Raw genomic sequence first — 288,358 nt, 5'->3', positions numbered from 1 at the left:
ACATACACACACACACCCCGCTCACTGTGATTAAATGCACAGTCTGTGGTAAAACTACAGAAACACAAGTACACCTCAGTAGCTCAATAGATAGCCCATAGAAGCACACACACACACACACCTAACTGATTCAATGCTCCACCCATACCAGTGCTCATACACTCCCACAAACTCACACACACTTGCTCACTGTTACTCAATGCACAGTCTATATGAGAATATTAACACACACACAACTTATTGTGACTCAATGCACTGTCTTTACCAGCACACACACAGACACACTCACACATAACACACTGTGACTCAATTCACAGCCTATATCAGCACATATACACTCACAAGGCTCACGGTGACTGAATTAAATCTTAGCAACACACACACATGCACACACACACACATACAAGTCCGTGACTCAATGAAAAGCCCATACCAGCACACACACACAAACACGTAACTGTGATTCAATGATCAGCCTCCACCAGCACACACACACACACACAAACACACATGGCTCGTTCTGACTCAATGTACAGTTCATACTAGCACAAACACATGCAACACATCTCACTGTAACTCAATGCTCAGACTGTACTACACAGACACACAACAACAGACACACACATAATACCCTGTGATGCAATGCTCAGCTTTTACCCCAAAACACAAACACACACACTCATACTTGGCTCACTCTGACTCCATGAACCACCTATACCATCACACACACACACACACACACAGCATAGTGTGACTCAATAAAGACTCTATACAACAAAATACACACACACAGCGCTCACTGTGATTCCATTCACAGTCCATGCCAGTACATACAGACACACAGGACACCCCTCAGTGTGACTCAATGCTCATATTTTACCAGAACACACACACAAACACACACAGCTCACCGTGACTCAGTGCACATCCTAAACTGCCTCACACACATGCACACACTCACACATGGCTCACTGTGACTCAGTGCACAGTCCGTTCCTGTTCAACACACACAATCACAGGTCACCTTGAATCACTGCACAGCCTACACCAACAAACACACACACACACAGCTCACTGTGACTCAATGCACAGGCTATACCAGCACACACACACACACACACGTAACACACTGGGACTCAATTCACAGCCTGTATCTGCACACAGACACTCATAAAGCTCACTGTGACACAATGAAGTCTGTGGCAACACAGACATACACACATAGACACACACAAACACACACATACCTCTGTGACTCAATGCAAAACCCATACCAGTACACACAAACAAACTCCTAACTGTGATTCAATGCTCAGCCTCTACCAGCACACACACACACGCATGGCTCATTGTGACTCAACGTATAGCTCATACAAGCACAAACACATGTAAAACATCTCACTGTAAATCAATGTGCAGACTGTACTAAACACACACACAACCACACACACACATGACACACTGTGACACAATGCTTAGCCTCTACCAGAACACACACACACACAAACATGCACTCATACATGGCTCACTGTGACACAATGAACCACTTATACCATCACTCAAAAACACACTCCCACAAACACACATGGGTTACTGTGACACAGTGCACAGCCTATATGAGCAGACAATCACACAAACACACAAAATTGATCACTGACTCAATGCACAGTCTGTAGTAGCACATACACAACACTCACTGTGAGTCAATGCACTGCCTATACCAGCTCAGACACATATATATGGTTCTGTGACCCAATGCACATCCTATACCATCACACACACACACACACACACAGCTTCATGAGACTCAATACAGACTCTACACCACCAAATACACAAACACACACACACACAGCTCACTGATTCCTTGCACAGGCCATACCACTACATACAGACACACAGCACAGACCTCAGTGTGACTCAATGCTCAGATTTTTCAGCACACACACACAAACACACACGGCTCACAGTGATGCAGTGCACAGCTGATTCCAGCACACATGTATGCACACACACACACAGATGTCTGTGTCTCAGTGCACATTCCATTCCAGCACCACACACACTGACAGCTAACCTTGAATCAATGCACAGCCTACACCAGCAAGCACACACACACACAGCTCACTGTGAGCCCATGCATTCCGTAGCACTACAAACACAAACACACACAAAACCCAGTGACTCAATGAAAACCCATACACAACACTCACTCATGTACACAAACAACTCAGTGTGACTCAATTCACAGTCTGTAGCCCCCCACCTAAACAGACACACATACACTTCAGTGACTCAACTCAAAGACAATATGAGCACACACACACACACAAACACACACACATGCTCACTGTGACTCAATGCACAGTCCATACAAGTACATAGACACAAAGCACACAGAACAGTGTGACTCAATGCTCAGATTTTACCAGCACATACACACACATATGGTACTGTGATTCTATGCACAATCTATACCAAAACACACAAGCATACACACACATCGCAGTGTGAATCAATGCACAGCCCAAAGAAGAACACACGCATACTAACACACACACACAAATGGATCACTGTGAATCAATCGCCTATACAAGCACACACAAACACGTCTCACTGTGACTCAATGCAGTCTGTAGCAGTACACACACACACACACCCCAGTGCAACAAAATCCCACCAGCACACACACTCTCATACACACACACTCACGGCTCATTCTGACTCAATGCACAATCTATCGCACCACACACACACACACGTACACCTCAGTGACTCAATGCAAAGACCAAACGAACATACACACACACACATAACTGATTAAATGCTCCTTCTGTACTACTGCACAAACACACAGACACACACAGACCTGCTCACTATGACTCCATGCACAGTGTATACCAGCACACAATCACACACATATAAGAAAATGTGACTCAATTCACAGCCTCTATCAGCACACAGACACTCACCAGGCTCACTGTGACTCAATGAAATCTGTAGCAGCAGACACACACAGACACACACACACACCTCCATGACACAATGCAAAGCTCATACCACCGCACACACATAAACACCTAATTCTGATTCAATGCACAGCCTCTACCAACACACACAAACACACACACAATTACAGACGGCTCATTGTGACTCAATGTACACTTCATAATAGCAGAAACACATGCAACATATCACACTCTAACTGAATGCTCAGAATATACTACACACACAGACAACAACACACACAGCACACTGTGACTCAATGCTCACCTTATAGCACAACACACACACAAACACGCACTCATATATGGCTCACTGTGACTCAATGAATCACCTATACCATCAGACACAAACACACATGGCCCACTGTGACTCAGTTCTCAGCCTATATCAGCAGACAAACACAGAAAAGCACACACGTGGTTCACTGACTAATGCACAATCCGTACTAGCTCATACACAAGGCTCACTGTGAATCAATGCACAGCCTATACCAGCACAGACACACACACACGGCTTTGTGACTCAATGCACATCCTATACCATCACACACACACACTCACAGCTTAGTGTGACTCAATACAGACTCTACACCACCAAGTACACACAAAAACGTACACATGCACAATTCATTGTGACCCAAGGCACATTCCATACAACTACCTTCAGACACGAAGCACAAACCTCAGTGTGACTCAACGCTCAGATTATACCAGCACGCACACGCAACTCAGTGTGACACAGTGCACCGTCCATGTCAACACCACACACACACTCACAGCTCAACTTGAATCAATGCACAGCCTACACCAGCAGTCACACACACAGACAAAGACAGCTCACTGCGACCCAATGCACAGTCTTTACCAACACACACACACACACACACACAAGGCTCCCTGGGACTCTGTGCACCGTCTAAGCTAGCAGACATACACACACACAGAAGCACACAATGCTCACTGTGAGTCAGTACACAGCCTATACCTCTACACACACACACACACACAGACAGACTTTCAAACACACAGCTCAGTGTGACTCAATGCAAAGTCTATAAGAGCACATGCACCCCCACACACACACAGATCCCTTTGACTCAGTGTATACCATATAATATCACACACAGACACACTGTGACACAAAGTGCAACTTGTAGGTGAACATACACACACAACTGACTGTGATTAATGCACAGGCTGTACCAGCACACACACACACACACAGACACACACACACACCTCAGTGTGACTCAATGGTCCGCCTATACCAGAACACACAGACACACACACCCCTCACCCTGATTCAGTGCATAGTCTATACCAACATGCACACACTGACACAGCACTCTGACTCAATGCACAATCTATAACAACACATACGCACACACACACACCTCAGTGTGACTCAATACACACCATATACTAGCACACACAAACACACACTCACAGATACATGTCTCACTGTGATTCAATGCCCAGCCTATATGAGAACACACACACATGCGTCATTGTGACTCAATCAATTGCCTATGCCATCATACACACACACGCCTCACTGTGACTCAATGCAGTCTGTAACACCACACACACACAAACTCCAGTGACTCAATGAAATCACATACCACAACACACACTCATGTACACAAACGTGTCAATGTGACTAAATGCATAGTCTGTAGCCCCCCTCCTACACAGACACACATAGACCTCAGTGACTCAACTCAAAGCCAATATGAGCACACACACACACCTAGCTGATTCAGTGTTCAAGGCATACCAGTGCACACACACACACACACACATGCTCACTGTGACTCAATGTACAGTCCATACAAGTACATACAGACACACACCACACATGACAGTGTGACTCAATGCTCAGATTTTACCAGCACACACACACACATATGGTACTGTGATTCTATGCACAATCTATACCAACACACACAAGCATACACACACACCTCAGTGTGACTCAATGCACAGCCTAAACAAGAACACATGCATACTAACACGCACACACAAATGGATCACTGTGACTCAATCAATCGCCTATACCAGCACACACAAACATGTCTCACTGTGACTCAATGCAGTCTGTAGCACAACAGACACACATGCACACACACCAGTGCATCAACAAAAGCCCACCAGCACACACACTCTCGTACACACACACTCACGGCTCACTCTGACTCAATGCACAGTCTATAACACCACACACACACACATATACACCTTAGTGACTCAATGCAAAGACCAAACGAACACACACACACACACACATAACTGATTAAAGGCTCCACCCGTACTACTGCAGAAAAACAAAGACACACACAGACCTGCTCACTATGACTCAATGCACAGTGTATACCAGCACACAATCACACACACATAAGAAACTGTGACTCAATTCACAGCCTCTTTCAGCACAGAGACACTCACCAGGCTCACTGTGACTCAATGAAGTCTGTAGCAACACACACACACATACCTCCATGACACAATGCAAAGCTCATACCACCACACACACATAATCACCTAATTCTGATTCAATTCACAGCCTCTACCAACACACACACACACACACAATTACAGAGGGCTCATTGTGACTCAATGTACACTTCATAATAGCAGAAACACATGCAACACATCGCACTGTAACTGAATGCTCAGACTGTACTACACACACAGACAACAACACACACACGGCACACTGTGACTCAATGCTCACCCTACAGCACAACACACACACACACAAACACGCACTCATATATGGCTCACTGTGATTCAATGAATCACCTATACCATCAGACACAAACACACATGGCCCACTGTGACTCAGTTCACAGCCTATATCAGCAGACAAACACAGAAAAGCACACACATGGTTTACTGAATCAATGCACGGTCTGTACTAGCACATAAACAAGGCTCACTGTGAATCAATGCACAGCCTATCCCAGCACAGACACACACACACGGCTTTGTGACTCAATGCACATCCTATACCTATCAGGTATAGGATACCTATCATCCTATCACACACACACTCACAGCTTAGTGTGACTCAATACAGACTCTACACCACCAAGTACACACAAAAACGTACACATACACAATTCATTCTGACCCAAGGCACATTCCATACAACTACATACAGACACGAAGCACACACCTCAGTGTGACTCAACGCTCAGATTATACCAGCATGTACACACACACTCACAGCTAAGTGTGACTCAGTGCACCGTCCATACCAACACCACACACACACTCACAGCTCAACTTGAATCAATGCACAGTCTACACCAACAATCACACAAAGACAAAGACAGCTCACTTTGACCCAATGCACAGTCTTTACCAACACACACACACACACACACACACAAGGCTCCCTGTGACTCAGTGCACAGGCTAAGCTAGCAGACATAAACACACACAGAAGCACACAATGCTCACTGTGAGTCAATACACAGCTTATACCTCTACACACACACAAACACATACAGACATTCAAACACACAGCTCAGTGTGACTCAATGCATAGCCTATAAGAACACATGAACCCCCCCACACACACCTCCCTTTGACTCATTGTATACCATATAATATCACACACACACACAAAACACTGTGACACAAAGTGCAACCTGTAGGTGCACATACACACACAACTGACTGCGATTAATGCACAGGCTGTATCAGCACACACACACACAAACACACACACACACAAACTCACACACACACCTCAGTGTGACTCAATGGTCCGCCTATACCAGAACACACAGACACACACCCCCCTCACTCTGATTCAGTGCATAGTCTATACCAGAATGCACACACTGACATGGCACTCTGACTCAATGCACAATCTATAACAACACACATGCACACACACACACCTCAGTGTGACTCAATACACACCCTATACTAGCACACACACTCACAGATACAGGGCTCACTGTGATTCAATGCACAGCCTATATGAGAACACACACACATGCCTCACTGTGACTCAATCAATTGCCTATACCATCATACACACACATGCCTCACTGTGACTCAATGCAGTCTGTAGCTCTACACACACACACAAACACCAGGGACTCAATGAAAGCCTACCAGCACACACACTCACATACACACACACACCCCGCTCACTGTGATTAAATGCACAGTCTGTGGTACCACGACAGAAACACAAATACACCTCAGTAGCTCAATAGATAGCCCATAGGAGCACACACACACACACACCTAACTGATTCAATGCTCCACCCATACCAGTGCTCATACACTCCCACAAACTCACACACACTTGCTCACTGTTACTCAATGCACAGTCTATATGAGAATATTAACACACACACAACTTATTGTGACTCAATGCACTGTCTTTACCAGCACACACACAGACACACTCACACATAACACACTGTGACTCAATTCACAGCCTATATCAGCACATATACACTCACAAGACTCATTGTGACTGAATTAAATCTTAGCAACACACACACATGCACACACACACACATACAAGTCCGTGACTCAATGAAAAGCCCATACCAGCACACACACACAAACACGTAACTGTGATTCAATGATCAGCCTCCACCAGCACACACACACACACACAAACACACATGGCTCGTTGTGACTCAATGTACAGTTCATACTAGCACAAACACATGCAACACATCTCACTGTAACTCAATGCTCAGACTGTACTACACAGACACACAACAACAGACACACACGACACCCTGTGATGCAATGCTCAGCTTTTACCCCAAAACACACACACACACACTCATACTTGGCTCACTCTGACTCAATGAACCACCTATACCATCACACACACACACATACACACACACAGCTTAGTGTGACTCAATAAAGACTCTATACAACAAAATACACACACACAGCGCTCACTGTGATTCCATTCACGGTCCATGCCAGTACATACAGACACACAGGACACACCTCAGTGTGACTCAATGCTCATATTTTACCAGAACACACACACAAACACACACAGCTCACCGTGACTCAGTGCACCTCCTAAACTGGCTCACACACATGCACACAATCACACATGGCTCACTGTGACTCAGTGCACAGTCCGTTCCTGTTCAACACACACAATCACAGGTCACCTTGAATCACTGCACAGCCTACACCAGCAAACACACACACACACAGCTCACTGTGACTCAATGCACAGGCTATACCAGCACACACACACACACACACATAACACACTGGGACTCAATTCACAGCCCGTATCTGCACACAGACACTCATAAAGCTCACTCTGACACAATGAAGTCTGTGGCAACACAGACATACACACATAGACACACACAAACACACACATACCTCTGTGACTCAATGCAAAGCCCATACCAGTACACACAAAGAAACTCGTAACTGTGATTCAATGCTCAGCCTCTACCAGCACACACACACACGCATGGCTCATTGTGACTCAACGTATAGTTCATACAAGCACAAACACATGCAAAACATCTCACTGTAAATCAATGTTCAGACTGTACTACACACACACACAACCACACACACACATGGCACACTGTGACACAATGCTTAGCCTCTACCAGAACACACACACACACAAACATGCACTCATACATGGCTCACTGTGACACAATGAACCACTTATACCATCACTCAAAAACACACTCCCACAAACACACATGGGTTACTGTGACACAGTGCACAGCCTATATGAGCAATCACACAAACACACAAAATTGATCACTGACTCAATGCACAGTCTGTAGTAGCACATACACAACACTCACTGTGAGTCAATGCACTGCCTATACCAGCTCAGACATATATATACGGCTCTGTGACCCAATGACATCCTATACCATCACACACACACACACACAAACACACACACAGCTTAATGAGACTCAATACAGACTCTACACCACCAAATACACAAACACACACACACACAGCTCACTGATTCCTTGCACAGGCCATACCACTACATACAGACACACAGCACAGACCTCAGTGTGACTCAATGCTCTGATTTTCCAGCACACACACACAAACACACACACGGCTCACAGTGATGCAGTGCACAGCTGATTCCAGCACACATGTATGCACACACACACACAGATGACTGTGTCTCAGTGCACATTCCATTCCAGCACCACACACACTGACAGCTAACCTTGAATCAATGCACAACCTACACCAGCAAGCACACACACATACAGCTCACTAGGACCCAATGCAGTCCGTAGCACTACAAACACACACACACACACACAAAACCCAGTGATTCAATGAAAACCCATACACAACACTCACTCATGTACACAAACAACTCAGTGTGACTCAATTCACAGTCTGTAGCCCCCCACCTAAACAGACACACATACACTTCAGTGACTCAACTCAAAGCCAATATGAGCACACACACACACCCCTAGCTGATTCAGGGTTCAAAGCATACCAGTGTGCACACACACACACACACACACACATGCTCACTGTGACTCAATGCACAGTCCATACAAGTACATAGACATACAGCACACAGGACAGTGTGACTCAATGCTCAGATTTTACCAGCACACACACACACATATGGTACTGTGATTCTATGCACAATCTATACCAAAACACACAAGCATACACACACATCTCAGTGTGACTCAATGCACAGCCTAAACAAGAACACACGCATACTAACACACACACACAAATGGATCACTGTGAATCAATCGCCTATACCAGCACACACAAACACGTCTCACTGTGACTCAATGCAGTCTGTAGCACTAAACACACACACACACACACACCCCAGTGCAACAAAAGCCCACCAGCACACACACTCTCATACACACACACTCACGGCTCACTCTGACTCAATGCACAGTCTATCGCACCACACACACACACACGTACACCTCAGTGACTCAATGCAAAGACCAAACGAACAAACACACACACACATAACTGATTAAATGCTCCATCTGTACTACTGCACAAACACACAGACACACACAGACCTGCTCACTATGACTCAATGCACAGTGTATACCAGCACACAATCACACACATATAAGAAACTGTGACTCAATTCACAGCCTCTATCAGCACACAGACACTCACCAGGCTCACTGTGACTCAATGAAATCTGTAGCAGCAGACACACACAGACACACACACACACCTCCATGACACAATGCAAAGCTCATACCACCGCACACACATAAACACCTAATTCTGATTCAATGCACAGCCTCTACCAACACACACAAACACACACACAATTACAGATGGCTCATTGTGACTCAATGTACACTTCATAATAGCAGAAACACATGCAACACATCACACTGTAACTGAATGCTCAGAATATACTACACACACAGACAACAACACACACACAGCACACTGTGACTCAATGCTCACCCTATAGCACAACACACACAAACACGCACTCATACATGGCTCACTGTGACTCAATGAATCACCTATACCATCAGACACAAACACACGTGGCCCACTGTGACTCAGTTCACAGCCTATATCAGCAGACAAACACAGAAAAGCACACACGTGGTTCACTGACTAATGCACAATCCGTACTAGCTCATACACAAGGCTCACTGTGAATCAATGCACAGCCTACACCAGCAGTCACACACACAGACAAAGACAGCTCACTGTGACCCAATGCACAGTCTTTACCAACACACACACACACACACACACTCAAGGCTCCCTGGGACTCTGTGCACAGTCTAAGCTAGCAGACATACACACACACAGAAGCACACAATGCTCACTGTGAGTCAGTACACAGCCTATACCTCTACACACACACACACACACAGACAGACTTTCAAACACACAGCTCAGTGTGACTCAATGCAAAGTCTATAAGAGCACATGCACCCCCACACACACACAGCTCCCTTTGACTCAGTGTATACCGTATAATATCACACACAGACACACTGTGACACAAAGTGCAACTTGTAGGTGAACATACACACACAACTGACTGTGATTAATGCACAGGCTGTACCAGCACACACACACAAACACAGACACACACACACACCTCAGTGTGACTCAATGGTCCGCCTATACCAGAACACACAGACACACACACCCCTCACCCTGATTCAGTGCATAGTCTATACCAGCATGCACACACTGACACGGCACTCTGACTCAATGCACAATCTATAACAACACATACGCACACACACACCTCAGTGTGACTCAATACACACCATATACTAGCACACACAAACACACACTCACAGATACATGTCTCACTGTGATTCAATGCACAACCTATATGAGAACACACACACATGCGTCACTGTAACTCAATAAATTGCCTATGCCATCATACACACACACGCCTCACTGTGACTCAATGCAGTCTGTAACACCACACACACACACACGCAAACTCCAGGGACTAAATGAAATCACATAGCACAACACACACTCACGTACACAAACGTGTCAGTGTGACTAAATGCATAGTCTGTAGCCCCCCTCCTACACAGACACACATACAACTCAGTGACTCAACTCAAAGCCAATATGAGCACACACACACACCTAGCTGATTCAGTGTTCAAGGCATACCAGTGCACACACACACACACACACACACATGCTCACTGTGACTCAATGTACAGTCCATACAAGTACATACAGACACACACCACACATGACAGTGTGACTCAATGCTCACATTTTACCAGCACACACACACACATATGGTACTGTGATTCTATGCACAATCTATACCAACACACACAAGGATACACACACACCTCAGTGTGACTCAATGCACAGCCTAAACAAGAACACACGCATACTAACACGCACACACAAATGGATCACTGTGACTCAATCAATCGCCTATACCAGCACACACAAACATGTCTCACTGTGACTCAATGCAGTCTGTAGCACAACAGACACACATGCACACACACCAGTGCATCAACAAAAGCCCACCAGCACACACACTCTCATACACACACACTCACGGCTCACTCTGACTCAATGCACAGTCTATAACACCACACACACACACATACACCTTAGTGACTCAATGTAAAGACCAAACGAACACACACACACACACACATAACTGATTAAAGGCTCCACCCGTACTACTGCAGAAAAACAAAGACACACACAGACCTGCTCACTATGACTCAATGCACAGTGTATACCAGCACACAATCACACACACATAAGAAACTGTGACTCAATTCACAGCCTCTATCAGCACACAGACACTCACCAGGCTCACTGTGACTCAATGAAGTCTGTAGCAACACACACACACATACCTCCACGACACAATGCAAAGCTCATACCACCACACACACATAATCACCTAATTCTGATTCAATTCACAGCCTCTACCAACACACACACACACACAATTACAGACGGCTCATTGTGACTCAATGTACACTTCATAATAGCAGAAACACATGCAACACATCGCACTGTAACTAAATGCTCAGACTGTACTACACACACAGACAACTACACACACACAGCACACTGTGACTCAATGCTCACCCTACAGCAAAACACACACACACACACAAACACGCACTCATATATGGCTCACTGTGATTCAATGAATCACCTATACCATCAGACACAAACACACATGGCCCACTGTGACTCAGTTCACAGCCTATATCAGCAGACAAACACAGAAAAGCACACACATGGTTTACTGAATCAATGCACGGTCTGTACTAACACATAAACAAGGCTCACTGTGAAGCAATGCACAGCCTATCCCAGCACAGACACACACACACGGCTTTGTGACTCAATGCACATCCTATACCTATCAGGTATAGGATACCTATCATCCTATCACACACACACTCACAGCTTAGTGTGACTCAATACAGACTCTACACCACCAAGTACACACAAAAACGTACACATACACAATTCATTCTGACCCAAGGCACATTCCATACAACTACATACAGACACGAAGCACACACCTCAGTGTGACTCAACGCTCAGATTATACCAGCATGTACACACACACTCACAGCTCAGTGTAACTCAGTGCATCATCCATACCAACACCACACACACACTCACAGCTCAACTTGAATCAATGCACAGTCTACACCAACAATCACACAAAGACAAAGACAGCTCACTGTGACCCAATGCACAGTCTTTACCAACACACACACACACACACACAAGGCTCCCTGTGACTCAGTGCACAGTCTAAGCTAGCAGACATAAACACACACAGAAGCACACAATGCTCACTGTGAGTCAATACACAGCTTATACCTCTACACACACACAAACACATACAGACATTCAAACACACAGCTCAGTGTGACTCAATGCATAGCCTATAAGAACACAGGATCCCCCCCCACACACCTCCCTTTGACTCATTATATACCATATAATATCACACACACACACAAAACACTGTGACACAAAGTGCAACCTGTAGGTGCACATACACACACAACTGACTGCGATTAATGCACAGGCTGTATCAGCACACACACACACAAAAACACACACACCTCAGTGTGACTCAATGGTCCGCCTATACCAGAACACACAGACACACACACCCCTCACTGTGATTCAGTGCATAGTCTATACCAGAATGCACACACTGACATGGCACTCTGACTCAATGCACAATCTATAACAGCACACACGCACACACACACACCTCAGTGTGACTCAATACACACCTTATACTAGCACACACAAACACACAGTTACAGATACATGTCTCACTGTGATTCAATGCACAGCCTATATGAGAACACACACACATGCCTCACTGTGACTCAATCAATTGCCTATACCATCATACACACACACGCCTCACTGTGACTCAATGCAGTCTGTAGCACCACACACACACACACACACACCAGGGACTCAATGAAAGCCTACCAGCACACACACTCACATACACACACACACCCCGCTCACTGTGATTAAATGCACAGTCTGTGGTAAAACTACAGAAACACAAGTACACCTCAGTAGCTCAATAGATAGCCCATAGGAGCACACACACACACACACCTAACTGATTCAATGCTCCACCCATACCAGTGCTCATACACTCCCACAAACTCACACACACTTGCTCACTGTTACTCAATGCACAGTCTATATGAGAATATTAACACACACACAACTTATTGTGACTCAATGCACTGTCTTTACCAGCACACACACAGACACACTCACACATAACACACTGTGACTCAATTCACAGCCTATATCAGCACATATACACTCACAAGGCTCACTGTGACTGAATTAAATCTTAGCAACACACACACATGCACACACACACACATACAAGTCCGTGACTCAATGAAAAGCCCATACCAGCACACACACACAAACACGTAACTGTGATTCAATGATCAGCCTCCACCAGCACACACACACACACACAAACACACATGGCTCGTTGTGACTCAATGTACAGTTCATACTAGCACAAACACATGCAACACATCTCACTGTAACTCAATGCTCAGACTGTACTACACAGACACACAACAACAGACACACACATGATACCCTGTGATGCAATGCTCAGCTTTTACCCTAAAAACACACACACACACACACTCATACTTGGCTCACTCTGACTCCATGAACCACCTATACCATCACACACACACACACACAGCATAGTGTGACTCAATAAAGACTCTATACAACAAAATACACACACACAGCGCTCACTGTGATTCCATTCACAGTCCATGCCAGTACATACAGACACACAGGACACCCCTCAGTGTGACTCAATGCTCATATTTTACCAGAACACACACACAAACACACACAGCTCACCGTGACTCAGTGCACATCCTAAACTGGCTCACACACATGCACACACTCACACATGGCTCACTGTGACTCAGTGCACAGTCCGTTCCTGTTCAACACACACAATCACAGGTCACCTTGAATCACTGCACAACCTACACCAGCAAACACACACACACACAGCTCACTGTGACTCAATGCACAGGCTATACCAGCACACACACACACACACACATAACACACTGGGACTCAATTCACAGCCTGTATCTGCACACAGACACTCATAAAGCTCACTCTGACACAATGAAGTCTGTGGCAACACAGACATACACACATAGACACACACAAACACACACATACCTCTGTGACTCAATGCAAAGCCCATACCAGTACACACAAACAAACTCCTAACTGTGATTCAATGCTCAGCCTCTACCAGCACACACACACACGCATGGCTCATTGTGACTCAATGTATAGTTCATACAAGCACAAACACATGCAAAACATCTCACTGTAAATCAATGTTCAGACTGTACTACACACACACACAACCACACACACACATGGCACACTGTGACACAATGAACCACTTATACCATCACTTAAAAACACACTCCCACAAACACACATGGGTTACTCTGACACAGTGCACAGCCTATATGAGCAGACAATCACACAAACACACAAAATTGATCACTGACTCAATGCACAGTCTGTAGTAGCACATACACAACACTCACTGTGAGTCAATGCACTGCCTATACCAGCTCAGACACATATATACGGCTCTGTGACCCAATGCACATCCTATACCATCACACACACACACACACACATACACAGCTTAATGAGACTCAATACAGACTCTACACCACCAAATACACAAACACACACACACATAGCTCACTGATTCCTTGCACAGGACATACCACTACATACAGACACACAGCACAGACCTCAGTGTGACTCAATGCTCTGATTTTCCAGCACACACACAAACACACACACAGCTCACAGTGACGCAGTGCACAGCTGATTCCAGCACACATGTATGCACACACACACACACAGATGACTGTGTCTCAGTGCACATTCCATTCCAGCACCACACACACTGACAGCTAACCTTGAATCAATGCACAGCCTACACCAGCAAGCACACACACATACAGCTCACTGTGACCCAATGCAGTCCGTAGCACTACAAACACACACACACACACACAAAACCCAGTGACTCAATGAAAACCCATACACAACACTCACTCATGTACACAAACAACTCAGTGTGACTCAATTCACAGTCTGTAGCCCCCCACCTAAACAGACACACATACACTTCAGTGACTCAACTCAAAGCCAATATGAGCACACACACACACACCCCTAGCTGATTCAGGGTTCAAAGCATACCAGTGCACACACACACACACAAACACACACACATGCTCACTTTGACTCAATGCACAGTCCATACAAGTACATAGACATACAGCACACAGGACAGTGTGACTCAATGCTCAGATTTTACCAGCACACACACACACATATGGTACTGTGATTCTATGCACAATCTATACCAAAACACACAAGCATACACACACATCTCAGTGTGACTCAATGCACAGCCTAAACAAGAACACACGCATACTAACACACACACACAAATGGATCACTGTGAATCAATCGCCTATACCAGCACACACAAACACGTCTCACTGTGACTCAATGCAGTCTGTAGCACTACACAAACACACACACACCCCAGTGCAACAAAAGCCCACCAGCACACACACTCTCATACACACACACTCACGGCTCACTCTGACTCAATGCACAGTCTATCGCACCACACACACACACACGTACACTTCAGTGACTCAATGCAAAGACCAAACGAACAAACACACACACACATAACTGATTAAATGCTCCATCTGTACTACTGCACAAACACACAGACACACACAGACCTGCTCACTATGACTCAATGCACAGTGTATACCAGCACACAATCACACACATATAGGAAACTGTGACTCAATTCACAGCCTCTATCAGCACACAGACACTCACCAGGCTCACTGTGACTCAATGAAATCTGTAGCAGCAGACACACACACACACCTCCATGACACAATGCAAAGCTCATACCACCGCACACACATAAACACCTAATTCTGATTCAATGCACAGCCTCTACCAACACACACAAACACACACACAATTACAGACGGCTCATTGTGACTCAATGTACACTTCATAATAGCAGAAACACATGCAACACATCACACTGTAACTGAATGCTCAGAATATACTACACACACAGACAACAACACACACAGCACACTGTGACTCAATGCTCACCTTATAGCACAACACACACACAAACACGCACTCATATATGGCTCACTGTGACTCAATGAATCACCTATACCATCAGACACAAACACACATGGCCCACTGTGACTCAGTTCACAGCCTATATTAGCAGACAAACACAGAAAAGCACACACGTGGTTCACTGAGTAATGCACAATCCGTACTAGCTCATACACAAGGCTCACTGTGAATCAATGCACAGCCTGTACCAGCACAGACACACACACACGGCTTTGTGACTCAATGCACATCCTATACCATCACACACACACACTCACAGCTTAGTGTGACTCAATACAGACTCTACACCACCAAGTACACACAAAAACGTACACATGCACAATTCATTGTGACCCAAGGCACATTCCATACAACTACCTTCAGACACGAAGCACAAACCTCAGTGTGACTCAATGCTCAGATTATACCAGCACGCACACGCAACTCAGTGTGACACAGTGCACCGTCCATGTCAACACCACACACACACTCACAGCTCAACTTGAATCAATGCACAGCCTACACCAGCAGTCACACACACAGACAAAGACAGCTCACTGCGACCCAATGCACAGTCTTTACCAACACACACACACACACACACACAAGGCTCCCTGGGACTCTGTGCACCGTCTAAGCTAGCAGACATACACACACACAGAAGCACACAATGCTCACTGTGAGTCAGTACACAGCCTATACCTCTACACACACACACACACACAGACAGACTTTCAAACACACAGCTCAGTGTGACTCAATGCAAAGTCTATAAGAGCACATGCACCCCCACACAAACACAGATCCCTTTGACTCAGTGTATACCATATAATATCACACACAGACACACTGTGACACAAAGTGCAACTTGTAGGTGAACATACACAACTGACTGTGATTAATGCACAGGCTGTACCAGCACACACACACACACACAGACACACACACACACCTCAGTGTGACTCAATGTTCCGCCTATACCAGAACACACAGACACACACACCCCTCACCCTGATTCAGTGCATAGTCTATACCAACATGCACACACTGACACAGCACTCTGACTCAATGCACAATCTATAACAACACATATGCACACACACACACCTCAGTGTGACTCAATACACACCATATACTAGCACACACAAACACACACTCACAGATACATGTCTCACTGTGATTCAATGCACAGCCTATATGAGAAAACACACACATGCGTCATTGTGACTCAATCAATTGCCTATGCCATCATACACACACACGCCTCACTGTGACTCAATGCAGTCTGTAACACCACACACACACAAACTCCAGTGACTCAATGAAATCACATACCACAACACACACTCATGTACACAAACGTGTCAATGTGACTAAATGCATAGTCTGTAGCCCCCCTCCTACACAGACACACATAGACCTCAGTGACTCAACTCAAAGCCAATATGAGCACACACACACACCTAGCTGATTCAGTGTTCAAGGCATACCAGTGCACACACACACACACACACATGCTCACTGTGACTCAATGTACAGTCCATACAAGTACATACAGACACACACCACACATGACAGTGTGACTCAATGCTCACATTTTACCAGCACACACACACACATATGGTACTGTGATTCTATGCACAATCTATACCAACACACACAAGCATACACACACACCTCAGTGTGACTCAATGCACAGCCTAAACAAGAACACATGCATACTAACACGCACACACAAATGGATCACTGTGACTCAATCAATCGCCTATACCAGCACACACAAACATGTCTCACTGTGACTCAATGCAGTCTGTAGCACAACAGACACACATGCACACACACCAGTGCATCAACAAAAGCCCACCAGCACACACACTCTCGTACACACACACTCACGGCTCACTCTGACTCAATGCACAGTCTATAACACCACACACACACACATATACACCTTAGTGACTCAATGCAAAGACCAAACGAACACACACACACACACACATAACTGATTAAAGGCTCCACCCGTACTACTGCAGAAAAACAAAGACACACACAGACCTGCTCACTATGACTCAATGCACAGTGTATACCAGCACACAATCACACACACATAAGAAACTGTGACTCAATTCACAGCCTCTTTCAGCACAGAGACACTCACCAGGCTCACTGTGACTCAATGAAGTCTGTAGCAACACACACACACATACCTCCATGACACAATGCAAAGCTCATACCACCACACACACATAATCACCTAATTCTGATTCAATTCACAGCCTCTACCAACACACACACACACACACAATTACAGAGGGCTCATTGTGACTCAATGTACACTTCATAATAGCAGAAACACATGCAACACATTGCACTGTAACTGAATGCTCAGACTGTACTACACACACAGACAACAACACACACACGGCACACTGTGACTCAATGCTCACCCTACAGCACAACACACACACACACACAAACACGCACTCATATATGGCTCACTGTGATTCAATGAATCACCTATACCATCAGACACAAACACACATGGCCCACTGTGACTCAGTTCACAGCCTATATCAGCAGACAAACACAGAAAAGCACACACATGGTTTTCTGAATCAATGCACGGTCTGTACTAGCACATAAACAAGGCTCACTGTGAATCAATGCACAGCCTATCCCAGCACAGACACACACACACGGCTTTGTGACTCAATGCACATCCTATACCTATCAGGTATAGGATACCTATCATCCTATCACACACACACTCACAGCTTAGTGTGACTCAATACAGACTCTACACCACCAAGTACACACAAAAACGTACACATACACAATTCATTCTGACCCAAGGCACATTCCATACAACTACATACAGACACGAAGCACACACCTCAGTGTGACTCAACGCTCAGATTATACCAGCATGTACACACACACTCACAGCTCAGTGTGACTCAGTGCACCGTCCATACCAACACCACACACACACTCACAGCTCAACTTGAATCAATGCACAGTCTACACCAGCAATCACACAAAGACAAAGACAGCTCACTGTGACCCAATGCACAGTCTTTACCAACACACACACACACACACACACACACAAAGCTCCCTGTGACTCAGTGCACAGGCTAAGCTAGCAGACATAAACACACACAGAAGCACACAATGCTCACTGTGAGTCAATACACAGCTTATACCTCTACACACACACAAACACATACAGACATTCAAACACACAGCTCAGTGTGACTCAATGCATAGCCTATAAGAACACATGAACCCCCCCACACACACCTCCCTTTGACTCATTGTATACCATATAATATCACACACACACACAAAACACTGTGACACACAGTGCAACCTGTAGGTGCACATACACACACAACTGACTGCGATTAATGCACAGGCTGTATCAGCACACACACAAACTCACACACACACCTCAGTGTGACTCAATGGTCCGCCTATACCAGAACACACAGACACACACCCCCTCACTCTGATTCAGTGCATAGTCTATACCAGAATGCACACACTGACATGGCACTCTGACTCAATGCACAAGCTATAACAACACACACGCACACACACACACCTCAGTGTGACTCAATACACACCCTATACTAGCACACACAAACACACACTCACAGATACAGGGCTCACTGTGATTCAATGCACAGCCTATATGAGAACACACACACATGCCTCACTGTGACTCAATCAATTGCCTATACCATCATACACACACACGCCTCACTGTGACTCAATGCAGTCTGTAGCACCACACACACACACACACACACCAGGGACTCAATGAAAGCCTACCAGCACACACACTCACATACACACACACACCCCGCTCACTGTGATTAAATGCACAGTCTGTGGTACCACGACAGAAACACAAATACACCTCAGTAGCTCAATAGATAGCCCATAGGAGCACACACACACACACACCTAACTGATTCAATGCTCCACCCATACCAGTGCTCATACACTCCCACAAACTCACACACACTTGCTCACTGTTACTCAATGCACAGTCTATATGAGAATATTAACACACACACAACTTATTGTGACTCAATGCACTGTCTTTACCAGCACACACACAGACACACTCACACATAACACACTGTGACTCAATTCACAGCCTATATCAGCACATATACACTCACAAGGCTCACTGTGACTGAATTAAATCTTAGCAACACACACACATGCACACACACACACATACAAGTCCGTGACTCAATGAAAAGCCCATACCAGCACACACACACAAACACGTAACTGTGATTCAATGATCAGCCTCCACCAGCACACACACACACACACAAACACACATGGCTCGTTGTGACTCAATGTACAGTTCATACTAGCACAAACACATGCAACACATCTCACTGTAACTCAATGCTCAGACTGTACTACACAGACACACAACAACAGACACACACGACACCCTGTGATGCAATGCTCAGCTTTTACCCCAAAACACACACACACACGCTCATACTTGGCTCACTCTGACTCAATGAACCACCTATACCATCACACACACACACATACACACACACAGCTTAGTGTGACTCAATAAAGACTCTATACAACAAAATATACACACACAGCGCTCACTGTGATTCCATTCACGGTCAATGCCAGTACATACAGACACACAGGACACACCTCAGTGTTGACTCAATGCTCATATTTTACCAGAACACACACACAAACACACACAGCTCACCGTGACTCAGCGCACCTCCTAAACTGGCTCACACACATGCACACAATCACACATGGCTCACTGTGACTCAGTGCACAGTCCGTTCCTGTTCAACACACACAATCACAGGTCACCTTGAATCACTGCACAGCCTACACCAGCAAACACACACACACAGCTCACTGTGACTCAATGCACAGGCTATACCAGCACACACACACGCACACATAACACACTGGGACTCAATTCACAGCCTGTATCTGCACACAGACACTCATAAAGCTCACTCTGACACAATGAAGTCTGTGGCAACACAGACATACACACATAGACACACACAAACACACACATACCTCTGTGACTCAATGCAAAGCCCATACCAGTACACACAAACAAACTCCTAACTGTGATTCAATGCTCAGCCTCTACCAGCACACACACACACGCATGGCTCATTGTGACTCAACGTATAGTTCATACAAGCACAAACACATGCAAAACATCTCACTGTAAATCAATGTTCAGACTGTACTACACACACACACAACCACACACACACATGGCACACTGTGACACAATGCTTAGCCTCTACTAGAACACACACACACACAAACATGCACTCATACATGGCTCACTGTGACACAATGAACCACTTATACCATCACTCAAAAACACACTCCCACAAACACACATGGGTTACTGTGACACAGTGCACAGCCTATATGAGCAATCACACAAACACACAAAATTGATCACTGACTCAATGCACAGTCTGTAGTAGCACATACACAACACTCACTGTGAGTCAATGCACTGCCTATACCAGCTCAGACATATATATACGGCTCTGTGACCCAATGCAAATCCTATACCATCACACACACACACACACACAGCTTAATGAGACTCAATACAGACTCTACACCACCAAATACACAAACACACACACACACAGCTCACTGATTCCTTGCACAGGCCATACCACTACATACAGACACACAGCACAGACCTCAGTGTGACTCAATGCTCTGATTTTCCAGCACACACACACAAACACACACACGGCTCACAGTGATGCAGTGCACAGCTGATTCCAGCACACATGTATGCACACACACACACAGATGACTGTGTCTCAGTGCACATTCCATTCCAGCACCACACACACTGACAGCTAACCTTGAATCAATGCACAGCCTACACCAGCAAGCACACACACATACAGCTCACTAGGACCCAATGCAGTCCGTAGCACTACAAACACACACACACACACACAAAACCCAGTGATTCAATGAAAACCCATACACAACACTCACTCATGTACACAAACAACTCAGTGTGACTCAATTCACAGTCTGTAGCCCCCCACCTAAACAGACACACATACACTTCAGTGACTCAACTCAAAGCCAATATGAGCACACACACACACCCCTAGCTGATTCAGGGTTCAAAGCATACCAGTGTGCACACACACACACACACACACATGCTCACTGTGACTCAATGCACAGTCCATACAAGTACATAGACACACAGCACACAGGACAGTGTGACTCAATGCTCAGATTTTACCAGCACACACACACACATATGGTACTGTGATTCTATGCACAATCTATACCAAAACACACAAGCATACACACACATCTCAGTGTGACTCAATGCACAGCCTAAACAAGAACACACGCATACTAACACACACACACAAATGGATCACTGTGAATCAATCGCCTATACCAGCACACACAAACACGTCTCACTGTGACTCAATGCAGTCTGTAGCACTAAACACACACACACACACACACCCCAGTGCAACAAAAGCCCACCAGCACACACACTCTCATACACACACACTCACGGCTCACTCTGACTCAATGCACAGTCTATCGCACCACACACACACACACGTACACCTCAGTGACTCAATGCAAAGACCAAACGAACAAACACACACACACATAACTGATTAAATGCTCCATCTGTACTACTGCACAAACACACAGACACACACAGACCTGCTCACTATGACTCAATGCACAGTGTATACCAGCACACAATCACACACATATAAGAAACTGTGACTCAATTCACAGCCTCTATCAGCACACAGACACTCACCAGGCTCACTGTGACTCAATGAAATCTGTAGCAGCAGACACACACATACACACACACACACCTCCATGACACAATGCAAAGCTCATACCACCGCACACACATAAACACCTAATTCTGATTCAATGCACAGCCTCTACCAACACACACACACAATTACAGACGGCTCATTGTGACTCAATGTACACTTCATAATAGCAGAAACACATGCAACACATCACACTGTAACTGAATGCTCAGAATATACTACACACACAGACAGCAACACACACACAGCACACTGTGACTCAATGCTCACCCTATAGCACAACACACACAAACACGCACTCATACATGGCTCACTGTGACTCAATGAATCACCTATACCATCAAACACAAACACACGTGGCCCACTGTGACTCAGTTCACAGCCTATATCAGCAGACAAACACAGAAAAGCACACACGTGGTTCACTGACTAATGCACAATCCGTACTAGCTCATACACAAGGCTCACTGTGAATCAATGCACAGCCTATACCAGCACAGACACACACACACGGCTTTGTGACTCAATGCACATCCTATACCATCACACACACACACTCACAACTTAGTGTGACTCAATACAGACTCTACACCACCAAGTACACACAAAAACGTACACATACATAATTCATTGTGACCCAAGGCACATTCCATACAACTACCTTCAGACACGAAGCACAAACCTCAGTGTGACTCAATGCTCAGATTATACCAGCACGCACACGCAACTCAGTGTGACACAGTGCACCATCCATATCAACACCACACACACACTCACAGCTCAACTTGAATCAATGCACAGCCTACACCAGCAGTCACACACACAGACAAAGACAGCTCACTGCGACCCAATGCACAGTCTTTACCAACACACACACACACACACACACACTCAAGGCTCCCTGGGACTCTGTGCACAGTCTAAGCTAGCAGACATACACACACACAGAAGCACACAATGCTCACTGTGAGTCAGTACACAGCCTATACCTCTACACACACACACACACACAGACAGACTTTCAAACACACAGCTCAGTGTGACTCAATGCAAAGTCTATAAGAGCACATGCACCCCCCCACACACACAGCTCCCTTTGACTCAGTGTATACCATATAATATCACACACAGACACACTGTGACACAAAGTGCAACTTGTAGGTGAACATACACACACAACTGACTGTGATTAATGCACAGGCTGTACCAGCACACACACACACACACAGACACACACACACACCTCAGTGTGACTCAATGGTCCGCCTATACCAGAACACACAGACACACACACCCCTCACCCTGATTCAGTGCATAGTCTATACCAGCATGCCCACACTGACACGGCACTCTGACTCAATGCACAATCTATAACAACACATACGCACACACACACACCTCAGTGTGACTCAATACACACCATATACTAGCACACACAAACACACACTCACAGATACATGTCTCACTGTGATTCAATGAACAACCTATATGAGAACACACACACATGCGTCACTGTGACTCAATAAATTGCCTATGCCATCATACACACACACGCCTCACTGTGACTCAATGCAGTCTGTAGCACAACAGACACACATGCACACATCAGTGCATCAACAAAAGCCCACCAGCTCACACACTCTCGTACACACACACTCACGGCTCACTCTGACTCAATGCACAGTCTATAACACCACACACACACACATACACCTTAGTGACTCAATGTAAAGACCAAACGAACACACACACACACACACATAACTGATTAAAGGCTCCACCCGTACTACTGCAGAAAAACAAAGACACACACAGACCTGCTCACTATGACTCAATGCACAGTGTATACCAGCACACAATCACACACACATAAGAAACTGTGACTCAATTCACAGCCTCTATCAGCACAGAGACACTCACCAGGCTCACTGTGACTCAATGAAGTCTGTAGCAACACACACACACATACCTCCATGACACAATGCAAAGCTCATACCACCACACACACATAATCACCTAATTCTGATTCAATTCACAGCCTCTACCAACACACACACACACACACAATTACAGAGGGCTCATTGTGACTCAATGTACACTTCATAATAGCAGAAACACATGCAACACATCGCACTGTAACTAAATGCTCAGACTGTACTACACACACAGACAACTACACACACACAGCACACTGTGACTCAATGCTCACCCTACAGCAAAACACACACACACACACAAACACGCACTCATATATGGCTCACTGTGATTCAATGAATCACCTATACCATCAGACACAAACACACATGGCCCACTGTGACTCAGTTCACAGCCTATATCAGCAGACAAACACAGAAAAGCACACACATGGTTTACTGAATCAATGCACGGTCTGTATTAACACATAAACAAGGCTCACTGTGAAGCAATGCACAGCCTATCCCAGCACAGACACACACACACGGCTTTGTGACTCAATGCACATCCTATACCTATCAGGTATAGGATACCTATCATCCTATCACACACACACTCACAGCTTAGTGTGACTCAATACAGACTCTACACCACCAAGTACACACAAAAACGTACACATACACAATTCATTCTGACCCAAGGCACATTCCATACAACTACATACAGACACGAAGCACACACCTCAGTGTGACTCAACGCTCAGATTATACCAGCATGTACACACACACTCACAGCTCAGTGTAACTCAGTGCATCGTCCATACCAACACCACACACACACTCACAGCTCAACTTGAATCAATGCACAGTCTACACCAACAATCACACAAAGACAAAGACAGCTCACTGTGACCCAATGCACAGTCTTTACCAACACACACACACACACACACAAGGCTCCCTGTGACTCAGTGCACAGTCTAAGCTAGCAGACATAAACACACACAGAAGCACACAATGCTCACTGTGAGTCAATACACAGCTTATACCTCTACACACACACAAACACATACAGACATTCAAACACACAGCTCAGTGTGACTCAATGCATAGCCTATAAGAACACAGGATCCCCCCACACACACCTCCCTTTGACTCATTATATACCATATAATATCACACACACACACAAAACACTGTGACACAAAGTGCAACCTGTAGGTGCACATACACACACAACTGACTGCGATTAATGCACAGGCTGTATCAGCACACACACACACAAACACACACACACACCTCAGTGTGACTCAATGGTCCGCCTATACCAGAACACACAGACACACACACCCCTCACTGTGATTCAGTGCATAATCTATACCAGAATGCACACACTGACATGGCACTCTGACTCAATGCACAATCTATAACAGCACACACGCACACACACACACCTCAGTGTGACTCAATACACACCCTATACTAGCACACACAAACACACAGTTACAGATACATGTCTCACTGTGATTCAATGCACAGCCTATATGAGAACACACACACATGCCTCACTGTGACTCAATCAATTGCCTATACCATCATACACACACACGCCTCACTGTGACTCAATGCAGTCTGTAGCACCACACACACACACACACACACCAGGGACTCAATGAAAGCCTACCAGCACACACACTCACATACACACACACACCCCGCTCACTGTGATTAAATGCACAGTCTGTGGTAAAACTACAAAAACACAAATACACCTCAGTAACTCAATAGATAGCCCATAGGAGCACACACACACACACACCTAACTGATTCAATGCTCCACCCATACCAGTGCTCATACACTCCCACAAACTCACACACACTTGCTCACTGTTACTCAATGCACAGTCTATATGAGAATATTAACACACACACAACTTATTGTGACTCAATGCACTGTCTTTACCAGCACACACACAGACACACTCACACATAACACACTGTGACTCAATTCACAGCCTATATCAGCACATATACACTCACAAGGCTCACTGTGACTGAATTAAATCTTAGCAACACACACACATGCACACACACACACATACAAGTCCGTGACTCAATGAAAAGCCCATACCAGCACACACACACAAACACGTAACTGTGATTCAATGATCAGCCTCCACCAGCACACACACACACACACAAACACACATGGCTCGTTGTGACTCAATGTACAGTTCATACTAGCACAAACACATGCAACACATCTCACTGTAACTCAATGCTCAGACTGTACTACACAGACACACAACAACAGACACACACATGATACCCTGTGATGCAATGCTCAGCTTTTACCCCAAAACACACACACACACTCATACTTGGCTCACTCTGACTCCATGAACCACCTATACCATCACAGACACACACACACACAGCATAGTGTGACTCAATAAAGACTCTATACAACAAAATACACACACACAGCGCTCACTGTGATTCCATTCACAGTCCATGCCAGTACATACAGACACACAGGACACCCCTCAGTGTGACTCAATGCTCATATTTTACCAGAACACACACACAAACACACACAGCTCACCGTGACTCAGTGCACATCCTAAACTGGCTCACACACATGCACACACTCACACATGGCTCACTGTGACTCAGTGCACAGTCCGTTCCTGTTCAACACACACAATCACAGGTCACCTTGAATCACTGCACAACCTACACCAGCAAACACACACACACACACAGCTCACTGTGACTCAATGCACAGGCTATACCAGCACACACACACACACACATAACACACTGGGACTCAATTCACAGCCTGTATCTGCACACAGACACTCATAAAGCTCACTCTGACACAATGAAGTCTGTGGCAACACAGACATACACACATAGACACACACAAACACACACATACCTCTGTGACTCAATGCAAAGCCCATACCAGTACACACAAACAAACTCCTAACTGTGATTCAATGCTCAGCCTCTACCAGCACACACACACACGCATGGCTCATTGTGACTCAACGTATAGTTCATACAAGCACAAACACATGCAAAACATCTCACTGTAAATCAAAGTTCAGACTGTACTACACACACACACAACTACACACACACGGCACACTGTGACACAATGAACCACTTATACCATCACTTAAAAACACACTCCCACAAACACACATGGGTTACTCTGACACAGTGCACAGCCTATATGAGCAGACAATCACACAAACACACAAAATTGATCACTGACTCAATGCACAGTCTGTAGTAGCACATACACAACACTCACTGTGAGTCAATGCACTGCCTATACCAGCTCAGACACATATATACGGCTCTGTGACCCAATGCACATCCTATACCATCACACACACACACACAAATACACAGCTTAATGAGACTCAATACAGACTCTACACCACCAAATACACAAACACACACACACACAGCTCACTGATTCTTTGCACAGGACATACCACTACATACAGACACACAGCACAGACCTCAGTGTGACTCAATGCTCTGATTTTCCAGCACACACACAAACACACACACGGCTCACAGTGATGCAGTGCACAGCTGATTTCAGCACACATGTATGCACACACACACACAGATGACTGTGTCTCAGTGCACATTCCATTCCAGCACCACACACACTGACAGCTAACCTTGAATCAATGCACAGCCTACACCAGCAAGCACACACACATACAGCTCACTGTGACCCAATGCAGTCCGTAGCACTACAAACACACACACACACACACAAAACCCAGTGACTCAATGAAAACCCATACACAACACTCACTCATGTACACAAACAACTCAGTGTGACTCAATTCACAGTCTGTAGCCCCCCACCTAAACAGACACACATACACTTCAGTGACTCAACTCAAAGCCAATATGAGCACACACACACACACCCCTAGCTGATTCAGGGTTCAAAGCATACCAGTGCACACACACACACACACAAACACACACACATGCTCACTGTGACTCAATGCACAGTCCATACAAGTACATAGACATACAGCACACAGGACAGTGTGACTCAATGCTCAGATTTTACCAGCACACACACACACATATGGTACTGTGATTCTATGCACAATCTATACCAAAACACACAAGCATACACACACATCTCAGTGTGACTCAATGCACAGCCTAAACAAGAACACACGCATACTAACACACACACACAAATGGATCACTGTGAATCAATCGCCTATACCAGCACACACAAACACGTCTCACTGTGACTCAATGCAGTCTGTAGCACTACACACACACACACACACACCCCAGTGCAACAAAAGCCCACCAGCACACACACTCTCATACACACACACTCATGGCTCACTCTGACTCAATGCACAGTCTATCGCACCACACACACACACACGTACACTTCAGTGACTCAATGCAAAGACCAAACGAACAAACACACACACATATAACTGATTAAATGCTCCACCTGTACTACTGCACAAACACACAGACACACACAGACCTGCTCACTATGACTCAATGCACAGTGTATACCAGCACACAATCACACACATATAAGAAACTGTGACTCAATTCACAGCCTCTATCAGCACACAGACACTCACCAGGCTCACTGTGACTCAATGAAATCTGTAGCAGCAGACACACACAGACACACACACACACCTCCATGACACAATGCAAAGCTCATACCACCGCACACACATAAACACCTAATTCTGATTCAATGCACAGCCTCTACCAACACACACAAACACACACACAATTACAGACGGCTCATTGTGACTCAATGTACACTTCATAATAGCAGAAACACATGCAACACATCACACTGTAACTGAATGCTCAGAATATACTACACACACAGACAACAACACACACAGCACACTGTGACTCAATGCTCACCTTATAGCACAACACACACACACACAAACACGCACTCATATATGGCTCACTGTGACTCAATGAATCACCTATACCATCAGACACAAACACACATGGCCCACTGTGACTCAGTTCACAGCCTATATCAGCAGACAAACACAGAAAAGCACACACGTGGTTCACTGACTAATGCACAATCCGTACTAGCTCATACACAAGGCTCACTGTGAATCAATGCACAGCCTATACCAGCACAGACACACACACACGGCTTTGTGACTCAATGCACATCCTATACCATCACACACTCACAGCTTAGTGTGACTCAATACAGACTCTACACCACCAAGTACACACAAAAACGTACACATGCACAATTCATTGTGACCCAAGGCACATTCCATACAACTATCTTCAGACACGAAGCACAAACCTCAGTGTGACTCAACGCTCAGATTATACCAGCACGCACACGCAACTCAGTGTGACACAGTGCACCGTCCATATCAACACCACACACACACTCACAGCTCAACTTGAATCAATGCACAGCCTACACCAGCAGTCACACACACAGACAAAGACAGCTCACTGTGACCCAATGCACAGTCTTTACCAACACACACACACACACACACACAAGGCTCCCTGGGACTCTGTGCACAGTCTAAGCTAGCAGACATACACACACACAGAAGCACACAATGCTCACTGTGAGTAGGTACACAGCCTATACCTCTACACACACACACACACACAGACAGACTTTCAAACACACAGCTCAGTGTGACTCAATGCAAAATCTATAAGAGCACATGCGCCCCCACACACACACAGCTCCCTTTGACTCAGTGTATACCGTATAATATCACACACAGACACACTGTGACACAAAGTGCAACTTGTAGGTGAACATACACACACAACTGACTGCGATTAATGCACAGGCTGTACCAGCACACACACACACACAGAGACACACACACACACCTCAGTGTGACTCAATGGTCCGCCTATACCAGAACACCCAGACACACACACCCCTCACCCTGATTCAGTGCATAGTCTATACCAGCATGCACACACTGACACGGCACTCTGACTCAATGCACAATCTATAACAACACATACGCACACACACACACCTCAGTGTGACTCAATACACACCATATACTAGCACACACAAACACACACTCACAGATAAATGTCTCACAGTGATTCAATGCACAGCCTATATGAGAACACACACACATGTGTCACTGTGACTCAATCAATTGCCTATGCCATCATACACACACACGCCTCACTGTGACTCAATGCAGTCTGTAACACCACACACACACAAACTCCAGTGACTCAATGAAATCACATACCACAACACACACTCATGTACACAAACGTGTCAGTGTGACTAAATGCATAGTCTGTAGCCCCCCTCCTACACAGACACACATACAACTCAGTGACTCAACTCAAAGCCAATATGAGCACACACACACACCTAGCTGATTCAGTGTTCAAGGCATACCAGTGCACACACACACACACACACACATGCTCACTGTCACTCAATGTACAGTCCATACAAGTACATACAGACACACACCACACACGACAGTGTGACTCAATGCTCAGATTTTACCAGCACACACACACACATATGGTACTGTGATTCTATGCACAATCTATACCAACACACACAAGGATACACACACACTTCAGTGTGACTCAATGCACAGCCTAAACAAGAAGACACGCATACTAACACGCACACACAAATGGATCACTGTGACTCAATCAATCGCCTATACCAGCACACACAAACATGTCTCACTGTGACTCAATGCATCAACAAAAGCCCACCAGCACACACACTCTCGTACACACACACTCACGGCTCACTCTGACTCAATGCACAGTCTATAACACAACACACACACACATATACACCTTAGTGACTCAATGTAAAGACCAAACGAACACACACACACACAAACATAACTGATTAAAGGCTCCACCCGTACTACTGCAGAAAAACAAAGACACACACAGACCTGCTCACTATGACTCAATGCACAGTGTATACCAGCACACAATCACACACACATAAGAAACTGTGACTCAATTCACAGCCTCTATCAGCACAGAGACACTCACCAGTCTCACTGTGACTCAATGAAGTCTGTAGCAACACACACACACATACCTCCATGACACAATGCAAAGCTCATACCACCACACACACATAATCACCTAATTCTGATTCAATTCACAGCCTCTACCAACACACACACACACACACACAATTACAGAGGGCTCATTGTGACTCAATGTACACTTCATAATAGCAGAAACACATGCAACACATCGCACTGTAACTAAATGCTCAGACTGTACTACACACACAGACAACTACACACACACAGCACACTGTGACTCAATGCTCACCCTACAGCACAACACACACACACACACAAACACGCACTCATATATGGCTCACTGTGATTCAATGAATCACCTATACCATCAGACACAAACACACATGGCCCACTGTGACTCAGTTCACAGCCTATATCAGCAGACAAACACAGAAAAGCACACACATGGTTTACTGAATCAATGCACGGTCTGTACTAGCACATAAACAAGGCTCACTGTGAATCAATGCACAGCCTATCTCAGCACAGACACACACACACGGCTTTGTGACTCAATGCACATCCTATACCTATCAGGTATAGGATACCTATCATCCTATCACACACACACTCACAGCTTAGTGTGACTCAATACAGACTCTACACCACCAAGTACACACAAAAACGTACACATACACAATTCATTCTGACCCAAGGCACATTCCATACAACTACATACAGACACGAAGCACACACCTCAGTGTGACTCAACGCTCAGATTATACCAGCATGTACACACACACTCACAGCTCAGTGTAACTCAGTGCATCGTCCATACCAACACCACACACACACTCACAGCTCAACTTGAATCAATGCACAGTCTACACCAACAATCACACAAAGACAAAGACAGCTCACTGTGACCCAATGCACAGTCTTTACCAACACACACACACACACACACAAGGCTCCCTGTGACTCAGTGCACAGGCTAAGCTAGCAGACATAAACACACACAGAAGCACACAATGCTCACTGTGAGTCAATACACAGCTTATACCTCTACACACACACAAACACATACAGACATTCAAACACACAGCTCAGTGTGACTCAATGCATAGCCTATAAGAACACATGAAACCCCCGCACACACCTCCCTTTGACTCATTATATACCATATAATATCACACACACACACAAAACACTGTGACACAAAGTGCAACCTGTAGGTGCACATACACACACAACTGACTGCGATTAATGCACAGGCTGTATCAGCACACACACACACAAACACACACACACACCTCAGTGTGACTCAATGGTCCGCCTATACCAGAACACACAGACACACACCCCCTCACTCTGATTCAGTGCATAGTCTATACCAGAATGCACACACTGACATGGCACTCTGACTCAATGCACAAGCTATAACAACACACACGCACACACACACACCTCAGTGTGACTCAATACACACCCTATACTAGCACACACAAACACACACTCACAGATACAGGGCTCACTGTGATTCAATGCACAGCCTATATGAGAACACACACACATGCCTCACTGTGACTCAATTGCCTATACCATCATACACACACACGCCTCACTGTGACTCAATGCAGTCTGTAGCACCACACACACACACACACACACCAGGGACTCAATGAAAGCCTACCAGCACACACACTCACATACACACACACACCCCGCTCACTGTGATTAAATGCACAGTCTGTGGTAAAACTACAAAAACACAAATACACCTCAGTAGCTCAATAGATAGCCCATAGGAGCACACACACACACACACCTAACTGATTCAATGCTCCACCCATACCAGTGCTCATACACTCCCACAAACTCACACACACTTGCTCACTGTTACTCAATGCACAGTCTATATGAGAATATTAACACACACACAACTTATTGTGACTCAATGCACTGTCTTTACCAGCACACACACAGACACACTCACACATAACACACTGTGACTCAATTCACAGCCTATATCAGCACATATACACTCACAAGGCTCACTGTGACTGAATTAAATCTTAGCAACACACACACATGCACACACACACACATACAAGTCCGTGACTCAATGAAAAGCCCATACCAGCACACACACACAAACACGTAACTGTGATTCAATGATCAGCCTCCACCAGCACACACACACACACACAAACACACATGGCTCGTTGTGACTCAATGTACAGTTCATACTAGCACAAACACATGCAACACATCTCACTGTAACTCAATGCTCAGACTGTACTACACAGACACAAAACAACAGAAACACACATGATACCCTGTGATGCAATGCTCAGCTTTTACCCCAAAACACACACACACACACTCATACTTGGCTCACTCTGACTCCATGAACCACCTATACCATCACACACACACACACACACACACAGCATAGTGTGACTCAATAAAGACTCTATACAACAAAATACACACACACAGCGCTCACTGTGATTCCATTCACAGTCCATGCCAGTACATACAGACACACAGGACACCCCTCAGTGTGACTCAATGCTCATATTTTACCAGAACACACACACAAACACACACAGCTCACCGTGACTCAGTGCACATCCTAAACTGCCTCACACACATGCACACACTCACACATGGCTCACTGTGACTCAGTGCACAGTCCGTTCCTGTTCAACACACACAATCACAGGTCACCTTGAATCACTGCACAACCTACACCAGCAAACACACACACACACACAGCTCACTGTGACTCAATGCACAGGCTATACCAGCACACACACACACACACATAACACACTGGGACTCAATTCACAGCCTGTATCTGCACACAGACACTCATAAAGCTCACTCTGACACAATGAAGTCTGTGGCAACACAGACATACACACATAGACACACACAAACACACACATACCTCTGTGACTCAATGCAAAGCCCATACCAGTACACACAAACAAACTCCTAACTGTGATTCAATGCTCAGCCTCTACCAGCACACACACACACGCATGGCTCATTGTGACTCAATGTATAGTTCATACAAGCACAAACACATGCAAAACATCTCACTGTAAATCAAAGTTCAGACTGTACTACACACACACACAACCACACACACATGGCACACTGTGACACAATGAACCACTTATACCATCACTTAAAAACACACTCCCACAAACACACATGGGTTACTCTGACACAGTGCACAGCCTATATGAGCAGACAATCACACAAACACACAAAATTGATCACTGACTCAATGCACAGTCTGTAGTAGCACATACACAACACTCACTGTGAGTCAATGCACTGTCTATACCAGCTCAGACACATATATACGGCTCTGTGACCCAATGCACATCCTATACCATCACACACACACACACACACACATACACAGCTTAATGAGACTCAATACAGACTCTACACCACCAAATACACAAACACACACACACACAGCTCACTGATTCCTTGCACAGGACATACCACTACATACAGACACACAGCACAGACCTCAGTGTGACTCAATGCTCTGATTTTCCAGCACACACACAAACACACACACGGCTCACAGTGATGCAGTGCACAGCTGATTTCAGCACACATGTATGCACACACACACACACAGATGACTGTGTCTCAGTGCACATTCCATTCCAGCACCACACACACTGACAGCTAACCTTGAATCAATGCACAGCCTACACCAGCAAGCACACACACATACAGCTCACTGTGACCCAATGCAGTCCGTAGCACTACAAACACACACACACACACACACAAAACCCAGTGACTCAATGAAAACCCATACACAACACTCACTCATGTACACAAACAACTCAGTGTGACTCAATTCACAGTCTGTAGCCCCCCACCTAAACAGACACACATACACTTCAGTGACTCAACTCAAAGCCAATATGAGCACACACACACACACCCCTAGCTGATTCAGGGTTCAAAGCATACCAGTGCACACACACACACACAAACACACACACATGCTCACTGTGACTCAATGCACAGTCCATACAAGTACATAGACACACAGCACACAGGACAGTGTGACTCAATGCTCAGATTTTACCAGCACACACACACACATATGGTACTGTGATTCTATGCACAATCTATACCAAAACACACAAGCATACACACACATCTCAGTGTGACTCAATGCACAGCCTAAACAAGAACACACGCATACTAACACACACACACAAATGGATCACTGTGAAACAATCGCCTATACCAGCACACACAAACACGTCTCACTGTGACTCAATGCAGTCTGTAGCACTACACACACACACACACACACACCCCAGTGCAACAAAAGCCCACCAGCACACACACTCTCATACACACACACTCATGGCTCACTCTGACTCAATGCACAGTCTATAGCACCACACACACACACACGTACACTTCAGTGACTCAATGCAAAGACCAAACGAGCAAACACACACACATATAACTGATTAAAGGCTCCACCTGTACTACTGCACAAACACACAGACACACACAGACCTGTTCACTATGACTCAATGCACAGTGTATACCAGCACACAATCACACACATATAAGAAACTGTGACTCAATTCACAGCCTCTATCAGCACACAGACACTCACCAGGCTCACTGTGACTCAATGAAATCTGTAGCAGCAGACACACACAGACACACACACACACCTCCATGACACAATGCAAAGCTCATACCACCGCACACACATAAACACCTAATTCTGATTCAATGCACAGCCTCTACCAACACACACAAACACACACACAATTACAGACGGCTCATTGTGACTCAATGTACACTTCATAATAGCAGAAACACATGCAACACATCACACTCTAACTGAATGCTCAGAATATACTACACACACAGACAACAACACACACAGCACACTGTGACTCAATGCTCACCTTATAGCACAACACACACACACACAAACATGCACTCATATATGGCTCACTGTGACTCAATGAATCACCTATACCATCAGACACAAACACACATGGCCCACTGTGACTCAGTTCACAGCCTATATCAGCAGACAAACACAGAAAAGCACACACGTGGTTCACTGACTAATGCACAATCCGTACTAGCTCATACACAAGGCTCACTGTGAATCAATGCACAGCCTATACCAGCACAGACACACACACACGGCTTTGTGACTCAATGCACATCCTATACCATCACACACACACACTCACAGCTTAGTGTGACTCAATACAGACTCTACACCACCAAGTACACACAAAAACGTACACATGCACAATTCATTGTGACCCAAGGCACATTCCATACAACTACCTTCAGACACGAAGCACAAACCTCAGTGTGACTCAACGCTCAGATTATACCAGCACGCACACGCAACTCAGTGTGACACAGTGCACCGTCCATATCAACACCACACACACACTCACAGCTCAACTTGAATCAATGCACAGCCTACACCAGCAGTCACACACACAGACAAAGACAGCTCACTGCGACCCAATGCACAGTCTTTACCAACACACACACACACACACACACACAAGGCTCCCTGGGACTCTGTGCACCGTCTAAGCTAGCAGACATACACACACACAGAAGCACACAATGCTCACTGTGAGTCAGTACACAGCCTATACCTCTACACACACACACACACACACAGACAGACTTTCAAACACACAGCTCAGTGTGACTCAATGCAAAGTCTATAAGAGCACATGCACCCCCCCACACACACAGATCCCTTTGACTCAGTGTATACCATATAATGTCACACACAGACACACTGTGACAAAAAGTGCAACTTGTAGGTGAACATACACACACAACTGACTCTGATTAATGCACAGGCTGTACCAGCACACACACACACACACAGACACACACACACCTCAGTGTGACTCAATGGTCCGCCTATACCAGAACACACAGACACACACACCCCTCACCCTGATTCAGTGCATAGTCTATACCAACATGCACACACTGACACGGCACTCTGACTCAATGCACAATCTATAACAACACATACGCACACACACACACCTCAGTGTGACTCAATACACACCATATACTAGCACACACAAACACACACTCACAGATACATGTCTCACTGTGATTCAATGCACAGCCTATATGAGAACACACACACATGCGTCATTGTGACTCAATCAATTGCCTATGCCATCATACCCACACACGCCTCACTGTGACTCAATGCAGTCTGTAACACCACACACACACAAACTCCAGTGACTCAATGAAATCACATACCACAACACACACTCATGTACACAAACGTGTCAATGTGACTAAATGCATAGTCTGTAGCCCCCCTCCTACACAGACACACATAGACCTCAGTGACTCAACTCAAAGCCAATATGAGCACACACACACACCTAGCTGATTCAGTGTTCAAGGCATACCAGTGCACACACACACACACACACATGCTCACTGTGACTCAATGTACAGTCCATACAAGTACATACAGACACACACCACACATGACAGTGTGACTCAATGCTCAGATTTTACCAGCACACACACACACATATGGTACTGTGATTCTATGCACAATCTATACCAACACACACAAGCATACACACACACCTCAGTGTGACTCAATGCACAGCCTAAACAAGAACACATGCATACTAACACGCACACACAAATGGATCACTGTGACTCAATCAATCGCCTATACCAGCACACACAAACATGTCTCACTGTGACTCAATGCAGTCTGTAGCACAACAGACACACATGCACACACACCAGTGCATCAACAAAAGCCCACCAGCACACACACTCTCGTACACACACACTCACGGCTCACTCTGACTCAATGCACAGTCTATAACACCACACACACACACATATACACCTTAGTGACTCAATGCAAAGACCAAACGAACACACACACACACACACATAACTGATTAAAGGCTCCACCCGTACTACTGCAGAAAAACAAAGACACACACAGACCTGCTCACTATGACTCAATGCACAGTGTATACCAGCACACAATCACACACACATAAGAAACTGTGACTCAATTCACAGCCTCTTTCAGCACAGAGACACTCACCAGGCTCACTGTGACTCAATGAAGTCTGTAGCAACACACACACACATACCTCCATGACACAATGCAAAGCTCATACCACCACACACACATAATCACCTAATTCTGATTCAATTCACAGCCTCTACCAACACACACACACACACACAATTACAGAGGGCTCATTGTGACTCAATGTACACTTCATAATAGCAGAAACACATGCAACACATCGCACTGTAACTGAATGCTCAGACTGTACTACACACACAGACAACAACACACACACGGCACACTGTGACTCAATGCTCACCCTACAGCACAACACACACACACACACAAACACGCACTCATATATGGCTCACTGTGATTCAATGAATCACCTATACCATCAGACACAAACACACATGGCCCACTGTGACTCAGTTCACAGCCTATATCAGCAGACAAACACAGAAAAGCACACACATGGTTTACTGAATCAATGCACGGTCTGTACTAGCACATAAACAAGGCTCACTGTGAATCAATGCACAACCTATCCCAGCACAGACACACAGACACGGTTTTGTGACTCAATGCACATCCTATACCTATCAGGTATAGGATACCTATCATCCTATCACACACACACTCACAGCTTAGTGTGACTCAATACAGACTCTACACCACCAAGTACACACAAAAACGTACACATACACAATTCATTCTGACCCAAGGCACATTCCATACAACTACATACAGACACGAAGCACACACCTCAGTGTGACTCAACGCTCAGATTATACCAGCATGTACACACACACTCACAGCTCAGTGTGACTCAGTGCACCATCCATACCAACACCACACACACACTCACAGCTCAACTTGAATCAATGCACAGTCTACACCAGCAATCACACAAAGACAAAGACAGCTCACTGTGACCCAATGCACAGTCTTTACCAACACACACACACACACACACACAAGGCTCCCTGTGACTCAGTTCACAGGCTAAGCTAGCAGACATAAACACACACAGAAGCACACAATGCTCACTGTGAGTCAATACACAGCTTATACCTCTACACACACACAAACACATACAGACATTCAAACACACAGCTCAGTGTGACTCAATGCATAGCCTATAAGAACACATGAACCCCCCCACACACACCTCCCTTTGACTCATTGTATACCATATAATATCACACACACACACAAAACACTGTGACACAAAGTGCAACCTGTAGGTGCACATACACACACAACGGACTGCGATTAATGCACAGGCTGTATCAGCACACACACACACAAACACACACACACACAAACTCACACACACACCTCAGTGTGACTCAATGTTCCGCCTATACCAGAACACACAGACACACACCCCCTCACTCTGATTCAGTGCATAGTCTATACCAGAATGCACACACTGACATGGCACTCTGACTCAATGCACAATCTATAACAACACACACGCACACACACACACCTCAGTGTGACTCAATACACACCCTATACTAGCACAAACAAACACACACTCAAGGATACAGGGCTCACTGTGATTCAATGCACAGCCTATATGAGAACACACACACATGCCTCACTGTGACTCAATCAATTGCCTATACCATCATACACACACACGCCTCACTGTGACTCAATGCAGTCTGTAGCACCACACACACACACACACACACACCAGGGACTCAATGAAAGCCTACCAGCACACACACTCACATACACACACACACCCCGCTCACTGTGATTAAATGCACAGTCTGTGGTACAACGACAGAAACACAAATACACCTCAGTAGCTCAATAGATAGCCCATAGGAGCACACACACACACACACCTAACTGATTCAATGCTCCACCCATACCAGTGCTCATACACTCCCACAAACTCACACACACTTGCTCACTGTTACTCAATGCACAGTCTATATGAGAATATTAACACACACACAACTTATTGTGACTCAATGCACTGTCTTTACCAGCACACACACAGACACACTCACACATAACACACTGTGACTCAATTCACAGCCTATATCAGCACATATACACTCACATGACTCACTGTGACTGAATTAAATCTTAGCAACACACACACATGCACACACACACACATACAAGTCCGTGACTCAATGAAAAGCCCATACCAGCACACACACACAAACACGTAACTGTGATTCAATGATCAGCCTCCAGCAGCACACACACACACACACAAACACACATGGCTCATTGTGACTCAATGTACAGTTCATACTAGCACAAACACATGCAACACATCTCACTGTAACTCAATGCTCAGACTGTACTACACAGACACACAACAACAGACACACACGACACCCTGTGATGCAATGCTCAGCTTTTACCCCAAAACACACACACACACACTCATACTTGGCTCACTCTGACTCAATGAACCACTATACCATCACACACACACACATACACACACACAGCTTAGTGTGACTCAATAAAGACTCTATACAACAAAATACACACACACAGCGCTCACTGTGATTCCATTCACGGTCCATGCCAGTACATACAGACACACAGGACACCCCTCAGTGTGACTCAATGCTCATATTTTACCAGAACACACACACAAACACACACAGCTCACCGTGACTCAGTGCACCTCCTAAACTGGCTCACACACATGCACACAATCACACATGGCTCACTGTGACTCAGTGCACAGTCCGTTCCTGTTCAACACACACAATCACAGGTCACCTTGAATCACTGCACAGCCTACACCAGCAAACACACACACACACAGCTCACTGTGACTCAATGCACAGGCTATACCAGCACACACACACACACACACATAACACACTGGGACTCAATTCACAGCCCGTATATGCACACAGACACTCATAAAGCTCACTCTGACACAATGAAGTCTGTGGCAACACAGACATACACACATAGACACACACAAACACACACATACCTCTGTGACTCAATGCAAAGCCCATACCAGTACACACAAAGAAACTCCTAACTGTGATTCAATGCTCAGCCTCTACCAGCACACACACACACGCATGGCTCATTGTGACTCAACGTATAGTTCATACAAGCACAAACACATGCAAAACATCTCACTGTAAATCAATGTTCAGACTGTACTACACACACACACAACCACACACACACATGGCACACTGTGACACAATGCTTAGCCTCTACCAGAACACACACACACACAAACATGCACTCATACATGGCTCACTGTGACACAATGAACCACTTATACCATCACTCAAAAACACACTCCCACAAACACACATGGGTTACTGTGACACAGTGCACAGCCTATATGAGCAATCACACAAACACACAAAATTGATCACTGACTCAATGCACAGTCTGTAGTAGCACATACACAACACTCACTGTGAGTCAATGCACTGCCTATACCAGCTCAGACATATATATACGGCTCTGTGACCCAATGCACATCCTATACCATCACACACACACACACACACAGCTTAATGAGACTCAATACAGACTCTACACCACCAAATACACAAACACACACACACACAGATCACTGATTCCTTGCACAGGCCATACCACTACATACAGACACACAGCACAGACCTCAGTGTGACTCAATGCTCTGATTTTCCAGCACACACACACAAACACACACACGGCTCACAGTGATGCAGTGCACAGCTGATTCCAGCACACATGTATGCACACACACACACAGATGACTGTGTCTCAGTGCACATTCCATTCCAGCACCACACACACTGACAGCTAACCTTGAATCAATGCACAGCCTACACCAGCAAGCACACACACATACAGCTCACTAGGACCCAATGCAGTCCGTAGCACTACAAACACACACACACACACAAAACCCAGTGATTCAATGAAAACCCATACACAACACTCACTCATGTACACAAACAACTCAGTGTGACTCAATTCACAGTCTGTAGCCCCCCACCTAAACAGACACACATACACTTAAGTGACTCAACTCAAAGCCAATATGAGCACACACACACACCCCTAGCTGATTCAGGGTTCAAAGCATACCAGTGTGCACACACACACACACACCCACACATGCTCACTGTGACTCAATGCACAGTCCATACAAGTACATAGACACACAGCACACAGGACAGTGTGACTCAATGCTCAGATTTTACCAGCACACACACACACATATGGTACTGTGATTCTATGCACAATCTATACCAAAACACACAAGCATACACACACATCTCAGTGTGACTCAATGCACAGCCTAAACAAGAACACACGCATACTAACACACACACACAAATGGATCACTGTGAAACAATCGCCTATACCAGCACACACAAACACGTCTCACTGTGACTCAATGCAGTCTGTAGCACTACACACACACACACACACACACCCCAGTGCAACAAAAGCCCACCAGCACACACACTCTCATACACACACACTCATGGCTCACTCTGACTCAATGCACAGTCTATAGCACCACACACACACACACGTACACTTCAGTGACTCAATGCAAAGACCAAACGAGCAAACACACACACATATAACTGATTAAAGGCTCCACCTGTACTACTGCACAAACACACAGACACACACAGACCTGTTCACTATGACTCAATGCACAGTGTATACCAGCACACAATCACACACATATAAGAAACTGTGACTCAATTCACAGCCTCTATCAGCACACAGACACTCACCAGGCTCACTGTGACTCAATGAAATCTGTAGCAGCAGACACACACAGACACACACACACACCTCCATGACACAATGCAAAGCTCATACCACCGCACACACATAAACACCTAATTCTGATTCAATGCACAGCCTCTACCAACACACACAAACACACACACAATTACAGACGGCTCATTGTGACTCAATGTACACTTCATAATAGCAGAAACACATGCAACACATCACACTCTAACTGAATGCTCAGAATATACTACACACACAGACAACAACACACACAGCACACTGTGACTCAATGCTCACCTTATAGCACAACACACACACACACAAACATGCACTCATATATGGCTCACTGTGACTCAATGAATCACCTATACCATCAGACACAAACACACATGGCCCACTGTGACTCAGTTCACAGCCTATATCAGCAGACAAACACAGAAAAGCACACACGTGGTTCACTGACTAATGCACAATCCGTACTAGCTCATACACAAGGCTCACTGTGAATCAATGCACAGCCTATACCAGCACAGACACACACACACGGCTTTGTGACTCAATGCACATCCTATACCATCACACACACACACTCACAGCTTAGTGTGACTCAATACAGACTCTACACCACCAAGTACACACAAAAACGTACACATGCACAATTCATTGTGACCCAAGGCACATTCCATACAACTACCTTCAGACACGAAGCACAAACCTCAGTGTGACTCAACGCTCAGATTATACCAGCACGCACACGCAACTCAGTGTGACACAGTGCACCGTCCATATCAACACCACACACACACTCACAGCTCAACTTGAATCAATGCACAGCCTACACCAGCAGTCACACACACAGACAAAGACAGCTCACTGCGACCCAATGCACAGTCTTTACCAACACACACACACACACACACACACAAGGCTCCCTGGGACTCTGTGCACCGTCTAAGCTAGCAGACATACACACACACAGAAGCACACAATGCTCACTGTGAGTCAGTACACAGCCTATACCTCTACACACACACACACACACACAGACAGACTTTCAAACACACAGCTCAGTGTGACTCAATGCAAAGTCTATAAGAGCACATGCACCCCCCCACACACACAGATCCCTTTGACTCAGTGTATACCATATAATGTCACACACAGACACACTGTGACAAAAAGTGCAACTTGTAGGTGAACATACACACACAACTGACTCTGATTAATGCACAGGCTGTACCAGCACACACACACACACACAGACACACACACACCTCAGTGTGACTCAATGGTCCGCCTATACCAGAACACACAGACACACACACCCCTCACCCTGATTCAGTGCATAGTCTATACCAACATGCACACACTGACACGGCACTCTGACTCAATGCACAATCTATAACAACACATACGCACACACACACACCTCAGTGTGACTCAATACACACCATATACTAGCACACACAAACACACACTCACAGATACATGTCTCACTGTGATTCAATGCACAGCCTATATGAGAACACACACACATGCGTCATTGTGACTCAATCAATTGCCTATGCCATCATACCCACACACGCCTCACTGTGACTCAATGCAGTCTGTAACACCACACACACACAAACTCCAGTGACTCAATGAAATCACATACCACAACACACACTCATGTACACAAACGTGTCAATGTGACTAAATGCATAGTCTGTAGCCCCCCTCCTACACAGACACACATAGACCTCAGTGACTCAACTCAAAGCCAATATGAGCACACACACACACCTAGCTGATTCAGTGTTCAAGGCATACCAGTGCACACACACACACACACACATGCTCACTGTGACTCAATGTACAGTCCATACAAGTACATACAGACACACACCACACATGACAGTGTGACTCAATGCTCAGATTTTACCAGCACACACACACACATATGGTACTGTGATTCTATGCACAATCTATACCAACACACACAAGCATACACACACACCTCAGTGTGACTCAATGCACAGCCTAAACAAGAACACATGCATACTAACACGCACACACAAATGGATCACTGTGACTCAATCAATCGCCTATACCAGCACACACAAACATGTCTCACTGTGACTCAATGCAGTCTGTAGCACAACAGACACACATGCACACACACCAGTGCATCAACAAAAGCCCACCAGCACACACACTCTCGTACACACACACTCACGGCTCACTCTGACTCAATGCACAGTCTATAACACCACACACACACACATATACACCTTAGTGACTCAATGCAAAGACCAAACGAACACACACACACACACACATAACTGATTAAAGGCTCCACCCGTACTACTGCAGAAAAACAAAGACACACACAGACCTGCTCACTATGACTCAATGCACAGTGTATACCAGCACACAATCACACACACATAAGAAACTGTGACTCAATTCACAGCCTCTTTCAGCACAGAGACACTCACCAGGCTCACTGTGACTCAATGAAGTCTGTAGCAACACACACACACATACCTCCATGACACAATGCAAAGCTCATACCACCACACACACATAATCACCTAATTCTGATTCAATTCACAGCCTCTACCAACACACACACACACACACAATTACAGAGGGCTCATTGTGACTCAATGTACACTTCATAATAGCAGAAACACATGCAACACATCGCACTGTAACTGAATGCTCAGACTGTACTACACACACAGACAACAACACACACACGGCACACTGTGACTCAATGCTCACCCTACAGCACAACACACACACACACACAAACACGCACTCATATATGGCTCACTGTGATTCAATGAATCACCTATACCATCAGACACAAACACACATGGCCCACTGTGACTCAGTTCACAGCCTATATCAGCAGACAAACACAGAAAAGCACACACATGGTTTACTGAATCAATGCACGGTCTGTACTAGCACATAAACAAGGCTCACTGTGAATCAATGCACAACCTATCCCAGCACAGACACACAGACACGGTTTTGTGACTCAATGCACATCCTATACCTATCAGGTATAGGATACCTATCATCCTATCACACACACACTCACAGCTTAGTGTGACTCAATACAGACTCTACACCACCAAGTACACACAAAAACGTACACATACACAATTCATTCTGACCCAAGGCACATTCCATACAACTACATACAGACACGAAGCACACACCTCAGTGTGACTCAACGCTCAGATTATACCAGCATGTACACACACACTCACAGCTCAGTGTGACTCAGTGCACCATCCATACCAACACCACACACACACTCACAGCTCAACTTGAATCAATGCACAGTCTACACCAGCAATCACACAAAGACAAAGACAGCTCACTGTGACCCAATGCACAGTCTTTACCAACACACACACACACACACACACAAGGCTCCCTGTGACTCAGTTCACAGGCTAAGCTAGCAGACATAAACACACACAGAAGCACACAATGCTCACTGTGAGTCAATACACAGCTTATACCTCTACACACACACAAACACATACAGACATTCAAACACACAGCTCAGTGTGACTCAATGCATAGCCTATAAGAACACATGAACCCCCCCACACACACCTCCCTTTGACTCATTGTATACCATATAATATCACACACACACACAAAACACTGTGACACAAAGTGCAACCTGTAGGTGCACATACACACACAACGGACTGCGATTAATGCACAGGCTGTATCAGCACACACACACACAAACACACACACACACAAACTCACACACACACCTCAGTGTGACTCAATGTTCCGCCTATACCAGAACACACAGACACACACCCCCTCACTCTGATTCAGTGCATAGTCTATACCAGAATGCACACACTGACATGGCACTCTGACTCAATGCACAATCTATAACAACACACACGCACACACACACACCTCAGTGTGACTCAATACACACCCTATACTAGCACAAACAAACACACACTCAAGGATACAGGGCTCACTGTGATTCAATGCACAGCCTATATGAGAACACACACACATGCCTCACTGTGACTCAATCAATTGCCTATACCATCATACACACACACGCCTCACTGTGACTCAATGCAGTCTGTAGCACCACACACACACACACACACACACCAGGGACTCAATGAAAGCCTACCAGCACACACACTCACATACACACACACACCCCGCTCACTGTGATTAAATGCACAGTCTGTGGTACAACGACAGAAACACAAATACACCTCAGTAGCTCAATAGATAGCCCATAGGAGCACACACACACACACACCTAACTGATTCAATGCTCCACCCATACCAGTGCTCATACACTCCCACAAACTCACACACACTTGCTCACTGTTACTCAATGCACAGTCTATATGAGAATATTAACACACACACAACTTATTGTGACTCAATGCACTGTCTTTACCAGCACACACACAGACACACTCACACATAACACACTGTGACTCAATTCACAGCCTATATCAGCACATATACACTCACATGACTCACTGTGACTGAATTAAATCTTAGCAACACACACACATGCACACACACACACATACAAGTCCGTGACTCAATGAAAAGCCCATACCAGCACACACACACAAACACGTAACTGTGATTCAATGATCAGCCTCCAGCAGCACACACACACACACACAAACACACATGGCTCATTGTGACTCAATGTACAGTTCATACTAGCACAAACACATGCAACACATCTCACTGTAACTCAATGCTCAGACTGTACTACACAGACACACAACAACAGACACACACGACACCCTGTGATGCAATGCTCAGCTTTTACCCCAAAACACACACACACACACTCATACTTGGCTCACTCTGACTCAATGAACCACTATACCATCACACACACACACATACACACACACAGCTTAGTGTGACTCAATAAAGACTCTATACAACAAAATACACACACACAGCGCTCACTGTGATTCCATTCACGGTCCATGCCAGTACATACAGACACACAGGACACCCCTCAGTGTGACTCAATGCTCATATTTTACCAGAACACACACACAAACACACACAGCTCACCGTGACTCAGTGCACCTCCTAAACTGGCTCACACACATGCACACAATCACACATGGCTCACTGTGACTCAGTGCACAGTCCGTTCCTGTTCAACACACACAATCACAGGTCACCTTGAATCACTGCACAGCCTACACCAGCAAACACACACACACACAGCTCACTGTGACTCAATGCACAGGCTATACCAGCACACACACACACACACACATAACACACTGGGACTCAATTCACAGCCCGTATATGCACACAGACACTCATAAAGCTCACTCTGACACAATGAAGTCTGTGGCAACACAGACATACACACATAGACACACACAAACACACACATACCTCTGTGACTCAATGCAAAGCCCATACCAGTACACACAAAGAAACTCCTAACTGTGATTCAATGCTCAGCCTCTACCAGCACACACACACACGCATGGCTCATTGTGACTCAACGTATAGTTCATACAAGCACAAACACATGCAAAACATCTCACTGTAAATCAATGTTCAGACTGTACTACACACACACACAACCACACACACACATGGCACACTGTGACACAATGCTTAGCCTCTACCAGAACACACACACACACAAACATGCACTCATACATGGCTCACTGTGACACAATGAACCACTTATACCATCACTCAAAAACACACTCCCACAAACACACATGGGTTACTGTGACACAGTGCACAGCCTATATGAGCAATCACACAAACACACAAAATTGATCACTGACTCAATGCACAGTCTGTAGTAGCACATACACAACACTCACTGTGAGTCAATGCACTGCCTATACCAGCTCAGACATATATATACGGCTCTGTGACCCAATGCACATCCTATACCATCACACACACACACACACACAGCTTAATGAGACTCAATACAGACTCTACACCACCAAATACACAAACACACACACACACAGATCACTGATTCCTTGCACAGGCCATACCACTACATACAGACACACAGCACAGACCTCAGTGTGACTCAATGCTCTGATTTTCCAGCACACACACACAAACACACACACGGCTCACAGTGATGCAGTGCACAGCTGATTCCAGCACACATGTATGCACACACACACACAGATGACTGTGTCTCAGTGCACATTCCATTCCAGCACCACACACACTGACAGCTAACCTTGAATCAATGCACAGCCTACACCAGCAAGCACACACACATACAGCTCACTAGGACCCAATGCAGTCCGTAGCACTACAAACACACACACACACACAAAACCCAGTGATTCAATGAAAACCCATACACAACACTCACTCATGTACACAAACAACTCAGTGTGACTCAATTCACAGTCTGTAGCCCCCCACCTAAACAGACACACATACACTTAAGTGACTCAACTCAAAGCCAATATGAGCACACACACACACCCCTAGCTGATTCAGGGTTCAAAGCATACCAGTGTGCACACACACACACACACCCACACATGCTCACTGTGACTCAATGCACAGTCCATACAAGTACATAGACACACAGCACACAGGACAGTGTGACTCAATGCTCAGATTTTACCAGCACACACACACACATATGGTACTGTGATTCTATGCACAATCTATACCAAAACACACAAGCATACACACACATCTCAGTGTGACTCAATGCACAGCCTAAACAAGAACACACGCATACTAACACACACACACAAATGGATCACTGTGAATCAATCGCCTATACCAGCACACACAAACACGTCTCACTGTGACTCAATGCAGTCTGTAGCACTAAACACACACACACATACACACCCCAGTGCAACAAAAGCCCACCAGCACACACACTCTCATACACACACACTCACGGCTCACTCTGACTCAATGCACAGTCTATCGCACCACACACACACACACGTACACTTCAGTGACTCAATGCAAAGACCAAACGAACAAACACACACACACATAACTGATTAAATGCTCCATCTGTACTACTGCACAAACACACAGACACACACAGACCTGCTCACTATGACTCAATGCACAGTGTATACCAGCACACAATCACACACATATAAGAAACTGTGACTCAATTCACAGCCGCTATCAGCACACAGACACTCACCAGGCTCACTGTGACTCAATGAAATCTGTAGCAGCAGACACACACAGACACACACACACACCTCCATGACACAATGCAAAGCTCATACCACCGCACACACATAAACACCTAATTCTCATTCAATGCACAGCCTCTACCAACACACACAAACACACACACAATTACAGACGGCTCATTGTGACTCAATGTACACTTCATAATAGCAGAAACACATGCAACACATCACACTGTAACTGAATGCTCAGACTGTACTACACACACAGACAACAACACACACACAGCACACTGTGACTCAATGCTCACCCTATAGCACAACACACACAAACACGCACTCATACATGGCTCACTGTGACTCAATGAATCACCTATACCATCAGACACAAACACACGTGGCCCACTGTGACTCAGTTCACAGCCTATATCAGCAGACAAACACAGAAAAGCACACACGTGGTTCACTGACTAATGCACAATCCGTACTAGCTCATACACAAGGCTCACTGTGAATCAATGCACAGCCTATACCAGCACAGACACACACACACGGCTTTGTGACTCAATGCACATCCTATACCATCACACACACACACTCACAACTTAGTGTGACTCAATACAGACTCTACACCACCAAGTACACACAAAAACGTACACATACACAATTCATTGTGACCCAAGGCACATTCCATACAACTACCTTCAGACACGAAGCACAAACCTCAGTGTGACTCAATGCTCAGATTATAGCATCACGCACACGCAACTCAGTGTGACACAGTGCACCGTCCATATCAACACCACACACACACTCACAGCTCAACTTGAATCAATGCACAGCCTACACCAGCAGTCACACACACAGACAAAGACAGCTCACTGCGACCCAATGCACAGTCTTTACCAACACACACACACACACACACACTCAAGGCTCCCTGGGACTCTGTGCACAGTCTAAGCTAGCAGACATACACACACACAGAAGCACACAATGCTCACTGTGAGTCAGTACACAGCCTATACCTCTACACACACACACACACACAGACAGACTTTCAAACACACAGCTCAGTGTGACTCAATGCAAAGTCTATAAGAGCACATGCACCCCCCCACACACACAGCTCCCTTTGACTCAGTGTATACCGTATAATATCACACACAGACACACTGTGACACAAAGTGCAACTTGTAGGTGAACATACACACACAACTGACTGTGATTAATGCACAGGCTGTACCAGCACACACACACAAACACAGCCACACACACACACCTCAGTGTGACTCAATGGTCCGCCTATACCAGAACACACAGACACACACACCCCTCACCCTGATTCAGTGCATAGTCTATACCAGCATGCACACACTGACACGGCACTCTGACTCAATGCACAATCTATAACAACACATACGCACACACACACACCTCAGTGTGACTCAATACACACCATATACTAGCACACACAAACACACACTCACAGATACATGTCTCACTGTGATTCAATGCACAACCTATATGAGAACACACACACATGCGTCACTGTGACTCAATCAATTGCCTATGCCATCATACACACACACGCCTCACTGTGACTCAATGCAGTCTGTAACACCACACACACACACACGCAAACTCCAGTGACTCAATGAAATCACATAGCACAACACACACTCACGTACACAAACGTGTCAGTGTGACTAAATGCATAGTCTGTAGCCCCCCTCCTACACAGACACACATACAACTCAGTGACTCAACTCAAAGCCAATATGAGCACACACACACACCTAGCTGATTCAGTGTTCAAGGCATACCAGTGCACACACACACACACACACACACATGCTCACTGTGACTCAATGTACAGTCCATACAAGTACATACAGACACACACCACACACGACAGTGTGACTCAATGCTCAGATTTTACCAGCACACACACACACATATGGTACTGTGATTCTATGCACAATCTATACCAACACACACAAGGATACACACACACCTCAGTGTGACTCAATGCACAGCCTAAACAAGAACACACGCATACTAACACGCACACACAAATGGATCACTGTGACTCAATCAATCGCCTATACCAGCACACAGAAACATGTCTCACTGTGACTCAATGCAGTCTGTAGCACAACAGACACACATGCACACATCAGTGCATCAACAAAAGCCCACCAGCACACACACTCTCATACACACACACTCACGGCTCACTCTGACTCAATGCACAGTCTATAACACCACACACACACACATACACCTTAGTGACTCAATGTAAAGACCAAACGAACACACACACACACACACATAACTGATTAAAGGCTCCACCCGTACTACTGCAGAAAAACAAAGACACACACAGACCTGCTCACTATGACTCAATGCACAGTGTATACCAGCACACAATCACACACACATAAGAAACTGTGACTCAATTCACAGCCTCTATCAGCACACAGACACTCACCAGGCTCACTGTGACTCAATGAAGTCTGTAGCAACACACACACACATACCTCCATGACACAATGCAAAGCTCATACCACCACACACACATAATCACCTAATTCTGATTCAATTCACAGCCTCTACCAACACACACACACACACACACAAATACAGAGGGCTCATTGTGACTCAATGTACACTTCATAATAGCAGAAACACATGCAACACATCACACTGTAACTAAATGCTCAGACTGTACTACACACACAGACAACTACACACACACAGCACACTGTGACTCAATGCTCACCCTACAGCAAAACACACACACACACACAAACACGCACTCATATATGGCTCACTGTGATTCAATGAATCACCTATACCATCAGACACAAACACACATGGCCCACTGTGACTCAGTTCACAGCCTATATCAGCAGACAAACACAGAAAAGCACACACATGGTTTACTGAATCAATGCACGGTCTGTACTAACACATAAACAAGGATCACTGTGAATCAATGCACAGCCTATCCCAGCACAAACACACACACACGGCTTTGTGACTCAATGCACATCCTATACCTATCAGGTATAGGATACCTATCATCCTATCACACACACACTCACAGCTTAGTGTGACTCAATACAGACTCTACACCACCAAGTACACACAAAAACGTACACATACACAATTCATTCTGACCCAAGGCACATTCCATACAACTACATACAGACACGAAGCACACACCTCAGTGTGACTCAACGCTCAGATTATACCAGCATGTACACACACACTCACAGCTCAGTGTGACTCAGTGCACCATCCATACCAACACCACACACACACTCACAGCTCAACTTGAATCAATGCACAGTCTACACCAGCAATCACACAAAGACAAAGACAGCTCACTGTGACCCAATGCACAGTCTTTACCAACACACACACACACACACACACAAGGCTCCCTGTGACTCAGTGCACAGGCTAAGCTAGCAGACATAAACACACACAGAAGCACACAATGCTCACTGTGAGTCAATACACAGCTTATACCTCTACACACACACAAACACATACAGACATTCAAACACACAGCTCAGTGTGACTCAATGCATAGCCTATAAGAACACATGAACCCCCCCACACACACCTCCCTTTGACTCATTGTATACCATATAATATCACACACACACACAAAACACTGTGACACAAATTGCAACCTGTAGGTGCACATACACACACAACTGACTGCGATTAATGCACAGGCTGTATCAGCACACACACACACAAACACACACACACACCTCAGTGTGACTCAATGGTCCGCCTATACCAGAACACACAGACACACACACCCCTCACTCTGATTCAGTGCATAGTCTATACCAGAATGCACACACTGACATGGCACTCTGACTCAATGCACAATCTATAACAGCACACACACACACACACACACCTCAGTGTGACTCAATACACACCTTATACTAGCACACACACACAGTTACAGATACATGTCTCACTGTGATTCAATGCACAGCCTATATGAGAACACACACACATGCCTCACTGTGACTCAATCAATTGCCTATACCATCATACACACACACGCCTCACTGTGACTCAATGCAGTCTGTAGCACCACACACACACACACACACCAGGGACTCAATGAAAGCCTACCAGCACACACACTCACATACACACACACACCCCGCTCACTGTGATTAAATGCACAGTCTGTGGTACCACGACAGAAGGACAAGTACACCTCAGTAGCTCAATAGATAGCCCATAGGAGCACACACACACACACACCTAACTGATTCAATGCTCCACCCATACCAATGCTCATACACTCCCACAAACTCACACACACTTGCTCACTGTTACTCAATGCACAGTCTATATGAGAATATTAACACACACACAACTTATTGTGACTCAATGCACTGTCTTTACCAGCACACACACAGACACACTCACACATAACACACTGTGACTCAATTCACAGCCTATATCAGCACATATACACTCACAAGGCTCACTGTGACTGAATTAAATCTTAGCAACACACACACATGCACACACACACACATAGAAGTCCGTGACTCAATGAAAAGCCCATACCAGCACACACACACAAACACGTAACTGTGATTCAATGATCAGCCTCCACCAGCACACACACACACACACAAACGCACATGGCTTGTTGTGACTCAATGTACAGTTCATACTAGCACAAACACAGGCAACACATCTCACTGTAACTCAATGCTCAGACTGTACTACACAGACACACAACAACAGACACACACATGACACCCTGTGATGCAATGCTCAGCTTTTACCTCAAATCACACACACACACACACATACTTGGCTCACTCTGACTCCATGAACCACCTATACCATCACACACACACACATACACACACACAGCTTAGTGTGACTCAATAAAGACTCTATACAACAAATTACACACACACAGCACTCACTGTGATTCCATTCACAGTCCATGCCAGTACATACAGACACACAGGACACCCCTCAGTGTGACTCAATGCTCATATTTTACCAGAACACACACACAAACACACACAGCTCACCGTGACTCAGTGCACATCCTAAACTGGCTCACACACATGCACACACTCACACATGGCTCACTGTGACTCAGTGCATAGTCCGTTCCTGTTCAACACACACAATCACAGGTCACCTTGAATCACTGCACAGCCTACACCAGCAAACACACACACACACTGCTCACTGAGACTCAATGCACAGGCTATACCAGCACACACACACACACACACATAACACACTGGGACTCAATTCACAGCCTGTATCTGCACACAGACACTCATAAAGTTCACTCTGACACAATGAAGTCTGTGGCAACACAGACATACACACATAAACACACACAAACACACACATACCTCTGTGACTCAATGCAAAGCCCATACCAGTACACACAAACAAACTCCTAACTGTGATTCAATGCTCAGCCTCTACCAGCACACACACACACGCATGGCTCATTGTGACTCAACCTATAGTTCATACAAGCACAAACACATGCAAAAAATCTCACTGTAAATCAATGTTCAGACTGTACTACACACACACACAACCACACACACACATGACACAATGCTTAGCCTCTACCAGAATACACACACACACAATCATGCACTCATACATGGCTCACTGTGACACAATGAACCACTTATACCATCACTCAAAAACACACTCCCACAAACACACATGGGTTACTGTGACACAGTGCACAGCTTATATGAGCAGACAATCACACAAACACACAAAATTGATCACTGTCTCAATGCACAGTCTGTAGTAGCACATACACAACACTCACTGTGAGTCAATGCACTGCCTATACCAGCTCAGACACATATATATGGCTCTGTGACCCAATGCACATCCTATACCATCACACACACACACACACACACAGCTTAATGAGACTCAATACAGACTCTACACCATCAAATACACAAACACACACACACAGCTCACTGATTCCTTGCACAGGCCATACCACTACATACAGACACACAGCACAGACCTCAGTGTGACTCAATGCTCAGATTTTCCAGCACACACACACAAACACACACACGGCTCACAGTCATGCAGTGCACAGCTGATTCCAGCACACATGTATGCACACACTCACACAGATGACTGTGTCTCAGTGCACATTCCATTCCAGCACCACACACACTGACAGCTAACCTTGAATCAATGCACAGCCTACACCAGCAAGCACACACACATACAGCTCACTGTGACCCAATGCAGTCCGTAGCACTACAAACACACACACACACACACAAAACCCAGTGACTCAATGAAAACCCATACACAAAACTCACTCATGTACACAAACAACTCAGTGTGACTCAATTCACAGTCTGTAGTCCCCCACCTAAACAGACACACATACACTTCAGTGACTCAAGTCAAAGCCAATATGAGCACACACACACACACACCTAGCTGATTCAGGGTTCAAAGCATACCAGTGCACACACACACACAAACACCCACACATGCTCACTGTGACTCAATGCACAGTCCATACAAGTACATAGACACACAGCACACAGGACAGTGTGACTCAATGCTCAGATTTTACCAGCACACACACACACATATGGTACTGTGATTCTGTGCACAATCTATTCCAGCACACAAAAGCATACACACACACCTCAGTGTGACTCAATGCACAGCCTAAACAAGAACACATGCATACTAACACGCACACACAAATGGATCACTGTGAATCAATCGCCTATACCAGCACACACAAACACGTCTCACTGTGACTCAATGCATTCTGTAGCACTACACACACACAAGCACACACCGCAGTGCAACAAATACACACCAGCACACACTCTCGTACACACACATTCACGGCTCACTCTAACTCAATGCACAGTCTATAACACCACACACACACAGATATACACCTTAGTGACTCAATGCAAAGACCAAGCGAACACACACACACACACATAACTGATTAAAGGCTCCACCCATACTACTGCAGAAAAACAAAGACACACACAGACCTGCTCACTATGACTCAATGCACAGTGTTTACCAGCACACAGTCACACACACATAAGAAACTGTGACTCAATTCACAGCCTCTATCAGCACAGAGACACTCACCAGGCTCACTGTGACTCAATGAAGTCTGTAGCAACACACACACACATACCTCTATGACACAATGCAAAGCTCATACCACCACACAAACATAAACACGTAATTCTGATTCAAATCACAGCTTCTACAAACACACACACACACACAATTACAGAGGGCTCATTGTGACTCAATGTACACTTCATAATAGCAGAAACACATGCAACACATCGCACTGTAACTGAATGCTCAGACTGTACTACACACACAGACAACAACACACACATGGCACACTGTGACGCAATGCTCACCCTATAGCACAACACACACACACACACAAACACGCACTCATATATGGCTCACTGTGACTCATTGAATCACCTATACCATCAGACACAAACACACATGGCCCACTGTGACTCAGTTCACAGCCTATATCAGCAGACAAACACAGAAAAGCACACACATGGTTTACTGAATCAATGCACGGTCTGTACTAGCACATAAACAAGGCTCACTGTGAATCAATGCACAGCCTATCCCAGCACAGACACACACACACAGCTTTTTCACTCAATGCACATACTATACCTCTCAGGTACAGGATACCTATCATCCTATCACACACACACTCACAGCTTAGTGTGACTCAATACAGACTCTACACCAGCAAGTACACACAAAAACGTACACATACACAATTCATTCTGACCCAAGGCACATTCCATACAACTACATACAGACACGAAGCGCACACCTCAGTGTGACTCAACGCTCAGATTATACCAGCATGTACACACACACACAGCTCAGTGTGACTCAGTGCACTGTCCATACCAACACCACACACACACTCATAGCTCATCTTGAATCAATGCACAGTCTACACCAGCAATCACACAAAGACAAAGACAGCTCACTGCAACCCAATGCACAGTCTTTACCAACACACACAAACACACACACAAACAAGGCTCCCTGTGTCTCAGTGCACAGTCTAAGCTAGCAGACATAAACACACAGAAGCACACAATGCTCACTGTGAGTCAATACACAGCCTATACCTCTACACACACACAAACACATACAGACATTCAAACACACAACTCAGTGTGACTCAATGCATAGCCTATAAGAGCACATGCACCCCCACACACACACACACCTCCCTATGACTCAGTGTATACCGTATAATATCACACACACACACAAAACACTGTGACACGAAGTGCAACCTGTAGGTGCACATACACACACAACTGACTGCGATTAATGCACAGGCTGTATCAGCACACACACACACAAACACACACACACACCTCAGTGTGACTCAATGGTCCGCCTATACCAGAACACACAGACACACACACCCCTCACCCTGATTCAGTGCATAGTCTATACCAGCATGCACACACTGACACGGCACTCTGACTCAGTGCACAATCTATAACAACACATACGCGCACACACACACCTCAGTGTGACTCAATACACACCCTATACTAGCACACACAAACACACACTCACAGATACAGGGCTCACTGTGATTCAATGCACAGCCTATATGAGAACACACACACATGCCTCACTGTGACTCAATCAATTGCCTATGCCATCATACACACACATGTCTCACTGTGACTCAATGCAGTCTGTAACACCACACACACACACCCACACAAACTCCAGTGACTCAATGAAATCACATACCACAACACACACTCACGTACACAAACGTCTCAGTGTGACTAAATACATAGTCTGTAGCCCCCCAACTACACAGACACACATACACCTCAGTGACTCAACTCAAAGCCAATATGAGCACACACACACACCTAGCTGATTCAGTGTTCAAGGCATACCAGTGCACACACACACACACACAAACACACACACATGCTCACTGTGACTCAATGCACAGTCCATACAAGTACATACAGACACACACCACACAAGACAGTGTGACTCAATGCTCAGATTTTACCAGCACACACAGACACATATGGTACTGTGATTCTATGCACAATCTATACCAACACACACAAGCATACACACACACCTCAGTGTGACTCAATGCACAGCCTAAACAAGAACACATGCATACTAACACGCACACACAAATGGATCACTGTGACTCAATCAATCGCCTATACCAGCACACACAAACATGTCTCACTGTGACTCAATGCAGTCTGTAGCACAACAGACACACATGCACACACACCAGTGCATCAACAAAAGCCCTCCAGCACACACATTCTCGTACACACACACTCACGGCTCACTCTGACTCAATGCATAGTCTATAACACCACACACACACACATACACCTTAGTGACTCAATGCAAAGACCAAACGAACACACACACACACACACACATAACTGATTAAAGGCTCCACCCGTACTACTGCAGAAAAACAAAGACACACACAGACCTGCTCACTATGACTCAATGCACAGTGTATACCAGCACACAATCACACACACATAAGAAACTGTGACTCAATTCACAGCCTCTATCAGCACAGAGACACTCACCAGGCTCACTGTGACTCAATGAAGTCTGTAGCAACACACACACACATACCTCCATGACACAATGCAAAGCTCATACCACCACACACACATAATCACCTAATTCTGATTCAATTCACAGCCTCTACCAACACACACACACACACACACAATTACAGAGGGCTCATTGTGACTCAATGTACACTTCATAATAGCAGAAACACATGCAACACATTGCACTGTAACTGAATGCTCAGAATGTACTACACACACAGACAACAACACACACACAGCACACTGTGACTCAATGCTCACCCTACATCACAACACACACACACACACAAACACGCACTCATATATGGCTCACTGTGATTCAATGAATCACCTATACCATCAGACACAAACACACATGGCCCACTGTGACTCAGTTCACAGCCTATATCAGCAGACAAACACAGAAAAGCACACACATGGTTTACTGAATCAATGCACGGTCTGTACTAGCACATAAACAAGGCTCACTGTGAATCAATGCACAGCCTATCCCAGCACAGACACACACACACAGCTTTGTGACTCAATGCACATCCTATACCTATCAGGTATAGGATACCTATCATCCTATCACACACACACTCACAGCTTAGTGTGACTCAATACAGACTCTACACCACCAAGTACACACAAAAACGTACACATACACAATTCATTCTGACCCAAGGCACATTCCATACAACTACATACAGACACGAAGCACACACCTCAGTGTGACTCAACGCTCAGATTATACCAGCATGTACACACACACTCACAGCTCAGTGTGACTCAGTGCACCGTCCATACCAACACCACACACACACTCACAGCTCAACTTGAATCAATGCACAGTCTACACCAGCAATCACACAAAGACAAAGACAGCTCACTGTGACCCAATGCACAGTCTTTACCAACACACACACACACACACACAAGGCTCCCTGTGACTCAGTGCACAGGCTAAGCTAGCAGACATAAACACACACAGAAGCACACAATGCTCACTGTGAGTCAATACACAGCCTATACCTCTACACACACACAAACACATACAGACATTCAAACACACAGCTCAGTGTGACTCAATGCATAGCCTATAAGAACACATGAACCCCCACACACACACCTCCCTTTGACTCATTGTATACCATATAATATCACACACACACACAAAACACTGTGACACAAAGTGCAACCTGTAGGTGCACATACACACACAACTGACTGCGATTAATGCACAGGCTGTATCAGCACACACACACACAAACACACACACACACAAACTCACACACACACCTCAGTGTGACTCAATGGTCCGCCTATACCAGAACACACAGACACACACCCCCCTCACTCTGATTCAGTGCATAGTCTATACCAGAATGCACACACTGACATGGCACTCTGACTCAATGCACAAGCTATAACAACACACACGCACACACACACACCTCAGTGTGACTCAATACACACCCTATACTAGCACACACAAACACACACTCACAGATACAGGGCTCACTGTGATTCAATGCACAGCCTATATGAGAACACACACACATGCCTCACTGTGACTCAATCAATTGCCTATACCATCATACACAAACATGCCTCACTGTGACTCAATGCAGTCTCTAGCACTACACACACACACACAAACACCAGGGACTCAATGAAAGCCTACCAGCACACACACTCACATACACACACACACCCCGCTCACTGTGATTAAATGCACAGTCTGTGGTACCACGACAGAAGCACAAATACACCTCAGTAGCTCAATAGATAGCCCATAGGAGCACACACACACACACACCTAACTGATTCAATGCTCCACCCATACCAGTGCTCATACACTCCCACAAACTCACACACACTTGCTCACTGTTACTCAATGCACAGTCTATATGAGAATATTAACACACACACAACTTATTGTGACTCAATGCACTGTCTTTACCAGCACACACACAGACACACTCACACATAACACACTGTGACTCAATTCACAGCCTATATCAGCACATATACACTCACAAGGCTCACTGTGACTGAATTAAATCTTAGCAACACACACACATGCACACACACACACATACAAGTCTGTGACTCAATGAAAAGCCCATACCAGCACACACACACAAACACGTAACTGTGATTCAATGATCAGCCTCCACCAGCACACACACACACACACAAACACACATGGCTTGTTGTGACTCAATGTACAGTTCATACTAGCACAAACACAGGCAACACATCTCACTGTAACTCAATGCTCAGACTGTACTACACAGACACACAACAAGAGACACACACGACACCCTGTGATGCAATGCTCAGCTTTTACCCCAAAACACACACACACACTCATACTTGGCTCACTCTGACTCCATGAACCACCTATACCATCACACACACACACATACACACAGACAGCTTAGTGTGACTCAATAAAGACTCTATACAACAAAATACACACACACAGCGCTCACTGTGATTCCATTCACGGTCCATGCCACTACATACAGACACACAGGACACACCTCAGTGTGACTCAATGCTCATATTTTACCAGAACACACACACAAACTCACACAGCTCACCGTGACTCAGTGCACATCCTAAACTGGCTCACACACATGCACACACTCACACATGGCTCACTGTGACTCAGTGCACAGTCCGTTCCTGTTCAACACACACAATCACAGGTCACCTTGAATCACTGCACAGCCTACACCAGCAAACACACACACACACAGCTCACTGTGACTCAATGCACAGGCTATACCAGCACATAAACAAGGCTCACTGTGAATCAATGCACAGCCTATCCCAGCACAGACACACACACACAGCTTTGTGACTCAATGCACATCCTATACCTATCAGGTATAGGATACCTATCATCCTATCACACACACACACTCACAGCTTAGTGTGACTCAATACAGACTCTACACCACCAAGTACACACAAAAACGTACACATACACAATTCATTCTGACCCAAGGCACATTCCATACAACTACATACAGACACGAAGCACACACCTCAGTGTGACTCAACGCTCAGATTATACCAGCATGTACACACACACTCACAGCTCAGTGTGACTCAGTGCACCGTCCATACCAACACCACACACACACTCACAGCTCAACTTGAATCAATGCACAGTCTACACCAGCAATCACACAAAGACAAAGACAGCTCACTGTGACCCAATGCACAGTCTTTACCAACACACACACACACACACACAAGGCTCCCTGTGACTCAGTGCACAGGCTAAGCTAGCAGACATAAACACACACAGAAGCACACAATGCTCACTGTGAGTCAATACACAGCCTATACCTCTACACACACACAAACACATACAGACATTCAAACACACAGCTCAGTGTGACTCAATGCATAGCCTATAAGAACACATGAACCCCCACACACACACCTCCCTTTGACTCATTGTATACCATATAATATCACACACACACACAAAACACTGTGACACAAAGTGCAACCTGTAGGTGCACATACACACACAACTGACTGCGATTAATGCACAGGCTGTATCAGCACACACACACACAAACACACACACACACAAACTCACACACACACCTCAGTGTGACTCAATGGTCCGCCTATACCAGAACACACAGACACACACCCCCCTCACTCTGATTCAGTGCATAGTCTATACCAGAATGCACACACTGACATGGCACTCTGACTCAATGCACAAGCTATAACAACACACACGCACACACACACACCTCAGTGTGACTCAATACACACCCTATACTAGCACACACAAACACACACTCACAGATACAGGGCTCACTGTGATTCAATGCACAGCCTATATGAGAACACACACACATGCCTCACTGTGACTCAATCAATTGCCTATACCATCATACACAAACATGCCTCACTGTGACTCAATGCAGTCTCTAGCACTACACACACACACACAAACACCAGGGACTCAATGAAAGCCTACCAGCACACACACTCACATACACACACACACCCCGCTCACTGTGATTAAATGCACAGTCTGTGGTACCACGACAGAAGCACAAATACACCTCAGTAGCTCAATAGATAGCCCATAGGAGCACACACACACACACACCTAACTGATTCAATGCTCCACCCATACCAGTGCTCATACACTCCCACAAACTCACACACACTTGCTCACTGTTACTCAATGCACAGTCTATATGAGAATATTAACACACACACAACTTATTGTGACTCAATGCACTGTCTTTACCAGCACACACACAGACACACTCACACATAACACACTGTGACACAATTCACAGCCTATATCAGCACATATACACTCACAAGGCTCACTGTGACTGAATTAAATCTTAGCAACACACACACATGCACACACACACACATACAAGTCTGTGACTCAATGAAAAGCCCATACCAGCACACACACACAAACACGTAACTGTGATTCAATGATCAGCCTCCACCAGCACACACACACACACACAAACACACATGGCTTGTTGTGACTCAATGTACAGTTCATACTAGCACAAACACAGGCAACACATCTCACTGTAACTCAATGCTCAGACTGTACTACACAGACACACAACAAGAGACACACATGACACCCTGTGATGCAATGCTCAGCTTTTACCCCAAAACACACACACACACTCATACTTGGCTCACTCTGACTCCATGAACCACCTATACCATCACACACACACACATACACACACACAGCTTAGTGTGACTCAATAAAGACTCTATACAACAAAATACACACACACAGCGCTCACTGTGATTCCATTCACGGTCCATGCCACTACATACAGACACACAGGACACACCTCAGTGTGACTCAATGCTCATATTTTACCAGAACACACACACAAACTCACACACATGCTCACTGTGACTCAATGCACAGTCCATACAAGTACATACAGACACACACCACACAAGACAGTGTGACTCAATGCTCAGATTTTACCAGCACACACAGACACATATGGTACTGTGATTCTATGCACAATCTATACCAACACACACAAGCATACACACACACCTCAGTGTGACTCAATGCACAGCCTAAACAAGAACACATGCATACTAACACGCACACACAAATGGATCACTGTGACTCAATCAATCGCCTATACCAGCACACACAAACATGTCTCACTGTGACTCAATGCAGTCTGTAGCACAACAGACACACATGCACACACACCAGTGCATCAACAAAAGCCCTCCAGCACACACATTCTCGTACACACACACTCACGGCTCACTCTGACTCAATGCATAGTCTATAACACCACACACACACACATACACCTTAGTGACTCAATGCAAAGACCAAACGAACACACACACACACACACACACATAACTGATTAAAGGCTCCACCCGTACTACTGCAGAAAAACAAAGACACACACAGACCTGCTCACTATGACTCAATGCACAGTGTATACCAGCACACAATCACACACACATAAGAAACTGTGACTCAATTCACAGCCTCTATCAGCACAGAGACACTCACCAGGCTCACTGTGACTCAATGAAGTCTGTAGCAACACACACACACATACCTCCATGACACAATGCAAAGCTCATACCACCACACACACATAATCACCTAATTCTGATTCAATTCACAGCCTCTACCAACACACACACACACACACACAATTACAGAGGGCTCATTGTGACTCAATGTACACTTCATAATAGCAGAAACACATGCAACACATTGCACTGTAACTGAATGCTCAGAATGTACTACACACACAGACAACAACACACACACAGCACACTGTGACTCAATGCTCACCCTACATCACAACACACACACACACAAACACGCACTCATATATGGCTCACTGTGATTCAATGAATCACCTATACCATCAGACACAAACACACATGGCCCACTGTGACTCAGTTCACAGCCTATATCAGCAGACAAACACAGAAAAGCACACACATGGTTTACTGAATCAATGCACGGTCTGTACTAGCACATAAACAAGGCTCACTGTGAATCAATGCACAGCCTATCCCAGCACAGACACACACACACAGCTTTGTGACTCAATGCACATCCTATACCTATCAGGTATAGGATACCTATCATCCTATCACACACACACTCACAGCTTAGTGTGACTCAATACAGACTCTACACCACCAAGTACACACAAAAACGTACACATACACAATTCATTCTGACCCAAGGCACATTCCATACAACTACATACAGACACGAAGCACACACCTCAGTGTGACTCAACGCTCAGATTATACCAGCATGTACACACACACTCACAGCTCAGTGTGACTCAGTGCACCGTCCATACCAACACCACACACACACTCACAGCTCAACTTGAATCAATGCACAGTCTACACCAGCAATCACACAAAGACAAAGACAGCTCACTGTGACCCAATGCACAGTCTTTACCAACACACACACACACACACACAAGGCTCCCTGTGACTCAGTGCACAGGCTAAGCTAGCAGACATAAACACACACAGAAGCACACAATGCTCACTGTGAGTCAATACACAGCCTATACCTCTACACACACACAAACACATACAGACATTCAAACACACAGCTCAGTGTGACTCAATGCATAGCCTATAAGAACACATGAACCCCCACACACACACCTCCCTTTGACTCATTGTATACCATATAATATCACACACACACACAAAACACTGTGACACAAAGTGCAACCTGTAGGTGCACATACACACACAACTGACTGCGATTAATGCACAGGCTGTATCAGCACACACACACACAAACACACACACACACAAACTCACACACACACCTCAGTGTGACTCAATGGTCCGCCTATACCAGAACACACAGACACACACCCCCCTCACTCTGATTCAGTGCATAGTCTATACCAGAATGCACACACTGACATGGCACTCTGACTCAATGCACAAGCTATAACAACACACACGCACACACACACACCTCAGTGTGACTCAATACACACCCTATACTAGCACACACAAACACACACTCACAGATACAGGGCTCACTGTGATTCAATGCACAGCCTATATGAGAACACACACACATGCCTCACTGTGACTCAATCAATTGCCTATACCATCATACACAAACATGCCTCACTGTGACTCAATGCAGTCTCTAGCACTACACACACACACACAAACACCAGGGACTCAATGAAAGCCTACCAGCACACACACTCACATACACACACACACCCCGCTCACTGTGATTAAATGCACAGTCTGTGGTACCACGACAGAAGCACAAATACACCTCAGTAGCTCAATAGATAGCCCATAGGAGCACACACACACACACACCTAACTGATTCAATGCTCCACCCATACCAGTGCTCATACACTCCCACAAACTCACACACACTTGCTCACTGTTACTCAATGCACAGTCTATATGAGAATATTAACACACACACAACTTATTGTGACTCAATGCACTGTCTTTACCAGCACACACACAGACACACTCACACATAACACACTGTGACTCAATTCACAGCCTATATCAGCACATATACACTCACAAGACTCACTGTGACTGAATTAAATCTTAGCAACACACACACATGCACACACACACACATACAAGTCTGTGACTCAATGAAAAGCCCATACCAGCACACACACACAAACACGTAACTGTGATTCAATGATCAGCCTCCACCAGCACACACACACACACACAAACACACATGGCTTGTTGTGACTCAATGTACAGTTCATACTAGCACAAACACATGCAACACATCTCACTGTAACTCAATGCTCAGACTGTACTACACAGACACACAACAAGAGACACACATGACACCCTGTGATGCAATGGTCAGCTTTTACCCCAAAACACACACACACACTCATACTTGGCTCACTCTGACTCCATGAACCACCTATACCATCACACACACACACATACACACACACAGCTTAGTGTGACTCAATAAAGACTCTATACAACAAAATACACACACACAGCGCTCACTGTGATTCCATTCACGGTCCATGCCACTACATACAGACACACAGGACACACCTCAGTGTGACTCAATGCTCATATTTTACCAGAACACACACACAAACTCACACAGCTCACCGTGACTCAGTGCACATCCTAAACTGGCTCACACACATGCACACACTCACACATGGCTCACTGTGACTCAGTGCACAGTCCGTTCCTGTTCAACACACACAATCACAGGTCACCTTGAATCACTGCACAGCCTACACCAGCAAACACACACACACACAGCTCACTGTGACTCAATGCACAGGCTATACCAGCACACACACACACTCACACATAACACACTGTGACTCAATTCACAGCCTATATCAGCACATATACACTCACAAGGCTCACTGTGACTGAATTAAATCTTAGCAACACACACACATGCACACACACACACATACAAGTCTGTGACTCAATGAAAAGCCCATACCAGCACACACACACAAACACGTAACTGTGATTCAATGATCAGCCTCCACCAGCACACACACACACACACAAACACACATGGCTTGTTGTGACTCAATGTACAGTTCATACTAGCACAAACACATGCAACACATCTCACTGTAACTCAATGCTCAGACTGTACTACACAGACACACAACAAGAGACACACATGACACCCTGTGATGCAATGCTCAGCTTTTACCCCAAAACACACACACACACTCATACTTGGCTCACTCTGACTCCATGAACCACCTATACCATCACACACACACACATACACACACACAGCTTAGTGTGACTCAATAAAGACTCTATACAACAAAATACACACACACAGCGCTCACTGTGATTCCATTCACGGTCCATGCCAGTACATACAGACACACAGGACACACCTCAGTGTGACTCAATGCTCATATTTTACCAGAACACACACACAAACACACACAGCTCACCGTGACTCAGTGCACATCCTAAACTGGCTCACACACATGCACACACTCACACATGGCTCACTGTGACTCAGTGCACAGTCCGTTCCTGTTCAACACACACAATCACAGGTCACCTTGAATCACTGCACAGCCTACACCAGCAAACACACACACACACAGCTCACTGTGACTCAATGCACAGGCTATACCAGCACACACACACACACACACACACATAACACACTGGGACTCAATTCACAGCCTGTATCTGCACACAGACACTCATAAAGCTCACTCTGACACAATGAATCTGTGGCAACACAGACATACACACATAGACACACACAAACACACACATACCTCTGTGACTCAATGCAAATCCCATACCAGTACACACAAAGAAACTCCTAACTGTGATTCAATGCTCAGCCTCTACCAGCACACACACACACGCATGGCTCATTGTGACTCAACGTATAGCTCATACAAGCACAAACACATGCAAAACATCTCACTGTAAATCAATGTTCAGACTGTACTACACACACACACAACCACACACACACATGGCACACTGTGACACAATGAACCACTTATACCATCACTCAAAAACACACTCCCACAAACACACATGGGTTACCGTGACACAGTGCACAGCCTATATGGGCAGACAATCACACAAACACACAAAATTGATCACTGACTCAATGCACAGTCTGTAGTAGCACATACACAACACTCACTATGAGTCAATGCACTGCCTATACCAGCTCAGACACATATATACGGCTCTGTGACACAATGCACATCCTATACCATCTCAAAGACACACACACACACACAGCTTAATGAGACTCAATACAGACTCTACACCACCAAATACACAAACACACACACACACAGCTCACTGATTCCTTGCACAGGCCATACCACTACATACAGACACACAGCACAGACCTCAGTGTGACTCAATGCTCAGATTTTCCAGCACACACACACAAACACACACACGGCGCACAGTGATGCAGTGCACAGGTGATTCCAGCACACATGTATGCACACACACACACAGATGACTGTGTCTCAGTGCACATTCCATTCCAGCACCACACACACTGACAGCTAACCTTGAATCAATGCACAGCCTACACCAGCAAGCACACACACATACAGCTCACTGTGACCCCATGCAGTCCGTAGCACTACAAACACACACACACACACAAAACCCAGTGACTCAATGAAAACCCATACACAACACTCACTCATGTACACAAACAACTCAGTGTGACTCAATTCACAGTCTGTAGCCCCCCACCTAAACAGACACACATACACTTCAGTGACTCAACTCAAAGCCAATATGAGCACACACACACACACCTAGCTGATTCAGGGTTCAAAGCATACCAGTGCACACACACACACACACACACATGCTCACTGTGACTCAATGCACAGTCCATACAAGTACATAGACACACAGCACACAGGACAGTGTGACTCAATGCTCAGATTTTACCAGCACACACACACACATATGGTACTGTGATTCTAGGCACAATCTATACCAAAACACACAAGCATACACACACATCGCAGTGTGACTCAATGCACAGCCTAAACAAGAACACACGCATACTAACACACACACACAAATGGATCACTGTGAATCAATCGCCTATACCAGCACACACAAACACGTCTCACTGTGACTCAATGCAGTCTGTAGCACTAAACACACACACACACACACCCCAGTGCAACAAAAGCCCACCAGCACACACACTCTCATACACACACAGTCATAGCTCATTCTGAATCATTTCACAGTCTATCGCACCACACACACACACACGTACACCTCAGTGACTCAATGCAAAGACCAAACGAACAAACACACACACACTTAACTGATTAAATGCTCCACCTGTACTACTGCACAAACACACAGACACACACAGACCTGCTCACTATGACTCAATGCACAGTGTATACCAGCACACAATCACACACATATAAGAAACTGTGACTCAATTCACAGCCTCTATCAGCACACAGACACTCACCAGGCTCACTGTGACTCAATGAAATCTGTAGCAGCAGACACACACAGACACACACACACCCCTACATGACACAATGCAAAGCTCATACCACCGCACACACATAAACACCTAATTCTGATTCAATGCACAGCCTCTACCAACACACACAAACACACACACAATTACAGATGGCTCATTGTGACTCAATGTACACTTCATAATAGCAGAAACACATGCAACACATCACACTCTAACTGAATGCTCAGAATATACTACACACACAGACAACAACACACACACAGCACACTGTGACTCAATGCTCACCCTATAGCACAACACACACACACACAAACACGCACTCATACATGGCTCACTGTGACTCAATGAATCACCTATACCATCAGACACAAACACACGTGGTCCACTGTGACTCAGTTCACAGCCTATATCAGCAGACAAACACAGAAAAGCACACACGTGGTTCACTGACTAATGCACAATCCGTACTAGCTCATACACAAGGCTCACTGTGAATCAATGCACAGCCTATACCAGCACAGACACACACACACGGCTTTGTGACTCAATGCACATCCTATACCATCACACACACACACTCATAACTTAGTGTGACTCAATACAGACTCTACACCACCAAGTACACACAAAAAGGTAAACATACACAATTCATTGTGACCCAAGGCACATTCCATACAACTACCTTCACACATGAAGAACAAACCTCAGTGTGACTCAACGTTCAGATTATACCAGCACGCACACGCAACTCAGTGTGACACAGTGCACCGTCCATATCAACACCACACACACACTCACAGCTCAACTTGAATCAATGCACAGCCTACACCAGTAGTCACACACACAGAAAAAGACAGCTCACTGTGACCCAATGCATAGTCTTTACCAACACACACACACACACCCACACACAAGGCTCCCTGGGACTCTGTGCACAGTCTAAGCTAGCAGACATACACACACAAAGAAGCACACAATGCTCACTGTGAGTCAGTACAAAGCCTATACCTCTACACACACACACACACACAGACAGACTTTCAAACACACAGCTCAGTGTGACTCAATGCAAAGTCTATAAGAGCACATGCACCCCCCCACACACACAGCTCCCTTTGACTCAGTGTATACCGTATAATATCACACACAGACACACTGTGACACAAAGTGCAACTTGTAGGTGAACATACACACACAACTGACTGTGATTAATGCACAGGCTGTACCAGCACACACACACACACACAGCCACACACACACACCTCAGTGTGACTCAATGGTCCGCCTATACCAGAACACACAGACACACACACCTCTCACCCTGATTCAGTGCATAGTCTATACCAACATGCACACACTGACACAGCACACTGACTCAATGCAATATGTATAACAACACATACGCACACACACACACCTCAGTGGGACTCAATACACACCATGTACTAGCACACACAAACACACACTCACAGATACATGTCTCACTGTGATTCAATGCACAGCCTATATGAGAACACACACACATGCGTCACTGTGACTCAATCAATTGCCTATGCCATCATACACACACACACCTCACTGTGACTCAATGCAGTCTGTAACACCACACACACACACACACAAGCTCCAGTGACTCAATGAAATCACATACCACAACACACACTCATGTACACAAACGTGTCAGTGTGACTAAATGCATAGTCTGTAGCCCCTCTTCTACACAGACACACATAGACCTCAGTGACTCAACTCAAAGCCAATATGAGCACACACAAACACCTAGCTGATTCAGTGTTCAAGGCATACCAGTGCACACACACACACACACACATGCTCACTGTGACTCAATGTACAGTCCATGCAAGTACATACAGACACACACCACACACGACAGTGTGACTCAATGCTAAGATTTTATCAGCACACACACACATATGGTAATGTGATTCTATGCACAATCTATATCAACACACACAAGGATACACACACACCTCAGTGTGACTCAATGCACAGCCTAAACAAGAACACACGCATACTAACACGCACACACAAATATATCACTGTGACTCAATCAATCGCCTATAACAGCACACACAAACATTTCTCACTGTGACACAATGCAGTCTGTAGCACAACAGACACACATGCACACACACCAGTGCATCAACAAAAGCCCACCAGCACACACACTCTCATACACACACACTCATGGCTCACTCTGACTCAATGCACAGTCTATAACACCACACACACACACATACACCTTAGTGACTCAATGCAAAGACCAAACGAACACACACACACACACACACATAACTGATTAAAGACTCCACCCGTACTACTGCAGAAAAACAAAGACACACACAGACCTGCTCACTATGACTCAATGCACAGTGTATACCAGCACACAATCACACACACATAAGAAACTGTGACTCAATTCACAGCCTCTATCAGCACAGAGACACTCACCAGGCTCACTGTGACTCAATGAAGTCTGTAGCAACACACACACACATACCTCCATGACACAATACAAAGCTCATACCACCACACACACATAATCACCTAATTCTGATTCAATTCACAGCCTCTACCAACACACACACACACACACACACAATTACAGAGGGCTCATTGTGACTCAATGTACACTTCATAATAGCAGAAACACATGCAACACATCGCACTGTAACTGAATGCTCAGACTGTACTACACACACAGACAACAACACACACACGGCACACTGTGACTCAATGCTCACCCTACAGCACAACACACAAACACACACAAACACACACTCATATATGGCTCACTGTGATTCAATGAATCACCTATACCATCAGACACAAACACACATGGCCCACTGTGACTCAGTTCACAGCCTATATCAGCAGACAAACACAGAAAAGCACACACATGGTTTACTGAATCAATGCACGGTCTGTACTAGCACATAAACAAGACTCACTGTGAATCAATGCACAGCCTATCCCAGCACAGACACACACACACGGCTTTGTGACTCAATGCACATCCTATACCTATCAGGTATAGGATACCTATCATCCTATCACACACACACTCACAGCTTAGTGTGACTCAATACAGACTCTACACCACCAAGTACACACAAAAGCGTACACATACACAATTCATTCTGACCCAAGGCACATTCCATACAACTACATACAGACACGAAGCACACACCTCAGTGTGACTCAACGCTCAGAGTATACCAGCATGTACACACACACTCACAGCACAGTGTGACCTAGTGCAACGTCCATACCAACACCACACAGACACTCACAGCTCAACTTGAATCAATGCACAGTCTACACCAGCAATCACACAAAGACAAAGACAGCTCACTGTGACCCTATGCACAGTCTTTACCAACACACACACACACACACACTAGGCTCCCTGTGACTCAGTGCACAGGCTAAGCTAGCAGACATAAACACACACAGAAGCACACAATGCTCACTGTGAGTCAATACACAGCCTATACCTCTACACACACACAAACACATACAGACATTCAAACACACAGCTCAGTGTGACTCAATGCATAGCCTATAAGAACACATGAACCCCACACACACACACCTCCCTTTGACTCATTGTATACCGTGTAATATCACACACACACACAAAACACTGTGACACAAATTGCAACCTGTAGGTGCACATACACACACAACTGACTGCGATTAATGCACAGGCTGTATCAGCACACACACACACAAACACACACACACACCTCAGTGTGACTCAATGGTCCGCCTATACCAGAACACACAGACACACACCCCCCTCACTCTGATTCAGTGCATAGTCTATACCAGAATGCACACACTGACATGGCACTCTGACTCAATGCACAATCTATAACAGCACACACACACACACACACCTCAGTGTGACTCAATACACACCTTATACTAGCACACACACACAGTTACAGATACATGTCTCACTGTGATTCAATGCACAGCCTATATGAGAACACACACACATGCCTCACTGTGACTCAATCAATTGCCTATACCATCATACACACACACGCCTCACTGTGACTCAATGCAGTCTGTAGCACCACACACACACACACACACCAGGGACTCAATGAAAGCCTACCAGCACACACACTCACATACACACACACACCCCGCTCACTGTGATTAAATGCACAGTCTGTGGTACCACGACAGAAGGACAAGTACACCTCAGTAGCTCAATAGATAGCCCATAGGAGCACACACACACACACACCTAACTGATTCAATGCTCCACCCATACCAATGCTCATACACTCCCACAAACTCACACACACTTGCTCACTGTTACTCAATGCACAGTCTATATGAGAATATTAACACACACACAACTTATTGTGACTCAATGCACTGTCTTTACCAGCACACACACAGACACACTCACACATAACACACTGTGACTCAATTCACAGCCTATATCAGCACATATACACTCACAAGGCTCACTGTGACTGAATTAAATCTTAGCAACACACACACATGCACACACACACACATAGAAGTCCGTGACTCAATGAAAAGCCCATACCAGCACACACACACAAACACGTAACTGTGATTCAATGATCAGCCTCCACCAGCACACACACACACACACAAACACACATGGCTTGTTGTGACTCAATGTACAGTTCATACTAGCACAAACACAGGCAACACATCTCACTGTAACTCAATGCTCAGACTGTACTACACAGACACACAACAACAGACACACACATGACACCCTGTGATGCAATGCTCAGCTTTTACCTCAAATCACACACACACACACACATACTTGGCTCACTCTGACTCCATGAACCACCTATACCATCACACACACACACATACACACACACAGCTTAGTGTGACTCAATAAAGACTCTATACAACAAATTACACACACACAGCACTCACTGTGATTCCATTCACAGTCCATGCCAGTACATACAGACACACAGGACACCCCTCAGTGTGACTCAATGCTCATATTTTACCAGAACACACACACAAACACACACAGCTCACCGTGACTCAGTGCACATCCTAAACTGGCTCACACACATGCACACACTCACACATGGCTCACTGTGACTCAGTGCATAGTCCGTTCCTGTTCAACACACACAATCACAGGTCACCTTGAATCACTGCACAGCCTACACCAGCAAACACACACACACACTGCTCACTGAGACTCAATGCACAGGCTATACCAGCACACACACACACACACACATAACACACTGGGACTCAATTCACAGCCTGTATCTGCACACAGACACTCATAAAGTTCACTCTGACACAATGAAGTCTGTGGCAACACAGACATACACACATAAACACACACAAACACAAACATACCTCTGTGACTCAATGCAAAGCCCATACCAGTACACACAAACAAACTCCTAACTGTGATTCAATGCTCAGCCTCTACCAGCACACACACACACGCATGGCTCATTGTGACTCAACCTATAGTTCATACAAGCACAAACACATGCAAAAAATCTCACTGTAAATCAATGTTCAGACTGTACTACACACACACACAACCACACACACACATGACACAATGCTTAGCCTCTACCAGAATACACACACACACAATCATGCACTCATACATGGCTCACTGTGACACAATGAACCACTTATACCATCACTCAAAAACACACTCCCACAAACACACATGGGTTACTGTGACACAGTGCACAGCTTATATGAGCAGACAATCACACAAACACACAAAATTGATCACTGACTCAATGCACAGTCTGTAGTAGCACATACACAACACTCACTGTGAGTCAATGCACTGCCTATACCAGCTCAGACACATATATATGGCTCTGTGACCCAATGCACATCCTATACCATCACACACACACACACACACACACACAGCTTAATGAGACTCAATACAGACTCTACACCATCAAATACACAAACACACACACACAGCTCACTGATTCCTTGCACAGGCCATACCACTACATACAGACACACAGCACAGACCTCAGTGTGACTCAATGCTCAGATTTTCCAGCACACACACACAAACACACACACGGCTCACAGTCATGCAGTGCACAGCTGATTCCAGCACACATGTATGCACACACACACACAGATGACTGTGTCTCAGTGCACATTCCATTCCAGCACCACACACACTGACAGCTAACCTTGAATCAATGCACAGCCTACACCAGCAAGCACACACACATACAGCTCACTGTGACCCAATGCAGTCCGTAGCACTACAAACACACACACACACACAAAACCCAGTGACTCAATGAAAACCCATACACAAAACTCACTCATGTACACAAACAACTCAGTGTGACTCAATTCACAGTCTGTAGTCCCCCACCTAAACAGACACACATACACTTCAGTGACTCAAGTCAAAGCCAATATGAGCACACACACACACACACCTAGCTGATTCAGGGTTCAAAGCATACCAGTGCACACACACACACAAACACACACACATGCTCACTGTGACTCAATGCACAGTCCATACAAGTACATAGACACACAGCACACAGGACAGTGTGACTCAATGCTCAGATTTTACCAGCACACACACACACATATGGTACTGTGATTCTGTGCACAATCTATTCCAGCACACAAAAGCATACACACACACCTCAGTGTGACTCAATGCACAGCCTAAACAAGAACACATGCATACTAACACGCACACACAAATGGATCACTGTGAATCAATCGCCTATACCAGCACACACAAACACGTCTCACTGTGACTCAATGCATTCTGTAGCACTACACACACACAAGCACACACCGCAGTGCAACAAATACACACCAGCACACACTCTCGTACACACACATTCACGGCTCACTCTAACTCAATGCACAGTCTATAACACCACACACACACAGATATACACCTTAGTGACTCAATGCAAAGACCAAGCGAACACACACACACACACATAACTGATTAAAGGCTCCACCCGTACTACTGCAGAAAAACAAAGACACACACAGACCTGCTCACTATGACTCAATGCACAGTGTTTACCAGCACACAGTCACACACACATAAGAAACTGTGACTCAATTCACAGCCTCTATCAGCACAGAGACACTCACCAGGCTCACTGTGACTCAATGAAGTCTGTAGCAACACACACACACATACCTCTATGACACAATGCAAAGCTCATACCACCACACAAACATAAACACGTAATTCTGATTCAAATCACAGCTTCTACAAACACACACACACACACAATTACAGAGGGCTCATTGTGACTCAATGTACACTTCATAATAGCAGAAACACATGCAACACATCGCACTGTAACTGAATGCTCAGACTGTACTACACACACAGACAACAACACACACATGGCACACTGTGACGCAATGCTCACCCTATAGCACAACACACACACACACACAAACACGCACTCATATATGGCTCACTGTGACTCATTGAATCACCTATACCATCAGACACAAACACACATGGCCCACTGTGACTCAGTTCACAGCCTATATCAGCAGACAAACACAGAAAAGCACACACATGGTTTACTGAATCAATGCACGGTCTGTACTAGCACATAAACAAGGCTCACTGTGAATCAATGCACAGCCTATCCCAGCACAGACACACACACACAGCTTTTTCACTCAATGCACATACTATACCTCTCAGGTACAGGATACCTATCATCCTATCACACACACACTCACAGCTTAGTGTGACTCAATACAGACTCTACACCAGCAAGTACACACAAAAACGTACACATACACAATTCATTCTGACCCAAGGCACATTCCATACAACTACATACAGACACGAAGCGCACACCTCAGTGTGACTCAACGCTCAGATTATACCAGCATGTACACACACACACAGCTCAGTGTGACTCAGTGCACTGTCCATACCAACACCACACACACACTCATAGCTCATCTTGAATCAATGCACAGTCTACACCAGCAATCACACAAAGACAAAGACAGCTCACTGCAACCCAATGCACAGTCTTTACCAACACACACAAACACACACACAAACAAGGCTCCCTGTGTCTCAGTGCACAGTCTAAGCTAGCAGACATAAACACACAGAAGCACACAATGCTCACTGTGAGTCAATACACAGCCTATACCTCTACACACACACAAACACATACAGACATTCAAACACACAACTCAGTGTGAATCAATGCATAGCCTATAAGAGCACATGCACCCCCACACACACACACACCTCCCTATGACTCAGTGTATACCGTATAATATCACACACACACACAAAACACTGTGACACAAAGTGCAACCTGTAGGTGCACATACACACACAACTGACTGCGATTAATGCACAGGCTGTATCAGCACACACACACACAAACACACACACACACCTCAGTGTGACTCAATGGTCCGCCTATACCAGAACACACAGACACACACACCCCTCACCCTGATTCAGTGCATAGTCTATACCAGCATGCACACACTGACACGGCACTCTGACTCAGTGCACAATCTATAACAACACATACGCGCACACACACACCTCAGTGTGACTCAATACACACCCTATACTAGCACACACAAACACACACTCACAGATACAGGGCTCACTGTGATTCAATGCACAGCCTATATGAGAACACACACACATGCCTCACTGTGACTCAATCAATTGCCTATGCCATCATACACACACATGTCTCACTGTGACTCAATGCAGTCTGTAACACCACACACACACACCCACACAAACTCCAGTGACTCAATGAAATCACATACCACAACACACACTCACGTACACAAACGTCTCAGTGTGACTAAATACATAGTCTGTAGCCCCCCAACTACACAGACACACATACACCTCAGTGACTCAACTCAAAGCCAATATGAGCACACACACACACCTAGCTGATTCAGTGTTCAAGGCATACCAGTGCACACACACACACACACAAACACACACACATGCTCACTGTGACTCAATGCACAGTCCATACAAGTACATACAGACACACACCACACAAGACAGTGTGACTCAATGCTCAGATTTTACCAGCACACACACACACATATGGTACTGTGATTCTATGCACAATCTATACCAACACACACAAGCATACACACACACCTCAGTGTGACTCAATGCACAGCCTAAACAAGAACACATGCATACTAACACGCACACACAAATGGATCACTGTGACTCAATCAATCGCCTATACCAGCACACACAAACATGTCTCACTGTGACTCAATGCAGTCTGTAGCACAACAGACACACATGCACACACACCAGTGCATCAACAAAAGCCCACCAGCACACACACTCTCGGACACACACACTCATGGCTCACTCTGACTCAATGCACAGTCTATAACACCACACACACACACACATATACACCTTAGTGACTCAATGCAAAGACCAAACGAACACACACACACACACACATAACTGATTAAAGGCTCCACCCGTACTACTGCAGAAAAACAAAGACACACACAGACCTGCTCACTATGACTCAATGCACAGTGTATACCAGCACACAATCACACACACATAAGAAACTGTGACTCAATTCACAGCCTCTATCAGCACAGAGACACTCACCAGGCTCACTGAGACTCAATGAAGTCTGTAGCAACACACACACACATACCTCCATGACACAATGCAAAGCTCATACCACCACACACACATAAACACCTAATTCTGATTCAATTCACAGCCTCTACCAACACACACACACACACACAATTAGAGAGGGCTCATTGTGACTCAATGTACACTTCATAATAGCAGAAACACATGCAACACATCACACTGTAACTGAATGCTCAGACTGTACTACACACACAGACAACAACACACACACGGCACACTGTGACTCAATGCTCACCCTATAGCACAACACACACACACACAAACACGCACTCATGTATGGCTCACTGTGACTCAATGAATCACCTATACCATCAGACACAAACACACATGGCCCACTGTGACTCAGTTCACAGCCTATATCAGCAGACAAACACAGAAAAGCACACACATGGTTTACTGAATCAATGCACGGTCTGTACTAGCACATAAACAAGGCTCACTGTGAATCAATGCACAGCCTATCCCAGCACAGACACACACACACGGCTTTTTCACTCAATGCACATCCTATACCTCTCAGGTACAGGATACCTATCATCCTATCACACACACACTCACAGCTTAGTGTGACTCAATACAGACTCTACACCACCAAGTACACACAAAAACGTACACATACACAATTCATTCTGACCCAAGGCACATTCCATACAACTACATACAGACACGAAGCACACACCTCAGTGTGACTCAACGTTCAGATTATACCGGCATGTACACACACACTCACAGCTCAGTGTGACTCAGTGCTCCGTTTATACCAACACCACACACACACTCACAGCTCAACTTGAATCAATGCACAGTCTACACCAGCAATCACACAAAGAAAAAGACAGCTCACTGTGACCCAAAGCACAGTCTTTACCAACACACACACACACACACAAGTCTCCCTGTGACTCAGTGCACAGGCTAACCTAGCAGACATAAACACACACAGAAGCACACAATGCTCACTGTGAGTCAATACACAGCCTATACCTCTACACACACACAAACACATACAGACATTCAAACACACAGCTCAGTGTGACTCAATGCATAGCCTATAAGAACACATGCACCCCCCACACACACCTCCCTTTGACTCATTGTATACTGTATAATATCACAGACACACACAAAACACTGGGACCCAAAGTGCAACCTGTAGGTACACCTAAACACACAACTGACTGCGATTAATGCACAGGCTGTATCAGCACACACACACACAAACACACACACACACCTCAGTGTGACTCAGTGGTCCGCCTATACCAGAACACACAGACACACACACCCCTCACTCTGATTCAGTGCATAGTCTATACCAGAATGCACACACTGACATGGCACTCTGACTCAATGCACAATCTATAACAACACACACACACACACACACACCTCAGTGTGACTCAATACACACCCTATACTAGCACACACAAACACACTCACAGATACAGGGCTCACTGTGATTCAATGCACAGCCTATATGAGAACACATACACATGCCTCACTGTGACTCAATCAATTGCTTATACCATCATACACACACACGCCTCACTGTGACTCAATGCAGTCTGTAGCACCAAACACACACACACACACACACCAGGGACTCAATGAAAGCCTACCAGCACACACACTCACATACACACACACACCCCGCTCACTGTGATTAAATGCACAGTCTGTGGTACCATGACAGAAGGACAAGTACACCTCAGTAGCTCAATAGATAGCCCATAGGAGCACACACACACACACACCTAACTGATTCAATGCTCCACTCATACCAGCGCTCATACACTCCCACAAACTCACACACACTTGCTCACTGTTACTCAATGCACAGTCTATATGAGAATATTAACACACACACAACTTATTTTGACTCCATGCACTGTCTTTACCAGCACACACACAGACACACTCACACATAACACACTGTGACTCAATTCACAGCCTATATCAGCACATATACACTCACAAGGCTCACTGTGACTGAACTAAATCTTAGCAACACACACACTTGCACACACACAAACATACAAGTCCGTGACTCAATGAAAAGCCCATACCAGCACACACACACAAACACGTAACTGTGATTCAATGATCAGCCTCCACCAGCACACACACACACACAAACACACATGGCTTGTTGTGACTCAATGTACAGTTCATACTAGCACAAACACATGCAACACATCTCACTGTAACTCAATGCTCAGACTGTACTACACAGACACACAACAACAGACACACACATGACACCCTGTGATGCAATGCTCAGCTTTTACCCCAAAACACACACACACACTCATACTTGGCTCACTCTGACTCAATGAACCACCTATACCATCACACACACACACATACACAAACACAGCTTAGTGTGACTCAATAAAGACTCTATACAACAAATTACACACACACAGCGTTCACTGTGATTCCATTCACAGTCCATGCCAGTACATACAGACACACAGGACACCCCTCAGTGTGACTCAATGCTCATATTTTACCAGAACACACACACAAACACACACAGCACACCGTGACTCAGTGCACATCCTAAACTGGCTCACACACATGCACACACTCACACATGGCTCACTGTGACTCAGTGCACAGTCCGTTCCTGTTCAACACACACAATCACAGGTCACCTTGAATCACTGCACAGCCTACACCAGCAAACACACACACACACAGCTCACTGTGACTCAATGCACAGGCTATACCAGCACACACACACACACACACATAACACACTGGGACTCAATTCACAGCCTGTATCTGCACACAGACACTCATAAAGCTCACTCTGACACAATGAAGTCTGTGGCAACACAGACATACACACATAGACACACACAAACACACACATACCTCTGTGACTCAATGCAAAACCCATACCAGTACACACAAACAAACTCCTAACTGTGATTCAATGCTCAGCCTCTACCAGCACACACACACACGCATGGCTCATTGTGACTCAACGTATAGCTCATACAAGCACAAACATATGCAAAACATCTCACTGTAAATTAGTGTTCAGACTGTACTACACACACACACAACCACACACACACATGACACACTGTGACACAATGCTTAGCCTCTACCAGAACACACACACACACAAACATGCACTCATACATGGCTCACTGTGACACAATGAACCACTTATACCATCACTCAAAAACACACTCCCACAAACACACATGGTTTACTCTGACACAGTGCACAGCCTATATGAGCAGACAATCACACAAACACACAAAATTGATCACTGACTCAATGCACAGTCTGTAGTAGCACATACACAACACTCACTGTGAGTCAATGCACTTCCTATACCAGCTCAGACACATATATATGGCTCTGTGACCCAATGCACATCCTATACCATCACACACACACACACACACACACACACACAGCTTAATGAGACTCAATACAGACTCTACACCACCAAATACACAAACACACACACACAGCTCACTGATTCCTTGCACAGGCCATACCACTACATACAGACACACAACACAGACCTCAGTGTGACTCAATGCTCAGATTTTCCAGCACACACACACAAACACACACACGGCTCACAGTGATGCAGTGCACAGCTGATTCCAGCACACATGTATGCACACACACACACAGATGACTGTGTGTACGGCCCCGGGCGTCCCCGGGAGTCCCGACCAGCAGGACAAATCCTTGTGAGTCTGAGGAGGAACCTGTGGGGGTTGAAAAAAGGGGGAAGGGCAGGAGACGCGAAAGAATGGAGGCAAGACAGAATCCTGATCAAGCCTCAAACTTTTATTGCTGCGGTAGCTGTATTTATACACTGCAGAGAAAGGGGGGCGGGATTCAGAATGAGGGAAGTACTTGGCTAATCATCATTGGTGCTGCGTGCGCGGGCTTTCATTTTAGGCGCGAACTTCTATCTCATAAATCAGGAAGAGAAGCAGGGTGTCGGCCATCTTCTAATGGCGAAAACTTCTTGGCTCCCAACATTTCCTCCCTTTTTATTTCTTTTAAGGAGGTGGGCATTAACCGAGTGAAGGAGTAGTGACCTGAATCCTCCCGTGGACAAGGTATGTGTGTCCACACTCATCGGCTCTTGGTATCTTTTGGGGAGGAGAGGCAGAGCCAAAGATAATCTTAGCTACTAAAACCCAAAAACAATGTTTAGATACCAACCTCTATCATAATTCAGGTATACTCACAGGGAATAACAGAGATTACCTTGTATATACATATATACACGTTTTCCCTTGTGCATGCTTTGCTGCCACACTCAACTCGGTACCCATACCCTCCATCAAAGAGGGGGGTAGGCATGTCTCTGTTTCATGCCGCTCCAGTGGAGTGGCAGCCAGAATCATCCTTTGGTTCTGCTTCTGTAATGGCGAGGCGATGGTAATGTATCAGGTTAAATTTTGAGGCAAGTGGGGAGTGCTTTCAGCCTGTCCAACAACCAGCAAAGATGACAGGATCAGGGTCACAACGGATAACTCATGTCGTCTCTGCCGCTCTTTCAATATTAGGAGGGTCTCCATCTTTTTCTGAAAAAGAAAAAGAAATACAATCTCAGGGAAAAGGGCCCTGGATAAAATTTATTACTTTATAGAACTTATAGGTTTAATAAGGCGCTCAGGCAACCAGCGTGCTCCACCTTCTTTGGTATTATATACACATGTGGATCCCCTCCCCCAGATGAGGAGTGGATCGGGTCCATGCCATTTAAAGGTCAAAGGGTCTTTCCACATAACTTGTGCATATTGATTTTTAGTTTCTTGATGCCAAAGGCGATCGGCGGCAGATCTACCATTATTATCTAATTGTAAAAAATTAATTACAAACAGGGCATGACTAAGAATATTTTTTGGGGAATTTTTTGTAGCAGTTAAATCATTATTTTTAAGCTTGGAAATGGTATTTTTAAGGGTTTGATGGGCTCTTTCTACTATGCCTTGACCCTGGGGGTTATATGGAATTCCCGTAAGATGTTTTATTTGAAGCCGGGTGCAAAAATCTTGGAAAACCTGGGAGGTATACCCAGGCCCATTATCTGTTTTAATTATTTGAGTCTTGCCTAAAACTGTAAAACATTGGAGCACATGTGAAATAATGTTTTTTGTGGCTTCTCCTCCCTGAAGGGAGGCATATATAAAGCCGCTAAAGGTATCAATGGACACATGAATAAATTTTAATTTTCCAAATTCAGCAAGATGGGTAACATCCATCTGCCAGATTTCATTAGGTAATAGACCTCTTGGGTTTACCCCAAGATGTGGAAGAGGTAAAAATGTAACGCACCCTGGACAATTTTTTACAATTTGTCTTGATTGTTCTCGAGTAAGCTTAAACATTAAGTGAAGAGTATGTGCATTAACATGATGTAGCTGATGAAATTGAGTAGCTTGAGAAACAGAATCAGAGGTTACGGTGCACATCAGGCGGGCATTTTTATCAGCTAAATCATTGCCCTGAGAGAGGGGTCCAGGAAGATCTGTATGAGCCCTAAGATGATCAATAAAAAAAGGCGCTTTTCTTCAAAGTATAAGACTTTGAAGTTGTTGAAAAAGGGGAACAGCATTGGAAGAGGGTTTAATATATGGAACAGTTTCTAAAAGGGGGACGGACAAAGCTATATATGAGCTGTCCGTATATAAATTAAAGGGGATATTCTGTAACATCTCAAAAACCTGAAGAATGGCAAAAAGCTCAACAAGTTGTGCTGATAAAAAGGGGGACTGTACCCTATAGGGCTGATTATTTATAACAAATACAGCAACACCGGATGATGATCCATCAGTGAATACTAGGGCAGCATCTCCCAGAGGAACAGCAGAAGTGATTTTGGGAAATATAAACAGAGGTTTTCTAGCAAACTGAAGGAGCTTATCAGGTGGATAATGATTATCAATATTACCCTGAAAGGAGGATAAGGAAACAAGCCATTTATCATCAGTTTGTAATAACCAACTAAGCTCTTCTTTGGTATAGGGGAGAATCAAATGATCAGGATCTCTGCCAAAAAATTGATGGCTTTTTTCTCTGCCCAAAGTAAGAACCTGTGCTACTAAGGAAGGGTAGGTCTTAAGCACTTTATTAGGAGATACGGACAAATGTATCCACAAGAGGGGATGATCTTGCCATAGGACTCCAGTGGGTGTATGTGCAGTGGCACAAATAATCAAACTAAAGGGACGACCATAATCTAAAAAGGTAATCTGTTGACATCTAATGGCCTTTTCTACTAATTGAAGAGAATTTTTAGCCTCCTTAGTCAGCCTATGGGGTGACAAGGGATCTGATGGCCCTTGTAAAATCTCGAATAAGGGTTTTAACTCTCCCGTAGTAAGTTTAAGATACGGTCGTAGCCAATTAATATCTCCCAAAAATTTTTGAAAATCATTGAGGGTTTGCAAATGTGATACTTGTATGTGTATCTTTTGAGTGGTAATTATTTTTTTGTTTAATTCGAAACCAAGATAATAGTATGGATCTTTTAATTGTACCTTATTTGAAGCAATTTGAAGGCCAGAGGAAGCAAGATTATCTTTTAAATCTTGATAACACTTAAGGGGTTCATCAGTTGATTTTCCAGCCAAAAGAATATCATCCATATAATGAATGATATAGATACCAGGCCAACGAGCCCTAAGAGGGTCTACAGCTTGTGCAACAAATTTTTGACATAAGGTGGGGCTATTGGCCATACCCTGCGGGAGGACCTTCCATTGAAAACGTGGCATTTGGCCTTTAAAATTAATTACTGGGAGACTAAATGCAAAACGCTCTCTATCCTGAGGATGGAGAGGGATAGTAAAAAAGCAATCTTTAAGATCAATAATGATTTTAAAATAGCCAGCTGGAATGGCAATAGGAGAAGGCAAGCCAGGCTGTAAAGCTCCCATAGTAAACATTGTTTTATTAATTTCCCTAAGATCTTGGAGAAGTCGCCATGAGCCAGATCTCTTTTTTATCACAAATATAGGGGTATTCCATGGCGAAGTAGTGGCTTCTAAATGTCCAGCGGCCAATTGTTCCTGCACTAACTTTGTGGCAGCTGTAAGTTTTTCTTCTGTTAGAGGCCATTGGCCCACCCAAACGGGATCATTAGTTTTCCATCGTATTTTGTCCGCATGGGGCACAGGAAGGTCAATGGCCGCTAAGAAAAAGGCGAACTGCCTAGGCCCTGGCGATTTATGTTAGATGCCAGGGAAATAGGTCGTGTAATACCCTGATTATTTTTTCCTAAGCCTAAGCCTGGTAGAAACCTTTGGTTTAGCATTTGTTGGGTCACCACCTCATTGGGGCTGGCCATGATTAACTTTAATTGTGACAGGATGTCACGTCCCCAAAGATTCAACGGGATATGTGGCAAAATATAAGGTTGTACCTGTCCAGTATTACCTTCAGTATCTATCCATGTAAGAACTTTAGAGCTCCGTTTAAGATTGGTAGAATGTCCTATGCCTTGTAAATGAGTTATAGACACTGTACAAGGCCAAGAGGAGGGCCAATATTTTTCCGAAATAACTGTTGCATCGGCTCCTGTATCGACTAAACCCTCAAATTTCTTTCCATCTAACCACAGTGTTAGGAGTGGCCTTTCAGGAGTAATTTTTTGGACCCAATAAACATCTGAGGAGCCAAAAGCAGCATCTGCTCTAGGACAATTAGTATGGCTCTTATTTAAAGAATTTAGGGGCAACAATACTAACTGTGCTATCCTTTGACCTTTAGGGATTGATATAGGGCCTTGTAAAGCAGATGCCAAAAGGGTAATTTGACCTGAATAATCATTATCAATAACACCAGGTATAATTTGGAGGCCAGCCAAAGCGGAACTACCTCTTCCTAAAATTAAACCAAAAGTATTTGGGGGCAGGGGGCCATAAACTTCTGTGGGAATTGGTTGTACTCCTTGTTCTGGGACTAATATTGAGTCGGTGGAGGCACAGAGGTCCAATCCTGCGCTTCCGGGTGTGGCTCGACAGAGGGAGCCAACATCCGGGTGCAGGGAACTTGTCCAGATTTTTGAGGAACAAACCGAATTGCCCCTTGGTTTGGTTCCAAGGAAGGGGCCAGGGGCTGGCCCCGTGAAAAGTTTCCCTGTTTTTTGGGGAGCAATTGGCCATTTATATCCGTTTTTGAAAAACATTCTGAAGACCAATGTTTGCCTCTTTTACAACGAGGGCAAACGGTGGTGGGAGGAGCCCGGGATTGATATCGGGGTTGTTGTGGGTTAGCCTTTAATGACTGTCCTTGTCTATGTAATGAACAATCCCGGGCAAAATGTCCAGGTTGTTTGCAATTATAGCAAGTTTTTTGTTGTTTATCTAGGACGGATGTATCTTTAATAAAATCTTTTAGAGCAGCTCCAATCGCAAGACCAACAGAATGGGAGGGACCAATTCTGGAGCACAACTTAATGTAATCAGCCAGGCTGCCACCACGATGAGCCCGAAGGGCAGCTTGGCAGGCCGGATTGGCATTTTCATAAGCTAAATGTTTAACAAAGGCATTATCAGTTTCACTATCACCCACTACACGCTCGGCGGCGTCCGTGAGGCGGCTAATAAACTCACAATAAGGCTCTTCTGGTCCCTGGCGAATTTTTGCCAAGGAAGTTGTGGGCGAACCCTTAGGCGGAAGACGGCGCCAGGCCTTAAGGCCAGCATTTTGTATTTGAGCCAACAAACCAGGGGGAAAAGCAGCCTGAGACTCATTGGATTCATAGGGGGGACGGCCAAGTAATTTATCTCGGGTCCATGATCGGGAAGTTCTGTTTTCAGCATTTCTTTGGGCAGTTTCTCTACAATTTTCTGCAAATTCAGTGTGCCATAAAACAAAATCTCCCCCAGAAAGGGTGGCCCGAGCCAGGGTAAGCCAATCATTTGGGGTCAGCCAGCGATCGCTTAATCCCTCCAAGATTACCAATGTATAAGGGGCTGTGGGCCCATAATTATTGACAGCAGATTTTAAATCTTTTATATGTTTTAAATTGAGGCGGTGATATTTATGTTCAAAAGGGCCGCCCCCAGAAGAATTATGAATATCTGGTCCCTCATCAGGTTCAGGAGATTCTTCTCCCTCTTCCTCTTCCCCTTCCTCACTATCTTCAGCTTGAATTTCACCTTGAGTGGGTAAATTTTGACTGCGAGTAACAGGGAAGGCTAACTTAATGGATCCTGGTTTTTGTCGAAGCGGGGGTTTATTGGGACCGTTCGAGACATTAAAAGAAGTAAGCTCCACCTCAAGGGCCTTAAGCTCCTTTAGGAGATCCAAGCGTTCCCGTTTTTGTTGTAAAACATCTCTCAAAGAGGAAATTTCCTGGGTTAAGGCCATCTTAGCCTGTCGAAGGGGATCAATCAGGGGGGCAATGGGAGCAGGGGCGCTAAAGGCAGGCATCTGATGAGGAGTATTATAAGATGGTGGAGGCTTCAAAAGGGGGAATCCCCAGGAATCATCATTGCGATGATAACGAGCAGCCTGCTCATCGAGAGTTTCCTGATCTTGGGGGGAAAGCTGGTCATCATTGGGATCACCCTTAATAGCAGTAAGGGAAGGATAAATCTTTGGGATAACTTTATCATCTGTGGGATAATGATGACCGGTTTCTGGAATTTTTGGGAACTCTTCATTTGAACCCATATCAATGGTAACGGATGGACAAGCTGAATGGAGATGAGAGGCTGCTTTAAGAATTGTTTCCCCGGTCTCTACAACCTTTTGGACATCGGGGTCAAAAAAATGACCCATGAGAATCTCCCTAATTAAATTCCAATACGAAAATGCAGTCACAGGCACTTTAGAAGGCCCAAAGGTTTGATAATAATCATTTAAACAATTTCCTACACGATTCCAGCATTTTTTATCTATTGTCCCTTCCTGTGGGAACCATGGGCAAACATCAGACAAGAACATAAAAAATTCACGCAAATCTTTTTTTTCTAGCCTTAATCTTCCGCATCTTGAGGGAATCCTCGATCCCCTGAAGAAAGAGTTCATGGGAACTCAATTCCTGTCCCATATTTATAGCTCCGCTTACCTTATCCTCAGGTCACGACTGCCGAAGGGCGGCCAGTCCTCCGGGGACCTAATCAAGCTGCACTTTCGAGTAAGTCTCGCGGCGGCTCAGTGGGTGCCTGGCCAGGCGTTCGTAAGCCTGCTACCTCCGTCAGGATCCGTTCCTCAGGCCCCACGTTGGGCGCCAATTGTGTACGGCCCCGGGCGTCCCCAGGAGTCCCGACCAGCAGGACAAATCCTTGTGAGTCTGAGGAGGAACCTGTGGGGGTTGAAAAAAGGGGGAAGGGCAGGAGACGCGAAAGAATGGAGGCAAGACAGAATCCTGATCAAGCCTCAAACTTTTATTGCTGCGGTAGCTGTATTTATACACTGCAGAGAAAGGGGGGCGGGATTCAGAATGAGGGAAGTACTTGGCTAATCATCATTGGTGCTGCGTGCGCGGGCTTTCATTTTAGGCGCGAACTTCTATCTCATAAATCAGGAAGAGAAGCAGGGTGTCGGCCATCTTCTAATGGCGAAAACTTCTTGGCTCCCAACATGACTGTGTCTCAGTGCACATTCCTTTCCAGCACGACACACACTGACAGCTAACCTTGAATCAATGCACAGACTACACCAGCAAGCACACACACACACAGCTCACTGTGACCCAATGCAGTCCGTAGCACTACAAACACACACACACACACACACACAAAACCCAGTGACTCAATGAAAGCCCATACACAACACTCACTCATGTACACAAACATCTCAGTGTGACTCAATTCACAGTCTGTAGCCCCCCACCTAAACAGACACACATACACTTCAGTGACTCAACTCAAAGCCAATATGAGCACACACACACACACACCTAGCTGATTCAGGGTTCAAAGCATACCAGTGCACACACACACACAAAAACACACACACATGCTCACTGTGACTCAATGCACAGTCCATACAAGTACATAGACACACACCACACACGACAGTGTGACTCAATGCTCAGATTTTACCAGCACACACACACACATATGGTACTGTGATTCTATGCACAATCTATACCAACACACACAAGCATACACACACACCTCAGTGTGACTCAATGCACAGCCTAAACAAGAACACACACATACTAACACGCACACACAAATGGATCACTGAGAATCAATCGCCTATACCAGCACACACAAACACGTCTCACTGTGACTCAATGCAATCTGTAGCACTACACACACACAAGCACACACAGCAGTGCAACAAAAACACACCAGCACACACTTTCGTACACACACATTCACGGCTCACTCTAACTCAATGCACGGTCTATAACACCACACACACACACATATACACCTTAGTGACTCAATGCAAAGAACAAACGAACACACACACACACATAACTGATTAAAGGCTCCACCCGTACTACTGCAGAAAAACAAAGACACACACAGACCTGCTCACTATGACTCAATGCACAGTGTATACCAGCACACAATCACACACACATAAGAAACTGTGACTCAATTTACAGCCTCTATCAGCACAGAGACACTCACCAAGCTCACTGAGACTCAATGAAGTCTGTAGCAACACACACACACATACCACCATGACACAATGCAAAGTTCATACCACCACACACACATAAACACCTAATTCTGATTCAATTCACAGCCTCTACCAACACACACACACACACACACACAATTACAGAGGGCTCATTGTGACTCAATGTACACTTCATAATAGCAGAAGCACATGCAACACATCGCACTGTAACTGAATGCTCAGACTGTACTACACACACAGACAACAACACACACACGGCACACTGTGACTCAATGCTCACCCTATAGCACAACACACACACACACACAAACACGCACTCATATATGGCTCACTGTGATTCAATGAATCACCTATACCATCAGACACAAACACACATGGCCCACTGTGACTCAGTTCACAGCCTATATCAGCAGACAAACAGAGAAAAGCACACACATGGTTTACTGAATCAATGCACGGTCTGTACTAGCACATAAACAAGGCTCACTGTGAATCAATGCACATCCTATCCCAGCACAGACACACACACACGGCTTTGTGACTCAATGCACATCCTATACCTCTCAGGTACAGGATACCTATCATCCTATCACACACACACTCACAGCTTAGTGTGACTCAATACAGACTCTACACCACCAAGTACACACAAAAACGTACACATACAGAATTCATTCTGACCCAAGGCACATTCCATACAACTACATACAGACACGAAGCGCACACCTCAGTGTGACTCAACACTCAGATTATACCAGCATGTACACACACACTCACATCTCAGTGTGACTCAGTGCACCGTCCATACCTACACCACACACACACTCACAGCTCATCTTGAATCAATGCACAGTCTACACCAGCAATCACACAAAGACAAAGACAGCTCACTGCACCCCAATGCACAGTCTTTACCAACACACACAAGCACACACACACACAAGGCTCCCTGTGTCTCAGTGCACAGGCTAAGCTAGCAGACATAAACACACAGAAGCACACAATGCTCACTGTGAGTCAATACACAGCCTATACCTCTACACACACACAAACACATACAGACATTCAAACACACAGCTCAGTGTGACTCAATGCATAGCCTATAAGAGCACATGCACCCCCCACACACACACACCTCTCTATGCCTCAGTGTATACCGTATAATATCACACACACACACACAAAACACTGTGACACAAAGTGCAACCTGTAGGTGCACATACACACACAACTGACTGCGATTAATGCACAGGCTGTATCGGCACAAACACACACAAACACACACACACACCTCAGTGTGACTCAATGGTCCACCTATACCAGAACACACAGACACACACACCCCTCACCCTGATTCAGTGCATAGTCTATACCAGCATGCACACACTGACACGGCACTCTGACTCAATGCACAATCTATAACAACACATACGTGCACACACACGCCTCAGTGTGACTCAATACACACCATATACTAGCACACACAAACACACACTCACAGATACATGTCTCACTGTGATTCAATGCACAGTCTATATGAAAACACACACACAAAACTCACTGTGACTCAATCAATTGCCTATGCCATCATACACACACACGCCTCACTGTGACTCAATGCAGTCTGTAACAACGCACACACACACACACAAACTCCAGTGACTCAATGAAATCACATAGCACAGCACACACTCACGTACACAAACGTGTCAGTGTCACTAAATGCATAGTCTGTAGCCCCCCACCTACACAGACACACATACACCTCAGTGACTCAACTCAAAGCCAATATGAGCACACACACACACCTAGCTGATTCAGTGTTCAAGGCATACCAGTGCACACACACACACACACACACACATGCTCACTGTGACTCAATGTACAGTCCATACAAGTACATACAGACACACACCACATTGAACAGTGTGACTCAATGCTCAGATTTTACCAGCGCGCACACACACATATGGTACTGTGATTCTATGCACAATCTATACCAAAACACACAAGGATACACACACACCTCAGTGTGACTCAATGCACAGCCTAAACAAGAACACACGCATACTAACACGCACACACAAATGGATCACTGTGACTCAATCAATCGCCTATACCAGCACACAAAAACATGTCTCACTGTGACACAATGCAGTCTGTAGCACAACAGACACACATGCACACACACCAGTGCATCAACAAAAGCCCACCAGCACACACACTCTCGTACACACACACTCACGTCTCACTCTGACTCAATGCACGGTCTATAACACCACACACACACACATATACATCTTAGTGACTCAATGCAAAGACCAAAGGAACAACACACACACACACATAACTGATTAAAGGCTCCACCCGTACTACTGCAGAAAAACAAAGACACACACAGACCTGCTCACTATGACTCAATGCACAGTGTATACCAGCACACAATCACACACACATAAGAAACTGTGACTCAATTCACAGCCTCTTTCAGCACAGAGACACTCACCAGGCTCACTGTGACTCAATGAAGTCTGTAGCAACACGCACACACATACCTCCATGACACAATGCAAAGCTCATACTACCACATACACATAATCACCTAATTCTGATTCAATACACAGCCTCTAACAACACACACACACACACACACAATTACAGAGGGCTCATTGTGAATCAATGTACACTTCATAATAGCAGAAACACATGCAACACATCGCACTGTAACTGAATGCTCAGACTGTACTACACACACAGACAACAACACACACACGGCACACTGTGACTCAATTCTCACCCTATAGCACAACACACACACACACAAACACGCACTCATACATGGCTCACTGTGACTCAATGAATCACCTATACCATCAGACACAAACACACATGGCCCACTGTGACTCAGTTCACAGCCTATATCAGCAGACAAACACAGAAAAGCACACACATGGTTTACTGAATCAATGCACGGTCTGTACTAGCACATAAACAAGGCTCACTGTGAATCAGTGCACAGCCTATCCCAGCACAAACACACACACACGGCTGTGTGACTCAATGCACATCCTATACCTATCAGGTATAGGACACCTATCATCCTATCACACACACACTCACAGCTTAGTGTGACTCAATACAGACTCTACACCACCAAGTACACACAAAAACGTACACATACACAATTCATTCTGACCCAAGGCACATTCCATACAACTACATACAAACACGAAGCACACACCTCAGTGTGACTCAACGCTCAGATTATACCAGCATGTACACACACACTCACAGCTCAGTGTGACTCAGTGCACCGTCCATACCAACACCACACACACACTCACAGCTCAACTTGTATCAATGCACAGTCTACACCAGCAATCACACAAAGACAAAGACAGCTCACTGTGACCCAATGCACAGTCTTTACCAACACACACACACAAACACACACACACAAGGCTCCCTGTGACTCAGTGCACAGGCTAAGCTAGCAGACATAAACACACACTGAAGCACACAATGCTCACTGTGAGTCAATACACAGCCTATACCTCTACACACACACAAACACATACAGACATTCAAACACACAGCTCAGTGTGACTCAATGCATAGCCTATAAGAACACATGAACCCCCACACACACACCTCCCTTTGACTCATTATATACCATATAATATCACACACACACACAAAACACTGTGACACAAAGTGCAACCTGTAGGTGCACATACACACACAACTGACTGCGATTAATGCACAGGCTGTATCAGCACACACACACACAAACACACACACACACCTCAGTGTGACTCAATGGTCCGCCTATACCAGAACACACAGACACACACCCCCCTCACTCTGATTCAGTGCATAGTCTATACCAGAATGCACACACTGACATGGCACTCTGACTCAATGCACAATCTATAACAGCACACACACACACACACACACCTCAGTGTGACTCAATACACACCTTATACTAGCACACACACACAGTTACAGATACATGTCTCACTGTGATTCAATGCACAGCCTATATGAGAACACACACACATGCCTCACTGTGACTCAATCAATTGCCTATACCATCATACACACACACGCCTCACTGTGACTCAATGCAGTCTGTAGCACCACACACACACACACACACACACACCAGGGACTCAATGAAAGCCTACCAGCACACACACTCACATACACACACACACCCCGCTCACTGTGATTAAATGCACAGTCTGTGGTAAAACTACAGAAACACAAATACACCTCAGTAGCTCAATAGATAGCCCATAGGAGCACACACACACACACCCCTAACTGATTCAATGCTCCACCCATACCAGTGCTCATACACTCCCACAAACTCACACACACTTGCTCACTGTTACTCAATGCACAGTCTATATGAGAATATTAACACACACACAACTTATTGTGACTCAATGCACTGTCTTTACCAGCACACACACAGACACACTCACACATAACACACTGTGACTCAATTCACAGCCTATATCAGCACATATACACTCACAAGGCTCACTGTGACTGAATTAAATCTTAGCAACACACACACATGCACACACACACACATACAAGTCCGTGACTCAATGAAAAGCCCATACCAGTACACACAAACTCCTAACTGTGATTCAATGCTCAGCCTCTACCAGCACACACACACACGCATGGCTCATTGTGACTCAACGTATAGTTCATACAAGCACAAACACATACAAGACATCTCACTGTAAATCAATGTTCAGACTGTACTACACACACACACAACCACACACACACATGGCACACTGTGACACAATGCTTAGCCTCTACCAGAACACACACACACACACACAAACATGCACTCATACATGGCTCACTGTGACACAATGAACCGCTTATACCATCACTCAAAAACACACTCCCACAAACACACATGGGTTACTGTGACACAGTGCACAGCCTATATGAGCAGACAATCACACAAACACACAAAATTGATCACTGACTCAATGCACAGTCTGTAGTAGCACATACACAACACTCACTGTGAGTCAATGCACTGCCTATACCAGCTCAGACACATATATATGGTTCTGTGACCCAATGCACATCCTATACCATCACACACACACACACACACACACAGCTTCATGAGACTCAATACAGACTCTACACCACCAAATACACAAACACACACACACACAGCTCACTGATTCCTTGCACAGGCCATACCACTACATACAGACACACAGCACAGAACTCAGTGTGACTCAATGCTCAGATTTTCCAGCACACACACACAAACACACACATGGCTCACAGTGATGCAGTGCACAGCTGATTCCAGCACACATGTATGCACACACACACACAGATGACTGTCTCAGTGCACATTCCATTCCAGCACCACACACACTGACAGCTAACCTTGAATCAATGCACAGCCTACAGCAGCAAGCACACACACATACAGCTCACTATGACCCAATGCAGTCCGTAGCACTACAAACACACACACACACACAAAACACAGTGATTCAATGAAAACCCATACACAACACTCACTCATGTACACAAACAACTCAGTGTGACTCAATTCACAGTCTGTAGCCCCCCACCTAAACAGACACACATACACTTCAGTGACTCAACTCGAAGCCAATATGAGCACACACACATACACCCCTAGCTGATTCAGGGTTCAAAGCATACCAGTGCACACACACACACACACACACACACATGCTCACTGTGACTCAATGCACAGTCCATACAAGTACATAGACACACAGCACACAGGACAGTGTGACTCAATGCTCAGATTTTACCAGCACACACACACACATATGGTACTGTGATTCTATGCACAATCTATACCAAAACACACAAGCATACACACACATCTCAGTGTGACTCAATGCACAGCCTAAACAAGAACACACGCATACTAACACACACACACAAATGGATCACTGTGAATCAATCGCCTATACCAGCACACACAAACACGTCTCACTGTGACTCAATGCAGTCTGTAGCACTAAACACACACACACACACACACACACACACCCCAGTGCAACAAAAGCCCACCAGCAGACACACTCTCATACACACACTCACGGCTCACTCTGACTCAATGAACAGTCTATCGCACCACACACACACACACGTACACCTCAGTGACTCAATGCAAAGACCAAACGAACAAACACACACACACATAACTGATTAAATGCTCCATCTGTACTACTGCACAAACACACAGACACACACAGACCTGCTCACTATGACTCAATGCACAGTGTATACCAGCACACAATCACACACATATAAGAAACTGTGACTCAATTCACAACCTCTATCAGCACACAGACACTCACCAGGCTCACTGTGACTCAATGGAATCTGTAGCAGCAGACACACACATACACACACACACACCTCCATGACACAATGCAAAGCTCATACCACCGCACACACATAAACACCTAATTCTGATTCAATGCACAGCCTCTACCAACACACACAAACACACACACAATTACAGACGGCTCATTGTGACTCAATGTACACTTCATAATAGCAGAAACACATGCAACACATCACACTGTAACTGAATGCTCAGAATATACTACACACACAGACAACAACACACACACAGCACACTGTGACTCAATGCTCACCCTATAGCACAACACACACACACAGAAACACGCACTCATATATGGCTCACTGTGACTCAATGAATCACCTATACCATCAGACACAAAAACACATGGCCCACTGTGACTCAGTTCACAGCCTATATCAGCAGACAAACACAGAAAAGCACACACGTGGTTCACTGACTAATGCACAATCCGTACTAGCTCATACACAAGGCTCACTGTGAATCAATGCACAGCCTATACCAGCACAGACACACACACACGGCTTTGTGACTCAATGCATATCCTATACCATCACACACACACACTCACAACTTAGTGTGACTCAATACAGACTCTACACCACCAAGTACACACAAAAACGTACACATACACAATTCACTGTGACCCAAGGCACATTCCATACAACTACCTTCAGACACGAAGCACAAACCTCAGTGTGACTCAACGCTCAGATTATACCAGCACGCACACGCAACTCAGTGTGACACAGTGCACCGTCCATATCAACACCACACACACACTCACAGCTCAACTTGAATCAATGCACAGCCTACACCAGCAGTCACACACACAGACAAAGACAGCTCACTGTGACCCAATGTACAGTCTTTACCAACACACACACACACAGACACACACGGCTCCCTGGGACTCTGTGCACAGTCTAAGCTAGCAGACATACACACACACAGAAGCACACAATGCTCACTGTGAGTCAGTACACAGCCTATATCTCTACACACACACACACACACACACAGACAGACTTTCAAACACACAGCTCAGTGTGACTCAATGCAAAGTCTATAAGAGCACATTCACCCCCCCACACACACACAGTTCCCTTTGACTCAGTGTATACCGTATAATATCACACACAGACACACTGTGACACAAAGTGCAACTTGTAGGTGAACATACACACACAACTGACTGTGATTAATGCACAGGCTGTACCAGCACACACACACACACACAGACACACACACACACCTCAGTGTGACTCAATGGTCCGCCTATACCAGAACACACAGACACACACACCCCTCACCCTGATTCAGTGCATAGTCTATACCAGCATGCGCACACTGACACGGCACTCTGACTCAATGCACAGTCTATAACAACACATACGCACACACACACACCTCAGTGTGACTCAATACACACCATATACTAGCACACACAAACACACACTCACAGATACATGTCTCACTGTGATTCAATGCACAGCCTATATGAGAACACACACACATGCCTCACTGTGACTCAATCAATTGCCTATGCCATCATACACACACACGCCTCACTGTGACTCAATGCAGTCTGTAACAACGCACACACACACACACAAACTCCAGTAACTCAATGAAATCACATAGCACAACACACACTCACGTACACAAACGTGTCAGTGTCACTAAATGCATAGTCTGTAGCCCCCCACCTACACAGACACACATACAACTCAGTGACTCAACTCAAAGCCAATATGAGCACACACACACACCTAGCTGATTCAGTGTTCAAGGCATACCAGTGCACACACACACACACACACATGCTCACTGTGACTCAATGTACAGTCCATACAAGTACATAAAGACACACACCACATTCAACAGTGTGACTCAATGCTCAGATTTTACCAGCGCGCACACACACATATGGTACTGTGATTCTATGCACAATCTATACCAAAACACACAAGGATACACACACACCTCAGTGTGACTCAATGCACAGCCTAAACAAGAACACATGCATACTAACACGCACACACAAATGGATCACTGTGAGTCAATCAATCGCCTATACCAGCACACACAAACATGTCTCACTGTGACTCAATGCAGTCTGTAGCACAACAGACACACATGCACACACACCAGTGCATCAACAAAAGCCCACCAGCACACACACTCTTGTACACACACACTCACGGCTCACTCTGACTCAATGCACAGTCTATAACACCACACACACACACATATACACCTTAGTGACTCAATGCAAAGACCAAAGGAACAACACACACACACACATAACTGATTAAAGGCTCCACCCGTACTACTGCAGAAAAACAAAGACACACACAGACCTGCTCACTATGACTCAATGCACAGTGTATACCAGCACACAATCACACACACATAAGAAACTGTGACTCAATTCACAGCCTCTATCAGCACAGAGACACTCACCAGGCTCACTGTGACTCAATGAAGTCTGTAGCAACACACACACACATACCTCCATGACACAATGCAAAGCTCATACCACCACACACACATAATCACCTAATTCTGATTCAATTCACAGCCTCTACCAACACACACACACACACACACAATTACAGAGGTCTCATTGTGACTCAATGTACACTTCATAATAGCAGAAACACATACAACACATCGCACTGTAACTGAATGCTCAGACTGTACTACACACACAGACAACAACACACACATGGCACACTGTGACTCAATGCTCACACTATAGCACAACACACACACACACAAACACGCACTCATATATGGCTCACTGTGACTCAATGAATCACCTATACCATCAGACACAAACACACATGGCCCACTGTGACTCAGTTCACAGCCTATATCAGCAGACAAACACAGAAAAGCACACACATGGTTTACTGAATCAATGCACGGTCTGTACTAGCACATAAACAAGGCTCACTGTGAATCAGTGCACAGCCTATCCCAGCACAGACACACACACACGGCTTTGTGACTCAATGCACATCCTATACCTATCAGGTATAGGACACCTATCATCCTATCACACACACACTCACAGCTTAGTGTGACTCAATACAGACTCTACACCACCAAGTACACACAAAAACGTACACATACACAATTCATTCTGACCCAAGGCACATTCCATACAACTACATACAGACACGAAGCACACACCTCAGTGTGACTCAATGCTCAGATTATACCAGCATGTACACACACACTCACAGCTCAGTGTGACTCAGTGCACCGTCCATACCAACACCACACACACACTCACAGCTCAACTTGAATCAATGAACAGTCTACACCAACAATCACACAAAGAAAAAGACAGCTCACTGTGACCCAATGCACAGTCTTTACCAACACACACACACACACACACACACACAAGGCTCCCTGTGACTCAGTGCACAGGCTAACCTAGCAGACATAAACACACACAGAAGCACACAATGCTCACTGTGAGTCAATACACAGCCTATACCTCTACACACACACAAACACATACAGACATTCAAACACACAGCTCAGTGTGACTCAATGCATAGCCTATAAGAACACATGAACCCCCCCACACACACCTCCCTTTGACTCATTGTATACCATATAATATCACACACACACACAAAACACTGTGACACAAAGTGCAACCTGTAGGTGCACATACACACACAACTGACTGCGATTAATGCACAGGCTGTATCAGCACACACACACACAAACACACACACACACCTCAGTGTGACTCAATGGTCCGCCTATACCAGAACACACAGACACACACCCCCCTCACTCTGATTCAGTGCATAGTCTATACCAGAATGCACACACTGACATGGCACTCTGACTCAATGCACAATCTATAACAACACACACGCACACACACACACCTCAGTGTGACTCAATACACACCCTATACTAGCACAAACAAACACACACTCAAGGATACAGGGCTCACTGTGATTCAATGCACAGCCTATATGAGAACACACACACATGCCTCACTGTGACTCAATCAATTGCCTATACCATCATACACACACACGTCTCACTGTGACTCAATGCAGTCTGTAGCACCACACACACACATACACACACCAGGGACTCAATGAAAGCCTACCAGCACACACACTCACATACACACACACACCCCGCTCACTGTGATTAAATGCACAGTCTGTGGTAAAACTACAGAAACACAAGTACACCTACGTAGCTCAATAGATAGCCCATAGGAGCACACACACACACACACCTAACTGATTCAATGTTCCACACATACCAGTGCTCATACACTCCCACAAACTCACACAAACTTGCTCACTGTTACTCAATGCACAGTCTATATGAGAATATTAACACACACACAACTTATTGTGACTCAATGCACTGTCTTTACCAGCACACACACAGACACACTCACACATAACACACTGTGACTCAATTCACAGCCTATATCAGAACATATACACTCACAAGGCTCACTGTGACTGAATTAAATCTTAGCAACACACACACATGCACACACACACACATACAAGTCCGTGACTCAATGAAAAGCCCATACCAGCACACACACACAAACACGTAACTGTGATTCAATGATCAGCCTCCACCAGCACACACACACACACACAAACACACATGGCTCGTTGTGACTCAATGTACAGTTCATACTAGCACAAACACATGCAACACATCTCACTGTAACTCAATGCTCAGACTGTACTACACAGACACACAACAACAGACACACACATGACACCCTGTGATGCAATGCTCAGCTTTTACCTCAAATCACACACACACACACTCATACTTGGCTCACTCTGACTCAATGAACCACCTATACCATCAAACACACACACACACACACACACAGCTTAGTGTGACTCAATAAAGACTCTATACAACAAAATACACACACACAGCGCTCACTGTGATTCCATTCACAGTCCATGCCAGTACATACAGACACACAGAACACCCCTCAGTGTGACTCAATGCTCATATTTTACCAGAACACACACACAAACACACACAGCTCACCGTGACTCAGTGCACATCCTAAACTGGCTCACACACATGCACACACTCACACATGGCTCACTGTGACTCAGTGCACAGTCTGTTCCTGTTCAACACACACAATCACAGGTCACCTTGAATCACTGCACAGCCTACACCAGCAAACAGACACACACACAGCTCACTGTGACTCAATGCATGGGCTATACCAGCACACACACACACACACACATAACACACTGGGACTCAATTCACAGCCTATATCTGCACACAGACACTCATAAAGCTCACTCTGACACAATGAAGTCTGTGGCAACACAGACATACACACATAGACACACACAAACACACACATACCTCTGTGACTCAATGCAAAGCCCATACCAGTACACACAAACTCCTAACTGTGATTCAATGCTCAGCCTCTACCAGCACACACACACACGCATGGCTCATTGTGACTCAACGTATAGTTCATACAAGCACAAACACATGCAAAACATCTCACTGTAAATCAATGTTCAGACTGTACTACACACACACACAACCACACACACACATGGCACACTGTGACACAATGCTTAGCCTCTACCAGAACACACACACACACACAAACATGCACTCATACATGGCTCACTGTGACACAATGAACCACTTATACCATCACTCAAAAACACACTCCCACAAACACACATGGGTTACTGTGACACAGTGCACAGCCTATATGAGCAGACAATCACACAAACACACAAAATTGATCACTGACTCAATGCACAGTCTGTAGTAGCACATACACAACACTCACTGTGAGTCAATGCACTGCCTATACCAGCTCAGACATATATATACGGCTCTGTGACCCAATGCACATCCTATACCATCACACACACACACACACACACACACAGCTTAATGAGACTCAATACAGACTCTACACCACCAAATACACAAACAAACACACACACAGCTCACTGATTCCTTGCACAGGCCATACCACTACATACAGACACACAGCATAGACCTAAGTGTAACTCAATGCTCTGATTTTCCAGCACACACACACAAACACACACATGGCTCACAGTGATGCAGTGCACAGCTGATTCCAGCACACATGTATGCACACACACACACAGATGACTGTGTCTCAGTGCACATTCCATTCCAGCACCACACACACTGACAGCTAACCTTGAATCAATGCACAGCCTACAGCAGCAAGCACACACACATACAGCTCACTATGACCCAATGCAGTCCGTAGCACTACAAACACACACACACACAAAACCCAGTGATTCAATGAAAACCCATACACTACACTCACTCATGTACACAAACAACTCAGTGTGACTCAATTCACAGTCTGTAGCCCCCCACCTAAACAGACACACATACACTTCAGTGACTCAAATCAAAGCCAATATGAGCACACACACACACACCCCTAGCTGATTCAGGGTTCAAAGCATACCAGTGCACACACACACACACACACACACACATGCTCACTGTGACTCAATGCACAGTCCATACAAGTACATAGACACACAGCACACAGGACAGTGTGACTCAATGTTCAGATTTTACCAGCACACACACACACATATGGTACTGTGATTCTATGCACAATCTATACCAAAACACACAAGCATACACACACATCTCAGTGTGACTCAATGCACAGCCTAAACAAGAACACACGCATACTAACACACACACACAAATGGATCACTGTGAATCAATCGCCTATACCAGCACACACAAACACGTCTCACTGTGACTCAATGCAGTCTGTAGCACTACACACACACACACACCCCAGTGCAACAAAAGCCCACCAGCACACACACTCTCATACACACACACTCACGGCTCATTCTGACTCAATGCACAATCTATCGCACCACACACACACACACGTACACCTCAGTGACTCAATGCAAAGACCAAACGAACATACACACACACACATAACTGATTAAATGCTCCTTCTGTACTACTGCACAAACACACAGACACACACAGACCTGCTCACTATGACTCCATGCACAGTGTATACCAGCACACAATCACACACATATAAGAAAATGTGACTCAATTCACAGCCTCTATCAGCACACAGACACTCACCAGGCTCACTGTGACTCAATGAAATCTGTAGCAGCAGACACACACAGACACACACACACACCTCCATGACACAATGCAAAGCTCATACCACTGCACACACATAAACACCTAATTCTGATTCAATTCACAGCCTCTACCAACACACACAAACACACACACAATTACAGATGGCTCATTGTGACTCAATGTACACTTCATAATAGCAGAAACACATGCAACACATCACACTGTAACTGAATGCTCAGACTATACTACACACACAGACAACAACACACACACAGCACACTGTGACTCAATGCTCACCCTATAGCACAACACACACACACAGAAACACGCACTCATACATGGCTCACTGTGACTCAATGAATCACCTATACCATCAGACACAAAAATACATGGCCCACTGTGACTCAGTTCACAGCCTATATCAGCAGACAAACACAGAAAAGCACACACGTGGTTCACTGACTAATGCACAATCCGTACTAGCTCATACACAAGGCTCACTGTGAATCAATGCACAGCCTATACCAGCACAGACACACACACACGGCTTTGTGACTCAATGCATATCCTATACCATCACACACACACACTCACAACTTAGTGTGACTCAATACAGACTCTACACCACCAAGTACACACAAAAACGTACACATACACAATTCACTGTGACCCAAGGCACATTCCATACAACTACCTTCAGACACGAAGCACAAACCTCAGTGTGACTCAACGCTCAGATTATACCAGCACGCACACGCAACTCAGTGTGACACAGTGCACCGTCCATATCAACACCACACACACACTCACAGCTCAACTTCAATAAATGCACAGCCTACACCAGCAGTCACACACACAGACAAAGACAGCTCACTGCGACCCAATGTACAGTCTTTACTAACACACACACACACAGACCCACACGGCTCCCTGGGACTCTGTGCACAGTCTAAGCTAGCAGACATACACACACACAGAAACACACAATGCTCACTGTGAGTCAGTACACAGCCTATACCTCTACACACACACACACACAGACAGACTTTCAAACACACAGCTCAGTGTGACTCAATGCAAAGTCTATAAGAGCACATGCACTCCCCACACACACAGCTCCCTTTGACTCAGTGTATACCGTATAATATCACACACAGACACACTGTGACACAAAGTGCAACTTGTAGGTGAACATACACACACAACTGACTGCGATTAATGCACAGGCTGTATCAGCACACACACACACACATGTGCACACACACCTCTGTGTGCCTCAATTGTCAGCCTATACCAGAACACACAGACACACACACCTCTCACTATGACTCAATGCACAGCCTATACCAGCGTGCACACACACTCACATGGCACAGTGAATCAGGGCACCATTTTACCAGCACATGCACACACACCTCAGAGGGACTCAAAGCTCAGCCTATACCAGAACACACACACACACACACATGCACAGATGCAGACCTCACTGCGACTCAATGCACAGCCTATACCAGAACACACACACACAACAACACGCACTCACACATGGCTCACAGGTACTCAATCAATTGCCTATACCAGCACACACACACAGAGCTCGCTGTGACTCAATGCAGTCTGTATCACCACACACTCATACACACAACCATGTGTCAAGCCCATACCAGCACACAAACTCACATGCACACACACCCACACCTGACTGTGACTGAAAACGCTTCCTGTACCAGCACACACACACACAAACACCTCACTGTGACTAAATGCACAGCCTATATGAGCACAACATACACACACAGCCCACAGTGACTCAATACAGAGTCTATACCAGCACACACACACACACACACACTCATTCAGGTCAAAGTGGATAAAACCACAGTCCACACCATCACAGACACACACACACCGCACTACTCACTGTGACACAATGCACAGTCTACACCAGCAAGTACACACACACACATACACACACACCTCCCACACATTTAACTCTGACTCAGTGCTGTGAATATACCAGCTCCCCACACACACATGGTTCACTGTGACTCAATGCACAGCCAATAACTGTACACAAACACACACATACACACACATATGGCTCAGGATGACCCAAAGAACAGTCTGTAGCACCACATACACACATGCACACCTCAGTGACTCAATGTTCAGTCTGTATCATCACACACACACACGCATACACAAATACACATACACACACAAATACGGCTCGCTGTGATTCAATGCACAGCCTACAACACAACACAGAGACACCCATCACCGTGACTCAAACCGCAGCCTGTACCTGCACATACATACAAAAAGACCCACATTCTCTGACTCAATTCACAGCCTAATGTAGCACACACACACACGCTCACACAAACACAACCATCACTGTGACTCAATGCACCTCCTATACCAGCATAAACACATGGCTCACTGTGAATCAATGCACAACCTATACAAGAACACACACACACTCACTCACACATACCTGACTGTGACTCAGTGAACCACCTATAGCAGCACACAAACACACACAAACATACATGGCTCACTTAAATTCAATGCACTGCCTATACCAGCGCACACACACACACACACACACACATATATGACTCACTGACTCAATGCACAGCCTGTACTGGCACACACACAAGGCTTACTGTGACTCAATGCAGAGTCTACACCAACATACAAACACATGGCTCACTGTGACTCAATGTAATGCCTATGCCAGCACACACACACAGAGATACATGCATGGCTCTCTCTGATTCAATGCACGTACTATACCATCACATACACACACACAAACACACAACACGCACAGTCACTGTGACACAATGCACAGCCTATACCACAACACCCATGCAAAGACACATATTTACAGCTCATTGTGACTCCATGCACACCCTATACTATCACATACACACATTCACACATGGCTCATTGTGAATCAGTGCAGTCTGTAGTTCTAGGTATACACACACAGACACACACCGCAGAGACTCAATGCAAAGCCCATACCATCACACACACACACACACACATACACACACAGCTCACTGTGAATCAGTGTACAGTCTTCAGCTCCATGTACATACACACACAACCCACCTTAGTGAATCAATGCAGAGACCATACCAGCATACACACACACATACACACACCTGAGACACAATGATCTGCCTATTCCAGCACACACACACACACATGCACTCACATGGCTCACTGTGATTCAATACCAGCCTGTACCTGTACACACACACATTCTCACACACACCGCCGTGTGACTCAATGCAGTGTATACCACCACACAGACACACAGACACACACACACACCTCACTGTGACTCAATGTCAAGCCTATCCATGTAAAGAGACACAGACAACCATGGCTCACTGAGACTCAATGAACAGTGTATACTAGCACATACAAACAGAAGGATCAATGTGAGTCAATGCATAGCCTATACCCGCACACACACACACAGAAACACACCTTAATGTGGCTCAGTGCACAGCCTATTGCAGTACACACACACACACACACACACACACTGCTCAGTGATTCAATGCTAATCCCATATCAGTATACACATACACATACACTCACCTAGGTGTGACTCAATTCTCAGCCTATAGCAGCACACACACACACCTTACTGTGACTCATGCAGACTCTACAGCACCAAATACACAAACACTAACACAGGGCTGGGATTCAATGCACAGTCCATACCAGCAAATGCACACACACCACACCACACTGTGACTCAATGCACAGCCTGTACCTGCACATACACACACACACCACATTGTGATAAAAAGTGCAGCCTATACCAGCACACAGACACACACACACACCTCAATGTGACACAATGGTCAGCCTATACCAGAACACGCAGACACACACACACATCACTGTGACTCAATGCACAGACTATACCAGCGTGCACACAAACACACAGCACTCTGACTCAATGTACAATGTATACCAAAACACACAAGCATACACACACACCTCAGTGTGACTCAATGCACAGCCTATACCAGCACACACACATACACATCTGCACAGATACAGGGTTCACTGTGACTCAATGCACAGCCTATAGAAGAACACACACACATACCAACATGCACACACACATGGCTGACCGTGACTCAATCAATCGTCTATACCAGCACACACACACATGACTCATTGTGACTCAATGCAGTCTTTAGCACAACAAACACAGACACACACACCCCATGGAATCAATGAAAGCCCACCAACACACACACTCTCATACACACACACACATGGCTCACTGTGACTCAATGCACAGTCTGTATCACCACACACACATACACCTCAGTTACTCAATGCAAAGGCCATATGAGCACACACACACACACACATAACTGATTAAATGCTCCACACATACTAGTGCACACACACACAGACATGCTCACTGTGATTCAAGGCACAGTCTATACGAGCACATTAACACACAAACAACTCATTTTGACTCAATGCGCAGTCTACAGCAGCACACACACACACACATAACTCACTGTGACTCAATCCACAGCCTATATCAGCACACACACACACACAAGGCTCACTGTGACTCAATGAAGTCTGTAGCACCACACACACACACACAAACACACACATACACCTCAGTGACTCAATGCAAACCCATACGAACACTCACAGATACACACCTAACTGTGATTCAGTGCTCAACCTCTACCAGCACACAGACGCACACACAGACACACACACACATGCATGGCTCATTCTGACATAATGTACAGTTCTTACCAGCACAAACACATGCAACACATCTCAATGTAACTCAATGCTCAGACTGTACTTGCACACACACAAGGCTCCCTGTGAGTCAATGCACAGCCTATACCAGCAGAGACACACACACACTGCTCTCTATGACACAGTGCACATCCTGTACCATCACACACACACACAGCTTATTGTGATGCAATACAGACTCTACACAACCAAATACACACACACACGCACAGCTCACTGTGATTCCATGCAGACTCCATACCAGTGCACAAAAACACACAGCACACAACTCAGTGTGATTCAATGCTCACTTTATACCAAAACACACATAGACACACACACGGTTCTCTCTGACTCAGTGCACAGTCCATACCAGCAGCAAACACACACTCACAGCTCACCTTGAATCAAAGCACAGCCTACCCCAGCAAACACACACACACAGTTCACTGTGACTCAATGCACTGGCTATACCAGCACACACACATATACACACACAGCTTACTGCGACACAATACAGTCTCTACACCGCCAAATACACACACACACACATGCACAGCTCCTTGTGATTCCAGGCACATTCCATGCCAGTGCATACAGACACACAAAACATGCCTCAGTGTGACTTAATGCTCACAGTATGCCAAAACATACATAGACACACACACACGGCTCCCTGTTACTCAGTGCACAGTGTATGCTAGCAGACTTACACACACAAAGAAACACACATGGCTCACTGTGAATCAATACACAGCCTGTACCTCCACACACACACACACATACAAACACTCACACACAGCTTAGTGTGACTCAATGCAAAGCATATACCAGCACGTGCACTCACACACACACTCACCTCCCTGTGACTCAGTGCATAGCATATAACATTCCACACACACACACACACCTCACTGTGACTGAATGCACAGCCTGTACCAGCACAAACACATGCAAAAACTCACACATGGTTGTGACTCAATATACAATCCACACCAGCACATACACACACACGACACCTGTATAAACTGAGCAAAACAGTTTATACCAGCACAACCACACTGCTCACTGTGACTCAGTGCACAGCGTATGACATCACACACACACACACATACACCTCGCTGTGACTCAATGCACAGCCTGTAGCTGCACATAAACACACACACACATCACTGTGATGCGATATGCAGCCTATACCAGCACACACACACACACCAAAGTGTGACTAAATGGTCAGCCTATATGAGAACACACAGACACACACATCCCTCACTGTGACACAATGCACAGTCTATACCAGCCTGCACACACTCACACGACACTGTGACTCAATGCACAATCTGTAATAGCCCACACACGCACAAATACACACCTTATTGTGAATCAATGCACAGCCTATATGTGAACACACACACATACTAACATGCAATCACACATGTCTCACGGTGACTCAATCGCCTATACAAGCACACACACATGGCTCACTGTGAGTCAGGCCCACTCCATACCAGCTCCAAACACACAACACAGCTCACTGTGACTCAAGGCACAGTGTATGGCAGCACACACACACACAGACACACTCATACCCACATCTCATTGTGCCTCTAAGCCTGTGAAAGCACACGGACAATGAAACAAACACCCGTAAATGTGACTCACTGCACATCCTATACCAGTGCACTCACACACACACACACATGGCTGACTGTGAATCAATGCACACTCTATACCAGGACACACACACACACACACACACACGGCTCCCTGTGACTCAGTGCACAGGATATGCTAGCAGACATACACAGAGAAGCACATACTGCAAACTGTGAGTCAATCCACAGCCCATACCTCCACACACGCACACATAGTGACACTCAAAAACACAGCTCAGTGTGATTCAATGCAAATCCTATACCAGAAAATGCACACACACACACACACAAACCTCCCCATGAATCAGTGCATAGCATATAACATCACACACATACACCTCACTGTGACTCAATGTGTTGCCTCTACCTGCACATACACACACAAACAACTCAATATGACTCAATGTGCAGGCTGTACCAGCACACACACACACACATGTGCACACACACCTCAGTTTGCTTCAATTGTCAGCCTATACCAGAACTCACAGACACACACACCTCTCACTCTGACTCAATGCACAACCTATACCAGCGTGCACACACACTCACATGGCACAGTGAATCAAGGCACCATTTTACCAGCACATGCACACACACGTCAGAGGGACTCAAAGCTCAGCCTATACCAGAACACACACACACACACACATGCACAGATGCAGACCTCACTGCGACTCTATGCACAGCCTATACCAGAACACACATACACACCAACACGCACTCACACATGGCTCACTGGTACTCAATCAATCACCTATACCAGCACACACACACACAGCTCGCTGTGACTCAATGCAGTCTGTATCACCACACACTCACACACACAACCATGTGTCAATAAAGCCCATACCAGCACACAAACTCACATGCACACACACACACACCTGACTGTGACTGAAAACGCTTCCTGTACCAGCACACACACACACAAACACCTCACTGTGACTCAATGCACAGCCTATATGAGCACACACATACACACACAGCTCACAGTGACTCAATACAGAGTCTATACCAGCACACACACAGACACACACACACACAGCCCACTCTGTCTCAATGGTCATCCAGTGCCAGCACACACACACACACACACTCATGCAGGTCCAAGTGGATAAAACCACAGTCCACACCATCACAGACACACACACACCACACTACTCACCATGACACAATGCACAGTCTACACCAGCACATACACACACACACATACACACACACCTCTCACACATTGAACTGGGACTCAGTGGTGTGATTATACCAGCTCCCCACACACACATGGTTCACTGTGACTCAATGCACAGCCAATAACTGTACACAAACACACACATACACACACATATGGCTCAGTTTCACCTAAAGAACAGTCTGTAGCACCACATACACACATACACACCTCAGTGACTCAATGTTCAGCCTGTACCATCACACACACACACGCATACACAAATACACATACACACAAAAATACAGCTCGCTGTGATTCAATGCACAGCCTATAACACAACACAGAGACACCCATCACCGTGACTCGAACCGCATTCTGTACCTGCACATACACACAAAAAGACCCACGTTCTCTGACTCAATTCACAGCCTAATGCAGGACACACACACACACACACACAAAAAACAACCATCACTGTGACTCAATGCACCTCCTATACCAGCATAAACACATGGCTCACTGTGAATCAATGCACAACCTATACAAGGACACACACACTCTCACTCACACATACCTGACTGTGACTCAGTGAACCACCTACTGCAGCACACAAACACAAACAAACATACACGGCTCACTTAGACTCAATGCACTGCCTATACCAGCACACACACACACACACACACACATATATGACTCACTGACTCAATGCACAGCCTCTACTGGCAAACACACAAGGCTTACTGTGACTCAATGCAGAGTCTACACCAGCTATACAAACACATGGCTCACTGTGGCTCAATGTAATACCTATGCCAGCACACAGACACAGAGACACATGCATGGCTCTCTCTGATTCAATACATGTCCTATACCATCACATACACACACACACACACGCACAGTCACTGTGACACAATGCACAGCCTATACCACAACACCCATGCAAAGACACATATTTACAGCTCATTGTGACTCCATGCACACCCTATACTATCACATACACACATTCACACATGGCTCATTGTGAATCAGTACACAGTCTGTAGTTCCAGGTATACACACACAGACACACACCTCAGTAGCTCTATGCAAAGCCCATACCATCACACACACACACACACATACACACACAGATCACTGTGAATCAGTGTACAGTCTTCAGCTCCATCTACATACACACACAACACACCTTAGTGAATCAATGCAGAGACCATACCAGCATACACACACACATACACACACCTGAGACACAATGCTCTGCCTATTCCAGCACACACACACACACATGCACTCACACGGCTCACTGATTCAATACCAGCCTGTACCTGCACACACACACACTCTCACACACACCGCCGTGTGACTCAATGCAGTTTATACCACCACACGGACACACACACACACCTCATTGTGACTCAATGCCAAGCCCATACAAGTAAACAGACACACAAAACCATGGCTCACTCAGACTCAATGAACAGTGTATACTAGCACATACAAACACATGGCTCAATGTGAGTCAATGCATAGCCTAAACCCACACACACACACACAGAAACACACCTTAATGTGGCTCAGAGCACAGCCTGTAGCAGTACACACACACACACACACACACACACACACACACACACATACTGCTCAGTTATTCAATGCAAATCCCATATCAGTATACACATACACATACACTCACCTAGGTGTGACTCAATTCTCAGCCTATAGCAGCACACACACACACCTTACTGTGACTCATGCAGACTCTACAGCACCAAATACACAAACACTAACACAGGGCTGGGATTCAATGCACAGTCCATACCAGCAAAGGCACACACACCACACCACACTGTGACTCAATGCTCAGATTATACCAGCACACACACACAGCTCACTGTGTCCTAGTGCACAGCATATAACATCACACACACACAGACACCACACACTGTGACTCAATGCGCAGCCTGTACCTGCACATACACACACACACACCTCATTGTGACAAAAAGTTCAGCTTATACCAGCACACACACACACACACACACACACACACCTCAATGTGACCTAATGGTCAGCCTATACCAGAACACGCAGACACACACACACATCACTGTGACTCAATGCACAGACTATACCAGCATGCACACAAACACACAGCACTGTGACACAATGTACAATGTATACCAAAACACACAAGCATACACACACACCTCAGTGTGACTCTATGCAGAGCCTATACCAGCACACACACATAGACACCTACACAGATACAGGGTTTACTGTGACTCAATGCACAGCCTATAGAAGAACACACACACATACCAACATGCACACACACATGGCTGACCGTGACTCAATCAGTCGCCTACATCAGCACACACACACACAGCTCACTGTGACTCAATGCAGTCTGTATCATCACACACTCACTCACACACCCTTGAGTCAATAAAGCCCATACCAACACACAATCTCACATGCACACACACACACACCTGACTGTGACTGAAAACGCTTCCTGTACCAACACACACACACAAGAACACCTCACTGTGACTCAATGCACAGCCTATACGAGCACACACATACACACACAGCTAACAGTGACTCAATACAGAGTCTATACCAGCACACACACAGACACACACACACACACAGCCCACTCTGTCTCAATGGTCATCCAGTGCCAGCACACACACACACACACACACACACACACACACTCGCTCAGGTCAAAGATGATAAAACCACAGTCCACACCATCACAAACACACACACACTGCACTACTCACTGTGACACATTGCACAGTCTACACCAGCAAATACACACACACACATACACACACCTCCCACACATTTAACTGGGACTCAGTGCTGTGACTATACCAGCTCCCCACACACACACATGGCTCACTGTGACTCAATGCACAGCCAATTACTGTACACAGAAACACACATACACACACATATGGCTCAGTTTGACCTAACGAACTGTCTGTAGCACCACATACACACATGCACACCTCAGTGACTCAATGTTCAGCCTGTACCATCACCCGCACACACGGATACACAAATACACATACACACACAAATATGGCTCATTGTGATTCAATGCACAGCCTATAACACCACCCAGAGACCCCATCACTGTGACTCAAACCGCAGCCTGTACCTGCACATACACACACAAAGACTCACCTTCTGTGACTCAATTCACAGCCTAACGCAGCACACACACACACACATACACACAAACACAACCATCACTGTGACTCAATACACCTCCTATACCAGCATACACACATGGCTCACTGTGAATCAACACACAGCCTATACAAAAACACACAAACACTCACTCACACATACCTGACTGTGACTCAGTGAACCACCTATAGCAGCACACACACACACACACAAACATACACAGCTCACTTGGACTCAATGCACTGCCTCTACCAGCACACACACACACACATATACGACTCACTGACTCAATGCACAGCCTGTACTGGCACACACACAAGGCTTACTGTGACTCAATGCAGAGTCTACACCAGCATACAAACACACGGCTCACTGTGACTCAATGTAATGCCTATGCCAGCACACACACACAGAGACACATGCATGGCTCTCTCTTAATCAATGCATGTACTATACCATCAAATACACACACACACACACACACGCACAGTCACTGTGACACAATGCACAGTCTATACCACAACACCCATGCAAAGACACATATGCATGGCTCATTGTGACTCCATGCACACCCTATACTATCACATACACACATTCACACATGGCTCATTGTGAATCAGTGCACAGTCTGTAGTTCCAGGTATACACACACAGACACACACCTCAGTGGCTCTATGCAAATCCCATACCATCACAAACACACACATACACACACAGCTCACTGTGTATCAGTGTACAGTCTTCAGCTCCATGTACATACACACACAACACACCTTAGTGAATCAATGCAGAGACCATACCAGCATACACACACACATACACACACCTGAGACTCAATGCTCTGCCTATTCCAGCACACACACGCACACACACGGATCACTGTGATTCAATGCCAGCTTGTATGTGCACACACACACACTCTCACACACACCGCCGTGTGACTCAATGCAGTTTATACCACCACACAGACACACAGACACACACACACACCTCACTGTGACTCAATGCCAAGCCCATACAAGTAAACAGACACACACAACCATGGCTCACTGAGACTCAATGAACAGTGTATACTAGCACATACAAACACAAGGCTCAATGTGAGTCAATGCATAGCCTATACCCACACACACACACACAGAAACACCCCTTAATGTGGCTCAGTGCACAGCCTATTGCAGTACACACACACACACACACACACACACTGCTCAGTAATTCAATGCAAATCCCATATCAGTATACACATACACATACACTCACCCAGGTGTGACTCAATTCTCAGCCTATAGCAGCACACACACACACCTTACTGTGACTCATGCAGACTCTACAGCACCAAATACACAAACACTAACACAGGGCTGGGATTAAATGCACAGTCCATACCAGCAAAGGCACACACACCACACCACACTGTGACTCAATGCTCAGATTATACCAGCACACACACGGCTCACTGTGTCCTAGTGCACAGCATATCACATCACACACACACACCCCACACTGTGACTCAATGCACAGCCTGTACCTGCACATACACACACACACCACACTGTGACAAAAAGTGCAGCCTATACCAGCACACACACAAACACACACACACCTCAATGTGACACAATTGTCAGCCTATACCAGAACACGCAGACACACACACACATCACTGTGACTCAATGCACAGACTATACCTGCGTGCACACAAACACACAGCACTGTGACTCAATGTACAATGTATACCAAAACACACAAGCATACACACACACCTCAGTGTGACTCAATGCACAGCCTATACCAGCACACACACATACACACCTGCACAGATACAGGATTCACTGTGACTCAATGCACAGCCTATAGAAGAACACACACTCATACCAACATGCACACACACATGGCTGACTGTGACTCAATCAATCGCCTATACCAGCACACACACACATGACTCACTGTGACTCAATGCAGTCTTTAGCACAACAAACACAGACACACACACCCCATTGAATCAATGAAAGCCCACCAACACACACACTCTCATACACACACACACGGCTCACTGTGACTGAATGCACAGTTTGTATCACCACACACACACATACACCTCAGTTGCTCAATGCAAAGACCATACGAGCACACACACACACAAACACAGCTTATTGTGATGCAATACAGACTCTACACAACCAAATACACACACACACGCACAGCTCACTGTGATTCCATGCAGACTCCATACCAGTGCACAAAAACACACAGCACAAAACTCAGTGTGATTCAATGCTCACTTTATACCAAAACACACATAGACACACACACATGGTTCTCTGTGATTCAGTGCACAGTCCATACCAGCACCGCACACACACTCACAGCTCACCTTGAATCAATGCACAGCCTGCCCCAGCAAACACACACACACAGTTCACTGTGACTCAATGCACAGGCTATACCAGCATACACACATATACACACACAGCTTACTGCGACACAATACAGTCTCTACACCACCAAATACACACACAGACATGCACAGCTCCATGTGATTCCATGCACATTCCATGCCAGTGCATACAGACACACAGAACACACCTCAGTTTGACTCAATGCTCACAGTATGCCAAAACATACATAGACACACACACACGGCTCCCTGTTACTCAGTGCACAGTGTATGCTAGCAGAGTTACACACACAAAGAAACACACATGGCTCACTGTGAATCAATACACAGCCTGTACCTCCACACACACACACATACAACCACTCACACACAGCTTAGTGTGACTCAATGCAAAGCATATACCAGCACGTGCACTCACACACACACTCACCTCCCTGTGACTCAGTGCATAGCATATAACATTACACACACACACACACACACACCTCATTGTGACTGAATGCACAGTCTGTACCAGCACACACACATACAAAAACTCACACATGGTTGTGACTCAATGTACAATCCACACCAGCACATACACACACACGACACCTCAGTGTGAGTCAATGCTCAGTTTATACCAGCACAACCACACGGCTCACTGTGACTCAGTGCACAGCGTATGACATCACACACACACACACACATACACCTCGCTGTGACTCAATGCACAGCCTGTACCTGCACATAAACACACACACACATCAGTGTGATTCGATATGCAGCCTATACCAGCACACACACACACACCAAAGTGTGACTAAATGGTCATCCTATATGAGAACACACAGACACACACATCTCTCACTGTGACACAATGCACAGTCTATACCAGCCTGCACACACTCACACGACATTGTGACTCAATGCACAATCTGTAATAGCCCACACATGCACACATACACACCTTATTGTGAATCAATGCACAGCCTATATGTGAACACACACACATACTAACATGCACTCACACATGTCTCACGGTGACTCAATCGCCTATACAAGCACACACACATGGCTCACTGTGCGTCAGTGCCCACTCCATACCAGCTCCAAACACACAACACAGCTCACTGTGACTCAAGGCACAGTGTATGGCAGCACACACACACACAGACACACTCATACCCACATCTCATTGTGCCTCTAAGCCTGTGAGAGCGCACGCACAACGAAACAAACACCCGTAACTGTGACTCACTGCACATCCTATACCAGGGCACTCACACACACACACACATGGCTGACTGTGAATCAATGCACACTCTATACCAGGACACACATACACACACACACACACACACACATCTCCCTGTGACTCAGTGCACAGGATATGCTAGAAGACATACACACACAGAGAAGCACATATGGCAAACTGTGAGTCAATCCACAGCCCATACCTCCACACACGCTCACATACTGACACTGAAAAACACAGCTCAGTGTGATTCAATGCAAATCCTACACCAGAAAGTACACACACACACACACACAAACCTCTCTATGAATCAGTGCATAGCGTATAACATCACACACATACACCTCACTGTGACTCAATGTGCTGCCTCTACCTGCACATACACACACAAACAACTCAATATGACTCAATGTGCAGGCTGTACCAGCACACACACAACACATGTGCACACACACCTCAGTGTGCCTCAATTGTCAGCCTATACCAGAACACACAGACACACACACCTCTCACTGTGACTCAATGCACAACCTATACCAGCGTGCACACACACTCACATGGCACAGTGAATCAAGGCACCATTTTACCAGCACATGCACACACACCTCAGAGTGACTGAAAGCTCAGCCTATACCAGCGTGCACACACACACACACACACATGCACAGATGCAGGCCTCACTGTGACTCTATGCACTGCCTATACCAGAACACAAACACACACCAATCGCACTCACACATGGCTCACTGGTACTCAGTCAATCGCCTATACCAGCACACACAGCTCGCTGTGACTCAATGCAGTCTGTATCACCACACACACAGACACACACACACATAGCCCACTCTGTCTCAATGGTCATCCAGTGCCAGCACACACACACACACACACACACACACTTGTTCAGATCAAAGTGGATAAAACCACAGTCCACACCATCACAGACACACACACACCGCACTACTCACTGTGACTCAATGCACAGTCTACACCAGCAAATACACACTCACACATACACACACACCTCCCACACATTTAACTGTGAGTCAGTGCTGTGACTATACCAGCTCCCCTCACACACATGGCTCACTGTGACTCAATGCACAGCCAATAACTGTACACACACACACACATACACACACATATGGCTCAGTTTGACCTAACGAACAGTCTGGAGCACCACATACACACATGCACACCTCAGTGACTCAATATGCAGCCTGTACCATAACAGACACACAGGCATACCCAAATACACATACATACACAAATACGGCTCGCTGTGATTCAATGCACAGCCTGTAACACCACCCAGAGACACCCATCACTGTGACTGAAACCACAGCCTGTACCTGCACATACACACACAAAGACCCACCTTCTGTGACTCAATTCACAGTCTATTGCAGCACACACACACACACAAACACAACCATCACTGTGACTCAATGCACCTCCTATACCAGCATACACACATGCCTCACTGTGAATCAATGCACAGCCTATACAAGAACACACACACACTCACTCACACATACTTGACTGTGACTCAGTGAACCACCTGTAGCAGCACACACACACACACACAAATATACATGGCTCACTTGGACTCAATGTACTGCCTATACCATCACACACACACACACACACACATATATGACTCACTGACTCAATGCACAGCCTGTACTGGCACACACACAAGGCTTACTGTGACTCAATGCAGAGTCTAAACTGGCATACAAACACATGGCTCACTGTGACTCAATGTATTGCCTATGCCAGCACACAGACACAGAGACACATGCATGGCTCTCTCTGATTCAATGCACGTCCTATACCATCACACACACACACACAACACAGTCACTGTGACACAATTCACAGCCTATACCACAACACCCATGCAAAGACACATATGCATGGCTCATTGTGACTCCATGCACACCCTATACTATCACATACACACATTCACACATGGCTCATTGTGAATCAGTGCACAGTCTGTAGTTCCAGGTATACACACACAGACACACACCTCAGTGGCTCTATGCAAAGCCCATACCATCACACACACACACACATACACACACAGCTCACTGTGAATCACTGTACACTCTTCAGCTCCATGTACATACACACACAACACACCTTAGTGAATCAATACAGAGACCATACCAGCATACACACACATACACACACCTGAGACTCAATGATCTGCCTATTCCTGCCCACAGCCACACTCACACACACACTGCCATGTGAATCAATGCAGTTTATACCACCACACAGACACACACACACACCTCACTGTGTCTCAGTGCCAAGCCCATACAAGTAAACAGACACACAGAACCATGGCCCACTGAGACTCAATGAACAGTGTATACTAGCACATACAAACACAAGGTTCAATTTGAGTCAATGCATAGCCTATACCCGCACACACACACACAGAAACACCCCTTAATGTGGCTCAGTGCACAGCCTATTGCAGTACACACACACACACACACCACTCAGTGATTCAATGCAAATCCCATATCAGCATACACATTCACATACACTCACCTAGGTTTGACTCAATTCTCAGCCTATAGCAGCACACACACACACCTTACTGTGACTCATGCAGACTCTACAGCACCAAATACACAAACAAACACTAACACAGGGCTGTGATTCAATGCACAGTCCATACCAACAAAGGCACACACACCAAACCACACTGTGACTCAATGCTCAGGTTATACCAGCACACACACATGGCTCACTGTGTCCTAGTGCACAGCATATAACATCACACACACACACCCCACACTGTGACTCAATGTGCAGTCTGTACCAGCTCATACACACACACACCCCTCAATGTGAAAAAAAGTGCAGACTATACCAGCACACACACCACACACACACACCTCAGTGTGACACAATGGTCAGCCTATACCAGAACACACACACACACATGCACAGATACAGGGCTCAGTGTGACTCAATGCACAGCCTATACCAGAATACACACACATACCAACATGCACACACACATGGCTCACTGTGACTCAATCATTCACCTATACCAGCACACACACACATGGCTCACTGTGACTAAATGCAGTCTGTAGCACAACACACACACACGCACACACCCCAGTGAGTCAATGAAAGCCCACCAGCGCACACTCTCTCATACACACACATACTTGCTCACTGTGACTCAACGCACACACACATACACCTCAGTGACTCAATGAAAGACCATGTGAGCACACACACACACACACACACATAACTGATTAAATCCTCCACCCATACCACTGTACACACACACACACACGAACACAGACATGCTCACTGTGACTCAGTGCACAATCTATACGAGTACATTAACACACAAACAACTCTTTCTGACTCAATGCTCAGTCTATACCAGCACACACACACACACACACACACACACCCCTCACTGTGACTGAATCAGCTCACAGACACACACAATGCTCACTGTGACACAATGAAATATGTAGCACCGCACACACACATACACACACAAACACACACATACACCTCCGTGACTCAATGCAAAGCCCATACCAGCACATATGCACACACGATTCAATGCTCAGCCTCTACCAGCACACACACACACACACACACACCTACAGCTCACTGTGCCTCAACGCCTATACAAGCACACGCACAAAGACAAAATAACCCCTCACAGTGACTCACTGCACAGCCTATACCAGTGCGCAGAGACACACACACACACACACAGAGCTGATTGTGAATCAATATACAGTCTATACCTGGACACAAACACATGGCTCCCTGAGACTCAGTGCACAGTCTACGTTTGCAGACATACACACCCACAGAGGCACACATGGCTCATCGCCTATACCACCACACACCAACACGGCTCACTGTGACTCAATGCAGTCTCTAGCACCACACACAGACACACACACACACACGGCTCACTGTGACCCAGTGTACAGCCTATACCTGCAGACAAACACACAAACACACATACATAGCTCACTGACTTCAGTCTGTACTTGCACACACACAAGGCTTACTGTGAATCAATGCACAGCCTATACCTACACACACACACACACATACAGACACACACATAGCTCAGTGTGAGTCAATGGAAAGCCTATAGCAGCACATTTACCCCCCCACACACACATCTCCCTGTGACTCAGCTCATAGCGTATTGTATCACACACACACACATACACCTCACTGTGACTCAATGCACAGCCTGTACCTGCACACACACACACACACACCTCACTGTGACTCTGTGCAGCCTATACCAGCACACACATACACACACACACAGAGCTCACTGTAACTCAATGGTCAGCTAATAACATTGCACACACACAAACACACTCACTCTGTTCAATGTGGATAAAACCAAATCCATACCAGCACAGACACACACACCACACAACACACTGTGACTCAATTCACAGTCTATACCAACATACACACACACACACACACACACACAAATCTGTGACTCAGTGCTCAGATGATCCCAGCCCCCCACATACACACTGCTCACTGTGACTCAATGCACAGCCAATACCAGTACACACACACACACACATACACACATATACGGCTCAGTTTGACCTAACGAACAGTCTGTAGCACCACACACACACATGCACACCTCAGTGACACAATTTTCAGCCTGTACCATCACACACACACGTACACAAATACGCATACAAACACAAATATGGCTCACTGTGATTCAATGCACAGCCTATAGCAGCACACACTCACAGGCAACTGTCACTGTGACTCAAAGCGTAGCCTATACCAGCACATACACACACAAAGACCTACCTTCTGTGACTCAATGCACAGCCTATTGCAGCACACACACACACACACACACACACACAATGGTCACTGTGACTCAATACACCTCCTATAGCAGCATACACACTAGGTTCACTGTGACTCAATGCACAGCCTGTACAAGAACACACAAACATGCACTGACACATGCCTCACTGTGACTCAGTGAACCACCTATAGCAGCACACATACACACACAAGCATACACGGCTCACTGGGACTCAGTGCACTGCCTATATCACACACACACACACACACACATACATAGCTCACTGACGCAACACACAGCCTGTACTAGCACACACACAAGGCTCACTGTGACTCAATGCACAGCCTATACTAGAGAAGGAAAACACACACACAAACAAGCAGCTCACTGGGACTCACAGAACTGTATGTAGCGCCACACACACACTCACACACACCTCAGTGACTCAATGCAAAGCCCATACCAGAATACACACATACATACACACACCTATGTGTGACTCCATTCCCAGCCTATAGCAGCACACACACACAACTTACCGTGACTCATGCAGACACCATCTAATACAAAAACACACACTACACATGGCTGTAACTCAATGCACACTCCATACCAGCACATGCACACACACCACACCTCACTGTGATTCAAGCTCAGATTATACCAGTGCACACACACTGCTCACTGTGACTCAGTGCACTGCATATAACAACACACACATATACACCTCACTGTGACTCAATGTGCAGCCTGTACCTGCACATACACACACGTCACTGTGACTCAATGTGCAGCCTGTACCAGCACACACACACAAACACACACACACACACACCTCAGTGTGACTCAATGGTCAGCCAGTACCAGAACACACAGACACACACACCCCACACTGGGACTCAATACACAGCCTATACCAGCGTGAACACACTCACACGTCACTGTGACTCAATACACAATCTATAGCAGAACACACACATCAGTGTTACCCAAGGTACAGCCTATACCAGAACACACACACACACACATGCACCGATACAGGGCTCAAAGTGACTCAATGCACAGCCTATACCAGAACACACACACATACCAACACACACTCACACATCACTCACTTTGATTCAATCAATCACCTATAACAACACACACACAATAGGCTCACTGCGACTCAATGCACAGCCTATACCAGCATGCACACACTCACACAGCACTGTGACTCAATGTACAATCTATACCAGCACACACACACACACACACAAACCTCAACATGACACAATGCACAGGCTATACCAGCACACACACACGCACAGTTACCGGGCTCACTGTGACTCAATGAACAGCCTATACCAGAACACACACACATACCAACATGCACTCACACATGGCTCACTGTGACTCAATCAATTGCCTATACCAGCACAAACACAAACGGGTCACTGTGACTCAATTCAGTCTGTAGCACCACACACACACACACACACACATCAGTGACAATGCAAAGACCATACCAGCATACACACACACAGACACACACCTATGTGTGACTCAATTCTCAGACTATAGCTGCACATACACACACCTTACTGTGACTCATGTAGACTCTACACCACCAAATACACAAATACAAACTCAGACACGGCTGTGACTCAATGCACAGTCCATACCAGCACAGGTACACACACCACACCTCACTGTGACTCAAGCTCAGATTATACCAGCACACACACAGGGCTCACTGTGACTCAGTGCACAGCATATAACATCACACACACACATACACCTCACTGTGACTCATGCACAGCCTGTACCTGCACATAGACACACACCACTGTGACTCAATGTGCAGCCTGTACCAGCACACAGACACAGACACACACACACACACACACACGCCTCAGTGTGACTCAATGGTCAGCCTATACCAGAACACAGAGACACACACATCCCTCTCTCTGACTCAATGCACAGCCTATACCAGCGTGTACACACTCACACAGCACTGTGACTCAATGCACAGCCTATACCAGCACACACTCGCACAGATACAGGGCTTAGTGTGAGTCAATGCACAGCCTACACAAGAACACACATACACACCAACAAGCACTCACACATGGCTCACTGTGACTCAATCTCTTGCCTATTCCAGCACACTCACACACGGCTCACTGTGACTCAATGCAGTCTGAAGCACCACACACACACACACCCCAGTGACTCAATGAAAGCCCATACAAGCACACACACTCACATGAACACACACACACACACCTCACTGTGACTGAAATCACTTCCTGTACCAGGACACACACACACACACCTTACTGTGACTCAATGTGCAGCCTATACCAGCACACACATACACATACACGCACACAGCTCACTGTGACTCAATACAGAGCCTATACCAGCACATACACACACACACACACACAAACACACAGCTCACTGTGACTCAATGGTTAGCCAGTATCAGTGCACACACACAAACACACTCACTCTGCTCAATGTGGATAAAACCAAGCCCATACCAGCACAGACACACACACACCACACAACTCACTGTGACTCAATGCACAATCTATACCAGCAAATACACAGACACACACACACACACCACAGATCTGTGACTCAGTGCTCAGATGATCCCAGTCCCCCCACACACACAGCTCACTGTGACTCAATGCACAGCCAATACGAGTACACACACACATACACACACATACAAAAATAAGGCTCACTGTGATTCAATGCACAGCCTATTGCAGCACATACACACACACACACACACACGTCACTGTGACTCAATGCACCTCCTATACCAGCATACACACACGGCTCGCTGTGACTCAATGCACAGCCTATCCAAGAACACAAAAACACGCACTCCTACATGTCTCACTGTGACTCAGTGAACCGCCTATAGCAGCACACACACACACACACATGGCTCACTGGAACTCAATGCACTTCCTATACCAGGACACACACACACACACTGCTCACTGACTCAATGCACAGCCTGTACTAGCACACACACAAGGCTCACTCTGACTCAATGTAGTCTATGCCAGCATACAAACACATGGCTCACTGTGACTCAACGTAAATCCTATACCAGCACACACATACAGAGACACATGCATGGCTCTCTGTGACTCAAAGCACGTCCTATAACATCACATTCACACACACACACAAACGGACAGTCACTGTGACTCAATACACAGCCTATACAAGCACATACCTGCAAAGACACACATGCAAGTCTCATTGTGATTACATGCACACCCTATACTATCACATACACACATTCACATACGGCTCACTGTGAATCAGTGCACAGTCTGTACTTCCAGATATACAGATATACACACACACACACCTCAGTGACTCAATGCAAAGCCCACACCATCACACACACAAAAACACACATGCATGGGTGACTGTCAATGCACAACCTATACCATCACACAGTCACACATACATACACGGCTCACTGTTAATCAGTGCACAGTCTTTAGCTCCACGTATATACACACACACACAAACACACACACACCTTTTGAATCAATGCAAAGACCATACCAGCATACACACATACACACACTTGTGAATCAATGCTCTGCCTATATCCGCACACACACGCACAGAAACACACCTTACTGTGACTCTGCACAGCCTATAACAGCACACACACACACACAAAGCTCAATGTGACTTAATACTTAGTCTGTAGCAGGACACACACACACACACACATAAACTCCTCACTGTGACTCAATGCAAACCCCATACAAGCACACACACACACAGACACATAACTGTCACTCAATGCACAGTCTATACAGAAAACACACACATACACACACACATGTCTCACTGTGACTCAATGTACAATTTATACCAGCGCACAGAGACACATACACACACACACATGGCTTGCTGTGATGCAATGCAAAGCCTATACCAGCAAACACACACGCACAGCTCACTGTGAGTCAATGCACAGTGTATACCAGCACACACACACATAGCTCAATGTGACTTAATGCACAGACTATACCAGTACACACACACACATGGCTCACTGTAAGTCAACTCACACTCTACCTTCACACACATACAAACACACATGCATGGCTAACTGTGACTCAATGCACAGCCTATACCAGTGAAGACAAACACACACACAAAAGCACAGCTCACTGGGACTCAAAGCACAGTATGTACCACCACACACAAACACACACATCAGTGACTCAATGCAAAGCCCATACCATCCTACACACACACACATACACACAGCTATGTGTGACTCAATTATCAGCCTATAGCAGTACACACACTCACCTTACTCTGACTCATGCAGACACTACACCACCAAATACACAAACACACACTCACACACGGCTGTGACTCAATGCACAGTCCATTCCAGCACATGCACACACACAACACCTCACTGTTATTCAAGCTCAGATTATACCAGCACACACACACGGCTCACTGTGACTCAGTGAACAGCATATAACATCACACACACCCATACATCCACCTTACTGTTGCTCAATGCGCAGTCTGTACCTGCACATACACACACACACCTCACTGTGACTCAATGCCCAGCCTGTACCAGCACACATAGACACACATACACACACACACTTCAATGTGACTCAATGCAGTCTGTAGCCCCTCTTCCACACAGACACACATACACCTCAGTGACTCAATGTAAAGCCCATATGAGCATACAAACACACACACACCTGATTCAATGCTCCACCCATACCAGTTCACATACACACACACACACACACACACACACACATACTCACTGTGACTCAATGCACAGTCTATATGAGCACACATACACACACCTCATTTTGACTCAATGCACAGTCTATACCTGTACACACACACACATAACTCACTGTGACTCAATGCACAGCCTATATCAGCACACAGACACACACACACACAAGGCTCACTGTGACTCAATGAACAGTCTGTAGCACCACACACACACACATAAACACACACCTCAGTGATGCAATGCAAAGCCCATACCAGCACACACACACACACATCTGTGATTCAATGCTCAGACTCTAACAGCACACAAACACACACACACACACACACACGGCTGACTGTGAATCAATACAGAGTCTACAGCCGGACACACACACACACACACACACACGGCTCACTGTGACTCAGTGCAGTCTATGCTAGCACACATACACACACACAGAGGCACACATGGCTCAATGTGAGTCAATACACAGCCTATACCTACACACACACACACACATACACTCACACACACAAGTCAGTGTGACTTAGTGCGAAGCCTATTGCAGCACATGCACCCACACACACATACACACCTCACTGTGACTCAGGGGTCAGCATTACCAGCAGACAAAGACACACACACACCCTTCTCTGTGACTCAACGTACAGCCTATACCAGCGCGCACACACACACCCACACACACGGCTACTGTGACTCAACGCAAAGTCTATACCCTCACACACACACACACAAACACACATGTGACTCAACACACAGTCTATACTAGCACACACACACACACCTCACTGTGATTCAGTGCAGAGTCCATACCAGCACACACACAAACACAAACACACACTTCACTGTGACTCAATGTGCATCCTGTACCAGAAAGCTGACTCACAAACACACACAAGCACACACACACACACCTCACTGTGACTCAATGCTCAGCTTATACCATCACACACATAGACACACATGCACAGCTCACAGTGACTCAATGCAGAGCCTATACCAGCACACACATAACACGCACACACACGGCTCACTGTGACTCAGTTCCTAGCCTATACCTGCACACACACACACACAGACACCTCACTGTGACTCAAGGCACAGTCTACACCAGTGCACACACACACACATGGCTGACTCTGACTCAATGCAGTCTCTAAAGGCACACAGACACACACACACACCCCTCACGGTGCCTCAATGCTCAGCCTATGCCTGCACGCACAGAAACACACACACCTGTGACTGAATGCACTGCTTATACCAGCAGGCACACACGGCAGACTGTGACTCAATGCACTGTCCATACCTGCATGCACACACACACACACACACACACACGGCTGACTGTGACTCAATGCACCATCCATACCTGCACACACACACATACAAACACAGACGGCTCACTGTGACTCAGTGCACAGCGTATAATCTCACACAGATACACACATACACCTCACTGTGACTCAATGAGCAGCCTGTTCCAGCACACACACATGCGCACACACACACACCTCAGTGTGACTCAATGGTCAGCCTAAACCAGCACAGACACACACATGGCTCACTGTGACTCAACGAACAGTCTGTAGCACCACACCACACACACCTCAGACACTCATTGCTCAGCCTCTACATTCACACACACACATACACACACAAATAAGGCTCACTGTGATTCAATGCATAGCCTATTGCAGCAAACACACACACACACACACACACACTGTTCACTGTGACTCAATGCACCGCGTATACCAGCATACACACACGGCTCACTGTGACTCAATGCAGAGCCTATACAAGAACACACAGACACACAAACACGCACACACACGTGCCTCACTGTGACTCAATGAACCTCCTATAGCAGCACACACACTGCTCACTGGGACTCAATGCACAGCATTTACCAGCGTACACACTCACACACACACATACACACACATGGCTCACTGTGGCTCTATGTACAGCCTATACCAGTGCACAAACACACACACACACCTCATTGTGACTCAGTGCACAGCTTATAGAAGCACACACACACACGCATTTTAATTCAATGCACATTCTGTAGAACCACACACACACACACACCTCAGTGATTCAATACAAAGCCCATAGCAGCACACAAACACACCCGTGATTCAATGCTCAGCCTCTACCAGCACACACACACACACAGCTCATTATGCGTCAATGTACAGTTCATACTAGCACACACACGTCTCACTGTAACTCAATGCTCAGACTACACACACACACACACACACACCTCAGTGTGACTCAATGCTCAGCCTATACAAGAACACAGACACACACACCCCTTACTGTGACTCAATGCACAGCCTATACCAGTGTGCACACACACAGCACTGTGACTCAATGAACGATCTATACCAGCACACACACACACCTCAGTGTGACTCAATGCACAACCTAAACCAGCACACATGCACAGATACAGGGCTCACTGTGACTCAATGCACCGCTTATACCAGAACACACACACACGAACATGCACTCACACATGGCTGTGACTCAATGTATCGCCTGTATCAGCACACACACACACGGCTCACTGTGACTCAATGCAGTCTGTAGCACCGCACACACACACACACACACACACACACAGATACATATACGTCAGCGACTCAATGCAAGCCCTTGCCAGCACACCAGCATATACACACACCTACTGTGATTCAATGCTCAGCGTATACCAGCACAGAGACACACACACACACACAACCTTAATGTGACTCAATGCACACCCTATACCACTACATCCACATACACACACACGCACACACGGCTGTGACTCAGTGCACAGTGTATACCTGCCCTCTGCACACACACACACACAGCTCACTGTGGTCAATGCACAGCCTATATCAGCAGACACATACACAAGGCTCACTGTGACTCAATGCAGTCTGTAGCACTGCACACACACACACAGATACATATATCTCAGTGACTCAATGCAAAGTCTATGCCAGCACACACACACACACACACCCCTGTGATTCAATGCTCAGCGTATACCAGCACACACACACGCACAGCTCATTGTGACTCAATATACAGTCCATACCAGCATACACACACACACACAACACACCTCACTGTGACTCAATGCTCAGACTATACTAGCTCACACACACACACACACACGCATGGCTCATTGTGACTCTGAACAGCCCATACCAGCACATACACAGACACATAACACACTTCACTGTAAATCAATGCTCTGAATATACCAGCCCTACCCACACACACATATGCACAGCACAGTCTAACTCAATGCTCAGCCTATACTAGGACACACACAAGTGCACACACACACACACCAGTGACTCAATGCATAGCCCATACCAGCACACACACACACACACACACAAATGGCTCACTGTGACTCAATGCTCAGCTTATGCCAGCACACACACACTGCTCACTGTGACTCAATGCAGGGTCTATAGCAGCACACACACAGACACACACACGTACGGCTGTGACTCAATGCACAGCCTACAGCAGCACACACGCATGCATACACACACGAATCACTGTGACTCAATGCAGTCTCTAACAGTACACACACACACACACACACACACCCCTCACGGTAGCTCAATGCTCAGCCTATACCTACACGCACAGACACACCCACCCCTGTGACTGAATGCATAGCCTATACCGGCGTGCATGCACACACACACACGCATGGTTGAGTGTGACTCAAGGCACTGTCCATAACTGCACACACACACACACACACACGGCTCAATGTGACTCAGTGCACAGCCTATACCAGCAGACAGACACCCACACACAAGGCTCACTGTGACTCAATGCAGTCTGTAGCATCACAGACACAACAGTGACTCAATGCAAAGCCCATACCAGCACACACACATAAATACACACACCTGTGATTCAATGCTCAGCCTAAACCAGCAGACACACACACACACACACACACACACCTTCCTGTGACTCAATGCACACCCTAGACTACGTACACACACACACACACACACACGGCTTATTGTGCCTCAATGGAGAGTCCATACCAGCACATACACACAACACACCTCACTGTGACTCAATGCTCAGACTATATTAGCCCCCCCCCACACACACACCTCAGTGACTCAATTGAAAGCCTATTCCAGCACACACACACACACACACACACACACACACGGCTCATTTTGCCTCAATGCGCTTTCCATACCAGCACATACACACACACAATACACCTCATTGTGGCTCAATGCTCAGTGTACACCTGTACACACACACACACACACGCAATGCACTGTGACTCAATGCTCAGCCTATACTTGCACATACACACACACACACAGACTCAAAGCCGATTCCAACCCATACACACACATCTAAGTGTGACTTAATGCTCAGCCTATACCAACACACACACACACAGCTCTCTGTGACTCACTGCACAGCCTGTACTAGCACACACACACACACACAAACACGCACTCACACATCTCCCTGTGAATCAGTGAACCGCCCATACCATCACACACACATACACGTCTCACTGTGACTCAGTGCACTGCCTATACCAGCACACAAACACACCCACATACTTGGCTCGCTGTTACTCAATGCACAGCCTATACCAGCAGACACACAAGGCTGTGACTAAATGCACAGCCTATACCAGCTCACACACCCACACACACACAGGCAAACGGCTGTGAATCAATGCTCAGCCTATACTAGCAGACACACACACACACCTGACTGTGACTCAGTGCTCAGCCTATGCCAGCACACACACAGCTCACTGTGGCTCAATCCACAGCCTATACCAGCAGACACACACACACCTGTGACTCAGTGCTCACCCTACGCCAGCACACACACAGCTCACTGTGACTCAATGCTCAGCCTATACCAGCACACACACACACACACACACACACCCCTCCGGGATTCTCTTCTTTTAATGGGAAATGCAAAAAACACACACTCAGGATGTCTGGGCTTTCAGGGTACAGCCACAGGGAAGTACAGCTGACAGGTTAACGATGGAGTCAACATCTCCTGCGTCCCCATGCCTGAGACTGGCTCAGCGTGTGCAGTGCAGCTGGCCCTGAAGAAGCAAAACGTTGAGCATCTCCTTCCATGGGTCGTGGAGTGCGGCACAAGGGTCACTGGCTCCCAGAAGCACCATCCCAGCAGCAGCCTGAGGTGCGTTTCCATTGCCCCCTGTGTGATGAATTCCTCGACCATATCAGAACTCACATAAGACCAGCAGAGTACCCTGGTAGAAGGCAAGCATAAACTGTAGGAGGCATTTGTGCACTTTTTAAAAATCTGTGATTTGGGTCAATTTTTTTCTTGTTCTAAACACAAATTCACTCTCCTAATTTTGAGTAATGCTTGTTAAGAAAAATCCCTCGCTCTTGGGGCTTCCCTGGTGGTGCAGTGGTTAAGGATCCGCCTGCCGATGTAGGGCTCACGGGTTGATCCCTGGTCCGGGAAGATCCCACATGCCGCGGAGCAACTAAGCCCGTGAGCCACAATACTGAGCCTGTGCTCTAGAGTCTGCAAGCCACAACTACTGAAGCCTGTGCACCTAGAGCCCGTGCTCCACAATAAGAGAAGCCACTGCAATGAGAAGCTCGCGCACTGCAACGAAGAGTAGCCCCCCTCGCCAGAAGTAGAGAAAGCCCGTGCACAGCAACGAAGATCCAACACAGCCCAAAATGAATGAATTAATTAAAAAAAAAAGAAAGAATCCACCTGCCAAAGCAGGGGACACGCATTCAAGCTGTGGTCTGGGAAGATCCCACATGCCGCGGAGCAACTAAGCCCATGTGCCACAACTACTGAGCCTGCACTGTAGAGCCCGCGAGCCACACCTACTGAGCCCGCATGCCGCAAGTACTGAAACCCAGGCACCTCTAGGTTGCGGGCACCTAGAGCCCGCAACAAAAGTAGCCAGTGCAATGAGAAGCCCGCGCACCACAACGAAGAGTAGCCCCTGCTCGCCACAACTAGAGAAAGCCCAATGCAGCCAAAAATAAATAAATTTGTTAAAAACAAAAGAATCCCTCCCTCTCAATTGGCTAACCTTCGGGTCCCACCAACCTGCTGCACAGCAGAAGCGTTTCTAATCAGCCAACCAGGAGCAACTGCCGTGTGCTGGGTGGTTCCGACAGATGCGTTTGGATGCAGGGAAGGCACTTCCTCCAGGTCCAGAATACAGTGATGGCAGCAGAAGTGTGGGCGCTTCCACTGGCACCCCTCTGATCCAGGCACTGGTCCTGAGCACATTAACACATCAGCTCAGTTGCTCTCACAACAGCTCTCCTCCAACTACAGAGGAGGAAGCTGAGGCTGGAGAGGCTGGCGCTTGCTCACAGCCATCCGCCCGAAGTGACAGAGCTGGCTTTGCTCCAGGAACTTGGCTTCGGGTCCTGGACGATTTCGTGCTCTTCGGTATCGGGCCCTGGTGTGGGAGGTGTGGTCCATCAACGGCCCCAACTCCTCACAGCTCCCTGTAGCCACACTCTGCCACGGGACTTACGGTTCCTTCCACTAAAGGGGTAGAGCACATGCCGCACCCTCTGACTTTGGGTTTGGCTGCAGCACTTGCTTTGGCAATGGAAGGTTAGCAGGTGCACTCTAACCAGAGACAGGAGAAGCACCGCTGGGACTGGGCTTGTTCTCTTATGCATCTGCCACTGACCTGCCCAGGCCAAAATCCTGGTGCCAGGAGGAACATGACAGGCACGTGGAGTAGAGCCTGATCTCCAATTTCATGAGCTAACGGAATACGTCTCACTGGACCCTGCTGCGATTTTACAGTGCTTGTTACACAGCACTGCTGTGGCAGGCACTGACTTATACAACCTGTGTCTGTGACATTTTCCTGACTGAAAATTGACTGCCCTTTACTAGACTGGCAGAAATAGTCACATACATACATACATAGAATTAATCCCACCATTTATCAATGGTTGAAGAATCTAATATACGGTAAGGATATTGCAATTCTTAAAAAAAAAAAGATGTAAATCAAAGACATGCTCGGTTCACGGAAGGACACCATTTATTTTGTGAACGTCAAGCAGAATGTTCTGTTGAGACGTAAGTGAAAGTATTGAGCGTGAAATCTGTACGCATCTTCCAAAGGCGCAACGCCCCTGACTGGAATCTCACTATACAGAGCATTCCACAGCTGAGCTATGACCAAGGGTGAGCTATCAGCCACCACCGAAGAATGCCAAGGGCAAAACATTAGCACCAGATCGTCTTTATATGCAATAACATAACTATATACAAAGTTATGTACATTGACTCACTGCAATCTGTGGGTCCCCACTAACCAGACATTGAAGAGGCAAACGGGAACGTTGTGATTCTATGTGCTTCGTTAAAAGGACAGTAGAGCACTATATATTGCTATGTAGAAGAGAAAGGGCTCAAAAGACACCAAAAAGCTGGATACAGACACAAATTCTATTTTCACATTTTACAGACATATCATCAAAATGATCACAATACTGTATCTGAAGGGAAAGAATCACAGGTAAAAGCTTTGTGACAATTAAAAACACTGAAATCACCGTGGTTGTCTCCCCGAAGGAGGAAGCAGGGGCAGTGTGCGGGGGGGGGGGGGTCCATGGACAGCCAGCTTTACCTTTCCTGACGTGATCAGTTTTCACAGCAAGTGACCCACACCACGTGGCAAGGACACTTCGTTGGCAGAAGAGGGATTTTTCAAGTCAGGAATAGCTTAATTGAATAGGAGTAAAAACTTGAAAAGGCATTTCTCTTTGGCGTCGGTGGGCTGCCAAAGGAGTGTTTATTTTGCCAGCATCACGGACGCCTGCCAGGTCGGCCCCCTCTACGGGTGCACGGAGATCACTGCGGCAGCCCGGGAGTCCAGTCTCCCCTCTGGCTGGCGAGTATGGCCTAGTTAGTGTCCGTTAAGACATTTGCGTGCGTCTGTGTTTGGTGAGGCAGCAGCCACTGCTGACAGAGGGACATCTCCCCCCGCCGCTGGAAAACTTCTTTTATAGGAGTAAGAGGAATAAGGAGTAAAACGATCTCACAGGTCAAACCAAAGTCTGCACATGACCTCGACGTGAAGTTACCCTAGGGCTTCTCCCGCCATTAACCACACATTTCAACAGATGAGCACTGTGACGAAACTCACCACTTCACGGTGATCAGATTAAAAAGAAGTACGTGAGAACCACGCCACTGGTGGCTAAAACAGCGATTCACGTGCTTACTCGCCATGCATATATCCTCTTTGGTGAAGTGTCTATTTCAGTCTTTTGCCCACCTTTTAATCGGGCTGTTTGTTTTCTTACTGTTAAGTTTGAGCGTTCTTATACATTCTGGATACAAACGGTTTGTCACATACATGATTTGCAAGTTATTTTCTCCTAGCCTGTGATCTGTCCAGTGGAAAATGACAGCTTGACAGTTTTCTTTAGTGAATAGACTCTTTACCATCTCACAATTTCAACCACTAAAAAAGGGTACTAGGAGCTGTACACTGTGTGGCAGAAAAAGATTGGGTCTAGGAGTTCTGTGGTCCACCGGGACCTCTGAGAAACCAGAGCAACGGTTCTCAAACGGTATGTGGCCCTTACGGCACGGTAACAAATAGAGGCAAAAAGAGAGAAATTGCCAATTGTAATTAAGGATCATACACACGCAAAATAAATGTTCTGGGGAAAGAGTAAGTTAAGAAATATCTCGTCGGCCTTAAGCAAAAAAACACCTAGCAAGCACATTTACCGGACACGCTTTTAGCCAAGTAATTTCTCTTTGCAGGAAAATACCATTTGAACCGTGACATCAGCCGAGAAGTCCTAAAACCGTGTGTCTGCTTTGCGTGTGTTTTAAAGCGAGAACGCTATTTAAGTGGCAATTTTAGAGTGTGTGAACCCAACATGTACGCTCTTCTTTTCACAGCTGGTTTTTAACCACATGGAAAACCATTCACCTTTGCAGAGTGTTACTAAAGTATCATCCTGATTTTTGCTGGGTCGCAGATCATCCTTACGGGACAGACAACGACCGCTCAACACTTCTGGGCCAACAGGAGAAGCCGGCAGCCGCCACCTCCCGTGACCCACCGGAGAGGTCGTGCGCCAGGCTTTGCCCGACACGCGCTCATTGCCTCCTGAGAGGAGGAAGGGGTGCAGCGTGGGAAGACGGAAGGGCAGACCCGAGCTGGCAAGGACCACGTGCGTGCACCTCGGGACCAGAGCTCAGTCCGTACTCGGGAACTCACCGTTCACCGGGCGCCACATGGGGTTGCTTCCAGGCCAAGGGTGACGGGGAGCCACTCTGCTCAGCATTCAGGAGGGGAACTAAGACATTCAATCAATCATCCCAAACGCGCCCACGGAAATTATTGCTTTTCTAACGGCCATTTGGTTCTGGGAGGGATTCCCTCTCCAGGACCTAAGTCCAGGCTGGGGTTTTCATCTGCCTCCTGTTGCGTGCCCCGCTGGGGAGGCGTCGGGCCGCAGGCCCCTCATTTGCCTCTGTCGGGCGGAAGGCTGTCCAGCAGGCACTTGAGCTGCTCTTCGCCCAGGTGGATCTTGTCCTCCAGCTCGCGCTGCTCGATGAGGAGGGCCGACTTCATCCTCACGAAGTGCGCGTAGTCGGCCAGGCTGTCCTGGCTGAGGTAGCTGGCCAGAATGTCGGACACGATGCCCTCCCGGCGGTCCAGGTTCTCCTTCAACTCCTTGGCGTCCTCGTGCTGCTGGATCAGGACCCGCTGCTTCTCGAGCAGGGATTGCTGGAGAGACAGAGAGAGACGAGCCTGCTGGGGACCAGGCAGTGGCGGTGGTGGGGGGGGCCGGGGGGGGAACGGTGTCCGGCAGCTCTTTTGGGGGCTGGTCCAGTGGAGACCCTGATGCCACCCGAGTTAGGGACCCGCGCAGAAGCACCTGGGGCGTGGGCAGGAGGCACCTCGCGGAGCAGAGGCCCCAGCGCCAGCTCCCCCGTTGGCGCTCTTGGGCCGCTGCCACCTCCACTTGCTCCTGTCTCCGTGAAAGGCCGTGAGGAACACGGGAGCCATCCAGGCACGAAATGCTCCAGGACCGGGAGATGCTCAGAAAGCAAAGGGCTGAGGCAGCTGGTGTGCGTCCAAGGCCTTTCCCTGCCGATACCGTGGCCAAACGGACACAAGGCGCAGGTTCTAAAGAGACTCCAGGGCAGGACTGCTAGACCCTGCCGGCAGACGGAGCTGCAGCCCGGGAGCAAAGCTGTAGCCGAGGCCGTGAGAGGGGGCGGCGGGGCGGGGGGCGAGACCGCGCCTGTCGGGGAGGTGCCCTCTCTCCTTCCGAGGGTCCCGCCCTGGGTCACACAGACGCCCCCGTTTCCAGAACGCAGCACTCGCTGTCTGCCCACAGGGCGCGCCCCTACTTCCCCTGCCCTCTCTAACTTTAATGAAAACTGAGCGGGGGGAGAGGTGAACGCGGTAGATGTCTGCAAGTGCCGGCTGGCAGAAGCCACGGACGCCCTGTCCTCGGTGCGAGTTTCTGACACCAGCAGGGCCACCTTGCAGCTTGGACATTCTACCCACGGCCACGCATGAGCATCCCGGGTGCGCGAGTGCTCTGCAGAGCGCCGATCCACAGAAAGAGCTCAGAAAAGGTGAGCTGCTATGAAACGGAGGCTGACAGCAGAAGCTGCTCCTGGGGTGAGGCTTCCGGGAAGTGCCCCTGACTGCACAACCTTTCGGGGTCACCTGTTCCGGGGGACACCTTGAGCTTCAGGTGCTTGTGAAACAAAGACAATGTATTTTCACGGCAAGAGGCAAGGTATAAGGCCAATTCATGCCAACCAAAAGGGAAACAGACCTCAACTGATGCGAGAAATGCGGTTCGGGCCACTAAGGTCAGCTGGGCTCCCTGGCAACTAGAAGCTGCTGATGGGAGGGAGGGATTCACGTGTCTGCATCTGCCCACGTGCTCATTTTCTACCTGGGAAGACAGGGGAAGCTGCCTACAGCCTGAGGCCACATCTTTTCACTCGTTAGCGTGCCTGTCTCTGCAAACCGCAGCTTTCCCAAGCCCTGGCTGCCGGACCCGGAGATGTTCATCTGGCACCGGCCACACGGGAGGCTAGCCCACTGTGCTGCCCCTGGACGTGGTGACTGAGCACTCCTTTGGGTCCACGAAGGTGACGCTGCATCAGCCACACACAGCCACGGGGGAGAGCGCCTGTCTGCTTCTCCTCCCTCCCACGGCCCCCCTAGGGATGCAGTTAGGAGCTATGCAGCCAGGTCCCCAGGAGGACCACGGTCCCCGGTGTGTGACTGCTTCTACTTCCTCCAATTCTAAGTAAGGCTTGGTCAGTCCCAAGCAAGGGGAGATAAGGATGAGCTGGGCTGCAAAGATATTACTATTTTTCATTTAATCGATCCTTGAGAGTTTACTATTTCAATTACAAGTAAGTCTCTCTTTCCCATTCATGTTATTTCCCTAAGTTCTTTCAGATAAACTGGGCTAAGACGGCAAGAGCAGCAAAATGGAATGCGAACGTAACCCAAGGGGATCGGGGTCCAAGGGGATCGGGGTCCAAAGCCCGTTACTTTTTCGACCCTTATGCAATACGTTCCGTGATTGATAGTCACTAACGACTTGGCTAAGCACAAAAGATCACGGGCTCAAAGCCACGCGCTTTGTAAGATCTTTCTGTGTAACCTGAAACCACTCTCACCTGGAGTCCAGGGGGAGGGGTGCCTTTTCTGCTCCCCTTGTAGAGAAGTTAAGGTGCCTTATTAATGATGAAGATGATCATTTTGAAGGCCTATTATGTGGAAAGAAGCAAACTAGATGTGCTCCTGCTACCTGACCTACGAAGTAGTAAAGCCTGTGAGGTAGACGGTGTCTTGCATGTGCAAAGAGCAGACACGCAGACCCACTAAGAAATGTCCCAAGTTGCACTGCTGTGAAGGGAGGAGGAAAGCAGAGCAGCTCTTAGACTCATTCTAGACCCTGCGGCCCTCTTGTGAAGTCCCAGCAACCAAGTCACCATCAAACGGCACTGTCACCGGGGGCCGAGGACTCGTCAGGCAGTGGGGGAGCTCCACTTACCCACTTACCTGCGGTGGGGAAAGGTTACTAGGAAGAGACCGACACTAGCAGCGGTCGTGGGACTATACGAGAAGAGGTCCACTCTCCCGGACGCGCGCCGCGCCGCCTCCCCCCCACCCCACCCCCCCGCCCCCGCTACAAGGACGGAGCCAGCAAGCCCTGGGCGTTCAACGGCGTCTTGCACTACGAGGCGGACAGGTGGCCGCGGCGGCTGAACGAGGCTTCCCGGCGGTCTGCTCCACCCCCCACAGGAAAGCCACACCCCGCCGCGCCTTCCAGGTCAGCCCTGGCCATAGTTACCCGATCGCCAGGAGCAGTGCCGTCGTCCAGATTGTTGAGGGCGTTTTCCACGCGGGCCAGACGGCCGGACAGCGACAGCAGGAGGTTCACCACCTTGTCCAGGTCCCCGATGAACATGCGGAACTTGTCGAACTCGTTGGGCTTGCAGACGGCCTTGGCCAGGGCCTCCACCTCGTCGCCCAGTGCGCTGTTGGCCTGCATGTCCTCCCGCAGGCTCTGCCGCGCCTGCCGCAGCACCTGCAGCTTGCGACCGATGCTCTCGATGAGCTCCTGCTGTGGGCACAGGGCAGGGGACACGGTCAGGGCCGCCTTGCGGCACCCCCTCACCCATCCCGGATCTGCGGGCCACTCAGCTCAGCCGGGCGGCAGCTTGTTTGGCATCAGTAAATAACAGGGGGACTTCCCCGGGGGCGCAGTGGTTGGGAATCCGCCTACCAATGCAGGGGGCACGGGTTCGAGCCCTGGTCCGGGAAGATCCCACATGCCGTGGAGCAACTAAGCCCGTGCGCCACAACTACTGAGCCTGCGCTCTAGAGCCCGTGAGCCACAACTACTGAAGCCCAAGTGCTGCAACTACTGAGGCCCGCGCGCCCAGAGCCCGTGCTCCACAACGAGAAGCCACCGCAATGAGAAGCCTGCGCGCCGCAACTAGAGAAAGCCCGCGTGCAGCAACGAAGACCCAACGCAGCCAAAAATAAACATAACTAACTGGGGATGTTTAAGACTAGGGGAAGGATAAGGCCTTCCCGTTCAATCATTGGCGTTTGATTTAGAAACGGAACAGAACAAACCTATTCTCATCCTGTGACTGTCCTATCAGACTATGCAGGAGTGGGACCCCTGGGGCTACTCACGGTAAACCTCGTTTCAGCCTGTATCTTTGCAAGGATTCTCCGGGCCTCTGTGATACCCTGTGCTTCCTTCTTTGTTTTTTGCTTTTTTTTCTGGCCGCGCTGTGCGGCTTGTGGGATCTTAGTTCCCCGACCAGGGATCACACCCAGGCCCTCAGCAGTGAAAGCGCCGAGTCCTCACCCCTGGACCGCCAGGGAAGTCTCTGCGCTTCCTTCTTTGGCAGTTCCCAATTGGAAGACTTACATGCACACAAGTTATTGAGTCTGGTAGTGAACGTCTGGTACTGAACTCCGTGATTAAAACATGTCTTCCATGTAGAATGAGCAATAAAAATTAAGACAAATGAAGGATGTCAATGAACTTAGGCAAGTCTTTCACAATAATAAAGTACTGACCTCCATTTGACCAAAATGTAAATAAATGACTTCTTTAAACGTCATGAAATATACATGCTGCAACGTTTACCGTCCCGCCTCTTTTCTCGTGTGCTGTTCCGTGGCATTGAGGCGTGCACGGTGCTGTGGGCTAGCACCGCCACCCATCTCCACATCCTCTCCATCCTCCGAAACGGAAACTCCGAGCATTCAATACGAGCTCCCCATTCCCCCCCTCCTGCCAGCTCTCGAAATGACTAATTTTTACAGAGCAAAAATGACACGTACAAAGACCTTTTAATCGGTCACCATCCTGAAGTGAAGCGGCACCATGTGGTCCAAGTTGAGGGGCAGAGAAAGCAGATTATCTGTCTCGTGGGTCATCACATTTGAGAAAAATTACAAGGACCGCTCAGAAGGGGTCCAGCAGGGAAGCCTTCCCCAGAAAAACCCTGTTCCCATGACTACGGACGTGCTTCTGCTGTTAAACCCACGCATGGCGGATGCCAACCGGCGGCCCGACCTGACACGGTGAGCGGTGAAGGGCCAACGGCGAGAAGCAAAGTCACCCGTTGTCCTTTTCGGAACCCTGCTGCCACCTGCCCTGCACGAGTCCGCCAACCTCGTGTCGACGGACACAGCAGGTTACGTGGGGTTTAGGAGGCCAACGCATCCCTGTGCTAGCCCGAGGCTGGGGTGATGAAAACGGAGGCAGTGCTCTGCTGCCCGCACCCAAATGAGGATTAAACAATTAGTTGGAATGTTAAGTCCGATTAGGATTTTTAAACTCAGTCTGTTGCTCCACAGTGAGTAACACTATTTTATGTACAACAGACCCATGAAAATGGTCCGTGCTGTCCACCGCCCCCCCCCCGCCCCGTCCTGGGGCAGTTTCCAAACTCTGGCCCCAGACGGAGTCCGCAGGGCTCGGCAGGGAGAAGGCTCAGTCTCGTGAAACCCTCCAGGATGGTGTCCAGAGCTGAGCAGGGAGCAGTTGCCGCGACCTCCAGGGTTAACATAAAGATGGGTGAAATCGCCGGAGGCTCAGCCCGCTGCTTGGCATGCAGTAGGCGCCTGTCCACAGCCGCTGCCGGCAAGGCTGCAAGTGTGCATGAGAAGCTGCTCCGAGCTCACCGCTACCGTCCGGTAGACACTGCCCCATCCCAGGGACTATTTGGGCAGGAGAGAAAAAAAAAAAAATCAAACCACCTCGGGAGACCCGCTGAAGCGCTGGAGGCACCCTACACTTCGTATGCCTGATACGGGTGATCTGTGTCTCAGGACGATGCTTCCAAAGAGGGTCTCCATGCAGCATTTTTCCTATCAAGCGAGCCATCAAGTCCTCCCAAGCGCACCTGCACAGCCCTCCCTTCTCCTCGTCCCGTGCACACTTCGTAAGCGCGTGACACCGTAGATATGAGGGCACTGGAAAGGCGGCAGAGGCAGCGCAGCCAGGAGAACAGGACTACTGGGTCAGCGACAGCACTGACCTAGCGCTTAAAGCATTTCCTGCTTGGGGTGAAAGTGCCCGACATACGCTTACTGAACCAAAAGCGTCAGCTGGCTTAGGAAGTTAATCCTGGTGGGGTGATGGGCAGGGGGCAAGCTCACAGTGACTCATGTCAATCCCAAAGCCGGCATCTCGTGCCCCCAAAGAAATCGGGAGAGGCCCCAGACAGATGAAAGGAGCGGTACCAAGGCTGCTGCTTCCCAAATTCAGTACATCATGAGAAACAAAGGCACAGTGTAAAGAACATAGTTCTTTGCATCTAGGGTGTGGACGAAATTAAAACTGTCCAAACTGGATGTTTTTTCTAGGTGTATGAGAATAACACCACTTTGTTTTTTTAAATTCATTATTTTTAAGAACGTGGAAAACACAACCAGAAGAAAGCAAATGGTACCCTGTGCCAGACACAGGGCCTCTAAAATCCCAGGACCAAAACTCTTAGTTTTCATTTCCTTTTTGAATTAAAAAAAGGCTATCACTTCCTAAATTGAAAGTCACTTTCTTTTACACAAGGGTCAGGGTATTTCTTCTGGAATGGGTTTGTCTATCATATTTGAAACCAATCAATGGCATTTTTTAAACAACTAACAATACGAGGAGGTATTAAACATTATCCTTTGCAAGGGTCTTGTCAAAGCAAATTGGTATTTTTTATGAAAGCCCCTTCCAAGATGCTAAGTGTACGGAAAAATGCACCAAATGCTGGTTCCCTCCTTTTTCTCCTGGTGCTGACTACGCATGCTCAAAGCCCCTGGAATTAAACCAACAGCACATGCTATCCTCTGAAACTGACTGCCTTGGGCAATTCCTTTCTCCCTTTATGCTAAATCCTTCCTAAAAAAAAAAACCAGGTAATCACACCTAGATGTCACAAGTCTGGCCCGTTGACATGCCGTGAAGATTGGAAGCTCGTACAGTAGTGAAGACATCGGCACTGATAGCAATAATTTTGTCCCTACCGTGACCTCATGGTTACATGCTATTTCACCTCTGACCTCCTCTCTAATCCTCCCCCTTCCTTGTCCACACAGCTCCAGCTATTGGTCACTGCTGCTTCCCCCACGTGTCACAGAACTCCCACCCCAGGGCCTTTGCACTTGCTGCCCCAACCCCACTCCCCCAGACCCTCCCCAGATCAACCAGACACTCGCTCACATCACTCCAGGTCTCTGTTCATCATCCGCTCATCAGAGCCTTCTCTACAATCATACTCCTTTACCTCTCTCTAGTCCTTCACGCTGTTTTAGTTTTCTGACCACCCGACCTACTCCATTAAGGGTTGGCAAACTTTTTCTATAAATGGCCAAACAGTAAATATTTTAGACTTCAGGGACCACACAGCCACTGTTGCAACTACTCAACACTGCTGGTGTAGCGTGAAAGCTACCAGAGACCATATGTAAATGAACGAGTGTGGCCGTGTTGCAATAAAACTGTATTTACAAGAGCAGGTGGGGGGCAGGGGCCCACGGGGCCCTGTTTGTTTTTTTATATTTGTTTTTATGTTGGCTATCCATCTCCTCTGTGAGCACTCAAGTGCCTTCAGGGAAATAAAGACTGACTCCAGTCTGTTTTGTCTACTGCTGTATCCCCAAGTGCCTGGGTGAGTTTTTGGAGTTGAACAGATGATGCTTTTTGGTTAACAACGCACTTCACAATGTACTGTTGAATTTAATTAACATCATCGGATCACAGATGATCACAGATATTTGAAACGGATAGTCAAAGAGGACATGTGCCTTGCAGAAGGTCATACAATTAAGCCCTCTGGATTTAACTGGGGTAGAAGAGACACATCAGTTGACCTTAAAATGAGAGAGACTGGTGGCCACCTAGCTAATTTGACACTGGATCTCATTACAAAGAGATGGCAAAGAGACCCTGGCAGAGAGGCCCAATTTTAGAACAGAAGACTCACCCACAAAGGGCTTAATACACAGGCCCAAATGTCAGCGTCCCACATAGAAGCCCAACACCAACGGCGCTCGGCGCAGGGCCCAGGGTCGGGGTGGAGCCGGGTGCCGCCCCCGGCCGGCCTGCCTGCCAGCCAGCCGGCGCGTTCTCGTTTGGAATTGCAGCCCCCCTACCTTCTTCACCGACAGGTCGTGGTCGGCGTCACTCCCTGAATCCTCTTCGGCTTCTTGCTGGTCCTGCAGGTCTTTCATCTTAATCAGCAGCTCCGCCTTGGGGGCCGATGTGCTGTAGTAGGTGGAGTTGGTGGCCAGGGACACGGCTGCCGGCACACTCAGCTCCTCCTTCCTGGGTAACAAAACATCAGAACACCCGTTAGCTCTGAGCGTACACACAGACGTGCCCGCAAGTCCCACAGCCTGGGCTGTGACCGGCAAATGGTGGTGCTAACGGAAAGGCACCAGCTAGAGAGATGAGACAGCAAGAGTGGGGAAGGAGTAGGTTGTGAGGTCAGAACTAAAACACCCCGCCAGGTGGTGCTCGAAGGCTCGCCCCGGAGGGAGGAGAGTGCAGATGGTATCCGCCGGGAGCCCGAGGTCCATGGGGAGAGGTCTGCTGCTATCCGTAGGCGTGGCCGCACGCCCAAGGTCACCGGGCACCTTTCTACCAGCAGCCGCATTTGCTGCCTCTTGCTACGGCCTGACTTCTTGTCTGCCTGGTACTCCCGCCTACCGTCAGTCAACGATGCTTATGGAGACCATGTACAGAAACAGGAGAGATGTGAGCAGATACACCTTTGTGGGCAGGTGACTGAAGGACGGGCTGGAAAGCGCTCTTTACGAAACCTATTGCAGCAAGTTCACTCCCTCCGTTAAATAAGCAACAACAGAAAGCCTCTTTCATAAACACATATACTAAGAAGTAGTCTCAACTTTCACCCCTCTTGTGACAAGTTTCTCAACTTCCGTACTAGTGACACTTGGGGCCGGACCATTCTTTGATGGGGGGGGGGCCGTCCCGTGCAGTGCAGAGCCGCAAGCAGCATCCCTGGTCTCCACCCACTAGATGCCAGGGCACCTCTCCCAGTGGTGGCAACCGAAAGTGTATCGCGACATTGCCAACTGTCCCGTGGCGGGAGACAACAGCCTCCGGCTGAGAACCACCGCCTCATGAGAAGAAGCCCCGTGGGCATCTCCGGAAACGTATATTTTCACATCTTTGCCAGGACCTGACGTCATCATCCCCAGAATGGGCTTTTAATTTCGGGAGGGTGACAGAAGAGCCCCAGAGTGCTCATAAGCACTTATGGAAATCTGTCCCCAAAGAGCAGTCACGAAAACAGACAAAGAGATACACTCCCTCGCCCTTGTAAGCCTAAGAGGCACCGGGCAAAACCACATCCAGCCAGGGGGCAGAACCAGGGCGGCGTCTACTCACTTCTCCTCTGTGGTTCTGGGAGAGGGGATTTTGGGGAGCAGCTTCCTCCGCTGCTGAGCTTCCTCCAAGAGGTGCTCGTCTTTGGGGAAGATGCCCTCCATAAGGTCCATGGTGGTTTTGATCTTCACGCTGGGGTCCAGGATATCCGCCAGGGACTTATCCTTGCCCGCGATCTCGCGGGCCAGCTCCTCCGACTTGAGGTCTTCGGCAGTCCTCTCTTTGGCCTTCACGTAGCTGAGTGTGGGCGTGGAGGCCCGGCTGTCCTTGGCCGTGGGCACCGGGGTGCCAGGGGGCTGGGGCTCGGCGCCCTGGCGGCTGTACAGGCAGAAGCGGGAGTAGGACTGCTCGGACGTGCTAAGTGTCTTGATCTGGTCCCGCTCGAGCCCGCTGGGCAGCACGGGTGGCTCCGGGACGCGGGCCAGGCCCTGGCGGCTCTCCTTCTCGGGCTGGCTTTCCGAGTGCACGATCTTGATGGGCACCATCTTCACCGTGGTGTTGTTGTCCATCACCCGCTCGATTCTGCAAAGAGAAGGGCCGTCTGTTAAAGACACGCTGTACGCCCAGGCACAGACCAGAATTAGAAATTGGATGAGAAATCGGCTGGTTTCCGCATCCCCTTACAGCCTGGGAAGCCTGACTCAAAGGCCTGCAGCGGCCCCAGGGGAGAAGCCTTCATGGTCACACGTCCCAGGATGGGGAGACCAGGTTGAGGGGTGCCTGCCACCCCTACCTTGATCTCCTAAGCCTCCTGGGCGTGTAGGTGTCTTTCCGTTTTCCAACGGTCACCTGCACGCCTGAAGGCACATCCGTGGGCTTACTGACAGATAGAAGGGCAGTGTGATGCTCATTTGTTTTTAGGTCAATGGCAGAGCCAACGGTAAGAAGCCTGCTCAGTGAAATTTTCTTTTGCAAGGGAGCCCTGCAACAGACAGGCGTGTTTCACAGAATTAGCGCCGGTGCGTCAGCCAGCGTCTCTCACAGCTGGGTGCCTGCGTGGTCCTCGCGGTGGCCGGAGGACTCCTTTAGAACAAGCAGCCGTGTTCTGAGCAGACGCTGAGCGCCGCCCGGTCCTGGTCCCGGTTGGAAGCGTCCTTGGACCCTCGTGCGCCCCGGGTCTCACCCCACCTGCCTGCCACTGCCCCACACTTCGAGCTGCCCTCCACACGGCATTTCATACCAGACAGATAAGAATCCAGCAGCGAACATGGGACACGCTGCTCCTGCGCTATCTTGGAAATGACTCATGCAGGCGTCCTTTTAAAAAAAAATAAAATTAAATTAAAAAAGTTTGTCGGTGAAAGCGGGGGAGGCACCTCGAGCAGCCACATGGAAGAGAAAACGGAAAGGAACGGCCTGGTCGAGGCAATGGGGCTGCGTCAGGGGCCACCCGAAAGCCGGCTGGTGCCGGGGGATCCCCCGGACCAGGGCCGCTGGGACACAAATCCATTTCAAATACCCTTGAAGGACAAATTGGAGAAAGAGAGCCATCTGCTGGTAGCCAGGAGGGAAGGCAAAAGACAGGCCAAAATCATACAACCAACACCCCGACTTGTTCCTAACTCAGCGTAAAACCATTTCTATGATCCGAATGGACGTAATCTTATGGTGCACAAGGGGCATAACACAACACATTACGGTTCTTTCCTTGTTCCTAAGGGTGGGGCACGCAGGCTACAATGAAATAACTTTATTTTCTTCTCTCCTCCAGCAGAAACCACTGAGAGCAGAGGTGTTAGTTTATTAATCTAGGTGGTCATATATAGTCCCTGTCGTGCCTTCTTAGTGAATAAATTTCAAAAGGCTGTCACTCCGTGCATAATAGTGCTGAGACATGCTGAACTTCCGAAGGAAAATTCTGGCATCTTATCAAAGCAAGGACACACAAACAAGAACCCCTCTTCATTCCATTCCTTGCATTCCATGCGTAGAGACCCTCAACTCCTGTTAGGGACTTCAAGGTCAGCCTGTATTTGCATCTCCCCCGGCCCGATTCGTGGGGAAACTTAATTTCCAGCGAAGGAAGACACGAGGTAAAAACAAAAACAAATCCTCCGCAGGTTGTCCTATACTTTCCAACAAAGCATCTCTTCCTGGTCATTTCTAAGCACAAATGATCTCTCCTCTTGAAACCTAGGCAGACTTTCACATTTAAGAAGTCTGATGAACTTTCTACCTCAAAGTGAAGACAAAACACAGTGGACAAGACCTTACCGCAGCCAGACCGCACCCGTTCCTCATGGTAAGCCGGACCAGGAGGGATGGAGGATGCGGGCTGTGCCGGGCCTGGCCCCCTCTCCGTGCAGCGGCTCCTCCCAGAGCGCGGGCTCCGTCCAGGTGAGCCGCCGGCCGCCCACAGGGGCCCAGCCCCCCACAGCAAGCAGTCCAACCCGCTGTGCTCACACACCCAGTCCCGAGGGAGCCCTCAGCCCACATGCCACCCTGGGTCTGATAAACCACAACCCCCACAAGGAGATTCTCCAACCACAAGATGCCCGAGGTGACCGCAAGACTGTCCGAACGACCCCGAAGCAGCCCCCCAGCTCCATGCTCACACACGCTCCCAAACCCAGAAACCGGCCCCAGGAAATCTCCTGGGAACACTGCTGGGCGCAATGAAATCTCTCATTTTCACTCGCCCGTGCTGCTGGGCATTGTCTCCATGTTGTTGTAAACCAGCAAAACCCTCAAAATTTTAGAAGTTTTTTCATAGTAAGCTTCCTGGCTTTGCAACAGGAGTTGAGGCATTTTTATTCGGAGTGAATGACTCTGAAATTCCCCACAGGGTGGGAAGGCTGCACTTTCTGCCTCGCGGCATCCCTTCCGTGGCCTGGCACGAGGGAGGGCTCTGGACCTGCCTGCTGAATTCGGGAAGGCGTGTCTCAGGGACACAGGAGCTGCTCTGCACCCTGGCTGGTTCCCCAGCAGAGGTAACTGGAGGGAGGGACAGATGAACGCGGAGGGAGATGAGGGGGGCGGGTAGTGCTCAAGAAATCAGTCAGCACACGTGCAGACAAGAAGAGAGTCTCTGAGCTGTGCCCAAACACCAGGCAGCTTGCGAGGCCCCGGCCACTGTGTTGCGCTCGCTGCCCGTTGGTGGCTGATGGTGGGTATGGAGCCGGCCAGCGCTCGTGTGGAGCGCCGGCCTCAGGTTCGCAGTGTATGCCAAGGGCATGCCACTCTCTCAGGCCCACGCTAACCGGTAACACCCGCTCTGGGGACGGGGACACCGAACTCAGTACAGTATGAGCCACTTCCCACCTCCTGAAGTCTACAGACGTGGTGAGCACTGAGCAAACACGTGGCCCTGTTTCTCCGCAAAGCCGTGGAGCCCGCTGTGCCCAAACCAGCTCCCGAGACCCGAGGGGCCCGGTCACCTTCCCTACAGCGGTACCAACACACTCCACCAACCACACAAACTACTTCATCGCTTCTCCTCCCTTTCAGGGCTGAACAACATTGCCAACAGAAAGGATCTCTAAGTGACACCTGCATTCTGAACGATGCGGAACAGTGCCGGCCCGCAGGTGCAGCCGCATTTGGCCATGCCACGCACGGAGACCCAGGACGCTATCAGTACTGTTTCCTCTCTGTCAAGTTATCTTAAGGGTTAAAAAAAAAAAACAAAGTTCAAGACTCTACAGCGGGGAGATCTAGCAGAACTTTCCATGATGATGAAGTCAGCCATCATCTGGGCTGTCCAGGGTGGTAGCCACTAGCCCCAGAGGGCGCAACTGAGCAACGGGTTTCATTTCATTCTCATTAACTTATATCGCTATGGCCACGTGCGACTGGTAGCTACTATATCAGACGGTACTGACATGCAGGGCCAGCGAATTCTTTGCTGGGGGGCCATCCTGGGCACTGTAGGATACTAAGCGGCACCCCTGGCCTCCGCCCAACAGATGCCAGGAGCCGAGGAACAAGCCCCACGCCCAACAGCTGTGACGCCCAAAACGTCTGCAGACACGGCCCAGTGTCCTCCTGGGGGCCGCAATGCCACCCCCCCGGCTGAGAACCAGTGCTCTAGAGAATGAGAAGAAAATTCCCCCCCTTCTATTTCTCATTTCTTGACTGGTCCCTGCCTGACAGCATTCACCAGTGGCTCAGTGGGCACAACCGACAATCCCATGCCGGTGACCCTGAGAACAGCACCATGGGACGGGATCGAGTTTTCCTCTGCTTTAATAAAAGGTAGACACCACCTCAGCCTTTTCATATAAAAAGAACTAGAAAAAAAGGCATGTGGAAATACTGGACATCACGAAAAACACCGATTTTGCTTGAAAGTCTCATGCTTAGGTTAAACTTGATTACAAACAGAACTCAGCTGGGAAAACCAGCCCCGCTGTGCAGAAGCCTGTAGGTAACGCAGCTACCAACCTGTCGGGCTTGGGAACAGGACCAGGGGACAGTCTACTCCCTCCTTTACCTCCCTCACCCCCTGTGGGGCAGGAAAGCCCCCAGCAAGTTAACAATCCAGCTGACCACTCGAGTGGTGGGTTCTCCCCCATGTCAGCCCCCAGGACCCACTTAAACTCCAGGACGGGGAGCCGGGAGCAAGGCGGCAGTGGTTCACCACCCAGGAAAGGAGCGCTGAAAGCCTCCCACGGTGGAAGGGGGCCGGCAGAGGGGAAGAAGGCCTCAGGCCGCCGTCCAGAGACAGTACCTGGTGGAATTATCATCCTGGACGAGCAGCGGGGGTTTGTCCGTCAGCTTCTGCGGCGCGAACTGAGGCGACGGGGAGCGCGAGGTCTCCATGGCGGAGGTCTGCAAGGGCCGGAACTTGGAAAGGAGCGGCGCCTCCCGCCGGGGCCAGCCTGCGCGCTCGTCTACATGCTGCCCGGCCGGCTCCCCCGCAGCCCGCGGGCCATCTGCCGCGGGCCGGGCGGCACTCGGTTTCTCCGCCGAGGCGCCGGGGCTGCAGCGGGCGAGGGCCGGGCGGTCCGAGCACGAGCACACCTCCGGGGCCAGGGGGCGGGGCCTGCCGGGCGCGCCCAGGTGAGCAGGCGCAGGTGCGCCCGCCAAGGGCCTGGGCTCACGCCTGGGCGGCGGCGGCCTCTGTGGGGCGGGCCTCCGGGAGAGCGGGGCGGCGCTCAGGGGCCGGGGGTCCTGCCCCCGGGCGTGCGGGGCGGCAGGCCGGTCCGCGGGCGCGCGTTCCTCCGGGTATCTGTAATCGCAAGGAAGGGTCCCCGCCCGGCCACGGCCCTCCGGGGGCACCTCGGGAGCTTCCCGGGAGCCAGCTGGTTCAGAGACCTGGGACGGCTGCTGGGGGTCCCGCTGCGCTCCTGGACTGTCTTCTGCACACGGGGCATCTGCTTGTCTAGGGGAGAAGGGAAGAAAAATGAGCCAACGGTTCCAGTTAACATCTTCTCCCCAAACAGGACTACACCCACGTCTCCATAACCTCCTTCAGTCATGTTAAGAAATTCAATCCACATACGTTTGCCTGCGCCTGTCCCCGCTGCGATTCCTAACACAAGGCATCAACGCCAAACCCACACTGGACATTCGCCAGTACGCTGGCGTGTCATACCACAGGACAGGAGGTACGCACGTTACAGACACACACACGTGTACACACAGACTGCAATTTGGGGGCAAAATATAATTCACACAAACATTTAAAAAAACAATGTGTGTAGAAATCCTCAAACTGTGATATTCAGAAATGTTTACTTCATGTTGCAACAATATTTTCACGTGGTTTATTTCGGGAAATTGCCATATACAAAGGGACGGAACTTTCTAAGACGGGCAGCAAGTAAACTGATAAACTTTAAAATCAGTAGTCTGTCGTTAAATAGAAGAAAAACAGAGGCTTCGTTTTGGAAGCTGCAGTGCGACACTGATCTTTCCATACTCATCCATTTCCACATCCGTATCCATTTCTCTCTTTCCCTGAAACGTACTTACATGCGCGCGCACACACACACACACACACACCTGCAAAACACATGCAGGCATGCTCCACATGCACGTATAGCTGTGCCGAAGCTACAGCTCGTGGGCGTTATAATAACCATCAAACTCGCAACAAGTCAGCCGGCCACGCCTTTGCTGCTTTCGCTGACACACTTTCTTCCGACCTGACTGAATAATAAAATGAGCCTCTGACTGACTTTTCCGTTCACAGGAAGAGCTGTTCTCCGTTAAGACACCCTCAGAGCTGTTAAAGGAGACCCTAAAAAGGGCAGCAATCAGAGACCCAGTAGGTAGAGCACAAGTGCCAGTAAGAGATGTAACCTACTGCGAAACAAGTGGGATAGAAGACCTCCTCCCCACACACCCTGGCAACCCCTTGGGGCCCTGGACGTGTGTCCTCCTCCCGGGACACGATACCAGGCCTGGGCATTACAGATGTCCCAACCCCATCCAGGCAGCTGTACTCAGAGTCAACTGCTCGTTGCATGTCTCTCTTGCTATGTCCTCAGGAGAAAGGTCCCTTCCAGGTTCAATGGCTGGTCGAGAGTAGACCATGGACCACCCCCAACTCCCCTCCCTTCCCCCATCAGCCAGCTGGGGCCACACTCCCCACTGGCACTACCTCCAGCCCAGAGACAGCAGCTGCAAGGGCTCAGCATCTGCAGGAGGACAGAAGAGAGCCAGACCTGCTGGGACCCTAAAAGGGGCAGAGGTTTGTTCTCTGCTTCCAAATTAAGACAATATTAACCCAGCTCGGGGAAGTTAGGTGTTGTTTATTTTTATTTTTTTAATCTGTACTGGGCACACATTGATGAAAGAAATGCTAACTTACTGAGGTCTGGGAAAGTCATTCCGGCTTACACATAAGTTAACTTGAATTTTATGCTAACTTAAACAGCCTGTTTGTGGCCTAGCAAACATACACTGTACATCTGCATTAATTATTAAAGAAAAGGGCGCACTGACCACAAGTAAAGACGTCATCAAATGGACAACAGTGGGAGAAGTGTGACTCACAGCTCAGATGCCCTGTCACACACTACTTCATCTGGCCTGCCGCGGAAAAGCAAACCTCGTGCCTCCCTTCCATTGAAACCATAGTGCCTCTTAAGACAGTAAAACCTAATTTATGACAATTCATGAACGCCTCCCCAATCTTTCACTTCAAAGAGTTGAGGAACACTTGAACTTTTTTGCTTATTATAAAACTCTTGAACTCTAGCATCCACAGACCCACACGAAAGCACCTGGTACCTATTAAATGAATAGCCACCACCTCATGAAAACGGAGAATTAGATCAGCTACAATTTACTGCTAAAATCTAAGCGTCTTGGGCCATCTGGGTTCATATTTAATATGTTAATTTAAAAGGAACTCTAGGGACTTCCCTGGTGGTGCAGTGGTTAAGAATCCGGCTGCCAATGCAGGGGACACGGGCTCAAGCCCTGGTCCGGTTAGATCCCATATGCCGCGGAGCAGCTAAGCCCCTGTGCCACAACTACTGAAGTCCGCATGCCTAGAGCCCGTGCTCCACAACAAGAGAAGCCACGGCAATGAGAAGCCCGCACACTGCAACCAAGAGTAGGCCCCCCCCCCGCCGCCTCGCCACAACTAGAGACAGGCCGCGCACAGCAACGAAGACACGATGCAGCCAAAAGTAAATTTAAAAAATAAAAATAAAAGGAGCTCTATTTGCAAAGTGCCTTAGACAGGACACGCTAAGATCTACCCAGAGAAGGTAGAGGTCACACCTGTAGGAGCAAAGCCCCACCGAGAGTGGGACAGTGACTCAGAGCAAAAGACCTTCTGTCGTCAGCAGGTGCCCCGGGCTCCTTCCTGCCTTACTAGCGCCGCAGCCTTCGCAGGACCTGAGGGCACTCTCTAAGTGAGGGCTGCCCGGCCACTTCTCATTGGAGGAGCACAGTTAGTCCCCTGTGGCCCACCCCACATCTAACTTCACGTGGCAATTTCTGGGCCAAGTTTGTCCTCCACCCCTGATTTTTTCTTGGCTTCCTCCCGAACTTGCAAAGTGAAAGCCATAAAAGCATGAATTGGTTCTTACTGTCCCAGCTGGTAAGAATTCAGGAAATCCAGCTCACAAAGGAAAAAAGGACTAAAGGCGGGAATTTGGGGTTCTACTGGGGTCATATTCCAACCTGTGTTTCTAATAGGTTCCAAGTGACTAGTTTGTACATAACATGGATAATGTGTGTGTGCTTACACATCACATGTGTCGCACGTGTCTGTGTGGTATCCGTGTATATGCACGTATATCCCCTTCTATTGTATCTTCACAGTCAATGGTGATAGCAAGATCCAGACGTAAAGACCAAGAATATACAATGAGTTAAGGACTCTGCACGGGCGAGTAAGCAACTGAGTATCTCCCTGCACGCACTCCAGGGTGGACCCAGGAGCGGGGAGTCAGCAGCGCAAAGGAGAACTGCAAAGGCAGCCGCGATATACGGCTTCGGGTGCTCATTCCCCTGTGGAACATACTCAGGACCTGTTACCAAGGAGACAGCAGCTCCCAGGGCAGGGAGGACAGGCCGGCAGGTTCTCAGCGGCTGAGGATTCCACAGACCCGCAGCCCCCTCTGGGGGCTGGAGCCCAGCAGGCCGACTGGACGCTGTGAAGGACACGGGGAGGAGAAAGGTCCGCGACAGGACTGCAGAGGGAAACACAGCTAATCTGAAGGGGGAAGAGCGCAGGAAAGGCCACCTTCAACACTGCCCAGTAGTGCAAACACCCTGCGAGAGGACACAAACCACTGTTAACAGCCCCAAAAAATGTAATAAAAAAAAAACAATTATAAGTTATGTATCAAATGCTCTTGAAATCCCGTCAACACTGCTCTGATTCAAATCTCCACTTTTTTTTTTTTTTTTTGGTACGTGGGTCTCTCACTGTTGTGGCCTCTCCCGTTGCGGAGCACAGGCTCCGGACGCGCAGGCTCAGCGGCCATGGCTCACGGGCCCAGCCGCTCCGCGGCATGTGGGATCCTCCTGGATCGGGGCACGAACCCGTGTCCCCTGCATCGGCAGGCGGACTCTCAACCACTGCGCCACCAGGGAAGCCCTCAAGTCTCCACTTCTGATCATGGTGTGGAGACAGCCAGCCCTGTGTCTAAGCACAGGCTGCATCCCTGAGAGGCAGCGGCTCTATTTCCAGATGCCATCTGTTCCTGACGAGCCCGTGACGTCACTGGGCTCCTTGTGTCCTCGGGTGCCAGTGTTCTGCTCCCTGCCGCCCCATCTTCTGCACAGCTGCCCTGCCCTCACACAGGCCCGCGGCTCCGCAAGCCCTGCGGTCTCCCGGCCTCTGGGTAGCCCCTAGCACAGGGCTGGTCACTCTCTCTGATGACTGTACTGTTCATTGGTCTCCACTCTCACCCTGGGGCTGTGAGCACCTCGACGGAGACAGGGAGCCAGGTTTTCTTCTCCAGGGCCTCGCGGGCCATCGTTAGCTACGTGCACTGGGTCACACCACGGCCTGGACGTCTGTTACATGCACAAATGCATTCATGGCTTTCGGTCCCCGGGCAGAAAGGTAAGGAGGGAAGACGCATTTTTTCGGAGATGCAGGCAGCAGGGTTCACATGAGCTTGCATGTGAACATTCCCAACATAAGCAAGTGTTTCTGGATCTCCCTGGGATCACTAAGTTAGCACACCTCTGTAAACAGGGTGAGCAATTATCCTCACCAAAGAAGAGAGAAAAATTCCAACTCTTTGGACAACTTAACTCACACAGGCTCCTTCCCTCCCTTCCTAAGTACTTCTGGAATCAATGATCAGAAGAGGACGCACGGCCAAGTGTGACTTGTGCCCACAGCTACGGCTGGAGGCGGTTCCTCCTAACGTGCTCTGGGGCCTGAGGCGGCTAGAGAGAACTAGGCCACGCCCGACTGGGGCTCCCTCGGGCACCCACTTGCAGGCGCAGAAGCACTTACTAGCTATGTGCCGTCGGGCAAGTGACTGTGCCCCCACGGAGGTTCATTCCCTAACCTCCCCGGGTGAACCACAGGCCACATGGGGTCGCTGCGGGCGGGGGCAGAGGCAGACAAACCCCCTGGTGTGGAAGGACCGGAGTGGGGCTTCCTACCAGCCGGATGCTACACCTGGCACCCACCAGGAAGGGGCCGGCGTGCGGCCGAGCAGACCCCAGAGCAGGTCCCCGCGATACCGACACCCTGTGTACCTTCTCCCCACATCACGGCACAGCACAGGCCCCCGAGCGGGGAAGGGCATCCCAGTGGCAGCCCCCCACCCACCCCGGGGCATCTGTGGGTACGAAGGGCACCACCGGAACTCCGTGCAGTGGAACTGCCTCGTTGCAACAACAGAGAGGGGGAGACAGAGAGAACTTCCAGCGGATACCACCACTTAGACTGTACACATGGCCGGCACACCGCCAAGGTCAGCCATGGACCGGGCGGCTGGGTGCTCCGAGAAGTGTGCTTGAGAACGTGCTGCAGACCCAGGGTCCGGGGCCTGCGCTGTCTGCAGAGTGAAACTGCCTGACAGCTGGTGAGACCCGAGGGGCTGCCTTCCAACAGAGACATGCTTCCACCAAGGACCTGAGTCACAGTCCGAGGTTCCTAGAAACCGCACGTCTGTTGGCTGCGGGTGTGAACCACGGTGATTTTGTGAAGTGTCAAACTGTCTGTTAACGATCAGGGACACTGGCGTGTTGGGATGTATCGGGCATCGCCACTCAGGTTGTCTGAAGCCGGAGGACCACCAGGCCTTAGCACAGGGCCAGGGGGCTGGGGGGACACGGGACACCCACACCGTTCCATGTGCAGGTCTCCTGAAGGAGCCGCTGGTGTCGCCAGGGATCTTCCTGTCCCCCAAGGAATCCCCAGCAGCCACCCATCGCCTTGGGGAACTGCAGGCTCGTCTGTCTACACGGCACCCCATACAAGCCCAATGAGATGGGGGGCAAGACGTGGGAACCCAAGAGAGGCCGTCAACCAGCTGACCAACCAATCCATTCACCAATGGACAGAAACACATGAGAGTCCATTCAAACAGCACGGATGCCCTGGAATGACGGCGTTACCACTCTTCTCCCAGGAGACACCAGTTTTCCTTGGCATTTCCCACATGGGGAGCCCCCCAAGGGCACAGGCTGTCCGACTGTCCTTCTCTCTGTTTCCAGGCACAAAACCAACACTGACCAAATGAATGCACAGATATGCCCTCACTGGAGGGCATGCAGGAGGGCCGTGTCCACAAGTTCAGCTCCCAGTGTGTATCCTGGAGGACCACCTTCAGGGAAGACGGTAGCCTGAATCATGCTTCACTTACTCATTTTTCTTTTCTTTTTTGGCTGCACGGCGCAGCTTGTAGGACCTTAGTTCCCCGACCAGGGACTGAACGCCGGCCCTCGGCAGTGAGAGCGCAGAGTCCTAACCACTGGACCACCGGGGAAGTCCCCGGTCATTTCTTCCCTGCAACCTCTCCAGGGAAGCTTCCTCTGCACCAGCCCCCAAGCAGGCTCTCCCTTCCGCGATTCTAATGCCATGTGGGGAAAGCACTTACTTTACAAAACCAAATGAAATGTTACTCCTTCCGTGTCTTAACAGATGGATAAAAAGGTCTGCTGCTTCCTTTGGGTTTTATTTTTGCTTGCAGGAACTTGGATGGTAAGAAGAAAGAACTCGAATTAGAGAGACTGATGTCATTTGTGGTTAAGTGGGAAGAACAGATGAAAAGACGCCACTCACAGATGATCCAAAACCAAATGTGTAAAGGCACTGATTTCTTGAGGGGCTGGTTTCCAGTAACAGAACACCTGGGTCCAGAGATGATCACCTGGGACAGCCCCTCAAGTATCCAGCGCTACGTTTTCTTCGAGAATCCATTCCAGGCCTTTCTTACTTCTGTCGCTAGAGACCTTCATTCTTCGTCCCAAGATGTGATCCTTGGAGGTTTTGTTTTTGCTTTGACAGAAATCAGGCAAATCCCCTCTGCCAATCAAAGCTCCAGACCGGTTTCTGTTGCAAAATTATTTTTCAGAAGAAGAGAATCATATCACCATAGACTAACGGAATAAAAATGCTATTTTCATGTGATTTTTTAAGCCAAGTTTTCTTCTGCCTTTCTCTTACTTGCTTTGCTAAAAACATACATTACACACAGTCTTTTGGGCAAGCCTGACACCGATCTGAAATTTTCTTACAACTGGCCAAACTGATTGGATTAAGATGTCTGGAGAGGCGGGGCTGGCCATCAGCAACGCTGGGCCACCTGTCATAGGTGACAATGTGAGTGTGTGCCGTAAGCTGACTCGGCAATCAGGCGGGACACGATCTGTCTTGTGAAGCTGGAGGACAGAAGAGGGTCCTCAGGGATCCACAGTGACCTCCCAGTCCCAGTGCGGAGCTGCTACCTCTTCAGATGGGCACTCAGACCCCTCAGCTCAGCTGCACACAAAGGCAGCCAAGCCGGTCCCACACGCTCAGCCCCGGTCAACCAACAGCTGACCAGAAGACACCTGAAGCGCGGAACAAAACGCAAGCCACAGGCAGGGGAGGCACTCAAAAGCAGCTCCACCTGCCTTTGACCCTACAGCCCCTGCTACGCCCATAGGAGACCACTGTATCCTGTTTGACAGTAGACCAGGCTGTCTAGAGAGCTAAGTGGATACATTAGAAAGTATCCCAGGGCTTCCCTGGTGGCGCAGTGGTTGAGAGTCCGCCTGCCGATGCAGGGGACACGGGTTCGTGCCCTGGTCCAGGAAGATCCCACATGCCGCGGAGCGGCTGGGCCCGTGAGCCATGGCCACTGAGCCTGCGCGTCCGGAGCCTGTGCTCCGCAGCGGGAGAGGCCACAGCAGTGAGAGGCCCGCGTACCGCAAAAACAAAGTATCCCAAACCCACAGAAAAGAACAGAGCAAACTGTAACAAACATCAGAGGCTTTACTACCCTCCCAGGAATAAAGTTACCCTTTCCGTACTCGTTTCCAAAGTTTCCAAAAAGAAAAACTAGAATGCTGCAGATACACAACCCCTTGCCCTTCCCTCCCACCCAGAACCACCCCTGCCCTTACTGCGGAGAGCCGGGCAACATTTTTAGTTTTATTTTTTGGTTTTAAAGCAAGCTATCTATCTATCCGTCTGTCTACGCATGGCTGCACTGGGTCTTCATTGCTGCATGCGGGCTTTCTTGAGTTGCGGTAGGCGGCGGCTACTCTTTGTTGCGGTGCGCGGGCTTCTCACCGCGGTGGCTTCTCTTGTTGCGGAGCATGGGGTCTAGGCACACGGGCTTCAGTAGTTGTGGCACGCGGACTCAACAGTTGTGGCTCTCGGGCTCTAGAGCGCAGGCTCAGTAGTTGTGGCGCACGGGCTTAGTGTCTCCGCGGCATGTGGGATCTTCCCGGACCAGGGATCAAACCCATGTCCCCTGCCCGGCAGGTGGATTCTGAAACCACTGTGCCACGAGGGAAGTCCTAAAGTTTTTTAGGTAAGAAAATATCCACTGAGTATGTGAGAGAGGATATACAGGCAATCCCCATTATCCGACAATCATCTTGTATTCACAGCCAACCTTATTTCTTCAAACCAACCCCCCCTCCAATTCTTGTCGAGACTATTCTGAAGAATGCAGATGATGATTTTAGACACACGAATCTAAGTTCTCCTCAGACTTACTCCATCAGAAAGCCAGGCCTGGGCAGATGGAGGTAGGGACCGGGGAGGAAATGCTTGCCTGCAAATCTGTGTCTGACAGAACACCTCCCAGGCAATCTGGATGTCACGCCAGTGTTAGGAAGCTGTGCTTTATGGGACCTCCCTTCCCAACTTCCTTCTCTCTCACTTTTCTATCCACTTTGGGTATTAAAAGCTACTCCTGAAGTTTTCATCCTTGGCGTGGCATGTCTCTCCCCAACTAGATCATCATCATCTGAAAAAAACCAAAACAAAACGATGAGATACCCCTTGGTACCAAGCCTGCAGGGACCAACCCACAGTCGTGCACCAGGACAGGCTTCCCGAACCCTGGCCCAGGGGATTGGGCGCTTGGGCTGTAGTTTGCTGAGCCCTGGTCTAGAAATCAAGGAAGACAGTAATTTTTGCAAAATGCAAACATATGTCAGTGCTCACTTTGATACGCACTCTGCAGGCTATGACAAGAATGCTAGGGAAGGGATTTCGTTTACATGGGGGAGCATCTGGGGAGTTTTTTTTAAAACAACGATTTGAATTACTTTTCTGTGCCCCCCTCCTTTTGAGCTGCTAGTAGGAGCAATGGTCCCTCGTGACCGTCCACCTGTGAACCAAGGGCACCTCCACAAACTGTCATTCAAAGTCGTGACGGTCCACAAAAAAGGGTGGTGGGGGGGAATTCTGCGGTGGCCCAGGGGTTAGGACTCTGCACTTTCACTGCCACGGCTCCAGGTTCAATCCCTAGTTGGGGGAACTAAGATCCTGCAAGCTGCACAGAGCAGCCAAAAAAAACCACAATAATAACCAAAAATGACAAAAACAAAGTCATAAGAGTTAGAAGAAAAATCAGGTCTGGACAGTCGCCGTGATAGATACTATTTTATTACGGCAGACATTTCCCTTAGTAACAGTTTTAGGAACATCTAAGTTGTGTCATTTTTATTTAGCCTGTGTCATTTTTTATTAAGTGTGATCTACGGTTGATGAAGACGAAAAAGCTAAAAATGTTAGGGCCTAGGTAACAAGCAACGTATGAATTTGGGTTCACCTTAATTCTTGTCCCTTACAGGTACACGCTCTTCTGAGCCACTTCGCTGTTTTGAAAAGGCACGTTTGATTTCCTAGACAGGTAGCTATGGATGTGGGAGGTTTTCACATTCCATAACATTTCCACTTGCATTTTTCTCCACAGCCCATCCCACTTTTATCAAGGTATCAATTACATACCATAAAATTCACTGATTCGAGGTGTACCCGGTGGACGAGTTTGGGTAAATGTGCAGGGCTGTGCGTTCGCCACCACAACCAAGCCTAAGTACAATTCCACTGCCTAAGGAAGTTTCCTTTCGCTCTACGGCGGTCATTGCCTGAAATCCTTGTAAGTTACTCAGCACTCTTGTCTGCAAAGATGGCCGACTGTCTGCAGCAGATGTGAAGGATTCAAACTACAAGTCAAACCATATTGCAGTTATAAGGGGGAAACACCCCATTTCAACACATTAGAGCGTGAATCCATTTACAACATTCACAAGTTACATTTTCTGAAAGCAAAGCCATCTCGCGGTGACTTTTCCGGAATGTTCAAGCGTCCTGTGTGATAGATGACCGGTGACGGGCATGTCCAATCCTCCTGTCTCCTCTACTTCTTCAATTTTACAGACACGCACACATCTTAATTACAGTTAGCATGGAAGGCAGATATGCTTAATTCTCTCCCCCTAAAATTTCCCGCCCTCCCTCCCAACTCAAGGCCAGCCTGCCCGCTTTGATCTGCCAGGTTCCCTCACGTCCGCCCCAAACCACCTGCCACTCGCCAGTCACCCCCGTTCCTGCACATACACTTCGGACAAAGGCCCTTCCCCGCCCCACACGGTTGGGGCTCCCTTTTCTGCCGCGTGGACACCGTTCCTATTCTTTAAGATCCAAATGAAGGGAAACTTTTTTGCGATCAAGCGCTTCCCCGGCCTATTGCCAAAGATAAGCCTTTCTGCTCGTGAACCCCCATAAGGATTTAATCTCTACGGGTTTGTCCCTAAACTGTACTTGACGCATCTGTATTATTTTAATTTAATATCACTCCTCTTGGCTAGACTGACAGCACCCACTTCTGTCTTGTCTACCCTGTGTGTCCCGGGTCCTAACGGTGCCTGGCACAAAGCAGGTTTCAGCAACGGCCCAGTGAGGTAACAGGAAGGAAGGTGGGGGGGAGAAGGGGGAGGGAGGGAGGGAGGGAGGGAGGGGGAGGGGGAGGAGGAGGGAGGGAAGGTACAGGACTGGAAGTCAAAGCAGGCAGACTGATTCTCTTGGGCCTTCTGACTACCCTACATCACAGCCATTTACACTTATGTTATGGACTGAATGTTTGTGTCCCCTGAAAATTCATGTTCAATCTTAACCCCCAACATGATGGTATCACATGGCTGGGAAATGATTAGGTTGTAAGGGTGGAGCCCTCGTGAGTGGCATTAGTGCCCGTATAAGAAGACACACAAGAGAGCTTGCTTCCCACCACGCCCCTGCTCTCCACCATGTGAGGACACAGCAGGACGATGGCTGTCTGCCCACCAGGAAAGGGGTCTCACCAGGAACTGAACTGGCCATCACCTTGATCTTGGACTGTGAGAGATAAATGACCATTGCTGAAGTCACCTGGTCTGTGGTAATCTGTTATGTATTATTCTCCATTACAGCAGAGGGTAAGCGCCTTCAAGGGAGGTGCTCTGTCTACCTGATACGACTTTGCAGGCTCCAGGGCACCTAACCACACGAACACAATCGGTAACCTGTAAGATATTGTACGATGTCACCCAAAGACCTGTCCATTGAGAATGCACTTCTTCTTCTGATCTGGAAACCAACCCACACCCTCAGGAGTCCAGCGTGTCGGAGCTGACGGGCCTGGGAGAGGACTCACGTTGCCCCCTCACCTTACCTGAGAGGTGGGCAGCCCCGGCTCCATCTCCGCTTATGACCACCACACTGCCCCGACTGCTACAGACACGAGTCCAACGGGCAGATTCCATTAGGGTGACTTGGTCATTAAGGGCAATTCGAACTAACTTGATCTTTCCATAAAACAATGACCATCACAAAAATATTAACTGATTATTGAGAAGCCCTTGGCTCTTTTGAATCTGTTTAGTTTATAGTTCTACGACACCTATTTACCTTATTTCAACATACTTACACCCTCAATGATCAAATGTTTTGAGGTGACTTATCAGACGAAAACACAGCAGGAGCATTAAAATGAACATAGAAACATCCCAACAAGAGATAATATCTTTTTAAAAAGTGAAAAGGCATAAGGGTGGGAAAGCATCACAAAGAGGCTTGTCATTAGGGTATATGTGCCTCCAATGTCATTAGGTTATATGTGCCTCCAGTGTCATTAGGGTATATGTGCCTCCAATGTGATTAGGGTATATGTGCCTCCAATGTCATTAGGGTATATGTGCCTCAAATGTGACCCTGAGGTTCCTGCCACCCAGAGCAAAAAGGGAGGACGGTGAGTGGGGGTTATTGGGAAAGAGGGCACGTCTCTATTCTCGGGGAGACAAATCTAGTACCAACCTCCACCTACAGAGCTCCACACACCCGAGAAAGCACAGCATGCCCGCCTCACTGATGTCACGAGCCTAAGTGACCCGCCCGACCCCCTGAGCGAGGATTGCAGCGCCCATCTTTTGACTCCTGCTTCCACACGGCATCACCACATTAGACGTTCATCAAACCCGCGGGTTCTTCTCCCAAGCAGTTTTATCTTCTCTGCAAAGCACTGCAAAGTATTTCAGATGGCAGTCTACACCTCACAAGGGATTCAGCCCATAGACCCCCGGGTGGACACCCTTTCTGCAAACACTGAGCCGAGTGCACAGCCACCAGGAGCCAGCAGCCACCAGAATACAAACAGACTGCACAAAGCCACCTGGCAAGGGTGATGATGTGACAGTTAAAAACACTCGTATGGTTTAAAAGAAAATCTAACCACACCAGTCAGAATGGCCATCACGGCTCTCTGACTTCAGCCTATACTACAAAGCTACAGTAATCAAGACAGTATGGTACTGGCACAAAAACAGAAATATAGGTCAACGGAACAGGATAGAAAGCTCAGAGATAAACACACGCACCTATGGTCACCTAATCTGTGACAAAGGAGGCAAGGATATACAATGGAGAAAAGACAGCCTCTTCAATAAGTGGTGCTGGGAAAACTGGACAGCTACATGTAAAAGAATGAAATTAGAACACTCCCTGACACCATACACAAAAATAAACTCCAAATGGATTAAAGACCTAAATGTAAGGCCAGACACCATGAAATTCTTAGAGGAAAACACAGGAAGAATACTCTTTGACAGAAATCACAGCAAGATCTTTTTTGACCCATCCCCTAGAGTAATGAAAATAAAAAAAGTAAACAAATGAGACCTAATGAAACTTGAAAGCTTTTGCACAGCAAAGGAAACCAGAAACAAAACGAAAAGACAACCCACGGAATGGGTTTGCAAACAAAGTGACCAACAACCCACAGAAAATATCTGCAACCCACATAAAATCTTTGCAAACGAAGTGACCGACAAGGGACTAATCTCCAAAATATACAAACAGCTCATGCAGTTTAATATCAAAAAAACGAACAACCCAATCAAAAAGTAGGCGGAAGACCTAAGTAGACATTTCTCCAAAGAAGACATACAGATGGTCAAAAGGCACATGAAAAGATGCGCAACATCACTAATTATTAGAGAAATGCAAATAAAAACTACAATGAGGTATCACCTCACACCGGTCAGAATGGCCATCATCAAAATATCTACAAATAACAAATGCTGGACAGGGTGTGGAGAAAAGGGAACCCTCTTGCACTGTTGGTGGGAATGCAAATTGATACAGCCACTATGGAGAACAGTATGGAGTTTCCTTAAAAAACTAAAAATAGAGCTACTGTACGATCCAGCAATCCCACTCCTGGGCGTATATCTAGAGAAAACCGTAATTCGAAAAGATACACGGCACCCCAATGTTCACTGAAGCACTCTTTACAATAGCCAGGTCATGGAAGCAACCTAAATGCCCACTGACAGATGAATGGATAAAGAAGATGTGGTACATATATACGATGGAATATTAGCCATAAAAAGGAATGAAATTGGGTCATTTGTAGAGACGTGGATGGACCTAGAGACTGTCATACAGAGTGAAGTAAGTCAGAAAGAGAAAGACAAATATCGTATATTAACGCATATATGTGGAATCTATAAAAATGGTACAGATGAACCTATTTGCAAAGCAGAAACAGGGACACAGAAGTAGAGAACAAATGTACGGACACCAAGCGGGGGAAAGGGAGGTGGGATGAATTGGGAGATTGGGATTGACATATATACAGTACTATGTATGAAATAGATAATTAATGAGAACCTGCTGTATAGCACAGGAAACTCAATGCTCTGTGGTGACCTAAATGGGAAGGAAATCCAAAACAGGGGATATATGTACACATATAGCTGATTTACTTTGCTGTACAGCAGAAACTAACACAACATTGTAAAGCAACTATACCCCAATTAAGGGGGGAAAAAAACCCCAAACACTTGTACAGTTTGGGAAAAAAAAAAAAAAAAAAAAAACTAACCACACCAGTCAGCATGGCCACCATCAAAAAGTCTCCAAAAATAAATGCTGGAGAGGGTGTGGAGAAAAGGGAGCCCTCCTGCACTGTTGGTGGGAATGTAAGTTGGTGCAGCCACTACAGAGAACAGTGTGGAGGTTCCTTAAAAAATTAAAAATACAGGGCTTCCCTGGTGGCGCAGTGGTTGGGAGTCCGCCTGCCGATGCAGGGGACGCGGGTTCGTGCCCCGGTCCGGGAGGATCCCACATGCCGCGGAGCGGCTGGGCCCGTGAGCCATGGCCGCTGGGCCTGCGCGTCTGGAGCCTGTGCTCCGCAGCGGGAGAGGCCACAGCGGTGAGAGGCCCGCGTACCGCAAAAAAAAAAAAAAAAAAAAAATTAAAAATACAGCTGCTGGGAATTCCCTGGCGGTCCAGTGGTTTGGACTCTGCGCTTCCACTGCAGGCGGCCCAGGTTCAATCCCTGGTCAGGGAACTAAGATCCTGCAAGCCATGCAGCGTGGCCGGAAAAAAAAAAAAAGAAAGAAAGAAAGAAAGAGCTACCATATGATTCAACAATCCCACTCCTGGGCATATGTCCAGAAAAGAGGAAAACTCTAATTCGAAAAGACACATGCACCCCAGCGTTCACAGCAGCATTATTTACAACAGCCAAGGCATGGAAGCAACCTAAATGCCCATCGACAGACGAATGGATAAAGAAGATGTGGGGTATACCTATTCACTGGAATATTATTCAGCCATAAATAAGAATGAAATATTGCCATTTGCAGCAACATGGATGGACCTAGAGATTATCATACTAAGTAAGTCAGACAGAGAAAGACAAATACCATGTGACATCTCTTAATATGTGCAATCTAAAAAATGATACAAACGAACTTACTTACAAAACAGAAGCGGACTCACAGACATAGAAAAAACACTTATGGTTACCAAAGGGGAAAGGGAGGGGAGGAATAAATTAGGAGTTTGGGATTAACATATACACACTGCTATAAATAAAACAGACAAACAACAAGGACCTACTGTACAGCACAGGGAACTATATTCAATATCTTGTAATAACCTATAATGGAAAAGAATCTGAAAAAGAATACATATACACGTATAACTGAATCACTTTGCTGTACACCTAAAACACTGTAAATCAACTATACTTCAATAAAAAAAAAAAAAATCTAACCCTAACCAACCATTAGTGTTTGAAAAGCACACAACACACCTCGGGCATCTATTTGCAAAGTAAAGAACAGTGATCAAGGAAGGCCCCACTGTCAGCAGGAAGACACAGAAAATGTGAACAGTAATGCACACAAGAAAAAACACAAATGGCTCGATGAACACACAAAGAAGTTCAACTTTACTAGTCACCAAGGAAATGCTGGTTAAAAATGAAATAGTTTTGCCTACCAGGTCACAGAATTTTAAAAATGTCTAACATGGACAAGGTTTCGGGAGAAGCAGGACGGGCCTAGGCTGTTGGTGGTGGGCTATGAAAGGGACCCACCTTATGGAGGGCAACTTGGGGGTATTTTCCAAAAGACTGCCTGGCAATTCCATGTCTAGAATGTTCTCCTAAGGAAATGACCGTGTAAGAGCACAAGTATTTCACCACATATGTCCGCTGTGGTATCACTTCCCACTGTGAAAGACTGGGAACATCCCTACAAGCCCATGGTGTTCCTACTGGGCCACCGCATCTTAGAATGCCAGGCAGCACATACGTACAAGGGGAGAAAAAGCTGTTCATATACAGTACGTATGGTGTGATCCCATGTGTATCAATGAATATTTGTGCTGAAAAAGGACACGAAGTGGGTACAGCGGTCTCTCTGGACGGTGAGGCTGAGGGCAATTTTTAATGTCTTCATTCTGCTTTCCGGAATTTAAAGAAGGAAATGTTATTACAGACTATACACCACACACCCTAGAAGGCTGTAACCACAGATAAGCATAAATCCTAGCTCTCAAAAACATACAACAAGCTTATGAAATAAGGAGCCATTTTTTAATTCTGGGAAACTCTGTGGTAAAAGAGATTAAAACATACTTAGAATAGCATAGGATCTCCGTAAATTAAGAGAAAACCATCTGCTTTAAGCGTGCCCTTTTAGCACAATGCACGTGACCCAAAATTTTGAAAATACCATCTCAGAATATTGCATGATTGTTACTCAGCTGAACCATATTTAGAAATGATTACTGAATAGGCTTCAGATATATACTGTACATGAAAATTTACTTTATTCCTATATAAAATGTCTATAATACATATTTATGTGCGCATGTGTATATATACACATACTTGCATGCTCATGTCTATACATATACATGCAGGTGTATACACATATATCTGCAGGTGTGTGTGTCTGTATAAATGTTTAATACCTTCCTAGAATTTCTAGTTATTCTGTTGTGTTTTTTTTTTTGCCGTACGCAGGCCCCTCACTGTTTTGGCCTCTCCCGTTGCGGAGCACAGGCTCCGGACGCGCAGGCTCAGCGGCCATGGCTCACGGGCCCAGCCGCTCCGCGGCATGTGGGATCTTCCTGGGTCGGGGCACGAACCCGTGTCCCCTGCATCGGCAGGCGGACTCTCAACCACTGCGCCACCAGGGAAGCCCCTAGTTATTCTATTTTTAATGGCCTCCAAATATGTGTAAGCGCCCACTGGCTGGACTTTTTAACAAAGTCATTAAATAACACGTGGTATGTAAGCTGTACCTGGGAGAACTTCGTCTGGTAGCAGCTGACTTCACCACAGAACACCTAAGTGGGTGTGCTGTCAGTGACACTGCCATGGCATCAAGAAACCCCTGCAGAAAAAAAAAAAAAAAAGAAACCCCTGCAGGCAGAAAAATCAAGTCTGCTGCAGAGCTCATTTATTGACAGACGGATCTCAAAGATGCTACACACGTGTGTATCTCATATATGTCTTCACTCACATGAATGTTGGTAGCAAATGAATACAACAATACAACCCACTGGCCTGGATGTGTCATTTAAGGGGAATCTGAGTCCCTGGCTTCTCTCCCCGAGAATCAAAAATGATGATAGCTGAAAGGGTCCTCAGAAATCATTTCATCCAAACTTCCTATTTCGTGGATGAAGAAACAGAAGGTCACGTCCACGCAGGCTTGGGACCTGAGTCCGCAGTTTCTCAGCCTGGTTAAGAAGTCTTTGTATTACACCACTGCCCCGGAAACCCACACTGGAACCCCTTCTCACTGCACTGTTGGTGCACTGGCCCTGGGACGTGACAGCTAATAACAGAAGAGGTGTGGCATCTTATACAGGTCTATATGCAGGCTGTGCCCATCTGGAGAACCTTCCAACATCCGAGGTGGCAGGACTTAGCAGGAACCCACCAGATTAAAGAGCAGCCGTACTGCATGCAGGGCTCTCCATCAGGAAGCTGTGTGAGTCCAGTTACTGAAGCCCCAGAAGCTGTGTGAATCCAGCTACTGAAGCCCCAGTTTGCTTATCGTCAAATGAACATGGTACCCATGTTGTGAGGTCCAAGGTATACAGGCGAGAAGCCCTTCTGAACCTTAAGTAATGAATACAAAGGATTCTGCAAGTCTTTTTTCAAAGGTGAAAAACTAAGTAACTTTAGGATCTCTTCAGACATCCAGGGATGTCTACAAGCCTCACAGAAATGACTTATCTAACCTGTTGGAGGGAAAGCCCGCCAGAACACACGAGTGTCTGCTGACCGGGGAGAGATGGGCCGATCCGGTGGACACAAAACACCACCTCTTGTTTCTACTGCTTCCCCACCTAGACCTTCCTAAATTTTAATGCACACAAGAGGCAAAGAATTCAAGGCAGTGAGAGTAAAGCAAATGCATTCTACAGGCCACATGAAGTATCAGCTTCCGCAACCTCCAAAACCCAAAGGTGGCTGGGGGAGCTGCCGGTTCACGCCAAACACGCAGCCATCAGCATACATTTAGGGCTGTCTGTCACCCCAGCTGGGCAGGAGAAGCCTTACCTGCCCTGCATGGTCAACACCAATACGCATGGTGATTTCTAATACTCCTTTTATTAATGGCTTTTCTGTGTTTTGTTCGTTCATGCATTCACGGATGAAAATAGCCCTGCAAATATTTTTCCCTAAGGGGTATATGTTTGTGGGCATGTGTGTGAGAGAGACAGAGAGAGAAAGTGTGAAATGTTTTTTCCATTCTGCTTGACAAAAAGCTGCACAGAGATGTCCAGTTTCCTACCAGCCATCAAATACTTTTCTGCAACATAATCATAAAAAATATTTATAATATACGCCCTCAAAGATTCTGCTCTGCAAGGAAAAGAAATATGTCAACCATTCATCAAGCCTGTCCCTAATCTTCAGTTATCTTATGACGTGTTAAAATATCATTTTCCATGCCTCCATTGTGTAAGTCTTCAGACAATGTATACGACAGCAGGTTCTTTCATTATAAATGCTGTCAGGTAGATTTCTGAAAACCTTTCTTCAAACCCCTCTGCCTCTTTACATTCCACCTAAGCACGACCACTAAGTCATTTCAAGATTGATTCCTACCCACGTGAGTCAGTCAGTGCAGACCCGAACTGTGCGTGAGCGTCTGTGTACCACACACATGCAGCCGTTTCCCTGTGGAAATGGCACACTCCCGCCACACACACAGAAGCCTGCTTTAGTGAAGCCAAACAATTTCAGTCGTTTAGAAATATGGCCAAAATTAATAACTTGTTTTATTTATCACAATATAAAAGGCAAAAAAAAAAAAAAACCCAAACCCCACAGCACATGTACAGTAAACCCCGTAAGAAATGCTGCCTTTAAATTGTCACGACTGCAGAGCAAAAGCTGCAAAATGCTCAGAACCACCCCGTGCCATTTTCTCCATTTGCATTTTTTCATTGCCATCAGCAGGCGATGAGTGAATTTACCCACCAAGCATCTTTTTCAGGACTCAACGCGCACACCTGATTTCCCTGCCTTTTTCATTCTGATGTGGCTGACTCACCATTTCCTTTCTACATCCACAGTCAAAGCCTCCGTTGTGAGAACGCTCATGTCTCACTGCTACGGAAAAAGAAAAGGCAAAGCAAGGAAGGGTCTTCGTGAAACGCTAGCGCCATCCCGCCGGTCTCCTCGGGGACCCTTCGGCAGGGAAGGCAGGTCTGCAGACCTCACGTGGAGCGCGCCCCACATACCAAGGGCTCCCAGTCACACCAGCTCACCGCCCAGAGCAAGTCCAGAGGGGCACTGCCTTCTAGCTCCAGCGCGCTTTCAGCCAACGGCAGAAACCCAGGCGACCAAAACCGCACGTGTGTACAAGCACACACACACACAGACACACACAGCACGGGCTTGCGTGCCCACACACACACGTGCGCACGGGCAGAGCTCAGGTGGACTCTGCACGCCGATCTGCATTATCGTTCACTTTCAGGCAGAACAACACGTGAGGAGCGTGTCTGCAGACCTCTCCCGCTGGCCTCACACCGCCCTGTGAGCTGACCACCTGCTCTTCAAAACAGCACAACAAAAGGGGCACGAGTCGCTGCAAAGCCTGGCACACAGCCACGGCGGCAGGAAAGCATCCCTGTCCTGCAGGAGATGCTCCGAGAGGGGACCCAGGCTCTCTTACCGGCTCTCCGCCCGCCGTGAGCACAGCGCCCCACGGACCCGCTCTGCGGCAGCCCCGGCGTCTGCCTGCCTGTCTGTGCCCGCTGCCTCGTGACGGTCAAGATCACGCAGCCCCGCCCCCCCCCCAACCCCGGGACTCAAGGCTCCCTTGTGACCTCCCTGACGACTCCTGACCTCAGGGGGAAATGTTCCCAAGGCTTCTCTGCCTAAACCCCCAAAGCCTTGCCCTTTTAAACCCCTAAAGGCACGGGTGTCTTCCTCTTTGTAATTTAAAAGAAGGAACCGCAGAAAAGCCTTCTGCACGAATTTTACGCAGCTTTGCCTGTTTAACTGTGCTAGACCATCGTATAACGTGTGCAATCCAAGGTTCAATCCCACAGCCGTTAAGTCAGATGAAACAATGACGTTTAAGACAGAACAAAACAAAACAAAAACAAACAACAGCTTATTTTACGTCCTTCGTATCTGGGGGTTTATTACACACTCAGGAGGAACGTAACCCAAACAACTAACAAAGTGTTTCCGGAGGTTTCACTGCGCACAAGGCATTCGCTGCAGACCACAAAGGGGTCACAGGCTGACCCTGACACTTCACAATGAACTGCATTGAAAGTCCCCGCGCCCCACCTCCCCTCCTCAGGCAGCTCCCGCCCCCTGACGCAGGCAGTGCCCCTCCCACCAGGGTCTCTAACAGCCACACGGACAGCGCCGACCCTCCCCGTCCTGCACTTACCCTCCAGGACGGACTGTCTCTTTTCACCACCTGCTTCAGTCAACGTCTTCAAAATTCACTGCGGTTACTTCCGACTCTTCCTCATTTAAACAAGTAACACGTGCTACTTTGCAGTATCTCCCACGTTACCACTATTTCACCAAGAGTGACTTTCTCCATTTTTTCACACCTGCTTGATTTTAAGCACTACGCTGCTGCGTTCGTGTGACACCCATTTGGCATTTAAGTGAGTCTGCAAGGAAGGTTGGTGTGGCTATCCCATCATCCAGGGAAGGGAAGTTATTAGCAGGCTTAGGTGGCCTGATGCAAGCACACGGAGAACGAGAGTAAGAATCTGAACCTGTGCCTGCCCCCCCCCCCACGTCCCACATTCTTTGCACTAGTTTTCATCTCCACGTGTTATTCTACCAAGTACAGGATCCCATCACTAAGAGAGGGCAACCATCCACCCCAGGCCAGCTCCACACCTGTCTATGCCTCAGAGCACAATGTGAGGCCGTCCACGTAACAGGCATCCAGCAAGAGCCTGGCGGCTGGCCAGTGATTTCACCCACTTACTGCTCAAAAGGTACGTTCCTGATGTTTACAAACTGAGTAACTCGGAACATCTCAACACTCTATTTTAACATGGTTTTAGACTGACAGAAAAATTGCAACGAGAGGAGGATGTTCCCATGTACCCTACACCCCAGTTTCCCCTACTGTCTACACATGACATGAGTACCTTCGCCATAACTAGTGACCCCAATCTTGGTACATTCATATTAACTGGAGTCTACACTTTATTCAGACTTCCTTCACTCTCACCTAATAGCCTCCTTCTGTCCCAGGATCCCAGCCAGGACACCACATTGCATTTAGTTGTCACATCTGCTTCAGCTCCTCCCACCTAAGCGACAGCTCAGACTGCCCTTGTTTTCCACGCCCTCCACGGTCTGGAGGCGTACCGTGCCGGCATTTTGCAGAATGCCTCTCAACTGGGATGCGTCTGATGTTTTTGTCGTGATTACCCTGGAGTTATGGACGTGGAGGGCAGGCCACAAGAGGTCAATGCCCTGCTTACCATACGATACCAAGGATCACGCCGTCAACACAGCAGTCTGCTCATCGGCTGGCAGGGTCAGGTACGGCATGCATCCGCTTCTCCTCGGTCACGTGACTTTCACCCCACCTGTTCACCCTGCCCTCTGCGGAACGACGTTACCATATGGAGCCCATATTACAGGAATGAAGGGCTCTGCCCCACCCCCTTGAGGGCAGAGGATCTACAGAGATCTGGAATTTTTCGGCACAGATTTGTCTCTTCTCCCCCACTTATTAATATACCCAATCATTTACGTCTATCAGTGTGGACTCAGGGATACTTTATACGCTGGGTTATAATCCTGCACGACTTTATTTCATTGCAGCTTTGGTCATACCTACCTCTAAGTGGACCCCTGTGGTCCCTCTGGCATAGCCTCACTGTTACAGGGTTTTGTGTTTGTTTGAACACTTCCTTACTTTTAGGGCGCAAGACACTCCATACTCGTTCCGCACACACCCTCCGCCCCAGCCCTAGCGTCAGCCGTTCCTCCAAGGATCCCTGCGTCCTCCTCATGGAGAAGCGTATTAGAAACCAGGATCTGGGTGCTGCTTTTGCTCTAGGAATCCATTTTTAAAGGACACCCTCTATGAACAATTTGTAAAGGGGGAGCACTTTTATAATATTAAGTTTTATCGTTGGGTTTTCATATATCCGTGTTTCCTAGAACAAGGCGTAATTATCAGGGTGTACAAGGTGCTCAAAGCCTACGCTGTGTTCATGTCGTTAAGGCTGTGCATCGTAAATACTTGTAACAAGTTGAATACAAATGCGCCTTTACTTGATACAGTACATTCACGTCCTCGAGGAAGTCCACAGATAAGAAGGGAACGGAACACGATAAGCACCCCGGCACGCTGAAATGCCGCAAGAACTCCTCGTAGCCGCTGGGCCAAGCCTGGCAAAGCCTCAACCCTTCCCCAAGTCACTTCGCCTGAACTGAGCTCTTACAGTCCAAGGATGCCAGCGCTCCAAGTCAGAGCATCACCAAGGAGCCCGTGCTTAACAGCATCCTTCGCTCTCCCACACGCTCATGCCGTGAACGGGCCACAGTTAAGTCAACCAAGCCGGAGAGACCAGTAAAATGAAAATGGCAAGAGGAACGGACGTCATGCTGCAGAGAAGCACGTGAGAAGCCTCTCTGCAAACATCCAGACAGTCGGCCATGCAGGCCTCACCTCCCCGTCCGGGAAGCACACTCGCTGAAGGCCAATCTCTTACGGCCCTTGGTCAAATCCCAGGGCTGGCAAACCTTCTCTGTCCAGTTTTATGGGAGCACAGCCACACCCACCTCTTCATGGACTGTCCACGGCTGCTCCCGGGCTACAAGGGCAGAGATGTCCGCAAGCAGGAACACTGAGGTCCTTAAAGCCCAAAGTACTTACCATCTGATCCTTGGCCAAGTCTGAGCTAGAGCCGCGACTCTCAGACCTGGGTGACGCGCGGCCTCGTTTTAAATTTTAAAACCTTTTCTTCTTGGGGACTCTCAGCACCGACCAGATTTTAAAAATTGAGATGAAGTTCGCACACCCTAAAATTCAGCCTTTGGAAGCGTATGATTTAGTAGCTTTCAGTAAACTCACAGAGTTGTGCAGCCATCACCACTATCTAATTCCAAAGCGCTTCCCTCACCCGCCAAGAACTCCACACCCCCTGGCAGTGACTGCCATTCCCTCGGGCCTTCACTCCTGTCAGCCACCCATCTCCCTTCTGTCTCTACGGATCGACCTGTTCTGGGCAGCACACACGCACCAGAATCACGCAACGTGGGGCCTTTTATTGTATTGTTAAATGTGTCTAAATATATTTTCCTTAGTTTTATGGCTCATAGACTACATAACACACGACACATTTGCAAGTGACGTGGGAAAAGAACTATAAAGCCAACGTGACTTGAAAGGCTTTGCTGGGAATGAACTCTTCCTCTCGTGGCTCCGGACACCCCGCTTCTCGTGGGTTCAGCTACCCTGGGTTCCCAGATGCCACGAAAGGACTCATCACGCGTCTCCGGACAGACAGGACCTGGAGCTCTGCTGTCATGGCACCCTGATGACTTGTCCCTCGCCTCGGCGGGAGAGCTGGGTTCACGTGTGAGCCTGGACTCATTCTCTCCTCCCTGCACGGGACAGCAACCTCATTACCTCTGACAGTGGGGCTCCCCACACACACAGGCACGACCGTGCACACCATCCAGGATATCCTGGTAAGAATGTTAAGTTCACATGGAAATAAAGACACAAAAGGTTCAACTCGAAAGAGAACAGGCACGTTTTCCAGGAACCCACGTGCTCCAAGTGCTGCATCTGAGAAAACCTCAAGTCCATGCACTTTCCCGGCTAGCGTCCTCCCACTGCCCGCACCACTGTCTTCCTCCTTCACCTTCCTGTCCTCTGACTGCAGCTGCTGGTGGAGGTGATGCGACCTCCACAGTGCCAGGGGAGAGCAGGTGGCTGCCTGGGGCACCGAGGGGATCCACCGACTCCTCGGTTTCATGCATGTTTCACGTCCACTCGGAAATATTTTAATGCACCTTACGCTGCTTAAGAGGCAAATCGCAGAACCATTGTTTTTTATTTTCAACATGTGGACCTTCAGAAAGTTTATGAGAAAACTGATTTCTGGGACTAGCTGCAGGCGTCTCACCACCGCTTAACACACCGAGTACGAGGAAATCAACTCTGACAGCCAAGGGTCCACCTCACCTCTGACTGATGGCAGCCATGTATAAGATGCGGTCTAACTCGAGAGAGGGCGTCACTTCAAATTGAACCTTAAAAATAAACCCACTTCACGGGGACTTCCCTGGTGGCACAGTGGTTAAGAATCCGCCCTTGATGCAGGGGACACGGGTTCGAGCCCTGGTCCGGGAAGATCCCACATGCCGCGGAGCAACTAAGCCCGTGCGCCACAACTACGGAGCCTGCGCTCTAGAGCCCGCGAGCCACAACTACTGAGACTGCGTGCCACAACTACTGAAGCCCGTGCGCCTAGAGCCCGTGCTCCACAACAAGAGAAGCTCCCATGATAAGAAGCCCGCGCACCGCAACAAAGAGTAGCCCCCGCTCTCTGCAACTAGAGAAAGCCCGCGCGCAGCAACGAAGACCCACGCAGCCAAAAATAATTTTTAAAAAAAGGAAAATGCGAAGTGGAAAGGGGGGGAGGGGGGAGAAAAATAATAAACCCACTTCAGGAGCGACCACTCAAGGGGTACAAGGTCTCCTTTTGGGGTGATGAAAATCTTCTGGAACCAGACGGTGGTGATGGATGCCTAATGCTGTGAATGTATTAAGTGTTACTGAATCACATACACTCAAATGGTTAACTTTACATTACGCGGATCCCACCACAATCTTAAAATAAATAAAATCTTTTCAGCCCCATTGCAAAAAAAGCGTAAGTTACTTATTTTTTATTTTATGTTTTTAAACTTTTATTTTATGCTGGAGTCTAGTTGAATAACAATGTTGCATTAGTTTCACATGTAGAGCAAAGTGATTAAGTTTTATCTACTGCTTTTCCAAATTGTTTTCCCATTTAGGTTGTTACATAATAGTGAGCAGAGTTCCCTGTTTTACACAGTAGGCCCTTGTTGGTTATCCATTTTAAATACAGCAGCATAAGTTACTTCACGTAACTTAAAAATTAAAGCAAGTCATTTACAGGAACCTCACAGACAGCAGCCAACGTGACCCAACACACAGACACCTACAAAGCCTGTGAGTCCCAAGGGACGGAGGTCAAACTGGACAGGTGCCCGGTCCCCGAAGCCATCTCGTCAGGGCGCCTGACCTCAGTGGGCCCGAGACTCACTGCCCGCTGGTCTTCTCCAGACGATGATTTCAGAGTTCTAATATCAAATGCCGACACAGACAGAAAGGAGCACAGGAGAAACCTACTGCAGTTAAGCTGCCTCGTCCTTGCCCAAGAGAGAAAAGCCTCCGTCTGGTACCTGGTCTCCAAAGTTCCCGAACATTGCTCAAGAAGGCCTGGGGAGAGGCAGGTGTGAGAAGGATACGTGGACTCAACCACGACCCTCCCAGTCATCAGGGATGCCCTCGATCATCTCTGGGAAGCAAGTTTTCACCCTAACGTGGCTCTGCCACGTCCACTTCTGCAATGAAGCTCGACCTCGTTTCCACCCTGCAAGGATGCTGCGGTGCCTCTCACAGGCCGTACCTTCCGCAGGGGAGGAACCACAAGTCGGTGTTCACAGCTCACGGATGAGACGTGCTCGTGTTCCCAACACGGATTCACCACGCAGCCTGGATTAAGACGCGTGACTTCACCCATTAACGGTATAAAAGTCTACCACATTAGGATTAAGTAGGTCGCCACACTCGGTCCCATTAGAAGAAACAGGAATCAGAGACCCGGTCCTTGACAATTCGGTTCTTTTGCTCAGGCTTGGCTGCCCCGTGGCACGTGGGATCTTAGGTCCCCGACCAGGGATCAAACCTGCGTCCCCTGCGTTGGGAGGCGGATTCTTAACCACTGGACCACCAGGGAAGTCCCGACAATTCGGTTCTTGAGCCAAGAGGAAAGCACTTTAATGAGACAACAAGCCAGAAGGGTCTAGAAGAACCGAAAGGCAGCAAAGATCGTCTCAAAAGCAGTCAGAGGAGACTTTGCCGACACCCCTGCCACCGTGAAGAGCATTAACATAAGGTGTACTTAAACCCATATGGCCGCCTTCCAGGTCATCCCAGCCCTAAACCATGGTACGCTGACTTAAAACACGGCATCGAGCAAAGAAGCATGGGTGGAAGGATCAAAAGGAGATGATGAGTGGCGGTGTGTTCTTGTGGGTTTCTGGAGAAAGGCAAAAACAGCAAAGAGTACCTGTACATGCAAGTTCGACCAAGGGCAACTGACAAGGGTTTGAGTTTTTTTTTTTTTTTTTTTTTTTTTTTTTGGCTGCATTGGGTCTTTGTTGCTACGCACGGACTTTCTCTAGTTGTGGCGAGCGGGGGCTACCCTTCCTTGCGGTGCGCGGGCTTCTCAATGTGGTGGCTTCTCTTGTTGCAGAGCATAACTCTAGGTGTGCGGGCTTCAGCAGCTGCAGCACGCGGGCTCAGCAGTTGTGACTCGAGGGCTCTAGAGCACGGGCTTGGTAGTTGCGGCGTGTGGGCTCTAGGGCGCATGGGCTTCAGTAGCTGTGGCGCGCAGGCTCAGTAGTTGTGGCTCGCGGGCTCAGCTGCTCCGCGGCACGTGGGATCTTCCCGGACCAGGGATCAAACCTGTGTCCCCTGCCTTGGCAGGTGGATTCTTAACCACTGCACCACGAGGGAAGTCCCAAGGGTTTGAGCTTTGAAGACAGGAGTCAACTGAGAAGAAAGGAGACCAGAGGATAAAAGAGCAGAGGATCCTGTCAAACAGCTGTGGAAGTCTCTCCATCCAAGAAGAGGGGCCGTGGACTCTTGGCTTTTCCCTCCCCCACCCCCGCCCCCAACAAAGGACTCGCATGCAGCCACCGGGGCAATCAGCTTGCAAGCAGCCTGTGGAGTAAATGGAAATCAGTCTTGGCATCGAGCTCTGTACCGCAAATCACCTCTCAGGGCAAAAGTACAGGAAGGTGACCCTCAGGTGGACTTAGCTTGTTGATGAATTTCACGTGAAATGAAAGAGCTTGATTTCATACAGACTCCACCTTCTGGCTGTTAGCGGGATTTAGGATTTATTCTTATTCTCCCCCCCGCCCCTCCCCTCCCATCTGTCGCAACACAATACAAGCCTGCAGATCAGAGCCAGCCTGCTGGCGGCAGCTCCTACGGGGGCAGAAATGGCCGGGAGAAGGCCGGGGAGTGAGAGCCTGCCAGTGGCCACAGCCTCCGGGGCTCTTCCCCTACAAGACCTGTCTGCAGAACCCCCCAGACGCAGTCCTCTAGAAGACCGTCACGTGTGAGGGGCACGAACCCCATGTGATAAAACTTAGCTTTCTTACAAGGCTTAAAACACGACACTGGCCAACAAGTCCGCGTACCAAATTTGAGGTGCTGATGACTCCCCTCTAACGGGCACGGAAAGCCCGCTTCATGCACTGTACTGTCATGTATACTAAAATCGTCAATACAATTCCAGCAAGGAGGTCATGCCAACATGGAAGCACTATTCCCCACGATCCAGAAGGAGCACAGAGCCCCACCCCCACTCTGCCCAGGGTCTGCCAGGGGCGCTACCAGCCATCCAGGCAGGGAGAGAGCAGCCGACGAGGGGGCAGCTCCATGAGAAGCGGCAGAGGCGGCACCAGAAGGCCCTGGTCCCCATACGCTGTTTACAGGGCGATGGGCGTCTGCTCAGAAGGTCACCCTTAGAAAGGGAATCACCCACCCGAGGGTGTGTGCAACTCCACGCCGGCAACAGCCCTCCAAAGGGGCTTCACTGTTCTCCCCTCTTCACCAGCTGCTCGCTAGGATGGCAGCTCCTTTATTTTAAACGCTAGGACATCAGGCGTGACCTTGTCTGGACAATGAAAGGACACTTCCTGAGAGAGTGGACACAGCAGACAGAACCGGTTAAAGGCGTTAGAGAGAAGCAGAGATACTCCTCCTAGTGTTATGAGCTAACTCTGCTCCCCCCTTCATACCTTGAAGTCCTAACCCCCCAGGACTTCAGAAGGTGATGGAATGAAGCTCTTTCAAGAGGTGATTAAGGCAAAATGAGGGCATGGGGGGGACCCTAATCCAATCTGGCTGGTGTCCTTCTAAGAAGAGATCAGGACAGAGACACACACAGAGGGAAGACCAGGTGAGGACACAGGGAGAAGGCGGCCGCCTGCAAGACCCCGAGAGAGGCCCTGGGAGACACCCACCCTGCCAGCACCTGGAGCTTAGACCCAGGCCTCCAGAGCTGTGAGAAAATAACCGTCTGGGGCTTCCCTGGTGGCGCAGTGGTTGAGAGTCCGCCTGCCGATGCAGGGGACACGGGTTCGTGCCCCGGTCCGGGAGGATCCCACATGCCGCATAACGGCTGGGCCCGTGAGCCATGGCTGCTGAGCCTGCGCGTCTGGAGCCTGTGCTCCGCGACGGGAGAAGCCACAGCAGTGAGAGGCCCGCGTACGGCAAAAATAAATAAATAAATAAATGCCTGTCTGTTGCTGATGCCGCCCAGACCCCAGCAGTCTGTCACGGCAGCCACGTAAACTGCTGCACCGAGCTCTCAAGGTCCCCGTGACACTGGGGCAGGGAGCAGACTGCCGTTAGGCAGGACACCTGAGCTTGGAGATCTGGCGCAAAACCTCCAAAAACAGTGGACGCTGGCTCTGGAAACATGATGGTTGAGGAGGCCACTCCCACGCGAACACAGCTGGAGGCAAGCAAACGCTGTCAGATCTTCTCCCGAGGGCCTGGGTCCTGCTCAAACACCACCGTCGTGTCCACAACCCCCAGGCAGAAGTCGCCTCACCCTCGTCCCTCCAAGATTCTGAACCATCCCGTGACTTTTCACAAAGATGACAATTACGCATCATCGCTTCAGTGCTGAGTGCTGGTGTCTCTCCGTCCCCCCTACGCTGGGAGGTCCCCTGGGGCAGAACCTCTGTCCTACTTTATCTGGAACACAGAATCCTGAACCTCACAAAAATGTTCTCAATTCGATTTGCTGCATAAATGTTCTCTCGACGCTCTTCTGGCATCACAACAGAAGCCAGTCTTCATCATCGTGCTCCCGTTAACAGATCAGCGATTCGATTTCTTTACACAGATATGTTACATCAATGTATGCAAAACACTGGGCATCTTTAAATCTTTGCATTATAGATTGGGTTTTGGTGAGCAAAGGACAGTCCCTGCCTACATTTTCATTTCTTTCTTCTCCCATTTAATGTTTCAAGGGCACTCTTCCTCGCTGCTCCTTCAGAAGATAAACATTTTCTCAAAAAAAAAAAAAAAGCCTCTTTGACATCCCTAATCTAGGATTTCACTGAGTCTCACCACTCTTTAAAAGCACACACAATGATTCTGAAAATTGCTGGGTTTGCAGCTCAAAAGCAGAAAGTTTCTGGAACTCGTTCTGTCAGAGTGGTTACGCAGCCTGCCAGACGACACAGCTGTGAGACAGGCAGCGTGGGGTCCCTCCCCCGTTCCCGTTGACCCCTTCGCTGCCGACAGTGCCGTTACCGCACACACGCACGCACGCGCACACACACACACGGTATGTACATTAGAAGCCATGTGTTAGGACTCTTCACAGCAGGAGAGCTGAACTCCAAGCAGCACATGCGTGTCTCTCTGCAGGATAAACGCCCGAGGCCTCCGTGCAGCAGCGAAGCCCGCGCCCGAGTGTGCGGGGAACGTCCCCGCCGCACTGCACCGCACCGCACTACAGCACTGCTCCGCACCGCACTACAGCACTGCTCGCACTCCCACGACGGCAGCAGGGCCCGGAAGTGGCTTTTGATAAAGAGGACAGCCGGCACTTGGCACGTGAGCTGCTCGCAATCCAGAGCCATGGAGCTCTGACTGTGCCGCTCAGACACAGCTCAGCTCTGTACGTGTTATTCACGGACCTTCCTCTCTCACCCGGGGTCTCTGGTCTTGGCCGTGCAGACTGGTAAGTAACTGCGACCATATCCTACACATGCACACACAGACCACCATGCCTGCTCCCTCAGAGCCACCGGCACTCCTGTTCAAGGCCAGCAGCGCTCAGCTGACAGCCAAATGAAATAAAACCCCGTTACGTAAGGCTCTCAAAAGCAAGCATTTAAACTGGTCATCTCTGGGACAGAATCTTCAATTCTGAGGTTGGTGTTTAATTTGAGCGGCACGCCAACTCCCAGAGATGCTCAAGGAACAGAAAGATATGCACTCAGCGACCCTACTGTGTACAAATTTGCTTCCATTCTTCCATCAGCCCTTTTAAAATAAGGTCGTACCCCAGTTCCTGCAGTGACCTACACTTCCCTCCCCCGCCCTCCTTGTGGCTAAGGGTCCAGACGACAGTATGTATTTCACCTAAATTCCACCCTCACTACAGTGACACAGCTACACTGGACACACTGGAGAATCAGGGCACGTGACAGTGTAACACTGCTGCCATTCCGTTCTTTCAGATGCTCTCATCCCCTCCTGGGGAGCCAACCGACTCGATTTCTATTTTAAAGCTCAAAATTAAGTCAGTACATAAGGCCAATTGAGAAAGGCTTGCCCTCGTCCTTTGACCAACAATCCTTCCAGACAATGTGGATTTCCAGACCCAGCAACCCAGCCGTGCCCTCGACGTTAAGGCATCCCGTCAGATGGCCGCTCTGGATAAAGCACGTCATTCAAGCCACTACGCTGGGTTTCTCGTTCTGTGAACATAAAGAACTCCACTGTACGGAAAACACAGCAGCTGTTTTAAGAACCAAAACTGCCACGATGGCATTCAGAGCGTCCCCGCCCTGGGGATGCTTCTCCCGCCGGCAGTGCTGTAGGGCTGAGGGCTTGGTCCTGGGGACGCTGGAAGCTGAACCTGGTTCGTGGCCACTTCGGGTCTGGCGGAAACCGGACGCCCAAGCACTCACCCACCATAACGCAGCCCACCCCAAGATGCCTTCTCAGTAACCCCGAGTCCAAGAGTCTCCTACCTTGGGGTGGGGCGTCCCTCCTCGGCCTGGACTGAGGAAGAAAGCTCTCTGCGCGCACCGGGGTCCTCCGTTTGCCGTCGCACTTCCACAGAAGCTTCCTGCCAAGGGTGGCACAATGAGACACCCGGTCATCAAGCCACCGCCTCCGAGACCTCTGTGATCACGAACCCTTCATTGTGGGTTCGCCCTGTGAGCCCGCACCACGAAGGCAGTGACGCCGCCTGCCGTCAGCCGGCCACGGGACCCGCGAGCCCGGCTCTCCAAAGCGTCTCACCAAAAAGACTCAACAAGACCATGCGTCCCCTTCGGCTCTGGGCAGGAAGCAGAACTCCTACGTGAGGGTCATAAACCTGTGTTGACACACTGGCCCCCAAACCCTCATCAAATCAAACCCAGCTGGTCACGGCTCCCTGCAGCGAAACCTCAAGCCCCGGGACCTGGAGTCTGGGAGCCTTGTTTCTTGACCGATCAAGCATGGAATTCTCAGCGGTCACACTGCACGGGGCATGGGCACACGGTCGCGGTGTTTGCAGGCCTTTCTGCACCAGGGGGCCACACAGAAACCTGCACCTGTCTTCACATGCGGACGTTCATTATTGTGTAACAAACCGATGGCTGGTTTTTCTTAAAAGAACCTCCATCTGATGCTGCAGGAAATCTTTTCTTTGAAATGTACAAATGCAGATGCAAGGGGGAGAAAAAGCAGAGAGAGTGGGAGAGGGAGACTGACTATGGACTTTGAGGTATGGATACAAATGTGCATCTTTTCAGAAAGCTCCCCATCAACTTTCACCATCAAAACTCCTACTTTAAAAAAAGTGAAATAGTTTAACACACTGCATTTCCAATTACATTTGCCCCAGAACAACCTTTAAAAATATTTCACCACAAAAAGGGACTAAGAAGAAAACTAATAGCACAAGTGACATCAAGGTTGCCTTAAGCCGTGCTATAACGCGCCCCTTGTAATTTCAGAGGAGTGCTTGCCATTTTCTATCATCTCCCCCAATTTCTTCCCTTTGTATGTTAAGGGCAAGCTAATCAAAGGGAAAGACCGCTTCAGCGAGAGCTGACAATGAGGCTGGGAACTCGAAACGTGGGTGAAAACAGGGCACTCGCAATTGTCATGAGCGTATCGCCTCTGTCTCCAGGTGCTGATACTAGAAAAGCTGGTGCACGTAAACGCTCAGACAGCTGGACACAAGTCACAACGGCAATGGGCCATGATGTCCTGGGGCTGTCCTGTACGCACCTTAAGATGGGACTGCGGTGGCTCTGTCCTGGCTCCCTGCAGGACGCTTACCTGCTTGTAGAGGTCGGTCGAGGGCGACGACCGGGACCTTCCGTGGATGTACTGTGGTCTCTCGTGTTGGTCCAGACCCACGTCCAGGATGTTGTCTGCCGAGTGGTACCTCCCAGAACTCCTGGCTTCCGGGGCTTTCCTCTGTTCCCTCCACGAGGCTTGATACTCTGCAAAGGTTCCCAGCCTCTGAGGTGGGTCTGATCTCCCCACCTTTCCCTCCTTTCCGGGGCCCGCTGTCCAAGGCCTCTCTGGCTTCTCCTTGGGGAACCCACAGGGTGCCGGCCTCAGCCCCGACCGCTGGCCTACGGGCTTGCTGGTTTCCTCAAAAAACTTCCACCTGTCGGCAAAGGTGCGCACGGTCTCGTCAGGAGGTGCGGGGCGCTGGCGCGGGCGCTCATCCCCCGCGAGCCCCACCTCGTTCATCTTCTCGGGCTCGGAGTAGGACTTCAGTTTCTGCTCGGCCGTGAAGCGCCTCCGGCCGGCGATGCGCGGAGCATGCAGCGCGCCGCCGGCGCTCGAGGGCAGCCTGGCCGGGGCTGCCTCCCAGACGCGAGGGAGGGTGTCGGGGTCCGACGGGCTGGGCTCCAGGTCGCGGCGCCTAAACGACGTGGCCCTCAGGACGCGGGCCTGCGCCTCCTTCAGGTGGTCCTTATATGTGCTGGAGAAGGCGGCTTCCGGGGCGCCCCCTGCCGGCTGCACCCCCCAGTCGCGCGCCTCTGCCTCGGCGGTGGTCTCGTCCCCCTCCGCGGCGCCGGCCAGGGTTGCCGTGCTCCGGCTCTTCTGCAGCCTGGCTCGCCGCAGCTGGATCTCGTTCCTCAGGGTGGTGGCGAAACGGTCGCTCCTCCGCATGGGTTTGCCCGCCGGGGCCTCGGGCGGGGGCCTCTCCAGGGCGCCCTCGTAGCTGGCCTCGGGCCGGCGCGCCCCTTCCTGGGTCAGCGAGTGCAGCATGGGCGTCTGCAGGGGGCAGATCTCGCCGCCCGCGTGGCCCCACGCGAAGCCGCCTGCGACCCTCTTCACACTCGCCGTTTCCACGAGGCCGGCCGCGGGCGGTTCCTCGGCTCCCTCGCAGTGGCCCCCGGCCTCCCTGTCCGCCGGCGCCACCCTCCCCCTTTGCCGGGCGCCCGGGGGCCCCTCGAGCCGGGGCGGGTAGCAGCGGGGCTGTGCGGCCGGGGCGCCGCCCTGCGGGCCGCGTGTGGAGGTCACGCAGTAGTAGCGGCTCTGCGCGCCACCGTCCCCCTTCTGGTCGCCAGCGCTGGGCCGCCCCACCGGAGCGGGGCTGTCATCCGGGAAGCGCTCGGCAGGCGGCTGCTCCCTGAGCCACGTGGCGGCACCAGGCCCCTCGTGAAAGAAGGGGCTCTCGTCGCTGGAGTGGCGCGGGTGCTGGCATGCGGGCGAAGGTGGCGGGCAGCGCACGTCCGTGCTGGACAGGGAGGCCTGGAGCCGGCTGGGGGCCCCCGGGAGGGCCCTGGCCCCGCTGTCGCACGGCGGCCACCCGCAGTCCAGGGGGACACCCGGCGCGCAGCCCGAGCTTCCGGCTCTCCTCCCGTCGCCCAGGCGCGCTGGTCTCTGCGGCTGATCGGCCGCTTCCGGTCGCCAGTCGCTGTGGGACTGAGCGCGGGTCAGGCCCGGAGGGTGCTGCGTGGTGGCCGCCTCTGAGAATGGAGGGCCCTGGGTCTTCTCGTGGCTCTTGGTGGCCGCAAAGCTGTCACTGCGGAGAGGGGGAGGGGGCGGAGGAGGGGACGAAGAGGCCTTCTTCTTATCGGGAACATACCAGACTGGCCCAAAACTGGACCTCCCGGAAGCAGCTAGCTTGGGCTCAGGGCTGTCCTCGGGCCTGGGGCTCCTGCTGCTGTCACAGGGGACCCTGGGGGGGAAGCACCCGAGCCTCTCGTCCACACACTGAGGGTCGCCGGCAGCCAGGCCCTGCCGGTCGCTGCCTCCGGTGGAGGCCTCCCAAAGGCCTACTTTGTAGAGGATGTTCTCAGCAGAGGAGGCATCCGCCTTGGGCAGGGTGTGGTCAGGCGTGCTGGAGCTGGTGGAAAAGGAGCCGTAAGCGGAGTCCCGCTTGCTCGGGCCGCCCAGGTGGTCGATGCTGCTGTTGGACTTGGCAGCCGAGAGGCGCCCGGACGGGTAGGACTGGGCAGGCTGGTCCAGGCTGTCCACGCTCCCCAGGGAGCTGAAGTGGTCAGAGGCGCGCTGCAGATGCGTCTGCTCCCACAGGCCGCTCGACAGGTCCTGGGACGAAGAGCTAGGAAACAAGAACCACAGGCAACAGCGTGCTTTAGAGTCATGTTGCAACAAAGGGCAAGATGAGACAATGCACGTAGGAGCGGCTGGCCCTGGGCAGAAGGAGCGAGACCCCTGGGTGCGGCGCGTCTAAGTTTTCCCATTTCAAAGAGCAGCTTTCCAAGGGCAGGCTGAAAGGACCGAGTCCTACCCACACGACGCCTGTCCCCAAACAGAAAACCTTCCACGCCGCGGTACATCTCTCAGCTCGACACCCACAGGCTGGACCAGGTCCGGAGCAGGCAGCAGCAGGCAATGCCCCTGTGAACACCTTCATCCTCAATCACCGGTTAAGTGTCGCAGACAGCAAACCGCAGCCCGTGAGCTAAGGACGGCTTTTAGAGTTTTTTAATGGGGGCGGGGCGGGGCAGGGCACGGAATCAAAAGACTACTTCCTGATGCGTGAAAATGATACGAAATTCCGATTTCAGTGCTCATAACTCGAGTTTGACGGGAACTCGGTCATGGCTGTGTGCTTTGCTCCCAACGGCAGAGCTGCGCAGCTGCCGCGGACACTGGCCCACCAACCTGAGGTGTCAATCCTGTCTGGCCCCCTGCGAGACGAGTCTGTGGACCCCTGGTTGAGTGCAGGAAATGATTCATACTACAGACTGCTAACGCAAAGAAAGCCATCAAAAGAGAACGATCTTCAACTTAAAAAGGCAAGTTCAGAGATAACATGACTTTTCCAAGCTCAGATATTAAAATCACAGGCATACCTCCTTTTGAAATGACGTGTGCCTGTGATTTAATGAAAGCTCCGATGATGATTAGCATTTTTTAGCAATAAAGTATTTTAAGACTAACGTATGTACTTGTTTTTTAGACATAGTGCTACTACTGCACACTTAAAGCTCTCAATAATGAAACTATTTCTCCAGGCGTGTTAAGTGCTTTCATTAAGTCATACGAGGGAGGCAATGACCGTTCCACGCCATGTCTGCAGAGGACAGACCAGGTACCCTTCGCAGAAACGGAGCATGTTCTTCTCCATCCTCCCACCAGTATTCCTGAGGGAATTTTTCCAGGAGATTCTAAGTCCAAGCAAATATAAACAAAGCTAAGCACTTCTTCCACAGGGCGTATATGTTTCTTTAATCAAGAAACCACCAAACGGGCTTAATGAAATATAAGGCCCGCTTTTTACTTAAGTTTTACCACACGGAGGAGAATTTGGTTTTTCAAAAACACCCGGGACTCCAACTACTATAATCTCTTATGGCTTGAAATAGGTAATACTGTATTTAAGACCTATTTCCTTCGCAGCAGACCAGTATTTACTAACAGCCGAAAACTCATTTTGAAATAGTTATGTTAGCTCCACACACACACACACATACAGACACACACAGTCATGCATACCACAAATATGCACACACGCAGATACACACACACACCCAGACACATACACACACAGAGGTACACACACACACTCACACGTGCACTGGTGTACATACCCCACAGCCACACTACTGCTGTTACCATCATCCTTCTAACAGACCAGTGAAGACACTGGCCGCTAGCCTCAGGTGACTGGACGCTCCACGTGGCCAGGAGGAACGTCTCCAAGCCAACACACCCATGGTGCTCTCCCATGTGTGCCTTGCATTAGCCCTTCTGACCCCAAAATGTGGGCTTCAGAGAAGCCAGGTTGAGCAGCGCCCCCCCTCTTCCACCAGCTCACCATTCTAACATCCTCTGTCTCACAGTTACCAAGAAACCACCAGGCCTGGCACACGGGCTGTGAAGCCCCCTGGTCTCCCCTGTACCTCCACACAGCAACCTGGGGTTTGGGGAGAGAGTGCTGGTGTTTAACAGAATTTCCTGGGGGAGCTTTGGCCAAAACACCTGCCCAGCAATAAGTAACGTGGTGGCTGTGGACACGTGGGGGACGCGGACAGCCATCCCACTCGGCTGGCCCAAAGGGATTCAGCCAGAAAGCGAAGCCTCCAGGCTCCTGATCTATCAGCTGGACAACATAAATGAGGAAGCACACTTGCCTGTCGTTTCTCTGGGTGTTTTATTTTTTGTTTTCAGGCATTATACACCTGCCTGCTCCGTGAAAAAATGTAGAGTAACGGTGTGTCCATGGCCTTTTCTCATCAGAAAAAGAACATCATTCTCAGGTCAAGAAAGATGCTGTTTAAAACACAACAAGCCAAAATCTATGGGACACAGCAAAAGCAGTCCTAAGAGGGACGTTTAGAGCAACACAAGCTTACCTCAGGAAACAAACAAACAGCTCGAACAACCTAACCTTATACCTACAGGAACTAGAAAAAGAACAAACAAAGCCCAAAGTCAGCAGAAGAAAAGAAATCATGAAGATTGGGGCAGAACTAAATGAAATACAGACTAAAAAGCCATTAACAAAGATCAATAAAACTAAAAGCCGATTCTTTGAAAAGCTAAACAAAATCGATAAATCTTTAGCCAGGCGCGTCAAGAAAAAAAGAGGGCCCCAAATCAATAAAACCAGAAATGAAAACAGTTATAACTGATACCACAGAAACACAACCTAGAAGAAACGGACAAATTTCTAGGAAAGTACAATCTCCCAAGAGCGAACCAGAAAGTAGAAAATATGAAGAAACCAATTACCAGTAATGAAACTCAATCTAAAAAAATAACTAAATAACTCCCAACAAACAAAAGTCCAGGACCAGATGGCTTCACCTGGTGAACTAATGCCTTTCCTTCTCCAACTTTCCTAAAAATTGCAAAGGAAGGAATGCTCTGAACTCATTCTACAGGGCCAGCATCACCCTGATACAAAAACCAGACAGAGATATCACAGAAAAATAAAATTACAGGTCAGTACCACTGATGCACATAGATGAAAAGTCCTCAACAAAATAATAGCAAACTGAATCCAAAATATATATTAAAAGGATCATACACCATGATCAAGTGGAATTTATCCCAGGGATGCAAGGATGGTTCCACACCTACAAATCAACCCACGTGAGACACCACATTAACGAACTGAAGGATGAAAACCATATGATCAGCTCAAGAGATGCAGAGAAAGGTTCTGACAAAATTCAGCACCCATTATGATAACAACTCTCAACAAAGTGGGTATAGAGGGGACGTACCTCAGCATAATAGAGGCCATCTACGACAAACCCACAGCCAACATCATACTCAACGGTGAAAAGCTGAAAGCATTTCCTCTAAGATCAGGAACAAGACAAGGATGCCCGCTCTCACCGCTCTTATTCAACATACTTTTGGAAGTCTTAGCCACAGCAATCAAAGTAAAAGCAATGAAAGGAATCCAAACTGGAAAGGAAGAAGTCAAACTGCTGTCGCTGCTTGCAGATGACGTGACACTGTACAGCAAGTCCCCTACCTACGAACCTTCAGGTTGAGAACTTTCAAAGACGGCAGCACGCATTCGCCTGTCCAATCACATAAGTTAGTTCACGTGTCTGGCACATTGTCACGTGCGTGCATCCTCTACCAGTGGCTGTGCGTCTGTGTACCGTACAGTACTGTGTAGAGTACAGTAGTACAGTATCTTTATTTCAAGCGAGATCTGCAAGAGGATGATTTCATTGAACTCCTTGCTGTGTAACACGAGGAGCTTACTAATGGAGACCTGACAGAACTGGAGGCCCAGAGAAAGCACAGAGGAACAAGAGGGAGAAGTAGCTGAAGAACCAAGGAGATTCACGATGCAGGAAACGGCAGGGGATTTTCTTCATCTGAGGAGGCACTGTTAGTTTTCGAGGCACAGGACCCAAACTTAGAACGGTACACGAAGGCTGCAGCAGCCGTTCAGAATGCAATCCAGTGCTACCGTGTCATCTAGGACGAGAAGAAAAGTGCTACTACCGGGCTTCCCCGGTGGCGCAGTGGTTGAGAGTCCGCCTGCCGATGCAGGGGACGCGGGTTCATGCCCCGGTCCGGGAGGATCCCACGTGCCACGGAGCGGCTGGGCCCGTGAGCCACGGCCGCTGAGCCTGCGCGTCCGGAGCCTGTGCTCCGCAACAGGAGAGGCCACGGCAGTGAGAGACCTGCGTACCGCAAAAAAAAAAAAAAAAAAAAAAAGTGCTACTACCCAGACATCACTGGATCGTTTTTTCAAGAGGGTAGATAGAACTGAATCCAGCAAGGAACCAGAATCTGTGCCAGCAACGTGAGGAGTGAGTGAAATTGCAGCTCCCCCCCTGTCTACTACTGCTGACGATCCTTCAGCTCTACACCTCCCACCTCCTCTCCCTCCTCCAGTCAGTAACTCTTCTGGCCTGTTCACTCGATGCCAGCCCCTGGATGCCAGCTATTGTACTGGACTGCTGTGCTTTTCCAGGTACTGTATTATAAGATTAAAAATGTTTTATTTTTTGTGTTTCTTTTTTCATGCATTGTTTGTGTGAAAAGTATTATAAAACTCCTACTGTACAGTACTATATAGCCGACTGTGTTAGTTGGGTACGTAGGCTAACTTTGTTGGACTTAACGAACAAACTGGACTTACAAACGTGCTCTCAGAACAGAACTCGTTCGTATGTAGGGGACTTCCTGTACATAGATAATCCTAAAGACGCCACCAAAAAACTATTAGAGCTCATCAGTGAATTTGGTCAAGTTGTAGGATACAAAATCAATACAAAAAAACGTGCTGCATACTAACAACGAACTATCTGACAGAGAAACTAAGGAAACAATCCCATTTACCACTGTATCAAAAAGAACTAAATACCTAGGAATAAATCTAACCAAGGAGGTAAAAGACCTACTCAGAAAACTGTAAGACACTGATGAAGGAAACTGAAGATGACATACACAGATGGAAACATATACCGTGTTCATGGACTGGAAGAATACTGTTAAAATGACCATACTACCCAAGGCAATCTACAGATTCAATGCAATCCCTATCAAAATACCAAGGGCATTTTTCACAAAACAAGAATAAATAATTTTAATATTTGCATGGAAACATGAAAGACCCTGAAGAGCCAAAACAATCTTGAGAAAGAAGAACAGAGCTGGAGGTATCACAATCCCTGACTTCAGACTATACCACAAAGCTACAGTCATCAAACAATATGGTACTGGCACAACAACAGACACATACAACAATGAAACAGAATAGAGAGCCCAGAAGTAAACCCACACACATATAGTCAATTAATCCATGACATAGGAGGCAAGAATATACAGTGGAGAAAAGACAGCCTCTTCAGTGAGTGGTGCTTGGAAAACTGGGCAGCTACATGTAAAAGAATGAATTAGAACACTCCCTAACACCATACACAAAAATAAACTCCAAATGGATTAAAGACCTAAATGTAAGGCCAGACACCATGAAACTCCTAGAGGAAAACATAGGCAGAACACTCTCTGATATAAACTGTAGCAATATTTTTTAGGATCTGTCTCCTAAGACAAAAGAAAGAAAAGGAAAAATACACAAATGGGACCTAATTAAAAGTAAAGGCTTTTTTTTTTTTTTTTTTTTTTGCGGTACACGGGCCTCTCACTGCTGTGCCCTCTCCCGTTGCGGAGCACAGGCTCCGGACGCGCAGGCTCAGCGGCCGTGGATCACGGGCCCAGCCGCTCCACCGCATGTGGGATCTTCCCGAACCGGGGCACAAACCCGTGTCCCCTGCACCGGCAGGCGGACTCTCAACCACTGCGCCACCAGGGAAGCCCTAAAGGCTTTTTTAAAAAAATAATTAATTAATTAATTATGGCTGTGTTGGGTCTTTGTTGCTGCACGCAGGCTTTCTCTAGTTGCGGTGAGCAGGGGCTACTCTTCATTGTGGTACACAGGCTTCTTATTGGGGTGGCTTCTCTTGTTGTGGAGCACAGGCTCTAGGCACGTGGGCTTCAGCAGTTGTGGCTTGCGGGCTCTAGAGCGTAGGCTCAGCAGTTGTGGCACACAGGCTTAGTTGCTCCACTGCATGGGGGATCTTCCTGGACCAAGGCTCGAACCCGTGTCCCCTGCATTGGCAGGCGGATTCTTAACCACTGCGCCACCAGGGAAATCCCGAAAATTAAAGGCCTTTTTTTTTTTTTTTAGAGGAAAGGAAACCATCGACAAAATGAAAAGACAACCTACTGAATGGGAGAAGATATTTGCCAATGATATGACCAATGAGGGGTTAATATGCAAAATATATAAACAGCCCATCCAACTCAATATCTAAAAAAACAAACCTGATTTAAAAATGTGCAGAAGACCTGAACAGACATTTTTCCAAAGGAGACATATAGATGGCACATGGAAAGTGCTCAACATCACTAATCAGAGAAATGCAAATCAGAACCACAATGAGGTATCACCTCACAGCTGCCAGAATGGCCGTCATCAAAAAGACAACAAATAACAACTGCTGGTGAGGACGTAGAGAAAAAGGAACACTTGTTCACTATTGGTGGGAATGTAAACTGGTGCAGCCACTGTGGAAAACGGTATGGAGGTTCCTCAAAAAACTAAAAATAGGACTACTCTATGATCTAGCAATTCCACTCCTGGGTATATACCCAAAGAAAATGAGAACACTGATTTGAAAAGATACATGCACCCCAATGTTCATATCAGCATTATTTACAAGGTGAAGATTGGTATATCTTACACACACACACACACACACACACACACACACACACACAATGGAATACTGCTCAGCCATAAAAAAGAATGAAATTTTGCCATTTGCATCAACATGGATGGGCCTAGAGGGGTATTACACTTAATGAACTAAGTCAGACAGAGAAAGACAAATACTGTATGATATCAGTTATACGTAGAACGTAAAAAAATAAACAAACGAATATAACAGAACAGAAGCAGACTCACAGACATAGTGAACAAATCAGTGGTTCCCAGTGGGGAGAGGGAAGGGCGACGGGGCAAGATAGGGGTAGGGGAGGAAGGGGTATAAGCTATAAAATAAATAAGCTACAAGGATATATTGTACAGCACAGAGAACGGAGCCAATGCTTTATGATACCTTTAAATGGAGTATAAGCTATAGAAATTTTGCATCACTATGTTGTACACCGGAAATGAATAATATCGTACATTAACTGTACCTCAACAAAAACTAAAATAAAGTGAGAAATGCACAATTACGACAAGGCAGGGAAGTCATGAGTGTGGCAGAAAGTGAAACCAGCTTCCCATCCCGGCAGGAAAGGCGTGCCTACCTGGCGTGGTGCTGGCCTGGCCACAAGGGGCAGGAGGTGGTAGAGGGGAATGGAGATGCCGATGTCTCGGGGTGGCTGTCGGAGAACTTGGTGACGTGCCAGGAGTGTGGCCTCCAGCTCAGCTCAGTCCTCCTGAAAAAGGATGCAGATGGCTCAGGGACTTCACAGCAAGGACAACTTCAGGCGAAGAAAGGAGTGGGAGGCAGAAACGATTCCTGGGTGATTTACTGCATCGCTGTCAGGTGCTTCCCACTGCATCTGGGCACCAACGCTCTTTGTACAGGTTCGTTACCGGAGAACATCCCCGGGCGAGAATCACAGGCCCCAGAATGGGAACCAGCCCTTAGGCTTCCAAATTCATTCTAAGTAAGTACATGAATCTTGCCCATGACCCCCGCTGCCCCACCCCCAAGACACAGCAGCATCTTCTGTCTGTCCAGTGCCAGTGCAACTTTGCACAGGCCCTTAGCCTGTTTGAGGAGAAGGCACTGGGCTGCAGAAAAGCTTGAGCTGGGTCCCGTGGAGTTTTGACTGCATTTATTTATTCACTCACTTCACTAAGTGAACACAGCTATCCTGCAGTTAACGGGGACTGATGGACATGTATTCCTCTGAGCCTCCCAGAGCGTCCAAAGTCATCTAAGGGTTCCTGTCATGGGAATCACCACGCCCTAAGACCAACAGGCTCCAGTCCATTCCTGCCAGGGCTTCTGAACGGGGCAGGAGCCTTCCCTGCCCGCCTCCACCGCCCCCACCATCCGTGGGTGGCTAATTAGGTTTTTGACCACACCTGCCCAGGTGTGAAACAGCATGTCCAGTTGGACATCCCTGCAGCCGACGTAGGAACATCACAGGGCCTCCCGGGTAAAGCTGCTGCAGGAGCACATGGCCCATGCTCGCCCCTCCTCCTCCCGCAATTTTTTTTTTTTTTTTTTTTTGTGGTACGTGGGCCTCTCACTGCTATGGCCTCTCCCATTGCGGAGCACAGGCTCCGGACGCACAGGCTCAGCGGCCATGGCTCACGGGCCCAGCCGCTCCGCGGCATGTGGGATCTTCCCGGACTGGGGCACAAACCCGTGTCCCCTGCATCGGCAGGCGGACTCTCAACCACTGCGCCACCAGGGAAGCCCCCTCCTGCAATTTAAGATGGATCTAGCCTCACCAGGGACACTTTGTACAGCCCAATCGAGATCGGAGAAAGGGTTCAACTGAGCCTCTAAGTACCTGATGGGGATCAAACATTCTTCCAACAGGCAAAAACATTAAAGAATATTATGCAACAACGAATATTAAAGAAAACCCAGAAAGCATTTATAACATAAACCTTCTGATGACTCAGAAACGAGGAAAAATACACGGGTGGCAAAATGTGGAATGTGTTGACTTTTTGATAGTTTCCCACGAGCTAAAGCATAAAAGAGACGAATTCATCACACCACAGAAGTAAAGGGATTGTAAAACCAAAACTGTACCTCATAAAGTTTCTCAAAATCCTCGTAAGGAAGGTTCTGGCCACGTGAATTTCATTTTCAGATGGCTTTTCCTGTGCTATAATATCCGTAACGTCTGTCATCTTCCTTTACAGGTAATTAATGAAGGAAACAAACTAGACAAACTGCAGGCAAAGGAAAAAGAGGCTTGGAAAAGAAAACGCCTTACACTTTGTGGTAACATATTTCAACTCTGTAATTGGGATGAGTGGGGAACCAGCTGGTTTACTGGGGCAGTCGAGCTCTTTGAGAAGACTAAATGTTTCTCCTCTTATTTTAAAGGATAATACAGGCAGACCTTGGAGATGTTTCAAGTTGGGTTCCAGACCACCACAATAAAGTGAACATTGTAATAAAGCTAGTCACGTGAACTTTTTGGTTTCCCAGTGCATATAAAAGCTATGTTTACACTATACTATAGTCCACCAAGTGTGCAACAGCATCATGCCTACAAAAACACAATGTACATACCTTAATTTTAAAAGACTTTATTGCTGAAAAACACTATTATCTATCCTAGTAATAATATTAGTAACATCAAAGATCACTGATCACCGTAACAAATATGATAGTGGAAAAGTCTGAAATACTGTGAGGATTACCAAACTGTGAGACACAAAGTGAGCCAGTGCTGTTGCAAAAATGCTGCCAACAGACTTGCTTGCCACAGGGTTGCTACAACCTTCCATTTGTAAAACAAACAAACAGAAAACACGCAGTATCTGTGAAGCACAACACAGCAAGGTATGTCTGTACACAGATACATGCCTCTACTTCGAGGAGACATAGTCAACAGTTACGGTACTAACTGGAGCTTTAAAGAAAAAAAAGGAAAACACAGTGAAAAGGGTGATACCTAGAAGCTGTAAGTGAGGAATCATGGCTCCTGGGGAGACTGAAATTTCCCTACGTATGTGGCTCTCGTCAGGTCCTCAGACTTTCCTAGAGCACAGTGAACGTATCTGGGAATCGAGGAAGGTTCAGGCAGTTTCTGTCAGCCCCTCTGATGTTTAAAACTGGATTCTGCTGATGAAAGGAGGACATGTGGCTGATGAAAGGAGGACATGTGGCTGATGAAAGGAGAACATGTGGCTGAGCGCTGGTCTCTCCATCACAAGCCCGTGACCACGCTGGGCAGGAAAGCTCTGGGGACCGAACGCTCTGGCGCCACCTAGCGTTCCCAGATGGAACAGAAATGGCAGGGGCCGATTTAAGGCGCTCGTTTCAACAGACGATGGTGCTTCTTCCCACACAAGATACGCACTCCAGGTGGCTTTAAACCACCCGGGTCCTTGGAAGTCTGGGGCCGTGAGGGGTGCACAGGCCACAGGCTGTGCCAAAACAGGTGGGCAAGGTGCCCCGATGTGAGGGCCTCGGAGAACTCGGACCACGTGGTACCTGGTGGTACCTGGTTAGGGGTTAACCGCCCTGCCCCCTCAGGGGGCCACGCGTGTCGGGAGGAAAGGCACACACAGCAGGTATGCAGCGAACCACACCCGAACCTTCCTGTCCTGGCGGGCGGGACGTCTGCTATGTCTGCTACAGCTGGACCAGCCCCCCCCCCCCCCCCCCCCCCCCCGCCGCCCGCCACAGACATCAAACAGGAACAGAAGGGAGAGCTGTGAAAGGAACGCCCCCTCCGCAGGCCACGCAGTCAGACACAAGCCAGCTCGGCTGGGGAGACCAGCAAGGACGCCCTTTCCGGGAGGAAGAAGGACGGCACGGCTCAGCCCAGAGACATCCAAGGCCATGCTTCTGTGCAAGGCCGTGTGGTCAGCGATGCCAGGGAGGAAACAGCCGTGACCCGGCCGGGGTGCGGGTGCTGACCCCTCCTGTGCGTGCAGCTGCACGATCCTGCCAGCTCCGGAAACGCAACAGGGCTGCGTCCAAGGCACGCCCACGGGAGACTAACAGCCACTACCATGGTCACCCCGTGTACAGGGAAGAAAGCCTTTTCATTCGCATGGCCACTGCTGCTCGGAAAGCTTAAAGAATAGGCATATTGTAGAAAACATGGAACATTTAAAAACTGAAATGCGATTAAGACAATAAAGGAGGATAACCCGTCATCTGAAGATGAACGGTGGGTAACGTCTCTGCATTTCTTTCCCCGTTTCAGACGGCCGAGAGCATCGTGCAGACTTGGCGGGGCCCTTTCTCTCTGCAGCCCGCCTGGTTTGGTGAGCATTGACTCTCCAGGCCACTGTCACTTTTCCAAAATGTCATTTTTAATATGGCATAATATTCCTTCCACATGAATACTGAAAAGCAATGCTGCTGACTATTAACACCGGGTTTCCTGGCTTCCAAATCAAATTATTCGCCCTAATGAGGGTTCTCTGAAACCTTTCCCAAAAGGTGCACACCAAAATTAATCTAAATTTACTTCAATTTCTAAAAATAATTTTTTATGCTAGGTAGTCTTTTTTTTTTTTTTTGAAGGGAAGGGGTTTAGATCTCAAATATAAAAAATGCTAGGATACCAATGAAAGTTAAGAATGGATCTAGATACAGAAAATTCATTTTTAAAAAGAAATTATTAAAATAAGGGCTTCAATGAAATGTTTCTCATTCAGAGAAAGAGCAGAAGTCCCTCAAAAAAAAAAAAAAAATCACGTGAACGCCGGATTATTTTCCTAACGTTTCCAAGTGCAGCCAACAGGCGCTGCCTCAGAAAACAAACGCAGTCCGCATGTGGTCCCCACGAGCGCGCGGGGGTGGGGGGGGGGGGCTGACAGTACCAGGCCTGCAGGCTGGGAAGCCAACGGGAAGGGCCTGGCGGGACACTGTGAGGGGGCGCCACAGGGTGTGTTGGCTGCAGGCGACATCCTCGGGGGAAAATAAAACCAACAGTGATGCTTGGGGCACCTTAGAAGCAAGCGTCAAGGGGGGCGGCAGTGGGGAGGGGCTTCCAGATAAAGGGAAGGCTGGAAGTTCCTCAAATGCTTCCCAGTGAGTCCTGTGGGTGATGGGGGTGAGTTCCGGGCAAGGAGCCCCCAGAAGCTTAGGGAGGGAGGGTGTGCAGAGGCCCCGAGGGACAGGCCCACAGAGGGTACAGGCCCTCGAGATACTGGGCTGGAGGAGGGCGGCAACTGCAAACAGCCTTTTTATTCTTTAAAAGTGAAACACACACATAAAAAGCACCACCCTACAGACACAAAATGAAGCCTGCCCCGAGCTGCTGCTTCCTTCCTGCGCCGGTCAAGCCTCTAGAGGACAGGTGCTGCGCCGGTCAAGCCTCTAGAGGACAGGTGCTGCGCCGGTCAAGCCTCTAGAGGACAGATGCTGAGCCGGTCAAGCCTCTAGAGGACAGGTGCTGCGCCGGTCAAGCCTCTAGAGGACAGGTGCTGCGCCGGTCAAGCCTCTAGAGGACAGGTGCTGCGCCGGTCAAGCCTCTAGAGGACAGGTGCTGCGCCGGTCAAGCCTCTAGAGGACAGGTGCTGCGCCGGTCAAGCCTCTAGAGGACAGGTGCTGCGCCGGTCAAGCCTCTAGAGGACAGATGCTGAGCCGGTCAAGCCTCTAGAGGACAGGTGCTGCGCCGGTCAAGCCTCTAGAGGACAGGTGCTGCGCCGGTCAAGCCTCTAGAGGACAGGTGCTGCGCCGGTCAAGCCTCTAGAGGACAGGTGCTGCGCCGGTCAAGCCTCTAGAGGACAGGTGCTGAGCCGGTCAAGCCTCTAGAGGACAGGTGCTGCGCCGGTCAAGCCTCTAGAGGACAGATGCTGCGCCGGTCAAGCCTCTAGAGGACAGGTGCTGCGCCGGTCAAGCCTCTAGAGGACAGGTGCTGAGCCGGTCAAGCCTCTAGAGGACAGGTGCTGCGCCGGTCAAGCCTCTAGAGGACAGATGCTGCGCCGGTCAAGCCTCTAGAGGACAGGTGCTGCGCCGGTCAAGCCTCTAGAGGACAGGTGCTGAGCCGGTCAAGCCTCTAGAGGACAGGTGCTGAGCCGGTCAAGCCTCTAGAGGACAGATGCTGCGCCGGTCAAGCCTCTAGAGGACAGATGCTGCGCCGGTCAAGCCTCTAGAGGACAGGTGCTGCGCCGGTCAAGCCTCTAGAGGACAGATGCTGAGCCGGTCAAGCCTCTAGAGGACAGATGCTAAGCCGGTCAAGCCTCTAGAGGACAGGTGCTGAGCCGGTCAAGCCTCTAGAGGACAGATGCTGAGCCGGTCAAGCCTCTAGAGGACAGGTGCTGCGCCGGTCAAGCCTCTAGAGGACAGGTGCTGAGCCGGTCAAGCCTCTAGAGGACAGATGCTGAGCCGGTCAAGCCTCTAGAGGACAGGTGCTGCGCCGGTCAAGCCTCTAGAGGACAGGTGCTGAGCCGGTCAAGCCTCTAGAGGACAGGTGCTGAGCCGGTCAAGCCTCTAGAGGACAGGTGCTGAGCCGGTCAAGCCTCTAGAGGACAGGTGCTGAGCCGGTCAAGCCTCTAGAGGACAGATGCTGAGCCGGTCAAGCCTCTAGAGGACAGATGCTGAGCCGGTCAAGCCTCTAGAGGACAGGTGCTGAGCCGGTCAAGCCTCTAGAGGACAGGTGCTGCGCCGGTCAAGCCTCTAGAGGACAGGTGCTGAGCCGGTCAAGCCTCTAGAGGACAGGTGCTGAGCCGGTCAAGCCTCTAGAGGACAGGTGCTGCGCCGGTCAAGCCTCTAGAGGACAGGTGCTGCGCCGGTCAAGCCTCTAGAGGACAGGTGCTGCGCCGGTCAAGCCTCTAGAGGACAGGTGCTGAGCCGGTCAAGCCTCTAGAGGACAGGTGCTGAGCCGGTCAAGCCTCTAGAGGACAGGTGCTGAGCCGGTCAAGCCTCTAGAGGACAGGTGCTGAGCCGGTCAAGCCTCTAGAGGACAGATGCTGAGCCGGTCAAGCCTCTAGAGGACAGATGCTGAGCCGGTCAAGCCTCTAGAGGACAGGTGCTGAGCCGGTCAAGCCTCTAGAGGACAGGTGCTGCGCCGGTCAAGCCTCTAGAGGACAGGTGCTGCGCCGGTCAAGCCTCTAGAGGACAGGTGCTGCGCCGGTCAAGCCTCTAGAGGACAGGTGCTGAGCCGGTCAAGCCTCTAGAGGACAGGTGCTGAGCCGGTCAAGCCTCTAGAGGACAGGTGCTGAGCCGGTCAAGCCTCTAGAGGACAGGTGCTGAGCCGGTCAAGCCTCTAGAGGACAGGTGCTGCGCCGGTCAAGCCTCTAGAGGACAGGTGCTGCGCCGGTCAAGCCTCTAGAGGACAGGTGCTGCGCCGGTCAAGCCTCTAGAGGACAGGTGCTGAGCCGGTCAAGCCTCTAGAGGACAGGTGCTGAGCCGGTCAAGCCTCTAGAGGACAGATGCTGAGCCGGTCAAGCCTCTAGAGGACAGGTGCTGAGCCGGTCAAGCCTCTAGAGGACAGGTGCTGAGCCGGTCAAGCCTCTAGAGGACAGGTGCTGAGCCGGTCAAGCCTCTAGAGGACAGGTGCTGAGCCGGTCAAGCCTCTAGAGGACAGGTGCTGAGCCGGTCAAGCCTCTAGAGGACAGATGCTGAGCCGGTCAAGCCTCTAGAGGACAGGTGCTGAGCCGGTCAAGCCTCTAGAGGACAGATGCTGCGCCGGTCAAGCCTCTAGAGGACAGGTGCTGAGCCGGTCAAGCCTCTAGAGGACAGATGCTGAGCCGGTCAAGCCTCTAGAGGACAGGTGCTGAGCCGGTCAAGCCTCTAGAGGACAGGTGCTGAGCCGGTCAAGCCTCTAGAGGACAGGTGCTGAGCCGGTCAAGCCTCTAGAGGACAGGTGCTGCGCCGGTCAAGCCTCTAGAGGACAGGTGCTGAGCCGGTCAAGCCTCTAGAGGACAGGTGCTGAGCCGGTCAAGCCTCTAGAGGACAGGTGCTGAGCCGGTCAAGCCTCTAGAGGACAGATGCTGCGCCGGTCAAGCCTCTAGAGGACAGGTGCTGCGCCGGTCAAGCCTCTAGAGGACAGGTGCTGAGCCGGTCAAGCCTCTAGAGGACAGATGCTGCGCCGGTCAAGCCTCTAGAGGACAGGTGCTGAGCCGGTCAAGCCTCTAGAGGACAGGTGCTGAGCCGGTCAAGCCTCTAGAGGACAGGTGCTGAGCCGGTCAAGCCTCTAGAGGACAGGTGCTGAGCCGGTCAAGCCTCTAGAGGACAGGTGCTGAGCCGGTCAAGCCTCTAGAGGACAGGTGCTGAGCCGGTCAAGCCTCTAGAGGACAGATGCTGCGCCGGTCAAGCCTCTAGAGGACAGGTGCTGCGCCGGTCAAGCCTCTAGAGGACAGGTGCTGAGCCGGTCAAGCCTCTAGAGGACAGATGCTGCGCCGGTCAAGCCTCTAGAGGACAGGTGCTGAGCCGGTCAAGCCTCTAGAGGACAGGTGCTGCGCCGGTCAAGCCTCTAGAGGACAGGTGCTGAGCCGGTCAAGCCTCTAGAGGACAGATGCTGAGCCGGTCAAGCCTCTAGAGGACAGGTGCTGAGCCGGTCAAGCCTCTAGAGGACAGGTGCTGAGCCGGTCAAGCCTCTAGAGGACAGGTGCTGCGCCGGTCAAGCCTCTAGAGGACAGGTGCTGAGCCGGTCAAGCCTCTAGAGGACAGATGCTGAGCCGGTCAAGCCTCTAGAGGACAGGTGCTGAGCCGGTCAAGCCTCTAGAGGACAGGTGCTGAGCCGGTCAAGCCTCTAGAGGACAGATGCTGAGCCGGTCAAGCCTCTAGAGGACAGGTGCTGAGCCGGTCAAGCCTCTAGAGGACAGGTGCTGCGCCGGTCAAGCCTCTAGAGGACAGGTGCTGCGCCGGTCAAGCCTCTAGAGGACAGGTGCTGAGCCGGTCAAGCCTCTAGAGGACAGGTGCTGCGCCGGTCAAGCCTCTAGAGGACAGATGCTGCGCCGGTCAAGCCTCTAGAGGACAGGTGCTGCGCCGGTCAAGCCTCTAGAGGACAGGTGCTGAGCCGGTCAAGCCTCTAGAGGACAGGTGCTGCGCCGGTCAAGCCTCTAGAGGACAGATGCTGAGCCGGTCAAGCCTCTAGAGGACAGGTGCTGCGCCGGTCAAGCCTCTAGAGGACAGATGCTGAGCCGGTCAAGCCTCTAGAGGACAGGTGCTGAGCCGGTCAAGCCTCTAGAGGACAGATGCTGCGCCGGTCAAGCCTCTAGAGGACAGGTGCTGCGCCGGTCAAGCCTCTAGAGGACAGGTGCTGCGCCGGTCAAGCCTCTAGAGGACAGATGCTAAGCCGGTCAAGCCTCTAGAGGACAGATGCTGCGCCGGTCAAGCCTCTAGAGGACAGGTGCTGCGCCGGTCAAGCCTCTAGAGGACAGGTGCTGAGCCGGTCAAGCCTCTAGAGGACAGATGCTGAGCCGGTCAAGCCTCTAGAGGACAGGTGCTGCGCCGGTCAAGCCTCTAGAGGACAGATGCTGAGCCGGTCAAGCCTCTAGAGGACAGGTGCTGCGCCGGTCAAGCCTCTAGAGGACAGGTGCTGCGCCGGTCAAGCCTCTAGAGGACAGATGCTGAGCCGGTCAAGCCTCTAGAGGACAGATGCTGAGCCGGTCAAGCCTCTAGAGGACAGGTGCTGCGCCGGTCAAGCCTCTAGAGGACAGATGCTGAGCCGGTCAAGCCTCTAGAGGACAGGTGCTGCGCCGGTCAAGCCTCTAGAGGACAGGTGCTGCGCCGGTCAAGCCTCTAGAGGACAGGTGCTGAGCCGGTCAAGCCTCTAGAGGACAGGTGCTGCGCCGGTCAAGCCTCTAGAGGACAGATGCTGAGCCGGTCAAGCCTCTAGAGGACAGGTGCTGCGCCGGTCAAGCCTCTAGAGGACAGATGCTGCGCCGGTCAAGCCTCTAGAGGACAGGTGCTGCGCCGGTCAAGCCTCTAGAGGACAGATGCTAAGCCGGTCAAGCCTCTAGAGGACAGGTGCTGCGCCGGTCAAGCCTCTAGAGGACAGGTGCTGCGCCGGTCAAGCCTCTAGAGGACAGGTGCTGCGCCGGTCAAGCCTCTAGAGGACAGGTGCTGAGCCGGTCAAGCCTCTAGAGGACAGGTGCTGCGCCGGTCAAGCCTCTAGAGGACAGATGCTGAGCCGGTCAAGCCTCTAGAGGACAGGTGCTGCGCCGGTCAAGCCTCTAGAGGACAGGTGCTGCGCCGGTCAAGCCTCTAGAGGACAGGTGCTGAGCCGGTCAAGCCTCTAGAGGACAGGTGCTGCGCCGGTCAAGCCTCTAGAGGACAGATGCTGAGCCGGTCAAGCCTCTAGAGGACAGGTGCTGCGCCGGTCAAGCCTCTAGAGGACAGATGCTGCGCCGGTCAAGCCTCTAGAGGACAGGTGCTGCGCCGGTCAAGCCTCTAGAGGACAGATGCTAAGCCGGTCAAGCCTCTAGAGGACAGGTGCTGCGCCGGTCAAGCCTCTAGAGGACAGGTGCTGCGCCGGTCAAGCCTCTAGAGGACAGGTGCTGCGCCGGTCAAGCCTCTAGAGGACAGGTGCTGCGCCGGTCAAGCCTCTAGAGGACAGATGCTGAGCCGGTCAAGCCTCTAGAGGACAGGTGCTGAGCCGGTCAAGCCTCTAGAGGACAGGTGCTGAGCCGGTCAAGCCTCTAGAGGACAGGTGCTGCGCCGGTCAAGCCTCTAGAGGACAGATGCTGAGCCGGTCAAGCCTCTAGAGGACAGGTGCTGCGCCGGTCAAGCCTCTAGAGGACAGATGCTGAGCCGGTCAAGCCTCTAGAGGACAGGTGCTGAGCCGGTCAAGCCTCTAGAGGACAGGTGCTGAGCCGGTCAAGCCTCTAGAGGACAGGTGCTGAGCCGGTCAAGCCTCTAGAGGACAGGTGCTGCGCCGGTCAAGCCTCTAGAGGACAGGTGCTGCGCCGGTCAAGCCTCTAGAGGACAGGTGCTGAGCCGGTCAAGCCTCTAGAGGACAGATGCTGAGCCGGTCAAGCCTCTAGAGGACAGGTGCTGAGCCGGTCAAGCCTCTAGAGGACAGATGCTGAGCCGGTCAAGCCTCTAGAGGACAGATGCTGCGCCGGTCAAGCCTCTAGAGGACAGATGCTGCGCCGGTCAAGCCTCTAGAGGACAGATGCTGCGCCGGTCAAGCCTCTAGAGGACAGGTGCTGCGCCGGTCAAGCCTCTAGAGGACAGGTGCTGAGCCGGTCAAGCCTCTAGAGGACAGATGCTGAGCCGGTCAAGCCTCTAGAGGACAGGTGCTGACCGGCCTCTCCCTCTTCCGAGCTGCCTCTACCTTCTACCACACCAGCTCCCTGCAACTCAGCTCTGGCAGCTCCTGCCTCACCCCACCGCCCTCAGCTGCTCCCAACTGCCACGGAGCGAAGCCCGGGCCAGGCGGCACTGGCATCGCTGGGACGGCTGTGTTTGCACAAGCCCTCAAGGTCATTCCGAGGCGAGCTCAGGTCTGAGACTCGCCGCTCTAGCCCCGAGATGCCCTTCCTCCCTTCCCCCATCCGCTCTGCCAGCCTCTTTAGGAGGTCCCGGCATCACTGACTTAGGTCCACGTCTGTGTCTCAAAGCTGGCTCAGCCTTCAAAGGACAACCTGACTGCTGAGCTCTGCTCCAGCCCTCCCTCCTTCTGCCAGAGCCACCACTTGTTAGAGCTTTTCCTGTCCATGCCCATCCGCCCCCTCAGCTGCCAGTGCCCCGAGGGCAGGACCTATGGGTACGACTTCAGCCGCCTGGCTGGAGCGCTTCCAATGTACATTACGTGAATGAATAAAAACAGAGGTCAGACCACTCTGTGAATGGCGGAGTTGTTTTCCCGGGCACTGATCTGACAACACGATGCTGTGGGTGGTGACATCACACTTGATAAACCGGGATAAGAGTCCAGGAGCTCCTGCCTTTATAAACGAGGCGAAAGAGGTAAAGAGGACAATTCCCAAATGACCTAAATAGCTGAAACTGATACAAGACATCAAAGCTGCATTTTAAACCAATGCCAGGGCCGTGTAGCAGCATTCACACGGGATAAAAGCATCAGGGTTCCGCCCCACGAGGCCGGGGCACCCCTTATCTGTCTCCCAGCAAGGGCAAGTGCACGCCTGTCTCGGCCTCCGGCGTTCCCCGGGTGCATGAGCAGGAAAGACCGCGTAGAAATGTCACACAATGAACGCAGGCAGAACTGGAGCAGACCCAAATGGCCTGGCTATTTTTCCATTAACTTTTGCAAAGGGGGGTGAAGGGGACTGTCTCACCCAGCACTACCCGTACTAAAAACGCTTTGTCCAAACCACCCGAGGTCACGGTGCATGTCCCCAGTTTTCAGAAAGGCACCGATGCAGCTTCTTGGCTACATTTAAACAGAATGGATTTTTCGGTAAAGACACCCCAGACACTCAAATGTGCAACCATTAACATAACTAAGTACGAGCAGCCCTAAGGATTAGCAACAGAGCAACAGAGTCTCATACGTCAGAGTATAGAAACAAAAGTACGTGAAACGTTCTCTGCCTGCCTTAATATATTAGAAACCACCAGCGCTTCCAAACTAAATTATATCAACATCACTCGCACGCCTTCTAACGAAAAACAAAATCCTAACTGTTTACCGCTCTCTACGTGGCTTAGAATCTGAAACATCTCACCTGGAGATTCAGCTGATTAAGCTGGTTAAGCCACACGCTGAATCTGCATCTGAGGAGAAGCAACCTTTCCCCAAATAACACAGTCCTGCTCTGTGTGGCTTTTTTCCTCCGATTTTATTTCATAAAAACAAGAATGGCAAACAGCCCAAACGAGTCGGCGTCTGTCCAGGATAAACCTCTGGGTCTACTCTGTTTTAAGAAGAAAATAAGCACAGGAACAAACAGGAACAAATCCCGCAAATGCTCAAAACAGACACTTTCCCCCTGAAATTTGAACGAGCCATCTCAGACCACCCTCCAAAGGCAACACCCACCAGCATCGCCAGTAAGACAGACACCCTCTGTGGGAACACACAGTTTCTGCCCCAGGAAGAGCTCTTGGGGGTGGGGGAGAGGGGGGAGAAAGGAGAGGAAGGGGGAGGAGGGAAAAGCAGGAGGGATACAACCTGCTGACGTCCCATCCATCCCTCTCCTCTTGCTGCTTCAGGAACACCTGCACTCATCAATGTTGGGGCCACGCACAGAGACACCTGCCCTAGGACAGCTCCAAGGAGCCAGCAGCAGAGGGGAGCCCGGCACGACACTGGCTTGGTGTAGAACTCACTGCAACTCAGTGACGTCCAGAAACCCACGCACGGGGCAAGAAACTTGCTCCTAGCAGGCGTGGGTGCCGTCACTAGACCAGACACCTCCTTTCTTCAGGTGTGTCGCCACGCCACCCCACGTGGCCGTCCCTTACGGCCTCCTGCAGCGAACCTCCATCCTTGGGTGTTAATCTCCTCCCGAAGGCAAGCTTGGCGGACGTAAGCAGAGTCACGGAAGGGTTTAAGGCCTCCGGCAAAGAGGCAGGAAACATACGTCAACCCTATGCATAACGTGGCCCTGGCATAAAAACTGCTCACAGCAGCGGACGGCTCAAGAGGGCCACGAACAACGAAGTGGCAGGCGAAGTTCACTGTAGACGAGACTAAGATTACCACATACATTTGGAAGGAAGACCGAAAGAGTCATTACAAGCTATACAATAGAATTCACGGCCTGACAGTTAAGAGACGTGTTCCCTACGGTGTTTGAAATTCCATGTACGTTTTAGGAGCTGAACGTATGGTACCAACTTCCCTGTGAACGGAGGACAGTGGATGGTATCCCGGCGCTGCGCACACAGAGCTTTTAGTGAGCATTTCACGGCATCGGACGGCAACAGCCTTAACCCAGCACCGGGCGAGAAGCGTCCCCTACTTCAGCACGTCTCCCACAGCAAGGGGCTTACCGACGCCTGCGTTAATCAGGAAAAGGCCTCGAGTGACCTAGTTTCGGGTCTTAACCTTTTCCAAGCACATGTGCTTAAGCCAGTGGTATAAGCACTGCGGCCACCCAGCAAACCAGCCCGTGGCCCTCAGGGAAACACCAGCGCCGAGATTCATCCCACACCTGCCCATCAGGATCTCCAGGGAGGGGCCGACACGGGGGAAGAAAGTGCAGGCGACAAGTACACAGAGAAACAGGCACAGAAGAAGAGGTTACCACATCCTCCCACACTTTCCTGCGAGCAGCACTTCCTTGGCCGAACAAAGAGGGAAGGACAGGGTGCCCGGGAGGCACGGCCAGGCTGCCCCTGCTGGTGCCCCGGTTCCGCTGACTCCCGGGCAGACGCCAGGATGCCACCTGGACATCTCAAAGGAGAACATGTGTGCACCCGGTGGGGCTTCCTGTTACCCTGCTTTGTTTCCAGCCGACACAGCTCTGGGAGGGAAGCGCTGGCTCTCAGCTGTCTGGGAAAGAAACGTGGCTGGGGAGAGACAGTGATCTGGGTCCTTGTCTCCCAAGGCATCGCGCTCACCCAATCCCGGCTTCTAAACGATGACAAGATACACAGTGCCCATGCCCCGTGAAACCGGACGCCACCGCCTCGTGAAGTCAGCCCGCCACCACCCTCGCCTGGCCGCCGGGTGCCCTGCTCGCCGCACAGTCTGAAGCAAGACACGCACACCCAGCAGCTGTCACCAGCGGGAGGGCGTCAGGATGTGATCCACGATGCCCACTTCGTTCATAAAACCACGGGTATGTGTTTTACACCGAGGCGCGTACACGCCTCTTCCCAGAACCTCCGAGAAAAACCAAGCCTGCACTGGCCACTCTCACCCTCAGGACCCTAAGCTGTTTTCAATCTTCATCAGAAAAGCCACGCTTTCTTAAGGTGCCTGGGCTGGGCAGGGAGTTGAGGGTTCAGGCAGCTCATTTATCATTTGGTGATCCGCAGGTAGGGCAACATTTGATATTGACGTGTTGGTGGCTCAGTCTATGAATTAACTACAGAGTGCCTTCATACACTAAACACTTTTTTTTTTTTAAGAGTACGTGATCCAGGGCTTCCCTGGTGGCGCAGTGGTTAAGAATCCGCCTGCCGATGCAGGGGACACGGGTTCGAGCCCTGGTCCGGGAAGATCCCGCATGCCGCGGAGCAACTAAGCCTGTGCGCCACAACTACTGAGCCTGCACTCTAGAGTCCGCGAGCCACAGCTACTGAGCCCGCACTCTAGAGTCCGCGAGCCACAGCTACTGAGCCCACGCGCCACAACTACTGAAGCCCGCGTGCCTAGAGCCTGTGCTCCACAACGAGAGAAGCCACCGCAATGAGAAGCCCATGCACCGCAACGAACAGTAGCCCCAGCTCGCCGCAACTAGAGAAAACCCACGCGCAGCAACGAAGACCCAAAGCAGCCAAAAGTAAATAAATTTATATATATATATATTTTAAAAGAGTACATGATCCCTTTTGGAGCTCTCCATATTAACACTAGTTAGAAAATGCTAACTGATCTCTGAGATACAAGTCAGATTAGTGGTTGCCTAGGGATAAAGAAACACGAGAATGGTGAGATTTAGAGAGAGAAGAAAACGTCACCGATTTAAGAGAAATCATGTTAAAAGCACTCACTGGTGCCTTTGTAATAAGGTAAATGGTAAGTTAGTATGGAGTTTTTTTCTTTTTTTCTTTTTTTTTGCAGTACGCGGGCCTCTCACCGCCGTGGCCTCTCCCGTCGCGGAGCGCAGGCTCCGGACGCGCAGGCTCAGCGGCCATGGCTCACGGGCCCAGCCGCTCCGCGGCACGTGGGATCGTCCCGGACCGGGGCACGAACCCGCGTCCCCTGCATCGGCAGGCGGACTCTCAACCACTGCGCCACCAGGGAAGCCCCATATGGAGTTTTAAAACTCCTTATTATGTGCATCTTCAGTACTTACAACCGTAATTCACCATGTGCCGGATGACATCAACAGATCCTAGTATTGACTAATTAACCATTTTGTAGAATTTTATTCACATTTCTAGGCAAAACCACCGTTTCAGACTTTTCTAATAGGCAAAAGTAATACCCACACACAGTATTAAAATTTAATCCAAAATTACCTTTAAAAAATTTAAAAACACCTAAGTTTGTTTTTAAAAGTGTGTTTGAAAAGAAAAAAACATTTGGACAAACTGCTTGGTTTGGTTTTATATTGGGTTGTATGTGTTAGTTAGAATATTAAGCGCTATCTAAACTAGACAGTCATCCTGCACACCCCTCACTTAAAGGGAAACCGGGTATGCGGATTACAAAGTGGGATTCTACACCAGGGCCCCCATCAACCCCTCACAGCCAAAGTTTGACCGGTCTCCCCACAAGTCTGTTGGATACGCAGTCAGCTCCACGGCCAACGGGCCGGGCCCCCAGGCCTTCTCTCTCCTTCTACCCCCAGTTCTCATGGTGTGTACTCCGAACAGAATTCACATCATCCGGTTTTTACATCCTTAACTATGTTCCTCGAATTCAAAAAAAAAAAAAAGCTTCTGAACACATGGAATGATGCCCAACCTCGGTCATAATGACAGAAATGCCCATTTAAACGGTAAAAGCATCGGTCACCTATCACATCCACAAAGCCAACAAAAACAGACTTCACGATGCACGGTACTTTCTGCCTCCAAACCTCCCACGCTAGGAACGGATCAGGACGGCCTACACGCACATGTATGGGGTCTCGGGTACAAAAACATCACATCGCAGCACTGTCTGCTGTACACCGGAAGCACCGTAAATGTCCGCACAGAGGACCTGCTAGACACACAGCAGAGGATCCAGACCGTGGAGCCGCACGGGGTCAGGAGAAATCTCGACTCAGAGCACTCACCCTGGACCAACCCCCATTTTCAAGTGTAACACATAAGGAGGTACCTGTGTCTAAAAGGAAACCTAAGAGATTAGTACTGACACGGCCACTCTCCGGAGCGGCAAAATGGGAAGATGAGAGGGCTTGGGAGAAAGGCTGATGTATCCCACCCAGTTCCCGTTCCAAAGTGACTGTTGTCCCACGCCCATGGGTTACTCTGAGTACTCATAAATGCGGAATAAAAAGTCACTCTTGGAGTAACTGTAGCCGGCATTCCAACACCCACCCCTTAGGGTGATCCTGCCTGTCTTGATCACAGAGCAATAAACAGAGCCTCCTGGGGGCACCGCCCAGAACAGAGCACAGCTGACCGCTTCCTGGGGACCAAACCTCCTGCGGAGTCCTGTGAACACATCACACGGAACCCCAAAGGCCTCTCCTCTTTAAAAGTGCAACGAGGGCTTCCCTGGTGGCGCAGTGGTCGGGAGTCCGCCTGCCGATGCAGGGGACACGGGTTCGTGCCCCGGTCCGGGAAGATCCCACATGCCGCGGAGTGGCTGGGCCCGTGAGCCATGGCCGCTGAGCCTGCGCGTCCGGAGCCTGTGCTCCGCAACGGGAGAGGCCACAACAGTGAGAAGCCCGCGTACCGCAAAAAAAAAAAAAAAAGTGCAACAAGCTCGCCATTTTTTTTTTTTCAAGCTCGCCATTTTTATCATCAGAGAAGTAATACACTTAGACTGTGCACTTAATGGATAAAATGGTAAGTTTTGTTATGTGTATTTTACCAAAATTAAAACTTTTTTTCATGGGGCCGATACAGTTCTATAACTGCTTGTATGTGTTCCACTCAACTGGACTTTGAGGGGCATCTTTCCATGTCACGAAATACTGACACCATTTTTTTCCATAAATTTATTTTATTTATTTATTTTTGGCTGTGTTGGGTCTTCGTCGCTGCACACGGGCTTTCTCAGTCCCCTCTGCGGTGTGCGGGCTTCTCATTGCAGTGGCCTCTCCCGTTGCAAAGCACGGGCTCTAGGCGTGCAGGCTTCAGTAATCGTGGCTTGCGGGCTCTAGCATGCAGGCTCAGTAGCTGTGGTGCATGGGCTGAGTTGCTCCGCGCGGCATGTGGGATTCTTCCCGGACCAGGGCTCGAACCCGTGTCCCTTGCATTGGCAGGCAGATTCTTAACCACTGTGCCACCAGGGAAGCCCACTGACACCATTTTTTAATTTTGTAGTAGCACTTGTATTCTTTTTAAAAACTTTTATTGACGTATAGATTTATAACGTGTTCATTTCTGCTGTACAGCAGAGACTCAGTTATACACACACATATATATTTTTTTCATATTCTACTCCATTACGGTCTGTCACAGGATGCTGACTAGAGTTCCCTGTGCTCTACAGTAGGACCTTGTTGTTTACCCATTCTACATGTAATAGTTTGCATCTGCTAATCCCAACCTCCCAATGCATCCCTCCTCCGCCCCCCACCCGCCTTTGGCAACCCCCAGTCTGTGCTCTGTGTCTGGGAGTCTGTTTCTGTTTCGTAGATAAGTTCATTTGGCTCACACCATTTATAATGGCAGCACTCTGTAGTACGGATGGTCCCTAATTCACTTCAGTCATTTCCTTTTGCTGAATATCTAGGATCCAAGAAATGAAATTCTGAGTCCAAAATAGGCCTTTTGACACATGTTGCCAAACCGCTTACCAGAAAGTCTCATCAGCATTACATCAAATAAGCACTTGTTTCCCCACATCTCAGCACCAACGGGCATTGCTATTCCATTAGATGTCGGCCAGCTGGAGAATCAAAACCTGGTTTGTAAGTAAACTTGTCGATCCCTAGTTAAACGTCTTTTTAAACACTTGTTTCCTATGTGCATTTCTCATATTAGAAACTGCCTATGAGTGTCTTTCATTCAACTTCCTACTGGGGTGCAAATTCCCTTCTTTATAGCTGTTGTTACTAAACCAACTTTATTACACACCTGCTTTTTCTTTTTTTGGACCCTAGAATAAGATCTGACATAGACCAACATTTCATTTTTACCTTGTGAGATGCAACCGGTGAAAGTATTCATGCATCCTGATTCCGTCCCCCAGGATGTGTCACTGGCTCGCTTTTATTCGCTGCCGCCTCCCCCGGGCTGGCCGATGTCACACTGACAGGTTTTACTGAATGAGCACCTCAGTGTCAGCATCCCCATGAGGCCCTCCAATGACGCCCGTCCCGGTGCAGTTCAAATCAATTCGATTCAGTAAGTCCAAGCCCTTCATTTGCCCTTGCGTGTCGGGCACTGCAATAAGGAGCCGCAAACTGGCGAGACGGTTTGCTCACCGCGTCAACTAAGCCAGTGTTTTCCCAGTGCGGGGAGATGGACAGTAAGCCAACGAGCCGTCTGTGTGTTCTGGGGGCTCGGGCAGCCCCGCAAAGGAGACATTTCAGGTGGTGGTTTATAACCGCTGTCTCCCCTGTGTGGGTCAAGTGTCCCTCACCATCACCAGCGCTCCACCAAGTCTGACGGAATCCTGTGAGGACTTCACACGTCCTGCCTTAGGAGGCTTAATAAGGTGACCTCAAAGAAATTACACACCATGATGGTACCCGTCCTGTCCCCTGCTCCCCCAGAAGTCTCCAAAATGGCCATTCTGAGACTTCAGTTTTCTGATTTACAAGGAGGACAGCCTATTCCACTGAGAAATGAGGCTGCTTCATTAATGTGGCAAAGGATGAAATTTTTTCCTTCTTCGTTTCTGAACCTCCTCCTTGGATGCTATTTTGGTCCCCCAAAAAATAAATACATAAAAAGTCCACAGGGATATGTCTTCAAGTCTGTACTAAAAACTGAAGGCCTTGAGTCAATTTACTTTTTAAAATATACAGCCAGGCTTCCCTGGTGGCGCAGTGGTTAAGAATCCACCTGCCAATGCAGGGGACACGGGTTCGAGCCCTGGTCCGGGAAGATCCCACATGCCGCGGAGCAACTAAGCCTGTGCGCCACAGCTACTGAGCCTGTGCTCTAGAGCCCGTGAGCCGCAACTGCTGAAGCCTGTGTGCCACAACTACTGAAGCCCGCGCGCCTAGGGTCCATGCTCTGCAGCAAGAGAAGCCACCACAGTGAGAAGCACATGCACTGCAACGAAGAGTAGCCCCTGCTCGCCGCAACTAGAGAAAGCCCGCACACAGCAACAAAGACCCAATGCAACCAAAAATAAACAATAAATAAATAAATAAATTTTTAAAAAGTAAAATAAAATTTACAGCCAACCTTGGAAAGACTGCACTAATTCTGCTAAAAGGGGCACGTCAACACTTTACTATGAATTAGCCAACTGTAGAACACAAGGTCGAGAATTATTTCTCTCTGAAACCAGTCACCAGAATTCCCTGGCGGTCCAGGGGTTAAGACTCAGCACTTCCACTTCGGGGGCACAGGTTCGATTCCTGGTCCCTGGTTGGGGAACTAAGATTCCGACAAGCTGTGCAGCGTGGCCAAAAAACAAAAGTCACACAACACCTCCATGCTGCCCCGTAGGACCGTTCTAGTGCCTGTGTGTGAAAGCATCCCGTGCCCAACTTCACTTTCCGACCCCTTCAAATCATCCCAACTCCTATCCACAATCTCCTTTCTTGGAATATGCACTTGCTCCCCTCAGACCTCAGCACAGCACTGGAAACACCTGCTAGCTGACCTGTAAGTCTATATGCATCCCATTTTAGCCTAAAACCCCCAAACCTGGTAGCCTGCCACCTTGTGTAAAACACAGGCAATGACATTTCATCATCTGGAGCATAAGCAGTTTCCCTCACTGCCAGAAAACCACCGACATGTTGCCAAGAATAAGATTTAAGTATTCAAAATCACTTACATCAAAATTAACAGTCAACAGTAATAAAAGAAGAAATCTTTTAAGAACCTACTGTATAGCACAGGGAACTCTACTCGATACTTTGTAGGGACTTCCCTGGTGGTCCAGTGGGCAAGACTGCACGCTCCCAGTGCAGGGGGCCTGTGTTCGATCTCTGGCTGGGGAACTAGATCCTGAATGCACGCCACAACTACAAGTCCACATGCCACAACTAAAGATGCCACGTGCTGCAATGAAGACCCTGAGTGCCACAACTAAGACCCAGCGCAGCCAAGATAAATAACTATTGGAAAAACAACAACAACTTTGTAATGACCTACATGGGAATAGAATCTAAAAGAGTGGACATCTGTATATGTATAGCTGATTCATTTTGCTGTATAGCAGAAACTAACACAACACTGTAAATCAACTATACTCCAATAAAAATTAATTTTAAAAAAAGAATGTTTAAAATTTTTGATGTTGGATTCATCCTTGGCCAAGAGATAGATTCCTAAGTGTACATGCATGTACACACACACACGCGCACGCGACTTAAGTCCAAATCACGATTGCCACAGTGACACGGCGCAGCCAATAGACTCCAGGTTTCACGGTCCCGCTCATCTCTGTTTGTAAACAAGGCACGAGGCCCAGGTCTTACCTTTTCACCACCAGCTTCAGGGTCTTATGCGACCCCTTCACCAGGCAAATCGCTTCCTGTCTAAACCCCGACAGACTGATGTCGTTGATGCCAACGATCTCATCTCCGGCCAACAACTTGTCCACTGCCGCAGCTTTGCTTCCTTCTTCGATCTGCAACACAGAAGTGTATCCTGTGAGCCTCTTGAACAAGCAAACAAGTCCCCAGGACTTGGCCAGGAAGACAACATGCCCGTGACACACGCCACCCACAGGTTTTCTCAGACTGGCTTCAGGACAACCCAGGGGTGAAGGGATCCACCTGGGCCCTGATTCCCAGCGGGAGACCAGGGACGCATCCCTCACCCGGTCTGCCTCTGCAAGGTGTACCATTCACGGAGGGGCGGGAAAGCGCACGAGCTCTCAGAAACACACCAGAAACAGCAGAGCCAGAAATACCGATTCACTTTCTGGATCTCCTTCCTCCAAAAAATCATGATGGATTTTTTAAAAATTATTATTTACTAGTTATTTCTCATAGATTAATCCCGCACCTAGTTATTTCCGTAACAGCTGTATTTAGATATAATTCAGATAGCACACAACTCACCCATATAAAGATAAATGAGCGGCTTGTTAGTAAATTCACAGTTGTCCAGCCACCACCACCACCCATTTTAGAACGGTTTCCTAACCCCAGAAGAAACCTCGTCCGTGCCTGTCAGCGGTCACTTCCCGATGCTCCCAGCCCCTGGCAACCATGCGTCTGCTCTCTGCGTCTAGGGTTTGCCTATCCTGGATATTTCATATAAACAAAATCCTACAATAGGCGGCCTTCTGTGTCAGGCTTCCTTCACTCAGGTTTTCAAGGTGCACCATGTTGTAGCCTGCGTCACAGCTTCATTCGTTCTTATGGCTGCAGGAAGCTCCACTGTAGGGACGACCACATCTTATTTATCCGTTCATCGGTGATGGCTATTGAAGCTGCTTTTCCTTTTTGGCTACTAACGCTGCCGTGAGCACTGGTGTACAGGTGCGTGCTTGCGCGTGCGTCTTCACTTCCCTTGGGTGTACGCCTAGGAGTGGAACGGCAGGGTCGCACGGTAGCTACGGCGAACCTTGTGAGGACCCGCCAGACTGCCTTCTGAAGCAGCTGCACCACTTTACGTTCTGCATCCGAGGGCCCCAGTTTCTCCACATCCTTGCTGACGCTTAGTATCTGATTCCTTTCATTACAGTCCTAGATGACTACACCACGCTGGGTACGTGAAATACTCCCTACTCGGTGTTAAACACGCGTGTAGGAATGTGTTGACTGACTCCTTAAAAGCGTTTTATGATTTTTATCCTGAGGAATCTTAATCTTTAAATCCTCACCCTTGTCTTCCCTATACAGTAATAATCCAACTCAGCATCAAATAATCCATCGATTAACCAACCTGCTTCTGTACTAGCGCTTGGCAAACCGGGGCCCATGCGTCAAATCCAGCCAGCTGCTTTTTTTTTTTTTTTTTTTTTTTGTAAATAAAATTTTACTGGAATACAACCAGAGCTATTTGTTTATACGCCGCTACAGGAGAGAACAGAAGAGTCTGACCCACAAAGCCAAAAACATTTACTACTTGGCTTGTTGTTAAAAAAAAGTTGCCAACCCCCGTTTCACACCGAAAAGCCATTATGTTTACGAACTGCTAGGACAACTAGTGAAAGAGATGAATGCTTACAGGCACAGAGGTGTACGGGTTAGGAAGTTCGCTGCTCTGTTTGCCAGGACTAACCTAAAAGTCCGTTCCGAACCGCACAAAGCACTAAAGCCGTGAACGTTTCTCCTCCGGTAGTTACAAAGCTGGAAACGAGGCAACTTACAGGCTCCGCTCTGAGACCACGTGGTGCTTTCCTAAAGTCTCCGCCGGATCCCAAGGACAGCTGAACTTTTCCTAGGTTAATAAAGCAATTATTCATCGCAAGTCCACGGCATAAACAAAATGAGCGCTCCTAACTAAACTATGAAGCGAACCATTCGGTTAACAACCGGTTTCAAAGTCTAGACAACTTTTATCCCGACATGATAACAGATCGTAAATGAGTTTCCACCCCACCAAGATTACACACTCAGCCACACGTGGCCAAGGTGAAGGTTACGTGGTGGGGAGTTTCCGTTTTGGCACGCCCTGGGTGGGAGGCCAAAGGGCCGTCCAGGCGGAGGGTCGGTGGGCGGCTGCCTGAGGGGAGGGGAGGGTACCCGGGGAGAGGTGGCCTGCTCATGGGGTGACCAGCAGCGGAAGAAATTTAAAAACTGGAGGGACGGGGATGGAGGCCTCCTACACAGAAAACAGAGCCACCAAGAGCTGAGGACAGAACCCTGGGGCCCCAACACGGAGAAACCTGGAAGAAGATGGGTGGGTGAAGGTGCAGGAAGTGAACAAAGAGGGGGTGAGAGTCACAAAAGCCCAAACAAGCAAACACGCGCAGAGCTGGCGAGAAGCGAGGGTAGCGCGTGTACGTGCGTCCCTCTCCTTGCGATGATGCCTCTCTGAATTTCAGCTTCACAAGAAAACTCTTCAGGCAAGACAACTATGACCAAGGAACTTGCAAGGGCCTTAGGGCAGCTTTCCAAGGCAGGACGTCCTGGAGGCAACCCGTGTGACTCAGCCATGACCTGGTGGGTTTTTCAGTCTCGTTCCCACAAACCCCTGGATGCACAAGTTCTGCGAGACTGTCTCCAAGCGCTGGCATCGAAGTCTGATGACATCGTGTTGCTTCCCCTCATCCGCAAAGACTTCCCAAGCTCCTCCTGCACCAGTAAAGACCGCACTCCGAAGTGTCCACCTGCGCCGTCCCGACCACACTCTACCTACATTCCCAGCAAAGACGGCCCTGGGCTTGGGAGACACAGAAGCTGGGGAATTCTCCCCGCCTGGCTTCCTCGCCAAGACAAACTGTCTGTTTGACGTTTATTGTGCTCATGGAGAAAACAGTTGTAAAAGAAGACGTTTTGAAAACCTCCAGTCTGTACTCTTGACCCCATCAAACTTCTCCCATTAGGAAGAATTAATTAGGCTTGAACTTGGTAGAGAGCAAACCTGAAGTTGGCTCTAGTCTCACAGGATACTTACTGACTCTGCCTGCCAGCACTGTACAGTGTATCACACATTACAGACACTCAGGATCGTTCTGTCACCGTCCCCTGCCTTATAGTCAAGAGAGCGCTTGGCACTGCCCCTAGCAGAGGGAACTGCCTGACATCTACAGCACTCGGGAGCCACAAACAGGGCAGTCCTGTCCCAGAGCCACCAGGCGAAGTTCTCAGTGCCGCTCGCTGTAGCTCAGAAGAAAAGTCCCTTTACAAAAAGACAGGCACGCGAGAACAAATGACTCCACGCCCATGATGCCTGTCCGTGTGTCACGGGCAGAATCAACGTCCCACGTTCACGTGCCAGGTCCAATATTCTGGTCTGAGTGTTCACTGGCATTGGAAAACTCCTGTGTAGGGCCTCAATTAAGACTCAAGTGTCCCCACATGTGCAGATTTCCTTGCTGTTCTTACGGAAACGCTTTTTCTGGAAACAGCAGCGGGGGAAAAAAACAGTCAATGGAAGTCTCGTTGGAACAAAGTTTTTGTATTTCATCCAACGGATGTTAGTTACAGCTGATCAAGGATGACATCCACGGAGGCCGGAGAACCTTGATTCTCCTGGGAGCCGGGACTCCCGTGGGAAGGAACCACATCAGGGCAGCAGGGGCGCGAGGGGCCGGGCTCGCTTGGCCTCGGGGCTGGAGATGAAAGACTTCACGAAGAGAGAGGCCCACGAAGGGCAACTTGAAAGGGGTGGCATGGATGGGGGCGGACATTCCACAGGGGGGTCTGCATGTGAAGATGGGGCAGAGGCAGGAAGCCGGGCCGGTCTGAGGAATGTCAGCCTGGCCCAGCGCAGAGCTCTGGCTGGGGAGCGTTTGAAGATAAGGGCAGAAAGAGGAAGATGAGGAACTTGACCTTGGGTCGGAATCTGGCATGATATCCTGGAGGCAGTGGGGGCCCCCGAAGGCCAGCACGGAAGCAGGGGAGTGACCTTCTTATTCCAGCAAATGCGTCTGGTAGCTTCATCCTGGAGGCTGACGCGAAAAGAATTTCTTCTGCCCGAGAACAGAAGGCGGCGGGTTCTGTCTTTGTACTGGACAGAAACAAGGGCTCAAACCAACACAGGGCAGAGAACACTAATGTAAGCAAGTGCTCCAGACACTGGGAAGGAAGGTCTAAGGACAGAAGCGATGCTGGACGTCAAGGGCCACAGGAAAGGGGTCGGCCGGGGGGAGCTCAGACGTTGAGCGGGACTGATGTGGAAAATCGCGACACCCAGAGATCAAAACCAAAGGAGGAAGAATGTGTTAAGTCCAGTATCATATTTCAAAGGCCATGAATCACACCCGTGATTAATCAGTTATGACTATCTCAAAGAAAGCTTTGCTGTCTGGAGAACAAGCCATGAGAAAGCACTGCCTTTTGTGAGCCAGGACAATCACTGACGTCACCTCCTTGGTCTGCTTCATTTAACTATTTTAACTCGTTCTCCTTGAGCTCCCTTGTTTCAGAAAAGAGAGCTGACTCATCCAGGAAAAGTATCAAATTGTGAACTAATCGGAGAGTGCATCTCTGGTAACCGAGAAGCCCATCGAAAACCAAAAACCTCTCAAGTGTTAAGACGTGAACATACCATCAGTCACTGGTCCCTGTCTCCCTTCTTGTACATCCCGAGGAGTGTTTTTATCGACTATTTGGGGAATTTAAGCTTCGCCGTAGCTCTGGAAACATGCTTAAGAAGGAAATCCCACCTCACCCCATTTCTGGAGTATAAACGCTTTCTGAAGAGGTGACATTGTTCGTTGGTTATTTTTTGGTCCAACCAGGGAAGGGTGGGATAATGAATTCAGCTTAACATTCCATGGGGGGTAGTTTTTCTTAACCTGACAACACAAAACATACTCAATAGCAATTTGGAGACGCAGTCACGCACGTAATAGGTCTTGAACAGGATACCCGGAGAAAAACATGGTCCAAAAGGATATGTGCACTGCAGTGTTCACTGCAGCACTGTTTACAATAGCCAAGACACGGAAGCAACCTAAACGTCCATCAACAGAGGAAAGGATAAAGAAGATGTGGTGTGTGTGTGTACACACACACACACACACACACACACACACACACACAATGGAATATTACTCAGCCATTAAAAAGAATGAAATAATGCCATTTGCAGCAACACGGATGGACCTACGGATTGTCATACTGAGTGACACAAGTCAGACAGACAAAGAGAAATATCGTATGATATCGCTTATATGTGGAAAATTTAAAAAATGCTACAAAAGGCAGAAACAGACTCATAGACTTAGAGAACGAACTTATGGTTACCAAGGGGGGTGGGGGGAGAGATAGTTAGGGAGTTTGGGACTGACAGATACACGCTGCTATATTTAAAATGGATAACCGACAAGGACCTACTGTGTAGCACAGGGAACTCAGCTCAATATCTTGTAACAACCTAACTGAGAAAAGAATTTAGAAAAGAATAGATACATGTATACCGTATAACTGAATCATTCTGTTGTACATCTGAAACGAATGCACCATTGTTAATCAACTATATTCCGATATAAAATAAGAAGTTAGGGCTTCCCTGGTGGCGCAGTGGTTGAGAGTCCGCCTGCCGATGCAGGGGACACGGGTTCGTGCCCCGGTCCGGGAAGATCCCACGTGCCGCGGAGCGGCTGGGCCCGTGAGCCATGGCCACCGAGCCTGCGCGTCCGGAGCCTGTGCTCCGCGATGGGAGAGGCCACAGCGGTGAGAGGCCCGCGTACCGCAAAAACAAACAAAACAAAACAAAAAAATAAGTTAAAAAAATAAAAATAAAATTACCTGTACTCCTATGTTTTTTTAGTATAATTACTTCCTAAAGAAAACCACTTCTTGATCTTGGCCCTTCCTGTCCCCGGTCACGACACTCCAGTTTCCCTAATAACGTGCCATGAATGTGCCAAGAAAAACATGGAAATTTGAGCACGTGGTGCTTATGATATGAAACGGTGAAGTGGGACCTGTGATGTCACAGCCTATCAACATTTGAAGGGATTCATACTTGATATCCTCTTAAGGAAAAGTTGTTTCCACATTTTAAGCCAGAAAGTCAGTGGAACACCTGTTTAGAAAAGAATCAGAACTACGTGGTCTCTTAGTTCCTCAGTTCCTACATACATTAGGAAGGATGTACAAATTGAACCGTGTGTGTACCAATCCTCAAAACAACCAATAAAATATCAATTAGGGAAGAAAACTGCTTTCCTCATGGTTGACAAAAAAACGTACCAAAAAACAAGAAAAATGATAACTACCCCCACATGCAAAAAATCCTAAGAAACCGACACCCACCTCATACATTCGGATTCAGGTAAGCACGTCAGTATTCAGTCCCACACGCAAGAACACGAGGGTCTGCTCTGAAGATTCTAACACACGCCTGCCACTCATGGCTAAAGCGAACGCTGGATCACATGCCACCCCAAGACAAAGGCAGGTGTGGCCCCAACAAGGCGACAGAGCCAGGCTGAGGGGCTGAGCAGGTCAATGAGACGTGTGAAGACCCAGAGGCAGCGGAGGCTGCACTGCGCAACCCCAAGTCCAAACACACACAGACAAGAAGCTGGCCGCTCAGGGAGAGGTCTTAAGAAACAGAGAGGGGAGGGAATTTGCAACAGGGCATCAGCAGCGGCAGCTCAGACCCCAGGCTGGCTGCAGAAGAGAACCCCGGGAGGAGCGTTCGTTCGGAGCCAAGGGGCCACGGCCTCCCCCGGGGAGGATAAAGCCCAAGGTATGTGCCTCTTCTCCAGGTGGGGCAAAGGTCTAGGGGCCTCGGGACCCTGCGGAGTCCAGAGCCTCAGCACAGCACTCTAGAGAACACGGGCCAACCCGTGCAAGGGACAGTTTCTGGAAAGCACCATTCAGGGAGCATTTTCCGAACACCCGTGCCTGGTACGTCACAATCCAGAAGGAGCAAGGTGTGCGAACGACCCATTTCAACACCACGCCAGCTAGCCTCTTAAGTGCAAACCACCCGTCGCTGCCCGAGCGAGCGGTGATACTGGGGCAGGACCTGAGGATAGCTCTCCTCCGTGGGCTGGCAGCTCTGCAAGGGTCCTCAGGAGAGGGTGCTGGAGGGGCTGCTGTCCTCTCCGCCTCCTCCTGTGGACAAGGCAGTGGCTGAATCCACCGCGGCTCCACAGCCAAGTTCCACGAGCACTCCAGCGGGCAGCTTCCCGGCCAGTTTTAGAAGCATGCCCTCGGACGGCTTCCCAGGGGTTCCACTGGCATGCCAGCCAGCTCCCTGGCCACCTGCCAGGTTCTGCACGGGCAGCTTCCTGTCTGTCAGCTAGCCCGAGGGGCTCAGTGACTTTGCTGTCACACCCATGCCATGCAGATCTGAATCTCAGACTGGGGGAAGGGAGGGCAGTAAGGGGGGGGCAGTCGCACACCTCCTTCCTCCTCCCTTATAGGTAACGTGCCTCAGCCCTAGAGGCAGCGGTTGGTCCTTGCACCTGCTACTCCTGCACTCTTTTAAAGCTCTCTCTACCCCGGAGGAGTTCCTAGCTCATCGTGACTCAGTAAGTTGACAATAAGTAATAATCTGCTAATAGTTAGTCATCCTTTACACCAGGGGCTGGCAAACTTCTCCTTCAAGAGCCATATGGTAAATATTTTAGGCTTTGCGGGGCCTTCCGGTCCCTATGGTAACTGCTCAACCTTGCCGGACAGACAGACAAGACATAAGGGGTGTTTTGCTATGTGGCCGGTTTGCGGAATCCTGTTTCCTATTATGCGGGCCCTGTTCCAATTACTATGCGCTTTCTGCCTCCCAACTGGACCCTGACGGATATAAATTCCATGTGACGGGCACAGCAAGGGAGGCACTCGTGGGCCCCGGCGGCACAGAGGAGGGAAGAGTCAAGCCACAGGGTTCGGGGAGGGGTATCAGGCAAGGTTTCACAGAGATGAGGGGTGACGGATCGAGGGCTGGAGACTCACCCCGACCCCTTCACTACACAACTGGAAGGGAGTCACTGGATTTTTCTTCGCCTCAATTCTGTCGCCCAAAACAAGGGTGGGAAGAGTTGGCTGTCTTACAACCCGGGACCAACAGGGGAATAAAAGTGAGACAATTATGAAAATATTTTGTAAATTCAGAAGTATTATACAAGTATGTTTACAAATCATTTTACTTGTCATTTGCTGGTGTTCCAATCAGGACTACAGCACAGGCTAGGTCCCTGGACTCTCCAGTTCAGGGACACATGATCCCCATTCCTGATCATGAACACGGGGAAACCAGACGTTGAAGTGGTAAAGGGAGACTGCTTCACTTACAATACTCCAAGCTATTTAGGTAGAGTGGTTTCTAAGTCCTTTCAAGCAACATTGTTTGGGGGAAAAGAAATCCCGAAGCTCAGTTATCCTAGATGTTCTTACTGGTTATTCTCAAGCTACTTTAAAGTTTCTTTTTCCCTTGATTAGCGACTATAGCCTTACAGAAAACTTCTAAAATACAGCAAGTTGCCATTTACACATGGAGTGTTTTACAAAAGTTTCCCCTAAGTGGATTATGTTCATGGAAACCCAGACCGCATTTCTCGCATTAAAAAAAACAAAAAACAAAAAACATGATTTAAGTGGTACTTAAGTTCTCAGGCTAAGACACAAATACCTCTTTAAAAGATGTCATGGTTTATATACTGTGGCTTTGCAAGGAAGCAAAGGGGAAAAAAGGACACATGCCCCATCTCCCCAGGCGGCCCTTTGAAATGTACGCTGCAGGCACAGGTCAGGTGTCTATAACAGGCACAGCTCTGGGTCCTCGTGGTTAACACAGGAACTACGTTTTCTAGAATCTCTATCCCTGTACGGTTGGTTAGATGGGGTCCAAAGGAGAATCTGTCCAAGGATAGAAGGTGGAAGCGATGCAGAAGAGCCCGGCGGCCTCCAGCTTCTCTTACGCCCCATTGCTCTGCATCCCCTGTCTTCCTACGAGGAGATGCCTGGCCCGGGCCCACGTACAGGTGGCTGCATGCAGGCACCCTCCGGGCCAGCTCCCCAGGCCGGCTGGGCGTGGCTTCTCAGAGACACTCCTTCCGTCCAGGATCCCCCAGGTCTCCCTTACGGACCCTCTCCCACATTTACATAAGCTCAAACTCCTGTCACCCTGTAACAGCCACTGTGCCTCTGCTGCCCCGAGCGAGCGAGCGTACCTCGGAGAAGAGGCAGGGTGCGTCCCACGAGCTGCAAAGGAGTGCAGTGCAACCACGAAGACACCAGGAACCCGAAGGAAAGCAGCTTGGCAAGGAGCACCTGTAATTCTTGTTTTTTAAAAGCGTGGTTTAAAAACCCCACAGAAAATTTACCGTCAACCGTTTTTAAACGTACAGCTCAGCAGTGTTCCCTAGAATTACATTGTGTGTAACCGATCCCTAGAACTTCACCTTGCACAACTCCATATCCATCCAGCACCTCCCGGCCCCTGGCAACAACCGTTCTGCTTTCTGTTTCCATGAACTTGACTCCTGAGGATACCCTGTGTAAGTGGAATCATACAGGATTGTCCTTCTGTGTCTGGTTACGGCGCTTGAGGTTCGTCCACGTGATCACACTTCTCTAACGCTAATATTCCATCGTATGTGTATGCCACATTTTCCTTATCCTTTCGCCTGTCGGTGGACACGTGGCCTGCTTCTAACCCCTGCAACTCTTGTGTACGGGGCGGATGCACAGATCAACACAACCACTTGCAGAAACAGAGAGAATAACCTTCAAGTCAACCCTGTGTAGGTATGTTCACCAAGAGGCCCGTACAAGAATGATCATACTGGCATCAACCACACCAGCTAAAACACAGAAACCACCCAAATGTCCAGCAGACAATACACGGCATAGCCCAACGATGGGGTACGATGGGGTACCACACTGCCTCTCCCCGTCACGGCGCTACAGACATCCAATACCAGGGCTTCCCCTCCAATACCAGGGCTGGATGGTCCTGTGCTCTGGGTGGCAGCCGTCAGACACTGAGGAGCGGCATTCTCGGTCCCCACCCACTAGGTGTCAGCAGCGTCCCCAACCCCAAGTCAGAACAACCCAAGCGTCTCCGGATACTACTCAGGGTGCCCCGGGGTGGGGGTGGGGGGGAGGGGGCTGGGGACAAAAGCCACCTCCCCCAGTTGAGAACTAGAGAAAGGACGAAGTACCTGCAACAGTCATCATAACTCTTGGGAACACAGGAAACCGGACAGCTCTAACACCCCTTTGAACCTGCCGCAAAGCCTCTTCCACCAGCAACGCGAGAGGCCAGCGAGTCAGGCCAGGTGGAGCCACTGTGTTCAGCCAGATCCCACCATTACCAGGCGGAACAGGCCTTGTTCTGGACGCCCTGAGCCCGGCCCAAACAGCACGGGGCTGCAACTAAGAAGCCTCTGTCCTTTCTCCCCGCAGAAATGGTCCTCCTTGCCTGCAGGCTTTGTTGGCTGGGTCCCCTCTATTCACACCCCGCTACCCCTGACAGACACACACTCACTCCGCCTGGCTCACCCCACTCATCCTTTTGGGTCCCACACCAGGACCCCCCAACACCGCTTCCACCATGGGACCCAGTGGCCACCTCCTGGCCTCCTGAATACCCTGAGCGCATCACCACTCAGGGCTCCAAACCCCCTGGTTTGGGGTTTTTATATATTCCTTATTTTTTTGGCAGTATGTGGGCCTCTCACTGCTGTGGCCTCTCCCTTTGCGGAGCACAGGCTCCGGACGCGCAGGCTCAGCGGCCATGGCTCACGGGCCCAGCCGCTCCGTGGCATGTGGGATCTTCCCGGACCGGGGCACGAACCCGTGTCCCCTGCATCGGCAGGCGGACTCTCAACCACTGCGCCACCAGGGAAGCTCTATGTATTCCTTTCTTCCTTTCCTTCCCTCCTTCCCTCCTTTTTCTTCCTTCCTTCCTTCCTTTCTTTCTGGCCGCGCCACGTGGCGCACGGGATCTTAGTTCCCTGACCAGGGATGGAACCCATGCCCCCTGCAATGGAAGCTCAAAGTTCTAACCACTGGACCACCGGGAAGTCCCCCAAACCCCCTGTTTTCGGTTCCCTGCTTCTGCTGTCAGCCCCACAGCAAGACTAGCACCTCCTGGAGGATAAAACCCCGAGAGTCTCTTTATCTCTTCCCCTCCGATACCACCGTCTGTCACGCAATGTCTGTGGGAAGGGTGAACAGAGAGGGAAAAGAGTCAGCCTGGAGAGTGAAGTTCCCGTCTAGAGCCAGCCTTCACCTTACATCACAGGAGGAATACGAGGCACACCTGCCCTTTGCAGTGCGTTGTACGAGCATCAGGCACGCACCGGGCAGAAGCAAGCGGGCTCCGCAGCAGTCGGGGAACAGAGACTTGCCCCGACTCGAACCTTTTCTCATACATCGTTTGCACATGAGTAGTGGGAACATTTAAGCACCGGTTCAACAGGGATGACTGGAGTGACTTAATTCTGCAGTTTTCAAAGAAGAAAAGCGATCTGCAGGAGCTGATAGACAATCAAGAAACAGGAAGCGGAACTGCTGGACACGAGAACAAAGTGTCCCTGCTTGTCAGACACATGGCTGTTTATTTGTAATGGACGTTCCCAGCCTTCTGCTGTTTCAAAGAAACGGCGCCTGTTCTTTTAGATAAGGCTGCCGCTGGGCAACTCAGGACAGGGGCTGCTCCAAGGGGACCCGCCCAAGGCCACCTCACCTTCCCTTTGGATGAGTCAGAGCTCCCCGGAAGGCTTCGTCTCTCTATCGGGTGAAAGAGAGAAGATCTCACCCATCACGAGGGCTGTCTCTTTGAAAAACTCTCCTCAGGGATGCTGTGAGAGACAGAATGCTTGTGCCCCCCGCCCAAATTCACATGTTGAAACCCAACCCCCAATGTGACGGTATAAGGAGGTGGGGTCTCGCGGAGGTGACTGGGTTATGAAGGTGGAACCTTCAGAAATGAGATCAGTGCTGTTATACGAGAGCCCCCCCCCCCCCCCCCCCACCGACAGCCGCCTCACCCCTTCTACCGGCTAAAGATACAAGAAAATGCCACCTATGAACCAGGAAGCAGGTCCTCGCCAGACACTGAATCTGCCGGCACCTGGATGGATCCTGGACTTCCAGCCTCCAGACTATGAAAACTCAATGTTTCTTGTTTATAGGAATTTTTTTTTTTTTTAATTACGGCAGCTCAAATGGACAAAGATAGATGTCAAAGGCCAAGCCTGGGGAACCTAAGCACAGGAATCTCGGGGCTGCACACACTCGCACCCAGAGAGTAGGGAAGGGGACCGGGGTGCAAAAGACAGCCCTCGAAGGGGGCCCTGGGGCGGTGGCAGGGCGCTCTCCTCTGAAGGCGCAGCAGCTAGATCCGGTCCTGGCGGCTGGGAGCCCCAGGGAAATTAACAGCCAGTGTGGGCGAATCTTCCAGGTTTCTGGTTGTTTTTTTTGTTTGTTTTAAAGAAGCTGGAGATCTGGATTTTTACAGATACTATTCCTCTGTCCTCAAATCGCTGGCACTCTTCTGCTTTTAAAACTTGGCGAGAACGCCCCCCACACCAAAAGAAAAGTTGCATGGGTAAGTCACATGCGCATAACCCCCAAGGGGCAGCCTGTGATTTGGGGCGTTCCCGTCCTACTCTGTGTACACGCCTCCTCTCTGCGGTTAGAATCCAGTTAGGATCCTGCACACACCAAGGTGGTCTCCGCTACGCCCACCGCCAGGTCCTCTTCCTGCCTCCCCACGGCCGGCCGGTCTATCAGGGCTTCGCCCCCGTCCGGATCCTCCAGGATCCCTGACCCCATCCTGCGCAGGTGCCGCCCTCCACCGTTGTCACTAGGATGCGACCATCCGCGGTGGCCGGCAGCACTGTGGAGCCAGAGTCCCCGCAGACACGGGAGGGGCCCCGTGCGTCCCCCCTCACAGGGAGGGTAGCCGTGACGGTCCTGACAGGAGACGGGAGCGGATGTCGGCTGGAGGCCTGTGAGGAAAGCCTTTGTCTCTGCCATCAAAGGGCAGAAACATCTGGAACCACCCTTTCCCTCTGCTTGTGGCCGTGAACAAAGACACCGACTGTGGATGCAGGGCAGAGACCCGAAGGGTCCCAGGGCCCTAGATGTGCCCAGCATGGGGCTGGGCGGTGAGGCAGCAGCACACACACACCCCACCCCACCCTCTCCCGGGGCTCCCTGGAAGGGCCTAGGGTGAGGTCCTTAGAGAACCAGACGGGTTCATCCAGAAGACATCCATACTTTAGAATGAGTCCGAATTCTTTATAAATGCAGATCGTTTTTTCCTTTTAATGTTTATAATGTTAAAAAAATCAACACCAACTAAAACAGTTTGAAACACTAAAACTTTGTTAGCTTTTCTAATTAAAAAACTACTGACGGGGCTTCCCTGGTGGCGCAGTGGTTGAGAGTCCGCCTGCCGATGCAGGGGACCCGGGTTCGTGCCCCGGTCCGAGAAGATCCCACGTGCCGCGGAGCGGCTGGGCCCGTGAGCCATGGCCGCTGAGCCTGCGCGTCCGGAGCCTGTGCTCCGCAACGGGAGAGGCCACAACAGTGAGAGGCCCGCATACCGCAAAAAAAAAAAAAAAAAAAAAAAAAAAAACCTACTGAAGGACTTCCCTGACGGTCCAGGGGTTAGGACTGCACTTTCACGGCCAAGGGCACAGGTTCAATCCCTGGTCGAGGAACTAAGATTCCACAGGCCGCGCATGGTGGCCAAAAAAGAAAAAAAAACAAAAAACCGCTGAGGGGCATCATTTATTATCACGTCTGAGACACAGGCTACGAAAACCTATAACGTCTTGCTGTACTCATGTTTTTATTTAAGACATATTGCGTACGCCCTAGAAATCTACCAGCTCCAAGTCACTACATTTCTCCTCATCTAACACCTGTACTCCTGGCTGACAGAGGAGTATAATGCATTTAAAACATATATCATGGACGAGGGGAGTGAGGGTTGGAGACTTAGAAAATCTAGAGAGTGTAAATCAATGGGACTACTACATGCACACAGGTGTTTCACTAAACACATTCCTCATCTCCGCAGTAATATTATTTCTCCCCAGTGAACTGAAGTTTAGAATCAAACCAAAACTGCCAAAATATTATGTTTCTAACTTGTAACCTCCCTCTGTCATCTAAAAATAGAAAAAAAAAAGGAAAGCACTTAAGATTTAAGCTACTCCATGCGTCCCCTATATTCAGAGCAGCACTGTTCACAACAGCCAAGACATGGAAACCTAAACGTGCATCACGGATGAATGGATAAAGATGTGGTACATGTATACAATGGAATACTACTCAGCCATAGAAAAGAACAAAATAGTTCCATCTGCAGCAACATGGACGGACCTAGAGATGATCACATTGAGTGAAGTAAGTCAGACAAACATCATAGGATATCACTTATGTGTGGAATCTAAAATATGACACAGATGAACTTATCTACGAAACAGAAACAGACTCACAGGCACAGAGAACAGACTTGTGGTTGCCAAGGGGGAGGAGGGGTGGGGGAGGGGCGGACTGGGAGTTTGGGATGAGCAGATGCAAACTAGTATACGTAGAATGGATACACAACAAGGTCCTACTGTAGAGCACAGGGCACTACAGTCAATATCCTACGATAAACCATAATGGGAAAAAAATATGAAAAGGAATGTAAATATGTATAACGGAATCACTGTGGTGTACAGCAGAAATTAATACAACACTGTAACTCAACTATACTTCAATAAAAAGAAAGAAAAGATTTAAGCTACTCCAATCCTGATGCGTCTGCGCCGGAAAAAAACAGAAACCTTTTGCCAACTTTTCAGCGGCCAGCTTTCATAGGCGAAATCCTCATTCCTGAATGTTACATTTATGTCTCCCAAGTGCATTCACAGCTTTGGGGAAAAACTGGACTCATTCTTAAGTTTAAAAAAAAAAAAAAGACTCGTATTAAAATGACTTTAACTCTTCCGACACAGCAGCACCTCATCGTCTGCCGAGGCAGGGCGCGTCGAGAGCCTCTGCGCTGTGCTTCGCGGGGAGGGAGGTGTGCAACCTTGTATCAGGACGTCAGAGTCTGCTTAGGAGCCCACTTCTCCTTCTTCCCCAGGCTGAAGATTGTATTACTCACTCGTCAAGGGAAAACAGGTAACCATGTGCCGGTTTACGATGGGCAGAAGTGTGCAGAGGCAGGCACGGGCCACGAGAGCCCGACACACCCCAAGACTGTGCCCAGAGGAGGGAAGGAGCCATTATGTCTTCCTGGGTTGGGGCGCTGTAACACTCAGCAGCACCAAGGCCATTTTGTTGTTTTTTTTCCTTACTGGAGTATAGCTGCTTTACACTGCTGTGCAAGGGCATTTTTGAAGCTGGCCACAGCCTGCCTTCGTTTCATCTCCTGTGCTTTATTCCGCCCTACGGGGGACAAATTAATACAAAATATATATTCGTCTGCTAGGACTGATATGGGACTATTTGGGACTTTTATCACTGTGTTCAAAAAAGGGGGGGCAGGCAGCTATCTCCCATGACAGGGTATTAAAAAATACTTTGTCCAAAATGCCAAACGATATCACTTGTACCTGGAATCTAAAATATGACACAAATGAACTTATCCACGAAACAGAAACAAGATCACAGACACAGAGAGCAGAACTGTGGTTGCCAAGGGGGTGGCAGGGGGAGGGGTGGATTGGGAGTTTGGGGTTAACAGATGCAAACCACTATATATAAAATGGATAAACAACAAGGACCTACTGTAGAGCACAAGGAACTCTACTCAATATTCTGTAATAAGTGTATGCAAAAAGAATGTGAAAAAGAACGAACATATGTATAACTGTACCACTCTGCTGTACACCTGAACTAACACAAAACTGTAAGTCACCTATATTCCAATAAAAATTTTTAAAACATTACATTTCTTACGTTCTTATGTTCTATAATGTTCTAAAATACCATTTTCCCCCAAGGCACTAATGATTATTGCATGATTTTTCTGTAACCTAGAAAATTAGTATCTCATTTTAAAAATATAACTTTATCTATGAGGAGTATCCTTATAAAATTCTCTAAGTTGTAATGTGTTTTAGAGAATTTTCCATTTCCTGACTAAAGTTACTAGGAAATGTTTATATATCTACAAGTAATTTTAGCCTCGATTATTAGCATAATTAAATTTTTCTGCAACAGCAATTCTACAGTCATTTTTATTGTGGGTCTAATTCAACACACCTGAAAACTGCAATTCATGCAGACCTGTGCCCTAATAAGGTTATGATGTGTGTCCCAAGGGAGACTGCGCATAACAGAAAGAAAGCCTCCGGCAGACCCAGTTCAAACAGAAATTCAAGATGATGCCATTAAGAATTAAGCCTCAGGGACTTCCCTGGTGGCACAGTGGTTAAGAATCTGCCTGCCAATGCAGGGACACAGGTTCAAGCCCTGATCCGGGAAGATCCCACATGCCGCGGAGCAACAAAGCCTGCGAGCCACAACTACTGAGCTTGCGCTCTAGAGCCCGCGAGCCACAACTACTGAAGCCCGTGCGCCCTAGAGCTCGTGCTCCACAACAAGAAGCCACGGCAATGAAAAGCCCGCGCACCTCAACAAAGAGTAGCCCCCGCTACTAGAGAAAGCCCGTGCACAGCAATGAAAATCCAACACAGCCAAAAATAAAATAAATAAAATAAGAAAGAATTAAGCCTCAGATGCTACCAAACAAACAAACAAACAAACAAACAAACCCCAGCAAGGAGCTAGACAAGTCTCAGCAGGAAAACTTGTACAGACGGTTTGGGCACCAGGAGGTCATATGTTTGCTGCTCTCCACCCCAGCACAGAGAAGCCTGGAAGGTCCTTAGGAGCAGAGCGTGGAAAATCAATCTAGTCAATTGAATATTCCAAGCAATCAAAGCTTTAGCTGAATATGTTGCTGGGAGCTGCTGTCAGGTTTTTTTGTTGTTGCTGTTGTTTTTTACAGACTACCACTCGGCCTTTTCATGGGCACTAACCTCCCCCAAAGGATGTGGATGGCTCAGCCAGCTGGTAGTCACGCCCTGCCCTTCTGTACATCTCCATCAGCTTCAGGAGACACTGCCTTTAACGAGCAGGCCCTTCGTGCTGGACCCTAACTTGAAAGGAACGGAATGAGGCAGAGACAGGTCTCTTGTCTGACACAGTGAACTCCTATTAATACAAGACTAGAAACTGATGGGACAAAACAGACACTCGTCACCTAGGGAACATCCCTGGCTCTAAGTTAAATTCCAGGCTAAGTGGTCAATGACTGATTAACAGAGTTTTACCACAGAATAAGGTTCTGAACTTTTTATCCTTATAAAAGCAGGACAGAGGAGGCAACCGAAAGCAAAAGCTAAAAGAGTAGTGTCACCAGAAAGGGGAAGCAGCAGTGTTTTGACAGAGTAGAAGAAAAACAATTCTGTGCCTTTCCACGTTTCCATTCATGCGCCTGGGGTAACAGCACTGTCTGCACACACAAACTTCAGAGGAAAATACTGGACGAACCGGCGAGAAACTCAAACATCTGAGTGGCAGCGCTGCACTGTTTTCTCTGAACTCCAGCCTCCTGGATGGCCAGTTAGCTCGAGGTGGGGCATATATGACCAAGTAATCACCGGGTTCTGGATCATTTAAGGCTCCGACCGAGAGACAAGCAAAGTGGAATTTATTACAGAGAGATGGGGAAACATGCAAACCACAGGACCGGGAACTGCCCAAGCAGGTTCCAGAGAGCAAAGAGGACAAGGAAAGTCCGCAACGGCCCCAGGGCAGAAACCGGCTGGTTGGCATGCCAAGGTCCTGGAGGCGGCTGCGTGAATGTGCTCCAACCCCTCCTTCTTTCCTTACTTCCTCGTGTAAGGACAAAAGTCCTAGGAGTCTGAGACAAGAGACTGGCCCAAGGTCGTTCAGTGAGTGAACAGCATGGAACATGACTCAGCAGTAAAATCAACTACTGATATACATACACGTGGGCACACCTCCAGAGAGTTATGCTATGTGAAAACAGCCAATCCCCAAAGGTGACACACTGTCTGATTCTATTTATGTCTTATTCTTGAAATGAAACAATTACAAAACCAGCAGCCAGGGCTTAAGGTGGGGCTGAGGGCAGGAGGGAGTGGGTATGGCTATCCAGGGGCCACATGCGGGATCGAACGGTTTGTATCTTGACCGTATCCATGTCAACATGCTGGTTGTGACACTGTTACTAGAGCTTTGCAAGGTGTTACCATTGGGAGACACCAGGTAAAGGGTATGTGGCATCTCTCTATAGTCTTACAATTTCAAGTCAATCTACAGTTCTCTCAAAATACAAGCTTAATTAAAAAGACTGGCCAAGAGCGGATCACACGGCCACCCAGGTTGTTCCGGGGGCAGAAGCGAAGGAATGTGGCTGGCTGACCCTTGGGAGGCCGTGGGGACAAGCCAAGACTTAACAACGGGGAAGCGATTTTCGTAAAGGAATCGGGGTGCTCCAAGGAAGGGCCACGGGAGCGAGGAAGCCAAACACCGACCAACGTCCACTACTCGTTTCAGAGGATGTGAACTCTCACCCAGCAGCCGGTCAGCAAGCCACTCACTCACTTCATAATATGAAGCCACTTTGCAAAGTCTTAGAAAAATGACTACCCAAGTTCTACTGATGCAGCCTGTTTGCTGCCACTAACACTCAGCAGACTATCAACAACTCAGCCCATGGAAAAAACTCGACAGTTACGGTCATCAAAGGGAGCAGGGAGGGGGAACTTAAGCATGTGGAACGCAGGGCCCTTCTCTCTACCACCCTTCTAGGCAGACACAGAACTTGGCTTTAAATCCACACCATTAAAGCACTCAGCTTTTATAAAAAGGAAGTGTATCTTCTTCCATCTCGACGGACAGCTAGACAGTAACATCAATAATGCTTCACTGATGTGAATTTATCTAGCTCACTTAAAGAAAACCCTGGGAATTAGACGTGATGTCCCTCTGCACTTAACGGAATTACAGGATGTCTGTATGGTATGAGATTTTTAACCATATTCTCATTTGAGTACAGAATTTAATGGACAATTTTTAAATGAACAGTCCCTTGGGGTCAATAAAACGAAAGCCTGTCCTGCCTTACTTTGGGTAGACTCCTAACATTAACTCACTGATTGTCAACTCTGCTGGGTTCAGGACACAGATTACGAAGTGAGGTGATGAGCCCTGTGGCGAGCTATCCACCTCATACCCAAGTCCTCTTCCTGGAAGTCTCCCCAGACCTCCCAGCACAGAACCTGGCTTATGGGAAGGGCTCCACTACGTTCTGAACAAATACACCAAGCTCGTATGACTGTAGGTACCGTCATCTGACTCCCAGTATACTTAGAACCAATGAGCCCGTCCTGTGCGAAGCATTTTGACAAGCATCTTGAAAATCCTTTTAAATTCAAGAACCATAACAAACGTATTTCAACAGTCAGGGTGGAAAACAAAGGCAGGATCCCCCAAGGCTACCTTGAACTGAGCTCACAAAATGTGGATTCGTACATCTATAACCCTCATGACACGCACTCCAAGGCCTGGGTGGTATTAACCCCCTTAGAACGTAAGCCTTTCAAATCCATAATATATTCCTCCTTCCACCCCTTACCTGCATTGTGGGTGAGGAGCAATGCAGCTACAGGTGCCAGAGATTAAGGAGAAAAACTATTCTGGGACTTCCCTGGTGGTCCAGTGCGTAAGACTCCGCACTCCCAATGCAGGGGGCCTGGGTTCGATCCCTGGTTGGGCAGCTAGATCCTGCATGCATGCCACAACTAAGAAGTCCACATGCCACAAGTAAGACCTGGTATAGCCAAATAAATAAATAGTTTAAAAAGAGAAAAAAACTATTTTTAAAATGACAAAGCGACTGGGACAGGAGTAAGCTGAATGGAAGAAATCTTTAGAAAGAACGAGGCAACACTGGAAACGCGGAAAAGTCGGACCGTATTACAGCAGTCGACACATGAAAGTTAGCACAAGCAGGTTCCCCAATCACTGGTGAGGATGAGAACACCGATTAAAATAAACCCCAGACAGCACTCGTTTCAGGACTGGCCACGCCTTGCCCCGCGGACTTCTCAGGAAGAACACATTTGATACAACTGGACATTTGATCAGTTGTCCTCCCGGTAAAACTTTAACCTTATGATTCCTCCAGCACCCCCTCCTCTCCCTTTCCCCGGACCTCTACTTACTTATGCAGACGCCCCCAGGACACTGAGTCTCCTATGCTCCTCTGTACTGAAAACCTCAGCGCTAGGCTGGGAGGTTCCGCAAAATGCTACCATCCTCTGGTACACGCTGCATTTCAGCACGCCATGGCCACTCGCTGCAGAAGACAGCTTATGAAACAGATTCTCGCCCAGCAGCCCACGATGCACCCCAAAAGCCCCCAACATGACATTACTCCTCGAGCACCATCTCGCAGTCACGTCAAAGCCCCGACCAATGACGCACCCAGAGACGGGTGTAAATTTCAAGGTCCCATCCCTTGCCCTTGGGTTTGAATGCTATCCCTCTGGCATGCCAGCCTTCTTCTACAAGATCTGTCCGGCTCCGTGGATACTCAGCTCAAGCCGAGACAAGCACAGAACGATAAACACGGTTAACGGTGTTGAGAAACCCAAATGAGGAAAACCAACAGGTCCAAAGCCCTCTTCTGGCCCTTATTAACCGTGGGAAGCCGACCTGTCCTGGAGTGCAGATTCCACCTCTAAGAGCCCACCACCTGCAAACCTCTACAACCCTCAGGTGTGCCGGACAGGAAGTGAAACCCAGAAGCAGCTCACATGATCCCCAAGGCTCTACTGAAGAGTTACCCACCGGCTGTGGGAAAACAATGAATTTTCTGGAAGGCAGACACCCACCGCAGAGCAGCCAGACACAGGCTCCGAGGCAACACAGACGCCAAATCTGTGTTCAAGATGGCTCGCCTCTGGGGAAGGATGAGAAGGGACTAAACTAAGCTCAAAACCACGTTCAGAAGTGCCCTTAGAAAAAGAAACACTGAGGGCTTCGCTGGTGGCGCAGCGGTTGAGAGTCCGCCTGCCGATGCAGGGGACACGGGTTCGTGCCCCGGTCCGGGAGGATCCCACATGCCACGGAGCGGCTGGGCCCGTGAGCCATGGCCACTGAGCCTGCGCAGCCGGAGCCTGTGCTCCGCAACGGGAGAGGCCACAACAGTGAGAGGCCCGCGTACCGGAAAAAGAAAAAAGAAAAAAAGAAACACTGAGGTTCGGCAAAGAAAACGGGCTACAACTGCCACCAGCAATAATAGGAGTGAATGTCACATATGTAAGATTGAGTAAAAAAACGCTAGACATAAATATATTATTCCATTTACATAAAAGTCAAATAGGGGCTAACCTGTGGTGTGAAAGTTCAAGATAGCAGTATTTTGGCGGGGAGACTCAAGGGCACCTCTGGGAGACTAGAACATTCCCAGAACATAAATAGGAACGTTCTATTTCTTGATCTGGGTAGTGGGTTACACAGCTGTGTTCATCCCATGAAAATTCATCCAGCTGTTTATCACTGTGGGATCACTTTTCTGAATGCAAGTTACATTACCAAAAATATACACATTAAAAAAAAAAGGGGGGGCTTCCCTGGTGGCGCAGTGGCTGAGAGTCCGCCTGCCGATGCAGGGGACGCGGGTTCGTGCCCCGGTCCGAGAAGATCCCGCATGCTGCGGAGCGGCTGGGCCCATGAGCCATGGCCGCTGAGCCTGCGCGTCCGGAGCCTGTGCTCCGCAACGGGAAAGGCCACAGCAGTGAGAGGCCCGCATACCACAAAAAAAAAGAAAAAAAAATAGGGTTTCCCCAGCGGTCCAGTGGTTAATACTCTGTGCTTCCACTGCAGGGGGCCCGGGTTTGATCCCTGGTCGGGGAAGTTCCGCATGCCGCGAGGTGCAGCCAAAAAAAAAAAAAAACAGAGGGTGTGTCTACTATTTCAAGGAAATAAAAAAGCAACAGAACTCAGAAAACACATAGCAGCACAGCCCCAAAAGCATCTGTTCTAGAACAGAACCAGCCCCTTGCTGGGGTGTCCCTCGGTACTGCCCACAGCAGGGTTATGCCACTCTTACATCAATACCACCATGACACCGGCGACTGGCATCTGCACTTCAACAACCATATCCAATGACAGGCCAGCTCACTGCCCGGTGAGAGGCCTAGGGCCCCTGGGGTCAAGGTCATGCTGATGGATAAAGCGCACCTCAGCAAAAGCACCAGGAAGCCAAGATGCCACCTCAAAGTGTTTTAGCAGTTGTGAGGCCCAGGGCACGATGCCCAGGGAAGCTGCTGGGTGAAGCCCACAGGTGAGAACTTCCGGGGCAGCCGGGCTGTAGGGACGTGGGAACAGGACAGCAAGTAAGCAGACACGCAGCCCTACTCCATCGCCTTCAGAAGCCTGGAGAAACAGAGCTCAGCACGGCAGGGCTCTCCTTTAAACACGGCAACATCCAGCTCGAGGGATCACGGGGGCAAGGCAGAAGGCAACTCGCATCATTTCCTCAAGAGTAACTTGAAACCTTAGCCTTTAAGAAATGGATACCCATATCATCTTTTTTTTTAAGATACAAGTCACTAAATTAAATGTCTTAGAAAAGTCCTATAAGCCACAGAAGAGCTGCAAGGATTCAACAACAAGCCTGACTGCGACAGGGCTTGCAGACCTCCTGGGCCAACCCACTGGATGACGAGCCCCTGCCAGGCGGACGGCACCCCAGCCACCTGATGGGCGGGACGGTGTCAGAAAAGGGCACATTGGAAGCACTGGAGACAAATTCCAGCTTTCTTTACTTCCCTCCCAAGACAGACCCCACCCCACCTCCAGGAAAGGCGGGAGGGAGGGGAAACGTGAGAGAGGGACAGACCGGGCCTCCGGCCCTCCCCGACGTGGCACTGGTGTGGAACGCAAGACAGCATCTCCGAGGAAACCGAAGGACCAGACCGAATCCTGCCTGGCTCCCCGGCCTTCCACAGCTGCGAGAGCACGTCGGGGGAGATCCCCTTGAAGGCTCTGAATGGACCAAAGGCATGTGTACCATCAGGTTACGTGCTGCCTTCAGACTCAGGGACAGGAGGGGACCTCCACTCCCCCTTAAGAGCCCACCGTGCTTACAGGCTAGGACTAAAAGTCATCCAGCCGCCGCACGCCCGGCAGCTGAATTCTCTCCCGAGGACCCCAGGACAGGCGTGGCTGCCAAGGTGCAACGGAAAAGTGCGAATGCATTTCAGAAATCGCTCAGAACCCCACACGGACCTTCAGGAGTTCCTTTAAATAAAAGATATATCAATCATTAAGTAGAACGCTAACTAGGTTGAGGGGAAAAGGTCCAAACTCCTTAAATTTATGTTGCTTTAACAAGAACTGAAAGAATCTCAGGAAATCATAAATAAGAGAAACTTGTAACACAGAATGCTTATTAAAGACGTTACTGGGACTTCCCTGGCGGGCCAGCGGACCCTGCACTTCTAATGCAGGGGACACGGGTTCGATCCCTGGTTGGGGAACTAACATCCCGCGCAGTACAGCAAAAAAAAAAAAAAAAAAGAAGTGGCCAAGTTACGATACCACGCACAAACATACACACCGCACAGCACTGCGACATCAGATTCAATTCTGTGGCCCGTTACTGAAAAGTCTCTGGTCGTTTTTGCATGTAACTCATGGTGAGTAACTGCTGAGGAGTGTCCAGCAATGCCTCAAAGGCAGACTGGGACATCGCGGTCTGTCAGTGCCCTTCCTGAGCTGTGTGACCTCGGGAAAGGGGGGGAATACTAACCGTGGGGCAAGGGACAGTGCAGTGAGCATCCTGCGTCTGACACACAGCGGACCACAGAAAGAAAAAGCTACTGTCACACCGGCATCTCTCCCAGCTTCTTCTCTCCTGTCGACTCCGCTTTCCCTTCCTAGGAATTCTCGGTGGCCCCAGCTGGAAACTCTACAGGGTTTTCATCATTTATTATGTAAGCCAAAGGGAGAAGGCCGCAAACACATCAAACGCATGTACGGTAATCTATACTGTAATATCTTCTCCATTACAAAAGCCCTTGCGTACATATGTTACCATATTCACTTTTCAAGAGAGAAGTTCTTTCAGTCTGCCAGTAACCCTAGTCAGGAAAGCCCAGTTTTGCAAAGATGGTTGCATGCAACACTCATTTTCCTTCTTAAAAACAAGTACTCGGGCTTCCCTGGTGGCGCAGTGGTTGAGAATCTGCCTGCCAATGCAGGGGACACGGGTTCGAGCCCTGGTCTGGGAAGGTCCCACATGCCGCGGAGCGACTAGGCCCGTGAGCCACAGCTACTGAGCCTGCGCGTCTGGAGCTTGTGCTCCGCAACAAGAGAGGCCGTGACAGTGAGAGGCCCGCGCACCGCGATGAAGAGTGGCCCCCGCTCGCCGCAACTAGAGAAAGCCCACGCACAGAAAAGACCCAGCACAGCCAAAAATAAATAAATAAATGAAATTTAAAAAAAAAAAAAAAAACAAGTACTCACTCCAGAAAAGTTTTAAATTACTTGAAAGTATTAAAGAAATGGGGGTGGGGGGACCTCATCCACATTCAACCACCAAAACACAAACACGTAACATCTTTCTGTACTCTCAATTTTGTTTCCTCTTTCTACGTTGCACATTCAATTTTACATTAAGTTACGAGCATCTGCCCTCCTACAAACTCCGCATAAACAGCAGCTTGAATGGCTGCAGAATATTCCATGGGCTGAACACCTGCCTAGAATTCTGAATCTGTTTTCACTTAGCAACCGTGACAACAGCAGATTTTAACCCTGAGGTTCAAATTTTTGTTTTCTAACACGCAGTCACAAGAATTTAAGACAGGAATCAACTATACAGGTGAGTTCAATTTACATTTTTTTTTTCTGTATGAAAGACTGCCTTTAAGTACATCTACAGACATTCTTTGAATTTTTTTTAAAAAGATACTAGTAGAGCAGGCAGCCTGGGAATGGCACACTGAAGCAGGTGTGCAAGGCCTTGTGAAGTCACATTCTCCTCCCAGATGGACGTCACACCCCTTAATAATCCCCTGAAAAACCTTCCACTGTTCTCCTGCTGGTGATAAAATGAAGGTGTCCAATGGCCTCCAACATGGTAGGAGATAACCTTCCCAGTTTAGAGAAGACCTAAGTCAAGGTTGAAGTCAGAGCTCGCGGCATTGGGGCTAAACGCAGGAATCGGAAGTGGCGGACACGTGCTTCTCTCCATCCGTCCAGAGCGGCAGCCTTCACAGCCAAGGGAAGTTGGCTCTGTCCGCCTCGTTAGCTCTCCTTTCAACTATTTCTAGAAAGTAGCCTCTAATATTCAAAAATACAGATTCCCACCAGCACGTAACACACAGCCTGCCAGTGCAGTAGTGAAAAAATGGAACGAACTATTGGTATATTCGTCCACACAGGTGACCTCAGAACAATTACTGAGGAGAGCAGCCGGAGAGGAATGAGTACTGACCAGAGTCCGTTTGTATGAAATTCCAGAAAACGTACACTGACCCCCAGTGGGTCAGAAAGCAGACTGGCGTCAGGGCTGGGGGCGAGGCTGGAAGGAGAGATCGCAAGGGTGCAGCATGAGGACACTTTCAGGGTGATGCCTGTCGTTCACCCTTCGATGCTGCGGACGGTTTCCCATGTACAGTGTATCCATATACGTACACGTGTGTGTGTATACAAGTACACATATATAAAATGTCAAAACCAAAAAAAAGTCAGAACTTCATTGAGTCATTCAACTGAGTTCTATTCCTAAAAGCCTTTTATTTTATTTTTATTTTTGGCTGCACTGTGTGGTCTGCGGGACCCTCAGTTCCCCAACCAGGGACTGCACCCGGGCCATGGCAGTGACAGCCCGGAATCCTAACCACTAGGCCATCGGGGAACTCCCCTTAAAGCCTTTTTAAAAGAATTCCTCTGGAAGGGCGTTTGCAAGGCCTGGAGGTGGGGCTGTAATGAGCAGTTAGGAAGCACACACAGAAGGCACTAGGAGCTCCAGCTGTGGTTTTCAAAGACTCACCCTCAGTCACTTGTTTTCTGGAGGGTGAGGGGGTGGGGAAGCTCTTGAGCCTTAGAAGAACACACAAGGTTTCCTTCCTGGCCAGATCCCAGGCCGCAGCAAGGAAACGCGGGTGAGGAGGGCAGGAGACCCATCACGTGAATACACGGCACCCAAACCACAGGGGGTGACCAGCAGAAACCCGCCCCTTCCCCAGAGCCCCCTCACGGCTGTGGAGAACCAACGCCGCTCACCGGGCAGGCAAGGGCTGCTGGCCTCAAGCACGCCAAGGGAAGTGACAAACACCATGAATGTTCGGTGTAACCTGGTATTACTCGATGTCGTCTATCTCAACCCCGAGAGCCACCTGGTGAAATTTCAGTCAAGATAATGATGTCGCCGATTCCATGCATCCAGCCCTCTGTTAGGTTTCCCGTTTCCTTCCACGGAAGACTCGTGTTGCATCTCAGCGGATAACTGCTCTCCCAGGCAGGTCACAGAGCTGAGGCCGCTTCGGGAAGAAGTGCCGGCCCTCTCCCCTCCCTGACCATCATACGCAGATGTTTTCCAACGTAAACTGAGGCAGGGCAGGGAGGCCGTCTTAGCGTTCTCTAAGGTTTTGTCTCCTTTTGGCTTTAACTCTACAGGGCCTAAGTTTGCACTGGACTTGCTGTGAAAGCTCTGAAAAGAAGCAAAGGATGTTCTATGACGAGTTGCTTGCTCTTCTAGAAACTTGGAAACAGGCAAGTTACTCTAGCGCCTTCCTCAGTGGTCAAGACCAGATGCGTGCTGCGGAATTCAGACAGCCCCAGGCTCCCTTGAGCCACGCAGACCATAATAAAACACACTAATAGCGGTTTCCAGCCGTCGTGGAGGGGAGCACGCGGCCAACTCCAGCCAACCCCCATACTTCAACCGCGACCCACCTCAGCACCCCTGCTCCACGAGCCAAGCGTCCGGGACCACCCAGTTCCCGCGCTTCTGCCAATAAACGGCGCCTCCCATCGCCCAGTGGCCTGATGCACAACACGGGGACGAGTGTCCCCCACTGTCCCGGGCTGGGCACTGACCGCAGAGCCAGGCCCGCGAGGGACTCGCCGACCCCGTGAAGGAGGGCCTGGGCGCAGGACGAGGTGTCTGTGACCGCCTGACGCTCGCTCCACTCCATGGAGAGGGCAGAACAATGCAAGACAAGGCATCCAGCCTCGGGGTGCAGCCCGCCGCCCCCAGACATCCTGACACTCTACAGACGAACCCATTCCACACTAGCAGGAGGCAAGACCGGACACGAGCACGCTACACGCTTTATCTTAAGAAAAGCAACGTGGAAGAGGTGCCTCCCGAAGCTTCGTCCATTTAGCTGTCAGTCTGATGAAGCCGGGGATTCTTCTCCACGTTACAGGAATCCAGAGTTACTTCCTGAGGTCAGACAGAGACGACATGAAACACATTTTTCAAATAGTTGGTTTATTAGATTTTCCTAACGAGCTTATGACATATTTTAGGAGCCCTATTTACAAGCGATGGAACTGACTGATAGTCCATGGACTTAAGTGACCTGTCTCCCCCCTGGCCACGGCGCTTCATCACCTCCCCCGGGTGCCCACCGGAGGTGGGGATGCGCCCACTCGGACAGTTAAGACAGGGCACGCACGGGAAACCGCGAAGATACCCACCAGCTGATGAACAAATGAACAAAGGCAGTCTGTCCACACGACGGACTAGTATTCAGCAAGAAACAGGAATGAGTTAGTGACACAGGCTACAACACGGATGAACCTGAACCACGTGATGCTGAGGGAACTAAGCCACGCACAAAAGGCCACAGAGAACACGATTCCATTCATATCAATGTCCAGAACAGGCAAACCCGGAAAGACCGAGAGGAGATCCGTGGTTGCCTGGGGCCGGGGTGGGACCAGGCAGTACAAAGTTTCGGGTGATGGAAATGCTCTGAAACACTGGATTCCGGGAATGGATGCCCAACTCTGACTTTACTAAAAGTCACTGGACTGGACACGTAAAACGGTCGAATTGTATAGTATGGAAATGACATACCTACATAAAGCTGCAGAAGAAGAAAGGGGAGGGGAAGGAGGACGGAACGGGGAGGAAGACGGGAAGGGAGACAAAACAGGCAGGCAAATAAGGGAGAAGACGAGCTGGCACAGGCCAGTGCAGAGGGAAGACGGACATTCCACACACACAAACGAGAGTCACAGACGTCCCTCGTAATTTGAGGCTCCGATCTGCTGAGCACTGCCCGAGTGTCAGGCAACACATCAGGCCCTGCAGGTCCTGGAAACAAGGCCACAGGGAGGGTTTTCCACCCATTTTACAGATGACGAAACTGAGGCCAGTGATGAGATATGTTACCTGAGCTCACCAGTCAAGGAAGAAAACAAAGAGTGGGATGAAGGAACTGGGACCCATGAGGAGGAGAGGGGTGGAACTGGGGAGGCAGACAGACTGATTCCCAGAAGTTATTTGCCACCTATACATCCGCACGTGCAGTACACGTAGACAGCCCACCCCTCCCTCCTGCAGAGCTCTGGTCCTCCAAGCAACCACAGAGTGTAAGTCAGATGTTTTACCTGAGGTCACCTGTCAGGGAGAAAGGAGCCGTGCTTTAAGTTTCCCGACTCCCAGTTTCGAAATGAAAGTATTAGGTCACCATATTTACAGTAAATATTGGCATTGCGTTGTTTCCATCAGCGAGCTGTTTCCAGGGTTAGCAGGATAAAACCTGCTTTCCGTAACGACGAAAAGCTCTCTGCGAGACTGGGAGCTGGCATCTGTCGGGACGAACAGGGACAACCTCGAGTGGCCAAGGAGGACACAGCAGCCCGCGCCTTCTAAGGGAACCTTCTGGGCTCGGCGCTGCAGCGGCTGCTGAAGTTCCGGGGCCAGTGCAGGGCGAGGCTGACATTCCCCGTGAGCTGGAGGCCAGCGGTCAGGCAGGGAGAGTGCTCGCCAACACCTCCTCCCTCCCGCACCGGCCAGGCCCTGGGGACGGCTCCGCAGCGGAGGCTGAACAGCGGCTCTGTGGCCACCGGCGGGCGTGTTCCCGTGTGGGCCCTGGCGGGGTGCGTGTGGAGCCGCTTCTGCTCAGCTCTGATGTGACGGTCACCCCCACCACACAGCCCCTCTGTCCTCCCTCCCGGAAGATGCTCGTCCTGACTCCTTCCCAAGAGGCTCCAAGGCCTCTTTTGGGGGAAGCCGCCCACATAGCTTGGGAATTTGCAGGGTGAATGAGAAGGCAGGCGGGTAGGAAGCGTCCCGCCAGCGCAGAGACGAGGTTCCTCAGGGACGCCTTCTCACGCCAGCGCTGGACCGCTGTTATCCCATCATTTCTAGCGTCTTCACTCCATTGGTGTTCACACCCGTTCCCCTCCATCCAGCTGTCCCCTTCTTCCCTCACCTGCTCCCTTCCCCTCTCCGCTGTCCCTGTGCCGGGGGATCGTCTCTAATCCGGCACCTTCGAGCAGCAACTTGCCCACCAAATGGGACCTCTAGCCCCCGACCTCCGCCCGGCCAGCTCCGAGAGAGGGCATTTCCAGCTCTCCCTTGCTTGTCAAAGGGGCAGAGAAACCAATCTTACGGCTGCAGTCCACTGCACGTGAGGCAAAGCACCGAACGATCTCTAAGTCCACGACCGTGGAGAGCACGACAAACGACAAACTGCGGGAGTGGGGCGGGGGCGGGAGGACCCGGCAGGCACCCAGAACCCAGAACCCAAGCGGGCCGACCACACAGCAAGCGAAGGTTCCCGAGGGGCTGATCGTTCAGACAGATAAGAGACAAACACCAGCTAGTGGGGACAGGAGAGGACAAAGCCACAGAGGACTTGGAGGAACAAGTGCCCAAGAAAGGGGACAGTTGTCCTCTTTTAAGACAAGAGCTAATTTCACCAAGCAACACTCAAACAAAACACGACATAGGACTTAAAGGACAGGAACAAACTGTGCATCTCAGCTAGAAATACAAATTCCTTACAGCAGGTTTTTGTTTTTTTGACGTCTTCATTGGAGTATAACTGCTTTGCAATGGTTTGTTAGTTTCTGCTTTATAACAAAGTGAATCAGCTATATGTATACATATGTTCCCATATCTCTTCCCTCTTGTGTCTCCCTCCCTCCCACCCTCCCTATCCCACCCATCTAGGTGGTCACAAAGCACCGAGCTGATCTCCCTGTGCTATGCAGCTGCTTCCCACTAGCTATCTACTTTACATGCGGTAGTATATATAAGTCCATGCTACTCTCTCACTTCGTCCCAGCTTCCCCTTCCCCCTCCCCGTGTCCTCAAGTCCATTCTCTAGTAGGTCTGCGTCTTTATTCCTGTCTTGCCCCTAGGTTCTTCATGACCTTTTTTTTTTAGATTCCATACATATGTGTTAGCATACGGTATTTGTTTTTCTCTTTCTGACTTACTTCACTCCTTACAGCAGGTTTTAACCAAACAGAAGAGTATTTTCTGCAGTGACTCCTGTTCAATCCCAACAGCAATGACCAACAGTGTTCTGAAGATGGTCTAGACCACCACGTGGTGTCCTCAGGGAACCCTCAGCCCTGCCCTACTGGAGAACACCCACGTTACCATATTAAAGCACATACTCCGATCAGAGACGGTGCAGGTGCAAAGCACACAGGATCCAGAAAGCGAGAGCCCTGATTTGCATCCACTAAGTACTGGCTCATAGTCTTGGACTAACTAAGGTGTGCACACTCCAGTTTCCTCATTTATCAGTAGGAATAACAGTACATAGCTCAGCGCTGTCGCTGTCAAGGAATCAAATGGATAATGTATGTCCTACACGTAGCAAAGAATCTGCTACATAATAGACGCTCCCTGAGTGATATTATTTCCAAAGCACATTGTACAGGACCAACTGGACAAGAGAAGCTGCTCAGCAACCCAGGGAGGAGAAGGACAAATGAGGGGCGGGGAATTTTTTTTTTAATCGATATTTCCTTCCATAAGAAGTAACATCATTTTCTGCTCCACAGCACTAAGAAGACATGAGCTATCAAGCCATGAAAACACATGGAGGAACCTTAACGCATACTACTACATAAAAGAAGCCAATCTGAAAATGCTACTTTCTGTACGATTGCAACTAGACGACATTCTGGAAAAGGCTCAACTATGCAGACAGTCTAAAAATCATCAGGAGATGAATGGGTGGAACAAGGAGGACTTTCAGGGCAGTGAAATTATTCTGTATATTATAACGATGGATAGATACCATTATATATCTGTCCAAACCTGAGAATGTCCCACCTCAAGAGTGAACCCCAATGTCAACTACGGACTTGCTGATGACGGTGTGTCAACACAGGTTCAGGCCTGGTGACAAATGTGGAGGAGACTGAGAACGGCGGAGGCTGTGTGTGTACGGGGGGGTGGGTACACTGGAAATCTTTGTATTGCACAGTCAATTTTAAACTGCTCTAAAAAATAAAGTCTTAAAAAAAACCCAGATGTCACCCTATAATGTCACACTGCCAGTTCACCAACTAATAACTGGAAAAAATGCCACGTAATAAAGATACTCAAAGGACGTAAGTCTAGGGACTTCCCTGGTGGCCCAGTGGTTAAGACTCTGAGCTCCCAATGACGGGGGGCCCTGTTCGACCCCTGGTCAGGGAAACAGATCCCACATGCGTGCCGCGACTAAGGAGCCCACGAGCCGCAACTAAATCCCGGTGCAACCAATTTATTTATTTATTTATTTATTTATTTTTAGAAAAAGGAGGAGGTAAGCCTGCATCTATTTTGCACAAGTCTCTGAAACCCCAGGCTGGAATAATTATTGCTTTTTTTAACCCATATCCACTACCATTGTTTTTATGACTCTTTAGAAGTAACTATATACGGTCTTCCCTGGTGGCGCAGTGGTTAGGAATCCACCTGCCAATGCAGGAGACAGGGGTTCGAGCCCTGATCCGGGAAGATCCCACATGCCGCAGAGCAACTAAGCCCGTGCACCATGACTACTGAGCCTGCGCACCACAACTACTGAAGCCCGCGCGCCTAGAGCCTGTGCTGTGCAACAAGAGAAGCCACTACAAAGAGAAACCCGCGCACCGCAATGAAGAGTAGCCCCTGCTCGCCGCAACTAGAGAAAGCCCGCGTGCAGCAACGAAGACCCAACGCAGCCAAAAATAAATAAATTTTTTTTTTTTTTTTTTGGCAGTATGCGGGCCTCTCACTGTTGTGGCCTCTCCCGTTGCGGAGCACAGGCTCCAGACACGCAGGCTCAGCAGCCATGGCTCACGGGCCCAGCCGCTCCGCAGCATGTGGGATCTTCCCAGACCGGGGCACGAACCCATGTCCCGTGCATCGGCAGGCGGACTCTCAACCACTGCACCACCAGAGAAGCCCAATAAATTTACTTTTTAAAAGCAACTATATGATTGTGTCATTCGTGTTATTTTTTTTTTTTTTTTAAGAAACAGCCCCAAACAAACCTCCTTTTAGCATTATCCTGCCAAAAACCAGCTGTGTGACCTTGGGGAGTGTCCTTTACTTCCCTGGACTTCGGTGTTTTCTCCATCACACGAGGGTGTGTAACTCCCAGTCCCTTCTTGCCCTAAGACATCATCAGGGTCTGCAGATGACACGAGAAGAAACGGAGAGGGGTTCAACTAAGAAATGGTACCTACCGGGCAGGGAAAAAGAGTGGGTGTAAAATTAGCTGACAAAGCGGCAAGGTTTGTACAAACAAAACCAAGGCAGAGAAAGGGGGCTGGGGAGGGCACTGCGGACCAGTATCAGATGACTTTTCAGAGCTCATCAATTACCCTTGCTTCATCTGCAGTATGTTCCCAAAACTCCCAACACCTGAGCACAGCAGTAAATGCTGAGCTATGCAATCCCGCCTGAAGAGCTCCAGATGCATCCGCAACTTCCATGCATTTCAGCAAGCGTCTACGGAGCGTCCGCTGTGTCCTCACTACTCCGGAGAACACAGAGGAAGGGCCCCCCGGGGGCCCACACCTAGCAGCTAACTCCAGAGATTCCCTTTTGTCTATCAACATTCCCTCCTCTTGAGAAAACCGTCTGTCCCCCACAGGTGTCCCCACCACCGTCCCGTTTGCCCTGCCCCTTTCCCAACGGCAAAGGCTCACTGCTGAACCCACGCGAGGGACCACTCGCTGGGTCTGGCGTTGTGGTTCTCAACCCAGCACTACTGACACGCCGGGACGGACCGCTCTCTATGGGGGGGCGCCCTGTGCACTGCAGCACGGCAAGCAGCATCCCTGGCCTCTCTCCACCAGGTGCCAGGAGCCACCCTCCCCCTCAGCTGCCAGAAGTACCTCCAGACATCACCAGACGTGTGTGGGACAAAGTCACCCCCGGCTGCAGTCTAGGTGAGCACCTGTTAGGCCTGACAGGGAGGAAAGGACCCCCTTTGAGAAGGCACGCCTGTAGAGCACATGCCCAGGGCCACGTGCGGCCACCATCCCCTGCCCGTGGGGCAGTCTGCCCGAGAAGCCAGCCAGCAGGAGGGACACAATCAGACCTAAGGGGGTGGTGGAGGGAGACGTGGGCCTCCAGCGTTGGCACAAGGCCCTCTCCCACCACGCCTGATGCATCTTGGAGGTGTCCCAGCTGGGGGAGTGCGCGTATTCCCTTTTCTACTCTGGGGATTAAAAACGCTTTGGCTCCCTGCAACCGAAATGGTCCAGCTCTCTCAAGGGCTCTGTTCCCCTCATCAGCCACATGTACGAATGTGCCTGCGGGTCACCATTCGGTGGTCAATGTCTTAGTAACTAAGTGCTTAGAGTTAGGAGGTCCCTGCGGGTAAGGGGAGGCTAAAAACGTAGAGAGATTCACGATAAGGTTACAAGCAAAAATAGCCGGCAGCTCAAACGTCACACCCAGGATTCTGAACTATTTTCACAATCGTGACCTAGGGGAGGGGAATTTCAGAAATACTAGAAAAACTCAAGAGTGGAATTCTCACTCTTGGAGAGACTAGTCACAGGACTAGTGAGACTAGTCTTCACAGGAAAGCCAGAGAAAAACCTCGGCAAGCTTTCATTTCCCCAAACAGGCAATGAGAAACGGCTGGTAACAGAACGCCCACTCCCCACTGGGGTCCACGTGTTCCCAATGAGAAGCAGCCTGCCGGCCCACGCCGACAGTTAAGGGTGCTTGGTGAGCTCTGCACCAGGCTGCAGTTTTCAGGTGCGTCCATTCCTAGCAGAGTCTAAGGATTGCCTGCGGTTTTCCTTTACCAGAGCGATACCAGAAAACACTTGGTAGAAGGTGAAGGAAAACACTCACAGTGGTCCTGGCGACTCTATCCTCTCCTCTTCAAGCGCACGGCTGGTCACGGCAAAACCCTCGCATCTGGCCACGCCTGCTGCGCAAACTAGGAGGAATACGTCCTCACCCTCCCTTTGACACATTTATTAGGTGGGTTTCTCCTATGACCCAGACACAAGCAAGTGACATCAAATACTTGACACCTTAACCTTGGCCGGGGGAGCACCTGGTCAGTCGGCCAGCCGGGGGGTGGGGGGGGGAATCAGGACGACGCCGGCTGGGAGCCAGTGACAGGGCCCGGAGCACGGTGCACACTTCAATGCTGGACCAGCAGGGGCGCCCGGTGATTCACGGCCCCGCCGCACGCCGCACACTTCACCGTTCACAGCCGCACATCTGCTCCACACTCGGGCTGGGCTGCTTTTCCAGCTGGTGGCGACTTCCCGAACGGGCTTTGCCCGCTCCCTTCCCGTCGGCCTGCTTCTGAGCCAACGACTTCCTCACTACCAAGCCTGCCGACATCACCAGCTGTCCCGGCGGCCTGCACAGACACTCCCGTCACAGGAAACCAGCACAGAGCCCCACAAGGCTCTGATATCAGAGAGAGCGGCCCCGGCCCGCGTGCGCCTGGCCCCGGCTTTGAGTCTTCCTTTCCATCTCCTGCCAACCTGATCACGCTCACTGACAACGTGCAAAAAGCGAGTCCCCTACCTCTTCCAAGTCCGACCCCTCAGAAGCACCCGAACGTGCCACTGGAAATCTGAAATAATCTGATCATTTTCTGAAGCTAGTAGCTCTCGATCTTCAAAAGCACTGGCTGGAAATGCTCTCCCAGCTGAACCTGACGCCTGAATCATACGGTGTGAGATCCCAGTCCTGGGTTTTCTCACCCTGAAAACACTCAGCATAACTAACCTTGGTACCTACCCCAACTAGGATGTCACAATAAGCATTCAGGTAGGTAACTGCGCCCCGACAAACAGGTATATGCTCTTTTCCCAGTCGGAATCATACTTTCTACCTGACTTGGATGCGAACTTCAGAAAATACACTCACGTGTGATTCATCTTCAGCCAAAAGCAATTTCTCAGGCCTGAAGTTCTCTGTTCCAGTTTTCATATGAAAAAAAAAAACTCTCTTGTCCTGGGATGGACTCCCAGCCTGTGGGCCCTAGAACCCTGGGTGGGCCCTCATCACCCCAAGGACTGACAGGGAAGCAAGTGTGTAACCACCTGCTGTTTGGACAGGCGGTGGCCCTGTTACCACCTCTCCCAGCGTGGTGACTGGGCATCCCCGGGATTCCATGGCCACAGGACAGCTCTGTTCATTGCCACCTCTGACCAGGCGTCCGCCTGGCCAAACACACCAATCACAGCTACTGCAAGGACACTGAAAAGCGGGGAAGCTGACGGGTGTTGCTGTAGCATTTCGAACACGCTCCAGCCCACTGCTCAAACCACCCTGTGCACGCCAAGTTTAGAGGTAGAAGAGAACTGTGTCCAGAGATTTCTTTTTAATTACTATTTTTTAAAATTTATTTATTTTATTTTTGGCTGCGTTGGGTCTTCATTACTGCGCGCGGGCTTTCTCTAGTTGCAACGACAGGGGGCTACTTTTTGTTGCGGTGCGCGGGCTTCTCATTGAGGTGGCTTCTCTTGTTGCGGAGCACAGGCTCTAGGCGCGCGGGCTTCAGTAGTTGTGCCGCGCGGGCTTAGTTGCTCCGCGGCATGTGGGACCTTCCCGGACCAGGGCTCGAACCCGTGTCCCCTGCATTGGCAGGTGGATTCTTAACCACTGCGCCACCAGGGAAGCCCATGTGTCCAGAGATTTTAAGTGCCTGTCTAAGCTCAATTCACAAGCGTCCTGTTTCCTAACTCATGCATAATTCTAAGGTCTTTATGCTACCCGTGCTGTTGCCTGTTCAAATGGAAATAACCATTGCTTTACTATCTGTACACAGACTTGTGTGTATGTATACACAGGCCACGATGCTGTTAAAAAACCTCAAGCGCTACAGCAGGGCATAAAGTAGAAAGTAACCCCCCACAAGGGCCACATAAGTGTTTGTTAAAAGCTAACCGCCTGGGCTTCCCTGGTGGTGCAGTGGTTGAGAATCCGCCTGCCAATGCAGGGGACACGGGTCCGAGGAGATCCCACATGCCGCGGAGCAACTAAGCCCGTGTGCCACAACTAGTGAGCCTGCACTCTAGAGCCCACGAGCCACAACTACTGAAGCCCTCGCGCCTGGAGCCCGTGCTCCACAAGAGATGCCACCGCAATGAGAAACCTGCGCACCACAACGAAGAGTAGCCCCCGCTCTCCGCAACTAGAGAAAGCCAGCGCACGGCAACGAAGACCCAACACAGCCAAAAACAAATAAATAAATTTATTAAAAAAAAGAGTATCAAATAAATGGAACCACACAGTATGTAACCTTTAAAAAGATTAAAAAACGACAAAAGCTAACCATCTATTAACACCAACTGCTGGTCCCACGCTTACATACCTCACACTTCATTTAATCCCGGCAGCCCTGGAAGGAGATGTCATAAAGGTGACGGACTTGGGGTGCAGGGGCTTTGCAAGTGGCCCCAAGTCCTGCGCCCACGCCCAGAGCCCCGGGGCACCCGGCTGACCGCGGCTCGCAGCTCCGCCGTCCGCCAACGTCGCTACCCTGGACTGATATATCCCCGAGCCTCAATTTCCAGCAGCTGGAAAACGTAAAAGCATGATCTCCTCAGCTCTAACGTGTTACAAAATAACAAGCGCTTCCACAGAGCAGATGTGAGGAGTAAGCGAGAGAAAGGATATACAGCTGAGATTCCCAAACCTGGGCTACGAACAGGAGCTCCGGGAGGGGCCTTAAATGCACCCTGCTAAGCTCCCCCCACCCCCGGGGTTTCTGGTGCAGTTTTTGAAGCAGCGGGTCGGGGGCAGGGCCTGATACTCTGCATTTCTGACAAGCTCCCTGAGGAGAACGCTGCTGACTCAGAAACCCCGCCTAGAGAATGCCCGCTTCAAGCGTCTACCCCGGCACCTGGCAGGCCTGCAACTGGCAGCCAGGACCCCATAAGCACAGCTCAGCACCCCAGCTCTCCTGCTGTGTTAAAAATCCCTCGGCCCCAGCCTCAGCTTGCAGGCTGTGCCCCCCTCCGTCCCTGCTTCCCGTGACTGCCCCGGCCACGAGAACCCGGCCAGAGCCTGACCCTGCTTCCCTGCCCTGGCTGAAAACACGCCTCCTCGGCTTAAGAAAACACACCTGTAAGCGTACCCGGGGGACCTCTGGCCAGACGGACGGAATTTTCTCTCTGAGTTTTGCAGGGAGCTCTTGGTGCCTGTCTGTAAACCTACCAACACGAGTAAAAACTAAAATGTCAGGCCGTGATTCGCCACCTGGTTGCACATTCAAATCTCCCGGACAGCTTCAGAGTCACGGACGCTGGGCTACCCCCGAGACCCCGACTTAACTGGCCCAGGGTGTGGCCAGGCAGCGACAGCTTTCAAAGCCCCTCCCTCCCCCAGGTGATTCCAATGTGCAGCCGGGGTTTCAATCCGCTGCCCCCCCCCCCCACCCAGAAGAACTGTCAAGTCGTGCCCTTTCCCGTACGTACCCAAAACCTACAGTGACACTTCCGGGAGTCAGGGTCACTCGGGTTTTAAAACTGACCAGAGGCTTTAAGGCTCGGCACCCTTTGCCACGGTCCGTCTTACAAACGCAGTTGCGCCTTTGGACGAGATCTCCCAACTCGTGCTCATCTTGTGAAAAGTGAGAATGTATGCAGTGATTTTGTTATTGTTGTTCTTACTGTGTTTAAATGAAAGTAAAGTTACTCTTAGAAATCGAGACCTGAAACAGGTAAAATGAGAGCTATCAAAGAAAAGGCATTTGGTGTAAACTTTAGATGTTACGGTTACCTTATATCAAGCTGTTCTGCCCGCGTCACCCGAGCCCAGCGGTGACACAGACCGCTAGGTGATCCACAAAGAGCTCAGTTTGGATGACTACAAACCTGCTTTCAAAACCCAATATGCAAAAGGAAAGTAAAAGGAAGAAAGGTGCCCTTGACTTTGACAAAGGCCGTTGCATAACACATTCACTGAGTAGCTAAAACGTGTCAGGCGCTGGGCAGTGAAGTGGGGATGCAGCTCCCAGGGGAATGCTGGGCCCACGCTGCCAGGCCCTGGAGTTGCTACCTGGGGAAGCTCATGCTAAGGGGGCCATACAGCTGCAGGAGGCCACGGGTCAAGGTGGAGTTACCCGGAGAGCTTCAAACACACCCACAGGTTCTTCTTCCCGAAGGGAAGCAGCTCCTCCTTTTGCTCTCATGCAATACAGACGGTACCATGAACACAGCCTGAGCACCCAGTGACTGTCCTTCACACCCAAGTTCCTAAACAATGAGCTAGGCAGGGTGCATTTTTGACAGTGTGGATATAAACACAGGAAGAGAAGTAACCACGCATGTAAGTTTCCCTAAAATGCCAGCCCATTAATTTTCTCACTGCCAAGTGGATGATGGGAATAGAACCCCAGATTCTCACCATTTAGTGAGAACCCAAAAAGCTTTAAAAGCTAAAATTTCATGCTATCAGGAGGGTATCTGTGCAAATACTGTTTTCTTGAAGCAAAAACTAATTACACAATGAATGTGGTCTCTACTCAGAAGACAGAATCATAGGTAATTACCCCAGTCAACGAAGCAGGCTTAAAATACATTCCCTGCAATTCCTTTCGTTTTGTCCAGGAACAGTCTGGTTTTTTCTTTAATATTGAGCTGCACAGAGAAATTTTTGAAACTTGAAGTTTCTAGATGGAGCCCGTTACAGCTATTCCAAGCACATATCATTCCACAACCTTTGTCTTTTGATATTGAGGGGTTATTTTTCCAAAGCTCCTGATGTAAGAACAGTGATCTTTCATTCAGGAGAAATCTTTCCTGCTTTTTTCTTTTTTTAAATAAATTTATTTATTTGTTTTCATTTTGGGCTGCACTGGGTCCTCGTCGCTGTGCGCAGGCTCCCTCCAGTTGTGGCGAACGGGGCCTACTCTTCGTCGCGGCGCGCAGACTTCTCATTGGGTGGCCTCTCCTGTTGCGGAGCACGGGCTCCAGGCGCGCAGGCTTCAGCAGTTGCGGCACGTGGGCTCAGCACTTGTGGCTCACGGGCTCCAGAGCGCACGCAGGGTCAGCAGCTGTGGGGCACGGGCCCGGCTGCTCCGCAGCGTGTGGGATCCTCCCACACCAGGGCTCAAACCCGTGTCCCCCTGCATTGGCAGGCAGGTTCTTAACCACTGCGCCACCAGGGAAGTCCAAAATCTTTCCTGCTTTTACTCCACCACATCTGAAAATGAGCTACTCCTGGGCAAGAAGTGAAAGTGCTTCATTCCTTTCAGCAGAGCGTCACGAGCAGCGGAGATGCTGGCGGTCCCAGTGGGTGGCGCTCCCTTGCATCCCACCTGGGATTTCTGGGAGTGTTTGGCTTTGAGAGGCTCTCCCTACCCTGCCCAGGTTCTGAACCCTAATGCAGCGTCTGAATGGGGGAAAACAGCTACATTAACTGGCCTGGCCCAATCAAGACCCTGCCCGGTGCAAAAGGGCAGAATTCTTGTGTGCTGGGGTCACAGAAGCACAGCGGGGCTGCTGATCCGCTCGCAGGCATTCCAATCCCCAGAATGCTTCTCCCGCTGTCCATCACTGTTCCCTGGACTCGGAGGCTCGAAATTCTGGAACTAACAAAGGTTCCGTGCAATTACTTTTGTCCAAACGCCTCATTCCTGGGAGGCGGGGAGAATCAATGGAAGACTTCTAGGTTTTATGTATCTGAACTTAACATGTTTCCCTTCTCTCACTAGAAATCAATGATTTTTTTAAACGCTTAAACAGTTAAACTAGAACGATTTGAGGGAAAACCCAGAATGTACTAACCTCGTTCGCCTAAAACCTAAATGTTGTTTCTTTATTTAAATCTGAAACATGATTTCCTGATTCCCCACCAAGAACAAAAAACATAGCCAAAAACCAAAAATGACTTTCTCAGATCCTCCCTCTTTCTGAGAAAAGTAATACCTGATTATGTTTTCGCAGCATGTAATTTTAATGAATTGAAGGCACAACTATAAAAATACAATCTACTGACAATTTAAATACAATCTACAACAGACTCCCCTGGTGGCACAGTGGTTAAGACGCCACGCTCCCAACGCAGGGGGCCCGGGTTCAATCCGTGGTCAGGGAACTAGATCCCACATGCATGCTGCAACTGAGGAGCCAGCAAGCCACAACTAAGGAGCCCGTGAGCCACAACTAAGGAGCCCGCCTGACGCAACTAAGACCCAGAGCAACCCAATAAATAAATAAATAAATATAAAAATTAAAAAAATATATACAATCTACAATTAAGAATAACAAGAAAGGTAAGAGAACAAAGCATGGAAAAGACTTATTCAATTATAGCCATCGATTTTTATTCTACAGTGCAATCAATTTGCCAGAAGTCACATAACCAGAATGGGTACTGATCTGTGCAAAATTAGGTGGTTCATTTGATGAGTGACAGTTTTGTGGGGATTCATATTATTTGTATCGGGCTACAGCTTGGGGCTAAATTACAAGGGAAGTCTAGCTTTTAATGCTACTACTGGAACTGGGTCCCCAAAGTGCAGGCTGTCAGCCCAGGGCTGTTTGATATTTACTGCACTTTTAAATTACTGCTTTTTCTGTTATGCACAGAGGTCATTTCTACACGTGGTCTGTAATCCCTTCAACGGTGAACACACGTCCATGTAGACACACTCTTCCTAACGCTTTGTAATGAAAGGGACATCTGAACTTTCCGCTATCTCCTCACTTCTAGAGCCCCTGAAATCATCATTATGACATTTAATCCTCACCAGGATATCGCTGGCTGCATGTTATTTAAAACAAGAAAAGCAAAACGACTGTAATCTTCCCTTCCAGAGAAGCCCAGTCAATACCTAGCCTTTGTTTTGTCTGTGACATCCTTATTTTGACGGATGTTTCACAAAAAGGAGGTGGGGGGGAAAGGACAAAAATTGAGTCAAAGTGACTCCAATGGTTGAACTAGACACCTACTTTTCAATAATTATTACACTCAAGGGAGTTTTGTTTTCCAAATGATTCCTTTCCTTTTGAAGCAGCTAGGACCACGCATGGAAAACACAGCAGCAAGGCAAGTCAAATGTCTGTCGGGAACCCTCCGGAAGGCACAGAGGCCCAGGGGAGGCGCCCCTAGCACACCTGCCCCATCACCCCAACTACACCTGGGCAAAGAGGAGGGGCCAGGGCTGCCCTGGAACACACTGCTCCCTCCCCGGGGCTTTCTAGAGGTGCCACCTGCACGTAGGAGCTGGGACTCCCATGGCCGTGCAGCCCCGGGCCTCCACCAAATGGGATGGGAGAGGGGACCAGCACCTGCAGCCGCCCAGCTCCTTCAGGACATCTCCAGCATCCTCCAGCCAAGCGCTAGGTGGACCCTGCTGTGCCCCGGGGTACCCCTCAGATCCCTTGCCTTCTCTCTGTCGGCACCAGAGCCCGCAGCGTTCCGACTCCTGCCCACACCCCCGAGCCATCTGCCCTCTGCTGCGGAGAGATCCCCGCCATCACCTCCTGCTTAAAAACCTTCCCTGGGCTTCCCTGGTGGCACAGCGGTTGAGAATCTGCCTGCCAATGCAGGGGACACGGGTTCGAGCCCTGGTGTGGGAGGATCCCACATGCCGCGGAGCAACTGGGCCCGTGAGCCACAACTACTGAGCCTGCACGTCTGGAGCCTGTGCTCCGCAACAAGAGAGGCCGCGACAGTGAGAGGCCCAGGCACCGCGATGAAGGGTAGCCCCCGCTCGCTGCAACTAGAGAAAGCCCTCGCACAGAAACGAAGACCCAACACAGCCAAAAATAAATAAGTAGTACATTTTTAAGAAAAAAACTTCCCTGGCTCTCAGCACCCACCTCACCCACGGCAGCCCCCTCCCCTGCCACTAACCTGCAGGAACAGCATGGGCCCCTCCCCCAGCCCAGGGCCTGACTCTCCCCCCAGGCTGTCCGCCTGTGGGTCCACCCAGCACCAGCAGAGGAATCCCTATGACATGCATGGTGAGGGGTGTGGAGGGTCTGCCCACAGAACAAGCCCTGGGAGGGGCCTTCCCATCAGCCTCCTCTCTGCCAGGTCTGGGCAACTCAAGGGTAAGGCTGAACACCTTGACCCATTTCCTTATGGGAAGTAACAACTTTATTGGGCTGTAAGTCACACACCATAAAATTCACCCCTTCAAAGAGTACATCCATATACAAAATAGATAACTAACAAGGACCTACGGTACAGCACAGGGAACTCTACTCAATACTCTGTCATGGCCTCTATGGGAAAAGAATCTAAAAGAGAGAGGATATAGGTGTACGTGTAACTGATTCACTGGGCTGTACACCCGAAACTAACGCAACATTGTAAGGTCAACTCTACTCCAATAAAAATTAATTTAAAAAAAGAGGAAATCCAGTGGGGTTTAGCATGCTGGGAGCGGTGCAGCCACGACCACTCTCTAATTCCAGCATATTTTCATCACCCCATTCCTCCCCCTGACGACTGCCCGTCAGCGCTGTCTCTGTGCATCTGGCCTGCGCTGGACATTTATATCAAAGGAAACATACAGTGTGTGCTCCTGACCTGTTTTCATTTCAAATACCAAACACACGCATTAGGAAATGTGGTGTCCGATAGCTATTAACAGAAGGGCTGAATTTCAGTTCCAGAAACTCCCAGCTTTGGGACACACATGAGGGGTTGGGAGAAAGAAATCCACCTTCTGGGACAAGGCCACCCTCACCCCAATCTTCCACTTCACCCTCTTCTCACTACCCCCTACCCCAAACAAGTCCCAGCTGAGGTTTCAGAAGTTCCCTGACACCTCCCCCATCTCCTCTACTGGTCCAAACTAGTCCCGCTTTAGAAATTGGTTTATTTCATGGGCATAAGACCATCTTGGGGCCACTGTTAAAATTCAGATTCCTGGGCACCACCAACCCTGATTCAGTAGGCTAGCACTTGTTAATTCCGATATAAATGGCAGGTGAGTCACACCTTTCTAGAGCAGCAGTTCTCAAACTAGAGCCAGCGTCAGAATCCCCAGGAGGATTCCCGACCGAGCCCCAGTGTGGGGTTCAGTAGGTCTGCAATGAGGCCAAGACGCTGCGTTTCTAACAAGGCCCCAGGTGAGACTGATGCCGCTGGTCTGGGGGCCGCACTGTGAAAACCACCGCCTGCTGGGGCGCAACCCCCCCCCCGGCCTTTCCACGTTGTCTACGGCTGTTCTCATGCCACAACAGCAGAAAGGAGTAGTTCGGTCCACAAAGCCAAAAACACTGACCCTGGCCGTTTGCAGAAAAAAGTCTGCTGACCTCTAGTTTACAGAGGATGATCCTAGTATTAGAAATGTCATGAGTGTGTCTACGGCCAAGGTGAGACTTCCGGTACTTCATATGCATTTCAGAGAAGCGGGGGGATGGCACGTAATTTTATAAAACCTTCAGGATCTTTACACTTTAAACAATGCCCTTAAGAAAGACTTTCGGGGACTTCCCTGGTGGTCCAGTGGTTAAGACGCCATGCTCCCAATGCAGGGGGCCCGGGTTCAATTCCTGGTTGAGGAACTAAGATCCCACACGCATGCCACAACTAAAAAAAAAAAAAGATCCTGCGTGCCGCAAGTAAGACCCAGCACAGCCAAATAAATAAATATTAAAAAAAAAAAAAGATTTTTGGGGAACTTCCCTGGTGGTCCAGTGGTTAAGACTCCATGCCCCCAATGCAGGGGGTCTGGGTTCGATCCCTGGTCGGGGTACTAAGATCCCGCAAGCCATGCAGTCCAAAAAAAAAAAAAAGAAAGATTTTTTAAGTCACATAGCAAAAAGAGCTTTAGTGCACTCCTGTACTCAAAGGCCCCCGGCTAGAGTCGCGTAGTCCTGACCACCTAATGTGATCTGCAAGCAGGCCGCCTGGGGCTTGGTTTCCCATCTGTAAACACAAACAACCCTGGTGAAGCCTCCCAGCAGGCTCATTACAGAACAAGGGTGAGAAGAAAGACTCAACAGAAAACCTGATAAACTGTACAACGTGATATCAAGATAATATCAAGGCACCCCCAACCCTGGAAAGGTTAAGTCCATTCAGGGATTCCCCTGTAGTCTGGGTTCGTTAAACAACCAGAAAGGTTCGAGATGCGGAGCCTCATTTTCATTTGAAGCTGTGTTACTGGAAAGAGGAAAGAGAGCAGAAAGGAAAAGAGAGAAGCTCATTTCCCAAGGAGGGGCGACGCCTTGCTGAGCTGTTATTGCCCTTGGCCACAGAGTGACCCTACTCGGTGTCTGCACCCCAGAATCCACCCCTGCAGAGAGGAAAAGGCATCCCTCAACAGAAGAATGGAGGTCAGCAGGGTGCCAGGAGGAAAGGACGGTGTCCTCCTTCTAAGACGGGTCCATGGGCATCTTCCACGCACTCAAGAGACAGGCTGCAGCTTCCCTCCTCCCGAGGACGGCCCTGCTGGGTGACCAGGGCAGTGGGCGCAGTCCCCCCTTTCGGCAAATCTCTACCCTCATCTGCGATACAGGAGAAATACGGGTGTCCACTTTCCAGGGCTGTTTGGAGGTGCTCTACACTCCTGCACAAAAGCAAGGAGCAGCAGGCAAAAGCAAGGCCTCAGAAAGTCAGTTGTCATCCTACAGACGAAGACGATGCCGGGAACCAACACACACTCTGGAGTGTTCCAGGGGCCGAGGTGAGACGCTGACCGCGTGTGTCAGGGCAGGGGCCCACATCCCCTCTGTTGTCGTTAAGACAGAAGTCCCATGAGTTTTGAAAAGTGTTCTTTTTAAGATTTTAAAAGATTTTAAGGGTTTCCAAATGGTCAGTTTCAATTGTGCTTAAACAGCCTCGAAGCCAGAATGACCGATTCTATTCTTTTGATTTATGAGAGGTATGACCCACACCCGCCCCCGCCGACCGACCGTGCCCAGGGAATCGCAGGTACCACGCCTGGGCGTGTGGATGGCAAGCTCAAAATGCAAGGAAAACACCCAAGAGAAGTGAAACATACATCCACACACAGACAACTATGTGAATGTGCGGCTCTCCACAGGAGCATTATTCATAAAAGCAAAAAAGGTGGAAACAACCAGATGTCGATCAACTGACAAATGATAAGCAAAATGTGCTCTACCCATAAAGTGCCATATGATTCAGCCATAAAAAGGAATGAAGTCCTGACACACGCGAGCATGGATAAGCCTCGAAAACGTGATGCTGAGTGAAAGAAGCCAACACAAAAGGCCACGCACTGTGTGGTTCTATTTAGATGAAATGTCCAGAAGAGCAAACCCATGGAGACAGACAGCAGACCGGTTGTTGCCAGGGGCTGGGGGCAGCAGGAACGGGAGGCACTGCTCATGGGCACAGGGTTTCTTTTGTGGGTGATGAAAATTTCTGGAATTAGAGCGACGGCTGCACAACCGAGTATACTAAACCCCACCAAACTGTACATTTTTTTAAAAGGATGAATCTTATGCTACGTGAGATATATCTCAATTAAAAAAAAAAATTTTAGGAGTTCCCTGGTGGCGCAGTGGTTGAGAGTCCGCCTGCCGATGCAGGGGACGCGGGTTCATGCCCCGGTCCAGGAAGATCCCACATGCCGCGGAGCAGCTGGGCCCGTGAGCCATGGCCGCTCGGCCTGCGCGTCCGGAGCCTGTGCTCCGCAACGGGAGAGGCCACAACAGTGAGAGGCCCGCGTACCCCCCCCCAAAAAAAAAATTTTTTGAAACTCAAGGGAAAAAACATTCCGGCAGGCCTGCCCTGCACGCTCTCCAGCGCCCCCAGGGAATGGAACTGGCTTCCTCAACACTGTGCATGCACCCTTAGTCCAAGTGGGTGCAGAGCTGGGAGACATGCGCAAAGATCCAAGGTCAGAATGCTCTCGGGGCTGCAAGGATGGCAAGGAAGCCAGGCCGTGGTCTCTATGTGGATCCACGGGACGAGCGCCCCGTGGCGCCAGGCCTGGGCTGGTTCTGGCCGACAGCGCGGGGCCACGGGTGCTCGGGGCGGGCCTGGCCCCCAGGCTGGTCACAGGTCGGGTTCTCTGCGTCCTCCACACTCCCTGGGCCACCCGCTCCTGCACCTGCCCATGACACTGAAGTCTGGTTAACAAGGGACCTCGGAGGCAGTAAAGACAGCAGAAATGCAGCCCAGGAGAGCAGGCGAGGGAGACTCAGGACAGCCCACGGACCCTCTCCCCTTCTCCCCGCTGCGGGGAACTCTGGCAGGGCTTCCTGCACACGTGTGCGCATGCCTGCCTTTCCAGGATAAAGCAGGACCTGGCGACAGCAATGTGCAAGACAAGCCGCTGTGGTGAGGCCGGGGGCACCGTCTCTACAGGGCAGACTCCTCCAGTCCCGCACTCTGCTTTTCCTTCCACTGCCCGTCACACACCGCAAGTCATCCCCTGCCGCTGGGAGGCCTGGGAAGCGTCATTCTGTAATGGTGTCACAACACGCGTGGCCTCGTTCTTTAGAAACACCTAAGGTTCCTTCCTCAGTCAAGGCAGGAGGGAGGACTGCAGAAGACGAGGCTGGAAATGGGCAGGAGCTGAAAGGTAAAAGAACCTTCCTTCCGGACCAGCTAAGGTGCAACACGAGGAGTTTACCTTTCCAGCAAGAGCCTGAGAAGCCCCGCCGGGCTCTGGCACGTGCACGGCTGGGGGTCTAGAGGAGGCTGGCGCACGGAGAGTCCAGAGGTGGTGACGGTACAAGACTGGTCCCGTGACTGCCCCGAGAGGCGATAACGGAGGCCGGGACACCGGGGGTGAAAGAGAAGGTACAAATACGAGACACTGAGGCTCCAGGGACTGGGTGATCGGTTGGCCACGGGAGGTCAAGGAGAGACAAGCATCAAGGATGCCTCCTGCATTTGGGGACAAACCTGTGGGCAGGCCCGGAAGTGCAGGAGAATTAAGGTAAAGGAAGGCGCAAGCTCTGCATCTGCAACACACTGAGTTGGAGCAGCCTGGGCGGTACCCAGGGGGATCTCCCAGATTCCGGGCCTGCAGTGGAGACCTGAGCGCCGTCTGCCTGCCTCAAGGAAGCGCACGAGACCACCTAGACAAGAGGAGAGACAAAGGAGGGGCCTCCAGCAGAAACCAACACTGCCGCGCACGCCAACAGGAAGAGCCAGCAGAGGCCACTTTCACAAGGGTCAAAAGAAAGAGCGTTTCTCCGTGAATGAGACATCTCTTTCAGATCGGCAATAACACCACAGGTAATTCGAGAATCACACTCTGTAAAAGCAAACCGAGTCCCTGCCAGGGAGCACGAGAAGGAGTGTCCTCGGTCAGCAGCAGACAATGTAAATTCACCTTCGGGGGTAAAACTGCACAAGTACCTGCAGTGGTGTGAGGTTCTAATAATTTCTCTCCAAAATGCCAGCCCCTGAAAGTGGGGAGGAAGAGGGGAAACAGTAGCCCCACCCCAGCTCGTAACCCGCAGAGGCATCCACTCTGGACGATTTCATCCACTCTGTGGTGAGATCAACGCAAAATAAATATGACTCAAGCAGCAGCAGGCCTGTCTTTTCAAGTCCAGATGTTCCTTTCCAAACTTTCATTCAAGATTCAGGGCATCTTGGGCTTCCCTGGTGGTGCAGCGGCTGAGAGTCCGCCTGCCGATGCAGGGGACACGGGTTCGTGCCCCGGTCTGGGAGGATCCCACATGCCGCGGAGCGGCTGGGCCCGTGAGCCATGGCCGCTGAGCCTGCGCGTCTGGAGCCTGTGCTCTGCAACGGGAGAGGCCACGGCAGTGAGAGGCCCGCGTACCACAAAAAAAAAAAAAAAAAAAAAAAGATTCAGGGCATCTAAACACTAATGAAAATTAGAAGAAAAGCTGCACCTACCAGAAAAAGCACACAGCTGTTTTAAAGACCAACATATTTGATCAATACGAAGTACTCAGTTTTCCAGAAGTTAGGGTTTTCTTTTTTATATGCTTGTCTACAAAAAGCTAAATGATAAAACTCAATATATACCATAGAAACGAAACATATCATTTTTAAAATTCCAAGTGGCATACACAAAACTCAGCTTCCTTTAAGCTAGCATGTGATTCCAAAGACTGTCGACAACGTAATTCTTAAGAGAATTACGTTCAAGCAACTCGTAATTAGATCTGCACGGTACCAAGCAAAGAATTCCACAGACGGGGAAAAAAAAATTCAATATAGCTCTACTACCAAAAATAAGATTATTAACTGTTTTGGGTTGTTGATTATCTTTTCCGTGAGTTTCAATTTTTTGAAGCTGGTTTGAATCTTTCTGCAACAAGAAAAAAACAGCACTGCTATGCTCACAAACTGACAAGCACGCGCACAATCAGCACAGATAAGTGTCACTGGGTTTACAGATTTACGAGCATGGCACAGTTCACACAGACAGATCAGAATTTCAGCAGCAGCAGTATTTCATCAGCTGCAGCATTTCCAAGCCACAAGCAAAGAATCCCTTCACCTCCTCTGAAAGTCATGGAGGGCCACCGGGGTTCCCCCCACCCACCTTCCCAGGCTTTCGGTAAGCATTTCAACACCTGGAACAGAGGAGGCTCTCCTTCCCCACCCCTCTCGGCATCCCCTGCCCCCTAACCCTCAGATCCCCACACGAATGCCACCCTCCTCTCCGGGGACCAGCTTTACTTTGCACTCGCCTTTATCTCCCTTTCCTTGATGGTCTACCTCATGTGTCTCTGTATTCTATTCCCTAGGGAAAAGAAGAGGCTGCCATACAAGATCATAATTGATTAATCTGATAGAGGCAGCCCGGTTAATGAGGATTTAATGTAACCCACCCGGGCAATACCCTCTGCACTTGAACCAAAGTGGTGAGTAAAGCACAATTCAACCAGGAGAAAGGTGCACGCCCTGACATCATACCGGCGGGGCGGCCGGGCAGCCACCCTCCCCTCCTGTGGTCAGCCCTCCCAGGGGGCTAAGGAGCTGGACCCGGGAGCCTCCCCGCCTCTGCCCCACCTCTCCATAGCTCCCAGGCAATCGTCTGCAGGGAGGGGAAGGCAAAGCAACACGGGGTGAAAATTAAATTACCAGCTGAGGGAAAAGCTACAGTGGAAAGAAGCGAAACTTCTGAGCACGCAGGTCTCATTTTACCTAATAAGTGTGCAGGGAATGAGCCACATGCTAATTGGACACCCACAGTGATTCCGTCTGCAAAGTAAATAATCATTCCCTCTGTATGGGTGTAGATTAAACATTATACATTCAGTCTCTTAAAGCTAGCGGTATTCATTAAAAGGAAAACTTTTGAAAACAAACTTATGGTTACCAAGGGGGGTAACGGGGGGGGAGGGATAAATTGGGAGACTGGGATTGACGTATGCACACCACTACATATAAAATAGATAACTAATAAGGATCTACTGTAGAGCACAGGGAACTCTTCTCAGTACTCTGTAATGACCAATATGGGAAAAGAATCTAAAAAAGAGTGGATATATGTATATTATAACTGACTCACTTTGCTGTACAGCAGAAACTATACTATAAACTATTTACAACACTGTAAACCGACTATACTCCAATAAAAATTTAAAACAAACAAACAGAACAAAAAAACAACAACAACAAAAAAGAAAATTCCTGATTTCTCTCCAGATTTCGTTTGTTAGAATGGTCTAACTCTTGTAGTGAGTAATCAAAGAAACGTGTAATGGCCCAAATACAACAGAGGCTTATTTCTTGCTCATATACTGGTACTACTGGGAGGGTAACCAGGCTATGGTCAGCTAGCTTCCTCCTCAGGCTTTCAGGGACCCGTGCTGATGAGGCTCTGCCCCAGGACCATCTTCATTCCAGACAACCAGAAGAGGAAAGCACGACAGGCGGTAAATGGCCTGCATCACTTCTACTTGCTTCTGATTGGGTAGAACTATGGCCTCATAGCTGCAAGGGAATCTGGGAAGTGTAGTCCAGCAGCATGTGCAGAAGGAAAAGGAGACACAGGCTCCAGTAAACAGATAGCATCTCTACCAAGCCTGTGGGTCTGACTCCATGCCCTGAAAGATTTTCTACTGCCAGAAAGCAAAGCGGTGAAGAAATGGAGTTTGTTGCCATGGGATATTTAACCTTCATCTTTCCTACTATTTTCACTTCCCAAACCACTTTTTAAAATCCAATTCTTCTGAATATCACATTGATCTGAAAGAGCCACCTTTCATTAATATTATAAAAAAGAAAGACCAGTATTATTCAAAAATACTTTAGGGACTTCCCTGGTGGTCCAGTGGTTAAGACTCCACGCTCCTAATGCGGGGGCCCAGGTTCCATCCCTGGTTGGGGATCCCACATGCCTGCTGCAACTAAAAGTCCACATGCCACAACTGGGAGTACGCATGCCGCAACTAAAGAGCCTGCATGCTGCAACTAAAGATCCCGCATGCCACAACTAAGACCCGGTACAGCCTAAATAAATATATATATATTATATATAATATATATATATTATGTGGGGTCCTCCCGGAACGGGGCATGAACCCGTATCCCCTGCATCGGCAGGCGGACTCTCAACCACTGCGCCACCAGGGAAGCCCCAATAAATATATTTTTAAAAAACCAGTTTTTGGAAAAAAAAAAACAAAAAAAACCCCCAGTTTTTGGTGGAAAGGAGGAAATAATCACTTCCAGTAGGCTGTAAATAGCACAAATAATGTACTGGTGCTTGGCATAAGATGTGTATTTGAATTAAATGCTTTTCTACAAATCCAATGCTAAACAGTCAGAATAAGTACCAAAATCTCTAGGAGACGCATTAAAATGTTGCCATACAAAATCCAGCTTAAAGTCTTTCCATAATAAATTGGCAATTTCATACATTAACATTACTTTTTTAAGAAATTTTTTCACATTACTTTTTATAGTTTTCCAAATTCTTAGTGAAGCAGGATGAAGTAGGGGAAAGGGGGGAAGGCGGAGGAGAGATGGAATTTAAATCTACTAGAACTAGGGCTTCCCTGGTGGCACAGTGGTTAAGAATCCGCCTGCCAATGCAGGGGACACGGGTTCGAGCCCTGGTCCGGGAAGATCCCGCATGCCGCAGAGCAACTAAGCCCGTGTGCCACAACTACTGAGCCTGCGCTCTAGAGGCCGTGAGCCACAACTACTGAGCCCACGAGCCACAACTACTTAAGCCCACGTGCCTAGAGCCTGTGCTCCGCGACAAGAGAAGCCCCCGGGATGAGAAGCCCGTGCACCACAAAGAAGAGTAGCCCCCGCTCTTCGCAACTAGAGAAAGCCCGCACACAGCAACAAAGACCCAATGCAGCCAAAAATAAATAAATAGAATTTTTAAAATGTAAAAAAAAAAAAAAAATCTACTAGAGCTAGCTTTCCATACTGACTCATTTCACCCCTGTGTCAATATAGTGAAGTGGGAATGATTCTAGTTTGACAGCCTGAAGGATTAAGGGTGAGAAAAGGTTAAGGACAGAGTGCACGATTCAGCTACATATGCAAGACGTTCTCTCCAAACTGGAACCACTGTGGCCACAGCAGGAGGCAGAGATGACCACTCTCACGTCGCCAAGCAAAGCAGGGCTCCTCCAAACTGGCAAACCTCGCACCAACGTTCAAATCTGCCCTACACCAGAAACTTACGTTCAGTAGAGGAAAACATTACTATCTGAAGGGATGTGACCAGCGCAAAAGAAACAAGCGAAGCTATGGCCTTAAAGGAGTCCCCAGAGAAGCAGCCTGGCTAGATCATTCACCCACATGCACCACCCTCCAAAACGCATTGTGGTCACCCACTCTTACATACCTGCAGACGGCAAGGACGAACTGAGCCCCCAACAGAAGGCAAACAAACACACAAAAAGCAGCGGAGCTCAGAAACGGAATCTACACAGCAAGAAGACATTTTGTAAAACCAGTGAATATTCTCAAAGATATGAAAGAAGAACCATGAAACAAGATCAGTATGGTATCAAAAAGGAACATTCGAGAACAACACTAACAAAACAAACAGACAAACAAAAAACAAACAACTCTGGAAATAAAAAAAAACCCAAAAGCACACATTTAAAACTCAATGGAAGGGTTGGAAGATAAGGCTGTACAAAATCTCCGGAGAAGAACAAAAATACAGAGAAAAGAAAAATACGACAGAAAAAATTAGAGTTAGTGCAAAGGACTAAGAAACAGAAAGCTTTGGGACCTTCTCGGTGGTGCAGTGGTTAAGAATCCGTCTGCCAACGCTGGGGACACGGGTTCCAGCCCTGGTCCGGGAAGATCCCACATGCCGCAGAGCGACTAAGTCCGTGCGCCACAACTACTGAGCCTGTGCTCTACAGCCCGCGAGCCACAACTACTGAGCCCGCGTGCCACAGCTACTGAAGGCCGCGCGCCTAGAGCCCGTGCTCTGCAGCAAGATAAGCCACCTCAATGAGAGGCCCGCGCACCAAAACGAAGAGTAGCCCCCGCTTGCCGCAACCAGAGAAAGCCCACGTGCAGCAACGAAGACCCAACGCAGCCAGAAATAAAAATAAATTAATTAAATTAAAAAAAGAAAAGAAACAGAAAGCTCTGTTGTCTCCCCAACAATACTGTACACCTGCAGAGGTTAGAACACCACCTGCAAAGAAAGTGCCTAGGGAAAACCGTCTCCAACTCAGACTTGCACACCCAACAGTCCATTTACTGTCAAGGTAAAATAATGACATTCTCAGATAGAGAAGGTCTCAAAAGACGACCCGCCCTGTGTCTGAATATAGTAAAAGATTTTTTGCAACTGGGGAAGATGCGGCGGATGAATCAACGATATGCACATAGAAAATCAGGCAAAGAAACAAAGCGTATCCTTACACTTGGTGGTTATGAAAACTTGTGCAGGAGAAATAATCATAGTTTGCACCAGCAGGCTCAGCAAGTGTTGGCACTGGCATTCAAAATAACACACACACCGAATACTGCTAACCAAGTGGTTCTCAAAGGGGGCAATTTATTTTATTTTTTTGCAAATGCTGTAACATTTTATTCTGTCAATTATGAGACGAAAAACAAATTTTAAAAATAAATTTTGTCTTTAAATAACTTTTTCTACATATTAGCAAGATGCTTTAGCATTTATTTTTTTTTTGTATTCATATTAGTTTTTCTTTTCTAACATCCTCATTGGAGTACAATTGCTCCACAATGGTGTGTCGGCCCCTGCTGTACAACAAAGTGGGTCAGCCACCCGCATACATACATCCCCACGTCTCCTCCCTCTTTTGTCTCCCTCCCTCCCACCCTCCCTATCTCACCCCTCCAGGTGGTCACAAAGCACCGAGCTGATCTCCCCGTGCCACGCGGCCGCCCCCCACCAGCCATCTTCCCCACCCATTAATCTGTCGACGGACAGCCAGGATGCCCCCAGGTCCTGGCCCCTGCAAAGAGCGCCGCAATGAACACTGTGACACATGACTCTCCCCCGAACCATGGTCTTCTCAGCGCACAGGGTTTTTTTTTTTTTTAATTTTATTTTTTTTATTGAAGTAGAGTTGATTTACAATGTGCGCCAATCTCTGCTGTACAGCAAAGTGACCCAGTTCTACACATAGAGACATTCTTTTTTTTTAATATTCTTTTCCATTATTGCTTGCCACAGGACACTGAATACAGTTCCCTGTGCTCTACAGTAGGACCCTATTGTTTATCCATCCTACATACAATAGTTTACATCTGCTCATCCCAAACTCCCAGTTCAAAGGGGGCGATTTCTGTCCCCCAGTGGACATCTGGCAACGTCTGGAGACGTTTCTGACCATCTCAGCTACCGGAGACGGAGGAATCTGTACTGGCTTCTCGGGGGTGGAGGCCAGGAATGCTGCTCCCACAGGGCAGAGGACGGCCCCCCACGACAAAGAACTAGGTGGCCCCAAACGTCAGTGATGCTAAGGTTGAAAAAACCCTCTTCTAACCAAAATTATGATGGAGTTACGTTGGGAGTATGGGGGCCCAAGGTATGTGTCTGGGTAGCTGGTGTGGAAAAAAAGACTACGTCCCAAGCTCCCATAGTGGGAAGTCAACAGTTATCCCGAAACGGAACAATGAAAGTAGCAGCCGTATAGAATATGGGCAAATGCCCAAAGAAATCAGCTAAAAAGTTTCAATAGCTTCTCTAGGGAAGAGGAAATGACAGTGGGGAACTGCTGGTATGATAACAAGCCCTGCAGAACTATTTGATTATTTCAACCCTGCAAGAGCCACTCTGATAAAAATAAAAACAAATCTCAAAAAGATACACTAAAAAAAAAAAGATACACTAACATTTTGTGTCTTTCCTCCCTTGAATAAGTAAAATGTTGCCTTTAGAGCCCACACAATCTACCCTGCCTGGGTTCTTGTTGACCTTCACAATTTGCCTTTGATCTGAAAGTCTTAGTCACCTTTGGCCAAAAGAAAGACAATCCCAACCCTTCCCAGGCCACGTAGAGCACTGTTCTTCCAGACCCATCCCACAGAGGCGGCAGACATTACCTCCAACTTCATACCCAGGAGATTTCAGAAAAACAGCCCAGGTTAAAAAAAAAAAGTCACCTCTGCATTGCAATTCAGAAAATCCTGGCTTTTCGTAACAACCTTAGTTGTTCGAACCTAAAATAAAGTTAGTCCAATTATTTTTTAACCATATCCTACCGTCGTCCTTCCACTAAGATATGTTCCCCCAAAGAGAGGCCTTAACATTCGCACTGGTCAGGGAAACAGGCTCCACCTACCACAGGGCCATGCAAATATCGAATCCAGCAAGGTAACAGGAAAACAATTCTTCCAGAATACACCCTCCCTCTGTTGAGCACTGGCAAGGTTTTAAAAAGACCAAAAGAGCAATATGCAACCCTGAGGGCTTTCAAAACCCTTCGTGTGGGTGGAAATTGCAGCTTGGAAGAGTGCGGCTTGCATAATTTCTCATCAAAGGATGGCCCCATGCCTGACTGCAGTGCATGAAAAGTAAAAGAGGTAAGACTGAATGAAAAGTCTGTTCAGCCTTTAAGTCCTTAAATTATCTCGTTGACTGTTTACACTGCGCCCAGTGTACAAGGAGAAAAGCTCCCCAGAGCCCCGAAGAAATCCTCAAATCCAGGTTCATTTGCATGCTGACACAAAGCAACTTCGGCAGGAGGACAGCCCCAAAATGCCTCCCAAGTAGAAAAGCCAGCCCTCTGCAAGCTGGGAGCCCGGTTTCTTTGGCCGAGAAATGGGAAGGTGAATTAAGAGATCCCAGATAGTTAGGACAAGGTGAAAACGGCTATTTTTATGAGCCTTCCATTCTCATTCTCTTCTACATTTAGCTCTCGGGCAAACCTGTTTTCTTCTTTTCAAAAGATGAGTGTTAGGACACGTTACGAAGCACTCATAACTGAACCAGGAAGGGCAAAATCCATCACGATGCAGAAGTGTGATGGACAGCTTACGTTTATAGCTTTTCACACTGTGGAAGCTTCTGGATTTATAGATGTGAGTCCTGCTGAATTAATTTCTACGAGAGGAAGAACCCCCCACCCACTGCACCTCAAAGCTCCAGCACCAGAGCTCGGGATGGGACTTGGGTCTCTCTGCCAGACTTCCCACCCCTGCACCCAAAACACCTCAGGAGGACCAGGGGTAAGAACTAACAGGACCCAGCTAGGCACAGGCTGGGACAGGGGAATAAAGATATATCTGCATGCCAGCTGGCAAGACAGGTCTTGCCTTTCCACCAACTGGAAAGGGGTTTCAGCACAGGAAAGAAAACTCACCCTTCTTTTTTTTTTTTAACCGTACTATTAATTTTTAAATACAAATGAGTCTCCGGCATTACACTCCTCTGAACAATCAGCAAACTGCAGCTGGCCTCCAAGAGGCTGGGATCTCACAGTGCCCAGGAGTTGCCTCGGCCATAACGGTACCCACAGCACCTGGGTCTGCCGAGGAGGGGCGCCCAGCCCTCGCCCACCCACCATCTATTTCTATGGAGCCCTGGGAAAGCGGCAGCGGTCCTTAGATGGGTGCTGACGTGGGACTGTGCTTCGACACCGACATCCAGCAAAACCCAGAGAGGCTGAGATCCATCGGTTCCCGATACACAGCTGAATTCAACACCCCCCCCCCCACCCTTTTTCACAGCCTTCAGTGGTAACTGATAAAGAACTTGGCTCTTGGGGGCAAATACAAGGACGTCCAGACAACAACTTGTCCTGACCAGGGTTGCCAGGTCACCAACGACCGTGACTCAGCACAGCCCGTGAAACGGAGCCCCTTTCAGACCACCGCGGAAGGGACCTCCCACCCCCAACCGGCAGCTAGTCTCTGCCCCAAGCCTCCGCCATCAGGAGCTCTAACGGCTGACACAGGACATGTGCCACCTGGGTGTGTGCGCCAACCCCCCAGAAATGCGCCCCGCTTCCCCTCCACCCCGCCTTCAGCGTGCAGACCAAGAAGGACGTTTAAGGACACGGCCTGGCATCCAGCGAACGCCGCACGGTCTAAAGGCTCCCGAGAGGGTGCGTCAGGCTGGGTACCCCAAGCCCCAGCTCCCCCGCACCACCCCCAGGACGGCTCTGGTCCCCAAAGGCAACCTGAAAATCAACGGGTTCCCAAAGGAGCCGCCCGTGGGACCAGGCCAGGCCCAAATTACTGTCCTCTTTGGAGCTCCTGGCTGAGGCTCTCTCGCATTCTTGGCGGGAAGGGGCAGGGAGGGCTAAGAAACGGTGAAAAGGAGGGCCAGGGGCTTCATTCCTTCCCCGGTTCACAAACATTCCTGAGGCCGAAGGGGGCCTGCTGACACCCAGCTGGCCCACTTAAGGTCTCCTAACGAATCCCCAAGGGCCCTCCTGGAGTTCTAGTCCCTCCAGGGCCACGTTAGAAAGCAGGCCCTCCCCTCCTGGAGTTCTAGCCCCTCCAGGGCCACACTAGAAAGCAGGCCCTAGCCACGCCCACGGAACTTTAACACTTGCTGAGCTGATGGGGAAAGAAGGCGCCACGCAGATAGCAGGACCACGTACAACATCGCACCTGCTTACACAGGTCCTGAGAGGCCCCGCATCAAAGCACAGTCTCAGAAACACTAACAAGTCAGAGTCTTTGGAGCTTAAGGCACGGACATTATTTCTGCTCCCCTCCGACAGCAGTATGAAACACTGGGGTTCTGTGTCTCTTCCAGCCCTGGTAATACATCAACCTACAAGTCAGTGTCAACGTAACGAATGGTCACAAATCTGGTTGCCACTTTGCTGGGGGACTTCAAGTGTGCACTTTGAATTCCAGGAATGCCACTCCCGGGAAGTCAGTATCCCTGTAACTGCAAACCCGACCCAGAGAAAAGGCAGTCCTCCCCGAGCAGCCCCGCTGAATGCCCATGAAACACAGCACTCGGGAGTTCCTGCTTCCATTTCCTTTTTCCAGATACAAAAATGCAGATGAAGCAAGTATTTGTTTGAGTTTTACTATGTAAATAAAGCCTATCACCAGGGCCAGCGAGCGCTTAGGAAGAAAACAGCCTTCCCGGCCAAAGCTGACTATGCCAGGGGCCTCTGAGTATCTTCAGAAGGAAGAATTCAGCACACGCGTTCAAAGCTAAAATCCTTTCAAAGCAAAAGTGATGTACAGTCACTCTAGCGAGGGTGACCTGTGCCCGGGAGACATCTGGCAACATGTGCAGACTTTTCTGGTTGTCACACCTGGGGGGTGGTGTCAGTGGGCAAAGGCCAGGGTTGCTGCTGGACACCCTACAATGCATAGGACAGCGCCCCCGCCCCCAGCAAAGACACATCCAGGCCAGAACATCGGTAGTGCCAAGGCTGAAAAACCCTCATAGGATGTGACAAAGTTACTGAAGATGGCATTGCAAGGGATTCCAGACAAGAGCAGATGGCAGCACGTGGAGAGAAAGCAGAGACATGCAGGGTCAAGATCTGGTCCTGAGGACGCTTCTCAAGATTTGCCAGGTTTGTGACCTCAGGGCACACCACTGAACCCTCCTTGGCCTTAGCTGTTTCATCTACAAAATGGGCTAATGAAACTCCATCAAGGGGCTTCCCTGGTGGCGCAGTGGTTAAGAATCCGCCTGCCAATGCAGGGGACATGGGTTCGAGCCTTCATCCGGGAAGATCCCACACGCTGCGGAGCAACTAAGCCTGTGCGCCGCAACTACTGAGTCTGCGCTCTAGAGCCCGCGAGCCACAACTACTGAGCCCACGAGCCATGACTACTGAAGCCCACGCGCCTAGAGCCCGTGCTCCGCAACAAGAGAAGCCACTGCAATGAGAAGCCCGCGCACCGCAATGAAGAGTAGCCCCCCCTCGCCGCAACTAGAGAAAGCCCGTGGGCAGCAACGAACACCCAACACAGCCAAAAATAAATGAATGAATAAATAAATAAAATAAAAAACTCCATCAGGAGATCAGGGATTGAACCAGCCTTGTTCTTGGCATCACTTCCAGTTCTAAGATGTACACTCCTATGAGGCTTTCAACTGAGACATCATCATCGTAAACAGAGTGCATCCTCTTACACTGGATCAAGCTTCTTCCAAGTCAGATTGTTAGAAATGAGCTGTATAATATCCCAGGGCTCTAACATGTAACAATTTAATTACAAGGTTTTTTAAATGAAAACAAAAAAGCCATTAGAAGGCCTATTATCTAACGCGCCCTAAAGATTTTTTAGTAGGTGCCGGGAAAGGGAGATTCAAACCTTGGATTAATCTACATTCTGGAGGTGGAACAAATTTCCCCAGCCTCCGCCACAACAGTCTATTTCCATGTTTTAAGTGATTATAATGGACACGCTTTCCTTTATCCTTCTCTAATAATGTGACAGTTAATTACCAGCTGTTGAATTGTAAACATGCATCAGTGATGACTTAATGCAGGAGAAAAGACAAGTAGGTGAAATACTGCAAATACCCTGCAATACAATGTGTGGTTAAGGAATATACACATGCATGTGTGAGCACACGTTTGTGGCATGTGTGAGCACACGTGTGAGGACACGTGTGTGCATGTGTACACAAGTGTGCATGGAAATCTGTCACAGATGTCCCAAACTGTCCTGAATCCTCTCCATCCTAAGCAAAGAAACCACATATCTCCAGTCACAGTAAAGCACCTACAAAAACCAAGCAGCAGTTTAAGGGAGGGACATATGAGCGTCTCAGATAAGACTCAGAAGCAGTTTTATTTCTGCAAAATCCTGAAGCACGATCTGGAAAGGCAGGGCGTGTACACCGCTACCAGCCTAGCCCTACCTACCCACACACCTTAGCAACTACGGTGACAGCCAACCCAGGGGCCCAATCAGGAGCAGACTGCCTGCCTCCTGTGCCCTGATTAGGCCCTGGTGTGTGTCCGTGGGTTTTACTGCCCACCTCCTTCAGTTTCTAGAACAGGGTCCTCTTGCACAAGCTGAGGAGAAACAACTAAGAATGCCCGGGGTTTTTTAGAACTTGAGGTACAGAGAAAGGAGGAGGTCCCCTTCTCCGGCTTCCGGTCAAACAACTGAATTTTAGAGTTTAAGTCCAGCTTTCTTACACTGCATAAGCCCAAAAAGCAAGATGTCATCTTAAATAATGTTTTACGACTTACTCCATCTGCTGTAAAGACAGGTCCGAGGAAGACAGGTTGAATCGCACGCGCGCACGCATATTCTTTTTTAAAAGAAGCTCTAGAAACGATAAAAGTCTGAGTAACTTACCTGATATCTTTTTAACTTTTACCATGAGAAATGCCCAGTAAAACTTTTATTATTGAAAAGGCACAGGCTACTGTGCCTTAATACACGTATATGCAGGAAATGCCTGTCCTGCACAAGGTGTACACTCTATGGCTACTCCACCACATACATTTTTCCAAAGAATCCAATTCATTAATGGGTTTGCACATGGGTGAAACTTATAACAACAATGACAGCCTCTTTCCCCGGTTCCACATAAATTCAGTGCACGTCTCCCCTCAGAGTCTCTAGTTTTATAAATATAAAAATGAGAGAAAATAAAGATCAGAAGTTGAGTGTCTCATTTACCATCTAGACAACAAAGCCACACCGCCTCCCAAATTCAATCCGGTGGGGTGGGTTAGGAGTCACTTTAGTTCTTCCTGCTGTGGTGAAGCAGGAAAGCAGAGAAAACCAGTAAGTCACCTTCAAACGCTACTAGAAGCCAAGAATTTTTGCATTTTAAAGGGAACTTTGTCCCCAGGAATGGCGCGGCCCAGACCTTCCCAGAGAAACTGACCAACAGACACTTTTAACCAGAAGAAAACAGGACGACTGGTTTGCTCTCTGTGTGCTTTTTACAGGTTTATACGGGTTCGGCTGGTAAGTTTCAAGATGGTTTTCTGTTTCGAGACAAGAGAATTCAAAGTTACCCCTACACACACACACACACACACACACACACACACACACACACTAGGAACTTATTTTGGGGGCTCAAACCCCACTTTCATAAAGGACGACGAAAAGTTTCAATTTGTTTTTGCAGGTATCCAGAGCGCCGTGGGTCTAGGGCTGGAAGCGAAAGTCAATAAATATTGATGGGCTTTTGGGAATCGAGAAGCTCGGCTGGCGGCAGCTGCTAGTCTGGGCTTCCTAGCGATAACGGGTGCAGGTCCAAGGGGTGCAGAAACAAATACCTAGACAGGCAAACACAGGTGGGGACGTCTCTGTCCACCCCCGGCACGTGGGAATGTCCCTCCCCGACCTCTGGGTAGGCCCACAGGTGCAGGCCGGCACAGGCGAAGCCGGGAGTGACAGGGGACCCTGCCAGGCCCTTCCCAGGAGGGGGAGGGGAGGGGACCCGGAACAGGAGCCATTGAAACCGCGGCGCTGGGAGCCAGCAGGACCGGGAAACAACGCAGAGGGACCAAGGTGGCGCCCGGACCACACACCTATGCGAGTCCTACTACCCACGTCCTCGCAGGTGACCTGGGCGGACGCGCGTCCTGGGCCCGGGGGCGCGAACTGGACACCCCCTCCAGCGTACCTACCCCCCGACGAGTCCCTCGGCCCCAGGCCACCTCCCGGCTGTCACCGTGCGTGTCCCGCGCCCTCCGTACCTTCGTGATAACCAGCGGCTCACCGTGCTCGCGGCCGCCCTTCAGGGTGAAGCCCCAAGGGGCGCCGCCGATCAGCTGCACCTCCACCAGGCGCCCGCCATCGGCCGCCCGCGCCTCGGCCTCTGCCAGGCGCTCTGGCCGCACACGGGGCTCTGCGCCCTCCATGGCGCGGGGCTCGGAGGCGGCGCGGCCGCTCAGGCCCCCAGGGCCGCCCGACCTGCGCCCATGCACTCGGGGGAGCCCCGGCCGGCCGAGGGCGAGGGAGGCTCCCGGCGCCCCGCCGCCGCCGGCCACTGGCAAACTTGCGCTGCAACTTGGGAGGAAAGTACCGGCCCCGGACAGGGAGGGAGCCGGCAGAACGCGCGGCGCTGCGCGGCGCGGCGCGGCGCGGCGCGCGGGGGAGGGCGGGCCCCGGAGGGGGCGGGCCCGCGGGGAGGGGGCGGGGAGCGGCGGGGTCCGGCGCGCGCTCGGGGGCTCGCGCCGCTCGGGGGGCAGGGGGCGGGGCGAGCGCTCGGGTTCCCTCGAGTTGCCCGGAGGGTGGGAGGCGGAGTGGGGGGAGAGGCGCGCCGTCCGGGACCCCCGCGGCCGCCGGCGGTGGGAGGGGCGGGGAGAGGCGCGGGGGTTGGGAGCGCGCGCCCGGGGCTCCCCAAGTCGCCCCGAGGCTGGGAGCGCGCTCAGGACCTCGCGCCGCCAGCCGAGCGCAGTGTACTGGGGGCCGGGGCCGAAGCTCACGCTCGGGGCGCGCGGAGGCCTGGGGGGCGGAGTGGGGGGCGCGCGCTCGGGGTGAGGGGCGCGACCCGCGGTGCCAGAGGGCGGGCGGGGGCGGGGGCTAGAGGTCCGGGGGCCCCTCCTCCGTCTCGGGCGCCGGGCCGCCCTCGGAGGCTCGGGGCACGTCCGCTCGCTGTTCGGGTGGCCTAGGCGCGGCAGGTGAGGCGGCGGAAGCGCCCGCGCGGGGCGGGCCGGGGCGAGGCGGGCCCGGGCGAGGCGGGCCCAGCGGCGGCCGGAGCCCCCGGCGCCCTCCATCTTGGAGCGCGCGGCCGGCTGGCGCCCCCGCCTTTGTTCTCGCGGACCGCGGGCGGTGGGCGGCCGCGCAGGTGAGGCCGGGAGCGCCGCGGGGGTCCCCGCCGCCGACCCGCGCCCACCCGCGTGCCGCCCGCCTGTCCCCGCGCCGGCCCACTGTGCCCCCAGCGCAGGGCAGCGGGATGGCGGGTCCCTGGAGCCCTCTGCGCGCGCCCGCATTGTCCGGCGCTGCAGCCCAGTTACCGAGTGGCCGGTGTTGGCTCTTTCTATAGTTACAGCTGAGGAAGTCATTGCGTTCAAACCCCGCTCTCCCTTTGGTACAATTGTGCCCTGAGGACTTGACGTATTAGGTATATTACTGTTCTGTAGCTGGACGCTAGGAAACAGCTGGTTCCTCGAAGACGCTTCATCCAGGTGATGATGCAGGAAGTAGGTGGCAAGGACAAGCCAGGAGAGCGCAGAACAGAGAGTCAGGGGTCCCTGAGTCCTTGTCTGGGATCTGCCGCTGCAGAGCCAGGACGAGGAATCTCAGCAGCAGTCCCAGTGTCTTTCGCGGTCAAGAGAGATTTTCATTCTCTGGTTCTGTGGCTGATCAGTTGCATCTTATCCGGACAACTGAAGAAAGAGAGCAAGCTCCCCTGGGCAGCGGTCATGGCGCTGGGCACGGGGTTACCGCCTCATAAATAACTCCAAGCTGCCGTGTCCAGAATGCCTCTAGTTAGAAGAATGAGGTGACTTTTCCTTTGTAAATGGAGACTTGAAAGGAAGGTGCCTGTAAAAATCCATCTCAAGTGTACCTTCGCTGTGGTGGTCACATTAAATTGCACAGGACTAAATACACGCCTATATATAAGCTTGGTGGATTGTATCAATTTTTTTAAAATAAATTTATTCCTTTATTTCTTTATTTTTGGCTGCGTCCGGTGTTCATTGCTGTGCACGGGCTTTCTCTAGTTGTGGCGAGCAGGGGCTACTCTTCCTTGTGGTGCCGGCTTCTCATTGCAGTGGCTTCTCTTGTGGAGCACAGACTCTAGGCACGCGGGCTCGGTAGTTGTGGCGCACGGGCTTAGTTGCTCTGCGGCATGTGGGATCTTTCCAGATGAGGGCTCAAACCCGTGTCCCCTGCACTGGCAGGCGGATTCTTAACCACTGCGCCACCAGGGAAGCCCAGATTGTATCAATGTTGACATCCTGGTTGTGACAGTATGCTGTCATTTTCCGGGATGATCCCATTGGGAGAAGTGGGGTTAAAGGATACAAAGGAGGTCCCTGTATTATTTCTTACAACTACATGTGAATCTATAATTATCTCTAAATAAAAAGTTTAATTTAAAAAGTGGTTGGGGGGAACTTCCCTGGTGGGCCAGTGGTTAAGACTCTGCACTTCCAGTGCAGGGGGCACGGGTTCAATCCCTGGTCGGGAAACCAAGATCCCACATGTTGTGAGGATTGACCAAAAATAAGTAAACTAAAGAAAAAAAAAGTGGGGGCTTCCCTGGTGGCGCAGTGGTTGAGTCCGCCTGCCGATGCAGGGGACGCGGGTTCGTGCCCCGGTCCGGGAAGATCCCACATGCCGCGGAGCGGCTGGGCCCTTGAGCCATGGCCGCTGAGCCTGCGCGTCCGGAGCCTGTGCTCCGCAACGGGAGAGGCCGCAACAGTGAGAGGCCCGCGTACCGCAAAAAAAAAAAAAAAAAAAAAGTGGATGGAGGGAATTCCCTCGTGGTCCAGTGGTTAGGACTCCACGCTTTCACTGCGAAGGGCCCCGGGTCAATCCCTGGTCTGGGAACTAAGACCCCGAAAGACTCGTGGCATGGCCTAGATACATTAAGTTAAAAGTGGATGGGAAAAATAAATAAAAAGATGTATATGATCAACCAAAAGTTAAAGGACCATATAAATGCACCTAGAGTTTATGCACGTCCCCTATCCCAAAACATGCTGCCCCCAGTTAAAGCTAGTATTGACAAAAATCTCAGTTTAGGGCTTCCCTGGTGGCGCAGTGGTTGAGAGTCCGCCTCCCGATTCAGGGGACACAGGTTCGTGCCCTGGTCTGGGAAGATCCCGCATGCCGCGGAGCGGCTGGGCCCGTGAGCCGTGGCCACTGGGCCTGCGCGTCCGGAGCCTGTGCTCCGCAACGGGAGAGGCCACAACAGTGAGAGGCCCGCATACCGAAAAAAAAAAAAAAAAAAAAACTCAGTTTAAATCTCAGATCTTACCTGGGGCTGAACTATTCAGACCATTAGATTCACTAAAGCATGAAATCATTGCCTTCATAAATCACAGCTGAAGTCGTCTTTAACATTTTATGTTCACTGTATAATCATTGTCAGATCACCCATCTGCCACTTGAAAGTGTTATACTGTCATTCCTTGAACTTAGGTGTAAATTTACCTTCATCCTTACTAAACATCATTCTGCTGAGTTTGTTTTTTTTTTTAATCTTCACATTAGGCCTCCCTTCCGAGTTAGCATCATTTGAATATTTATAAAGCTGTCTACGTTCACATTAATAAACATGATGAAAGGGACAGCGCCACACCATGTGTGGCCTGCTGTGAGATAGATGCTCTCCTCTCAGCCCCTCATAAATCTTTCATCAACATTCTTGGGATTACACAGTTGAGCACATCTGCCTGTGGTCCTGTCACACCTAAACTTCTGTATCATGTCTGACATATTATGACAAGACTGTCAATCTTGTGAAATTTTCACTGTCTTGTGAATGAAAGGCATAGTCCCAATTTATCAACCTTGCACCCCTTTTGAAAGAATTCAGTATGACATTGAACCAGTGTGGACTTCTAGTGGTGACAGCTTTCTCTTCTAGGAACTCACAGCTCGGCCAGAATTTCTGAGAGTGGAGTATGTTTGTCAGCACGTAGCTTTTGTCCTTCTGGAAAGCCCAGGGCACATTTGTTCTGTGTAGCTTCTCACTTTTTGGACTTTCATCTTCACTGCTCAGAACATGAGGCTGAGCATATACCCTCCAGACCCAAGGAGCATCCTCCAAGCGTCCACACCTGGGCATTCAATAGCCTCGGGTGTGTGTGTGCCACCTTTTCCAGTCTGAGGCTTGTTTCCTTTGATAGAGAGGAAATGGGTGAAATGAAAGTGAGCTCTGCCTTCACTTGCTCAACAGTCAATGAATTAGTCAACCAAGGGCAAATTGAACCGACTTTCAGAGATTTAATCAATAGCGAATCCTGGACTTCCCTGGTGGTGCAGTGGTTAAGAATACGCCTGCCAATGCAGGGGACATGGGTTCGAGCCCTGGTCCGGGAAGATCCCACGTGCCATGGAGCAACTGGGCCCATGCACCACAACTACTGAGCCTGTGCTCTAGAGCCTGCAAGCCAGAACTACTGAGCACTTGTGCCACAACTACTGAGGCCCGCGTACCTAGAGCCCGTGCTCCGCAGCAAGAGAAGCCACCGCAATGAGAAGCCCACGCACTGCAACAAAGAGTAGCCCCTGCTCGCCGCAACTAGAGAAAGCCCGCGGGCAGCAACGAAGACCCAACGCAGCCAAAAATAAATAAATTTATTAAAAAAAAAAAATAACTAGCCCTCCCTATGAAACAGAGCTCAAATTATTTTAGTTTTTTGTCCTAACAGGAGATTTATAATTATAAGACGTAATGGAGGATGGAGTGCCAGAATTTTGCTTTTACCTTTCTCGTTGTAGGGCCAAGTACCCTTCAGTTAGTAAGATCAGGCTTTCCGAAACACCTTTCAGTGGGATATTTTTTAAAAGGCAGGCTTAGCCGTTTCCTACCTGACTCACAGTGTACCTGAGTTGGGGACCCTATGATTAAGACTGGTAGAGGGTCAGTCAAGATCAGGGAGCACAGGTATGGTGGCAGTTAGAGGAAAACTTTGACACAATGACTTTGCCCTTAGTCACCAGTGTTTGTCATCTTATTCTTGATTCCTGCAAGGTATTGTTACAAACACTGGAATTTAGCTGCAGATCTTAGATAAAGCTGAGTCTGTACAGCCCAGCAACCACTTTCTCCCTCTCACAAGGATTTTACCCTGGATCTTGTTATTACTTGGAATATTTACAGATCTCTAGGCGGGAGAGACTTCGTCTTTCTGTGCAGGGGACAGGAGGACAGACCGCTGGGTCTCTCCATGTGCCTGGCACCGTGATAGTATTTGTGGCCCCCATCTTTGGAGTTTGCGTCCTAGGGCCCAGCAATTATAACTGCAAACAAAGCAGCCACAGCAGCTGAGAAACAGTGACCGTCATTCACGGAGAGCCTGCTGGGTGCCAAGCATGTTATTCACATGGACTCGGGTCCTCTCAGCAGATTTTCTCAGGGCATGCATCAGCCCATTTTACAGAAGAAGAAACTGAGACTCATCAGGCTTAAATAACGTGACTGAGGTCACTGAGCCCAGGTCCCCGTGAAGGACTCACACGCTACCACTCACGGGAACCAGCGCCAGCTCCAGTACCAGAGGGCAGTTCTCACTGAGCGACTGAGCTGACTTCCTTCTGTAAGATATTGATACTTAGGCATTTGACCACCTTTTGAGATTCCCTCGACCTTCAAATGCCAATCACCACAAACAGGCTGAAACCTTCTATGGGGAAGCTTTGCCTATAAAACTAGATTCTTGCTTAGGTCTGTGTGAGTCCCAATTCCTTTACCTTTAGGACATGTTCTTTAAACTGTTATATATGTGAAGGGCCAAGTTTCCTGCTGGCAAATAGAAGGGACTAAACAAATGGTGCTTTAAAAAATGCACACAGGGCTTCCCTGGTGGCGCAGTGGTTGAGAGTCCGCCTGCCGATGCAGGGCACACGGGTTCGTGCCCCAGTCCGGGAAGATCCCACGTGCCGCGGAGCGGCTGGGCCCGTGAGCCATGGCCACTGAGCCTGCGCGTCCGGAGCCTGTGCTCCACAACGGGAGAGGCCACAACAGTGAGAGGCCCGCGTACCGCAAAAAAAAAAAAAAAAAAAAAGTTAAAAAAAAAAAAATGCACACACACATATATATATAACAATACCTAACTATGCAAATCAGGAGTACTTAAAAAGAGAGTACTTAGCTGAAGCTACTATTGTAAAAGTTTTTATTAGGTTTTTTTTTTTTTTTTTGGCTATGCCACGTGGCTTGTGGGATCTTAGTTCCCGAACAACGGATCGAACCCAGGCCCTGGCTGTGAACGCTCCAAGTACTAACCACTGGACCACCAGGGAAATCCTAAACGTTTTTATATTTTAAAGTACATTTTTAGAAAGCCATTGCCTATTTTTCAGTTTTTGTTTTGTTTTTTTAAATGAAGTAACCAAAGATATACGGACAGCTCATGGAGCTCAATATCAAAAAACAACCCAATTGAAAAATGGGCGGAAGACCTAAATAGACATTTCACCAGCGAAGACATACAGCTGGCCAACAGGCACATGAAAATGTGCTCAACATCACTAATTATTAGAGAAATGCAAATCAAAACTACAATGAGGTATCACCTCACACAGGTCAGAATGGCCATCATCAAAAAATCTACAAACAATAAATGCTCAGCTCCGTGCTCTGTGATGACCTAGATGGGTGGGCGGGGAGGGGGGAGAGAGGTCCGAGAGAGAGGATATAGGTATACATACAGCTGATTCACTTCATGGTACAGCAGAAACTAACACAACATTGTAAAGCAATTTTACTCCAATCAAAAATAAATTAAAAAAATAAAGTAGCCAATGAGCATCTATTTCTTGAGCCCTTTTTACTTGTCCAACAGCAGGGAGGGCTTGCGAAGGAATGTAAAGGATGCCGGAAATATGAAACATTAACTGTGGCTGTGAGGGAAAAAATCATGAACCACCCTGAAACAATTAGAGCACAATTACAGGCAAAACGTCTTTTAGATGCAAAAGTTTCAGCAGGAAAGAAATCCAAGTAGAGAAGAGAAGGAAAAAAAAAAGGATGAACAAAACCATAGGTGAAATTTTGAAAAAAAAATTTCATCTTTTATCGTGGAAATTTCAAGCAGACACAAAAATAGACCTCTTTTGTTTCATCCCTACCCACTTTTTTTTCTGTGAAGTATTTCAAATCACATCCAGGAGGGAGTGACTGAGCTACTATCTTGCCAGCTGAGAGGAAGTAGGGGCGACGTTTCATCAGGTGGGGACCACACGAGCAGAGGAATGTTCTCTATTGTAAACGAGCACAGAAATTCCCCAATCCTGTTCATTCTGAATCTGTCTGAGCCCCCAGGCCCCACTCCTAGGGCGGGTGTGTATCCTGGGAGTTGGGGGCTGTCAAAAACAACTCCTGGGTTTCTGGCTGAAGTTACTTGAGTTGAGCAGCTGATACATGGAATTTGGGGCAGAAGAACAAGTGAAGGGAGCACTGATGGCTTTCATTTGGGCAGGTTGAATCTGAGACGCTTTAGCAGATGTTGTGTTAGTTTCCTAGGGCTGTCGTAACAAAGTATCATAAACTAGTTAAAACAGGAGAAATGTTTTCCCTTTGGGAGGCCTGAAGTCTGGAATCAAGGTGTCAGGAGGGCCAATACCCCGTATGGAGGCTCTGGGGAAGAATCTGTTCCTTGCCCCCTCTAGCTTCTGGTGGCTGCGGGCGTTCCTTGTCATCGCCCTAAAGGCCCACCTAGAGAATCAAGGATCATCTCTCCATCTCAAAATCCTTATATTAATCACATCTGCAAAGACCCTTTTTCCAAATAAGGTAACATTTGCAGGTTCCAGAGATTAGGACCTGTCATCTTTGGGGAACATTAGTTGGTTTACTGCAGATATGGAAACCACTCTAAGGTGTTCTAGACAATGAATGGGACTCTTCCTGTTAGTGTGGGAAAAGCCTGGCTAAAGGCCTGCAGCTTGCTGGTGGTCCTAAGTGCTCTCTTGAGGGCCAGCAGAACAGGCTAGCTCTTTGCTGACTTCAGGTGGTACCTAGGGAAGCCTGGTCCCACCCTCAAGCCAGGTGAGGACTGCTCCGAGGGAAGCCCTCATAAAGATTCGGGATACCTGGGACTTCCCTGGTAGTCCAGTGGCTGAGACTCTGCGCTCCCAATGCAGGGGGCCAGAGTCTGATCCCTGGTCAGTAAGCTGGATCCTATATGCCACAGCTAAAGATCCCATGTGCTGCAACTAAGACCCGGGGCAGCCAAATAAATAAATATTAAAAAAAAAAAAAAAAGATTTGGGATACCTACGGGCAGAAGACCTAAATAGACATTTGTTCAAAGAAGACATACAGATGGCCAACAGGCACATGAAAAGATGCTCAACATCGCTGATTATTAGAGAAACGCAAATCAAAACCACAATGAGGCAACACCTCACACCAGTCAGAATGGCCAGCATCAAAAA

At 48.7% G+C, this 288,358-nt stretch overlaps 1 protein-coding gene across 4 annotated transcripts; it reads right to left on the bottom strand.

The window, feature by feature from the left end:
* Positions 1 to 139,395: 139,395 nt before the first annotated feature.
* On the bottom strand, positions 139,396 to 280,355 carry LOC137217790 (protein Shroom2-like). Of its 4 annotated transcripts, XM_067724728.1 has the most exons (11): positions 279,994 to 280,354; positions 218,455 to 218,606; positions 197,784 to 197,915; positions 188,334 to 190,581; positions 187,031 to 187,128; positions 155,467 to 156,120; positions 150,801 to 151,319; positions 149,540 to 149,711; positions 145,812 to 145,875; positions 144,717 to 144,989; positions 139,396 to 142,111 (listed from the first exon to the last, which is right to left on the bottom strand). In XM_067724728.1, the coding sequence occupies exons 1-11, from the start codon at positions 280,156 to 280,158 to the stop codon at positions 141,792 to 141,794; spliced, it is 4,797 nt and encodes a 1,598-aa protein (XP_067580829.1). In that variant the 5' UTR covers positions 280,159 to 280,354; the 3' UTR covers positions 139,396 to 141,791. The 4 variants fall into 4 exon arrangements, with proteins under 4 accessions (XP_067580829.1, XP_067580832.1, XP_067580831.1 ...); XM_067724731.1 differs by lacking the exon at positions 197,784 to 197,915 and having other exon boundaries at positions 279,994 to 280,355; XM_067724730.1 differs by lacking the exon at positions 145,812 to 145,875 and having other exon boundaries at positions 144,717 to 144,986.
* Positions 280,356 to 288,358: the final 8,003 nt, after the last annotated feature.

This window comes from Pseudorca crassidens, chromosome Y (assembly GCF_039906515.1).
Source record: "Pseudorca crassidens isolate mPseCra1 chromosome Y, mPseCra1.hap1, whole genome shotgun sequence".
NCBI classification, from domain to species: Eukaryota; Metazoa; Chordata; class Mammalia; order Artiodactyla; family Delphinidae; genus Pseudorca; species Pseudorca crassidens.
The sequence above is the reverse complement of the archived record's forward strand: the minus strand, read 5'-3'. Positions and strand labels throughout refer to the sequence as shown.

Bases quoted from the DNA above. Each gene is read 5' to 3' on its own strand.
- LOC137217790 (XM_067724728.1), bottom strand. From the start codon at position 280,158: ATGGAGGGCGCAGAGCCCCGTGTGCGGCCAGAGCGCCTGGCAGAGGCC. The intron at 218,607-279,993 runs GTACGGAGGGCG...TCTGTGTTGCAG, and splicing joins AGCCGCTGGTTATCACGAAG to ATCGAAGAAGGAAGCAAAGC. The intron at 197,916-218,454 runs GTAAGACCTGGG...ATCCTTTTTCAG, and splicing joins CTGAAGCTGGTGGTGAAAAG to GAGGACTGAGCTGAGCTGGA.